The sequence below is a fragment of the Papio anubis genome, chromosome 1 (genome assembly GCF_008728515.1).
Source record: "Papio anubis isolate 15944 chromosome 1, Panubis1.0, whole genome shotgun sequence".
Lineage (NCBI taxonomy): Eukaryota > Metazoa > Chordata > Mammalia > Primates > Cercopithecidae > Papio > Papio anubis.
In genome coordinates, this window is record NC_044976.1 from 107,271,466 (window position 1) to 107,503,340 (window position 231,875).

General features: G+C 41.7%; 5 protein-coding genes, 1 non-coding gene and 2 pseudogenes across 33 annotated transcripts; 4 read left to right on the plus strand and 4 right to left on the minus strand.

Annotated features, from left to right (window-relative positions):
* The first annotated feature begins 4,209 nt into the window (after positions 1–4,209).
* On the plus strand, positions 4,210–59,031 carry GPSM2 (G protein signaling modulator 2). Of its 3 annotated transcripts, XM_017945458.2 has the most exons (16): positions 4,354–4,454; positions 12,823–13,126; positions 24,392–24,613; positions 25,008–25,143; positions 25,476–25,618; positions 26,161–26,284; positions 26,398–26,513; positions 29,319–29,474; positions 30,918–31,026; positions 31,901–32,030; positions 42,077–42,147; positions 45,978–46,154; positions 49,803–49,962; positions 51,375–51,592; positions 53,251–53,294; positions 58,314–58,425. In XM_017945458.2, the coding sequence occupies exons 2-15, from the start codon at positions 13,071–13,073 to the stop codon at positions 53,287–53,289; spliced, it is 1,857 nt and encodes a 618-aa protein (XP_017800947.1). In that variant the 5' UTR covers positions 4,354–4,454; positions 12,823–13,070; the 3' UTR covers positions 53,290–53,294; positions 58,314–58,425. The 3 variants fall into 3 exon arrangements, with proteins under 3 accessions (XP_003892353.1, XP_009212593.1, XP_017800947.1); XM_003892304.4 differs by lacking the exon at positions 53,251–53,294 and having other exon boundaries at positions 4,210–4,454; positions 58,314–59,031; XM_009214329.4 differs by lacking the exons at positions 12,823–13,126; positions 53,251–53,294 and having other exon boundaries at positions 4,350–4,454; positions 58,314–59,031.
* Positions 59,032–60,332: 1,301 nt separating this feature from the next.
* On the minus strand, positions 60,333–98,225 carry CLCC1 (chloride channel CLIC like 1). Of its 11 annotated transcripts, none has more exons than XR_002515434.2 (12): positions 98,126–98,221; positions 84,521–84,650; positions 84,026–84,127; positions 81,802–81,909; positions 77,759–77,980; positions 77,398–77,538; positions 75,320–75,413; positions 73,651–73,748; positions 73,239–73,385; positions 69,498–69,839; positions 61,853–63,096; positions 60,333–61,802 (listed from the first exon to the last, which is right to left on the minus strand). XR_002515434.2 is itself a non-coding variant. In XM_003892309.5 (12 exons), the coding sequence occupies exons 1-11, from the start codon at positions 98,197–98,199 to the stop codon at positions 62,824–62,826; spliced, it is 1,731 nt and encodes a 576-aa protein (XP_003892358.3). In that variant the 5' UTR covers positions 98,200–98,221; the 3' UTR covers positions 60,333–60,959; positions 62,779–62,823. The 11 variants fall into 11 exon arrangements, 10 of the variants coding, with proteins under 10 accessions (XP_003892358.3, XP_009212611.2, XP_017800948.3 ...); XM_003892309.5 differs by having other exon boundaries at positions 60,333–60,959; positions 62,779–63,096; XM_009214347.4 differs by having other exon boundaries at positions 60,333–63,093; positions 98,126–98,223.
* On the plus strand, positions 71,372–72,183 carry LOC103887452 (annotated as a pseudogene). The gene has a single exon (XR_651538.4). The product of XR_651538.4 is annotated as a ubiquinone biosynthesis protein COQ4 homolog, mitochondrial pseudogene (transcript).
* Positions 98,226–104,872: 6,647 nt separating the features above from the next.
* On the minus strand, positions 104,873–194,018 carry WDR47 (WD repeat domain 47). 13 transcript variants are annotated; one of them, XM_031651523.1, is made up of 15 exons: positions 193,581–194,018; positions 156,973–157,139; positions 150,940–151,023; positions 147,260–147,365; positions 144,366–145,168; positions 137,717–137,843; positions 135,692–135,870; positions 129,265–129,522; positions 125,636–125,711; positions 120,940–121,097; positions 117,181–117,350; positions 116,509–116,685; positions 115,631–115,762; positions 109,020–109,238; positions 104,873–106,241 (listed from the first exon to the last, which is right to left on the minus strand). In XM_031651523.1, the coding sequence occupies exons 2-15, from the start codon at positions 157,128–157,130 to the stop codon at positions 106,099–106,101; spliced, it is 2,790 nt and encodes a 929-aa protein (XP_031507383.1). In that variant the 5' UTR covers positions 157,131–157,139; positions 193,581–194,018; the 3' UTR covers positions 104,873–106,098. The 13 variants fall into 13 exon arrangements, with proteins under 13 accessions (XP_031507383.1, XP_009212684.1, XP_009212668.1 ...); XM_009214420.3 differs by lacking the exon at positions 193,581–194,018 and adding an exon at positions 175,464–175,837 and having other exon boundaries at positions 137,717–137,840; positions 147,281–147,365; XM_009214404.3 differs by lacking the exon at positions 193,581–194,018 and adding an exon at positions 175,464–175,837 and having other exon boundaries at positions 147,281–147,365.
* On the minus strand, positions 121,104–121,776 carry LOC108580815 (annotated as a pseudogene).
* A 2,131-nt stretch (positions 194,019–196,149) lies between the features above and the next one.
* On the minus strand, positions 196,150–207,797 carry TAF13 (TATA-box binding protein associated factor 13). 2 transcript variants are annotated; one of them, XM_031651543.1, is made up of 3 exons: positions 207,676–207,797; positions 206,744–206,822; positions 196,150–196,673 (listed from the first exon to the last, which is right to left on the minus strand). In XM_031651543.1, exons 1-3 carry the CDS (start codon positions 207,693–207,695, stop codon positions 196,503–196,505), a joined length of 270 nt encoding a protein of 89 aa, XP_031507403.1. In that variant the 5' UTR covers positions 207,696–207,797; the 3' UTR covers positions 196,150–196,502. The 2 variants fall into 2 exon arrangements, with proteins under 2 accessions (XP_031507403.1, XP_031507404.1); XM_031651544.1 differs by having other exon boundaries at positions 207,501–207,784.
* Positions 207,798–219,687: 11,890 nt separating this feature from the next.
* On the plus strand, positions 219,688–227,524 carry TMEM167B (transmembrane protein 167B). Of its 2 annotated transcripts, none has more exons than XM_017945523.3 (3): positions 219,688–221,453; positions 223,480–223,672; positions 225,023–227,524. In XM_017945523.3, exons 1-3 carry the CDS (start codon positions 221,444–221,446, stop codon positions 225,183–225,185), a joined length of 366 nt encoding a protein of 121 aa, XP_017801012.1. In that variant the 5' UTR covers positions 219,688–221,443; the 3' UTR covers positions 225,186–227,524. The 2 variants fall into 2 exon arrangements, with proteins under 2 accessions (XP_017801012.1, XP_009212742.1); XM_009214478.4 differs by having other exon boundaries at positions 223,480–223,611.
* A 2,374-nt stretch (positions 227,525–229,898) lies between these two features.
* Positions 229,899–230,321, plus strand: LOC116272585. The gene has a single exon (XR_004181240.1).
* The last annotated feature ends 1,554 nt before the right edge of the window (positions 230,322–231,875 follow it).

Here is a 231,875-nt window from a genome sequence, read left to right on the forward strand (position 1 = left end):
TTATGAAGAGTCTGGGCTAGTTGTAGAATGTCTGCAGTTCTGGATTTGTGCCAGAGTGCTTTTTAAAAAATATAAATCAGGACCAGGCGTGGTGGCTCATGCCTGTAATCCCAGAACTTTGGGAGGCTGAGGCAGGTGGATCACCTGAGGTGAGGAGTTCAAGACCAGCCTGACCAACATGGTGAAATCCTGTCTACTAAAAACACAAAATTAGCCGGGTGTGGTGGCATAGGCCTGTAGTCCCAGCTAATCAGGTGGCTGAGGCAGGAGAATTGCTTGAACCCTGGAGGCAGAGGTTGCAGTGAGCTGAGAGTGTACCACTGCACTCCAGCCTGGGCAACAAGAGCAAAACTCCATCTAAAAAAAAAATAATAATACACACACACACACACACACATATACATATATAGAAAAATAAGATGAAGTTATTCCCATGTTTAAAACCTTCCACTGACTTCCTATAATATTTAGAAAATAAAGTCCAAACTCACTACCCTGGCTTACAAAGGCCTACATTGCCTTTTTAATGTTTTCTTCTTTCTCACTTCAGCCACAGTGGCCTTCCTCCAGTTTCTCAAGTCCACAAAGCTCTCAAATCCTGCAAAATCCTCACAGGATTTTGCATTGGCTGCTGCCTTTGCCTAATGTGCTTTTCCCTGAAGTTTGCTTGAAGGCTGCCTCCTTCTCATAATTCAAATCCCAGTTTGAATGCCATTTTCTCAGAGAGGCCTTCCTTATCTTGGCCCCCAATCTGAAACAGTCACTTACTCACTCTCATATCACCCTTCTTTTAACTCTCTGCATGGTACCTATCATATTTTTTCTTTTTCTTTCTTTTTCTTTTTTTTTTTTTTTTTTTTTTTTTTTTTTAGACAGAGTCTCGCTCTGTTACCCAGGCTGGAGTGCAGTGGCGTGATCTCGGCTCACTGCGAGTTCAGCCTCCCAGGTTCATGTCATTCTCCTGCCTCAGCCTCTACAGGCACCTGCCACCACATCCAGCTAATTTTTTGTATTTTTTTTAGTAGAGATGGGGTTTCACTGTGTTGGCCAGGATGGTCTCGATCTCCTGACCGCGTGATCCACCCTCCTTGGCCTCCCAAAGTGCTGGGATTACAGGCGTGAATCCCGGCCTCTTTTTTGTTTTTTGAAGCAGGGTCTGGCTCTGTCACCCAGGCTAGAGTGCAGTGGCTGGATCATAGCTCCCTGGAGCCTTGAACTCTTGAGCCTCAGCCTCAGCCTCCTGAGTAGCTGAGACTACAGGTGTGTGCCATCACACCAGCCTAATAAAAAAAAAATTATTTTTGTAGAGACAGTGTCTCGCTATGTTGCCCAGGCTGGTCTCAAACTCCTGGCCTCAAGCAGTCCTCTCACCTCAGCTTTCCAAAGTGTTGGAATTACAGGTGCGAGCACACCCAGTCCTGATATTTTTCTTGTTATTTATTTTTGTTGAGCTCCAAGAGATCAGGGCTGTGTTCTGTTGTGCTCACTACTATATTCCCTGTACCTAGAACAGTTCCTGACACACAGCAGAAACTTAATACATACTTGCTGAATACTGTAATGAATAAGCTGAGAGCTGAGGATGAAAAGAAGCCAACCATTTAAGGAGCTTGGAGGAAAATCTAGGCAGAGAGGAGGTCCTGAGAGAACCCTGAGGCTTAGTCCGTTCTACAGCATGAAGAATGCCTTGTATACTTGGAGGAAAGTGAGGCAGCAGGAGGGAAAAAATAGGAGAGAAGAGAGAAATTGGCAGGGGCTAGATGGCTTAAGGCCTTTTTCCCCAATGGAAGTTTGGATTTTATTTTATTTTTAATTAAATGGGAAATCACTAAAGGTTTACAAGTAAGAGAGTGACATAATCTGACTTATGCCATTTAAAAGATATTTTTCAATTTGAGTGATTAGGAAGATGGAAGTAACTAATATCAGAGATAGAAATCACATACGTAAGAGAAGATTTGCAGGGGGAAATAATTTTGGACATGTTGAATGTAATGTTTTACTTCCGGCTGGGTGAGGGAGCTCACACCTGTAATCTCAGCACTTTGGGAGGCTGAGGCAGGAGGATCCTTTGAGCCCAGCAGTTCAAGACCAGGCTGGGCAATGTAGTGAGACCTTTTCTCTACTGAAAAATAAAATTAGCCAGACATGGTGTCAAGGTCCTGTGGTCCCAGCTACTGGGGTGTAGGGGTGGGGTGAGATTGGAGGATCACTTGGCCCTGGGAGATTGAGGCTGCTAAGCCATGATCTCCAGCCTGGGTGACAGAGGGAGGTCCTGTCTCTCTCTCTATATATATAAAACTTCCTTTGTGGCTTTCACAGTATCCATACTTTAAAAGAATTTATGATTAAGAAGGAATTAATACCTACCTCTGAAACAGTACAGCCAACCAATTCCGTTGTTATTTACCAGAACCTGATATTAAAGATGGTTGTTGATAATAATAATAATAATAGGTATCAAGTATGGAGCAGTTTCTATGTGTCAGGCCCTATGTCAACCACTTAACAACCTTACCTCACGGAAGCATCATAGCTACCCTTATTAGAAGAGGCTTTATTATGTTTCATAGTTGGGGAAACTAAGACTAAAGAAGATAACTCATTCAAGGTCAATCAGATAAGTAAGTAGCAGAATTGGAACTCAAACCCAGGTTTAGTTTGATGACAAAGCTGTTCCTTTAAGCAATTTGCCACAACATGCACCTAATGGGAAATGTTGCTCGGATCACTGGTGATGGCCATCATTCACAGAGATACTGAACCCAGAGTTTTCTTGAACATAGGCTTTACCCTGCAGAAACATTTAAACTTTGTTTCAGAAGAGAAATATCTATTTGAGAAATAATCTAAGTAAATTCATCAGATGCTTTACCCCAGAGAGACTCTGGTCTTGGTATTTCGGTTTTTGTTGTTGTTTGAGATGGAGTCTCGGTCTGTCGCCCAGGCTGAAAGTGCAGTGGCGCAATCTCAGCTCACTGCAACCTCCGCCTCCTGGGTTCAAACCACTCTCCTGCCTCAGTCTCCCGAATAACTGGCATTGCAGGCGCCCGCCACCAGGCACGGCTAATTTTTGTATTTTTAGTAGAGATGGGGTTTCACCATGTTGGCCAGGCTGGTCTCCAACTCAGGTGATCCACCCGCCTCGGCCTCTCAAAGTGCTGGTATTACAAATGTGAGCCACTGCGCCCTGCCGGTATTTTGTGAAGAACAAACTACAAGGTGACTACTATTTTGGGGCCACCTTGACATGGAGGAGAGGTGAATGGAAATAAAACTTATTCTTCCCAGTGTCTTTAGAATGTAGGTGCTGAAACTGAGTAAAACTGCCACCCAATTTTCCTAGGAACCAGCGATTCTGCAGTCAACAGAAGTTTGCTTTTCCAACAGCTGGAAACGCCAAGATTGTGGCACAGCCTCAAGAACTGAGGCTGCCTTGTTCAGACTTTCACACGGTCCCTCTGTTCCTTCCACAGAGGCCTCTTTTTCTTCTACATCCCGCATCTGCCGCTTGGGACACTCATTCTGCAGGGCAGCACCAAGTCTTCCAAAAAGGCGGCGCTGGTTTTGTGCTCCATTTTTAAAGGGATCTAGGCCAGCCCCTATCTGAACTCCGTATGATTTTTTGTTTGTTTGTTTGTTTGTTTGTTTGAGACGGAGTTTCACTCTTGTTGCCCAGGCTGGAGTGCAATGGCGCGATCTCGGCTCACCACAACCTCCGCCTCCCAGGTTCAAGCGATTCCCTGCCTCAGCCTCCTGAGTAGCTGGGATTACAGGCATGCGCCACCACTCCTGGTTAATTTAGTATTTTTAGTAGAGATGGGGTTTCTCCATGTTGGTCAGGCTGGTCTCAAGCTCCCGACCTCAGGTGATCCGCCCGCCTCGGCCTCACAAAGTGCTGGGAGTACAGCCGTCAGCCACTGCGCCCGGCCAACTCTGGACAATATTTATTGCTCTACTTTTTAGTGTCTGAAGAAGAAAGAAGGGGACAGGAAAGAAACTTCAATTTGAGAGTTGAGGACACGTGCCAGAGCAGAGGAGGACCAAGCTCCCAAGTCCCCTGTCACCTTGACACGCAGACGGGTCGCCAGGACTGCGAAGAGTGGGGCAACCAGCGCCCCGCCCCGCCCCGCTGCGCCGCCAGCCATTGGCCGGTCCGAAAGACGCGGGGCGTTGTCGGTTTGAATGGAGCGCCTGGAGCCGGGGCGCAGGCGCAGAGGGCGGCGTTGAGGCCGGCGGAGCGGCGGGACCCCTAGGTGGCGGAGGGACGCTCCGGGGAAGCGAGGGGCGCTACGAGCTCTTGCCCACGTGACCTGCCGGGGGCGGGAGCAGGGGGCGCGCCGGCCTTCCGCGGTGCCCCTGCCTGGGGGAGGGGCCGTGACCACCCGCCTGTCGCCCGAGGCGGTCGCCGCTGCACCTTCACCGCGTACCCGGGACCCGCCGGTCCGCGGGAGGTGAGCGCTACCGCGACGAGGGGTCTGAGGCGTTTGAAGGGCTCTCGGAGGGAGGTGACAGGGAGGGGTGCGTGTGCGTGCGTGTGGAGCTTCTGTGTCCAGAGGTCTGGGGGCGACGTCCTTTGTTTTGGGCGGAGGGCAGGCGGGGGATTTGCGGGACTTGTGGGCGCTGCGGGGACGAGGCGTCGATGCTCAAGAAACCAGAAACTCGGCTTGAGGAGTTGCTGCTTTTTTGTTGGAAAGTCTTAAAATAAGAGTAAAGCGTAAGAATCTCACTCCCGAGTCTTTTTTTTTTTTTTAAGGTAAAGATTTTGCTAGAGTCCAGCGACTTCTTACTATTCTGAGTGTGAGTAACAAATTGTGAGTTAAAGCCCGAATCCCCGTGGAATGCAATCCGAGGCTGATTGCAATCACTTGGAGTCGGGCGCTTCCTACCTAAACCAGGCAGTTTGTGGCAAATACCTGCGTTGACCGTGTTTAAATTAGTGAACTTTCGGGCACCCACTGGTCGATTTACCGTAGAAATTGGTAGTTGCTGCAAAAAGTGTGAGTAAACATAAAACGTTAAGAAAACCCTTTCTTGAAATCTATAGAATGCCTTCAAATAAAAAATGAAAAAAAAAATCTGAAATTTCCTTGTTTTAGTAGTAACCAATTAGAGCATTAACTCTGGTTAAAGAAAACGAGTAAGGATGGAAATTTTCTTTGCCTTGATGCATAATTTAACCGCACCGTAGAATTAAACGAAGTAGGTTCTTGGCTTTCCTTTCTGTCGGGTTTGCGTTGGAGCCTTCATGGGTTGTGTTGGAAGTTAACAGGACCAACTGAGCTGAGTTTTCAAGCTGCCACTTTAGAAGGGTGTTCCGAAGATTTCTGGCCTGATAATAGCCAGTGTGATTGCTTCTGATAAATACCACTTTTGCTTGGGTTCTCACTATTCAGGAGCAGCTTTAGTTGATTGTTTAGAAGTGAATAAACAACATTAAAAAGGGTAGATCACTGTTGGTTGACAAGGTGTGTGTAAGGAGAGGGGGGCCTTAGGGATCAGGGGTGGTCTAACACCTACTCCTCTTTACAACTACCATGAGTCGTTTTCGCAAGCTATCTCCCAGGCTATTATTTATAATTTAAGTATTGGAGCGGTTTCAAAGTAAAAAGTTGCCTGATGTTGTTATAGAGGCATGTTCCAAAATCCTCTCTGGCCAGATAAGCAGTTTAGTTGTATTTTCTTACGTTCTTAAATCAGATATTCGGTGTTACAGACATAGTTAATATAAATCTGAGACTTGGTTACTAGACTAATTAAAACAGTGATAGGCCGGGTGTGGTGGCTCAAGCCTGTAATCCCAGCACTTTGGGAGGCCGAGACGGGTGGATCACGAGGTCAGGAGATCGAGACCATCCTGGCTAACACGGTGAAACCCCGTCTCTACTAAAAAATACAAAAAACTAGCCGGGCGAGGTGGCGGGCGCTTGTAGTCCCAGCTACTTGGGAGGCTGAGGCAGGAGAATGGCGTGAACCCAGGAGGCGGAGCTTGCAGTGAGCTGAGATCCGGCCACTGCACTCCAGCCTAGGTGACAGAGCGAGACTCCGTCTCAAAAAATAAAAATAAAAAATAAATAAAAAATAAATAAAACAGTGATAAGATATAGTAGTTTTTAAAATGACCTTTTCATAAACATAAAATATTTCTAAGATCTATCTTAAAAATTTTGTAATTAGTTCTCTGGAATTTTAAAATTGAAAACGTGACATAGATTTAGGTTATTCTAAATTTGAATATATATTAAATCTGTCTATTTTATAATAACAGTTACTATTATTACTACAGCACTATGTTGAGTACTTTTGTTATGTATCAGAGCCAGGTGCTGGGTCAGGTGCTTTATAAATCATGTCTGTAATTATCACAGCACATTTTAGGTAAGTGTCATTATGCCCACACCAACTGAGAGTTTAGCATAAGATCATATAACTAATAAGTCACTGTGCTGAGATTTCAAATCATGGGCTGATCCCAAAGCACATACTGTATTTCTTCTGTGTGTCTGTTTAAATCTCTGCTGTGTCTCTGAATTCCATTTGTAGGGACAAGTTCTACTTTAAAGATGGCTTTAGGTGCTGTGTGTTGTAGCTTCGCAGAAATATTTCAGTCTTTCTGTTGGAACTATCTTGCTTCATTATCTTATAAATCATCTTATAAATCACATTATATTTTCAATATCCTCTTAATCATCTTTATACAAAACATAAGTGAAGAGTAAGACTTTTCTGAGTTTCTTACATAAATATGAATACAATCTTTCCTGTGGAAAAGAAATGTATTAAAGTCCGGTTTTCTCACTGTTACCGGATTCTTTGGCCTCATCATAATTCCTATCTTCTTCCCAGACAAGAAATGAAAGTTTGTTGGGCATCCCTTATGTGCAAAGCAATGTCTTTGGTATTGTGAGATGACAAGAGAATGCTTGCTATTCAGTAGTTGTTTCTGGTGTGTTTGTAGTATTTTTCTTTCCTCCCCATTCCTGCCTTACATGTTGCTGTTGGTTTATCTTCCTAGCAGAGATCCAACTTGGCTATTCCTTTCTGGGGAAAAAATACCAGCAAGGTTCCCCATTGTGTAAATAAAAGGCTGAGGCCGGGCGCGGTGGCTCATGCCTGTAATCCCAGCACCTTGGGAGGCTGAGGTGGGTGGATCACTAGCTCAGGAGTTTGACACCAGCCTGACTGACATGGTGGAATCCCATCTCTACTAAAAATACAATAATTAGCTCGTTGTGGTGGTGCACGCCTGTAATCCAAGCTACTCAGGAGGCTGAGGTAGGAGAATCGCTTGAACTCAGGAGGGGGAGGTTGCAGTGAGCCGAGTTCGCGCCACTGCACTCCAGCCTGGGTGACAGAGCCAGACTCCATCTCAAAAAAAAAAAAAAAAAAAAGGCTGAATATGAATATATGCTTCTGCCACATATTCAGAGTCCCTCACAATTTGTTAACTGTTCTAACTTCTCAGACTTCTCTTTCACTACTCTGAACACTATGTGCTTATCCTGGAACACATTCTGCGCATTTCTACCTCTCCCTTTTTCTTGAGTCGTTCTTTTCCCTTGACTGTAATGCCTTTCCTTCATTTGGCTAATAAGATCAAGCCATCCTTCAAGGTGCAGTACAAACTTCCTTGCTTCCAAAATTTTTCCCTGGTCCTTTTTAGTTAGAATTATTCTTCCCATATTATCTCAAAACATTATTGAATAGAAACATTTATTTTCCCACAGAATGTTGATAACTTTTGGGAAGAGAAGATAAAATCATGCTTAATATATTTTGCTATGGAGAATTCTAAACTCAAACTCTCTAGGGACCCTTTCTAAGCATTTATAATATTTCCGCATTTGGAATTTATTTCTGCTTAAAAATGTGTTTGGGTCGGGCACCGTGGCTCACGCCTGTAATCCCAGCACTTTGAGGGGCCCAGGTGGGCGGATCACTTGAGGCCAGGAGTCGAGACCAGCCTGCCCAACATGGCGAAACCCTGTCTCTACTAAAAATACAAAAATTAGCCAGGCATGGTGCTGGACACCTGTAATCCCAGCTATTCGGGAGGCTGAGGCAGGAGAATCACTTGAACCCAGGGGGTGAAGGTTGCAGTGAACCAAGATGTCACTGCTGCTCTCCAGCCTGGGCGACAGAGTGAGACTACATCTCTTTAAAAAAAAAAAAAAAAAATGCTTAGTGGAAAGGACCATTTCCTTTCTATTTCACTGTTGAGCTTTAAAATTATCATGTATATGTATTAGTTGATTGAAGCTGATGACCATCATTGGTAGTAATAAATGGCTATGTTTACCAAAAAGGTTTATATATAGTTCAGATGATCTAACCTGGAGGCAAGAAAAGTAAATTATATATTTATTGTCTGATGAACGTTACCAGTTTGTATAGATCCATGGATGGAAGAAACAGACCAAATAAACAAACAACAACAACAACAACAACAACAAAAAACAAAGAAACAGACCAAAAGTTATTGTCAGTTAAGTGCCAATCAGGATCAGATAGGTTAGACAAATTCAAAGAAGCACAAAATGTAACCTAGTTTGCAAACTTTTTACTGCCAATGGAGTAAAGCAGGGCTAGGATCTCTGATAAAGAGCTTTTCTTGTCTGCTCTGATTGCATACCTTGGACAGTGCCTGAAAGTCCACCTAGCTGTCTAAATGAAGTCTGTCTATTTTGACTTTCTAATTAGATAATTAAATGCGAGGCAGTTAGAGTTGTGTACTAGTTGATCTTTCTGTATGTTTCTGTCAACTCCTGGGATTTGGAAAAAATGATTGCCTTTTCTTTAGGGTTAGATGCTGTGATCTAGCAATTTTGTTAATTTTGCAGTTTTTGGAGCATTGCTTGGAAGATACTGTTAGGAAACAGATTTGTTCCTTGCAGATTGTTAGTTGTAAATAATAATGGAGGTTGGAGGTTGAACTTGATGACGTCTCAGTATCCTTACAAACCTATCATTTATTTTCCAATTCTTGGTCCTGTGGTTAATTTTTCTTATCCTAATGAACAAATTTGTAATTTAATATTTGTTGCAAATTTTACTAGTCTTACACTACATACACACGCATTGTATCTAGGAAGTAGATTTGTTAACTCCATGTAATGAGGAACATGAGTGAACATATTATTGCTAAATTGGCTACAGAGTTCTTGAAACATGAATCATGAATCAAGAATTGCTTGTTTGTTCAGTGAATTTTTTTTTTGTGAAGTGCTACCTAATTGTTATGGAGATTGTAATGTAAGAGGCACTTTTAAAGATATTCTTCCCTTGAGAATAGTAAGACTATATTATAAATTGCTCTTATTGAAATAGTGAATAGCATTCTGTCTTCTTGCTTATTTTGATAGTCTTAAAAATGGTTCTACATGCAGTTTTCATCAAGTAAAGTATTTTGCAACTTTATGTTCATTTACTTATTCGTTAATTTGTTAAACATGTAAATGCTATATGTTTCTTCTTAAGGAGTACGAAATTAACATTTTATAATGATTGCAAAATTTATTTAGAATTTCATTAAGAACTCATGGATGACAAAAATATTTTATTTTTTTAGAGACAGGATCTCACTCTGTGGCCCAGACTGGAATGCAGTGGTGCGATCATAGATTACTATAACCTCCAACTCCTGGGCTCAAACAGTCCTCCTGCCTCATCCTCCCAAGTAGCTGGGACTATAGACACAGTCCACCACACCTGGCTGATTTTTTAATTTTTTGTAGAAACAGGGTCTTATACATTGCCTGGGCTGGTCTTGAACTGCTGGTCTCAAGTGATCCTCCCACCTTGGTCTTCCAAAGCACTGGGATTACAGATGTGAGCTACCGGGCCTGGCTGAGAAAAATATTTACATTTAATATCAGTATCTGTGGGGAATTGGTTCCAGGACCCCCTGAGGATACCAAAATCCATGGATGCTCAAGTTGCTTATATAACATGGTATAGTATTTGCATATAACCTATACATATCTTTCCACAAACTTTCAATCCTCTCTAGATTACTTATGATACCTAATATGATGTAAATGCTATGTAAATAGTTGTTATACGGTAGTGTTTAGGGAATAATGCCAAGGAAAAAAGTCTATACGTGTTCAGTAGAGACACAACTATTCATTTTCTTTCCTGAATATTTTTGATACGCAGTTGGTTGAATCCGCTATGCAGAACCCACAGATCTAGAGGGCCTACTGTAATTTAATTTAATTCTCAGGTAAATTAATTCTAATACCTCTCTTTCTGCTCCATTTTATAAATAACAGCCCAAACCTCATAGTGGATAATGGGAGACAATTTCATTGCCAGTTTAGCTATTTGTGTAATCTGGATGCACTTTGGAGCTATTGCTATGAGTGTCCACACTAATTCCCTTTATTAATTTTTTTATTAAGGAAAAAAGAGGCACAATGGAATTCTGAACAAAAGAAAAAGAGATTTGATGTGTTGATAGCTGCTACCTTTTTGTTCTTTCTTAAAATACTGCTTCCTAGCCAATGCTGTGGCGTGCACCTGTAGTCCCAGCTACTTGGGAGGTTGAAGCGAGAGGATCACATGAGGTCAAGAGTTCCAGGCTGCAGTGTGCTATGATTGTGATGTGAATAGCCACTTTACTCCAGCCTGGGCAACATAGCAAGATCTCATCTCTAAAAAACAAAACAACAACAAAAGATAGAGCTTCCTTTTTTGGCCAAGAGAAGGGATCAGAGGAGTAATATTTTGTCTTTCTTGCATGCTAAACTTGTTATTAATATGAAAACCTCATTTCCTCTAGGAAACTTCGTCAGTATTCCCAAGGCTGTTTCTTTCTACCTTCCCTCCTCTCACCTTACTGCTCTGTTCCCTATTAACCTCTAGCTGTACTTAACTGACAGAGCAGTGAGTACTCATTAGAGTCTGGTTTATGTTATAACTGAAATACTTAAAAGGACGTTATATAGAAGCGGAATTGGACTTCATTGTATATGGCAGCAGAAGGAAGAAGTGGAACAAATGGGTAGAAATGGAAGGATTGCTCAAAGTATGGAACAGTTTTCTTATAGGAATATTCAAAATTAGGATTAGCTGCTTTATGACCTATGTAGGAATGCTATAGTAAAATAGTGGACTAACTGACCTCTAGGATTGTTTATAACACTGAGATGCCAGGACTTTATGATTGTTTATCTATGAATTTATCTCATATATACATATGTATATCCTTCTTTGTCTTTCTCAACTGTTATCTCAGAGGTTATAATTTGTATCTGATGTGCTGTAGCTCTCTCTAATGTATCAGTATGGATTCGTTTTTGTTTTAAAATTCTCAGGCTTTATCACTGAAGATTTTGCCTTTATTCCTCTATTTCTTTCTCACCCTCCTATTAGATATATTAGAGGGCTGCTCATTTTATTCTCCTTTTCTCTGAACTTCTCTGTATTATTTTTCGTCTGCTTATCATTCTCTCTTTAGCTGCTTAACTAGTACATTGAGGGTTTGTTGTTGTTTTGGTTGGGGGAGACAGAGTCTCGCTGCGTCGCCTGGACTGGAGTGCAATGGCATGATCTTGGCTCACTGGAACCTCCGGCTCCCGGGTTCAAGTGATTCTCATGCCTCAGCCTCCCAAGTAGCTGGGATTACCGTCGTGCATCGCCACACCTGGCTAATTTTTGTATTTTTAGTAGAGACAGGGTTTCACCATGTTGGCTAGGCTGGTCTTGAACTCCTGGCCTCAAGTGATCACCTGCCTCGGCCTCCCAAAGCACTGGGATTACAGGCATGAGCCGTTGCACCAGGCCTTAACTAGTACATTGAGTTGTTAATATCAGTGTTCATGGTAGTTTTTTGTTTCATTTTGTTTTGGGGCAGGGTCTTGCTCTGTCACCCAGGCTGGAGTGCAGTGGCGTGAATATTAATACTTTGAGTAACAGCAATCAAAAACCTATAATCAAAATGTCCATCAACAGCAGAATGAAAAATACATTTGGTATACAATGGAATATACATGCAAGTTGTAGCTATGCACAACAATTGAGAAAAATCTCAGAAACATAATGTTCAGCAAAATCATACAAAACTCAATTGTATCTTATTTAGGACTATACCGACATTTGTAGTAAAGTTGTAAAGACAAGCAAAGGAATAAGGAACAAAATTCAGTTTAGAAATCACCTTAAAGGGAAAAGGAAGGAGATGGGTTAGGTTGGAATACCCAGGAGACTTTAAAGGCAGTGGTAATGTTCTTATTTTAAACTGAATGGTGTTATATAAATATTTGTTGTGTCATTCTTTTTACCATATACATATTTCCCAAATTTCTTTTGTACCTACCCAATATTAATAAAAAGCATTTTAAAGACCTTAAAGAGTCTAAGTAGAATATATTTTGAAAGCAAATGAATCCAACTATAACCTAAGTATCAGTGTGATATCTTCTTTGAAGAAATAAATTTACTGAGTTTGGAGTTGACTATTTCAAATAATTATGGAATTTTCATTTGATTTGTTAGTAGTAGTTTTTAAAAGTGGCAATTTTGTTTTTAGATGCTAATATGATACCTACTGTTATTCTTTTTTGTTTATAGCAGAAAATATTACATAAAATTATTAAATTTCAAACATTTTAAAAATTAAAGTACAGTTCTCAAATCTCATCTATTCCCACCCCTATTTAGAAGCTCCATGATGACAGTTAAGCCCTGTGCTGTCTTCTGTAGTGATTGACATGACAGCAGTCTGTGGAGTTAGCTTGTGATTATGTACAGCTCAGGGTTACTATAGGTTATTCTTTGAAAATAGGACTTCAAGCAAAGCATCTTGTATTCCTTTTGCAGAAATGTTGCTGAAGTGCTGCTGAAAGGGCCAGAGATGCAAGGATTTGGGACACATTTTGAACCTTTAAGCTGTCTGACATTGACCTCCTTTCGTTATTAATAAAGAAGAAGCAGGAGCTTAGGATGTATTAACACCAACTCATTAATATACTAACCGGACAATGTTCTACAAATAATTCTACACTGTAAAGGACTGGATTGGCACAAAATAAAATAATTTCATTTTATTCAGCTTATAATATGACTTGATGGAGGAAAATTTGATAAGCATGAGGGAAGACCATTCTTTTCATGTTCGTTACAGGTAAGACTATTGCTGTCTTAATGGATGACCTTTAATCCTTATTTTAAAATGTTTTTAACTCTGATGACCATTTCAAGTTTCAGATGAAAATACTCAAATATACCAGCCATAGTATTGTCTGTAGACAATATTTTCTTTTTGTTGTAAGTTTTTATGTCCTTTCTATAGAAAAATGGAAGTAGAGACCAATTGTGTACTATGGTTTGTTTAATGTTCCCTGGAAGAGTTTATGAATAATTTCTTTATAATTTGTAACTTTTTATATAATGCAAATATGTAAATGAAATATGTTTGAAAATCTTTGAGGCCAAAAGATGGATTTTTTAAAAATATGGTCAGCTGAAGGACCTAACCTTTGCATTGTAATTTAATGGTGATCTTTTAGAAATGAACTTTTTATTTTTGATTTATTTTTATTTTTTGTAGTGTATTGTTTTGATTCCCTTCTCATTTCCTTTTTTGTATTTTTTTATTTTATTAATTTTACTTTTTAACTTCTATATTATTAGAGATGGGAGTCTCACTATATTGCCCAGGCAAGTCTCAAACTCCTGGGCTCAAGCAGTCCTCCTGCCTCAGCCTCCAGAGTAGCAGGAACTGCAGGTGTGTGCCACTGCACCTGGCTTTTTGTTTTATCTTTAAAGGAAATTTTATTTCACTACCATTATTACTATTTTAAATATTTACCTAATCCACATTAATGTAAATACATTATTATTAAAATACAAATAAGCACTGCTCAAAAGAAATATCACTTTTAAGCTTAATGTCTAGTGACATTTTGTGTTGTTTTGCTGATTTAATACATAAGACCACAGTTTTACATGAAGTAGTGGTAATCCCTAATTTACTTCAGAAAGCAAGTCAGGCTGAGGAAAGGCACCCACATTCTCTCACAAGCTTCACGGGCCCTAGGGAAATGGCCTGGCTCCTCTAGGACCTACAGTGTTCCCTTGGATGCCCAAATGGACTGTCTACATTCCAGGTAAAAGGTTGCAGATTGTAGGGACCAGTGTTCCCACCTTTGTTCTGCATCCACAAGTATCTTTCACAAATACAGCACACTCCCTTTGGCTATACCTTATATATAATATGTTATGCAAATGTATGTGTATTGGGGGGGATGCTTCCCACTGATCTAGATCAGGATCCAAATCAGACATACACATCAGGAAAGGAGTGAAGCAAGCCAGGAAGTAAGTGATAGCTGGGCAGAATGAAGGTATAGAGTGGGCAGGTCTTCCTGATTTTTCAGGAGAGCACAGGAAATCTGAAAATCTGAAGTGTTTGTTTGTTTGTTTGTTTTGAAACAGCCTCACTCTGATGCCCAGGCTCGAGTGCAGTGGCATGAGTTTGGCTCACTGTAACCTCTGCCTCCCAGGTTAAAGCGATTCTCTTGTCTCAGCTTCCCGAGCAGCTGGGATTATAGGTGTGTGTCACCATGCCCAGCTAATTTTTTGTATGTTTAGTAGATACAGCGTTTTGCCATATTGGCCAGGCTGGTCTTGAACTCCTGGCCTCAAGTGATTTGCCTGCCTCGGCCTCCCAAAATGCTGGGATTACAAGCATGAGCCACCAAGCCCGGCCGGAAATGTAAATCTTTAATATGCTGTCTCCAAATTCTGAAATGTTGGCAGCTAATGCAAATTTTTTTTTTTTAATGTGGGTTGAACATTTTAAGGAGGAGAAAAAGCCCTGTAACAGACGCAACTCTCTAAAAAACCACACAGACAGGTGGGGGAGGTAGAGCTCGAGGTTTTGAGAAAGCTCCTCTCTAGGACGTAACATACACTTACCCTGGGACTCCGAGGCTGTAACCCTTCTGCACCTCGAGGTCCAGAACACCAAGTGTGAAGTCTCCATCTCCTGACCTTGCCCACCTCATTGCCCTCCATACCTCCTCATCACACCCTCCATTCCCCAAACCCCATAGGTTCCTCTGCCTCCCAGACTTTGGCCCTTATTCCTTGGATGGCCTAGAATGCCACTACCTGTCATCCTCCCAGGCACTGCCTGTTGCAAGCCAGGGTGCCATTCTCATTCCTCACTCCTGGAGGGTTGCATACAGACCTTCCTATTGCATCCTTCTAGATGGGCTGCTTAGGTCAGTGTCACCCACAGACACCATGCACCCAGTGACAGTCTGTGAGAGCATGCGGCCCACCCCCATCCATGTGTGGAGCTCAGCCTTCGTAAATGAGCATTTTGAAGGAATGGGTATTAAATAAAACCAGAATAGGTGGGTACTTTGTAAACATGATAACCAATAGCCAGTTTAATATTTAGTGATAAAATATTAATGACATCTCTATTGCAATTAGGAACAAAACAAAACTATCTGCACTATGATTATTAACATTTATTCTGGAAGTTCTGGTAATTGCACTAAATGATAAATGCAAAATGCAAACTTAAATATTATAATCATTTAGTAAGGTGATTAGAGAATATGTTCTTTTTTTTTTTTTTTTTTTTTTTTTTTGAGATGGAGTATCGCTCTGTCCCACAGGCTGTAGTTCAGTGGTGTGCAATCTTGGCTCACTGCAACCTCTGCCTCTCAGGTTCAAGCAATTCTCCTGCCTCAGCCTCCTGAGTAGCTGGGACTACAGGCATGCACTGCCACGCCCGGCTAATTTTTGTATTTTTAGTAGAGATAGGGTTTGCCATGTTGGCCAGGCTGGTCTCGAACTCCTCATCTCAGGTGATCCACCTGCCTCGGCCTCCCAAAGTGCTGGGATTACAGGCATGAGTCACCGCACCTGGCTTTTTTTTTTTTTTTTTTTTTTAACCCCTTGAGACAGAGTCTTGTTCTGTTTCCCAGACTGGAGTGCAGTGGCATGATCACAGCTCACTGCAGCCTCAACCTCTCAGGCTTAAGCAATCCTCACACCTCAGCTTCCTGAGTAGCTGGGACTACAGCCGTGCCTGGCTAATTTTTAAAATCTTTGTGGAGATGCGACCTCACTGTGTTGCCTAGGCTAGTCTCGAACTCCTGGGCTCAAGAAATCCACCTACCTCGGCCTCCTAAAGTGCTTGAATTACAGGAATGAGCTGCCGTGCCCAGCTGGTAATAGATTCTTTATCAAAACTGTTACAAGTTAATTATTAGATAAACATCAGAATATTGTAGCAATTAATAGAATTCAAAATCTCAGAAGGAAGGTGTATCAAATTTTTTATGTCTTAACATATTTAGGAAATAGGAGATTTATTATCCTGTTGAGTAAATGGTTCATATTAGGAAGGTTCATGCCAAGGAAGTTAACATAGGTAAGATGAGGACATTTCTATTAAAAAAGAGTTTCAAGTAAAATAAAATGGAAGACATTTAAGATATAATTAAGATGAGATTTTAATATATGAAATGCTCTCATCCTACCTGTTACATAAACTTCCAGAAACCTGGGAATTATCTACTTTTTTCCTTTCTCATTCTGTATCCAGCATGAAGTATTGCTGGTTTCATCTCCTAAATGTTTCTCAGATTCATCTACTCATGTGCGTCCTTCCAGTTGTATGAAATGCTTGTTCCCTGGTGCCGTAAAGAAATATCACTTGAACATAAATGTATTTAGTAAGGCTATTTTTACTTCCTGCAGAAAGGGTACACTCGCCAGCAGTTTTGCCACGAGAGTACACTGAACAAAGGAGACAGGGTCATTTATAACCTGACGCATCCACCCTACTGCTGTGTCCGGTTTCCATTGGCTGGAACGGGACCTCACATTCTGTATTTGTCCCGAGTGGCTAGCAACTTAGAACTTTTTAAAAGAGACAAAGGTAGAGGGCAACAAAGGAAGGAGGAAGTAACTTGTGGAATGTTGAGAAAGGTAAAAACACTTTTAAAGAAGGAAGAGGAACAGGTTATGACCTAATGCTTGCTTGGACCAGTATAAGCATGCTAGGGCAAATACTTAGGCTAAATTGTGGGAGCTAAGAACATAAAGTACATTGATTTCCTTATCGTGGCTAGCAGATATTTAAGAATGTTAGCACAGGTCTTTGAATAAATTTTGCTTCTAAGAGAAGTTACTATTTATTCCTAATTAGATGGGGAGGAAAGTCTTTGAAGAGGAACCTCTACTTTACTTTTTACACCACCATAGCTCAATTGAGATCCTCAGGATCTTCCTTCCAGACACCCTCCATTCTTCACTTCTTGGAACCCATCATTTTGATTTGTCACGTAGTGGGCTCAGTCTCAAAACAGAGAGCTAACCGTGCAACCTCTCTGCTCAAAACCTAGGGTGGCTTCTTGTCACCGAGCCAAGCTGAACATAGAACACAAGATCTTCCATTATCTGGCTTCTGCCTATTCCTTGGACCTTACTTCCTGCCATTCTTTAACTTGCACTTTGAGCTCTGGTTTCCTACATGTCGTGCTGTTTTATGTCTCAGTGTCTTTGCTCATACTATACCCTGTGTTGAATTCCCTTCCCACTTTCTTTGTTTAGCTAATTCTACTCAATATCTAAGATACAGCTCAGAGATTATCTCCTCCTGGAAACCATTTCTAAGCTCCATAGTTAGGCTCTGTGGCCTCCATGTGATTATATTACAATCTGTGCATTTTTATTAGCACCACCAACTATATTAAAATTAAATGAATCTGTTTTTATGGTGCTGTCTTCCCCCTCACCTCTCCCTTTGAGCATTAGCTCCTCAGCTATGGTCGCTCCTCAGCAGCCATGATAATTAGCATGTTCTCTGGCACATATTGAACTTCAGTGGAATATGAACATAATAAGATGTTTGTCTTGCTGAATGTTTTGAATAGTATTGTGCTTTCTAATATGGTAAGAGCAGTAGATAAGGAGGAATGGCTTGTACCTCTACCTGTTGGAAGATCTTAGAATTGTCTTTTTTTCCATGATACAGTTTAGATCAAACATGGTTGCACATTGCTATAGGACTTCACCAAGGGAAACTTAAAAATCGGTACTGTCTGTAATAGGACTATACCAAACAAATCCCTGACTTTATCAGTGCTCTACAACCAGCATTCTGTATATTGATTGGATTGTCGTATAATTGGGGGTAATGATTTGAACTCTTTATGTTAGGCCATAGGCTAGTATAAGTTATTCTTCTGCTCTAGTGAATACTTATGAAATGTTTTATCCATCTGGTTCTTCCATTGTGGAGGTCCTCATCTATCCCTGGAGGAGCTTCTGTGGCACAATGAATTTGTAATTTTGAAATGGAATGTTTCTTGGGACACTAAGTCACCTCCTAAGGGGACATCAGAATGCTTTAATGAAATATTTTGCATCTATTTCAGAAGGTGGAGACTGATAGCAAAGTACAGTTTATTTCTAAGTTAAAAAAATTACATGGTTGATTTTTAGGAATTATTAAATTTTTATGTGTGATAATGGTATTGTGATTATATTTTTTGAAAAAGATTAATCTTTTAAAGATATATACTAAGGTATTTACAAATGAAATCATATGCTTTCCAGAATGTACTTCAGACTGATCTGGGGTTGGAAGAGTAACAATGGGAGTAGGAATGAATAAATAATATTTTGATTGTATATGTGTAATTGTTGAAATTGAAAGATGGATACATTGGGTTCATTACACTAGTTTCTCTGGTTTTGTGTTTCTTTGGGAAATGTCATTTATGCTTCTTACTGTGAATAATAAACATTTCAATACTTTAATATTGTAAAAGTTAGATTATTGCACGTAAGTTGTGAAGGAATACAGATATGGTGTTGAATTCTTTAATTTTGTTAGCTCAATGTAGTTGTTAATAATGTGCTTTCTTGAATAGTTTAAGTTAACATGGAGTGATGCAAAGACCACTGGATTTGGAGACAAAGACAAATTTTCTTATCTCAGCTTTGCCATCCCATGACCTTAAGCAAGTCATTTAACCTGTCTCAGCATCAGTTTCTCCTTCTGTAGCAATGCCTATCTTAGAAGGTTATTTTTATTTTATTTGAGAAGGTTATATTTATTTTATTTTATTGGAGTGCTCACTGCACCCTCTGCCTCCTAGGCTCAAACTATCTTCCCACCTCAGCCTCCCAAATAGCTGGGACTATAGGCTCATGCCACCACAGCCAGCTAATTTTTTTTTTTTTTTGGTAGAGATGGGGTTTCGCCGTGTTGCCCAGGCTGGTCTTGCACTCCTGGGCTCAAGCAATCCACCCCGCTTAGCCTCCCAAAGTGCTGGGATTACAGGTATGAGCCACTGCACCCCGCCTCAGAGGGTTATTTTGAGAATTAAGTTTGATAAAGGTTAAAATCACTTTTAAGACTAAATTACCTTATGAAGTTTTATTTTTAATCATTTTCTTCCTTCTTATTCTATATTATTAATCATCTAACCATACAAAATGTAAATCAATATAATTGAGCACTTTTCCTTTTACGAAATAAATGAGAAGAGCTAGATATATGTGGTAAATTGAATGGGTGAAAACTGTTTATTGGGGCTAGGACTGGTGATGGAAAAGGTTCATGCCCAATTAGAATACAGAGAAGGTAGAGCTAGAGTCTATGAAAGAAGATTCCACAAGCACAGAAATGGAAAGCATAATAGAGAAAATGGAGAGTACTCTTGTTTTGGCTCTTAAGTCCTGAATCCCATCATTTATTCTTAAATAGTATGTAAGCTCCTTGAAGCAAGAGTCAAATCTGGACAAAATTGATGTTATTAAGTCTTCTAGAAACTTTGTATGTGGGATATATTTTAATGGAGGGGTATTTTCTTGGTTTTTCTTCTATATCTGGGTATGTTCTGTGTTTTCAACCCAACTGGTAAACAAAGGAGGTAATTCTATTCTCTCATAGAGACAGAGAGAATATGAAATTACTTTCTCTGTTACTATTTAATGATCTTCTAAAAAATTTATAAACCAACCTGCCCTATTTTTCAGGCATAAACCTATATTTGATTCAGATGTTAGAGATTTTTGCCAGAATATTAACTTATTTTCTAATAAAATACAACAGAGCCTGAATCTATCTAAGAATTAATCATAAACTAGAGAGTTTTGGACATTATTTCAGGTTATTAGTCACTGGAATAACTTTTCTAAGATAGTCTCTCCTGTAGGGCATTCTTACTACATGGACTTCAAAGACAGCCATGTAGCCAGCAAGCTTCCAGTTTGCTGTCATTGTTTCTTATGGCAATTATGTAAAATGCCTTTTAAAAAATGTGTAACACTTATGATGCCATTCCACCTATAGCTAAGTTTTGTTGGATGCCACATCATTTGGATCAATGGTTCCAGTAAAATGTTCTGTAGACTTAAATCCAGAAGATCAGTCATTTGTGGTGAAGTTATTTATTTGAAGAAGATACTTCTCAGCTTTATATGAATATAGGCAAACATACTTCCAATTTTTAAATGTTGTTCATATGAATAGCCAGTTCCGCCTTACTCCTAATTTCCTGGCCAGCAACCCAGTCATCCTAAACTGATGGTGCTGTCACATATGACCATTTCCCCACCTCTCCCTCAGTGACATGATGTGCCATCATTAGTATTCCATTGTATAGTGGCGTGTAATTTTTTTTACCCAATGCTCTATTGGTGGACATTTAATTCATTTGTGTTTTTTTGCTGCTGTAAATATCCTTTCATATATATCTTCTTAAATTTGTATAAGTATACCTTAAGATCAATTCCTAGCACTGAAAATGCTTGAGATACAATTTTTAACATAATTAGAATGCTTAAATTAAAACCTTTTTATAGGAAAATATTTTACATATAAAATATATTTTCCCTGTTTTTTTTATATTTCTTAGAAGTTCATTGGTTTCCGTTTTTGACAAATAAAGACAATCAGTTCAGGTACTTCATCTAGCAAAATAATCCTTTAATAAAAATCACATTTTGACTGGGCACGGTGGCTCATGCCTGTAATCCCAGCACTTTGGGAGGCCGAGGCAGCCGGCTCTCCTGTGATCAGGAGTTTGAGACCAGCCTGGCCAACATGATGAAACCCCGTCTCCACTAAAAATACAAAAATTAGCTGGGCATGGTGGTGCACGCCTATAATCCCAGCTACTCAGGAGGCTGAGGCAGGAGAATTGCTTGAACCCAGGAGGCGGAGGTTGCAGTGAGCCAAGATTGCGCCATTGCACTCCAGCCTGAGTGACAGAGCAAGACTCCATCTCAAGAAAAAAATCACATTTTTACATATCTTTTGTTGACTTATATCTCTTTATACATAGAATATGACAATAACTTCATAAAATCTTACACAGATCTACTCAATTTTTTCTTTTATGAAATCTCGCATTTTCAGAAATGCAATTCTAAAGGGCAATTTTCATTTTTGGAAGACAAAAATAGGCTTTATTAATTGTGAAGTGATATATAAAGAAATATAAATATAGCTGTTTAAGGTCTCTGATTTAACCGCTTATCTTACTATGTATTTTAGATCTTCTCTCCTGTATCTAATTGGCTTGTAGTCTAATGTTGTAGCAAAATGTTAGAGGTTTACCTGCATTATTTTGCATAGATCCATAAAGTGAAGATGGGGCTGGGCATGGTGGCTCACACCTGTAATCCCAGCACTTTGGGAGGCCACGGTGGGTGGATTGCTTGAGGTCAGGAGATTGAGATCAGCCTGAGCAACATGGCAAAACCCTGTCTCTACTAAAATTACAAAAATTAGCCAGGCATGATGGTGCACGCCTGTAATCCCAGCTGCTCAGGAGACTGAGGCACAAGAATCACTTGAACCCAAGAGGCAGAGGTTAGCAGTGAGCCGAGATTGTAGAGTGACAGTGTGAAACTGTGTCTCAAAAAAAAGTGAAGATGAGCAAGCAGTAGCCATTAGCTAAGTCATTTGAATTCTTAAAAAAGAAAGAAAGAAAGAAAAAGATACCTAGACAGAAAACGTGAAAATTACCTATTGGAATTGGCTGCATACATCTGCTTGTTCTGAACCAGAAGTCTGCTTTGAACCTTTACAGTTGGCTTAGTTAATTTTGTCCAGGCTTTTAGCTTCATCAGATATATTTTCCATTTTATAATCCCATTTTAATTTATGGCTGTAAGGACCCTTGAAATTTTACAGACTGAAAAACAGCACTCAAAAAAACATGTTAATTGATCTACCACTAGATATACAGAATATAATCATATTTGAATGATATTAGGGTGAGTGGTGGTTTAATTCACATTTCTTATAAAAGCACTGATTCTCAACCCTAACTTGTACTTTAGAATTACCTGGGGCTTTAAAAAAATACAGGTGGCCAGACATAACCCAGAGAGTGGAGTTCAGGGTTGAGAGTTTTAGAAAGTGCTCCAGGTGAGCTCTGCTGTTGTACAGCCAGCATTAAGAACCACTGGCTCGGGCCGGGCGCGGTGGCTCAAGCCTGTAATCCCAGCACTTTGGGAGGCCGAGACGGGCGGATCACGAGGTCAGGAGTTCGAGACCATCCTGGTTAACACGGTGAAACCCCGTCTCTACTAAAAAATACAAAAAACTAGCCGGGCGAGGTGGCGGGCGCCTGTGGTCCCAGCTACTCGGGAGGCTGAGGCAGGAGAATGGCGGCGTGAGCCCGGGAGGCGGAGCTTGCAGTGAGCTGAGATCCGGCCACTGTACTCCAGCCTGGGCGACAGAGCAAGACTCTGTCTCAAAAAAAAAAAAAAAAAAAAAAAGAACCACTGGCTCAAAGCTCATTCTAGTAAGGAGTAACTTAGTGCTGTTCCAAAAATCAAAACGTTTGATGAGCCTAATCAGAGCTTTTCAGAGAGTGATATGTATGCCACTGGTGGTACATAAGGTAACTTTACTCACTTTTAGAGTTTAATAATTACATATTTGTTTAATGTGCATTAGAACAGGGATTCCCAAGCCCTGGGCCACAGACCAGTACTGTTGTGGGCAGTTTGTTAGGAGGTAAGCTGCAGGTGGGCGGGGTGAGTCAGCATTTCCACCTGGGCTCTGCCTCCTGTCAGATCAGTGGTGGCATTAGATACTGTGAACTGCACATTCGAGGGATCCAGATTGCACGCTCCTTATGAGAGTCTAATACCTGATGAGATGTCACTGTCTCCAATCACACCCAGATGGGACCATCTAGTTACAGGAAAACAAGCTCAGGGCTCCCACTGATTCTACATTATGGTGAATGTGTAGTAACAAGAGAAATAAAGTGTACAATAAATGTAATGCGCTTGAATCATCCCAAAACCATCCCCTGCCACCCATCCGTGGAAAAACTGTCTTCCACAAAACCGGCCCCGGTGCCAAAAAGGTTGGAGACTGCCGTATTAGAATATAAATATAAGTATCATATCAAATTCACAGTTTCATGAGTACTGCTTTGGATGAAGCTCCATTTTTTTTCAATGATAAAAGATAGTGTGCCAATTTAAAGGAAATTTGCCAAATTACAGAAATAATTAAACGAATAGGTAGTTCATACATAATGGCAGAAATCATGAAGATGCTGAAGAAACACAATGGCAATTTTGGTGAGGGGCACCCTCTAAAATTTAGGATTTGAATCCAAAGTGTCAGTGTTTTTTTCTCCCAGATATGTTTACAGTGACTTCATCCTTCTTTTTCAATTCAGGGACAGACTTTCAAAATTAGTATTTCTGCGAATTTTTAATCATTGTTTTCTAACTTAGTTTCTTGACACTTAGTTCTCTTGTGAAAATGTGCCTTATAGATCAAGAATATTTTGTTCCTCTATTTTTCTATGGTATACGTGGTCATGTGGTGGTAAGAAGAGGAAGGAGACTGAGTGTGTGTTGTGTGTGTATGAGAGAGAGCAAGGGATGGATGGATGGATGGATGGATGGTCAGAGGGGTTGATGAACAAGTGACTAGAATACTTGGATAACTTGGATACCTGGGTAGAGAACAGTATTAATAATTGTAGGGCCTCACTTTCCCACATACTCATCTCCTCAGACTCTAAGGACGTCCAGAGGTCTGTTACAACTCAGAATTGTTTGGGAAATACTGCTATAGGTTCTTTCACTAGTAACATGGATTGCTCTGGGCCAATTAAAATGAGCTCCACATACAGATATTTAGCTATCCTGACCTCTCTGAGCAGGCTCAGAGAAATTTGAGTAGGCAAATTACCTCTTGCTACAAATAACTGTTTTACTGTTTCATCAGGAATGTATATAGATTTCAGTTATAGAGGCAGCTGCCCTGAACAAGAGTAGCCATATAGTCTACATTTAAATTATATTACTGGAAGTTAAAAATACTGTGATGCAGCTGTAATGTTATGTTTAAATGTCCTGTATAATTTTGTAGAATGGAAGCTTCTTGCCTAGAGCTGGCCTTGGAAGGGGAACGTCTATGTAAATCAGGAGACTGCCGCGCTGGTGTGTCATTCTTTGAAGCTGCAGTTCAAGTTGGAACTGAAGACCTAAAAACACTTAGTGCTATTTACAGCCAGCTGGGCAATGCTTATTTCTATTTGCATGATTATGCCAAAGCATTAGAATATCACCATCATGATTTAACTCTTGCAAGGTAATTAAGCTTTTAAATATTCTTCCTTCTGAAATTAGCTATTACATTAAAAAATATTTCTATTCAATTAACAAAAACTAACTTAATACATTTAATGAGTTCTACTTCAGTAGCATCACTTTTTAAAACTAACCTTTAGGTTGAACACAGTTTAATTGAATGAATAGTAGTGAAATGACCCTAGAGTTTAATTAAATGGATGAAAACTAATTACATTCGAATCCAGAAATGTAAGTTTTAAATATTTATTTAAAGTAGGTTTCAAAGCCAATGGGTTTTTCTTACCTTAAGCATGTTAGTTTGTCCTCTTGGAAAACTGTACTCTGGCTGCTTTATATTTTAACACCATTTGTATTTCAATACCTTTTTTTTGTTTGTTTTTTGCTTTTTTCAGGACTATTGGAGACCAGTTGGGGGAAGCGAAAGCTAGTGGTAATCTGGGAAACACCTTAAAAGTTCTTGGGAATTTTGATGAAGCCATAGTTTGTTGTCAGCGACACCTGGATATTTCCAGAGAGCTTAATGACAAGGTAATACCACAGCATTAGATGGTAGGTCTAATATTTTCATTCAGATGGCTTTGCATTTTAATACTATTTAATTATTCTATAGTTTATTTAAAAATTAATACCAAAAAAGAAAACATTGATAGACTAATAGAAGTAAAAGAGAAAAAAAAATTTAATGGAGAAAAAGAAGGAAATAGAGGTCTTTCTTTTATAAGTAATTATTTGATTGGTTCTGTATGGAGAGCCAATATAAAAATTTCTTTCCCTTGTCCATAATACTAAGGATATTACAAATATATATGATAAACCTGACCTGTTTTCAAAATGTAAACTTTGCTGATGTCTTCATTTAGGTGGGAGAAGCAAGAGCACTTTACAATCTTGGGAATGTGTATCATGCCAAAGGGAAAAGTTTTGGTTACCCTGGTCCCCAGGATGTAGGAGAATTTCCAGAAGAAGTGAGAGATGCTCTGCAGGCAGCCGTGGATTTTTATGAGTGAGTAGGGGCTGATATGGGCAATCATGTAGGCCCATCTAAGCCGTGGATCTGCTATACGTTCTTTATTCGGTAGTAAAGTTTTTAAGTTTGGCAAAGGTTTTAAAGCTATGAACTAGCAAAATCATCAATTCAGTTGCTTAAATGTTATAGTGTTATTATTAGTAGTAATCTGCAGCTTTCATTTAAATTGCAGACCAGTGCCACTTAGTGGCAAAAACAAGAAATATCAATGGTTGGGCTGTTATTTAGAGTAATTTGGTCTTTTACCAATAGAATTTCATACAACTACTTAACTACAGGGGTTCCAAGATTAACTCTGTGCTTGACCCTGGGCAGAAACCTATCTAAATAGTTTAATAAAGTGTTCCCAGCTATTTCCTATAATTGCTCTTCATCATTGATGTCATCCTTAAAATGTTGCACATTATGGCTGTAAGCTTCCTTACATTTTTTTCTGATAAAAAGAATTAGATATGTAAATCACGTAAATAAAATTGTTTTGCAAACTTATTTTTTCATCACTTTTTGCTATCCCTTAGGGAAAATCTATCATTAGTGACTGCTTTGGGTGACCGAGCAGCACAAGGACGTGCCTTTGGAAATCTTGGGAACACACATTACCTCCTTGGCAACTTCAGGGATGCAGTTATAGCTCATGAGCAGGTACAGTGGAAGGCCTTGGAGCCAGACCATTTCCTCCATCAAAGTTCTGAACAGTGATTAGATCATTCTTCCGTTTTATTTTAGCTATATCTAATTAAAATTTTCTGTTTCAGCGTCTCCTGATTGCAAAAGAATTTGGAGATAAAGCGGCTGAAAGAAGAGCATATAGCAACCTTGGAAATGCATATATATTTCTTGGTGAATTTGAAACTGCCTCGGAATACTACAAGTTAGTCTAATATTTCTGTAGATAAACGTAAAACGAATAGTTATTCAATCCCATTAATTCATAGGCTTTAGGTTTAAAATCTGATTGCAGCAGGACTTTTGGCATCTAAGCCTCAATTTCCTTATCTGTAACAGAATATATGAATACATCATTTTGGGGAATACTGTGAAGAGTGAATGAAACAATATATTAAACACTTAGCACAGTGCCTGGTACACAGTGCTCAATAAATATTATTGTACCTAAGATTTAATAGCAGCAGTATGACCCCTTTATAGTACTGGTTTTTATCTTTAAAAGTAATTGTTTTTAAATGAAGTTTTCAACCTTTAATATCTTTTAAACCTATTTAGCATATGTGGTGTATATTGTGTATATGCTTTATTTCACTCAATTATGGGTTAGAAGAGATGCCAAAAGAAAGCCTGGTAACAAAAATATTTATAGTCTCTATCAGTGATCACTGATTTTTTTGCTCTACCTTCCCACCTTCTTACTGAGCAGTTCTCCCTTTACCCTCTTTCTGCCCATATTTGACTGTGTCACTGTAAGCTGCGTCCCCATTCACTTACCTGGGGAGTTTGCAATCCCAGCTTCTTCTGTGGCAGGATCTCTCTTATCAGTAGATTTGAGACATAGATGATAGAAAGTTTAGACAGCTTCAAGTTGCCTGATCTGTGCTTTCTAGATTGAGTTTTCCCTAGTTAGTGGGGATTGAAGGCCCTTATAGATTTTGGGTAGAAGCCAGTTTGACTAAACTGAAGACACAGTGATTGATTTGTATTTTGTTAAAGAATCCAATATGAGACAGTTCTGAATAATTTTGTCATCTTCATGAAAAGGTAAAATTGTTTCAGGCCTATCTAAAAAAAATTGAATAGCATTCCACTTTGCTTTAAACATTAACTAATGGTTAATATTTGTTGGTTGGTTAGGTTAGTTAGATATGAAATAGCCTCCCAAATAAAACATATTACTATGTACTATATGAAGGAGTATATATTTTGATTTTAAATATAAAAGTTTCTTATATTTTAAAGCCAAGGGATATAGAGAAGTCTTAATTATTAAATGGCATACCTCTGTTATATACTGAAAGGGTCTATTATAAAATGGATAGTGGCTATTTGACTAAAGAAGCATGAATATAAAGTAATGAAACTTACTTTTTTTCTCCCTATAAGCAGCTAGAACTCAGAACTTTATATATATTCCAAGTTGTTGGTTAGAAATATTTTTAGAACTCTTCTTTAGATTTTTTTTTTTTTTTTTTAAACAAAGACAGTTTTGAGTTTTGCTCTTGTCGCCCAGGCTGGAGTGCAATGGCACAATCTTGGTGCACTGAAACCTCTACTTCCTGGGTTCAAGTGATTCTCCTGCCTCAGCTTCCTGAGCAGCTGGAATTACAGGTGTCTGCCACCATACCCAGCTAATTTTTGTATTTTTAGTAGAGATGGGGTTTCACCATGTTGGCCAGGCTAGTCTTGAACTCCTGACCTCAAGTGATACGCCCACCTCGGCCCCCCAAAGTGCTGGGATTACAGGTGTGAACCACCACACCCAGCCCAGAATTGTTATCAGGGCCAAACAAGAAGGCTAACATAACATTGTAGATCCATATCCTTCCAGATACAAAGCAGTAGTTTGGTAAACCTATGTTAGTAATTGAATTTGGTTCCAGAAAGATTTCTGATCATTTACAAATCAACTGTACCATCAAAGAATAATGGTATGCCAGAAAGCATTATGCCACAGGATCTGAGAGCAATTCCAAAAGTCTTTCAAAAATATTTGAAAAGACAGGCAGCATTAGAATAATTAGGTAGCCTCCTAAGGCGACAGATTTGAATGTATCATCATTAAATATGTAATTTTAGATTTGTTTGTTTAAGAAAAAGCTATCACATTACCGTATAGTAATTTGTCGTATAGTTATAAGTGATATGAAGTAATTACACTATTTGGCAGAAATGATGGGAGAGCCATTTAAATTACTGAATCCAAAAGCATCTGTAGGTTTAAGCACTGATAATAATAACATATTAACATTTATACAGCATCTACTATGCACAAGATGCTATTCTAAGCACTTTTTATCTATACATATTAATTTAATCCTCACAAAAATCCTTTGAGGTGTTTCTCCCATTTTATATATGAAGAGACTGGTATACATACTTTGCCCTTAGCTTAGTAATTGGCAAAGTTGGGATTTAAATCCAGTCTAGCTCCAAGATCTATACTCTTAACTGCTATGCTAGCTTCTCACTGACAATACCACAGGTAGAATGGGTAATGTTTGGATGCAGCATTCAGTATTTTTCATGAGTTGATGACTAATGCCCTATACATAAGAATTTTACCTAAGTGGTGACTAATAGCCTACACATAAGAATTTTACCTAAATATTTTAAATTTTGACAATGCAAAGGTGACGGTACGATTGAAAACAGATGTCATGTGGAAAAAAGCTATTGCCAATACTAAAGGGAAAGTTTTTTTTAAATGTTAAAGATAGTATGTTAACCTCTAGAAACTCTTGATTTCATGTTTCAATACTCCTTTACTTTGGTGAATTGTTAGGATTCTCAAATTTATTCTGTCTTGAATCTGCTTTCTGTGTTTCAAAAAGGCCTTTTCATTTTGTCTAAAAGTAATGAAGAAAGTACGGGATATGAATATTAGGCTCTCAGAAATTTAAAGGCAGCAGAAAGCAGCAGAGAGGAAAAATTAGAGTTTTATTTTGTGATCCTTAAAGCCCAAACTGAGAATGATCATTATGTAAGAATTAATTTCTTCTTGTAGGAAGACACTACTGTTGGCTCGACAGCTTAAAGACCGAGCTGTAGAAGCACAGTCTTGTTACAGTCTTGGAAATACATATACTTTGCTTCAAGACTATGAAAAGGCCATTGATTATCATCTGAAGCACTTAGCAATTGCTCAAGAGCTGAATGATAGGTATGTTTTACATCTTTTGACCGTAACTAAGGTAAAATATAGATGCATTATTGAATCCCTAGAGTTTTTCCTTTGTTTCTTTTCCTGTGTTTACCTTAAAATCCCTTTTAAGGAATTTTCTTTTTCAGTGATATCCTCTGTATATCGTTGTATGAAGGGCTAGTCTGTGATAGAGGATTAGTCTGTGATAGAGGACTGTCTGCGATAGAGGATTAGTCTGTGATAGAGGATTAGTCTGGTTCCATATGCCCTTGACCCAAGATCAGTGACTAGGTCCCAAACTCAGTTACCTCTTCAGAAGTCTTCCTGGAGAAACCCCGTCTTTACAAAAAGTACAAAAATTAGCCAGGCGTGGTAGGGCACGCCTGTAATCCCAGCTACTTGGGAGGCTGAGGCAGGAGAATCGCTTGAACCCAGGAGGTGGAGGTTGCAGTGAGCCGAGATCACGCCACTGTACTCCAGCCTGGCGACAGAGTGAGACTGTATCTCAAAAAAAAGTCTTCCTAACTACGTAAGTGTAACCCTGTATCTACTAAAAATGCAAAAATTAGCCGCGTGTGGGGAGGGGGCATGCCTGTAATCCCAGCTACTCAGGAGGCTGAGGCAGGAGGATCACTTGAACCCAGGAGGTGGAGGTTGCAGTGATCTGAGATCACACCACTGTACTCCAGCCTGGCAACAGAGCGAGACTGCATCTCAAAAAAAAAAAAAAGTCTTCCTAACTACGTAAGTGTGGGAATTGTGGTAAACTTAGAGATAATGCCCAGTGTGAAGGGGGCAACTGCTACCCAACTCCAAATAATTGTTGCCAGGCAGGAATGAAAATCCATTGTGTCCACATCTTCCTGTTTTTTAAAGAAAAGCTGGAAGTGCTGAGTTTTATATGAAATCTGCTTTTTAAATGTTAGTGGCTAATTCAGTTGTTTTGTTTTACTGTATTAAAAAAACAGTATTTGCCAGCATTTAGTCTGTGATATTTGCTTTAGAAAATCGATTTTTTTTTTTACCTCAGTATGAAAGAGAGCTTTTCGATGCAGTTGTTCAAAATGAAGTATGCTACCTCAAGAGGTAGTGAGTTCTCTCTCCCTGCTGCTCAGACACACACTGAATAATTACCTGGTAGGGCTGTTATAGAAGGAAAATGGGGTAGTGGACCAGAATACCTATCCTTGAGATTTATTACTTTATACTGTATTTTCATATTTTAAAAGAATGTTTTCTATGTTGTAATACTTGACTATGAGTTTAGTATCATGTGGGTATTATTTTTTTTAATCTGGGTATTCTAATATGTCTATAATATCATGATAGTATGTTCTTTATATGAAAGACCAAATCAATCCAAACCTTTCTTTATATCTGTAGTTCCTGCTAGATAGCTTTTATTCTATACATAGGACCTCTTTTCAAATAACTGCATGTTCGCTTTGAATAATATTTTAGAATTGGTGAAGGAAGAGCATGTTGGAGCTTAGGAAATGCATACACAGCACTAGGAAATCATGATCAAGCAATGCATTTTGCTGAAAAGCACTTGGAAATTTCAAGAGAGGTATGAAACAAAAAAACGCTGTCTGTGCTGTTGTAATTTACAAATTAGAGGTTGGGGGAGGGAACCCTGTTATTTCTCTAGACTGATCATGTAGCTGAATAATAAATTTGATTATATATCATTCTCTTAAGAACCCCACAAAGCATTTTGAGGTACAGATCACAGTTATGTTTGTATTGTCTTTGATGTAGGAAGACAGGAAAGTAAGGCTGGGCATGGGTAATCGGAAGGAGAGGACTAAAATATGCCCCTACTCTACCCGCATCTCTACATGGAGAAGTAGCATGGTATTGAAGGAAGAGCATGATTCTTAGAATTAAGGACTGCTTCCTCTTGTAGTTCTGCCACTTACTGGCTATTTGAGCTTGGAAACCTTTTCTGAGCCTCAATTTCTCTCATCTGCAAAATGGGAATAATAATATCTACCTTGCAAAGTGTTTTAATGATCAGAGCTAATGTATGTTAAAAGTGCCTAGCAAAATGTCTGGTGCTAGCTTAATAAACATTGCTATTATACTATGGGAATAAAATATTCTAAGGAAATTTGATTCATATACCAAGTTAATGTGTCCAGGATAATCTACATTATTACTTAGTATGATCCCAGAGAGCAAGAGCAATCTAATGTTTAGAGAACTAAAGAATTAAAAGAATACAATTAGCTGTCCTATTACAATATTTTAGAAACTTGCTTTTTCTTTCTATATTCTTTAAGACAACTATTAATGGAAAAAAATTTTCATTCATTCATAGTCTCATAATTCTAATAAAACTATTTTCATTCTTCCAGTTTTAGGTTCACTGCATTTATAAATAATCTTCACCATTCTTTGTCTTTAAATACTACTCTAAAATATAAATGTTTGTGTTGTAGGTTGGGGATAAAAGTGGTGAACTAACAGCACGACTGAATCTCTCAGACCTTCAAATGGTTCTTGGTCTGAGCTACAGCACAAATAACTCCATAATGTCTGAAAATACTGAAATTGAGAGCAGTTTGAATGGTAAGTAATAGGACTTTTAAAACCCAATTTTTTAATCCTCAATATTTACATTAAAGTTATTTATCACAAATTTGGCATATTCAGAGAGAATATATAACATAGGAAGTTCGACTTATTACACTCTTTTTGCTGTACACAGCTCTGTAAATATATATAATTATATATAATACATAATTTATAAATGTAAAACAATATTTTATAGTTTTTATGAATTTAGGAATGGTGATGGTATTGTTCTTTTCTTTTGTAAAAATACATTTAAATTCTCTTTCTCTAAGCTCATTCAAAAATTTATAAATGTGAAGGTGCCAAAATTTTTAAATGTTATTGTTTATCCTTTTTATCTCATATAGTTTTACATATTTGATTTCTGTTCAGCTCTTTTTCCCCCATTTCATTTCCAAGGTGAATTTTCTTAGGACTTTCTTTTTTAAATTCAGAAAATCTAAAATACTCTTTTTATTTTTCTTTCTTGCTTTTTTTTTGGTTGTTTTTTGTTTTTTGGTGGCAAAACCTATTTTTAGGAAACTTTCCTTAGGTGCCGATTTGTTTGACATTTCTATAGCGAGGAAACTTGCTATAATGTCTCTTTTTGAGTGAAAAAAAAATGCTTTTAAAGAAATAAAAGGGATAAGATTAGGATCACATTTTAAAATTTATCAGTATGTGATTCTGTATGAGATCATTTTCCTAAGCTTGAGAAATTCTCAGTCTAAAAAAAACTGACAAATATTTTGAATCTGGAAGTCAGTGATAAATCTACATTTTTCCAATTTTTTTCTTTAAACTCATGAAAAAGGAAAAGAAATTAGTGGCTACTCATCTGATTTAGACTTTCAAAGAACATTTAGTGAAAAGTCTGAAGCGTGAGCCGTATAATAATTTGTGACTGCATGCTTTGTGGTTGAATGATGTGCTAAAACGTTTTTCTGGGTTGAACTGTCTTTTTTTTTTTTTTTTTTTTTGAGACAGAGTCTCGCTCTGTCACCCAGGCTGGAGTGCAGTGGCCAGATCTCAGCTCACTGCAAGCTCCGCCTCCCGGGTTCACGCCATTCACTTGCCTCAGCCTCCCGAGTAGCTGGGACTACAGGCGCCCGCCACCTTGCCCGGCTAGTTTTTTTGTATTTTTTAGTAGAGACGGGGTTTCACCGTGTTAGCCAGGATGGTCTCCATCTCCTGACCTCGTGATCTGCCCGTCTCAGCCTCCCAAAGTGCTGGGATTACAGGCTTGAGCCACCGCGCCCGGCCCTGTGTTGAACTTTCAAATAGGTTATGCCATAAGAGCTCTCATCTTTAAAAAGCAAAAGCAAACAGTCGCTTGTCTTCATGGACCCTATAGACTGTTCCTTTGTTCCCTTTTATAACAAAACCTGAAAAGACACCACTGATGTTCATTGTCTTTACTTCCTTGCCTCCCTTTCTCTCTTTAACCCATTCCCGTTGGGCTTTACCCTCACCATGACTCTGAAACCACCTTTCAAGGTTACCACAAACTTCCATTTTACCAAATATATCATTCAGTTTTCACATGTCAGCTTACTTGATTTTTCTCCTACCTTCTTTCTCTCCCTATTTTCCATCTGTCTCTCCTTCCTTCTTACTGCTTTTACCCTTTTTCCTTCTATTCTGTGCTTTAAGTCAGTGCTTCCAGTAGAATTTTCTGTGATGATAAAAACGTTTTATATCTGCCATCCAATATAAAAGCCACTAGCTGTATGTGGCTGTTGATCACTTGAAATGTGGCTACTACAAGAGGGGGTGAATTTTTAATATTACTTAACTTTGCTTAATTAAAATGTAGAGAGCCGCATGTGGCTACTGGCTATTGGACAGTACAGCTCTAGATAATCTCATCTGGTTACTTGGCTTTTATATTGTCTATATACTGATTATTTTCAGATTTATATTTCTAGCCAAAATTTCCCTCATGAGTTTGAGACTCATTTGTTTAACGTTTTCCATTGTCATGCCATATCTAATTGGCATCTAAAACTTAGCATGTCTAAAATGTTTTCTCCTAAACATGTTCTTCCTGTACCCCACCCTATCTCAGGAAATAGTATCACCATTCACTCAAGTAATCAGGCCAAAAAACTAGGGGTCATACTTGTTCACTTTCTACTTTTATTTATTTATTTATTTATTTTATTTATTTATTTTTTTAAAGACAGGCTCTCATTCTGTTGCCTGAGCTGGTCTCGAACTCTTGTCCTCAAGAGATCTTCCCACTTCAGCTTCTCAATTAGCTGGCCTTGTTCCCTTTCTTTCACTCACTTCTACATCAAACCTATCAGAAACCCTGCCTTCAAAATGTATCCCTAATCTCTCCTACAGTTTACTCTGCAATGATCTTAGTATAAGCTACCAACAGCTCCCAGCAGAGTTCTAGCCTACCAATAATCTATCTTACTTCAATTCTGCATCTCTCACACTTGCTTTTCCTCATAGGAGCCAGAGTGCTTTTTTTTTTTTTTTAAATTAAAAAAAAATTTTGGCCAGGCACAGTGGCTCACGCCTGTAATCCCCAACACTGCAGGAGGCTGAGGCAGGTGGATCACCTGAGGCCAGGAGTTTGAGACCAGCCTGGCCGACATGGCAAAACCCCATCTCTACTAAAAATACAAAAATTAGCTGGGCGTGGTGGCACAGACCTGTAGTCCCAGCTACTCAGGAGGCTGAGGCAGGAGAATCGCTTGAACCTGGGAGGCGGGTTTTGAGATGGAATCTCGCTCTGTCACCCAGGCTGGAGTGCAGTGACGGAACTGTAGGTACCATCTCCTAGGTTCAAGTGATCCTCCCACCTCAGCCTCTCAAAGTGCTGGGATTACAGGCATGAACCATCATGCCTGACCTCAGAGTGCTCCTTTAGAACATATGTCGTTCCTCTGTTCAAAACCCTCCAGTTAGTTCCCATCACACCTAGAACTGAATCCTCAGTCCTCACCATGGTTGAAAGGCCCTACGAATCTGAACCTGCCTGTTTCTTCAGCCTCTTTTCCTGCCATTCCACCTCTTGCTCACTCTGGCTCTATGAAGACAGGTGTTTTTTGGTCTCTCTTGTTCATTGCTATATCCCCAGTGTGAGGAGAAAGGATTTGTAAGAAAACTTGTCTATTTCTGGTGTTGGCTCAAGGTAGAAAAAAGGAGCCTTCGCTAAAATCCTGAATTCATGAATTCATAAGCCTCCCTGTATACTGGTTTGGAATTTGATTTATACCATCTGCACAGTCTAAGAAACCCTAATCCGTTAAAGCACTTTTGGGTTAGAGGTGTTCCTAGAGACTTAGCAGAAGTAAGACCAAATAGTTTCTGGGGGAAAGGCATTCTTGATTCCAGGTCATAAGGGTTTCACAACAGAAAAATTACCAAATACATAAAGAAACAAGCCAAGATAGTAAGGAAACAAACAACAAAATTAGGTTATCGAGATCTTCAGATGTTAGAATTATCAGATATAGAAAATAAAGTGACTATGGTTAAAAGTTTACAGAAATAACAAGGAAGTGAAACAAGAGAATAACAAAAATGTTAGGTAGACTGGAAAAAAAAAACCCTAATATTTATTGAGTGCTTATGATATGCCAGGCAGTGATTTAAGTGCTTTACATGTTTTAACTCATTTAATTGTAACAATTCTAGTAGTTAAGTTTCTGTTATCCTTAATTTACAGATGGGGAAATGGAGGCAAGAGAGGTTAGATAAATTTCCCAGGGTTACCTGCATAGTAAGTGGTAGAGATGGGAGTTAAACTTAGTCACTCTGGCTCCAGAATCCGTCTTATGTGATAGTTATGTCTTAATGTGATGTTAACACACCTGAATAATTGATAAAAATCAGTCAGGAGTCAGACATCAGTAATAGAGATTTGACCAACACAGTTAATAGGCTTCTTCTAATGCAATATTTTGCGAACTGTGTCTGACCCATTCATGAGTTATAAAATGAGTTGCAGTTACCATTAAAAATACACATATAGGGCTGGGCGCAGTGGCTCATGCGTGTAATCCTAGCACTTTGGGAAGCCGAGGCAGGTGGATCATGAGGTCAGGAGATCGAGACCATCCTGGCTAACACGGTGAAACCCCATCTCCACTAAAATACAAAATTTGGCGGGTGTGGTGGTGGGCACCTGTAGTCGCAGCTGCTTGGGAGGCTGAGGCAGGAGAATGGTGTGAACCCGGGAGGCGGAGCTTGCAGTGAGCCAAGATTGCACCACTGCACTCCAAACTGGGCAACAGAGCAAGACTCTGTCTCAAAAAAATTCATACAGGAGGAGGCTGGGCACGGTGGCTCATGCCTGTAATCCCAGCACTTTGGGAAGGCCAAGGCAGGCGGATCACGGGGTCAGGAGATCGAGACCATCCTGGCTAACAGGGTGAAACCCCGTCTCTATTAAAAAATACAAAAAATTAGCCAGGCTTGGTGGCGGGCACCTGTAGTCCCAGCTACTCGGGAGGCTGAGGCAGGAGAATGGTGTGAACCTGCGGGGGCGAAGCTTGCAGTGAGCCGAGATAGCACCACTGCACTCCAGCCTGGGCGACAGAGCGCGACTCCGTCTCAAAAAGAAAAAACTTGCTGTGAGCCGAGATTGCACTACTGCACTCCAGCCTGGGCGACAGAGTGAGACTCCGTCTCAAAAAAAATAATTAAAAAAAAAAAACCACATACAGGAGCTGGGGCAGTGGCTCATGCCTGTAATCCCAGCTCTTGGGAGGATCACTTGAGCCTGGGAGTTTGAGACCAGCCTGGACACACAGGGAGACCGCCATCTCTCCAAAAAACATTTTTTAATTAGCCATGCATGGTGGCATGAGCCTGCGATCCCAGCTACTTGGGAAGCTGAGGTGGGAGCATCGCTTGAACCCAGGAAGTCAAAGCTGCAGTAAGCCATGATCATGCCGTTGCACTCCAGCCTGGGCAACAGAGAAAAACCAAAAAACTACACACATGTGTATGTGTGTGTATAAAACTGTTGTGTGAAGATTTTGTTGTATGTTTGTGTATGTTCTAGGTATATATGTGTATTTTTTAATATGGGGTTACACCTTAAAAGTGAAAACCACTGATTTAATGGAAATATATTGACCTAACTGGTCAATTTCCATTATTTTTAAGTATTCATGAAATATTTACAGAAAACTGACAATAAAGCAAATCTCAACAAATTTAAAAGGATTTGTATCACATCTGTATCACACATGCCCTGAGCACAGTGCATTTAATTTAGAAATTAATAAGATAATGTATAAAACATTCAACTGAAAACACACTTCTCAGTAACTTACAGGTTGAAAAAGAAATCTTAAAGTTAGAAAGTAACTTAGGACTGAATTATAAAAATAGTTTCAATTTTGTGCACGCAACTTACATTGGTACTTAGAGCAAAATTTATGTTGTATTTAGAAAGGAAAAAGGCAGTGGCTCATGCCTGTAATCTTAACACTTTGGGAGGCCCAGGCGGGCGGATCACAAGTTCAAGAGATCGAGACTATCCTGGCCAACATGGTGAAACCCTGTCTCTACTAAAAATACAAAAATTAGCTGGGCATGGTGGCAGGTGCCTGTATTCCCAGCTACTCAGAAGACTGACTCAGGAGAATTGCTTGAACCCAGCAGGCGGAGGTTGCAGTGAGCCGAGATCACACCACTGCACTCCAGCCTGGCAACAGAGCAAGACTCTGTCTCCCCAAAAAAAAGGAAAAAGGCTGAAAGTGAGCTAAATATCTAAAAAAAAAAAAAAAGAAAGAAAGAAAAAACTGAAAGAAGGCAAAAATTTAAAAAGAGCAGAATTTAATAAAATTAAAGATTCAATAGAGATTTTTTTTTTAAGTCAAAATTTGGTTCCAAATTGTTTAAATTTTGACTAATTAAGTCTACGGCAAGACTGTTCAAAAAGAAAAGGGGACATAATAAATATGCAGAGATTAAAAAGAGATTCTGAGTAACGTTGTGACAAAATATTTGAAAATCTGGGAGAAATGGGCAATTTCTGGAAAAACAAGTTACCAAAACTGATCCAATGGTAAAATGTAATGTGAATGGTTTGCTAATGGCTAAAATTATACAGAAATTAGATCAGTAATTTAAAATCTTCCCACTAGGAAAATACCTGGCTCAGATTATTTTACAAGTGAGGTAAACCAGCCACTTAAGAAAAGTAATTACAATACCTTACACAAAAATTGTATAGGCAACTGAATAAGTAGAAATACTTTTATCAGTCTGAGAACCATAACCTTGATATCCAAACTAGATAAGAAACAATACAAGAAAAGTAAATTACAGGCCAGCCTTACTCATGAACATAAGATATAAAAATCTTTACAAAATATTAGCAAAGCAAATCCAGCAATGTATTTAAAAACAAACAGGGAGCAGGGCACAGTGGCTCACCCCTGTAATCCCAGTACTTTGGGAGGCTGAGGCAGGTGGATGACAAGGTTAGGAGTTTGAGACCAGCCTGACCAACATGGTGAAACCCTGTGTCTACTGAAAAATGCAAAAATTAGCAGGCCACAGTGGTACACGCCTATAGTCCCAGCTACTGAGGAGGCTGAGGCAGGAGGATCACTTGAACCCGGGAGGTGGAGGTTGCAGTGAGCCGAGATAGCGCCACTGCACTCCAGCCTGGGCCACAGAGAGAGACTCTGTCTCAAAAAAAAATTCAAGTGGATTCAACATTAGAAAATCAATTAATGTAATTCACCAATGAACATAGGAAAGAGAAAATCACCCAAATATCCAAATCTGTTAAATGTATTTCATTTAATAGTACTATTAAATGAAAATGTTCCATTTATAAGACACAGTAGCAGATTGGAGAAAGAATAAAATGCAACTACACACTACTTGCAAGAGAAATATATAAGGATATAATAAGCCTGAAAGTAAAAGAATAGATGATTCGCCATGCAAAAACTAACCAAAAGACAGCCAGTATAGCTATGTTAATAGCAGATAAAATGTACTTTAAGGCAAAGGGTCTTACTACAAATGAAGAAGGTCGGCTGAGTGTGGTAAGTCACGCCTGTAATCCCAGCACTTTGGGAGGCTGAGGCCAGTGGATCACTTGAGATCAGGAGTTCGAGACCAGCCTGGCCAACATGGTGAGACCCCCGTCTCTACTAAAAATACAAACATTAGCTGGGGGTGGTGGCAGGGCCCTGTAATCCCAGCTACTCAGGAGGCTGAGGCAGGAGAATCACCTGAACCCAGGAGGTGGAGGTTGCAGGAGCCGAGATCACACCACTGCACTCTAGCCTGGGCAACACAGCGAGACTCCATCTCAAAAAAACAAAAACAAAAAACAAAGTAAATGAAGGTCACTTTACAGTGGTGCTTAACAGTGATTAACAGTTCAATTCACCAGGAAGATACATGCATTAAATGCGTCTGGGCTTAGTAGGCCTTTATAACAAGGCCTTAACGTACATAAAGCAAAATTAAAGAAATGGGAAAATCTACAGTTATAATGGGAAATTTTAACACATCTCTCTCAGTAATTGATGGATGACAAATCATACTCAAGTGGGAAGACAATTTTTTTTTCCCCAAGACAGGCTCTTACTCTGTCACCAGGCGGGAGCACAGTGGAGCCATCTCAGCTTACTGCAGCCTCTACCTCCCAGGTTCAAGCAATCTGCCCACCTCAGCCTCTTGAGTAGCTGGAACTATAGGCACACGCCACCACGTCTGGCTGATTTTTATATTTTTTGGCAGAGATGGGGTTTTCCCATGTTGCCCAGGCTAGTCTCGAACTTATGAGTTCAAGGGATCTGCCCACCTCAATCTCCCAAAGTGCTGGGATGACAGGCATGCACCACCATGCCCGGCTGACAACATTTTATAAAATATTTCAGTTCTTCTCAGATTGATAAAAATTAAGTGCACTGCCAAACACATCACAATTATTTTATGGAACTTCATGAAGTTATTCACAAGTTTATATGAAACAAAAAAGTTCTGAGAAATACCAAAACATTCCTAAGAACATGAAAAGTGCTTTCTTTACAGATATAAGTAATAAGACAGTGTGCTGTTGGCATAAAGACAAACAAATAGACCAGTGGAATCAAGTAGCCTATATTCCTTGCATATATGGAAAATAATCTCACATAAAAATGAATTATTGATGGATTAAGGATTTAAATGTGAAAGACAGATTTAGAGCAGTAATAGTGATGACGCAGGAGAGGTGCAGTGGCTCACGCCTGTAATCCCAGCACTTTGGGAGGTTGAGGCAGGAGGATCGCTTGCATCCAACAGTCAAGACCAGCCTGGACAATATAGGACTCCTGTTTGTATCAAAAAAAAAAAAAAAAGTTGGAAATGGTGTTGCATGCCTATAGTCCCAGCTATTTGGTAGGCTCAGGTGGGAGGATCGCTTGAGCCCAAGAGGTCAAAGCTGCAGTGAGCCATGATTGCACCACTGCACTCCAGCCTGGGCCATAGAGCAAGACCCCTTCTCAAAAAAAGAGATGGGGGCTGGCCAGGGATGGTGGCTCACGCAAGTAATCCCAACACTTTGGGAGTCCGAGATGGGCAGATCACTTGATGTCATGAGTTCCAGACCAGCCTGGTCAACATGGTGAAACCCTGTCTCTATTTAAAAAATAGGGGTGGAGGGCACGGGGGGGGCAAAAGTGACGAACAGTACACAAATAGCCCATAAATAGAAGATACTCAACTTCATCTCATCAGCAAAAATCACAGTGGAGTACTATTAGAAACTTATGAGGTAAACAAAAATTACTACCAGTATTAAAATGATGCAGGGTAATGGAAACTCTTATATGGATTATATGAAATAGTTTCATATAAAACTATTATATGAAACTGTGTGGATATGGTATTGATGGGATAGAAATTGGTGTACCCTGAAGTACAATCCAGCAACATTCTGGTGAAGTTAAAGATGCGCCAACTGTATGATCCAGCTGTTCCACTCCTGTTCTGCTCCCAGTTATATACTCCTGATAACCACCAAACTGGAAGAAATGCTTGTTCATGTACACTGAGAGACATTTCCAAGAATATCTGTAGTGTGCTTATCATAGCAAAAAATTGGAAGCAACCCAAATATCTATCACTAGTAAAATGGATAATTTCCATTTTAGAGTCCACTCTACAGTCTGTTATTTTTGAGACGGTGTGGATAGTATAAACCAGTTATTATAAAAAGCCCTTGCCAAAAATGGCAATGAAAATGAATTAAGGTATACATAGCAACTTGGATGAATCTCACAAATATAAGGTTTCTCAAAGCTGGTTGCAGAATACATACAGTATGATACCATTTATAAGTGTTTCAAAACCCACACATGCTGTATTGCTAAGAAATATAATGAAAATGCATAAAAGCACAGGGAAGACAAGGTAAATTATGAGGGGAGTTATACAAGGGGAGTTTAATGTGTTTGTAATGTTTCATTTTTTAAGCTGGGTATTAGGTATTTCTTATGCCTTTTAAAATATTGCCTAATATTTTAAAAGATTAAATGGATATGGAAATTCTCTATATTTAATAACTTTACTGAAAAAAATTTAAGGCCTTGTTTACTTGTTTTCTGACTGGCAGTAAGTCTGTCATCTAATGAGATCTTAAAATGGAAAGGGATGACCTAGAAAGGAATAACAGCGTGGTAGTGGGGATGCTATTTTGATTCTTTTCACACAATTGAAGGCCTACAGCCTTTTCCTTATGTTGTTATAAGGAATAAACCGCTCTACAGTTTGTTATTTTTGAAACTGTATGGATAGTATAAAACCAGTTATTATAAAATGCATTTTTCAAATTAAGGGGTAATGTTAGTTTCCAACCAAAATGTAACTTCCTTACATCAAAGCATTTTAGAGGGGAATGTATATTCTATTTTTGTGTAGCTGGTATGGAAAATCATTATTCTTAGAAGAATACATATTTGTACAGGTTTTCTCCTTCCATATGGGTTTGTGTATCAGATTTTAGAACTGAATAATGTAATGATGCTGAACTTGTACTCTTAAGGGCTCCCTGGTTTATTTGAATTAATTTTTTTTAAACAAAGGTGTACGCCCCAAGTTGGGACGCCGGCACAGTATGGAAAATATGGAACTTATGAAGTTAACACCAGAAAAGGTGGGTGACAGGTTTTATATTTTAAATTTCATGAACTATTATAAAATGTTTTAGTAACTTTTCATTTAATGAAATAATTTAAATAAGGCTTGCCCTATATAGATATCACTTGAAAAGTTGCCTGTAAAAAAAAATCAGAAAAAGTATAGTGCAAAAAGAATGCGTACAGTATGCTGCCATCTGTTTAAGAAAAATACATGCATATATTTCCTTTGTAGATTCCTAAAACATTTCTGGAATAAGATGTAAGAAACGGGCTAACAATGATTTCTTCTGGGAAGAGGACTGAGTGGGTTAGGCTAGAAATACTTTATATACCAGTTTGAACTATTTCAATCATTTACCAAGTAAATGTATTACTTTTTTTTTTTCAATTAGATCAGGAAGATCAAAAGGACAACCTTTTTTTCCCAACTACATAGCAACTTTATTGCCAAGATAAATGAAATTTATGATCAAAAGGAGAGTTGTTTTTCTAGCTGCATTCTTGAAAAGCTTTTTTTTTTTTTTAAACAAGTACTTTGTGTTGAAGATACATCTTCCTTAGGCTTTTTCTTGGGGGAGAGGGGTGCGTAGTAAAAGGGAAGGGACTGCATAATTAGAAACAGGTTATTGAAGAACACATCAAGACTGCTTTCTTCCATTTCCTTTGAACTGAATATTACATTGTCAAAATAGGGTCTCGGCTGGGCGCGGTGGCTCGCGCCTGTACTCCCAGCACTTTGGGAGGCCGAGGTGGGTGGATCATGAGGTCAGGAGATCGAGACCATCCTGGCCAACACGGTGAAACCCTGTCTTTACTAAAAATGCAAACATTAGCTGGGTGTGGTGGTGCACTCCTGTAGTCCCAGCTACTCGGGAGGCTGAGGCAGAAGAATCGTTTGAACCAGGGAGGCAGAGGTTTCTGTGAGCTGAGATCGCACCACTGCACTCCAGCCTGGCCACAGAGCGAGACTTGTCTCAAAAAAAAAAAAAAAAAAAAGGCTCTCATTCTTTTATGTTTATTTTTTTTTTCTTTTCTTGGCTAAGTTTTTTCAGAGACAGAGTCTTGCACTGTGTTGTTTAAACTGGTCTTAAACTCCTGGCCTTTAGCAATCATCCTGCCTCAGCCTCCTGAGTTGCTGGTATTATAGGTGTGAACCACTGTGTCAGCTGTAGTATATTTTTAAAAATACTTTTTATAAAATATCTTCATTACAGCAACTTTAGAAAATTTGAATACAGAAATAAAGATAATCAGTAATCCTGCCTCCTGATGGTAACTACAGTTATTTTCGCTTCTATTCATCTGGCATTTTCATATGGATGTTATAGACACTATTTTCTAATATGTGGTAATCTATCAAGAACGTCTTTCCAGCTGGACGCAGTGGCTCATGCCTGTAATCCTAGCACTTTGGGAGGCCAAGGCAGGCAGATCACTTGAACCCCGGAGTTTGAGACCAGCCTGGGCAACATGGTGAAACCCTGTCTCTACAATTTAAAAAAAAAAGATAGAAAAATTAGCTAGGCTTGATGTTGCATGCCATGCCTGTAGTCCCAGCTACTTGGGAGGCTGAGGCAGGAGTATCGTTTGCGCCTGGGATGCAGAGGTTGCAATAAGCCATGATTGTGTCACTGGACTCCAGCCTGGGTGACAGAGTGAGACCCTGTCTCTGAAAAAAAAAAAAAAAGAAAAAGGAACATCTTTCCATGCCATTAAATATTCTTCTGCCCTATCATTATAACAATAACATATGCTTTTTCAATAGTGATAGTTTATGTGTGAATAGTCTTCAAAAAACCAAAATCCAATTGTGTTAGAATCATATCCAAGATATTTTTATTCCAGCAATTCAGAGTTATTTGGAAACTCTAGTAGTTTTTAAAGGACTTTGTGATTTTTCCAAATGTCCAGCTTTTCTTTGTGAGTGGTTCTCAAATATAAATTTGTTAAATCCACAAATTATTTTTTAAAAGCTTTTAAGGCAATTTTTGTCTACTTTCTTCTTTTAGGAACATATAAGTAGCAAAATTAATTTGCTATCTTCTGCCTACCTATGTAGTGGTACTAACAGTGTTATGTAAGAAGCTGACCAGATTCGACCTTGTAATTCTCCAAGAGCCAAGTGATAAAATTCTATCCTTAATTTAAAATATGTTTAAGTGTAATTAGTTCTTTGTATTGGTTTCTTTTCCTCATAATAAAGCTGTCAAAGAATTCATTATTTCATTATTCTCAACAAAGTAAAGAAGCATACATAAGGAAAAAGGGAATTGCTTCGCCCTGTATTCTTGTTTTCAGTATTGTTGAGAAGTTCAAATAAATATATAAGGAACATTTTTAATTTTTCTTCTTGAGTTTTGGGTACAGTTTTATGTTCTCACATCAAGGACCATTTTCCTTTTCTCTAAACAATAGACCGTGAAATCCACTGTAGTAAATAATTTCCCCTTATAATGTGTATGTGAAAAGGAATCGATGGCTTGGTTCACTTACTAACCACATGTTTTAAAAACAGCAACAAGGCCTGGCACGGTGGCTCACGCCTGTAATCCCAGCACTTTGGGAGGCCAAGGTGGGTGGATCACGAAGTCAAGAGATCGAGACCATCCTGGCCAACATGGCGAAACCCCGTCTCTACTAAAAATACAAAACATTAGCCAGGCGTGGTGGTGGGCACCTGTAGTCCCAGCTACTCGGGAGGCTGAGGCAGGAGAATCACTTGAACCTGGGAGGTGGAGCTTGCAGTGAGCTGAGATTGCACCACTGCACTCCAGCCTGGCAACAGAAAAAGAAGAAAAAAAAAAAAACAACAAATGTATTTATATGCGTATATGTATATATACACATACACACACACACACACACACACTCTCTCTCTCTCTCTATATATATATATATAAATGGGTTCTCACTATGTTGTCCAGGCTAGCCTCAAATTCCTGGGCTCAAGCAATCCTCCCGCCTCAGCCTTCTGAGTAGCTGGGATTATAGGTGTGAGCCACCCATCCCCAGCTACATGTCTCACTCCCCTGTACGTTTATTTCAGTTTGTGCCTCATGGGGCACTTTTCTGGATTGGTGGAAATGTTCTGTGTATTGATTGGAGTAGGGGTTCTATGGCTTCCAATCATAGACTTAAAATCTGTGCATTTGACTGTAATTTTACCTATGAAAAAATGTGTGTAACTAAAATTATTACATAGCATGAACCTTTAGACTTAATTATAAACATTTAAGACTGAATGTTAAAGCTGCAAATGTCAGAGCTATTGTATGTAGTGCATATTTTTCCCCTGTACTCAATAAATGTTATTTTGTTATTTGTAGGTTGTGTATTTACACCAGATCTAGACCTTTATAAATTGGTTTTGCCTATTGAGAATTTAGTACGGTATTAGTAAAAACAGTACCGTTTTATTTTTTTTTAAATTACTGCTATGTTTCAAATATTAATTTTTATGTTTAAAAATTCTACATTCATCCAAAAATTCCAGTTGTAACATATTTTTAAGTAACTCACATCTAGAGTAAAACTTTGGCTCCTTCTCTGACCGTTCATACTTTATTTTTATAAGGTTTTGGCAAACCTTGCTTTCTTATTCATAGGTTCTTTAAAACCAGCATTTTAATGTTTTGATAATGAGAAATCCACAGTATGCATTTGGTACAAGATCTTGAAAATAGTGCAGTATACTAAAAAAGATATTTTTAAAGAGATCTAAAATTCTTCCTCTCTCCCCCAGTAGTAAATAAGTGAGTATGTCAGGTTAATATTATGGGAAACCAGACGAGAGCTGGGGATTTGGAGGTGTTTTTTCACCTGCCTTCCATTTATAATTTTGTAGATACAGAACTGGAACAGTGAAATTCTTGCTAAGCAAAAACCTCTTATTGCCAAACCTTCTGCAAAGCTACTCTTTGTCAACAGACTGAAGGGGAAAAAATGCAAAACGAATTCCTCCACTAAAGTTCTCCAAGATGCCAGTAATTCTATTGACCACCGAATTCCAGATTCTCAGAGGGTACGTTTAAGTTTTTGAGTATTGTGTTTTGAGTACCAACATTTGGGTTTTCTTGTATTCATACTGAATTTTTAGTAATTTAAATTAGACATGTAATATAAAATACCTTTGTATTCATATTTCCCTATCTTTTCTATCTTCTTCAAAATTAGAAATGGTAATTACTGTCTTAGTAGATAAGTTGCTCCTTTGTATTGAACAATAATTATTTTTCTTTTTGTTTTTTTTTTTCTCGAGATTGAATCTTGCTCTGTCACCCAGACTGGAGTTCAGTGGCGCAATCTCAGCTCACTGCGACCTCTGCCTCCCGGGTTCAAGCGATTCTCCTGCCTCAGCCTCCCAAGTAGCTGGGATTACAGGTGCGCACCACCATGCCCAGCTAATTTTTATATTTTTAGTAGAAACAGGGTTTCACCATGTTGGCCAGGCTGGTGTCGAACTCCTGACCTCAAGTGATTTGCCTGCCTTGGCCTCCCAAAGTGCTGGGATTACAGATGTGAAGCATTGTGCTTGGCCAATAATTATTTATTTGAGTCACTGTTGTTTGCAAAAATACTAGCAGTTATTTCACTGCATTGTCTCCCAGTAAAACCACCCTCTACTCAGCTCAGAAGGCAGAACAAATTAAATTCAGATGCTCAAGAATTTTTAAATATTAATTTAGAATGAAGAGTGTCTGTTAGCATCTACTTCTATTAATCATATTATTGAAACTGTAATGATAGAATTACAAACTTTTGATGAAAAATGAGCCTGGGCAACATGGTGAAACTGTTTCTACCAAAAAATAAAAAGTTAGCCGGGTATGGTGGTATGTGCCTATGGTCCCAGAGCCCAGGAGGTGGAGGTTGCAGTAAGCTGAGATCATGCCACTACACTCCAGCCTGGGCAACAGAGCAAGACCCTGTCTCAAAAAAAAAAAGAGAAAAATGAGCATAGCAAACAGTTTATTTAATTTATTTAGAAATAAAAATATGATGGGTTTACTGATAATCAGTATCAGGGAAATCTCAAATCCAGCTACCCTATAATCTGGTAAAAGGATCAAAGTAAATTACAAAGAAGGTACTTCATATTATCAAATCCATTTATCTGCCAGGCGCAGTGGCTCATGCCTGTAATCCCAGCACTTTAGGAGGCAAAGGTGGGTAGATCTTCTGGATTTAAGAGTTCGAGATCAGCCTAGCCAGCATGGTGAAACCCCATCTCTACTAAAAATGCAAAAAATTATCTGCATGTGGTGGCACACACCTGTGGTCCCAGCTACTCAGGAGACTGGGGTGGGAGGACTGCTTGAGCCTGGGACGCAGAGGTTGCAGTGAGCTGAGATTGCACCACTGCACTCCAGCCTGGGTGACAGAGTGAGACCCCATCTCAAAAAAAATAAAAAAATAAAATTGGCTGGGCATGGTGGCTCATACCTGTAATCCCAGCACTTTGGGAGGCCAAGGCAGGCAGGTCACTTGAAGTCAGGAGTTCAAGACCAACCTGGCCAACATGGCAAAACCCTGTCTCTACTAAAAATACAAAAAATAGCTGGGTGTGATGGCACATGCCTGTAATTCCAGCTACTCAGGAGGCTGAGGCAGGAGAATCGCTTGAACCCGGGAGTTGGAGGTTGCAGTGAGCCAAGATTGTGCCACTGCGCTCCAGCCTGGGCGACAGAGTGAGACTGTCTTCAAAAGAGTAAAATAAATAAAATCAATTTTTCCAGCAATGAGTGCCTTTGAAAAAAAAGTTAACCTTTTTGTTTTAAGTTAGAGATTTCTTTTGTCAGCATTTCATTTACACCTATATCCTTGTAGTGTCTTTTGTCTCAATTTCTTTCCCCCAAGTCTGTGGTATTGTTATAGAATGCCTCGATTTTTATCAGTGGTTTCTTACATAGCTTTTCTGGGATAGCTATGACTAATAAAATTAAAACTTATGGGGTATATAGAAATTCAGGGATATTTTTGTAGATCTAGAGCAGGACTGGAATTCAAGGAAGTCACGCCTTTGTTCAAAGTTTGGGGTCTTAACTAAGCTCAATTAGCTCAACTGAAAATGCCCATACTTTTGGAGCCATATGTATTTTCACGTTCACAGTCTTGAATTCTAGGCTTTTTTGCTCCTAGGAAAAAGTCTTTTGTTGGTAATTAACACATTTGACTGTGGCTTATGTATATATCATTCCCAAACCTCAAATTTAACATGTTAAAAACTTCTCTTAATCACTCCTGTTTTCCTTGTCCCAGTTAAAGGGATACCATTTACTCTGTCCCTAAGCCAGGAACCCCAGTGTTGTGCAAGATTCCCTCTTTCACTAACCACATCAAATCTACTGTGTCCCTCAGATCTGCTCTTACCCTCACCCCTTTTAAAAAATATCTGCTACCCCAGCACTTTGGGAGGCCAAGGCAGGCAGATCACCTGAGGTCGGGAGTTCAAAACCAGCTTGGCCAACATGGTGAAACCCTGACTGTACAAAAAATACAAAAATTAGCCAGGTGTGGTGGCATGCACCTATAGTCCCAGATACTCAGGAGGCTGAGGCAGGAGAATCACTTGAACCTGGGAGGCAGAGGTTGCAGTGAGCCAAGATCATACCACTGCACTTCAGCCTGGATGACAGAGCAAGATTCCGCAAAAAAAAAAAAAAAAAAAAAAATCTGCTACCATGTCTTAGCCTAGTACTTACTCTCTTACCTAGACTTCAGTAGGTACCTGAACTGATCTCCCTGCCTTCATTTATTATCTCTAAACAAAACTGCTTAAAATTGACTATTGCCAGTGCTCATCTTATTTCACATAGGATAAAGTCTACATTTGTTAGTATTGCATACAAAGGCCTCTTCCCTCCTCTATACCTACCCCTACCCTTCAGTTCATCATCAATTGAATACTATTGCATATTAACCAGTATGAAACATCTCTCACCTCCAAATGTCTATTCATTCTTAAGGAGCCAACACAAATACATGCTATGAAATTTTCCCTGTTTCTCCTAAAAATTAGTTCTTCTCTCCTCCTCAGGCCCATAACATTTTTTGTATATGTGCCTCTATTATAATACATCATTATGAAAAAATTAAAATAATTACTTGTATTAAACATTGCATTAGTCATTTCAGTTTTGAAGCCTTCCAAATGAAGTATAAATATAGATCTTGCTCTCCTCACAAATATTCATTTATTTGAAGTTTGTATTTTTTCAGGGTCTTCAAATCTAAGTATAATAAAAAAGACCTTAGAAATCACTATGGTAGGAAAACACCCTTGTTTTCTTTCTTAGACAGCTCTTACAAAGAGATAAGTGTACTTAAATTCCACTGTAGAATGTTTAAAACTGAATGCAGAGCCTGAAGTACAGGCCTGTATCACCAGTGTTTGCATAATTCAGTATCTGTAGTGGTTCTGTTACGTCTGAGGTATGTTTCTTTAGCTTCAGAAATACAGGAATTAAAAACTAGAAGTGCTTTTTGTTAGTTGGATTAAAATAAGATTTTATTACTAATATTTGCCATCTTGTATTTTTTCAAAATGTCAATTTTCATTTTTAATCCTCATCCTTTACCTTTTGCATTTAAATGCATCATGATGTTCATTGATGATCTAAAAATAATACTGGAATATTCAAATGAACTAGACTTCCTCTCAATATTTTAGAAAATCAGTGCAGATACTATTGGAGATGAAGGGTTCTTTGACTTATTAAGCCGATTTCAAAGCAATAGGATGGATGATCAGAGATGTTGCTTGCAAGAAAAGAACTCCCATACAGCTTCAACAACAACTTCTTCCACTCCCCCCAAAATGATGCTAAAAAGTAAGTCATCTGTTTCTCCCCCGATTTTAATAGTTCTCTTTGATATTCTTGTGGTTTATTTCTGAGAATTGAGTTCCCATCATAAGAGATATAATAAATGAGCCTGAATCCAGGTATATCCGAAATGCTGCTATTATACAGTTCAAACAAGGTTTTTTCAGTTCCCTTATGTATATCTGTGTTTTTAGTCCAATGTGCTTTCTACTAACTGTATTATACTACCTCCCTAGTTTTCTTTGAAAAATCTGTTGTGGAAAATGTGACTGTGAGCCAGGTGTGGTGGTGCACGCCTATAATCTCAGCTACTTGGGAGGCTGAAGTGGGAGGATCACTTGAGGTCAGGAGTTTGAGGCTATAGTGTGCAATGATCGTGTTTGTGAATAGCCACCGCACTGCAGCCTGGGCAGCATAGTTAAAGCCTATGTCTAAAAAATATATAAAAATAAAATCTGATTTTATTTATTTATTTGAGACGAGATCTTGCTGTTAGCCAAGCTGGAGTGCCAGGCCATGATCATAGTCAGTGCAGCCTTGTGCTTCTGGGCTCAAGTGGTCCTCCTACCTCAGCCTCCCAAGTAACTGGAACTCCAGGCACACACCACCATGCCCGGCTAATTATTTTTATTTTTTGTGGAGATGAGGTCTTGCTATGTTGTCCAGGCTGGTCTCAAGCTCCTGGCCTCAAGTGATCTTCCTGCCTTAGCCTCCCAAAGTGCTGGTATTCCAGGCATGAGCTACCATGCCCAGCCTTAATATAACTTTTAAAAATAAAAATGAGGAAGAAAAGTAGTTATACATACTTTATGATTATACATAAAATGTCAATACTTCATATCTGGATTAAGAAAGAAAAACAAAGACAGACTGAAGAGGAACCTATGGCTAAGGCTGAGGCTAAGGCCTGGCTGAGTTAGAAAGGACTAAAATAGGTTGCTTATATTTTTCTATTTCAGCTACCAGAAGACTTCTTGTACCATAGACCAAGACTTGCCAGCAGCACTTAACTGTTAGTTTACTAAATGATTTGTATCCAGGGCCTAGAATAAAAAACACTGTCCCACACATCCTGATCTGAGAAATTATGTAAGAAAAACAGTTTATTCACCTTCTGAAATCTGGTCACATATCTTATAGTTACATTTTGAGTGAGCATTAAATAGAGAAATATAGCCAAATCTGAATAACCCCCAAGTGGGTCATTTGAAGTACTCTAGGGTTCATTTTTTCCTCCCGCCAGTAAAAACCACACCCATCTAGCCAAAGCCCATCCGTGTCAGCGCTATAGCAGGAGGGCAGGGCAGGTATTGGGACTGGCAAGGCTGAAAAGATCTAGGTATATATAATAAATGTGCTTAGGTTTTGTTTTTGGTTTTTTTTTTTGTTAACCTTTCGCTTTCTTCTACTATTCTTAGCACCGTCTGTTCCTGTGGTATCCCCCAACACGGATGAGTTTTTAGATCTTCTTGCCAGCTCACAGAGCCGTCGTCTGGATGACCAGAGGGCTAGTTTCAGTAATTTGCCAGGGCTTCGTCTAACACAAAACAACAGCCAGTCGGTACTTAGCCACCTGATGACTAATGACAACAAAGAGGCTGATGAAGATTTCTTTGACATCCTTGTAAAATGTCAAGTATGTCTGTATGTTTTTGTCATTCTGCATACAGCTCAGATGCCACTGAGAACATTGGCAGTGTTATAATTCTCATTCAGGAAGGGCTTATTTTTTATTAGAGTTATTATTGTCCCTCATTCAGTAAAAAATTATTGAACACCGATTATGTTTCAGGTGCTATTCTAGGCATTGAGGACACACTTGATTTTTAAAGGATCTTACATTTTAGGAGAGACAAGTGCGTGTGTGTGTGTGTGTGTGTATATATATAGAGAGAGAGAGTATGTGTGTGTATGTGTGTTGTATTAGGTAATCATACTTGCTATGAAGAACTTTAAAGGAGGATAAAGGGGTAGTGGATAAGCGAAGGTGTTGGTGGTAGGGGGAGTGTCTGTTTTAGGTAGGGTGGTTAGAGAAGACCTTTCTGGATTGTCATTTGAACAGAGTCCTGAATGCAGTGAAGCAGTCAGCCATGTGACTATCTAGAGAAAGAGTATTCCATGCAGAGGCAGCAAGTCCCCTCTTGGATATAAAAGCTTAGCCAGTTCAAGGAATGGCAAATGTGACTGGCATGGGATGGGTAGGGGAAGGGAAGAGTCGCACAAAATGAGGATGGAGAAGTAATCAGGGCCTAGATCATCTAGGCTCTTGGAGGCCATGATAAAGTCTTGTGTTTTAGATGTATTAAGAAAGTACTGGGAGTATCCTCAAAGAGGATCCTGGCTACTGATGGAAGAATGTAGAGTGGCAAGGGTGTTAGTATGAAAACCAGCTAGGAAGATAGTATGGTAATGCAGGCAAAAAATACTGGTGATGTGGACTAGAGTGGTAACAGTGGGTAGTCAGCGTAGGGCTACATTATTAGTTATTATATCAGTTATATATTATGGCTAGTTGGCAGGATGTCTTAATAAATTGGGTAGAGGGTTTCAGGGAAAGAGAATCAAAGATTATTTATACCTTGAATAACTGGGAAATGAATGGTTCTGTTTACTGAAATGGAGATGACTAGAGAAGAAGCAAGTTTGGAGACAAAAAGCAAGAGTTCTGTTTTAGACATGTTAAATTTGGTAAACTGTTAGCCAGTTCAAGGAATGGCAGGTGTGACTGGTATAGACAATGAAGTAGAGGTGTTAAATAGGCAATTTGATGTGAAATCTGGAGCCCAAGGGAAACGTAAACTTGGGAGGCATCAGCATATAGCTGGTATTAAAGCCCTGGGAAGAAATTACCTAAAGAATAGGACAGGAAGACTAAGCCCTGAGCATTTCAAAGTCTACTAGTTAGATGGAGGAAGATGAGCTGGCAAAGCAGCAACAGCCAGAGAGTTGGAAGGATACCCCGAGGGTGGGCTGGGGTGGAGTGGGGTGAGGTGTGGTGTGGTGGAAATCAAGTGAAGAGTGTATCTTAAGCAGTGCTCAACTGTGGCAAATGTTGCTAAGAACCTGAGTCAGATGATAACTACTAGATTTGATAACATGGAGATTATAAATAATTTTGAAAGATACTGTTTCAGTGGTATGGTGGGGACAAAGGATTGAGTGGGGTGGGAAAATGGGAAGTGTGAAAGGGGAGATAGTAAATATAGAAAACTTTAATGGGTTAAATGGACCATTAGCTAGAAAAGAAATACAAGGCAAATGTGGTTTTTTCTTTTCTTTTTTGGTTTAACATAGTTTACAGGTGGAAACGGTCAAGTAGAGAAGAGTCAGTGATGTAGGTAAGTCTGGGGTAACTGAAGAACACAGTTTTTGTGTAGGTGAGAGAGGGAAAGCAGAGTATGCATTTGGAGATGGGAGCAAGTAGGAATTCTCTCTGGATGCTTTTGTTGTCTCACCAAAGAAAGAAGTAGTCATTAGTTAAGACTGGGGTTGGGGAGCCCTACAAATTTGAAGAGAAAGGAAGTGGGAAATAGATGACTTAGAGAAACTGAAACTAGGGGAAAGTATTAAGAATACTGTGCTGTGGAAAGAACCCACCTGAGGTTCACAGTCACTGGAAGTAAAACTGGTTGAGTGCAATTGTGTATTTATCCAGTCATAACCAGCTGCTTGAAGCAGAGAGATAAATCAAGACTGGTATTTTGCCAGGAGAATGGGATTTAGGGGAGAGAATGGTAGTTGAAGACATGTGCCAGGAAATGATTTTAATAATGGACTTTAGAATCTAGGCTGTAAGAAGGGAAATAAAGAAATGAAAGGTGTGAAAGTAAAAAGTAGCAGTGGTCCCAGTAGATTCAAGGAATGCTAAAGATACATAACAAACCATCAAGATCTATGAAGCAAAAAGTAACAGAATTGAAGGGAGAAATGAACAGTTCTACAAAAATAGTTGAGGAATTCAATATCCTATGCTCATTAATGGATAGGACAACTAGAAGAAGATAAGTGAGGGAAAGGAGGACTTGAATACACAGTAAACCAACTAGATTTAATGTGCATATATAGCACACTTGACCCAACAACAGCAGTGTGCACATTCTTCTGAAGTGCACATGGAACATTTTTCAGGTCGGTCCATATGTTAGGCCACAAATTCTCAACAGATTTAAAAGATAACTATCATATAAAGTACCTTCTCTGACCCCAAAGGATAAAATAAGCAATAACAGAAGGAAAACAGGAAAAACTCAAAAATTTGTGGAAATTAAACACTCTTAAACGACTAATCCATCAAAGAAGAAATCACAATGGAAACTATAAAATAGAGACAAATAAAAATAAACATACAAAAATGTATGGGACATAGCAAAGGCAATGCCAAGGGGGAAATTCATAGCCATAAATGTTTACACTAAAAAAAGACGAAAGATCTCAAGTCAACAACCTCACTTTACAACTTAAGGAACTAGAAAAAGGAGAACAAACAAAACCCTAAACTAGCAGAAGGAAAGAAAGAAAAATAAAGATTATAGCAGAAATAAATAAAATACAGAACAGAAAAAAAATAGAGAAAATCAATGAAGCCAAAGCGTTTTGAAAAATAGATTAACAAAACTGACAAACTTTTAGCTAGATATACTAATTTTAAAAACATTCAAATTACTAGAAACACAAACTTACCAAGAACAAATGATGAAGAAACAGAAAATACACCCATCATAAGGAGGTTGCATCAGTAATCAAAAACCTCTTGATAAAAGCCCTGGACCTGATATCTTTACTGGTGCATTCTATCAAACATTTAAAGAACTAACACTATGCCTTCTCAAACTGTTCCTTCCAAAAACTGAAAATAAAGGAACACTTCATAACTCATTCTATGAGGCCAGTATTGCCAATACCAAAGCCAGACAGACACTACAAGAAAAGTACAGATCAATATCCTTCATGAATCCAGATGCAAAAATCAACAAAATACTACAATCCAAATTCAGCAGCACATCAAAAGGATTTTACAACATGACCAAGTGGGATTTATTCCTAGGATACAAGGATTGATTGTTCAACATGTGAAAATCAATCAATGTAACACATAAACAGAATAAAGGGAAAAAAAAATGACAAAATTCAAAATTCTTTCATGATAAAAACTTAAAAATTAGCAACAGTAGGAAACTACCAGAACATAGTAAAAGCCATATACGAAACATGCACCGCTGACATCATACTCAATGGTGACAGACTGAAAGCTTTCCTCCAAGATCAGGAACAAGATCAGAATGCAGGTTTTGGCCACTTTTATTCAGTGAGGTACTAGAAATTCAAGCAATTAGGCAAAAAAGAAAAAAAGGCATTCACATCGAAAAGGACAAAATATCAATAAAATTGACAGAGGTAATCAACAAGTTCAGCAAAATAGCGTGATACAAAATCAACACAAAAATCAGTTGTGTGTTTATACAGTAACAATGAACAATTGAAAAGAAATATAAAATTCCATTTAAAATAGCATCAAAAAAATACTTAGGAATTAATCATTGAGGCAAAAGACTTGTATAATGAAAACCACAAAACATTGCTGAAAGAGATGAAAGAAAACAAATGGAACAATATCCCATGTTCATGGATTAGAAGACTTAATGTTAAAATTTTGATACTATCCAAAGTGACCTACAAATTCAATGCAATCCCTGTAAAAATCCAAATGGCTTTTTCCCCCTACAGAAATAGAAAATATAGCCTAAAATTCCTAAAATTCATATGGAACCTCAAGGGACTTCCAAATATCCAAAACAATCTTAAGAATAAAGCTTTAGGACTCACATTTTTTTATTTCAGGTTATTACAAAACTACACTAATCAAAACAGTGCAGTACTGGCATAAAGACAGACATATAGACCAAAGGAACAGAATACAGATCCCAGAAATAAACTTTTGCATGTGTGGTCAAATGATACACAACAGGGGTGCCAAGACCATTCCATGGGGGAAAGGATGGTTTTATCAACAAATGGTTCTGGGTAAACTAGATAGCCACATACAAAAAGAATGAAGTTGGACCCTTACCTAATACTATATACAAAACTCAAAGTGGATCAAAGACCTAAGCATCAGAACTAAAACTATAAAACTAAAGAGGAGCATGTGGTGGCTCACACCTGTAATCCCAGCACTTTGGGAGGCCAAGATGAGAGGATTGCTTGAACCTAAGAGTTCAACACCAGACTGGGCAGCATAGTGAGATCCCATCTCTATAAAAAAATTTTTTTAATGGCATACACCTGTAGTCCCAGCTACGCAGGAGGCTGAGGTGGGAGGATCACTTGAGCCTAGGAGTTCAAGGCTGCAGTGAGCCATGATCATGTCACTGTGCTCCAGCTTAGGCCACAGAGTGAGACCCTGTCTCTAAAGGAAAAAAAAAAGGAAAGCCTCATGGCATTGGGTTTGGCAGTGATTTCTTGGTTATAAAACCAAAGGAGCAGGGAACAACAACAAAATAGACAAAATGGACTTAAAAACTTGTGCGTCAAAGGACATTATCAACAGTAAAAGGCAACTCAACATAAAATACTTGGAAATCACATATCTAATAAAGGATTAATATCCAGAATATATAGAGAACTCCTAAAACTCAACAAAAACCAACCTGATTCAAAAATGGGCAAAGAACTGCAAGAGGCATTTCTATAGAGATAACAAGAGGCTAGAATATGATCATGGGAGCCAAATGGCTAATGCCGAAGTGAAGGATGAGAACACTCAATCAGAGGAAGTCTAGGAACTGAAGTGCCAAGTGTTGGGTTAATTGGAGGACATTGAAATTATCAATTTATGACAGGAGAAATGAGTGAGCCATGTATGTGTGGAGGCGGCACCGACTTAGGAGGGCAGTAAATAACTGCATCCTCTGAGGGTTGTGGGATTAAATACTCAGGGATCTATGTGCTTATCACAGTCCCTAACAATGTAGTGGGTATTCAAATATCAGCTATCACACTTCTATTCTTATTCTTGAGCTACAATGCCAGAAACTGTGGTGTATACTTGTAAGTACATGTATTTTTTGACAAGTAGCATGTCTAATGTAAGAATCATAATACTCAAACTTGAAAGAAAAATTCAGAGACCAGGTACGGTGGCTCATGCCTGTAATCCCAGCATTTTGGGAGGCCAAGGCGGGCAGATCACTTGAGGTCAAGAGTTCAAGACCAGCCTGGCCAACATGGTGAAACCCTTGTCTCTACTAAAAATAAAAAAATTAGCCGGGTGTGGTGACACATGCCTGTAGTCCCAGCTACTGGGAGGCTGAGGCAGGAGAATCAGTTGAACCTGAAAGATGGAGGTTGCAGTGAGCCAGGATCACACCACCGTACTCCTGCCTAGATGACGGAGCGAGACTGTGTCTCAAAAATCCGTGCGGGCTATTTTTTTGAGCGGAGTCTGCGCTCACAATAAACCGGGCTGGAGTGCAGTGGCGGATCTCAGCTCACTGCAAGCTCCTCGAGTTTATGCGTTCTTCTGCCTCAGCCTCCCAAGTAGCTGGGACTACGAAGCCACGCCACTCGCCCGGCTAGTTTTTTGTATTTTTAGTAGAGAGCCGAGGGGTTTCACGTGTGTTAGCCAGGATGGTCTCGATCTCCTGACCTGGAAGTACGTCAGCGGCTTTATTTCTTAACAGATTTAACTGCCTAAGACAGAGGCAGGCAAACTTTTCCTGTTAAGGGCCAGATAGAAAATATATTAGGCTTTGCAGCCTATATGGTCTCTGTTGCAACTGCCCAACTCTGCCATTTAGTAGGGAAGCAGCCATATAGACAGTATATAAACAGATGTATTGATGGGAAAATGAAAATGACTTCATCTACAGAAGCAGGCATTGGGTTACAGTTTGCTGTCACCTAGCCTAAGATGCGATTTTTTTAAGGTAGTTCCTCATGGGTTTGTACATATTTCTAAAGGTTTGTTAAGTTCCACTGTTGATGCCTGTTAGATTATAACCTTGAACTGTCATACTTAGATAGAGTTGACCTTGTGTTTTATCTCAGATTTTTTGTGACCAATTATAATTAAAACAGTATGACTTAATATAATGCACTTACTAAACCCATGAAGCAGCTATACCTATATAAGTCATTTTAAAGGAAAAATTGTATGCAGTTTCAGGTTTAAAGATTAATTTATTTCAGAAATCAGGCTGGGAACTAAAGAAAACAATGTAAAAACAAAGATTAATTTCTGAGAAGCCCCAAATAAGTTTACAACTGTGTTTTCTTGGTATGACTGACAGAGATATAACATAGCTTGGTGCTTTCTTTCCCACAGGATGTCTTTTAATCTCTTTCTCATACACTTTTAGGGATCCAGATTAGATGATCAAAGATGTGCTCCACCACCTGCTACCACAAAGGGTCCGACAGTACCAGATGAAGACTTTTTCAGCCTTATTTTACGGTCCCAGGCAAAGAGAATGGATGAACAGAGAGTTCTTTTACAAAGAGATCAAAACAGAGACACTGACTTTGGGCTAAAGGACTTTTTGCAAAGTAATGCTTTGTTGGAGTTTAAAAATTCAGGGAAAAAATCAGCAGACCACTAGTTACTATAGATGTATTTTTTTTTCCTTTCAGAACACGGTAAGGAAACAATCTATTAATTTTTTCCTTAAAAGGAGAATTTATAGCACTGTAATACAGCTTAAAATATTTTTAGAATAATGTAAATAGTTAACCTTCAGTAGTCTATTAAGGCATTACTACTTCTCTGGACACGCGCATGTTTGAGGGTGGAGGTGTCCTGTAAAGGTGCTTCATCGTCTGTGATTACTTGGGATGTGTTCTTTGGCAGCTTGTTAGGTTACTTTACCTAGTGTTTGTAAAGTAGGAAGTTAAGTGAATCATAGATTAGAATTTAATCCTCTTATGGAAATAATTTTTTAAAATCTTGACAATGGCATTTTTTTTTAACACATAACCATGGATGTAGTGGGAAACAATGCTGTTTAGTAAAAATAATGTACTTGATCAATGTAAAAAAGCATATAAAAGTCTTATTAAAAATCTAGTTTTTTTTTTTTTCTCCATGAAAATCTATTTTCAATATTTTTTAGGCCAGTGAGTATAAAAGAAACTCTGCTTCTTGGGCTGGGCATGGTGGCTCATGCCTGTAATCCCAGCACTTTGGGAGGCTGAGGCAGGAGGATCGCTTAAGGCTAGGAGTTCAAGACCAACCTGGGCAACATAGTAAGACCCCCGTGTCTACAAAAAATAAATCAGCAGCCAGGCGCGGTGGCTCATGCCTGTAATCCCAGCATTTGGGAGGCCTACACGGGTGGATCACTTGAGGTCAGGAGTTTGAGACCTTCGTGGCCAACATGGCGAAACCCCATCTCTACTAAAAATACAAAAATTAGCTGGCCATGGTGGCATGCACCTGTAGTTTCAGCTACTTGGGAGGCTGAGGCAAGAGAATCACTTGAACCCCTGGGAGGCTGAGACTGCAGTGGGCCGAGACCAGCCACTGGAGTCCAGCCTGGGTGAAAAAGCAAGACTCTGTCTCAAAAAAAAAAAAGAAAAAAGATAGCAAGCATGCTGGCACACACCTGTAGTCCCAACTACTTAAGAGGCTGAGCCAGGAGGACCACTCCAGCCTGGGTGACAGAACAAGACCCTGTCTCTAGAAAACAAGTATCTTTTGTGTGTTTTGGGCTATTTGTTTAAAATATATATATATATTTAAAATGGTCTCTTCTGTTCCATAATACTGCTGTAAAACAAACTTTTCTAAGTCCCAATATAAAAAAAACAAAAAGCACCATGTGGTTAGGTCAAGAACCTAGGACACATAAATAGAAAACAGATGAAAACTCACAAAAATTAAGTATAAAAGATGTCAGCTAGAACATTAGTTGTCATTAAGCCTTGTCTTCCTTATCCCAGATACTGAAGGCAGTTTACAAGGGGATAACAAAGTAACTGTAGCAAAAGACAAGTATGGGACAGACCAGGGCCTGGAGTAACACTGCATCACAGACTGCAAAAGCCCATGCTTGGAACAAGTTGCCAACTTGTTCCACTCTCCTTGCTTCTGACTGTGCACAGCTGGGATGGGATCTGGGGATGTGGACCCCTATTCTTTCAAAAAGTCATTCAGGTGATTTGGATGGGCAAATAGAAATATTTATCTAAATGGCCAATGTTTTTTAAAGAGAGAGTCATAATCTGGAATTAAAGTGCTCAGCCAAAAAAAAAAAGTACTAAATTAAAACCTGGATTACATTATGTTTTACGTATACTATAAGGTGTGATGTCCTGGATAGCATTTTAAAAACTCAGGTACGTTTCATGGGGTTCTTATAAGAATATTCAGTAAGACAGTATACCAAACCACAATGTAAAAAGTTTATTTTGTGTATATAATAGTTCTTACAGCCTGTAAACATTCAACATTAAACATTGTTTTTAACAGCTGTCTATCTACCCTGTTCTGATTTTCCTAAAAGCTTCACACTATATAGGCTGGGCACGATGGCTCACGCCTGTAATCCCAACACTTTGGGAGGCCGACAAGGGCAGATCACTTGAGGTCAGGAGTTCGAGACCAGCCTGATGAAACCCCATCTCTACTAAAAATACAAACATTAGCCAGGCATGGTGACGCACACCTGTAATCCCAGCTACTTGGGAGGCTGAGGCAGGAGAATCGCTTGAACCTGGGAGGTGGAGGTTGCAGTGAGCCGAGGTTGCGCCACCGCACTCCAGCCTGGGCGACAGAGCAAAACTTTCAAAGTAAAATTAAATTTTAAAAAAGCTTCACACTATAAACCTTAATTTTAATGACATATTGGCTAGTCAATAAGCCTTATCTCTTTTCTGATAATAAACTGGCCCTGATGTGTTCAATTTGCTTTCATATTTAAGTCTTTCCTGAATTGCTGTCGTCATTCAACAGCAGCTGCACGTTGCCTTGCTAGCTGTCAAAGTAGATTTCATCCCCAAATGGATATCTGTAATGAAAGAATACAAAGGTGAAATTTTATTTAAAATTTTTTTAAAAAGAATTTGGTTTTGGATTAAAAGGCATGCAAGCAGCTTTAATTCCATTCACAGTTACAGTCTATCACCTGGGGCATTCACTACTTTTCAGAGTCGGATCACAGTTCAAAAGACAGCTCTCACCTTGGGGTCAGTGTGAACATGTCTTGTCCCCAGAGGACTACTTTATATGCATGGATGTTCACAAATATATTCTAAACTGCAGGTGTCTGTCAGGATTCATTTGTTATATGCCCTCTGTGTTAAAAATCTTAAAATCCTTTTGCACTTCTTAGAAAAAATAACCTTTCTGATGAAATACTAAAGATGTTTGCAATATTAAACTAGAATATATTAACATGTATAATTTTTTTTGAGACAAGGTCTTGCCCTGTCACCCAGGCTGGAGTACAGTGGCTAGATCATAACTCACTGCCACCTCGCCATCTTCTTCTCTCAGCCCTCCAAGTGGCTGGGACTACAGGTGTGTACCACCATGCCTGGCTAGTTTTATTTTTAGTAGATAGCCTTGAACTCCTGAGCTTAAGCCATCATCCTCCCTCGACCTCCCAAAATGCTGGGATTGTAAGCATAAGCCACTGCGCCTGGCCTAAAATTAAATTGTTACAGGCACATAAGTAACACTTCCTGGATCCAAAAATGTGCATTCTGCATTTCGTATTAAAATGAAAAAGCAAATGCTTGGGATACAAATATCTGCATGAAAATTTAAAGACTTTATTCCTGACTGGTATCATTTTTAGTAAGCAGTTGAACATAACTTGTAGTGTGAATATGGTTAAAACAAAGGACACCTGATGTCTGTGAAATCTTGTAGTGTGAATATGGTTAAAACAAAGGACACCTGATGTCTGTGAAATCTGCTAAGGACCGGTACAAAATTTATGAATTGCTTTTTAAACAGTTTAAAATGAGGAATGCTTTTGAGAATAAGAAAGACTAATGTAAAGTGCTGACTGATGTCCTGTCTGCAGTTAAGGAAGACACCCAACTTTTCTTCCTCATTATGGTATTCTCTGTGTACAGATTTCTAAAAATGCAAACTTCCTATGGACAAGACAATATGATCTGCTATAATATAAATTAAGATATGATAATATGCTAGGATTCTGAGTAACATGAAAAATAGGTCTTATAAACAGCCCATATACTTCATTTGGTGGGGGAAAAGAATAATGTCATTTTCAGTCGACTGACTCTGTAAAACAGATTACCAATGTTATCTAAATTGCCCTGGCAGTCTTCAGTTTTCTCTAAGTAAACATAAAGTAAAAGTGACAATAAGGATGCAGGTGTAGTAATAGCTGCAGAAAAGATGAAACTACAAAGCCACAATGGCCTGTGGGCGGGCTACATAGAGACAAGCTGAGGTGTCAGTCAGACTGATCCTGGTAACGACACTCCATGGCTGCATGAAGATGCTGGAGGCACCAAGTGGGTGGCCTGAACTCTAATGGATTCCACTAGGCAACGTAAGTTGGTTAGTGGGTTCCTGTGCCTGTAACAATAAAATTTCTTTTTCAATGTCCCCAATTCAAACTGGTCTCCTTAACTATCCAGAATCAGTGATGCCTGCCATCTGTTCATCTTAAACACTTCCTACTTTATGGGATGTAAATATCAAAGAGAAGATGAAATTAAAAGCTTTTATATACATACATGTGTTTGTTAATTCTAATTGTCAGTAAAAATGTGAATGTTGAAGTTGGCACCTTTGTAGTAATCAGAATACTTGCAGAGAAGAGAAAGAGAGTGAAGAGTATACTTTACAGAGCTCGAAGGAGACTTGAGGCTGTCGTTTGTGCTGGTGTTCCTCTAGCCACAGGGGCTGCTGACCGGATCCTGTCCACGTGGTCCAGCCACACCACTTGTGGGGCTGTATGTGCTGCCTTGGTCTGGGCTGCCCACGGCTTCAGACTTGAGCTGGGCCTTTTCCACTGCAGGTGAACCTTCTGTATTCCCCGATGTGTCTTGGCCAGAGACAGGCTTGGCAGACTGGCTGCTTTCAGTACTGCTTTCTTTCAGTGTGCCTTCCCCCAGGATTCCACCTATCTCCTTGGGCTTTGTATCCAAAACAGGTGATTTCTGCTATAAAGTACAAAATTACATTTTAACTGTTTAATGTAATGTGAAGTCTTAGTAATCAAACATATCTAAAAAGTTCCCACCCTAATCTGTTGTAGCAAGCTCCAAACTCTTTCAAATCCAGGGTCCAGTGCTAAGTTATAATTATGTAAATGTTATTATACCTCACCAAACTCCACTGTACTCCCATGGAGGAGTGGGAACACTTAGGGCCTACTGGGTGGTCTAGTGGCCCAGCTTAGAAGGCGTCAAGAGAATTGGTCATCAGTATTGTTAGCTTCTCTAGCCTGGTGAGAATAATTCATTTGACAAATATTTATTGAGCATATATTAAGTTCTAGGTGTTAGGGATACAGCAGGAACAAAATACATAAAACTGTTCTCACTGGAACTTATATTTAGGTTAGAAGAAAATCACACAAGTATGATATATATGTTGAATTAAAGAGGCTATGTAAAAAAAGCAGAGAAGATATGACTGCTGAATGTGGGGTGGGCTGGTAGGGTCAAATTATAGTTTAAATCAGGGTGGTCTGAAAACATGATATGGCATCCAGCCAAACAAAGTTTTGTAAGTGAAGGAGAAATAAAATCCTTTACAGACAAGCAAATGCTGAGAGATTTTGTCACCACCAGGCCTGCCTTACAAGAGCTCCTGAAGGAAGCACTAAACATGGAAAGGAACAACCAGTACCAGCCACTGCAAAAACATGCCAAATTGTAAAGACCATCGATGTTAGGAAGAAACTGCATCAACTAACAAGCAAAATAACCAGCCAGCATCATAATGACAGGATCAAGTTCACACATAACAATATTAACCTTAAATGTAAATGGGCTAAATGCTCCAATTAAAAGACACAGACTGGCAAATTGGATAAAGAGTCAAGACCCATCTCACGTGCAGAGGCACACAAAGGCTCAAAATAAAGGGATGGAGGAAGATCTACCAAGCAAATGGAAAACAAAAAAAGGCAGGGGTTGCAATCCTAGTCTCTGATAAAAAAGACTTTAAACCAACAAAGATGAGGAGAGACAAGGCCATTACATAATGGTAAAGGGATCAATTCAACAAGAAGAGCTAACTATCCTAAATATATATGCACCCAATACAAGAGCATCCAGATTCATAAAGCAAGTCCTTAGAGACTTACAAAGAGACTTAGACTCCGACATAATAATAATGGGAGACTTTAACACGCCACTGTCAACATTAGATCAACGAGAGACAGAAAGTTAACAAGGATATCCAGAAATTGAACTCAGCTCTGCACCAAGTGGACCTAATAGACATCTACAGAACTCTCCACCCCAAATCAACAGAATATACATTCTTCTCAGCACCACATCACACTTACTCCAAAATTGACCACATAGTTGGAAGAAAAGCACTCCTCAGCAAATGTACAAGAACAGAAATTATAACAAACTGTCTCTCAGACCACAGTGCAATCAAACTAGAACTCAGGACTAAGAAACTCAATCAAAACCACTCAACTACATGGAAGCTGAACAACTTGCTCCTGAATGACTACTGGGTACATAACGAAATGAAGGCAGAATAAAGATGTTCTTTGAAACCAATGAGAATAAAGATACAACATACCAGAATCTGTGGGACACATTTAAAGCAGTGTGTAGAGGGAAATTTATAGCACTAAATGCCCACAAGAGAAAGCAGGAAAGATCTAAAATTGACACCCTAACATCACAATTAAAAGAACTAGAGAAGCAAGAGCAAACACATTCAAAAGCTAGCAGAAGGCAAGAAATAACTAAGATCAGAGCAGAACTGAAGGCGGCAGAGACACAAAAAACCCTCCAAAAAATCAATGAATCCAGGAGCTGGTTTTTTGAAAAGATCAACAAAATTGATAGACCGCTAGCAAGACTAATAAAGAAGAAAAAGAGAAGAATCAAATAGACGCAAAAAAAAATGATAAAGGGGATATCACCACCGACCCCACAGAAATACAAACTACCATCAGAGAATACTATAAACATCTCTATGCAAATACCTTAGAAAACCTAGAAGAAATGGATAAATTCCTGGACACATACACTCTCCCAAGACTAAACCAGGAAGAAGCTGAATCCCTGAATAGACCAATAATGGGCTCTGAAATTGAGGTAATAATAGCCTACCAACCAAAAAAAGTCCAGGACCAGACGGATTCACAGCAGAATTCTACCAGAGGTACAAGGAGGAGCTGGTACCATTCCTTCTGAAACTATTCCAATCAATAGAAAAAGAGGGAATCCTCCCTACCTCATTTTATGAGGCCAGCATCATCCTGATACCAAAGCCTGGTAGATACACAACAAAAAAAGAAAATTTTAGACCAGTATCCCTGATGAACATCGATGCAAAAATCCTCAATAAAATACTGGCAAACCAAATCCAGCAGCACATCAAAAAGCTTATCCACCATGATCAAGCAGACTTCATCCCTGTGATGCAAGGCTGGTTCAACATACACAAATCAATAAATGTAATCCAGCATACAAACAGAACCAAAGACAAAAACCACATGATTATCTCAATAGATGCAGAAGAGGCCTTTGACAAAATTCCACAGCCCTTCATGCTAAAAACTCTCAGTAAATTCGATATTGATGGAACGTATCTCAAAATAATAAGAGCTATTTATGACAAACCCACAGCCAATATCATACTGAATGGGCAAAAACTGGAAGCATTCCCTTTGAAAACTGGCACAAGACAGGGATGCCCTCTCTCACCACTCCTATTCAACATAGTGTTGGAAGTGCTGGCCAGGGCAATCAGGCAGGAGAAAGAAATAAAGTGTATTTAATTAGGAAAAGAGGAAGTCAAATTGTCCCTGTTTGCAGATGACATGATTGTGTATTTAGAAAACCCCATTGTCTCAGCCCAAAATCTCCTTAAGCTGATAAGCAACTTCAGCAAAGTCTCAGGATACAAAATCAAGGTGCAAAAATCATAAGCATTCTTATACACCAATAACAGAGATCCAAATCATGAGTGAACTCCTATTCACAATTGCTTCAAAAAGAATAAAATATCTAGGAATCCAACTTACAAGGGATGTGAAGGACCACTGCAAATCACTGCTCAATGAAATAAAAGAGGACACAAACAAATGGAAGAACATTCCATGCTCATGGATAGGAAGAATCAATATTGTGAAAATGGTCATACTGCCCAAGGGAATTTACAGATTCAATGCCATCCCCATTAAGCTACCAATGACTTTCTTCACAGAATTGGAAAAAAACTACTTTAAAGTTCATATGGAACCAAAAAAGAGGCCACATTGCCAAGACAATCCTAAGCCAAAAGAACAAAGCTGGAGGCATCATGCTACCTGACTTCAAACTATACTACAAAGCTACAGTAACCAAAACAGCATGGTACTGGTACCAAAACAGAGATACAGACCAATGGAACAGAACAGAGCCCTCAGAAATAATGCCACACATCTACAACCATCTGCTCTTTGACAAACCTGACAAAAACAAGAAATGGGGAAAGGATTCCCTATTTAATAAATGGTACTGGGAAAACTGGCTAGCCATATGTAGAAAGTTGAAACTGGATCCCTTCCTTACACCTTATACAAAAATTAATTCAAGATGGATTAGAGACTTAAATGTTAGACCTAAAACCATAAAATCTCTAGAAGAAAACCTAGGCAATACCATTGAGGACTTAGGCATGGGCAAGGACTTCATGTCTAAAACACCAAAAGCAATGGCAACAAAAGCCAAAATTGACAACTGGAATTTAATTAAACTAAAGAGCTTCTGCACAGCAGAAGAAACTACCATCAGAGTGAACAGGCAGCCTACAGAATGGGAGAAAAATTTTGCAATCTACTCATCTGAGAAGGGCCAATATACAGAACCTACAAAGAACTCAAACAAATTTAGAAGAAAATAACAACCCCATCAAAAAGTGGGCAAAGGATATGAACAGACATTTCTCAAAAGAAGACATTCATACAGCCAACAGACACATGAAAAAATGCTCATCATCACTGGCCATCAGAGAAATGCAAATCAAAACCACAATGAGATACCATCTCACACCAGTTAGAATGGCGATCATTAAAAAGACAGGAAACAACAGGTGCTGGAGAAGATGTGGAGAAATAGGAACACTTTTACACTGTTGGAGGGACTGTAAACTACTTCAACCATTGTGGAAGACTGTGGCGATTCCTCAAGGATCTAGAACTAGAAATACGATTTGACCCAGCCATCCCATTACTGGGTATATACCCAAAGGATTATAAATCATGCTGCTATAAAGACACATGCACACGTATGTTTATTGCAGCACTATTCACAATAGCAAAGACTTGGAACCAACCCAAATGTTCTTCAATGCAGACTGGATTAAGAAAATGTGGCACATATACACCATGGAATACTATGCAGCCATAAAAAAGGATGAGTTCATGTCCTTTGTAGGGACATGGATGCAGCTGGGAACCATCATTCTCAGCCAACTATCGCAAGAACAGAAAACCAAACACTGCATGTTCTCACTCATAGGTGGGAATTGAACCATGAGACCACTTGTACACAGGAAGGGGAACATCACACACTGGGGCCTGTCATGGGGTGGGGGAGGAGGGAGGGATAGCATTAGGAGATATACCTAATGTAAATGATGAGTTAATGGGTGCAGCACACCAACATGGCACACGTATACATATGAACACACCTGCACGTTGTGCACATTTACCCTAGAACTTAAAGTATAATAAAAAATAATTAAAAAAAAAAAAAGCATGATATGGCTAGGCATGGTGGCTCACACCTGTAATCCCATAACTTTGGGAGGCCAAGGTGAGAAGACTGCTTGAGGCCAGGAGTTTGAGACCAGCCTGGGTAACAGCAAGACCCCATCTCTACAAAAAATAAAAAATATTAGCCAGGCATGGTGGTATATGCCTATAGTCCTAGTTACTAGGAAGGCTGAGGCAAAAGAATCGCTTGAGCCCAGGATTTTGAGGCTGCAATGAGCTATGATCACTGCATTCCAGCCTTGACCACAGAGTGAGACCTTGTCTCCAAAAATAATAAAAATGAGTAAAGGCCTGAAGACAGTAACCATATGATATATGAATGAATACTGTAGAGCGAATGAACAGGAGGTACAAAGGCTCTCAGTTCAAGGAACAGTCAGGAGCCCTTGTGGCTGAAGTAGAGTAAGCATGGAGGAAGAAGAGGTGACCAGAGAGGTAGTGGATGTGGGGGAAGGGGAGACCAAGGAGGCTTCTAGGCCATTGTGATAAGTGGCTTTCCCCTCAAGTGAGACAGGAAGTCACTGGAAGACTTCTGAGATAGGTGACAGGTAATTATTAACTATAAAAGCTGGAAGGAGCATCTTAAGGTCTTGTTTTTTTGTTTGTTTGTTTTGGTTTTTTTTTTTTTTTTTTTTTTTGAGACGGTGTCTTACTCTGTCACCCAGGCTGGAGTGCAATGGTATGATCTCGGCTCACTGCAACCTCTACCCCCTGGAATCAAGCAATTCTCCTGCCTCAGCCTCCCAAGTAGCTGCGATTACAGGTGCGCACCACATAATGCCTGGCTAATTTTTTTGTATTTTTAGTACAGATGGGGTTTTGCCATGTTGGCCAGGCTAGTCTTGAACTGCAGACCTCAAGTGATCTGCCTGCTTTGGCCTCCCAAAATGCTGGGATTACAGGCGTGAGCCACTGCACCTGGTCCATCTTAAGGTTTTCTAGATACATGTAGATGTGCTTATTTTTGTACGAACTCTATGGGAAGGGATTCTATAATTTCCCAGATTCTATTATGTTCATAACTATTTCAAAGGTTTAACAGTTGCAACTTAAACATTTCAAATGACAATACAAATTCCTCCCTCAAACAGAAATGGAAATGTCCCTTTAAAAGACTGATAATGGTGAAACACTTCTCACCATTCTACAGGTAAAAAGTATAGTCTAGCCAGCCAATGACACCGAAGATTTGGGGAAGCAATGTTTTTGATCCCGGCCCCAGCCCACTCTTCCATCCAGCTAATCCTTTAGGGCCCTACAGTGCCTTCCCTAGAGCTCTGGGCCTTCAGTGATGCCTCCTCTCTGATCTCTTCAAAGATAGAAATTTCTGTCATGCTCACATGCTGGCTTCCTATGAAGGTTCGTATGAATTACCATCTGTTCTAACAAACTACTGTTGAATTGTATTTTACATAAAAGTTAAATCTAATTTTATTTCTTCTGAGGAAGCTGAACTAACTTTTGACTAGGAAGGGGAGAGACAGAGTGACTCTATCACTCATTATATAATTAAGGGTGAAGGGTAAGAGTAAAAACAATCAGAACTCTTTCAGAAGCATTTAGAACCAGTAACGAAGGGACAGCAAAATAAAAGAGTTGCTGACTTACACCGGGTACCACCGTGGGATGCTTTCGTGCCTCTGCGTCTGGTACATCAAATGCCCGGAGCACTTCAGGGCTCTTGTTGCCAGTCTGAAATCTCAAATCAACATCTCTCTCTCTCAAAATCTCTCTTCTACCCTCATATGTTTTAGTATAAGGGCCTTGCTCAATGGGGCCAGTGTGGCCCCTATAATAGAACTCTGCATCACCTGCCCCACCATCAGGTCTATAATCAATTTCCTCCTGCCGTCTTCTATCCCGTGGCCGAAGTGCCTGGGGAGGTTCTCTCTCAGGACCGCCTACATGTCTCAGCACATGAACTGATTTGCCAGCACCATAGCAGAAACTCTGTAAGGAAAAGAAATACATTTTTCTGAGGACTTAATGGCTAACCTACAAAAAAGTTATGAGGCATTTTATTCAGAGTGCTAACAAAATTATGTAATTTAACTTACTTGTGGCATTTATAGACATAAACATGTTAATTTGACTTTTTTTCATTAGAGACCTCTTCTTTAGATTAATACAAGGCCAAAGTGGCCAATAAAGCTTAATAAATCACTGAATATTCAGTAGATATTTTAATGAGCTAGACACATTTTGATTGAACTATAACAATGGCAGGCTGAAGCCTAGGTATTTAAATTAGCAGGTTCTAGTCTGATAATTATTCATGTTTCTAGATTCATGCCCATCATACAAGGTAAATGCTGAAAATATTTAAAGTTGTATATCATTATGTAAACAATCTCCTGTACCTTTACTTTTTACAAACTAGCTTAAGTTACAGCTAAAATTCAACAGGTTTTGATTCACATTCCATGGGAAAAAGTAGGCAGCAGTTCCTGACAGTGTGGCTCAGGGACCCCTGCGGGGAAACCTGAGACTTTCAGGGGATCTATGAGATCAAAACTTTTCATAATACAAAGACATTATTATTTGTCTTTTTCACTGTCCCCTCCTGAGTGTGCAATGGAACATTCCAGATGCTAGAGTGACAGCCTCACTCGGACTCAGGAGATGCCTGCCTGCGTGTACAGTACTCGTATGTTTTAAATTTGTTTTAACTCCTCATATGTAAATATCAATAAATATAATCACCTTAAGTAAGAGCTGTTTGTGGGCTTCAATTTTTAAGACTGCAAAGAGGTCCTGAGAACAGAAACTTTGAAAATTTCTATACTAGTTTTTCAAACACTACTATTTGAAGACAGAAGCAGCCAAAGTCAAAGAGCATAACTTTCCTTAGGGAGCACATGAAACAAAAACAGATGGTGAAGACTCTGCTGATAATTTCAGTTTCAGAGACTACACTACAACTATAGAACTAATGTCACCTAACAAAAAAAAAATACCCGCCAACCACATAATCCTGTAATCACAAGCCAAAAAACAAAACCAAAAAAGAAACTATTTCAAAGTGAATAGAGATAGTGAATCTTGTATTCTTAGGGCAGAGAATTTCCCTTGGCACATCTAAGTTTTTGGTTGTATGCAACAACCGCTTTACTTGGGTAATAGCTAAAAAATCGATAACAAAAAACACTGAACAGACCATGGATGAATGACGAGTAATATTTCTTCTTAATGTCTGCTCCTGGATCCCCAAACTCTTTCTCAGCATACCCACGTTCTTCCACATCCCTTTCTGGTTCTGTGTCAAACTCAATGCTCTTCCCTTCTCACTGCTGCAAAAACTCAGACTAGAAATAAGAAGTCCCCCTTTCTCAAGGAGACAGTAATCAACTTCCTATTTCCTGTGTATTAATTCACCAAGGTTAAAGGACAAATTTAAAAAGAGGGTATTACTCTAAATCACTGCTACATATGCAATCAAACTAGAGAACTACTTTCTTGATTAGAAAAATATACAAGTGGACGCCCACTGCCATGGCGACTCCGCTGCGCCCTGTCCTGCGCCGGCTCCGCGGGCTTCCCGGCCTCCTGCGGCTTGCGGCAGAAATGCCTCTCCGGGCCAGGAGCGACGGCGCCGGCCCGCTGTACTCGCACCACATCCCCACCTCCCCGCTGCAGAAAGCGCTGCTGGCCGCCGGCTCCGCGGCAATGGCGCTCTATGACCCCTACCGCCACGACATGGTCGCAGTTCTAGGGGAGACCACAGGACACCGCACCCTGAAGGTCCTCAGGGACCAGATGAGGAGGGATCCAGAGGGTGCCCAGATCCTGCAGGAGCGTCCGCGGATTTCGACGTCCACCCTCGACCTGGGCAAGCTCCAGAGCCTGCCAGAAGGCTCCCTGGGTCGCGAGTATCTCCGTTTCCTGGATGTGAATAGGGTCTCCCCAGACACCCGAGCACCCACCCGCTTCCTGGATGATGAGGAGCTAGCTAGCGTATGTGATTCAGCGATACCGGGAGGTGCACGACATGCTTCACACCCTGCTGGGGATGCCCACCAACATCCTGGGGGAGATGGTGGTGAAACGGTTTGAGGCTGTCCAGACTGGCCTGCCCATGTGCATCCCGGGTGCTCTCTTTGGACAGATCCAACTCAGTGCTCAGAGCCTGCAAGTGCTGGTCTCGGAGTTGATCCCATGGGCCGTTCAGAACGGGCACACAGCCCCATGTGTCCTCAACCTGTACTACGAGCGGCGCTGGGAGCAGTCCCTGAGGGCTCTACGGGAGGAGCTGGGCATTACGGCACCACCCGTGCATATCCAGGGCTTGGCCTGAGTTCCTGAGCCAGCGGGGCCTGGCCTACTTCCCCCATCTACTGCTTCCCTTGGGGGCAGAGGGCTCCCTTGACTACCTTTGTTCCTCTTCTTTGAACACTGACCCTTGGACAACATTTATCACAATTTGTTATAGCCACTGCTGAGTGGCCTTGAGGACGAACCCCACAGGGAGCAAGCAGTACAGAGGCACTCCCAGGGGGACCAGCAGCTGTCCAAGGAGAACCATGCGTGAACAGTGTCAGTCGTCTGGGCTCATGTTGGGATGTTGCAGCACTCCTGTTGCCACTCCTTCCAACCAGCCAGGTTTGCTGGGGGCCAGGCTGGGTGTCCTCACAGGAGTGAGTGCTACACCCAATTCCAAAAGCCCGAGAAGAGAGAAGCGGAGGGGGAGGCAAGTGTGTGAATAAAGGCTCCCATCAGGTCAAAAAAAAAAAGAAAAATATACAAGTAAGTATAATATATCTGTATCATTTAGAGGGGCGGAGGGGAGGAAAAAAAATCTGTATCACTTAAAAATCACCTTCTCATTAAGCATGAATTAGCCTGATTTACAATATCAGAGAAGCGCAGTAAGTTCAGCATTGCTTTTCTGTAAATCTTGCTAAATACTGACAGTGCTAATACTAACCAGTATTAATACATTAACACTAAGATTTAATATAAATCTTGCTAAATACTGACAGTGCTTTTATATATATATATACACACACACATACACACATTGTTTTGGTTTTTTTTTTTTTGAGACAGAGTCTCGCACTGTCACCCAGGCTGGAATGCAGTGGTGCGATCTCCACTCACTGCAAGCTCCACCTCCCGGGTTCACGCCATTCTCCTGCCTTAGCCTCCCAAGTAGCTGGGACTACAGACGCCCCCCACCACGCCTGACTAATTTTTTGTATTTTTTTAGTAGAGACGGGGTTTCACCGTGTTAGCCAGGATGGTCTCGATCTCCTGACCTTGTGATCCACCTGCCTCGGCCTCCCAAAGTGCTGGTATTACAGGCGTGAGCCACTGCGCCCGGCCTCACAGTGCTAATACATTAATACTAACCAGGATGGCTAATGCCATAATTATCAGCACTGGAAGATGAAGCAGCGCTGGAATTTCCTTCATGAGTGCTTTAATGAATTCCCCAGTTCCTTTTCCAATGTGCTTCAATGGCTCCGTTACAAATGTGGTGAATGTAACTGCAAGTGCCTAAAACAAGAGAGAAAAGCAACTTAATTTTCTCCTCACAGGGCTAAGGTACAGAATGAATCAAAATTCATTGTGCACTGAGGCTGAAAGTATGTTACATAAATTAAAACGCTGTTGTGCCATTTTTAATGTGAAAAATCACTGTGCAATAGTATTTTTTGTTGGACAAAGGCTTATTTGCAAAATGACTCAAACACTAAATTTCTTTAAAATACAAGGGATTTCTGACTTACTTTAAGGAATTTTTACAAAATATATGCGATACCTTTGTTGGTGGGACCAACCAAATAGGGTTGACTAGTAAGAGCTCATAGTATTTTTGGCATGGGTCATCCTTATAGGTCCATGAACTTCTAAACCATTCTGTTTAGAGAAACAGACAAAACACTGATCATTTCTTTTAATGTTGCATTTCATTCCCAAACAAGACACTACTTTGGTTTTGACCCTCTGACCACCCACCAATCAGTTTTAAATTATCTTGTTTTAAGTAGACTCCCTGTAATGCTGATTTTTAAATTTTTCATCTTATGTCCAAAATCATGTTTTAAAAATCCATTCAAATTATACATGTTTTATGCAGATAAAAAAATTGTATTTTATAAAAATGTCTAAAAGGTAAACACTTTAAAAGCGATGCTTCACAAACACAAATGAGTACAGGTAAAATGGGAAGTCAAAATAAGACTGGTGGATTGTATCAAAGTCAATATCCTGACTCTGATATTGTACTATTAAAGCTGTGCAAGATGTTACCATTGGAGGAAAATGGGGAAAGGGTACACCGGCCCTCTCTGTAGTATTTCTTACTATGTGAATCCACAATTACCTCAGTAAATTTTTTATTTAAAAAGTCAGTTCTGGCTAGGCGCGGTGGCTCAAGCCTGTAATCCCAACACTTTGGGAGGCCGAGACGGGCGGATCACAAGGTCAGGAGATCGAGACCATCCTGGCTAACATGATGAAACCCTGTCTCTACTTAAAAATACAAAAAACTAGCCGGGCTAGGTGGCGGGCGCCTGTAGTCCCAGCTACTCAGGAGGCTGAGGCAGGAGAATGGTGTAAACCCGGGAGGCGGAGCTTGCAGTGAGCTGAGATCCGGCCACTGCACTCCAGCCTGGGCGACAGAGCCAGACTCCGTCTCAAAAAAAAAAAAAAAAAAAAGTCAGTTCTTTATGGAGTTTACAAAATAAAGTAGAATATTAGTTCTAATTTTTCCAAATCAGGCTTATATACATTGGCAAACTAGCCCGAGCTAGAGGACACATTTCACTGTCCACTGAAGCCATGAATTGGTTTAGTTCCCACAACTTTTTAAGAAACATTTATTTTGGAACCCATCTGCAGAATTCTGTATCAGTCATGGACTTGCATTTATAAAATGCCTTAGAACACTATTAAACCATCCCCATTGCTAGATATACACAACCAAAGGTAGTGAACATTCATGAGAATGTTTATAAAATGTGAAAGAATTAAAAAACTAATCTTTCCCAGAGTTAAAAAAAAAAAGTAAAGCTATTACATAAAATTTCACAAGTCAATATAAGGCCATTAAATTTAAGATGGCTATTAATTCATATATACACTCATTCACTTGATTCACTTGTTTAATAAACTTCTATTGAGAATATGCCAGACACTGTGCAAAGGACGAGATGAACAAAAGCGAGCATAGGATCCTTCACACAGTCTTATGAAGGAAGACAGATAATATCAGAGCCAACATATATACAACTTCTATTCCTTCCCTGTGACTTTAGATGAGCATAAAAGTCACTCGTTTTAAACCTCAAATGCTTCTTGCATGTTCTTCTGATATTAAAGATTCAGTCATGGAAAGCTTCCTCTGTTATTTTATCATTCTCTTTGTTCTATGTTCTCTCATTCTTAGAATTTCTATCAAAATAAGGACAAGTGCACAAACACCTTACCCCAGATACTTCCAGTCCAGTCCATCTTCTCGGCACACACATTGTTTAATGGCTCCATCTTGGCGACTTCAGCCTGATGCTGTGCAAAAGCTAGCTGACCAAAACCAAAAGGGAACCAGGAGAGGCCGTTACCATGAAGGTTAGGCCTACACATCCAAAAGACCTTCATTCAAAGAGTGTCTTTACCATGCATCCAAACCAGACTGTTATAAAAGTTTTAATTTAAAAAATTCATATTATTACTATTTTTTCTCTTTTTTTCCTGAGACGGAGTCTCGCTCTGTGGCCCAGGCTGGTGTGCAGTGGCACAATCTCTACTCACTGCAACCACTACCTCCCAGGTTCAAGCAATTCTCCTGCCTCAGCTTCCCGAGTAGCTGGGATTAAAGGTGCCCGCCACCATGCCCAGCTAATTTTTGTGTTTTTAGTAGAGACGGGGTTTCATCATGTTAGCCAGGCTGGTCTCGAACTCCTGACCTCAAGTGATCCGCCCACCTCAGCCTCCCAAAGTGATTATAGGAAATTATATTATATTATAGGAGGGATTATAGGAAAACATATTATTTGTAAAGAGTAGCTATTTCCAGTTCATGGAAAAGTACAGCCTTAATGCAACAAGTAAGCATAAAGTACTAACTACAATTGCCTTCTCTGTAAGTAATTATAATGAAAAAGGAAAACTTTACTAAAAATAATGTTTTTAAAAATTAGTTCAGCCGGGCATGATGGCAAGGGCCTGGAGTCCCAGATACTCAGGAGGCTGAAGTAGGAGAATCGCTTGAACCCAGGAGGTAGAGGTTGCACTGAGCCGAGATTCCGCTACTGCACTCCAGCCTGGGAGCCAGAGTGAGACGGTCTCAAAAACAACAACAACAACAACTAGTTCTAGCCATACAAATTAAATGACTACTTCTCATTTTCTTTTACAGTTGGTGATATCCTATTTGCACTGGATAATTTCCAGCACAATGACCAATATACAATCATTACGGTGACAATACTCAACAAACTTTCCTTCCACATAGAATCTGTATTTAATTTGTAAATAATTAGTTCTAGATACTATAATACTTAGGGCAAAAGGTTAAAGAAATGTCATAATGCTTTAACCAGATGAAGTCATCGAAGTCACTGGCTACTTGACTTACTCTGCTAGACAGATCTAAAATTTTCTTTCAATGATTATGCTATGTTGATGGGAACAGTAGTGGTCCTTTCAAATTTCTATATACAGTATGATCCCAACTTTGAAAGATAATTAAAATCTAGAAAAAACTAGAAAGAAATACCTCAAACTACTGACAGATTTTCTCTAGGTGATAAAATTATAGGTGATTTTTAAAATTAATTTCTTTTTATCTGTCTTTTCTACATTCTCTGCCATGAACATAACACTTACTCAAAAAATAAGCTAATTTTTAAAAGATAGTATTCTGGTATCATTTCTAGCAAAGAATAGAATGACATACCCTAAATTACCCACATGAGAATTTTTAAATGTATCCACCTAGCTTTATTCTTTTTTTTCCTTCCTTTTTTCAAGAAGGACCTCACTCTGTGGCCGAGGCTGGAGTGCAGGGGCACGATCTTGGCTCACTGCAACCTCCCAGGTTCAAGCAATTCTCCTGCCTCAGCCTGCTGAGTAGCTGGGACTACAGGCACACGCCATCAGGCCCGGCTAATTTTCATATTTTTAGTAAGGATGGGGTTTCACCATGTTGGCCAGGCTAGTCTTGAACTCCTGACCAAGTGATCTGCCCACCTCAGCCTCCCAAAGTGCTGGGATTACAGGCATTAGCCACCATGCCCAACCCACCTAGCTTTATTCTGACTTACATGCCCAAATGTTAACAGTAACTGGGTTATGAAAATTAGGACTGAACTTTTTTACCCACTAACTGGTCAAGGAATCAAAAAACAGTCAGCTAAGAATTTTCCATTTAATTCCTCCCCAGCGTGGACCACCTCTAGTCACTGCCTCCAACCTACATCCAAGGCAAGATTGCTTTCAACAGATTAGTCTTCTTTCATTGTGAATAAATGTTTTAAAATTGTAAAACCCTTCATCCATGTAATACCTTATATAAATACATCCAATTCCATCCCAGACTGAACAGAAAGCTGATGATTAAAACACGTCTCAACTGAGTGTACCAGCGTACATATGTCCACAGCTCGGTAGCCACTAAAACCACGATGCAGAGCAGACAAAGAAGTACCTTAAAACAGAGAGAAGCAGAAATCAGCCACCAAAAACACTCAGGGCAGCTAAAAAGAACTGGACTCAAATGCACAAAATCATTTCTACAATTTTGCAGCTTATTCATCAATAAGGCATGAGTGACTTAGTACAGGTTCTGAACATAATTATGGTGGAGTTTGGAAAGTATTTTAAAAAGGAAACTTAATGACGTTGCCCTTGCCCTCATCCCATCTTACCATTAACACATTATATGGATCCACTCCAAAGGAATCTTCAAATCGCCACTTCCATGTTTCAAAATCATGAAACTTAAAATTAATTAAAATATCACTTAGTGCATCATCCAAGGCACCTGGTTTCCAGTCTTCTCCACTGAGAAACTTCTGTATTTCTAACAACGTTTCTCTTTTAAGGATAATCTCGGCATCATAATGCATATCGCCTTTGTTTTCATCAGGCTAAATTAAATTTACCAAAAAACAAACAATAGAAAGAGAATTTTATTACTACTTGGTGAACCATTTTAAGACAAAAGCCAACTTGGAACTAAATATTAGTTTGCAGTGTTTCATATGTATAATAACCTGGGCGAGGTGGCTCACACCTATAATCCTGGTGCTTTGACAGGCCAAGGTGGGAGGACAGCTTGAAGCCAGGACTTCAAGACCAGCCTGGGCAACAAAGCAAGACCCCATCTCTACAAAAAATTCTAACAATTAGCTGTGTGCAGTGGTGTGCACCTGGCTCCCGCCTACTAGGGAGGCTGAGGTAGAAGAATTGTCTGTGCCCCGGATTCAAGGCTACAGTAAGCTATGAGCACACCACTGCACTCCAGCCTGGGAGACAGAGTAAGACCCTGTCTCTTAAAAACAATAATAATAATATCCACCTGTCTTCACAGGCTAACATGAAAACCAAAGATAATACACGTGAAAAACATTTAAAAATTCTAGAACTCTGTGCAAAAAAAAGATACTGTAAATTTCACTAAAATACAGTTGATTCTTGCTATTCACAGTAGTTATTGTCTATAAAGTCACCTCAAACACCGATTAGCAAGTACTGAACCATTTACTCCTATAATAAATATACGGTTTGGTTCATGCAAACCTCTGTCATAACATTTTTATCAATTGATCAATACATAACCTTGTTTTATGTGTGTTTCTGTACATTCCTGTTTAAGGACACCTTATTTAATATACATATAGTTCATTCATTAACATTGAATACATGAACAACTGTCGTATACCTTACACTTGACTCTAATACACACCTCTCTAATACACACCTTTTCTCTGTAAGTACATCATGGCCTTCTTGCACTTAGAAACACTAGACCTCAGTTCAGCACTACATCAGAGGGCTGTTTTAAACAACGAAATCATGCTATTTAATGATTGGTCTCAAAATAAATAAAAATAAAAATAATCACCACTCTCCCCTCAAAAAAGCATGAAAAAATATACCACTAAATAGATCCCCCCCAAAAAAAACACTTGTTTGCAGTATGAGAGCTGAAACAAGACAACAGTTTTGGTTGCCTTGTTCCATCTCAGCTGGGAATGCATGCAACAGGCAACCCAAATTTTTTGCCACTCTTCACAGTGTCCCAAAGTAACCACAAAACACCTCGATTATTGACTTTGGGGTTACACAGACTTAATGAGGTCGATTCATAAATATAGAACCTGTGAAGAATGAGGATCAACTGTGCATCTTTATTTTATGATTCACTGCATGACTTTTCATTTGCTGACAGTTTTCAGATAGCCTAAAATCTGTATTAGTGCAAACAAGAAAAATAAGGATTTCAAAGAGCAACAAAATAACGGGCTCCCATAAAATACATATTTATAACTACCTTTGTAAGTGTGAGTTCAGCTTAGCAAAATCACTGTAAACAAATTTTGCATTAATTAGCAAGTTGATACAAATAAAATTCCTTTTTCTTTTACAAACAGTAAATACACGGCGGGGCATGGTGGCTCATGCCTGTAATCCCAGCATTTTGGGAGGCCAAGGCAGGCAGATCACTTGAGGTCAGGAGTTTGAGACCAGCCTGGCCAACATGGTGAAATACTGTGTCTAGTACAAATACAAAAATATTAGCCAGACGTGGTGGCATGCGCCTGTAATCCCAGCTACTCAGGAGGCTGAGGCAGGAAAATAGCTTGAACCCAGGAGGCAGAGGTTGCAGTAAGCCGAGAGCCTGGGTGACAGAGTGAGACTCCATCTCAAAAAATACATATATAAAAAAGTAAATATGAAAAGAAAAGAAAAAACAAATGTCACATATTATCACAAATCATCAGTAAGCATTTTTAAAAGCCATCATTAATATTAACAGGTTTTTTTTTTTTTTTTTTTTTGAGACGGAGTCTCGCTCTGTTGCCCAGGCTGGAGTGCAGTGGCCGGATCTCAGCTCACTGCAAGCTCCGCCTCCCAGGTTCACGCCATTCTCCGGCCTCAGCCTCCAGAGTAGCTGGGACTACAGGCGCCCGCCACCTCGCCCGGCTAGTTTTTTGTATTTCTTAATAGAGACAGGGTTTCACCGTGTTAGCCAGGATGGTCTCGATCTCCTGACCTCGTGATCCGCCCGTCTCGGCCTCCCAAAGTGCTGGGATTACAGGCTTGAGCCACCACGCCCGGCCAATATTAACATGTTTTAAAAATCAGAAACTAGGCCAGGCGCAGTGGCTCATGCCTGTAATCCCAGCACTTTGGAAGGCCAAGGCAGGCAGATCACGAGGTCAGGAGATGGAGACCATCGTGGCTAACATGGTGAAACCCCCTCTCTACTAAAAAAAATACAAAAAATTAGCCAGGCATGGTGGCGGGCGCCTGTAATCCTAGCTACTTGGGAGGCTGAGGCAGGAGAATGGCATGAACCCAGGAGGTGGACTTGCAGTGAGCCAAGATTGTGCCACTGCACTCCAGCCTGGGCAACAGAGCAAGACTCCGTCTCAAAAAAAAAAAAAAAAAAAATCAGAAACTAAGTATTTTCAAGCATTTCCATCTTAGGTATTTTTGTTTCCATCTGTTTCCTTATCCAGGTTCTGTTCCACCCTGTACACAGCTGTAAGACTCAAATTATAGAGTGTACATTTGAGAACACATCTGCTTCTACAATTCCAGAATAAGGCAGCATTGTTATTCATCTAACACTCCCTTTTCTTTTGGTCACTTCTTACTGTACCAGGAAGATGGAGTATATGGCAAGTTTTGCCAGCCTACACTGTGCTGATGCAAGGGCCTTTCATTTTCCGGGCTCTGCCTGTGACCACTTCTGGTAGGTGGGGCTAACGGCCAGATCAAGACCAAAGGCTGGTCTCTGACTCTCTAAATCAATTCTGGTGGCATACACAATAGGGAAAAAAAGTCTATGAGCTTTTAAATGAGCTTTCTAAATGTTATAAGTTATTAAATTACACGTTTTCTTGATGTTTTCACTTTGGTAAGTGAATTAAAACTAAATTAATGCATTAAGTCTGGGAAGTTTTCACTTCCCAAAGTGAAAACAGTGACTTCTTAAAAACAGAAATTTTGGCTGGGTGCAGTGGCTCACATCTGTAATCCCAGCACTTTGGGAGGTCAAGGCAAGCGGATCACCTGAGGTCAGGAGTTCAAGACCAGCCTGGCCAACATGGCAAAACCCCATCTCTACTAAAAATACAAAAATTAGCCAGGCATGGTGGCAGGTGCCTGTAATCCAGCTAGTCAGGAGGCTGAGTCAGGGAGAATTGTTTGAACCTGGGAGGCAGAGGTTGCAGTGAGCCAAGATTGCACCACAGCACTCCAGCCTGGACAACAGAGCGAGACTCTGTCTCAAAAAAAAAAAAGGAAATTTTAACAACAATTATGAACAATATGTCTATAAAGCAGCACTCACCACAGTAAGCAACAAGGAGAAAAACTACATAAAATACATTTTTCTTTTTCTCAGCATATACTGAGAGAAAACCAGGAGTAGGGTCAGGACAGAATTATCACCCCACCTCCTCACCTCTATTAACTGGTGGAGCAGAGCACAGAGCTGAGTAAGTAAATCCATACAAACTAAAGGAGAAAGAGCGGTCTGCACTGCTCATCTTCCACCAGACCACTGCAAAGCAATACAGTAGTGCCTTCAATCCTGTATGAATAGCTTCTGGTTAAAGAGTCAGTCAGGTGGGCTCTGTTAAAAAGCATCATGATGCTTTCACTTCTTTATATTATTTGAAATTAATGAATAAAAATATCCACTACTCTGATTAGTATCACACCATCAGATACTCACAAGTCCAAGCTTTCCAGCTTCAATTAAAATCTTATTTAAGTATCTCCTAAAAACAGGATTGCTTTGACTTTCATAGTCTTCCCTCTTTTTCTTTTCGCACTCATCAATCTGTAACCATAAAATCATTCAACATTAGTTAGAGTCAAAGTATAATGTAAGGGTTAAGTTTCTAGCCTAGTGCTGCCATTGGAATCAAGGTAAGGAGCTAGTTGTTTTGATCAAGCTTGCATTTATCAGCTATAATACATTACAGGGCAGAGCTGGCCTGCCTCCCCATGTTCTCTTTGCAAAGGGCAAGTAGGCAACAAAAAAGGAGCCCAGATCCAGTACTTAGCTCTAACCTGGCAGTTTTTCTGCTGGCTTTCAACAACTTTAAAGCTAAAGATCATGAGTCCAGGAGGCAGAGATCCACAAGCAGAGCATCTGGACCAATCTGCCTCTTTCTAATTCCAAAGCAACAATTTAACAAGAGAGAGGAGGAAGGAAGGGCAGGAGGGAAGAGCAGAATAAATACACAGAGACAAAGGGACAGAGAAACAGAGACAAGATGAAGCCAGAAGATGAAATGAAAGACACAACAGAATATTTCTTCACTGTGCATATGACTTTTGGCCTTTCATTAATGTTTCATCAGCAATTAATCATCCCATGCTGTATGGAACGCTCAGGAAGGCACGAACGGCAGCTTCTCCAGGGTACCATCCACATGGTAAACCTTCAGCGCACAATTCTACACCGGAGCTGACTTCCTACGAACTTAGCTCTGCCACCACCAACCCAGGAGGCAAGTCGCTGAGGGTAGTGGATATTTTTCAAACATTAAAATAACTTTGTGATCATCAACTTGTATTTTTTAACCGAGTGTGGACCACGAGTTCAGCACTGAAATGCACGTCAGTGAATAAACACGACAATAACTGAGCAGCACACCGGCTTAAAATAAGAAGCACACAGAGCAGAGGAGGACACAGAGGACGCAGCAGTTTCCTCTGCTCTCAGGCAAGGTTTGTAAAACCAGTTTATTTTCTAAATCTTAAAGAAACAACTTAGGAAAAAAAAAAAGAAAGGATTCGAGACTCCATTTTACCAATCATGTTTCTTACAACGTTTAAACCAGTCACAAACAATGGAATAAAAAAATTCTGTAAAAAGGTATTTCTGCATTTTTGCTGTGCAACGAAACTTTTGTATAGCTCACTATACAGTAATAATACACAAAGTGAAGCAATTTTTTTTCCTTTTCTTTTTTTTGTGGCTTCCTCAAATCATGGGAGCGAAGCAAATTTTATCCAAGCGCATTTTCTCAAGCACTCAGGTGAGACAATATTCGCATTGAATAAGAATCACAAGCAAGTGGGTATAGACCTTATTGGGCTCTATCTGGATCTCAATGAACAAACTCTCCCAGTCTCTCAAGCTGGGACTCATTCACTCTTTAGCAATTCCCTATCCCTTAACACCCCTCCCCCGCTTCCCTAAGTCACCAACATTTGCCTACTCTACCTCATAAAAGTTTAATACCTGCCTCTTATCTTCAACCCATCACTGCCTCATTTCAGACCTTCAGCATTGCTGGAGTTCTGTAGCCTCCACTGATCTCACTGACACCCCCCCGCCCCCGTCTCCATTCCAGAGCTTACCTCCTTACCTCCACACTGCTACCAGTTCGCCCTGCCTACGCAGCCAACTGAAGGTGGCTCCCACACCAAATAACGACTCCATTCACATCCCCTGACTTATTTATTTTTGTGTAAACTCTTCTTTAGCTACATTTTTTTTAAGAGGATTGGATAAGTGAAGGAATGAATACTATTACATGCTAAATTATAATAATCCTTCTTAAGAGTAACTCTTATGCTTATAAGCTGGTAATAGACACATTTCTTCATTTGCTACATTTGAGAGTTTACTATGCCTCAGCACTGTGATAGGTGATAGAGAATTAAGATGAATGAAACGTATTCCTTACACCAAGAAGTCTGCAGTCTGGTAAAGAAATACTTACAACACAGAGATGTCAATGTTATTACAGGAAAATACAAGGTACTATTAGAAAAACCAAAGCTACAATAATTAATGAGAAACCAAGGTTAGAGTATCCAAAGAAAAATTTGACCTATAAAAATCATACGGTACACGGAAACACTAGAAACACAAATATTATCAGCAGAGAGAGATTTAACATAATATAAAAATATAAAATTTATGAATGAAAAAAACTAACCTTATAAGTTAAAGAATCAAGTTTGTGATAACATTCTGATATTTCATCAGCATATGACAAGTCAGGACTGACATCCTTTTCCCCTGAAATACCATATTTTGCCTAAAACAGAGTATAGAAACATTTTATTTCTTTATAGTTTAGTTACAAAAATAGCCTTTGGTTAATGAAGACTAAGATTCTGACTTCATCATTTCATGACTCTGCATGTTATATTCTTAAATTATACTGAACCACAAAAAAACAGTTTCAAATGTACACACTAAGAACTAAAATCATATTATTTTGCTACTTCAAGGGCTTTACATTCAAATTCAATACTAGGTAGGTTTGAAATAATTTTAGATTAACAGTGTCAGGAAAATATTCTGCATAATTGCTAATCATGGATCCATGACCCTCATAGCTCTGTGAAAAACAACAGAGCTAGACTATTTCCATCATGGGACTGAGAAGGTCTTACACACACATGCACGTATTTTTTTTTTTTAATACCTGCGATTTTCTCATTGTTCCTGAAGCAGCGTCATAGTTAAGCATGTCTGTGGGGTCAATCCAGTCATCATCATGAGCATAACCAGCTACTAGCAACAGACATTCACAAAGGAGCCAAGAACACAGCATCCTGTATAAGGCAAAAACAATTTTCAATATATATAACGAAATAGAATTATTTTTTAAATAAATTGGGTTTTGGGTTTTATTATTATTATTATTTTAGAGACAGGGTCTTGCTCCATTGCCCAGGCTGGAGTGCAGTGATACAATCACAGCTAACTACATCCTCCAACTCCCGGGCTCAAGGGATCCTCCTGGCTAGCTGGGACTACAGGTGTGTGCCACCACGCCTGGCTAATTTTTTTTTTAATTTTTAGTGGAAACAGGGTCTGTGTTATCCAGGCTGGTCTCAAACCCCTGGCCTCAAGTGATCCTCCCACCCTGCTAGGATTATAGGCATGAGCCATTGTACCCAGACAGATTGTTTTGTAATGAAAATACTTCCTTCTAGAGCTAAGATAACACTTTCTGAATAGTAACCAAGGAAGAAGGTACATTAATAATAAATTGGTATTCATATATAAAAAACGTGCATGTATGCATAATATGCTCATTAAGATAAGAAAACAGGCATTTTTCCACATGGCCCAGCAATTCCATTCCTAGGTATATACTCAAGAGAAATGAAAATGTATGTCCACACAAAAACTTGTACATGAATGTTTCTAGCCACATTTTTCATAACAGCCAAAACGTTTGGGAAAAACCCAAATTTCCATCAAGAGGGCCAGGTGTGGTGGCTCACGCCTGTAATCCCAGCACTTTGGGCGGGTGGATTGCTTGAGCTAAGGAGCTCAAGACCAGGCTAGGCAACAACAAAAAAAAACAGAAAATTAGCCAGGTGTGGTAGTGCAAGCCTGTGGTCCCAGCCTCTTGGCAGGCTGAGGTGGGCGGATCACTTGAGCCTGGGAGGCGGAGGTTGCAGTGAGCCAAGATCACACCACTGTACCCCAACCTGGGTGACAGAGTGGGACCCCGTCACAGAAACAACAACAACAACAAACAAATTTCCATCAACTGATAAATAAATGAAACGTGATACAGCCATGCAACAGATTATTCAGCCATAAAAAGGGATGAAGTACTGACACCATGCTACAACATAGATGAATCTTGAAAATGTTACGTTATATGAAAGAAACCAGATATGAAAGACCACACATTATATAAGTACATATATATGAAATATCCAGAATAGGCAAAGCTATTAAGACAGAAAGTAGATTAACAGGTGGTTAAGCCTGAAGGTTTGGGAGTATAATAGCTACAGGGTTTCCTTTTGAGGTGATGAAAAATGTTCTAAAATTGTGATAATGGTTGCAAATACATGCAAGTATACCCAAAACCATGGAATTGTATACTTTTTTTTTTTTTTTTTGGAGACAGGGTCTCCCAGGCTGGAGTGAAGAGGCACAATCCCAGCTTACTGCAGCCTCGCCCTCCCAGACTCAAGTGATCTGCCCACCTCAGCCGCCTGAGTAGCTGGGACTACAAGCCTGCACCACCACACCTGGCTAATTTTTTTTTAATTAATTAACTTTTTTGTAGAGATAAGGTCTCAGTATATTGCCCAGGCTGGTCTCAAACCCCTGGGGTCAAGCTATCCTTCCACCTCAGCCTCCCAAAGTGCTGAGATTACAGGCATGAGCCACTGCGCCTGGTGGAACTGGACACTTTAAATGGTGGATTATATAGTATGATTTATAGCTCAATAAAGTCAATTTAAAAACAGGTATTTTAATGAACCTCCTTGTGTTTTTGGAGTTTTGTTTTGTTTTGTTTTTTTGAGATGGAGTTTCGCTCTTCTTGCCCAGGCTGGAGTGCAATGGCGCAATCTTGGCTCATCGCAACTTCTGCCTCCCAGGTTCAAGCGATTCTCCTGCCTCAGCCTCCTGAGTAGCTGGAATTACAGGCATGCACCACCATGCCCAGCTAATTTTGAATTTTTAGTAGAGATGGGGTTTATCCATGTTGGTCAGACGAGTCTCAAACTCCCGACCTCAGGTGATCCACATGCCTTGGCCTCCCAAAGTGCTAGGATTACAGGCGTGAGCCACTACACCTGACTCCCTCTGTGTTTTTTTTCATTTTAACAAATGATAAATAAGAAAAGTGGGAAATTGCCAGGTACGGTGCCTCACGCCTGTAATTCCAGCACTGTGGGAGGCCAGGGTGGGCGGATCACTTGAGGCCAGGAGTTCGAGAGCAGCCTGGCCAACATGGTGAAACCCCGTCTCTATTAAAAATACAAAAACTTAGCCGGGCATGGTGGTGTGTACCTGTAATCCCAGCTACTTGGGAGGCTGAGGTGGGAGAATCGCTTAAACCCAGGAGGCAGAGGTTGCAGTGAGCTGAGATCACACCACTGCACTCCAGCCTGGGTGACAGAGTGAGACTCCACCTTAAAAAAAAAAAAAAAAAAAGACAAGTGAGAAATTACAATTCAAATGAAGTGACTAAACTTCAAAACCATTCAGAGAAAATAACCTGCCTTACCTAAGCCCCTGCATAAACAGTCAAATAATTTAAACATTAGTAACTCTTCTATATAGCTATTTAATTAAAATTAAATAAAATTAAAAATTCAGTTCCTCATTCCCTCTAGCTACATTTCAAGCACTCAATAGCCACGTATAGGTAGTCGCTACCATATTGGACAGGGTGGATACAGAACATTTGACCACTTTTATCATCGAAGAAAGTTCTGTTGGATGGCCTATCTCATACCCACCACATGTAAGAATCAGGCAAGAGAACCCCAAGAAGACAAAGCCCTGGGCCCTGTCCATAAACAGCTTACAGTCTAGTTGTACAATAAAAATAACTCCAGGCTAAATTAAATACTCCTGTTCCCCATGTGCCTTGTATATTCTTCTGGCATTGGAAGCAATGAAGTTAGCCATTTATCGGTCTGTCTCTTCCATTAGCTCAATGGCTCTCAACCTTGGCTCCATATTAGAATCACCCAAGGAGCTTCAAAAACTCGCAATGTTTTGGCCATATCCCAAAACAATTAAATCAGAATCTCTGGGATTAGGACCCAGGCACTGGAATTTTTTTAAGCCCCTCCAAGTGATTCTTATGTGTAGCCAAGATAGAAAACCACTGTTAAAGAGTGAACTTCTCTAGGGAAAGGTAATATCTTACCTAACTCTGAAGTCACCTTCCCACTCACATCTCCACCTTGTCCCTCCATTTCCCCAGCCTCAACACCCAGCCCAGTGGTTGGTACGTGAAAGACATTCAGTAAACGTTTGTTAAGCAGCAAATGCAAATAAAGCCATAGCAAGGACTCAAGGATTTTAGAGGTTCAAAGGATAAAGAAAGCACATCTGGCCAGGCACAGTGGCTCACGCCTGTGATCCCAGCACTTTGGGAGGCCAAAGCGGATGGATCACCTGAGATGGGGAGTTCGAGACCAGCCTGACCAACAATGGAGAAGCCCCATCTCTACTAAAAATACAAAATTAGCTGGGAGTGGTGGTGCATGCCTGTAATCCCAGCTATTTGGGAGGCTGAGGCAGGAGAATCGCTAGAACCCGGGAGGCGGAAGTTGCGGTGAGCCAAGATCGCGCCATTGCACTCCAGCCTGGGTAACAACAGCAAAACTCCGTCTCAAAAAAAAAAAAAGAATGCACATCAACTGGAGAAAGTGGAAAGACTGCACAGGAATGAGAATCTGAAGTAGGGGTAACATGTTACGTGCTCAAGATGGGACAGGCAGAGACAGAGGGCAAAGTGTATGCTTCAGCAATTGCAATTGGGAGGATGGATACAGTGAGAGGTAGAGGTGGGTGGGTGGTGATGACACTGCTGAGGAAAAAAGCTTATGACTAACTTCACCTGCTGTAATTCTCACCAGGGATGGGAGCCAAAGCTGGGAGCAGTAGATCACGCCTATAATCCCAGGACTTTGGGAAGCTGAGGTGGGCAGATCACTTGAGGTCAGGAGTTTGAGACCAACTTGGCCAACATGGTGAAACCCCATCTCTGCTAAAAATACAAAAATTAGCCAGGCGTGGTGGCAGCCACCTATAATCTCAGCTACTCAGAGGCAGGTGAATCGCTTGAGCCTGGAAGGCAGAGGTTGAAGTGACCGGAGATCACGCCACTGCACTCCAGCCTGGGTGACAGAGCAAGACTCCACCTCACAAAAGAGAGGGATGTGAGCCACACTGCAGGAAGATAAAACTAGTACTAGGCCAGGTGCGGTGTCTCACGCCTGTAATCCCAGCACTTTGGGAGACCAAGCAGGTGAATCACGAGGTCAGGAGTTCAAGACTAGCCTGGCCAACATGGTGAAACCCTGCCGCTACTAAAACTACCAAAAAAAAAAAAATTAGCCAGGCATGGTGGCATGCACCTGTAAATCCCAGCTACTTGGGAGGCTGAGGCAGGAGAATCGCTTGAACCTGGTTGGGGGACAGAGGTTGCAGTGAGCCGAGATTGTGCCACTTCACTCCAGCCTGGGCGAAAGCATAAAACTCGGTCTCTAAAAAAAAAAACAACAACAACAAAAATAAAAAACTAGCACTAAGTGCGAGGAGGAGGAAAACCTGGATTCATTATCCAACAAAGTGGCTGAAGCAGAAGAAAGATGTGGTACTCGGCCTAAAAGAGTGGTGGCAACAAAACCAGGAAGGACACATGTGGCACACTCTGAAGATCAATTCTACAGACCTCGGCCTACCAGCAACAAAAACAGTGATGTTAATTTTAAATAGAAATTCAGAATGAGAATATGGCTGTGGAAGGAGTTCAGCATTAATTTGTTCAACATTTACCAAATACCTACTGTACATTGGGCACTGTGTGTGTGTGTGTCGGAGGTTTGCTCTTGTCACCCAGGCTGGAGTGCAATGGCGCGACCTCCTGGGGTGTGTGTGTGTGTATGTGTGAGACAGAGTTTTGCTCTTGTCACCCAGGCTGGAGTGCAATGGCGCGATCTCCTGGGCTGGGCTGTGTGTGTGTGTGTGTGTGAGACAGAGTTGCGCTCGTCACCCAGACTGGAGGGCAATGGTGTGATCTTAACTCACTGCAACTTCTGCCTCCTGGGTTCAAACGATTCTCCTGCCTCAGCCTCCCAAGTAGCTGGGATTACAGGCAGGCGCCACCATACCCGGCTAATTTTTTGTATTTTTAGTAGAGAAGGGATTTCTCCATGTTAGTCAGGGATTTCTCCATGTTGGTCTCGAACTCCGACCTCAGGTGATCAGCCCGCCTCGGCCTCCCAAAGTGCTGTGGTTACAGGCGTGAGCCACCGCGCTGGGCACTGTCTTAAGTGACAGGGACCCCAGGAATCTACACAGACAAGGTCTTCTTCAGGAAGCTTACATTCTAGGGGGGAAGGACAGTAAGTTGGCAAAAAACAAAAACAAAAACATGTAACTCGAGATAGTGATAAATCCTAAGAAAATAAAGCAAGACAGTGTTACATATGGATTAGACGATGCTGCGTATTTCAGGGTAGGCCCCTAAAATCCAAGACAGCCACAAATGCTTTGTCACTCTCCCCACGGAGAGATGTCGAGTGTATTTCCCCCTCTCCTGAATCTGGGCTGGCCCTGTGACTACTGAACCAAAATCCTTTGGTGGAAGTGGGGCTGCGATGGTTCTGGGCCTAGCCTTCAAGAGGGTCGCCTGCTTCTACTTCGCTTTGGAACGTGTGATGGTTAACTTTAAGTGTCAACTTGACTGGACTAAGGAATACCTAGAGAACTGCAAAGCATTCCTTCCGATGTGTTTGAGGGGGTTTCCAGGGAAGACTGGTTTGTGAGTCAGTTGACTGAGTGTGGAAGATCCACCCTCTGTAGGGGCGAGCACCACTCAGTCATCTGGGAACCCTAATAAAACAAAAAAGAGAAAAAGCAATTTCTGTTCTCTCCTGGAGCAGGGACACTCTTCTTCTCCTGTCACTGGACATCAGAACTCCAGGCTCTCCAAGCCTTTAGACTCCAGAACTTACACCAGCAGCCCCTAGGTTCTCAGGCCTTCAGCCTCAGACTGAAAATTACACCATCAGCTTCCCTGGTTCTGAGGCTTTCACACCTGGACTGAGCCAGGCTACTGGCGTTCCAGGGTCTCCAGCTTGTAGAGAGCCTATCATGGTACTTCCTGGCACCCATAATCATATGAACTAATTCCGCTAATAAATTCCCTCTCATCCATCCATCTACCCACCCTCAATGGTTCTGTCTCTCTGGAGAATCCTAAGACAGAACATATGTTCGTGGGAACACGCCCCTCTTGGAATCCAGCTGCCACCTTGTAAGAAGGCCAGTCACACGAAGAGGCTGGGTGCAGGGGCACACTGAGCTCCCAGCCTGCAGCTAATATCAATGGCACTCATGTGGCTGAGCCATCTTGGTGGTTCCAGTCCAGCCTCTAGTGACTGACTTGATGATGCAGCCAACGTCATGTAGAATAAAAGAACTATCCAGCTGAGCCCAATCACACCCCATAAAACCACAAAATCACCAGCGGTAATAAAAGTGTTGTTTAAAGCCATTACACTTGACCAGGCACGGTGGCTCACACCTGTAATCCCAGCACTTTGGGAGGCTGAGGCGGGCGGTCACAAGGTCAGGAGATCGAGACCATCCTACCTAACACAGTGAAACCCCGTCTCTACTAAAAATACAAAAATTCAGCTGGGCATAGTGGCACGCACCTGTAGTCCCAGCTACTTGGGAGGCTGAGGCAGGAGAATTGCTTGAACCTGGGAGGTGGAAGTTGCAGTGAGCCAAGATCGCACCACTGCACTCCAGCCTGTGTGACAGAGCAAGACTCTGTCTCAAAAAGAAAAAAAAAAAAAAAGCCACTACACTTTAGAGTGGTTTGTTACACGTAAGTAGGTAACTACAAGAACATTTAAGGAGAAAAATAAGATAATCTTAGGAAGATTTGAAGAACATCCAGAGAGAAGACACAGCAAGTATAGAGGCCCTGAGTGGGGAAGAAGCTGAAGCAGTCAAGGAACAGAAAGGAGGCCAGAACAGCTGGGTCTTGGGGATGAGCTGGGAGGCAGGGAGATGGGGAGGGAGGGAGTGGTAGACCACAGTAAAGAGTGTGGTTTTTACTCTACGTGTAACAGGAGGCCACCTGAGGCTTTTAAATAGAGGCATGATAGAATCTGGTTTACATTCTAAAAGAAATTACTGTGGCTATTATGTAGAGATTAGAATGGAAAATTATCAGGAGGTTAGGAGGATCTGTAGTCATCCAGTTGAGAGATGAAGGTGACATGAGCTAAGATAGCAGCAAAGGTGATGACAAATGGTCAGATTTTTAAAATCTGTAGGTAGACCCTACTACATTTGGCAAAGTGACCAGCTAATAGGTCACTAGGCATATTTCTTCTTCCTTCTGGACAAATGATGACTGTATGTCTCAGCCTCTCTTTGTGAAGTATGGCTGCGTAATAGTAAAGTTCTAGCCAATGCAACGGGTAGAAGGGATACGCACCACATCCAGGTCTGGCCCATGAAAACCTCCCAGCTGCCTTCTTCCAACCTGGAAATGTCCAGGACACTGAGCCCTGGAGGAGGGCAGCCAAACTATGCAGGTGCCTGGGCCCACCTGGAAGGCCACCCACTAAGTGGGAATATAGCTTTTCACTTTCATGTGAGCAAAAATCAATTTCCTTTATGGCATATCCTGAGACATATGGGTTTATTTCTTATAACATCTCTTGCTACTCTAATACAGAAATACACTATAGAAATTGCTGAAAATTTGGATGTAGGTAAGGACAAGTGAAGATTTGGTACAATTTCTAGGTTTGTGGCCAGGCCAACTGGGAGAAGAGAAAAGACTGAGGAAGACAGCAAGTTCTGAAAGATCAAGAGTTTTGTTTGGATATAGTAAAACTGAGGTGTCCACTGATGTCCAAGTAGAGATTGTAAATATGCAGGATGAAGCTAAGGAGAGCCGTGGGACTGCATTTGAGAGCCCTCAGGATGTAGACGGGGTTTAAAAGAGATGGACTGCGTAAGATCACCAGAAGATCTATTATGAGGACAAAAGACTGAGTCCAGGGCAAGCCAACATTCGGGGATCAGAAAGAAGAGGAGGAACCAGTAAGAGATACTTCTAATGAGTGCTATGAGGCAGGAAGAAAACCAAGAGAGGCTGGAATTCCAGAAGCTAACTGAAGAAAGGAGGAGAGAACAGACAAATAAGTTGAATGCTGCTAAGAGGTCAGGCGATCAGAGGGCAGCAAACTGACCCCTGGATTTGGCACAGCAGCTTTAACAGAGAAAGCCTAGCGGGAACGGTTTAAGGAATCATTCAGGTGGAGGTTTCAGATCAAAGTGACACAGTAACTCTACAGTGGTACCCCCATCTACGGTTTTGCTTTCTGAGGTTTCAGTTACCCACAGTCAACTGCAGTCTGAAAATATTAAATGGAAAATTCCAGAAGTAAACAGTTCCTAAGTTTTCAATTATGCGCAGCTCCAGATAGTGTGAGGAACTCTCTTCCTGTCCTATTCCATCCCACCTGGGACGATGTCCACACTGTAGGTGTCACACTCCAGTCATTTAGTATCCATCTGGGTTATCAGATCCACTGCTGTGGTATCTCAGTGTGTGTGTTCAAGGAATCTTTACTTAATAATGGTCCTAAAGCATAGGAGTGACAATGCTGGCAATTCAGATATGTCAAAGAAAAGCCATAAAGTGCTTCCTTTAAGTGAAAAAGTTAAAGTTCTCAACTTAATAAAGAAAAAAAAGGGCTGGGCGCAGTGGCTCATGCCTGTAATCCCAGCACTTTGGGAGGCTGAGGCCAGCAGATCACTTGAGCCCAGGAGTTCGAGACCAGTGTGGCAAACACAGCCTGTCTCTACTAAAAATACAAAAATTAGCCAGGCATGGTGGTAGGCACCTGTAGTCCCGGCTACTTGGGAGGCTGAGGCAGGAGAATTGCTTAAACCCAGGAGGCAGAGGTTGCAGTGAGCCAAGATTATGCCACTGCACTCCAGCCAGGGCAACAAAGTGAGACTCCATCTCAAAAAATAAATAAATAGGCCAAGCGCAATGGCTCATGCCTATAATCCCAGCACTTTGGGAGTCCGAGGTGGGCAGATCACCTAAGATTGGGAGCTTAAGATCAGCCTGACCAACATGGAGAAACCCTGTCTCTACAAAAAAATACAAAATTAGCCGAGTGTGGTGGCACATGCCTGTAATCCCAGTTACTCGGGAGGCTGAGGCAGGAAAATCACTTGAATCCAGGAGGCAGAGGTTGTGGTGGGCCGAGATCGCGCCATTGCACTCCAGCCTGGGCAACAAGAGTGAAACACCGTCTTAAAATAAATAAATAAATAAAAATATGCAAATTAGCCGGGTATGGTGGCACACACCTGTAATGCCAGCTACTTGACAGGCTGAGACAGGAAAATCGCTTGAACCTGGGAGACAGAGATTGCAGTGAGCTGAGAACGCACCACTGTACTCCAGCCTGGGTGACAGGGTGAGACTCCGTCTCAAAAGAAAAAAAAAAAAAAAATTAAAGAAAAAAGAAAGAAAAAAAATAATAATATGATGAGGTTGCTAAGATCTATGTTAAGAACAAAACTTGTATCCATGAAATTGTACAGGAGGAGAAAGAAATTCATGCTAGTTTTGCTGTCGTACCTCAAAGTGAAAAAATTCCAGCCACAGTACATAACTGTTATTATTGTGTATTGTTATAATTTTTCTATCTTGTTAGTTATTGCTGTTAATCTCTTACTGTGCCTAACTAATAAATTAAACTTTAGCAGAGGTATAGATGTATAGGAAATAACACAGAATATATATAAGGTTCAGTACTATCTGAAGTTTCAGGCATCTACTGGGGTCTTAGAATGTATCCCCCAAGAGTAAAGGGGGGACTCTGTACTCCAACACACTTCCCCAACTCCTACTTCTGGCCAACATGAAGTAACAGGGACCAGATTTACCCTCCTGCCTGAACAACCAAAGCTCTTCACAAAATATATAGAACAATAGTTTCTGGCCAGTTGTGGTGACTCATGCCTGTAATCCCAGCACTTTGGGAAGTCAAGGCAGGAGGATCACTTGAGCTCAGGAGTTTGACACCAGCCTGGGCAACTTAGGGAGATTCCATCTCTACAAAACTTAAAATTTAGCTGGGTGTGGTGGCGCACATCTATATTCCCAGCTACTTGGAGAGGCTGAGGTGAGAGGATCACTTGAGCTAGGGAGGTTGAAGCTGCAATGAGCCGTGATCATGCCACTGTTCTCCAAGACGGGTGACAGAGCAAGACCTTGACTCAATTAAAAAGAAAAAAAAAAACCACTAAATTCGCTGTTATGCTCTGGAGATACTTAGAAATACTGAATAACTGTATACTGTATTGGAAAATATTAAGAGTTCAGCTAAGGAAGAAAGCCATGGAAGAAGCAAATACCGGAGAGGAGAGTGAAGGCTAATAAGGGCAATAGAGGGCAAGCCAAAAAAATGCAATGGGCAAAAACCAAAGAGGGGCTTAATTTCAAGAAAGAGGTATCAAGCATATTCAATACTTCAGAGAAGTGGAGAGGAATAAAGTCTGGAAAAAAGCCATTAGATTGGTTAATTAGTTGGCCATTTATGACCTTTCAGAGAATGACAGTGAGAAGCCTAATTCTCTAAGTGGTTAAGAAGTAGGTGACAAAGGGAGTGTGTAAACTGGAGACAGGCTCCAAGATGGGAGTGCATGAAATCAAGGTTACAGGAAGGGTTCTTCATAGGCAATGAGGTTATGCACTCCATAAATAGAAATGAATGAAGAGGGATGAAGACAAAATTTCAAAAGCAAAAAGAGAAGTTGACAGATTTCATATTATAATATGATATCAAATGGACAGAGAAATTACTAAGAGTAATTTGCATTTCTAACACTGTATGTGAGGAGGTTAAGATGGGGGAAATGGAGAGTTGAAGCGGAAAAAAAGTACTTACTACAGGAGGCATTATACAAAGGGAAGTGAATGAAAAGCCTGTCAAGCAGTTGAGAGCTTTTTTTTCTTTTTTATAGAGACAGGTTCTATGTTGCCCAGGCTGGTCCCGAACCCCTGAACTCAAAAGATCCCCCCGCCCCCCGCCTTGTCTTCCCAAAGTGCTGGGATTACAGGTGAGCCACCGTGCCAGCCAGGCAGCTGAGTTTTGACTGTGACATCCACAAAGTCATACTATTGGCAACTATGTTACTTTCTCCAATAATAACCAGCAGTTCCATATGTTTCTCCAGGGATAGAGATTAGCAATGTAGAAATGATGGAAGACCGGAGGGTAAGACAGAATAGAAGAATCAGCTAGAAATTCAAGCCCTCCTGCCAGATCCCCATGGTCACTGATCGAAGGCTAGAACTCCTTGAGAAATCCTAAAACGAATCTCACACTTCCTCCAAACAAAGCTGCATTTAAACCTGCTGGAGAGCTTGTTTAAAAAAAAAAAAAAAAAGGATTCTGATTCCGTAAATCTGAGGTAGGTCTGAGATTCTCCACTTCTAACAAGCTCCTGGTGATGCCGCAGACCACACTCTTGAGTAGCAAAGTGTTAATCAAAAGTAACCATCCTAGCTGGCTTCGTTTAATGGTAGCACCTATGTCATTCTAGTACTTGTCAGGGGATACTTCTCTCTCTCTCCTGCAGTCCCTACTAGTTTTACCATTTCTCTCCTGTCTCAGGCTTCGGTACTAATAATTTTTAAATTATAATATATATAATAGTAGCTAAAGGCCGGGCACGGTGGGTCACGCCTGTAATCCCAGCACCTTGGGAGGCCAAGGCGGGAGGATCACCTGAAGTTGGGAGTTCCAGTCCAGCCTGACCAACATGGAGAAACCCCGTCTCTACTAAAAACAAAAGTAGCAGGGCCTGGTGGCGCATGCCTGTAATCCCAGCTACTCGGGAGGCTGGGGCAGGAGAATCGCTTGAAGCCGGGGAGTGCAGGTTACGGTGAGCCGAGATGGCGCCACTGCACTCCAGCCTGGGCAACAAGAGCAAAACTCCGTCTTAAAAGGAGCTAATATTTTGTTACTATGTGCCAAGCACTGTTACATTAATTTAATCCTCACAAAACTACTGGAAGTAGTACTCTTATCCTCACTTATCTTCATTTTACAGATCACACAAAGTAACTTGCCCAAGACCACTAGGCTAGTAAGTGGCAGAACCCAGACTGGCTCCACCTAAACTGCCTCTCCAGGGCAAAAGTACTAACAGGCTCTCAGGGGCTTCTCTGAGAGGATAGGGTCTTAGAGTGGAGAAGACCTGTTAGAACGAATAGTTATATATTTTACTATATAAAATATATATAGTAAATTATAGTAGCTTCTAGACTGGAGAACTACCAGGAAACACAGATCTCCGTGCAGACGGCCAGCCACTGAGTACAAATGGACACAAAAGAAAGTCTTTGGTTTCAACGAATGCACATGAGTAATGGGAAAGGCAAGACTAACTTGGATTAGTAGAGTCAAATCCTGTATTAGGCTAGAAGTACCAGGGCATACGTCGGGAGGTTGCAACTTAGTTCGTGTGATTCTGTAGTTTCTTGGAACCAAGGCTCTCAAACTTGTCAATCTGCATTTTTAACAATTTCCCAGATGACGATAAAGCTAGGCTGGGAAGAACACTTCATAATCACTATCATAAAGAAAACCTGAATTGTTTTTCACCACGTAGTTATAAACCTACAGCTTATGGTGTCTCTAACTTTTTACACTCAAATCAGATTTGAAGTCAAGCGCGATGGCTCATGCCTGTAATCCCAGCACTTTGGGAGGCCAAGATGGGAAGATCCCTTGAGCCCAGGAGTTAGAGACAAGCCTGGGCAACACAAAGAGACCCCTTCTCTACAAATAAAATTTACAAATTAGCCGGGCGTGGTGGCGCGCACCTGTGGTCCCAGCTACTCAGGCGGCTGAGGCAGAAGAATCGCTGGAACCCGGGAGGCGGAGGTTGCAATGAGCTGAGAGAGCGCCACTGCACTCCAGCCTGGGTGACACAGCAAGACTCCGTCTCAAAAAAAAAAAAAAAAAAAAATTCGATTTGGAGGTTGTTTTGTGTCCTTTTTTGTTGTTGTTAACTGTGTTAATTCACAAATTTGAAGTTTTACAAAATTAACTACAACTAAATCCGAGCTATTCTGCTGACAGCATTTATTCAAATTATGCTTAAAGTTTTCAGAGATAACCAAAGCCAACATAATTCAATCTGCGCCCGGGTCTCGCTTTGCACTCGCTGTGCCTTCTCCGTAGGCCGCTCTCTGGGCCCAGCACCTCCCCGGAATGCGCACAACCACGGCGGACACGCAGCTGCCGGCGCGGGAGCCGAGGGAGGAGCCCGAGGCACCCACAGGCCGGAGCCGACGCTGCGCAGCGAGCACGGTTCCCGCCACGGGTCGCGCCTGCGACCTCCCCAGCGTCCGCGCCGGCAGTCCGCGGTACCCGCCGGGGCGTAACGCCCCGCCCCACCCGCCGCACAACACACCCAACTGCACGGACTCACGTCCGGGATCCCCTGCCTGCCTCTCGAGGAAGACACCTGCCCAGGCCGGCCGCAGAAGACGTCGCACAGCTTGCCACCGCCCAGCGTTTCAGCGTGCTTCCTGCGCCTCCTCATCGACTTGCTCGGCTGGCGGCTGCGTGTCCCTCCCCCGTTGCGAGCCGCTGATTGGCCTTGTTGATTGGGCGGGGCTAGTAGCGGGACCGGCCTCAGCGCGCGGGTGACTTTGGCCACGGATTTTCTTTTCCTTTTCATCTGCGGAACTCTTTCTGCGAAGGAAATCTCGCCTGGAACTCAAATATATACAACGGATAGAAAACATATTTTGTTACTATTAATGTATGTGATAAGTTTGAATGTGTAACATTCGCCATGAAACGCAAGCATGATTTTTTTTTTTTTGAGGCAGAGTCTCACTGTGTTGCCCAGGCTGGAGTGCAGTGGCGCGATGTCGGCTCACTGCAACCTCCGCCTCCCGAGTTCAAGCAATTCTCCTGTCTCAGCCTCCGGAGCAGCTGGGACTACAAGCGCGCACCCCCACACCCAGCTAATTTGTCTTTTTAGCAGAGACGGGGTTTCACTGTGTTGGCCAGGCTGTTCTCGATCTCCTGACCTCAGGTGATCCGCACGCCTCGGCCTCCCAAAGTGCTGGGATTACAGGCATAAGCCACCGCTCCTGGCCACAAGCATTTTTTAAAGGGAGAATCACGGATGACAACTGCAGTTCTACTCAGGGCAGGACAAGGGAAAGGTCTGCACACTGTAGGGCAGTTGGAAATAGTGAAGTTTTGTTTTTGTCTTTAACTGCTGGCCTTGCAATCTCGAGAAACTGTAAAGATGGTAAAACTGTAACCATTTTTAAAGGTACAATTCAGTGGCATTAGATACATTCACATTGTTGTGCAACCATTACCACCATCCGTCTCCAGCACTCATCTTGCAAAACTGAAACTCTGTACCCAGTAAATGGTAACTCCTCATTCTTCCTCTCCCTTCTTCCCAGCAACTGCCATTCTTTCTGTCTCTATGAATTTGACTACTCTAGGTATTTCATATAAAGATTCATACAGCATTTGTCTTTTTGTAACTGATTTCACTTAGCATAATGTCCTCAAGGTTCATCCATGTGTCAGAATTTCTTTCAAGGCTGAATAATATTCCACTTTATATATATGGCAGTTCATTCAGTCATCTGTTAATGGAAAACAGGTTGTTTCCACTTTTGTCTACCGTGAAATAATACTATAAACGTGGATATACAAATATCTGTTTTTTAACCCTTTTGGGTATATACACAGATGTTCAAATATCCGTTGCTTTCAACTCCTGAGCAATATATACAGAAGTGGAATTGCTGGATTATGTAGTAATTCTATTTTTAATTTTTTGAGGAACTGCCATACTCTTGTTTGTTTTGTTTTTGTTTTTGTTTTTGAGATGGAGTTTCACTCTTGTTGCCCAGGCTGGAGTGCAGTGGTGCGATCTCAGCTCACCACAACCTCTGCCTCCTGAGTTCGAGCGATTCTCCTGCTTCAGTCTCCTGAGTGGCTGGGACTACAGGCGTGCACCACCATGCCCGGCTAATTTTTGTGTTTTTAGTAGAGATGGGGTTTCCCTATGTTGACCAGGCTGGTCTCGAACTCCTGACCTCGTGATCCGCCCGCCTCGACCTCCCAAAGTGCTGGGATTACAGGCATGAGCCACTGTGCCGAGCGGAACTGCCATTCTCTTTTCCATAGTGGCTGCATCATTTTACATTCCCACCAAGAGTGCACAAAAGTTCCAATTTCCCTACATCTCTGCTGACATCTTTTTATTTTTGTATAGTAGCCATCTTAATAGGTGTGAGGTATCTCCTTGTGGTCTTGATTTGCCTTTTGCTAATGACCAGTGATGTTGAGCATCTTTTCATGTGCTTATCAGCCATGCCATTTGTATATCTTCGTTGGAGAAATGTCTATTCAAGTCCTTTACCCGTTTGTTTTGTTAAGAGACAGGGTCTCACTTTGTCACCCAGGCTGAAGTGCATGATCATGGCCCACTGCAGCCTTGAACTCCTGGCTTTGCTCATTTTTTTAGTGGGTTTTTGTTGTGTTTTAGTTCCCTGTATATTCTGAATATTAACCACCTTATCAGATAGGATTTGCAAATATCTTCTCCCACTTTTTCTTTTCTTTTCATTTTTTTTAGTGACAGGGTCTCCCTGTATTGCCCAGGCCGGTGTCAAACTCCTGGGCTCAAGTGATCCTCTTGCCACAGCCTTCCAAAGGGTTGGGATTACAGGCATGAGCCACCACACCCAGCCCCGTCTTCTCCCTGTTAGTGGGTTGCCTTTTCACTCTGTTGTGTCCTTTGGCTTCTTACTGTAAAACAAAAATAAAATTCTAAGCCCCCCAACCGACTAAATAGACCCATCCTGTCAGCCAAGGGCATTCTAAAGTAAACCTGAGGCCGGGTGTAGTGGCTCATGCCTGTAATCTCAGCCCTTTGGGAGGCCAAGGCGGGTGAATCACTTAAGATCAGGAGTTCAAGACCCAGCCTGCCCAACATGGTGAAACCCTGTCTCTAGTAAAATCACAAAAATTAGCCAGGCATAGTGGTGGGCTTCTGTAATGCCAACTACTTGGGAGGCTGAGGTAGGAGAATCACTTGAACCTGGGAGGTGGGTGTTGCAGTGAGCCAAGATCATGCCATTGCATTCCAGCCTGGGTGACAGAGCGAGACTCCGTCTCAGGAGAAACAAACAAACAAACAAACAGAGACCTTAACACTGATACACTTTGTAGCAATAAGATACCAATGTGACAGCAAGTCCATCCCCCTACCCCCACCTCTGTGTTGTCCCATCTTTCTGGACTGAACCAATGTACATTTAACATGTATTGATTGATGTCTTATGCTCCCTAAAATGTGCATAAAACCATGCTGTGGCCCAAACACCTTGGGCACATCTTCTCAGGATCTCCTGAGGCTGTGTCATGGGCCATGGTCACTCACATTTGGCTCAGAATAAATCTCTTCAAATATTTTACAGAGTTTGACTCTGTCGACATTACAATTTTGAAAAAATAAACATTTTAAAAATAAAATTTGGGGGCAGGTGTGGTGTCTCATGCCTGTAATGTTAGCTTTTTGGGTGGCCAAGGTGGGAGGATTGTTAAGAGGCCAGGAGTTTGAGACCAGCCTAGGTAACATAGTGAGACCCCCATCTCTATAAAAAATTAGCCCCACATTGTGGCATGTGCCTGTAGTCCTAGCTACTTGGGAGGCTGAGTGAGGCAGGAGGATCATTTGAGCCCAGGAGTTCTAGGCTCTAGTGAGCAAGACTTTGTCAATACAACACGATGCAATAAATTTAAAAATTAAACAGTTTAAAAATAGAAATAATCTCTCAACTTGATGAGGCAAACACACACAAATAAAATTGGAGCAGACCTCTCAAAGTCCTCCCTGGGAATAATTAAGAACCTCTACACTACCCATCCACCCCAACTCCCCTTCCTTGCACTCCCAAATGAGATGGACCCTGAGAGTATAGATACTTCAGTCCTCTCATTTTCTCTTTTATGTGAACCTCAAAGAACCTAGTCACCCCCATGCAGAAGACATGTGGAGACAAACAAAAAATGACATATGTGACCAACTATTTATTGAAGCAAATATAACAATTTCTGGTGCTTATTATTTTGAGAGGGAGTCTTGCTGTGTCGCCCAGGCTGGAGTGCAGTGGCACAATCTTGACTCACTGCAACCTCCACCTCCCGCATTCAAGCAAGCGATTCTCCTGCCTCAGCCTCTTGAGTAGCTGAGATTACAGGCACACACCCCCACACCCGGCTAATTTATTTTATTTTTATTTTATTTTTTTTTTTAGAGACGGGGTTGCACCATTGTCGACAAAAAGAGTCAAACTCTAAAATATTTGAAGAGATTTATTCTGAGCCAAATATGAGTGACCATGGCCCGTGATACAGCCCTCAGGGGGTCCTGAGAACACCTGCCCAAGGTACAGATTAGTTTTATGTATTTTAGGAAGGCATGAGACATTAATCAAATACATTTAACAAATACATTGGTTTGACTTAGAAAGCTGGGAGAGCTCAAAGCCGGGGAATTCCTGGCTATAGGTAAATTTAAACATTTTCTGGTTGACAATTGGTTGAGTTTATCTGAAGACCTGGGATCAAAGGAAATGTTCAGGTTAAGATAAAGGATTGTGGAGACGGAGTTTTATTGTGCAGAGGAAGCACTCAGATAAAAGACTTCAGAGAAAGCAGGTTGTGAAATGTTTCTTATGGGAATTAAAAAGGTGCCTGGTTCTAAGTTGAATACCTCCTGGATCTGGAAAGAAAGGAAGGAAAACAAAGGGGAAAAGGGATTCTTTATAGGATGTGCATTTTTCCCACCAAAGACTTTACAGGGCAATTTCCAGGTATGGCAAGAAAATGTATTTTGGGGTAAAACATTTTGATTTTCCTGTTATGCCAGAGTCAGAGTGGAAAGCAAGTCACGATATACAGGATTAAATAAAACCCATCTGATGAGAATTCATGGTTTGTAAGGCACGACTCCCCAGACCCCTTAGATAGGGAATTTAGGCAAGATTTAAAAAAAAAAAAATCGGAGCTTAGTCCTCACCATGTTGGCCAGGCTGGTCTCGAACTCCTGACCTCAAGTGATCCACCCGCCTCAGCCTCTCAGTCTTGTGATTACAGGCATGAGCCACCACACCCAGCCGTGGTGCTTATTATCTAATGTTCTGCAGTAAAAGAAATGAATTCCATACCTAATATCCAGGAGAATCTTTTCTCCCTGAGAGTGATGAAGGTGGAATACACAATTTTATGAATATTTTTAACCAGGAACTTGAACTGGTCTCCGAGAAATAGCTTATTTTCCTAGTTTTAAACTTAACACAACTTATCTAATATCTAAAATGTGAGAAATTCAACATGAAAGTAAACTAAAGAAGAGACTGGGCTGGGGATGGTGGCTCATGCCTATAATCCCAGCACTTTTGAGAGGCTGAGGTGGGTGGATCACCTGAGGTCAGGAGTTCAAGACCAGCCTGGCTAACATGGTGAAACTCTGTCTCTACTAAAAATACAAAAATTAGCCAGGCGTGGTGGCCGGCACCTGTAATCCCAGCTACTAGGGAGTCTGAGGCAGGACAATCGCTTGAACCTGGGAGGCGGAGGTTGCAGTGAGCCAATGTCATGCCATTGCACTCCAGCCTGGGGACAAGAGCGAGAGACTTCATGTCAAAAATTAAAAAAGAAGAGATTGTGGCCTACTTTTAGCAGAATTCCCTTCTGCATGCCTGAAAGGTAGAAAATTTGTGTACCTATTGAATACCCACAAGCTAGCTGTATTTTATTTCTTCCTGAGTTGAAATTGCAAAATTGTAACTGAATGAAAGAGATCTGATCTCCCCAACTCCATCTTGCTTCCAAGCTGTCATTGTTCATTCCTGGTCGTAGGCCAAACTAACTTTGGTGGCTCAGGCCTGTAATCCCAGCACTTTGGGAGGCCAAGGTGAGCAGATCCCTTGAGGTCAGGAGTTCAAGACCAGCCTGGCCAACATGGCGAAACCCCGTCTCTACTGAAAATACAAAAATTAGCTGGGTGTGGTGGTGCGCACCTGTAATCCCAGCTACTTGGGAGGCTGAGGAGGAGAATCACTGGAGATAGAGGTTGCAGTGAGCCAAGATCACACCACTGCCACTGTACTCCAGTCTGGGTGACAGAGCGAGACTCTGTCTCAAAAAAAAAAAAAAAAAAAAAAAAAAAAAAGTGATAGCTCTTTCCCAAAACAAACCCCCTTCTTGCCTGGGGACTAGACTGCCTCCTTTGTAGGAATAACAAATTAGCCACAAGATTAGACATTACAGTTTAGGAGTCATACAGCTGGAGGCTACAAGATTCTGACCCTCCCCACATTGCTCCTGGGGATAACATCATTACTGTAAAACCTAAGATCAGAGATTGAGATACTTCCCAGACCCTGCACTTGATGGATCAGCTGGCACCAGTTATATCGATAAACTGGCTCATCTCATCTTGTGGCCCCCACTCAGGAACTGACTCAAGAAGACAACTTTGACTTCCTATGATTTCATCTCCAACCCAACCCATCAGCACTCCCAATTCATTAGGAGTGAACCCCACCCACCAAATTATGCTTAAAAACTCTGATCCCAGAATGCTCAGGGAGAGTGATTTGAGTGATAATAAAACTCCAGTCTTCTGCACAGCTGGCTCTGCATGAATAACTCTTTCTCTATTGCAATTCCCATGTCTTGAATAAATTGGCTCTATCTAGACAGAGGGCACAGTGAACCTGTTGGGTGATTACCTAATTTGACATATTCATACTCTTGAGTTTGAATTTATACATATTGTTAGGCTTTTATTAGTCAACTTTCACAATATATTAAGGATAGAAAGTTCTCTAAATCTTGGATAAAAGAGATAGAAGACACACAAAAGTTATACAGGCCAGGCACAATGCCTCATGCTCGTAATCCCAACACTTCAGGAGGTTGACTCAGGAGAATCACTTGAGGCCAAAAGTTCAAGACCAACCTGGACAAAGCAAGACCCCATTTCTAGAAAAATTATTTTTTTGTTAAGTTATACAGTTGCCAAGGATTAAAAAGCAAATTAGTAGAAGAACTTTAGAAAGAATCTAAGAAACTGATTACGGGCTTCATCCATTGGACCTCACTTTCTCACAGTAAACTGAAAAAATAACATTCTTTTGAAAGCCAAAGACTCTGAGGAACAGAAACAGTTTTAGGTGTCAAGAGGTCTTTATTGAAATAATAGCACAGTTACACTTCTAATACCCTTTCCACTTGTATACAACAGATGAAAAATGCTTGCTACATACAGTGCACAGACAGTTCAATAATGAGAACCAATACAACTGCATTTGAAATAAATAAAATAGCCTATTTAAATAATTTAAAGTAAAATTACTGTACAATATGAAAATAAAGATACATAAATGTTAGAATCTACAAAGCTGTAGAAATAAAATCATTATTCTGCATTACACAAAACAGTGCAAGAAAAAAATCCAAATAAGCTTTTGGAGTGCAAAGTTTAAATCTTCCATTTTAAATTATCATGCAGACATAGCATTTCAAGCCATGCTATGGTCTATGGCAAGGATTTTAATTTTTAAGGAGAAAACTGCTAGCCAGTAAATTTACTGCCCCATCAAGTGTTGCATCACATAACTGCTGCTGCTCTGCTTCTATGGTTCAGTTTGGAAGGGAGGTATCCTGTTGCATTCAAAAAACTGAAGTTAACAAGTTTCTGAAGCAAACACATTTACCTTTTAGCCTGAAACAAAATTATATGACAAAATAATCATATCCCTGGGTTTAAGAAAAAAGAAAGGGTCTATACCACATAGTGAAGAAGCAGTTTTTCATTCATCTTTAAACTCTATAATGATCCTTAAGTGAAAGCAACCATGTAACTTTTGAGTGACATATATTATGGAATTCTGACTTCTAGAAGACAAGTGATAATACAATATGGGATCATGAGAAGAGCAAAAGTAATTCTGAACACCTGGGAAGTTTAATCTGGGAGGAACTTGGTTGCATTACATTTAATAATATAGTTGAAGTATAATTCCATTGCAATGTGCATATAAAACTGTTATTTAGGCAAAGACCAAGGAATGCATTTAATACTAAACTGTAAACACACTGTCCACCTTGACTTGGAGTGCACACCAACAACGGAAGAGCTCTTCTGCAGACTTTGGCAACGAGACTACATATAGCAGGTCACAGCAGCACGAGCTCACATGGAAGACTGAAAGCACTGCGGAATAACACCACCCAACACCTCCTATCAGTGGGATACATGGTAATAAGGGGCCTCTTCGTGCTAAACCACTTTCCTGGACACTACGTTCTTCAGATTTGTAATTTTCACAACTCAGTAGTCTTAAGTCTCTGTGCTTTTGCTGCATAGACTTACACCATGGGGTGTGCTCTACCCGTTGTAAGTCCAGAGGGTGACAGTTCTATCTGCAGAGGATGACAGGAAGGAAAGATCCTGGGTGTGCCATCTGCACTGAATCACTTTGTCCTTGTGCTCCCCCACCACCATGATAGGAAGCTGCTTGGTGAGGTCCCCTAAATTAGAAAAGAGATGTTGATTTACAATGCAAAATAAGAATAGGTACAGATTTTATAGACTTACTGTTACTTTAAGACATTACAGTATAAAAAATCTTAAACTACATTAATATAATACACTGAAAGGTTTACACAGGGATAAATTACTAACTACCTAATTATGCTATTAGTATTTGGTAACATACCCACACAGCAACATTTGACAAGTTGCTCTCTCTCTTTGAAATTCTCTCAACTTGATTTCTCCCTGATTTCAGTGCCACTCCCATCTTTTGCTAGTTTCCCTTTTCTTCTTGACTTAAAGCTTGGTGAATCCCAGGAGTCAACCCTCAGATTTCTTCTGTTCTCTCTGTACCTAACTTCCTACAAAATTTCATCTAGCAACATGGCCATTTATATATTTACAATTCATACATATTTTATCTCCAATCTTGAGTTCTCACTTAAGCTCCAGACTAGTATCCAAACAGTCATTCAGCATCTCACTTGATTGCCTGATAGTCATCCTAAGTTAAACTTGTCTAAAACCAAACTCAGTTTTCTTGCCTAAACCTGTTCCTCCCCTCGCCTATCTCCCTTATCTCAATGGCACCATCTGGTTGCTCATGACAAAAACCTAGGAATCATCACTGAATCCTCTTCCCCTCACTCCCTAAATCGAATCCAAATAAAATATATCTCAAATTTAGTCATTTCTTACTACCTCCACCTCCACCACCCTAGTCCAAGCCACCATCATCTCACCTGAACTATTCCAACAGCCTCCTCACTGACATTTATATTTCTACTCTTGCCCCCCTTACAATCTACTCTCTACAGAACTCCAAATTCTCTAAAAATATAATTCAGCTCCTATCACTCCCATTTAAAATCTTCCAAAGGCTTCACATTATACTTTTAAAATGCTTATAGCCCACCAACTATAATAAATGTACCACTCTGGAGGGGGATACTGATAATGGGGGGGGCAGGCTATGCATGTGTGAGTCAGGAGTATATGGGAAATCTCTGTATCTCTCAATTTTGCTGTTAACCTATAACTGCTATTCAAAATAAAGCCCTTTAAAAATGTCTATAAAACTCTGCCATTTATTCTTCTGTGTCTCTCTGTCTTAGTTCACTAAGTTCCGGCCACATTGGCTTCTTGTAGTGTCATGAACGTGCTAAGCTGGTTCCTACTTCAGCATCTTTATACTTGCTATGCTCTTCTCCTAGGGTCCTGGCCTGGCTTGTTCCTCCTCATCATTCTGGTCTCTGTGCAAATGGCATTTCCCTGGAGAGACCTACTCCAATGATCCTATTTAAAATAGCCCTCCCCCTGCAGTGAGCCGAGATGCACCACTGCACTCCAGCCTGGGCGACAGAACAAGACTCCATCTCAAAATAAATAGATTAGATAGATAGATAGATAGATAGATAGATAGATAGATAGATAGACAGACAGATAGATAGACAGACAGACAGACAGCCTTTCCCTATTCACCCTAGTCACTATCTCCCTACCATGCTAATTTTTTTAAACAGCACTAATACCTAAAATTACATTGTTTATTGGTTTACTTTTCATTGAACTCAATATAAGCTCCATCAGGGAGGGAATTAACTGTCTTATTCTCATCTGTCAGTCCCTAATTGATACACAATATTTGCTTGATGAATGTTTAAAAATAAAACTAGATACTAAGACCTAATTACAAAGATTGTATGCTAATTATTTAATGTAGAAGCTAATAAGAGTACATAAATCTATCATTTATCTCAGAATGAGTCACTATAAATAAATGTTGATTTTAAAAAATATCTTAAGTGGAGGCGGGAGGATCACTTGAGGCCTGGAGTTCAAGACCAGCCTGGGCAATATGGCAAGATCCCATCTTTACAAAAAAATTTTTAAAATTTGCCATCCATGGTGGTGCACAGATGTAGTTCCAGCTACTTGGAGGCTGAGGCAGAAGGATCGCTTGAACCCAGGAGGTCAAGGGTATAGTGAGCAGTAATCATGCCACTGCATTCCAGCCTGGGTGAAAGAGTGAGACCCTGCCTCAAAAAAGAAATCAAAAACTAACAATAAGGTTGGGCATGGTGGCTCATACCTATAATCCCAGCTCTCTGGGAGGCCAATGCAGGCAGATTGCTTGAGTTCAGAAGTTCGAGACCAGCCTGCACAACATGGCAAAACTTTATCTCTATGAAAGATACAAATATTAGCCAAGTGTGGTGGCATGCACCTGTAGTCCTAGCTACTTGCAGGGCTGAGGCGGGAGGATCGCTTGAGCAGGGGAGATAGAGGCTACAGTGAGCTAAGATCATGCCACTGAACCCCAGCCTGGGCAACAGAGCGAGACCCTGTCTCAAAAACAAAAACAGGCTCGGTGCGGTGGCTCACGCCCGTAATCCCAGCACTTTGGGAGACGAAGGCGGGTGGATCACTTGAGCCCAGGAGTTCGAGTCCAGCCTGGACAACATAGTGAGCCCCTGCCTCTATAAAAACAAAAACAAAACCTAACAATAAGACTATTCACTGCTTATTTAATAATTTGCTATTATATATCTTAATACAGTCTCAGAATCTGCTCAATACCATAAAATGATTGAAAATATTATATAATTATAATTGATTATATAATTAATTATATAATCAATTGAATTAGAATTGATTATATAATCAGTGGTTGTGGTTGATTATATAATCAACCACATCACACTAACAAAAAAAAAACAAAGGTCCAAAATAGAACGGGAAAGATTAAAAACAGAGAAGTCGATTTCAATCACCTTGTAGGTCTGTCACCTTTATTTTCATATCATAAGAGCCTGTTAGCAAGTAGTGAGCTCCCGGGGAGAATCGAACAGAGCGAACATCACTGGAATGAGGGTGATAACTTTGTACCATTCTTCCTCCTCTTATGTCATACAACATGCAGCTAGAATCTTCTTGACCTGTGGCTAAGAGACGACCACTGGGATCTACAGCTACAGATGCCACTGCACTGCCTGTAGTGGGAGGAATGAAAGTTTAAATATGGAAAATCAATATACCCAAATGGCAACACAGCTAATTATGTTCACTGAGCCATATACTAACGATTTAATGTAGTTTATCAATACTGTTCAGCTATGAAAAAATCCAAATTAACAGTTAACCAATGAACACTTGTGTCCTTTTAAGGCCCAAGGCCTAAACAAGATTTTGTAAGAAACGAGAAAGTCCATTTTTTGTCATTTGAGAGAACTGTGTGGAACAGCATCACCTATAGTGCAATAGATGAGCCATGCTACAGAAACCACTTTTCTCAATCCAGTGTTTTCACTACTGAGTAAGTGTCTAGAAATGCTCCTGTACCCAGCTAAGAGTCTAGCTAAAGAGACAAGAAATTCAGTAACAAAATGCATTTTATTTTAGGACAACAGTATAGGAAATGTACTAAAGCAACACATGATTACTGCCAGTAGGAACTGTGAACAGAAAATAAGCTCTTGGGGGCATACATTCAGGGCAACTTGAATCCACGTCTCCCAGAAATAAAATAAATAAATAGGCTGGGCACGGTGGCTCACACCTGTAATCCAGCACTTTGGGAGGCCGAGGCGGGCGGATCACAAGGTCAGGAGATCGAGACCAGCCTGACCAACATGGTGAAACCCCATCTCTACTAAAAATACAAAAATTAGCCAGGCGTAGTGGCGTGTGCCTGTAATCCCAGCTACTCAGGATGCTGAGGCAGGAGAATCACTTCAACCTGGGAGGCGGAGGTTGTGGTGAGCTGAGATCATGCCACTGCACTCCAGCCTGGGCAACAGAGTGAGACTCCATCTCAAAAAAAGTAGACAAATTTTTTTGAGACAGAGTGAGACCCTGTCTCAAAAATATAAATAAATAAATAAATAAATAAATAAATAAATAAATAAATAAATAAAAAAGAAGTTTGAGTAACACTGCTCTAGACCAAAGTGGTCTAGGAAGACTTCACAAAAAAATGGGACACAAGTTAGATCTTGAAAAACAAACAGTATAAATAAGAGTATGTATGTATGTATACACAGGCAAACACATACATTTATATGTAATAAAGAATAATCTTTTCTTGAAATATATTGAAAGAGAAGAGGGCTATTATGATCAGCAAGAATTACATGAGAAAAAGTTTAGAGGAAAAGTATAAAACAGTTACAGGAAGGTGGACCAGTTTGGCTGGAGTTAAAAGTTTAACTTTTAACAAAAGTTAACATGAAAGGCAGCTTGAAACTGAAATGCAAAAGGTGGGTTAGGGCCAGGCCATCAAGCGCCTAAATCTCAAACTGCAGAGTTCTGAACTTGTCTCTGTAGACAGTAAAGCATCACTGTAGGTTTCTAAGCAAGAGAATTACATGATTCGAGCAGTACTTTGGGTAGATTAATCTAAGTGAAAATGTGTATCAAATTAAAGTGGAAAGATTGTAGAACAAAAGAGGCCACTGGAAGACAAGAAAGATTTCAGGAACAAAAACTGAATAAACAGTCAACAGTCTAGGAAATTAACTGCCTGAGTGGGGCAGTTAATTAAAATAAAGCACAAATGAGTCCCAGATTTCAAATCTAGTTGCATGAGGAAATAAAAGAACCATTATCAAAACTAGGAAAATGAACAACAACAACAACAACAACAACAGTAGGGAAGGTGGGAAGAGTAACTGATTTAGAGGAGAAATACAAAGAGTTTAGTTTTACACGTACAAAATTCATAGTGTCAACAAAAATCTTCATTCATTTACTCAGAAAAGTTATTAAATCACTACTCCCTTAGGCCAGGCACTACGGTAGGTGCTAAACCTCTTCTGAAAATAAAAGAGGTATCATTGCTGCCTTGATGAAACTTAAAATCTATTGGAGGAGGGAAGCACTAAACAAGTAAACGAGTACATAATTTTAAATAGTGATAAGAGTTCAGTAATAGAAAATAATGGTGAGGTCCCAATTAGGTAAGTCAAAGAAGGCCTCTCTGGCCAGGTAGCATTGAAGTTAAGACCTAAAGACAAGAAGGACCTAACCATGAGAAGACAAGAGGAGGAACATTTCCAACTAAGGAAACAGCACATGGCTTTACTGGACATGGACCTTGGCATGTTCCAGGAATTGGAAAGAAAAAAACTAAGTGATCTGAGATGAGACTAGAAGGGTAAAAATGCCAAGTCAAGCAGGGTCTTACAGGTCGTGATAACAAGTGTGCACTTTAAGATTTAAAGCCACTGAAGGTGTGAGGTGACCAGGTTTATTTTTTCAAAAGTGTACTCTGACTGCTACGTGGATCACAGACTAAAGGGAGCACAAGTGAAAGTGTACAGTAAGGAAGCTAGTGCAGTGGTTCAGTTGAGATGATGGTGGTTTATCCTATTTATCCTAGAGTGGTAGAAATAGAGGAAAATACGTAACTGGGTTTTTTGTTTGTTTGTTTTTTTGTAGACAGAGTCTCACTCTGTCGCCCAAGCTGTAGTGCAGTGGCATGATCTCGGCTCACTGCAACCTCCACCTCCCAGGTTCAAGTGATTCTCCTGCCTCAGCCTCTGGAGTAACTGGGATTACAGGCACCCACCACCACGCCCAGCTAATTTTTTTGTATTTTTAGTAGAGGCAGGGTTTTACCATGTTGGCCAGACTGGTCTTGAGCTCCTGACCTCAGGAAATCCGCCCACCTCGGCCTTCCAAAGTGCTGAGATTACAGGCATGAGCAATCACACCCGGCCAGGTGCAACTCCTGGGACATTCAACTTTTAGATCATGTAGCTGAGGCATAAAGTTGTTATATACCATGTTTGGTATAAGTTTGTCTTACTGTTTCTCTACTAAGAACTCTTTTTAAGGCCAGGTGCGGTGGCTCATGCCTGTAATTCCAGCACTTTGGGTGGCCGAGGCAGGTGGATCACGAGGTCAGGAGATTGAGACCATCCTGGCTAACATGGTGAAACCCCATCTCTACTAAAAAAAAAACAAAAAAATTAGCCAGGCGTGGTAGCAGGAGCCTGTAGTCCCAGCTACTCAGGAGGCTGAGGCAGGAGAATGGCGTGAACACAGGAGGCGGAGCTTGCAGTGAGCTGAGATCGTGCCACTGCACTCCAGCCTGGGCAACCTGGGCGACAGAGTGAGACTCCGTCTCAAAAGAAAAAGAAAAAAAAAAAAAGAATTTTATGAGCCTAGCACACAGAATAGGTTTCAGCTAGAGATAAAAATGTAAGTCCTTCAGCATATGCGTTACACTTAAAGCCGGGGAAATGGGTACAATCATCTAGAGAAAGAAAAGAGACTAAAGTCCTGAGCCCTAGGGAATGCCAGAATTTAGAAGTTGAGCAAAGAGAAAGAGCCAGCAAAGGAATAATTACCCAGAAAGGTAAGAGAATAGCAGAAAGCCCAAAAGAAAAGTGGAAGAAGTCAACTGTGTTGCATGACACTGAGAGTTGAAGCAAAAGTAGGATATAAAAGTGATTTGACAACCGGAAGTTTATTGGTGATCTTGAAAAAGACAGCATTTGTTATAATGGTTGCAGCAGGAACCAGATTAGAATAAGTTAAAGACTGAGGGTAAGGAAATGGCTAACAGTATATATAGGCAAGACTTGTGAGATATCTTGAGTAAAAAAAGAAGCAAAAATTGAGGGTAAGAGCTGGAAGGGATATAAGGAGATCAAGAGATGAATTTTTGGCTTGCCAATTCTATAAAATGTTTGCATGTGCATGATAGAGAAGCAGAGGAGGAGAGATACCGTAAGAGGAAGACATTAATGTTATCAGAGAGAGGAGACAACCAAAAACTAGAAGTCTCTGAAATGGAGAAAAAGGGCCTGAAAATAATGTAGAAAGCTAGAGTTTAAAAATAAATTAGTGGTAAGTGTATAGAAATTACACAAATAAACAAACAAAAAAACACAATTATTAACCCCAAGGAAAATATACACAGGAAAAAAAATAAGCTATGAATGGCATCACCCTGGTTAAAACAATGTAAACAATGACTAACTGAGCTGACCAAAACTGATATATCAAAAAGATGCGGAGGGGCTAGGCAGGGTGGTGTGTGCCTGTGGTCCCAGCCACTCAGGAAGCTAAGGCGGGAGGATGGCTTGAACCTGGAAGTCAAAACTGCAGTGAGCCATGAATGCAACACTGCATTCCAGACTGGGTGACAGAACAAAACCCTGTCTCAGAACAAAACAAAACAAAAAACAAAAAAAGAAAAGATGCAGAGAGAGGAAAAATATATGTGAATGTGGGATGATGGGAGTTGGAAAGGCACATGAAAAAGTTAAATCTTCATCTTCTATGGTAGGAAGTCAATAAATAATCCTAAAGAAAAGAAAATAAATTAAATAAATATGAATATGTCCCTATTCACATACAAATTCTTCCTCTCTCCACATCTTTTCAATATAGTTATATCAGTTTTGGTTAGATCAGTAGTCATTGTTTACATTATTTTAACCAGGGCAATGCTGTTTTTCTTAATAAGCCTTATTGAATTGCTTGATTTCTTAAACCAGGGGTCCCTAAGCCCCACGCCACTGACTGATAGCAGTCTATGGCCTGTTAGGCACCAGGCCGCACAGCAAGAGGTGAGCGACAAGTGAGCGAGCATTACCACCTGAGCTCCGCCTCCTGTCACATCAGTGGTGGCATCAGATGCTCACAGGAGTGGGAACCCTATTGTGAACTGCGCATGTAAGGTATCTAGGTTGCATGCACCTTATGAGAATCTAATGCCTGATGATCTGAGGTGGAACAGTTTCATCCCTAAACCATCCCTACCCCTTCCCACCCCACCCATGGAAAAATTGTCTTCCACAAAACTGATTCCTGGTGGGTGCCAAAAAGGTTGGGGACTGCTGCCTTAAACTATGTCATATATTAATTTTGAAAATGATACAAACTAAATTTTAACAAATCAATGATCACGGACTCAAATGTGCTGTAAAACATCATATCTGGTTTGAATCAAAGTGAAGAAAAAGGTCCATGAAACTCAAAAGAATAAACAAGGCATTAAAAAAAAAAATACCAAAAATTTAGAATACAAGGCAGACCTTTTCACTTGGAATACTACCATAGAATTCTCTTCTAATTCTGCTATTAAAAACTACAGAGGGTCGACCAGGCATGGTGGCTCACACCTGTAATCTCAGCACTTTGGGGGGCCAAGGCAGGTGGATCACCTGAGGTCAGGAGTCTGAGACCAGCCTGGCCAATATGGTGAAACCCCATCTCTACTAAAAATACCAAAATTAGCTGGGTGTGGTGCTGGGCGCCTGTAGTCCCAGCTACTCATGAGGCTGAGACAGGAATCGCTTGAACCTGTGAGGTACAGGTTGCAGTGAGCCAAGATTGTGCCACTGCACTCCAGCCTGGGTGACAGAAAGAGACCCTGTCTCAACAACAACAAAAACTACAAAGGTGGAAAAGGTACTTTAGAATAAAATAAGGATAATGGCAGAATACTGTGTCACTCTTAGATACCATGCTTAAAAGGTAGTACAATGCGGCCAGGTGAGGTGGCTCACACCTGTAATCCCAGCACTTTGGGAGGCCGAGGCGGGCAGATCATGAGGTCAGGAGATCGAGACCATCCTGACTAACACGGTGAAACCCCATCTCTACTAAAAAATACAAAAAATTAGCTGGGCATGGTGGCGGGCGCCTGTAGTCCCAGCTACTCGGGAGGCTGAGGCAGGAGAATGGCGTGAACCTGGGAGGCGGAGCTTGCAGTGAGCTGAGATGGCACCACTGCACTCCAGCCTGGGCGACAGTGTGAGACTCCATCTCAAAAAAAACAAAAAGGTGGTACAATGCAAAGAACAGTACATGGAACAATCTAAGACATACTGTTAAGTTCAGAAAGAGAAATTTGTAGTGCATGCTACCATTTCTCTGTGTGTGTGTGTGTGTGTGCATTTGTGTTTACAGGAGAAGGGAGATTAGGATACATACAAACTTTCTGGTTATATATTTATAGAATATTTCTGGAAGAATAAATAAGAAATTGGTCCTTTAGTGAAAGACAGACCAAGAAATAGGAATGGAAAGAAAATAGTACATTCCATTGTTCAATTTCACTTTTTGCCATGTGCATGCATTTTAAAAAATGTTTCTAGACGTCTGAGTTATAAAATGGCCCTGCTAACAGACAATCTGGGACATTATATTTAATCTCCCTGGGCCTTGGTTCCCTAAGCTGAATATTATTTTTACAAATAAGGTAACAAATGAAAGTATTTTGAAAGAACTGAAAGTAACTAATAAAATATCAAGTATTTATTTCATTATTTTTTATATTTTTTATATTGCAGGGGAGACGAAGTAGGCTACTGCAATTTACAAAGTTTTTTTTCTCATATAAATTCATTTAAATTAAAGAAAAACCTACCAGTTCCATGAAATGTTGTGCCAACAACACGAACACAACTTGGTACTCGAAGATCCCAAAATCTAACAGTCTTATCTTGAGAACCAGATGCAATCATCCAGCCACTCCAGGTATAAAGTGCTAAAATATGCCCTATAAAAGATCATATACTCAATTATTAATGTGGGAGAGTGTCTTTCCATAACATATTCAAAGCTAAGCACTCTAGACTTGGGCAAGGTCGCTCATGCCTATAATCCCAGCTACTCAGGAGGCTGAGGCAGGAGGACTGCTGGAGCCCAGGAGTTCGAGGCTGCAGTGAGCTATGATCATGCCACTGCATTCCAGCCTGGGCAACAGTGCAACACCCTGTCTCTAAAAAAAAAGAAAAAGCTAAGTACTCCTTATTTACAGGGCAAGTGGAGGTCTGGTTAATCAAATGTACTATGTGATAGAGATTTTTCACATTTATCAAATAGACTGACAATTTTAAAAATAAAATAAAATTCAGTAAAATGCACAACATCAAAACCATACTAGGCCAGGCATGGTGGCTCATGCCTGTAATCCCAGCACTTTGGGAGGCTGAGACAGGATGATGGCTTGAGCCCAGGAGTTCAAGACCAGCCTGGGCAACATAGTGAGACCTTGTATCTACAAAAAATTTTTTAAATTAGCCAGGCGTGGTAGCACATGCCTACAGTCCCAGCTACTCAGGAGCCTGGGTAGGAGGATCACTTGAGCTCAGGAGGTTGAGGCTGCAGTGAGCTGCAATTGTGCCACTGCACTCTGTCTGGGCAATAAGAGCAAGACCCAGTCTCTCAGAAAAGCAAATGCAGAGAGGAAAAAACACAGATTGAACAAAAAGAAAAGCAGCACTTGAAATTGATATTACATACCAGTATGTCCACTCAAAGCATGGAGGCCCTGTCCTCTTTGACAATCTGTTGTATAAATGTTACAATCCCCTGCTCCAGCACTTATTAAAATAGCTCCTCCGCTTTCTGGGCCTTCCATAAATGCCAAGTCTCTAATTGTTCCATCATGCATACTAAATTCCAGATCTGGTCCTGAAACAGTAATAAGAATTAAAAAAAAAAAAATGCTGCTCAACTTACTGTGGTAACTTGAGATTGCTAAACTACCTCAAAACTGGTCAAGAATAATGGTTCAGAAATATGGTTTGTATTTTCATTTAGGGATTGGTATTATAAGCAGTTTCACTTCACTGAGCAAAGAATTTTATCAAAATAGCTATTACCATAGGATTATCTTGTCTCTTATCTCAAAGAAAAAGAAAGAGAAGACAGGTGATGTCTAGAAAACATCTGGTAGCTATTTAAAGGTTATTTTTCTAATAATTTTATAAAACTCAAACACCACCTAGACACCTGTAAGAATTTACTAAGAAAGAGTAATACCTCATGAATGTAACTAAACAATTAGAATTATTAAAAAATTCTTAAGATTATATTCTTGGATTTCATTAAAGACAATACAGAAATACAAAATGGAGGAAACATAACGTATACACTGGTAAGCTAGCTACTGCTTACATACTTGGGCCCTACCTGTTGCGTTACAAGTCTCTGCATTGAAGGGCAGCACTTTGACGTATTTGTCATTTGATCCTGTTGCTAATAACTGCCCACAAGGACTCCAGGCCACACAGTAAATGGATCCTTTATGATGTTTATTCCTTTTAAAACGTACCACTGGCTGCTTAGGAGTCTCATGTGCACTGAAAAGAAAAATTACAGAAAGATATCTCAATTTCTTGCTTGCTACAATCAATTATTATGAGGTTCCACATTATAGTTGTTCCTGAAGGAGCAAAAAGCATGTCAGACAACAGCTTATTAATAATTTTCAAAATCATAGAAGAAACAAATTAGAGGCATACTTAAAACCCAAAAAGTAAAATTATAAACCAAATCATACTAAACTAACTCTCATTTCAGATGACAAAGGAAACAGAATATATGACTTTAAAAAAAAACTCTCCATTTCTCATATTCTGTATGGATTTTAAACTCAGAAACAAAAAAAAAAATAAAAAGCTAACAACGCTTCCAAATTTTTTAAAAATGCAATAAGCATGTAATAAACATATAATAAGCACATAATAAACATGTAATAAACATATAATATGAGCAATGTGCAAAAGAGTTCTGTCCAGAGTTTAAAATCTGGTACAGGTAGACATTGTCATGACTACCTATATACAGTAAGGCAAGTATAAGTTGTTATATAGTCCAGTATAAAGCACTGGGCCTTAAAGGATAGGGTGAGTTTTTACAGAAAAAGAAGGCAGAAGAACCACTTTAGTGACAATAAAATATAGCAGGGAAAGTACTGGCTGAGTATGCAGCAATGCAAAGAGTCTGTGCGGCTAGCGGTGAAAGGCACAAGGCATTTAGTAGAGTGAGCAGGAGGGATGTGGTGGGTGAGGCGCTGCAGGCTCAGCTGTGGAGGGTTCTAAATGCCACGCTCCTCAAGAGTTTGTCCTTTAATGACAGTCAAACATTGGCTTAATGGGGTAACAGCATTTTATCTACACTTTGAAACACAGACTAATATGAAACTAAAGATTTCTAAATCAGGTATAACGATAAAATCAAGTCTATGTAAGAAAATGTACATGTTTCTGGAGATTCATCCTGAAGGATGAAAGGGTTAAATGACATGATATCTAAGATTTATTTTTAATACTTTAGCAAATAAAAAAGATGAAGGAAGCAATGTTACAAAAATCTTGACAACTATTGAATTTCAGCATACTAGTCTCTCTACTTTTGTGTCTTTGAAAATGTTCATAATTAAGAAATTTTTTAAAAACAAACAAGAAGACCGACAAATCTCTAATACCTAAGAAGCATTTAATATTGATCTAGGCAAGGCACGGTGGCTCATGCCTGTAATCCCAGCACTTCGGGAAACCGAGAAGGGTGGATCACGAGGTCAGGAGATCGAGACCATCCTGACCCCGTCGCTACTAAAAATACAAAAATTAGCTGGGCATGGTGGCACGTGCCTGTAGTCCCAGCTACTCAGGAGGCTAAGGCAGAAGAATCACTTGAACCAGGGAAGTGGAGGTTACAGTGAGCCGAGATCGTGCCAATGCACTCTAGCCTATGACAGACAGAGTGAGACTCTGTCTCAAAACAAAAACAAAAAACCAAAAAACTGATCTAGAGAACAGACCAGATAAAAAGATGTTCTTTTCAGCTGCACAACCAATTTATCACCAAGTACCACTGATTCCTTCTTTAAATGGATTATACCTCTCAAACCCACCCACTTTGCCCCACCGCCACTGCCACCACATTAGCCATCAAATACAAACAGCTTCCTCCCTTTCTCTCAGCATCTCCTCTTATTGCCATCCAATCACAGGCAGAGGGATCATCTCAAAATACATTTACACTTGATCTGCTACTTTCAGTGTAAGTACTTTCACTGCACTCAGCATGAAATCTAAAATGGCTAGCTGCTTAATTTAGTTCATGTCTATCTCTGCGGCCTTATCAAACTCAAGCTCATAATTTTCTTTTTTTTTTTTTTTTTTTTTTTTTGAGACGGAGTCTCGCTCTGCCGCCCAGGCTGGAGTGCAGTGGCCGGATCTCAGCTCACTGCAAGCTCCGCCTCCCGGGTTCACGCCATTCTCCTGCCTCAGCCTCCCAAGTAGTTGGGACCACAGGCGCCCGCCACTGCGCCCGGCTAGTTTTTTGTATTTTTTAGTAGAGACGGGGTTTCACCGTGTTAGCCAGGATGGTCTCGATCTCCTGACCTCGTGATCCGCCCGTCTCGGCCTCCCAAAGTGCTGGGATTACAGGCTTGAGCCACCGCGCCCGGCCAAGCTCATAATTTTCTAACCAATCTGAATTTATTTCAGTTCCTAAAAAAAGCCAAGCTCTTTCTCACCTCATGTTCCCTCTATATTATTCTCTTTTCCCTTCTCTTTACATAGCTAGGTTCTACTCATCCTTAGATCTCAATTTTAGTGCCTCTGCCTCAAAGAAGTCTTTCTCTGACTTGCCAGTCTGCACCCTATCCCATTCCCATTTTATTCTCTCACAGCACCTTGTAATCCTTCTTCATAACATCTACCAAAATGTGTGTATTTGTGTTCATTTGCATGATATAATGCAAATGAATGCATCTTCCCCACTAAACCAGAAGTTCCATGAAGCCAATAAACATGTTTGCTTTACACACAACTATAGTACCTAACACACAGGAACCCAAAATATGTATTTGCTAAATAAATGTATTTCTTTTCTTTTCTTTTTTTTTTTGAGACGGAGCGCCCGCCACCTTGCCCGGCTAGTTTTTTGTATTTTTTAGTAGAGACGGGGTTTCACCATGTTAGCCAGGATGGTCTCAATCTCCTGACCTCATGATCCGCCCATCTCGGCCTCCCAAAGTGCTGGGATTACAGGCTTGAGCCACCGCCCCCGGCCTTATTTTCAAATCAGTTTCTTCACAGCCTATGACACATCCGTGTTTGTGTAAGAAATACAAAAGATGAGAAACAGTTACCTTAAGTTCAAGTTAACCCTAAACATACAAGTCTTTGGTTCTACCTCCATAATTATTGCTATTTCTCACTCCCTTAGAGAGAATTTTGCCATTCTTTCTTAAATATTTCTACTTAAATAATGCAGTGAGCACCAGTAAATTATAATACTATCAATTAACCTGGGCCTTATTATATTCCCTTTCCCAATCATTAAATGCTACCAACAGTCCAAAAGCCTAAATTATTGGTTTCAGACATAGAGATAGCAAAAAAATACAAACAAATGAAAAATCCCACCCCTCTGTTTCTCAAACTAGGGTTATAATTAAAAAGTCTTACGAGGTGTAAAACAGTAAGAGTTGTATGTAAATTACATACATAATTTATAAATAGGTGTGTATGAATAGGAAAAAAACACAGTATATATAGGGTTCAGTACCAGCCAAGGTTTCAAGAATCCACTGGGGTTCTTAAAATGTATCCCTTGCAAATAAGGGGGGATTACTATATAAAGAATTTTCAGATAAAAAACAAAATACAAAAGCCATGGAAATAAAGAAATCTAAAGCAATAAATGAGCAATGTTGTAATCAAAAACATTTTATGAAAAAATTATAAAGTTAATCAATGACTTAAGTATATTTCCTAAGCACTGAAAGTAAAAACAGTTATTTTGTAACAGAAAATAAAGTTTAATCAAAGGAAAGAAAGATTTGAAACACTACTGAATGGCAATTCTGGAAAAGGAACCTATAAGGCTAAATTAAAAACTAAGGTAAGAATGGCAGCACAAGTCATTGATCCTTACCTTGGATCAATTACGTCTGGATAGGCACATACTCTCAGAGTTTTTGAATTAGAGCCAACAGCATATAAACCTCCAGCTGGATGAAAAGCCACTGCTCTAACAGCTTGTGTGTCTTCTAGGATATTAATACAAACAAACTGCTTTTTTGATTTGTCATCCTATGGAAAGAATGAATATTAAAGTCACCTATTAAAAAAATGAATTTGAAAGAATTCATCTTTCTCCCATTTTAAATTCATTTGAACTGTATTATTCTTGTTGGATCATGTTAGGTTTACTACCAATAACCATATATTATTTTCTCTATGTTTTTCTTACTTTTTAAATCTTAGTAACATCCTTTAAGAGGCAAACACACACACGAGTAGGCTACAGTGAAGAATCTTATTTTGGAGACTTAAGAAGCCACTAAGATACTTCCAGGTATTATCTTCAATGATGCTTCTTATCTTTATTCTGGGACACTAGGTAATATTAAGCACCTACAGCTACCACAAATGCGGCAAATCTTTGAATCCTTTTAATAATGCACCATCAGACGAAACACTATTTGCAAAGTCACCCATGTTTCTCCAAGCTTCATTACAGCCCCATAGATCCTTAGCCCTCCTGCAGACAGCTTCTCCTGGATGGTTTCTAATGGTGTCTCTTCTATCTTCCATTGTTCGTAATCTGGAAATTCCATTTTATTATGTTCATGTTCACGTCCATGTCCATGGGCCATGTCTGCATTCTTTAGATGATTCTTTTAAAATGCAGTATTACTGCTTTCCTTTTTTAAAAAGTTTTACTTTTTTTAATTAAAAAAAAATACAGATGGAGTTTCTCCATGTTGCCCAGGCTGGTCTTGAACTTCTGGGCCCAAGCAATTCGCCCACCATGGCCTCTCAAAGTGCTGAGATTACAGGTGTGAGCCACTGCACCCAGCCAATTGTTCGTTTTGTTTTGTTTCGGTTTTTTTGAGATGGAGTCTTGCTCTGTTGCCCAGGCTGGAGTGCAGTGGCATGATCTTGGCTCATTGCAACCTCCGCCTCCCAGGTTCAAGTGATTCTCCTGCCTCAGCCTCCTGAGCAGCTGTGATTACAGGTGCCCACCACCACGCTAGACTAATTTTTGAATTTTTAGTAGAGACAGGGTTTCACTGTGTTGGCCAGGCTGGTCTCGAACTCCTGACCTGAAGTGATCTGCTTGTCTCAGTCTCCCAAAGTGCTGGGATTACAGGCATGAGCCACTGCACCTGGTTCCAGCCAATTGTATTTAAATACATATGATTACATGAAGTTTTTCTGACAGCAGTCTCCATATATTAAAGTAGCAAATTCAAATTCCCTAATTTTTCTATTTTTCATTACTCATTGCTAAACTAAGCTCAGTTCATAAACACTCAAGTTTTTCTTCAATTATTAAGACAAAATATAGTAATAAATATGGGCCAGGCACAGTGACTCATGTCTATAATCCCAGTACTTTGTGAGGTCGAGTTGGGCAGATCGCTTGAGCCCAGGAGTTTGAAACCAGGCTGTGCAACATGGCGAAACCCCATCTCTATAAAAATGAAAAAAAAAAAAAAAATTAGCCAGGTGTGGTGGTGTGCATCTGTAGTCTCAGCTACTTGGGAAGTTGAAGTGGGAGAATCGATTGAGTCTGGGAGGTTGAGGCTATAGTAAGCCTGGGCAACACCTGTCAGGGAGGGGAGCGGGGAGTGGGGAGAGGGGAGGTGGAAGGTAGGGAGGGCTGGGGCACGAAGAAGGAAGGAAAGAATAAGTATGCATTCCTATATTAAGTTCTCTTTAACTATTAAGAGAAAAAAAGCCCACTAGAAGTTCTAACAAAAATAATAGAGTATCATTTGTGTTTCCAAATGAAGGAAGTACAAAGGATTATTAATCTGCTTAAGAAAAAATGTTTACCATTATCTCTAGCAATGAATATTTCAGTATTTCAAGCTGAAGTTATAAAATATCCCTTTAACAGCCTGGGCAACATGATGAAAACCCATCTCTACCCAAAAAAAAGAAAAAAAATACAAAAATTAGCTGGGTGTGGTGGCACATGCCTGTAGTCACAGCTACTCAGGGCGCTGAGGTGGGAGGATCACTTGAGCCTCGGAGGTCAAGGCTGCAGTAAGCTGAGATCGCACCACTGCACTCCAGCCTAGGCAACAGAGCAAGATTCTGTCTCAAATTAAATAAATAAACAAACAAACATCCCTATAAAATAAATGGAAAAATAATGGAAACATTTGAATGTTTCATTTCTACTTTTTTTTTTTTTTTTTGAGATGGATTCTCACTCTATTGTTCAGGCTGGAGTGCGGTGGCACGATCTTGGTTCACCGCAACCTCCACCTCCCAAGTTCAAGTGATTCTCCTGCCTCAGCCTCCCAAGTAGCTGATGTTACAGGCATGCGCCACCACACTCGGCTAATTTTTGTATTCCTAGTAGTGATGGGGTTTCACCATGTTGGCCAGATTGGTCTCGAACCCCTGAACTCAAGTGATCCGCCCACCTCAGCCACCCAAAGTGCTGGGATTACAGGTGTGAGCCACCGCGCCCAGCCTTGTTTTTACTTTAAACTGTCAACTCGTCCATCCAGATCTATCTTCTGAAGAGAGAAGCTGAAGCAGTTCTGTATAAAAGCTTTTTTTTGGTGACTCCTACTACTGATGTCATTTGAAACCACCGTGTCACCCCGACCAGGACTGACTGGACATGGTGAAGGAACCTCTACACTAGGTATGGTCAATAGACTCAACCAAACCCTGTCTTTTGAGAAGTATGAATGTCAAGTACACAGACAAAGGAAAATCACTTCAGCTCTGGATGTATTCTGAGAGGTCTAGGACCCATAATGACTACAGCAATGAAAAGACTATGCCTCTCTCTACCTAAGCCTTTATTCATGCAATACAACCTAATGTGTTATACTATGTACGTCCTATGTAAGTGAATTGAATTCTGGTATTATTCGTATGAATTTGGCTAGAAATGTTACATTTTCCAATAATCCATACAAAGGGAATGTGACTGCAAAATTATATAATAGCATGGGGTAGATAAGAGAAAAAGGGAGGAAAGATGACTAATTAACTAAATGGCCTATAGCACATCAATAATTACTACATATTGCTTTATAGCAGAAGCCACACACATTGATTTTATTTGCTGTCCTTCAGTGTTTTAAATTGACACAGAGTTTTGCTCTTGTTGCCTAGGAGGGAGTGAAATGGTGCAATCTCGGCTCATTGCAACCTCTGCCTTCCGGGTTCCAGTGATTCTCCTGCCTTAGCCCCCCAAGTAGCTGGGATTACAGGCACCCCCCATCACGCTCAGTTAATTTTTTGTATTTTTAGAAGAGATGAGGTTTCGCCATGTTGGCCAGGCTGGTCTCAAACTCCTGACCTCAGGTGATCCACCTGCCTTGACCTCCCAAAGTGTTGGGATTACAGGAGTGAGTCACTGCATCCAACCTTAAAATTTTTTTAATTTGTTGTCATTTAAAAAACTAGGATATTTCACATAAAAATCTAGATTTCTAGCTTTTCTTGAAAATCAGGTCAGGTGCAGTGTCTCACACCTGTAATCCCAGCATTTTGGGAGGCTGAGGTGGGAGGATTGCTTGAGCCCAGGAATTCGAGACCAGCCTGGGCAATGTAGTCAGACCCTGTCTCTATTAATAGATATACATACATATATTTTTTGGAGACAGAGTCTTGCTCTGTCCCCCAGGCTGGAGAGCAAAGGCATGATCTTGGCTCACTGCAACCTCTGCCTCCTGGGTTAAAGCAATTCTAGTGCCTCAGCCTCCCGAGTGGCTGGCATTACAGGTGTGAGCCACTATGCCCGGCTATTTTTTGTATTTTTAGTAGAGACTGGGTTTTGCCATGTTGGCCACATTGGTCTCCAGCTCCCGACCTCAGATGATCTGCCTGCCTCAGCCTCCCAAAGTGCTGGGATTACAGGTGTGAGCCACCATGCCTGGCCTAATATTTTTTTAAAAAATCAAAGGAACTGGAAACACTGGACTTGCATATTTCTTTTGCAAGGGACAAATGTTCCTTTATGCCTATCTATTTCATCCCTAAAAGCATCTCAAATTAACACCTTTGCTTATGGGGTTAAAATCTGAACTAGGAAAAGTAAGATAGAGTGAAGCTATATACTAGTTAGGAAAGGATGCTTGGTTCCAAAGCAAAAAAAATAGGTGTACTGATGAGAAGCCCAAAGAGATACCAATAATGAAATTAACCATAGGGTTCAGAGAATAACACAGAGCCTCAATTCATGTCCCAAGGCCACTACTGGGCCATTAATATGAACGCTCCCACATGTCCAACTGTGCTTTCTAAGGCTCCCTCTTCAGTTACACCACTGAGAGCTCAACTGCCCTGAGCCTTGAAATAAATACCAATATTAGCAGTAATAACTATTTTTTTTTAAGTTTTTTTTTTTTTTTTTTTAAAGACACGAGGTCTCACTCTGTTGCCCAGGTTGGAGTGGTGCAGCGGCTATCCACAGGTGCGATCTAGTACTCTACAGTCTCAAACTTCCGGGCTCAAGACATTCTCCTGCCTCAGCCTCCTAGGTACTGTACACCACGTCTGACTAAAATCATTCTTTCTTTGAATTGAGAATTCCTTAGCAAAATTTACAAGTGCATATGAAAACAAAAAAACTTCCTTCCCCAAAGTATTACCTCTTCCCCTTTTGACCTTGATAGACTCCCTGAAGAATCTCCAAGAGGTGGCTTAATGACCGAATGTTCTGATGAGCTGTGGGAGTAGAAATTCAAGTAAAGTTTACTCCATGTATCAAAATAGAAACTAAATTAATTTACCCTTTCAAACACTAATTTTTCTTTTTAGCAAACAATCCTAGCTGACTCCAACGTTACTCTCGGGAGACATTTATTAAAATAGCCTCTGGATTCAGTAGCACCAATGGGAGTTGTAAGGAGGAGATGAAAAGCCATTCTGGAAAGAAAATTAAGTCAAAGTCCACATATTTTATAGTGAGATGTCAAGTACCCTTCTCTTGCTTAGTTCCAGAATCCTGTTTGCCATGCTTAAATCCAACCCCAGACAGGACGCTGGAGAATGCTCCAGGGAAATTATCTGGCCCAAGAGAAAAAATATCAGAAACTCACAGTTAAGGGTCCCTTAGTAAAACTATGTTTCCACTTAATCACTTTTTATGAGGCCAACAGGCAGACAGATCCACCCACATATGTAGCCCCTCCTTCTAATCAGCTTTTTAATTTTTTATTTAATATTATAAAATATAATAGAGACGGGGTCTCGCTATGTTGCCCAGGCTGGTCTCGAACTCCTGGGCTCAAGCAATCTTTCCACCTCAACCTCCCAGATTGCTGGGATTACAGGTGTAAGCCACCATACCCGGCCAGTCTTTGTTTTAATGCCTCACTGTTTACGGCCAGCCAAAGCTTTCTAGATACCTGAAGAAAGCCTAGATAAAATGTAGAGACTAAAATGAACAGAAAAATGAACTTGGGAGAAGAGAAGCAATTTAGGGAACAAAAGCTACAAAAATATAATTTAAATCCTTAGATAGAAGAGGAAATAATGGATTAATAAGGAAACAAGAGCAAGATCTATTTTTTAAAAAGGAAAAGAAATTAGATAATAAGAAAGACCTCTTAGAAAATTAAAATATGATGGTAGAAAAAAGTAAATCCATAGAAAACGGAAGTGAGGAAATTGCTAAATAATAATTTTTTAATTTCCTAGAACTTAAGTTTCCAACTTAAAAGGGCCCATGAAATACCCAGAAGAATGAAGAAAAATAGAATCATTCTGAGGTCTATTTTCTGTATCATCATGAAGTTTCAGACTATCAGGGAAGCGAAGAACCTGAAAAATTCCAAAGTAGAAGGAGCAATAGGCCTCACCCAAAGAATGAGGAATCAACCAGTCTCACCAACACGGTGAACATGGTGAAACCCCATCTCTACGAAAAATACAAAAATTAGTTGGGTGTGGTGGCGTGTACCTGCAGTACCAGCTGCTAGGGTAGCAGAGGCACAAGAATCACTTGAAACCAGGAGGTGGGGGTTGCAGTGAGCCAAGACTGTACCACTGCACTCCAGTCTGGGAGCCAGAGCAAGACCCTGTCTCAAAAAAAAAAAAAAAAAAGAAAAAAAGACAATGAGGAATCAAAATAGCATCGGACTTTTTACTCAGAACACTAAAATTGGAAGACCATGTAGCAATGCCATTGAAATACTGAGGAATGATTTTCATCCTAGAATTCTATACCCAGCAATACTAACAAAAAAGGTGAAAAAGCAAACACATTTTTAGACATGCAAAGTCTCAGAAACTTCACCTCTAATGTATCCCTTTTCAGGTAACTGTGAGATGTTAAAAACAGGGAACTTAATAAAGAGATGAGGTAAAGGAAACCCTAAGAGAACAGTAAGGAAAGTCCCAAGATTCTATCTAAGTGATCAAAAAAGCAATAAATATAAAGTGAAACAGGAGTGATCCTGGAGGGACATCTCCCAAGGAGAAAAAATGGAATAGAGAAATTTCTGATACTTTTTACAATTAATGAGAGAAGTTTTATGATCTTATAATTCTGTCAAAGCACTTACAGATAGTTTAGTGATAAATATTAAGAAAACTAATCATGTACAGACACATGTACAACAACTTGATGCAATTATTGTCTCCAGGAAAAACAAGAAGCTATATGAAAAAGAAATATAATCATATGGCACTACATGACTCAGTTGTAAATAACATTTACAAGGTCATAGTAATGTTAACACTGATACTAATTTAAACAAAAATTGATATATACTGAAGATAAGGGATAGACCAATTGAGGGTGCCATGCATGAAGAGTATGGTAGGGAATCAACACATAGCAAAAACAGTAATAGAGGCCGGGTGTGGTGGCTCATGCCAGTAATCCCAGCACTTTGGGAGGCTGAAGTGAGCGAATCATGAGGTCAGGAGTTCGAGACCAGCCTGGCCAACATGGTGAAACCCTGTCTCCACCAAAAATACAAAACATTAGCTGGGCATGGTGGCACATGCCTGTAATCCCAGCTACTCAGGAGACTGAGGCCAGAGAATTGCCACTGCATTCCAGCCTGGGCAATAAGAGCAAAACTCCATCTCAAAAAAACAAAACAGTAATAGAAGTATATTATTGAGAAATGCGGATATAGCAAAAGGCTGGGTGTGGTGGTTCGCTCCTGTAATCCCAGGATTTTGGCAGGCTGAGGTAGGAGGATCACTTAAACCCAGGAGTTCGAGACCAGCCTAGGCAACATAGTGAGATCCCATCTTTAAAAAAAAAACAAACAAACTGTATTATACGTATCAGAAAAAATAGCCAAATGGGTTGAAAATGGCAGCCAATAAGAAATAAAACTATGGACAAAGATGGGTTCTATTTTAAGCCTTGAAGTACTATTTGTCTTTTGAAATCACGTATGTATATTACATGGACAAAAACAAAAATTAAATTTTAAAATTTGAGTTCTTGTTTCGAAAGTACTCAAAACAACTATTATGAAAACTGTAATAAAAAGCAAATATTAAAAAAATAAAAATTTAGAAGAGCAAAAATTGAATGTATGCTCTGAAATAAAACTAGGTTTTTGACACTAATTATTTATAAAGTGAATTCCTATAAGCATCCAAGTGCCAAAAGCAAGTTATGCATTTTTGTACTTAATCTCAGCCAAAAAGCTGGGAATCTCATCTTATACATTTTTTAATGAACCACCCTGAAAAGTGTTTTATGCTAAGAATAAAGAAAATGGTCCTTAACTATTCCCATTGCATAAATTAACACTTGTATACTAATGACAGCAAGATAAAAATTTTCCCTGAATAGTGAAAATGTAAATATGCAGTCTTCCACTGCTGTAATTGCCAAAGCGGCCAACACTGCAGCTGCAGTCATTCCACCAGACTGTAAAACATCTTTCTATGCCCTGAAAGTCTGAATTTTAAGATTATTTGTTCAAAGATGCCAATTGAAGAAAAAAGAAAATCAAGAAGACTTAGAGATCCTAAAACTGTAGTTCTTTGAGTAGGATGGCTTATAAAAAATATAATTGCCTTGGTGGTAGTGAGGAAGCAAAAAGAAAAACAGAAGGAAAATGAAAACTATAAAGAGACTTAGACGTTGGTAGAACAGAATATAGACGAATGAAGGCAGATTAGGGAAAAAATATTGGTAGGCAGTAAGCTCTAAAAACTTTTATTTTAAGGCTCCAAAGACAAGTTCAACCTTCTAGTCATTAGTAGTAAGCTAATATTTCCAAGTTTTACAAAGTCAAGCACTTACATTTGGCTTCCACAAGGTGATTCCTCCAGAAAAGGTATGTGATTTGTTGATCCAGGATTACGAGGAGTGCTTGTATGAATATTTGAAGCATCATGTGTTAATCTCTGACTAGAGTCTTGGGGTGGCGTAGTAAAACTAGTCACAGAAGAACTATTAGATCCATTGCCTTTGCTCCCATTACATTGCTGGCTGAGTGTTGATACTTCATTACCAAGGCCATCCATTCCAATATTTAACTCACCAAGCTTTTGAATGGACCTATAAAATTAAACAATATAATCATTTTAAAATAAAAACTTAAACGCATTCCTAATATATACAAGATTAAAAGTGTGAAAAGGTAAATATATGCACATATATAATCTACGGCAAATTTAGTGTTAAAAATTACCACCATTAACTTAAGACATAACCAAGATACTGAAAGAAGATCCACATTTTCCCATAGTAAAACACTAAAGAAGATAGGCATAATGGGCATTATAGACTTTTCTTTTTTTTTTTTTGAGTCAGGGTCTCGTTCTGTTGCCTAGGCTGAAGTACAGAGTGGCATGATCATGGCTCACAGCAGCCTTGACCTGCGGGACTCAAGCAATCCTTCCAGCTCCCACACATACCTGGGACAACAGGTGCACACTATCATGACCAGTTAACTATTCAAATTTTTTGTGGAGACAGAGTCTCCCTATACGGCCTAGACTGGTCCTCAGCTCCTGGGTTCAAGCTGTCCTCCCGGCTTGGCCTCCCAAAGTGCTAGAATTATAGGCATGAACCACTGTGCCCAGCCAATATCACAGACTTTTTGAAAGCAGCTTTTATTTAAAAAAAAAAAAAAAAAACTGCTTCTTCCCAATATAACTTTGGTTTAATTTTCCATTTAAAACTTAACTTTTAAAAAGAGTCAATAACAATATCACCACTACCAAAATTGCTCATCAACAAAACAAGCCATTTTCATTCCATCTGTCTTGAGTAGTATCAAGTAGGAAATGGATGACTTGAGCAGGCCATGATGAGTAAAAAGTTAAATGGCATCCCTAATACTCTACATGTACTCATTCACTCATTAATTCATTCTACGAATACTGTTTGCCAGGCTCTGATCTAGACAACAGGGAGATAAAACAGGGAGCAAAACAAGTTAGCCTCAGGGCCTTCCCCTCAACAAATAGTCTTTCCATTACTGTAGCCTGACTCCTTATGTTGAGATCAGGGCTACAAAGGGCACAAACAGGACGCTACTTTACTCTTTTAAGATTTAGACTCATGGGCCAGGTGCAGTGACTCACAGCTGTAATCCCAGCACTTTGGGAGGCTGAGGTGGGCGGATCACTTGAAGTCAGGAGTTCGAGACCAACCTGGTCAACATGGTGAAACACCATCTCTACTAAAAATACAAGAATTAGCCAAGCATGGTGACAGACGCCTGTAATCCCAGCTGCTCAGGAGGCTGAAGCAGGAGAATAACTTGAACCCAGGAAGCAGAGGTTGCAGTGAGCTGAGATCACACCACTGCACTCTAGCCTGGGCGACACAGCGAGACTCCATCTCCAAAAAAAAAAAAAGATTTAGACCCATGGGCAGGAGCAGTGGCTCAAGCCTATAATCCCAGCACTTTGGGAGGCCAAGGCAGAAGGATTGCTTGAGCCCAGGAATTTGAGACTAGCCTGGGCAACAGAGGGAGACCCTGTCTCTACCCAAAAAAAAGAAAAAGAAAAAGAAAAACGTAGCCAGACATGGTGGTGCATGCCTATGGTCCTAGCTACTTGGAAAGCTGAGGTGGAAGGATTGCCTGGGCCCAGGAGGTCAAGGCTGCAATGGGCCGTGATCCTGCCTGGGCAACAAAGTAAGATCCCGTCTCAGAAAAAAAAAGAAAGAAAGAAAAAAAAAAAAAAAGGAAAGAAAGAAGGAAGGAAGGAAGGGAGGGAGGGAAGGGAAAAGAAAAGAAAAGAGAAAAGAAAAGAGAAAACAAAAAAAAGGAAAGGAAAGGAAAAGAAAGGAAAGGAAGGAGAGGATAGGAGAGGGCGGAAGAGGGGAAAGGAGGGGAGAGGAGGGGAGGGGAGAGGAGGGGAAGGAAGAGAAGAGAGGAGAAAGGAGAGGGAGAGAGGAAGGAAGATTTAGACCCAAAACTAGCCCAGCATCACTTTCTCCGGCTGAGATTCGATATAAGAAAGGACTAACACAGGGAGTACAATTATTGAGAGGTATTGTGGCTCATGGTATTTTTAAATTTTCCTATATTAAACATTGTGTGTGTATATTTTTAAGGCTTAAAAAATACTTACAAAAAAGCAGCTCAATATTATTAGAGGAACTGTTAGCCTTTACTAAATATGTATCAGTTAAAAATTGTAATTAAATAGCATTTCTCAAATTGTGTTCTGTGAAACACATTTCTTGTGAAATGTACATATATCTTTTTTATACTCTCCATAAAAAAGGATATGAGGTCAAATACACTTCAGAAAAACGCTAAGTATAAAAAGCATTTAAAATGCTAACACAGGCCAGGCACAGTGGCTCATGTCTGTAATCCCAGCACTTTGGGAGGCCGAGGCGTGCAGATCACCTGAGGTAGGGAGTTTGAGACCAGCCTGGCCAGCATGGTGAAACCTCATCTTTACTAAAAATACAAAAATTAGCCAGGCATGGTGGTGGACGCCTGTAGTCCCCGGCTACCTGGGAGGCTGAGGTGGTGAATCGCTAGAACCTGAGAGGCAGAAGTTGCAGTGAGCCAAGGTCACGCCACTGCCCTCCAGCCTAGGAAACAGCAAGACTCCACCTCAAAAAAAAAAAAAAAAATGTTAATATAGCATTTGAACTCTCTTAAAATGGGGTGGGATGGGGAAGAGGCTGAATATGCCTATTAACTGTCAAATCAATGGTGCCAATTATTAGTATTAATAAAAACAAAAGATCAAGAGGTATAAAGTAATGATATAGCATTATTAATAAAATTCATATCATGCTATAATTTTTTCAGTAAGATCTAATTGTATAACACAACTTATTTCTCTTCTTTCTATGCCCCTCAGAAGGAAGAAGTAAAACTTAAATCTGGAAATAATGACCTGCAGCAAGAGTGATTTGGAAGAATAAAACATTAAGAGGAAAAAGCACATTTTAATTTACAGATCCTATCTCCATTCAATTTGTCCTTGATATTAGGTATCTTAAAGCCCTAGTACAGGCTCAAATATATAAAACTAAAGAGTCTAGAAAAAATAATGAAACAAAAATATTGGGCCAGGAATGAGCCTGTAATCCCAGCACTTTGGAAGGCCGAGGCAGGTGGATCACAAGGTCAGGAGATCGAGACCATCCTGGCTAACACGGTGAAACCTCGTCTCTACTAAAAACACAAAAAAAAGAAATTAGCCAGGCGTGGTGGCGGGCGCCTGTAGTCCCAGCTACTCCGGAGGCTGAGGCGGGAGAATGGCGTGAACCCAGGAAGCAGAGCTTCCGGTGAGCCAAGATCACGCTACTGTACTCCAGCCTGGGCGACAGAGCAAGACTCCGTTTAAAAAAAAAAAAAAAAAAGAGAATGCAGAAAATTTATGGGAAACTAATATATAAAAATTTAGGATGGACCGGGCACAGTGGCTCCGTATCAAAAACAAAAACAAAACAATAAATATACTATAAATAAACCTAAATTACAAGACAGAATTTAAATTATTTAAATTCTAGGCCAGACATGGTGGTTCTCGCCTGTAATCCCAGCACTTCAGGAGGCCGAGGCAGGAGGATTGCCTGAGCTCAGGAGTTCAAGATCAGTCTGGGCAACATGGTGAAGAAACTTCATCTCTACAAAAAATACAAAAATTAGCTGTTTGTGGTGGCTGGAGGATCACTTTAGCCCCAGAGGTGGAAGGTCGAGGCTGCAGTGAGCCATGACCACACTGCTGCACTCCAGACTGGGTAACAGAGCGAGACCCTGTCTCAAATTTAAAAAAAAAGAAGAATTTAAATTCTATTTATGATTGTCTTTAAAGGAAAGATGAACCTTCCTGAATAATTCCACTTCTTTTCTGAGGACATATATCACTAATCACTACTGGGGAGGAGGGTCACAGAACTTTGCCATTTCATCTTCTCACTGCTAGATATCTGCTCTTACTGCAAAATAAGTTGGTCAGAAATTAAAATTACATCCATGACTTTTATGGCTATGAAGAAAACATCCAAAAATCAGAAATGGCAATTCATCAAATAAGAATAATTCTGACAAGCCACTGACTTCATCAGAGGTGATAAGAAAATGATACCCAAACTGGATGTTCAGAGGCCTATTTAGACTCTTGAGACCACCAGTTTAAACAATCCTTGTGTGAGCCGGCTACGATGACTCATGCCTGTAATCTCAGAGCTTTGGGAGGCCAAGGCAGGAGGAGCGCTTGAGCCCAGGAGTTCACGGTTATAGTGAGCTATGATCACACCACTGCACTCCAGCCTGGGATGACATAGCAAGACTCTATCTCTATTTAAAAACCAAAAAGGGTGGGCGCAGTGGCTTACACCTGTAATCCCAGCACTTTGGGAGGCTGAGGCGGGCAGATCACCAGGTCAGGAGATTGAGACCAGCCTGACCAACATGGTGAAATCATGCCTCTACTAAAAATACAAAAATTAGCCAGGTGTGGTGGTGTGTACCTGTAATCCCAGCTACTCAGGGGGCTGAGGCAGGAGAATCGCTTGAACCTGGGAGGTGGAGGTTCCACTGAGCCCAGATTGCACCACCATCAGTCTGAGCGACAGAGTGAGACTCCGTCTCAAAAAAAAAAAGGCCAGGTGTGGTGGCTCACACCTGTAATCCCAGCACTTTGGGAGGCTGAGATGGGAGAATCCCTTCAACTAGGGTAGTAGAGGGTGCAGCAAGCTGTGATTAGATCGTGCTACTGCACTCCAGCCTGAACAAAGAAACAAAAAAAAACCCACCCCCTTTGTGAAGGTTTGAAGACAGGATCAATTTCAGGCTCATTGACTTACACAACACTCAGAGTTGTCAAGCAGATTACTTCCAATATTGTTGAATCAAGTGAAGAGCTAACAGTCACCATTACAGTTACCTAATTGTAACCATGATGATAGCCAACATTTATAGGACACTTCCTATGTGCCAGAACTGTTGTAAGCACATTTGTATATATTAATTGACTTAATCTTCCAACAATCATTGCTTATTTAAATATTTATTATTTTATTGAATTCTAAAAACACACACATAAGACCAGGAGTGCAGTGGCTCATGCCTGTAATCCCAGCACTTTGGGAATGGGTGGATCACTTGAGCCCAGGAGTTCAATACCAGCCTGCCCAACACAACGAAACCCCATTTCTACTAAAAAAATACAAAATTAGCCAGGTGTGGTGGCGTGTGCCTGTAATCCCAGCTACTCGGGAGGCTGAGGCAGGAGAATTGCTTGAACCCAGGAGGCAGAGGTTGCAGTGAGTCAAGATCGCGCCACTGCACTCCAGCCTGGGCGACAGAGTAAAACTCCATCTCAAGAATAAATAAATCAATAAATTAATTAAATAAAATAATATAAAATAAAAACACATGTGTATATATTTCTCCTATAATTGCAAACAATAAATGTAGTTCATATTGTTTTGGCAGAAATTATAACAATCATTTTAATATATCAATTCAAAAAAATGTATAGGTTTAAGCACTTTAGTAACAATAAAAATAGCAGCTAACAACACGGTGTTTACAGTGTGCCAGATACTGTTCTAAGCACTTCACACAGATTAACTCTATTTATCCTCATGGTAACCTTGTAAGAAGGTTAGAGGAAATAAGTAGATAAGGGCCAGCACGGGGACTGTAATCCCTGCACTTTGGGAGGCCAAGGTGAACGGACTGCTTGAGGCCAGGAGTTTGAGACCAGCCTGGGCAACAGGGCAAAACCCCATCTCTACAAAAAATAAAAAAATTAGGTGGGTGTGGTGGTGTGTGCTGTAATGCCAGCTACTCAGGAGGCTGAAGGAGGAGGATCACTTGAGCCCAGGAAGTTGAGGCTGCAGTGAGCCAAGATCGCGCCTCTGCACTCCAGTCTGGGAGACAGTGAGAGCCTTGTTTCCAAAAAAAGGCAGCAGATAAAGAGATAAAAAGAACTAGAGTAACTTCCCCTAGATTCTCAGTTACCCTGGGACAGCTGAATCCACCTGGCTGTCGGCTATGTACAGGCTCAGCCTGTGCACTGAACCTCTGCACTCTTCTGCTCTAGTTGCTTAGGGAATAAGGACGAAACTAGATGAGCCCTCAGAATGCTGTGACTAGAAAGCAATATGTAACTCCACATTACTTGAAATGCTTAAAAAGCCTTAAAATGTCCAACTATACATAGAAAGTAGCAGTTATTACATGTTTTAAATAGCTTTCAAATAACTCCATATTTTAAAAAGTGACTAGAAGACCAACCTATTAAGGAACTGTTCAGTAAGATTCTGCTGCTGATCAGGACCATCCTCCTGATTCACGCCTCCTTCAAGCAACATCTGCTGGTATATCTGCCGCTGTTGCTCCTTCTGTTCTAAATGCTGTTGATAGCGTAATCTTTGCCTATAATATTCTTGAAATTGTTCTGTTGAATCTCGAAGCTTAAAAACATTAGAAAAAATATACATATTTGAGCAAATTATGACAGAATATGTCTTCACTCAACAGTACTTTTTATAAATGCTGAATAAAATATACAATTAGCTATATTTAACAATCAAAAATACTTAATCTATTGCTCTTTGAAAAACAGTATGAGTCTTAATACTCAAGTGGATCAGTTAATTTGCTTTATTCCACAGAAACAGACTGACCGAAATGAATGGTTGCCTTGGTTCCCTGACTAACCCAAAATAAAAATACAAATCATAATGCTTACAAGGGGGCCATGATCAGAGAATATGAATGTAGATAAAGACTAATACAAATCTGGCATTTCTTTAAAAATATCCATACTGCGGGATGGCATTAATATTTAATAAGCATAATGAGATACCAACTTACCCCAGCCAGAATGGCCATCATTAAAAAACAATAGATGTTGGAATGGATGGGGTAAAAGGGAATGTTTACACATTGCTGGAGGGAATATAAATTAGTACAGTCTCTATGGAAAAAAACAGTATGGTGATTTCTCAAAGAACTAGATCTACCATTCAATCCAGCAATCCCACTGAGTATCCACTCAAAGGAAAATAAGTCATCATATCAAACAGACACCTGCAAGTGTATGTTTATCGCAGCACAATTACCAATAGCTCTAAATTAGTACTAAAAAATGTTCCATGTACACTTGAGAAGGGTATGTATTCTGCTGTTATTGAGTGGAGTGTTTTATATATGTCTGTCAGGTCTAGTTGGTTTACAATATTGTTCAAGTCCTCTATATCCTTATTGAACTTCTACTTAGATGTTTCATCCATTATTGTAAGTAGGGTATTGAAGTCTCCAACTATTATTGCAAAACTATTTCTTCCTTCAGCTCTCTCAATATTTGCATCATATTTTAAAGCTCTGTTGTTTGGCGCATATCAATGTACTTTTAACAGTAATTTTTTTACTTCATTCTTTTTTTAATTTTAATTTTTTTCCTGCATTGCTATAAATACATTCTTAATAGTTGAAAACAAAAAACATATTTAACTTATTAAAACCACTTAACCCCTTAGAAATGCCATGCTATATAAACTTGTTTGTTTGTTTGAGATAGAGTCTCACTTTGTCGCCCAGGATGGGGTGCAGTGGTGCAATGTTGGCTCACTGCAACCTCTGCCTCCCAGGTTCAAGCGATTCTCCTGCCTCAGCCTTCCGAGCAGCTGGGACTACAGGTAGCTGTGCCACCACGCCCTGGAAATTTTTTGTATTTTTAGTAGAGATGGGGTTTCACCATGTTGCTTAGGCCGGTCTTGAACTCCTGAGCTCAGGTGATCCACCTGTCTTGGCCTCCCAAAGTGCTAGGACTACAGGCAGGAGCTGCCACACCCAGCCTATACAAAACTTATATCCTATTTCACAATAAAATTTCCTCACAAAAACACTAGAACCCTGGACTTGGATAAAAGTTTATTCTGTATTTAAAATGTTTAATTTCTTATTCTTAAATCTAATTAGTAAAACATAGGACATATATATTAAAAATGTAAACTAGCCATGTTTAATGTAAGCTCAATTACTTGAGTCACAAAGCATGCAAACCATGCAATGTCACCTGTAATATTTTATATTGTTAATAAATTGACCTGTTAAAATTGCTCCAGAATACATAAAGGCAACTAAATACATCACATATTCGTTGAAGAGAGGAGAAAGTAAGCTAATAATAAGAAAATCTATGTATATTCTTTCCTACTCCCAAATATCAGAAAATTCTTTTTATATTCTAAGTAAATTCTATTACTTCTTACAAAGAGAATAACTCTGAAAAACACTAGGTATAGTAAATATTACCTCATTTTTTTCTTGTTTAGCTGGTCCTGGATTCTGTGCTCCATTTGCAGGCTCTTTTTCTGAAACTGAACTCTGGCCCAAGATTTCACTGCCTATAGGCCTCTGTGCATCAACAGGTGTATCACTTCTTCCAGAAACGTGCAAAAAAAACAAAAAGGCAGACGGGGGAGTAAAGGAAAATATATTTTAGTTAGAGAAATTTTATTTTATTATTATTATTTTTGAGACAGAGTCTCTCTCTGTAGCCCCGACTGGAGTGCAGTGATGTAATTTCCGCTCACTGTAACCTCCACCTCTCAGGTTCAAGCAATTCTCCTGCCTCAGCCTCCAGAGTAGTTGGGAACACAAGTGCCTGCCACCACACCTGCCTAATTTTTTGTATTTTTAGTAGAGATGGAGTTTCACCATGTTAGCCAGGCTGGTCTCAAACTCCTGATCTCAAGCGATCCACCCTCCCCAGCCTCCCAAAATGCTGAGATTACAAGCATGAGTCACCAAGCCCAGCCAAGAAATTTTAATTTTAAAAAATGAATAGGCCAGGCACAGTGGCTCACGCCTGTAATCCCAGCACTTTGGGAGGCCAAGGCAGGCAACTCGCTTGAGCTCAGAAGTTTGAGACCAACCTGGGCAACATGGCGAAGCCCAGTCTCTTTTAAAAAAAAAAAAAATTAGTTGGGTGTGGTGGGGCACCTGTGGTCCCAGTTACTCGGGAGGCTGAAGTGGGAGGATCACCTGATCCCGGGAGGTAGAGGTTACAGTGAGTCAAGATCACGCCACTGCACTCCAGCCTGGGTGACAGAGTGAGACCTTGTCTCAAAAAATAAAAAAAGAATATTTAGCCTGTGTATAAACTATACACAAATAGATTTTATATATTCCTTTCTTCTCTTAAAAATACCACAAAAAGAGTTTTTAAAAATAGGAAGGTCTTAATGGAAGAGTAATGGGTTATTAGGTAGGGAGAGTGAGAGTAGGTCTCCAGTTTAAAATCAGTAGTATGGGCCAGGCGCAGCGGCTTATGCCTGTAATCCCAGCACTTTAGGAGGCTGAGGTGGGCAGATCACGAGGTCAGGAGATCGAGACCATCCTGGCCAACATGGTGAAACCCCGTTTCTACTAAAAACACAAAAATTAGCTGGGCGTGGTATGCGCCTGTAGTCCCAGCTACTTGGGAGGCTGAGACAAGATAATCGCTTGAACCAGGGAGACAGAGGTTGCAGTGAGCTGAGATCAGGCCACTGCACTCCAGCCTGGTGACAGAGTAAGACTGTACCTCAGGGGGGAGGGGGGAGGGATTGCATTGGGAGTTATACCTGATGTAAATGACGAGTTGATGGGTGCAGCACACCAACAAGGCACAAGTATACATATGTAACAAACCTGCACGTTATGCACATGTACCCTACAACTTACAGTATAATAATAATAAATAAATTTAAAAAAAAAAAAAAAAAAAAAAAGACTGTACCTCAAAAAAAAAAAAACTAAAAATAAATTAAAAATAAAATCAGTTGTGTGGCCTTGGGACAGTCACTTATATTCTCTGTAGCTCGGCTTAAAATAGGCTGATGAATACAAATAATAAGTTGGATAACATAATGCCTAAATTATCTTTATAAAATATAAACTCACAGTTTTGTTATCTAAAGATTTTTTCCTCCAATACATTTCTATACAATTTTAAGAATTTTTGAGATTTTATTAGAAGACTTTCTTTGGGCCAGGCACAGTGGCTCACACCTGTAATATCAACACTCTGGGAGGCTGAGGGTGGCGGATCACCTGAGGTTGGGAGTATGAGACCAGCCTGATCAACATAGAGAAACCGTGTCTCTACTAAAAATACAAAATTAGCCGGGCATGGTGGCGCATGCCTGTAATCCCAGCTACTTGGGAGGCTGAGGCAGGAGAATCACTTGAACCTGGGAGGCAGAGGTTGCGGTGAGCTGAGATCACGCCATTGCAGTCCAGCCTGGGCAATAAGAGCTAGACTCCCTCTCAAAAAAAAAAAAAAAAAAAAAGACTGAGGAGGAGTTTTTTGGCTACCAGGCTGTGCTGTAAATTACTAATGACCATAAGAAGTCCCCTTTTATGTCCACAAAGAAAAATTTGTAAGAGCTATTAACTGTATAAAGAATAAAATAACCTTCAAAAAGTAACATTTCATTTAATTTTGCAACATATACAAAACTTCCATATGCATTATCTCATTTAACTTGCACAATAACCTGTGAAACAGGTTATAAGACCCACTTCACAGAGAGGTAACAGACTCAAAAAACAAGTGATTTTCCTAAGATTGCACAGCTAGAAAATAGAGCTTGAACTCGAACTCAGGTCATCAGACTCCAATTCCAATGCTGGTACATGCCTAAAATACATGCATTTCAAGCTTACATATTTGAAATGACTTTTCCTCCATTTTAAGTGTCTCTGTTCAAGCGGAAGGATATCCTTATAAAATATTACACACTCCCTTTCTTTCATGTTTTATCTTCTTGTTCACCATAGTAGTCCAATCACATTGTAGCATGGTGTTAGCACATAGTAATCACCAAAAAAAAAAAAATTTTTTTTTTTTGAGATAGGATATCTTGCTGTAACCCAGGCTAGAGTACAGTGGTGTAATCAAGGCTCACTGCAGCCTCAACCTTCTGGGCTCAACTGATCCTCCCACCTCAGCCTCCCAAGTAGCTATGACTACAGGCACACACCACCATGCTTGGCTAATACGTTTGTATTTTTCTGTAGAGACAAGTTTTCACCATGTTGTCCAGGATGGTCCTGAACTCCTGGGTTCCAGTGATCCACCGTGCCTAGTCTGAAATATATTTTAAATGCATACCCACTTAAAGAAAAAAAAAAAGATACTGACTTCAAGTATTTCAAGTAGTACTCCTCATGTTGCAAACTTAGCATAATTGGTCTAATTGAGTTTATATATATATTTAAAAAAACAATAAATAGAGATGGGGTCTCACTATATTGCCCAAGCTGGTCTCAAACTCCTAGCCTCAAGCAATCCTCTCACCTCAGCCTCCCAAAGTGCTGGGATTACAGGTGTGAGTCACCGTACCTGTCCCAATATTTTTTAAATTACATCTAAAATATATTTAAAAATAAGTACATTTGGCCGGGCACGGTGGCTCAAGCCTGTAATCCCAGCACTTTGGGAGGCCGAGACGGGCGGATCACGAGGTCAGCAGATCGAGACCATCCTGGCTAACACGGTGAAACCCCGTCTCTACTAAAAAATACAAAAAAATAGCCGGGCGAGGTGGCGGGCGCCTGTAGTCCCAGCTACACGGGAGGCTGAGGCAGGAGAATGGCGTAAACCCGGGAGGCGGAGCTTGCAGTGAGCTGAGATCAGGCCACTGCACTCCAGCCTGGGCGACAGAGCCAGACGCCGTCTCAAAAAAAAAAAAAAAAATAAGTACATTTGTTCCAAAGTAAACTTTTACACTTTATCCATAGGACAGTAACTCTCACAGCATTTCATTAGTAGTCCTTTTTGACACACTGTCCTTACCAAAGCTATGAGCTCTGAAGGGAAGAAATTTATATTCCCTGAGTACCAATCACATGCTTGCCAGTCTACTAGAAGCTTTATCTCATTTTGCAAGTCAATGCTTTATTATATAGAGAAGATAACTGAGGCTCAGAGAGATTAAGTAACTTTCCCAAGGTCACACAGCCAGTAAATGGCAAAGCTATTGTTCAGACCTATGTCTAACTTTAAAGACTGTGTTCAGGCCGGGCGCGGTGGCTCATGCCTGTAATCCCAGCACTTTGGGAGGCCGAGGTGGGCAGATCATGAGGTCAGGAGTTCGAGATCAGCCTAGCCAAGATGGTGAAACCTCGTCTCTACTAAAAATACAAAAATTAGTCAGGCACAGTGGCAGGCGCCTATAATCCCAGCTACTTGAGAGGCTGAGGCAGGAGAATCGCTTGAACCCAGGAGGCGGAGGTTGCAGTGAGCCGAGATTGCGCCACTGCACTCTAGCCTGGGCAACAGAGCGAGACTCCGTCTCAAAAAAAAAGAAAAAACAAAGTTAACCTACCCTTTAGGAAGTCCCTCACTTAACTGACTCAAGTTAGATTCTCCTCTCTAAAGAACATGAAAGAAAATATCACAACCTTCTCCTCTATAATCTCAGAGCAACTTAACAGAAAAGGTTTCCCTATACATTTATCCTATATTTCTTTTTTCTTTTTTTGAGATGGAGTCTCACTCTGTTGCCTAGGCTGGAGTGCAATGGTGCGATCTCTGCTCACTGCAACTTCCGCCTCCCAGGCTCAAGCGATTCTCCTGCCTCAGCCTCCCAAGTAGCTGGGATTACAGGCACGCACCAGCTAATTTTTTTGTATTTTTAGTAGAGACAGGGTTTCACCATGTTGGCCAGGCTGATCTCAAACTTCTGACCTCAGGTGATCCAGCCACCTCAGCCTCCCAAAGTGCTGGGGTTACAGGCTTGAGCCACCGTGCCCAGCCTTACCCTGTATTTCTTAAGCTTTAACTAAGGATCTCCACTTGCTCTAATTATTATTATTTCTTGAGACAGAATCTCACTTTGTCGCCCAGGCTAGAGTGCAGTGGTACAATCTAGGCTCACCGCAACCTCCACTTCCCAGGTTCAAGCGATTCTCCTGCGTCAGCCTCCTAAGTAGCTGGGACTGCAGCCATGTGCCACCACACCCAGCTAATTTTTGCATTTTTAGTAGAGACGGGGTTTTACCATGTTGGACAAGCTAGTCTTGAACTCCTGACCTCAAGTGATCCACCGCCTCGGCCTCCCAAAGTGCTGGCATTACAGGCCTGAGTCACCATACCCAGCTCACTTGCTGTAATTAGAAACAGAAATTCTGAGTCCACTGCTCCTTCCTCTGCAAAGAATGGCTCCAACTATCCTATGTAATGTGAAAAGGCTTCATTTTTATCTCTTTCATGAAATAAATTTATTGAAGTCAACACTAATACTTCATTGTGCCAACTCTAAGTTACAGAAAACCATCCATACATACTCATGGGTTTCCTGGAAAAATGAGGCAGAAAGTTTCCTAACCCTGAAATAAATAACTGTTGATCAGGAGTTTACTATTTCTTGCCAGGTTTGAAGGAAAAACTGAATGGTGGCTTTAACACTTATTTCCTTCATATGTATAAAAATTACTAAATAAAGTAAGTGGAAATAATTATGGAGTTTTAAGTTCTGGTTGTTCTCCACACTACTATGTACAGGAGAAAAAAAGGAGAAACAATCTGGCATCCTTAAGGATAAGGAGTTAAATTTATACAATAAGGAGTTAAATTTGTGACACAGTCATACAATGAAATACTGCATACTTATGATTAATCGTTGATATCAAGAAATTTTCAAGAATATGGAAAACAGTCATGATCTTTCAAGTGGAAAAAGCAGATTACGTGAAAATCTATATAATACATTCCCAATTTTTTAAAATGTATTCAGATAGCCGGGCGCAATGGCTCACACCTGTAATCCTAGCACTTTGGGAGGCCGAGGCAGGTGGATCAGCTGAGATCAGGAGTTCATGACCAGCCTGGCCAACATGGTAAAACCCCGTCTCTACTAAAAATACAAAAATTAGTTGGGCATGGTGGCAGGTGCCTGTAATCCCAGCTACTTGGGAGGCTGAGGCAGGAGAATTACTTGAACCTGGGAGACGGAGGGTGCCACTGCACTCAGCCTGAGTGACAAGAGCAAAACTCCATCTCAAACAAACAAAAAAAAAGTACTCAGAGAAAAAAAGACTGGTCTAAGTATGAGATTGTGTGGGATTTTAATTCTCATACTATTACTCTTCTATATTTTCCAAATTTTCTTCACAGCACATATATTACATTTATAACCAGCAAAAGAATAAGATACAAAAATGAAGATTTTTCTCATATAATTTTAATTATCAAAAATTTTAAACGCTTACTGAAGTATTAAGGACTAACTTTCAACTAAAATGACCTGAACATTAAGAAAACATACACACTCCTGGGCGTGGTGGTTCACACCTGTAATCCCAGAACTTTAGGAGGCCGAGGCGGGATGATTGCTTCGCTTGAGTCCAGGAGCTTGAGACCAGCCTGGGCAACACTGCAAAACCCCGTCTCTATCAAATATACAAAAATTAGCCAAGTATGGTGGCGTGTGCTGGTAGTCCCAGCTACTAAGGAGGCTGATTTTAACCTGGGAGATTGTTCCACTGCACTCCAGCTTGGGTGACAGAGCCAGACCCTGTCTCAAAGAAAATAAAACATATACACACTATAATTAGATTATCTCGAACTTCTGAAGATTTCTTTTTTTTTTTTTTTTTTGAGACAGAGTCTTGCTCTGTCACCCAGGCTGGAGTGCAGTGGCGCGAGCTCAGCTCACCGCAAGCTCCGCCTCCTGGATTCACGCCATTCTCCTGCCTCAGCCTCCCAAGTAGCTAGGACTACAGGCACCCACCACCACGCCTGGCTCATTTTTTGTATTTTTAGTAGAGATGGGGTTTCACCATGTAAGCCAGGATGGTCTCGATCTCCTGACCGTGTGATCTGCCCGCCTTGGCCTCCCACAGTGCTGGGATTACAGGCATGAGCCACCTCACCCAGCCTAAGATTTCCTAATTTTTATAAGCAAATGCTTACCGCTCAGGGGATTCTTCATAAATACTGTGACATTCTGTATTCTCAAGCATGAGACTTCTACTGAGGTTTTGTACCCCTGGATAATGGAAGTTAGCAAAGGAGTGTGACATTGGAGAAGTTTTGTTTCCAAGGTCTGAAATTCTCTTATCATGACTGGTTAGTCCACAGGTGAGGCCATCTAAAGCAGGATTCAGAGAGCGGGTCATATAGGCATCAGCTGATTGAGGTCTTCTCATTGGGGACGATGGATAGGGAGAGAGTTTGCTGATAAGAGGAGTCAAAAGATCAGCATATGCAGCTTTTGTAGGTTTCAGAAGTTTGTCAACATGAATATTAAGCATTTTCTGTTCAAAAGCACAAGAGAAGACAGAAGATGGAAGATTCTGAAGCCATGACAGTAAACTCAGATCCAAGTCATCACAACCATTACCACATAAGAGGTCGATGCCAAGAAGCACTTCGCTTTCTGTAATTTCTTCTCCGGTTGCTTTACTCTGACAAAATTCTACACAGCATTCATAAAGTAGGCCTTTCATTACAAGCTGAAATAAACGATTGTTACTAGCTTTAAAACCAGCTTCACTTAGCTTCCTATCAGCAGGGATGAATTCTGCAACCATGACACAAGCCTCTTCAAAACAGTGAACTCGTGCGGTACTGGGATTCCAGTCCTTAAACTCGGCATGATTGGTCAGACGAGGCAAAGTCAAAAGCAAACAGAGCTTACTATAGTCATCTTTAGAAGGACAGTATTCTTCTAGAGCATGTAAACATTGCACAGCTTCTTGCATGGTAAATTCCAGCTGTAAGAAAAATACAAATGATCAAATAATCACTATAAAAAACATGCTGTAAAATATGAAAACAACAAGAGTACAAAGAATAAATTATATTGCCACAGAATACTCATATAATCTGTCGGATATGCAACAGCTTTCAAGACAGGAACCAAAATGTTTTCACAACTAAAATAAAAATAATAAAAAATTTGGTTAATTAGCGCATTAAACTTTTATCTATAAAAACATTGTTCTATTATAATTCAGGCTTAAGACGGGATCTCACTCTTCTGCCCATGCTGGAGTGCAGGGGTTATTCATACACACAAATATAGTGCACTACAGCCGTGAACTCCTGGGCTCAAGTGATCATTAGCCTCTAAAGTAGCTGGGACCACAGGTGTGCCACAGCTCTCAAATATACAATTTTTTAAGGGTAAGAATAATTTTTCTAGAAATAAAAATTGAAGCATGCCAATATTCAACTGTTTATAAACCCTGCTATTATTCCAGCTTACCCAAAAGGCAAAAGAGCCATTCTGTTAGTCCTAACTTACCTTAGAGCAAAATTGTGTGGGGATAGAGAGTCAAGAAAAGGGAGCCGAGCGTGGTGGCTCGCACCTGTAATCTCAACAATCTGGGAGGCCAAGGCGGGCAGATCACAAGGGCAGGAGTTCGAGATCAGCCTGGCCAACACAGTGAAACCCTGTCTCTAATAAAAATACAAAACATTAGCTGGGCGTGGTAGCAGGTGCCTGTAACCCCAGCTACTCCGCAGGCTGAGGCAGGAGAATTACTTGAACCCGGGAGGTTGAGGTTGCAGAGAGCCAAGATCACGCCATTGCACTCCAGCCTGGGCAACAGTACGAGACTCTGCCTCAAAAAAAACGGAAAGGGAAAGCCTACAGTTGACTTACTACAAAACAATCCAGACAGACCAAAAAGGAAGCTTAGCTGAGAGACAAATTATAATAATTTGTATAGTGAATACTGTCTTTGAATCACAAGCTTTTAATGATGTAAGGAACCTCAGCGCTCACCTGGTCCAGCCTCCATATCTTACATATGGGAAAAGTCAGGGTACACATTTACCAAGGTAATTCAGTTGATTAGTGGCGAAGACAGAATAAAAAATAGGTCTCCTAACTCATGTTCCAGTGTTCTTTTCACTTTTGAACATCATTGTCTGGCAAATATTTCTCTATCTGAAAGTCTCCACTGTAAAATCCTTTGGTTTTTGCCACAGTCTGAATGTTTGTGCCTCCCTAAAATTCCTATGTTGAAATCCTAACCCCACAAGGTAATGGTATTAGAAAAGCCGGGCCTTTGGGAGGTGACTGGGTTATAAATGCTCAGCCCTCATGAATTAGATTAGTGCCCATATAAGAGACCCCAGAGAGCTAGCTAGCCTCTTTAACCAGGTGAAAAACACAGCTAGAAGGCACCATCCATGAACCAGAGTACAAGCCCTCACCAGACAACGAATCTGCTGGTACCTTGATCTTGGACTTTACAGCTACCAGAACTGTGAGAAATAAACTTCTATTGTTTACCAGCCCCCTAGTTTATGATATTTTGTTATAGAAGCTCAAATGGACTAAGACACTTTACTTCAGTTAACAGTTACTAGAACTTAATAAAAGTTTTCTCGGTTTTAGTATTAACACTGAATCTTTAAAAGTCACTTTCCTAATCAAAATGAATTTAATTTCATTAAATTTAAATAATCATGAAGATAAACATTTCAGCAAAAAAACTATCTCTGGATCAAAGAAAATACAGAAAAGACAAGAGAAAAAGGAAATAAACATAACCAACCCACTTCTGGGATTAAAAAAAGAAGAAATGAGGAAGAGTCATCAAGTCAAACTTTGGCTATTGCTGACTTACCTTAAACAAGAGAGATGCACACACGCTTCAACTAGCCAGCTATTTATATATCTTGGTTTAAACCATGGAACAAGTTTAGAAGCACTACAGATTGAAAATACTACACCTGGAAAACACCAGATCTTGCCCCATCCCAGCTCATAAAAACTTTGAAAACTTGTGATGCTAATCCTTCGTTTCAGTGACTAAAATACTTATGACTGAAAACAAGACTAGGGCGCAAACCTTCAGGAATAAAAATCTTACATGCTGGGGCTCATCTTCTGCTGACATTGCATTGTTAACACATAAAGCTTCTAAAAACTTCTGCTTCAGGATAATATAACGAAACCTGTGGAAAAAAAGGAAACATTAATTTTTCCAATGTCTGATGTCAAATATACTTAGAAGTTACTATATAAGTACTTTTGCTTTAAGAAAATTATTCAAATAATCAAATAATTTACAAGGCTTCTTATCATATTGAAGCCATAACTGAAGAAAGTTCAGTCACAAGTAATCACAATTTAACACTCAGAGAATGAATTTCTATTTCCAATATTAATTGTAAACAAAAATCCAATTTTTATAGAAGATATCAAATGTTACCTAATATTAAATCAAAAGTCTTATATCCAAAATGTTTTGTTTACCTTACATTCTGTTTTTTCTTTATTAAAAATATTTTCATTGACAAATAGTAGTATATATTTATGGGGTATGTTACATTTTTATATACATATACATTGTAGAAAGATTAAATCAAACATTTTCTTTTTAAATATGAGAAAAGTCTAATAAAAAATGGGACTGAAAGGGTAGGAGAAAATTAACATTTCTAAAACGTTACGAAATAGAGACTTAGAGCTTTTTTTTTTTTTAAATAGAGACAGAGTCTTCTGCTCTGTCACCCAGACTGGAGTACAGTGGCATGATCACAGCTCACTACAGCCTCAAACTTTGGCCCAAGCAATCCTCCTGCCTCAGCCTCCCAAGCAGCTAGGACTACAATTGTGTATCACAGCACCCAGCCAATTTTTAACATTGTTTTGTAGAGACTGGGTCTCACTTTGTTGCTCAGATTGATCTCAAATTCCTGGCTTCAAGCAATTCTCCTGCCTCAGCCTCCCAAAGTGCTCGGATTACAAGTATCAGCCACTGTACCTGGTCCCAACTAAAAGCTTTTTAACAAGAATTTTTCAGTGAGGGAAGGGATAGCAAAGAGTCTACCTAAGTTGTCTAAGAATCAAAAGCTTTATTGCCCAAAGCAATTTATAGAAAAAGTATTTCTAAGTCTGGACAGAAAAAAATAATGAACCTTCAGTCATTCTTTCAGCCACTATTGTAGTAGCAAATTGTGTCTAATAAAACAAAACCCCTGCCTTAAAAAAGAGGGTCACCTAATAAATTATATGAAATATTCACAGAATTCAGCAAGGTCTCAAGTATGAAACCAATTGTACAAAAGGGGTGGAAAGTTAAAAAAAAAAAAAAAAGACATAATAACTGACTCTCAGAAGACAATCGGAATTGTACCAGGTAAAGGCAGGAGATGGGGAAGGGATTAATATTCCAGATAAGTGAAGAATGTACAAATGCAAAGAAATATCAAGCAGCATGGTCTGAACAGCAAATCAAAAAATAACAAGAGGTTCAACTTCTGATAATGATGGAGTAACTTGTATCTGGCTAACTTTCTGCATATAACAACAATAAATCCTACATAAAATACAAAAAATGACTATTTTATTTGTTTATGGATTGACTGATTGAGACACAGTCCTGCTCTGTCGCCCAGGCTGGAGTGCAGTGGCACAGTCTCGGCTCACTGCAATCTCTGCCTTCCAGGTTCAAGCAATTCTCCTGCCTCAGCCTCCCAAGTAGCCAGGATTACAACCATGTGCCACCACACCCAGTCAATTTTTTTTCGTATTTTTAGTAGAGACAGGATTTTGCCATCTTGGCCAGGCTGGTCTCCAACTCCTGACCTCAGGTGATCTGCCTGCCTTGGCCTTCCAAAGTGCTGGGATTACAGGCGTGAGTCACCACGCCTGGCCTCAAAAAATGACTATTTTGAATGCATTTGAAAAGCTGGCACAATTAGAGGGAAGTCAACCCTTAAAAAAAGAGAAATTTGCCAGGTGCGTTGGCTCAAGCCTGTAATCCCAGCACTTTGGGAGGCCAAGGTGAGTGGATCACGAGGTCAGGAGTTCGAGACCAGCCTGGCCAACACAGTGAAACCCCATCTCTAAAAATACAAAAATTAGCTGGGTATAGTGGTGCACACCTGTGGTCCCAGCTACTCGGGAGGCTGAGGCAGGAGAATCGCTTGAACCTGGGAAGCGAAGGTTGCAGTGAGCCAAGATCGTGCCACTGCATTCTAGTCTGGGCAACAGAGTGAGACTCCGTCTCAAAGAAAAAAATAAAAATAAAAACACCGAAATTTCAGAGGTCAGATTCAAGGGCATAAGGCTTTCCAGTTGAGGGCACTCAGTTCACACAGTGTGAGCTAGAACTCAAACAGAATGCTGTGGCTTGAAGAGTCTGGTACTGACTGAGCAAAATGGCTCATACTTGTAATCTTAGTGCTTTGAGAGGCCAAGGCAGGAGGATTGTTTCAGCCCAGAAGTTCAAGACCAGCCTGGGCAACAAAGTGAGACCTGGTCTCTATAAAAAATCTAAAAATTAGCCTAGCGGGGTGACACATGCCTGTGGTCCCAGCCACACAGGAGTCTGAAGCAGGCAAATCACTTGAGCCCAGGAAGTCAAGGCTAGAGTGAGTTGTGTTCATACCACTGCACTCCAGTCTGGGCAACAGAATGAGACCTTGTCTCAAAAAAAAAGTTTGGTACTGCCAGAGCAGCTGAAAAATGAGTGGAAGATCCAAAAAAAGAGGGAGTCACAGTAGGAAACATACCAAAATCTACTGTATAAACTTAGGTACCCAAATCCCTGGCTATCCCCTAAACTGTAAAGATGCAAGGGAGACTCCAAGGAGTCTGGAGAAAACAGATGAAAGGCCAAAGAACTGAGCAGAGATTTTGGCTGGTATCCGTAAGAGGGGAGAAAGAGTTTGCATTTTGAAGCTACCTAAGTTAAATAATTGCCTGTATAAAAATCAAACTTTTTATGTAGGAAGAGAACAGAATTCAGAGTCTCAAGAGTGAAGCTACAATGTGCAGATTACATTTACAAAATAATTAGATATAGTTAAAAAAAAAAAACAAAAAGTGACTCCCAGTTAAGAGAAAAGGCAATCATTAGAGACTGAGCCTGATATAAGCACAAGTCCAAATTACCAAACAAGCAAACAAGCAGCTACTCTCAGTATGTTGAAGGACCTAAAGAAAAATGTAATCATAATGAACGAACAGATGGAAAAATCTTACCAAAAAATTATACAAATTTGAAAATGAAAAGCATAATATTCTAAGTGAAAAATTCACTGTGGAATTTGAAACTGCAGTGCCACACACATGCCACTGCACATCAGCCTGGTGGTAGAACAAGAACCTGTCTTTAAAAATTCACAATTTATCATCAGATTGCTAATAGCAGAAGAAAAGGTCAGTGAACATTAAATCAACTTAAAATAATCCAAAAGAACACAGGGGAAGCTGGGGCAACATGGTGAAACCCCAACTCTGAAAAACTACAAAAATTAGCTAGGCTGATGGCACATGCCTGTAGTCCCAGCTACTTGAGAGGCTGAGGTGGGAGGATTGCTTGAGCCCAGGAGACCAAGGCTGCAGTGAGCTGTGATCATGCCACCACACTCCAGCCTGGATGACAGAGAGAGATCAGTTTGTTTACTCTCTGCTCAAAGCCAGTGTAGAAAGAAAAAGAAAAAGAAAAATTTTTGTTCATTGTTTTGCTAAGCTTCTACCAAAATGATGAGACAATAAAAACTTTAGATAAAATCTTACCTTTTTTTGTCAAATTTTTCCATACATTCTAGAGGCTGAATGAACTGAAGAACTTCGTCCCATTGACCATCAAGAATTAGCTGCCTGAATTTAAAAAAAAAAAAAAAAAACCAGTATGTCACCAAATTCAGGTTATACTAATTAAAAGCAGAACAGGTGACAAAACAGCATTCAAACTTCATAAAGCACATAATGAGATTAACATTTTATTTGATTCCTCAAACAAATGTTTCATAACTTTTTTTTTTTGGAGACAGAGTGTCGCTCTGTTGCCCAGGCTGGAGTGCAATGGCACGATCTCAGCTCACTACAACCTCCGTCTCCTGTGTTCAAGCAATTCTCCTGCCTCAGCCACCCGAGGAGCTGGGACTATGGGCTCACACCACTATGCCCCACTAATTTTTTTGTGTTTTTAGTAGACACAGGGTTTCACCATGTTGGCCAGGCTGGTCTCAAGCTCCTGACCTCAGGTGATCCACCCACCTCTGCCTCTCAAAGTGCTGGGATTACAGGCATGAGTCACCTCGCCTGGCCTAAATTTTTCATAACTTACTTGTAACGACATATACTATATGAGAAGAATGTGTGAATCTACAACCACTCATACTAACGTATATGTGGTTTTTGACCTACGTAAAAACATTGGACACGCTGGGCGTGGTGGCTCACGCCTGTAATCCCAGCACTTTGGGAGGCCAAGGCGGGCAGATCACCTGAGGTCAGGAGTTTGAGACCACCCTGGACAACATGGTGAAACCCTGTCCTCTACTAAAAGTACAAAAATTAGCTGGCCATGGTGGCGGGCGCCTGTAATCCCAGCTACTCAGGAGGCTGAGGCAGGAAAAGCTTGAACCTGGGCAGCGGAGGTTGCAGTGAGCCAAGATCGCACCACTTCACGCCAGCCTGGGCAACAAAAGCAAGACTCTTGTCTCCAAAAAAAAAAAAAAACTGGACTAAGTCTAAAAGTTCCTATATTTCCACATTCATCTTACAGTTTTAAAGCTATTATACATTATTTTAAGAACAAGTGGCTGGGCGCAGTAGCTCATGTCTGTGGTCCTAGCACTTGAGGAAGCTAAGGTAAGCAATTCACTTGAGCTAAGGAGTTCGAAACCAGCCTGGGAAACATGGTGAAACCCCGTCTCTACAAAAAATACAAAAATTAGCCAGACATAGTGGTGCACGCCTGTGGTCCCAGCGACTCAGGAGGCTGAGGTGGGAGGATCACTTAAGCCCACATTGTCAAGGCTGCAGTGAGCTGAGATTGTGCCACTGCACTCCAGCCTGGGCAACAGAGTGAGACACTGTCTCAAAAAAACACACAAAAAAAGAAAGAACAAGTGATCACTTGAGCCCAGCAGTTCAAGACTAGCCTGGGCAATATGCAAAACCCCATCTCTACAAAAAATTTAAAATTAGCTGGGCATGGTGGTACATGCCTATAGCCCCAGCTATTCAGAAGGCTGAGGTGGGATGATCGCTTGAGTCAAGAAGGTCATGGCTGCAGCGACCATGGTCATGCCACTCCACTCCAGCCTGGCAGCCTAGGTGACATAGCAAGACCCTGTTTCAAAAAAAAAGGAAAAAGAATTTTAAAAGCTGGGAGTGGGCCAGGCATGGTGGCTCATGTCTGTAATCCCAGCACTTTGGGAGGCCAAGGCGGGCGGGTCACCTGAGGTCAGGAGTTCAAGACCAGACTGGCCAACATGGCGAAACCCCATCTCCACTAAAAATACAAAAACTACAGGTGCCTGTAATCCCAGCTTACTTGGGAAGCTCAGGCAGAGAGAATCGATGGAACCCAGGAGGCAGAAGTTGCAGACAGCCAAAGTAGCACCACTGCAGTCCAGCCTGGGTGACAGAGTGAGACTCCATCTCCAAAAAAAAAAAAAAAAAAAAAAAAAAGGCGGGCGTGGTGCCTCACACCTGTAATCCCAACATGTTAGGAGGCTGAGGCAACATGGTGAAAACCCATCTCAACTGGGGGTGATTTTGCACACCGTCAGGACATTTGGCAACATCTAAAGACATTTTTGGTAGTCACAACTGGGGATACTACTGGGATCTAGTGGGTGGAGCTACTGGGATCTAGTTGGGGATGCTGTTAAATATCCTACAACAAAGGACAACCCTCCACAACAAAGAATTATCTGGCCCAGATGCTAGCAGTGCCAAGGCTGAGAAACTCTGCTCTACATTGTGAATTCTATGTGAAATCTACAGCTTTGAGAAATCTAACAATAACGTTTACACTGAGAATGAAAACAGCAAGGAATAAGAACAAGTTTCATCCTACTTTAAATGGTCTATGGGAATATCCAAAAGTTACAAGGCATTCTTATTTCTTTTCTTTTACAATGGCAATTTCCCTATTTTTGAACATTTTAGAACAGAGAAATTTTAAATGGGAAGGATGGGCAGGAAGACCTACACAGGATTAACAATATTCTGCAAAGAAGAAATGTTAATAAAAGCAGGATGGGCACAGTGGCTCACGTTTGTAAATCCCAGCACTTTGGGAGGCTAAGATGGGAGGATCACTTGAGGTCAGGAGTTCAAGACCAGCCAAGGCAGCAATATAGTAATAGCCCATCTCTATTAAAAAAAGTTTAAAATAAAGAAATTTTTTAGGCCGGGCGTGGTGGCTCACGCCTGTAATCCCAGCACTTTGGGAGGCTGAGGTGGGCGGATCGTGAGGTCAGGAGATTGAGACCATCCTGGCTAACATGGTGAAACTCCGTCTCTACTAAAAATACAAAAAATTAGCCAGGTATGATAGCAGGCGCCTGTAGTCCCAGCTACTCGGAAGGCTGAGGTAGGAGAATGGCGTGAGCCCGGGAGGCGGAGCTTGCAGTGAGCCAAGATCCCACCACTGTACTCCAACCTAGGCGACAGAGTGAGACTACATCTCAAAAAAAAAAAAAGGAAATTTTTAAAATAAAAATAAAGCAATCACAGCATCTCATAATCATTTTATAAAGGTGAATTTCAATATTCAAAAAGAAAGGATGTAATTTCAAAGGCCAGCCCTTTAAGATGAACATATTTAGTTTTTTTTGTTTTTTTTGTTTTTTTTTGAGACAGAGTCTTGCTCTGTTGCCCAGGCTGGAGTGCAGTGGCACGATCTCGGCTCACTGCAAGCTCCACCTCCCAGGTTCATGCCATTCTCCTGCCTCAGCCTCCCGAGTAGCTGGGACTACAGGCACCTGCCACCACGCCCAGCTAATTTCTTGTATTTTTAGTAGAGACGGAGTTTCACCATTTTAGCCAGGATGGTCTCAATCTCCTGACCTCGTGATCTGCCCACCTCAGCCTCCCAAAGTGCTGGGATTACAGGTGTGAGCCACTACGCCCAGCCAAACATATTTAGTTTAATGAAAAACCTACTATTTTATTATTATTTGCATTTCACCTAAGACCAGTAAAATTTCATCATAAATCAAGCAGGAGGGTACTTGAGAGCAGCCACTGTTAAATTCTAGGAGTATTAATGCTTGAAAGACAGTGCTTAAAAAAATACTACACTAAAAACTAAGCTCTCTGGGGTTGGATGATATTCATAACACAACATATAGGGAAGTGCAACAAGTTTAAATAGACTCCCCTAATATAATAAAGCTTTGTTGTTGTTGTTGCTGTTGTTGAATGGTTCCTTAAGTTAGGAATACTTCATTTTTTTTTTTTTTGAGATGGAGTTTCCTTCTTGTTGCCCAGGCTGGAGTGCAATGGTACGATCTCAGCTCACTGAAACCTCCGCCTCCTGGGAGGAACACTTCATTTCTTAAGGCTTTCCAAATCACAAAATGCCACATGTCCAAAAATCTGTACTTCTTGTCAAGGATATTTGGTATCTCATAAAAATAGAATACATTTCTGCCTGCAAATTTGGGATTTTCTGTTTCTATCCAATTCAAACTAGAATATATTTAGCTTTCCATTTTGGCAAACATGTTACTTCACTTTGCCTTGCAATTCCACCTCTAAGAATCTTGTCCTAAGGAAATAATCCAATATATAGAAAAAGTCTCGGCCAGATGCATTGGCTCACGTCTGTAATCCCAGCACTTTGGGAGAACAAGACAGGCAGATCATTTGAGGTCAGGAGTTCAAGACCAGCCTTGCCAACATGGTGAAATCTTGCCTCTACTGAAAATACAAAAATTAGCCAGATGTGGTGGTGTGCACCTGTTGTCCCAGGTACTTGGGAGGCTAAGGCAAGAGAATCACTTGAACCCAGAAGGTGGAGGTTGCAGTGAGCTGAGATCACACCACAGCACCCAAGCCTGGGCGACAAAGCAAGACTCTATCTCAAAAAAAAAAAAAAAACTCATGTATAAAAGATGTTCTGTAGAGCAATTATTTAAGATAAATTGGGAACAATTGTGTAAAATTAGGGGAACCATTTAGGAAATTAAGTAAACTGGAAATTTTTATTTGTAGCTGGAATTACAGGCATGCACCACCATGCCCAGCTAATTTTAGTTTGGTTTTTTTTTTTTTTTTGGTTTTTTTTTTTTTGAGATGGAGTCTCGCTCTGTCGCCCAGGCTGGAGTGCAGTGGTGTGATCTCAGCCCACTGCAAGCTCCGCCTCCCAGGTTCACGCCATTCTCCTGCCTCAGCCTCCAGAGTAGCTGGGACTACAGGTGCCCGCCACCACGCCCAGCTAATTTTTTGTATTTTTAGTAGACACGGGGTTTCACTGTGTTAGCCAGGATGGTCTCGAACTCCTGACCTTACTTAGGTAAAATACCCACCTCGGCCTCCCGAAGTGTTGGGATTACAGGCATGAGCCACCATGCCTGGACTTTTTTAATTTATTATTTATTTATAATTTATTTATTTATTTAGTCTTGCTCTGTCACCCGTGCTAGAGTACAGTGGCACCATCATGGCTCACTGAAACCTCCACCTCTCGGGCTCAAGTGATTTTCCTGCCTCAGCCTCCCGAGTATCTGGGACTAGAGGCATGCACCACCACATGCGGCTAATTTTTGTATTTTTAGTAGAGACGGGGTTTCACTACGTTGGCCAGTCTGGTCTCAAACTCCTGACCTCGGGTGATCTGCAGACTCCCAAATGGCTAGGATTACAGGCATGAGTCACCATGTCCAGCCTGAAGATTTTTTAAATATGAATTTGTAATCACACAGAGAAACCTTGTGATGTTAATAGATAAGGCACGATTCTAAATTACAAACACAACAGAATTGTAATTTTTAATAGATGCAAAAAAAAGATGCACAGTAATTACACTCTAAGAATGAAAACAGCAAGGAATAAGAACAATACTATGTCTGCGTGGTGGGGTAATTTTTCTTTCATTTATCTTTCTATATTTTCTACAATGAACACATTTTATTTCTATGGCCAAAAAATGGTATTTCAGAAACATTTTCTTACCTTTTCAAAGTCTCTGATTTTCTCAGTCAAATATCTTTTATTATGATACCACAACCACAATGGAGTTGTGACTCTTGTTCTTTTTAACAGACCTCTGGGTCTTACTACTGAAAACATTCTACAGAAAGCATTATTTTGTAAACGTTCTTTTTTATATTTTTGTATTTTTGAGATGGAGTCTCACTCTGCTGCCCAGGCTGGAGTGCAGCAGTGCCACCTCAGCTCACTGCAACCTCCACCTCCCCGGTTCAAGCGATTCTCCTGCTTCAGCCTCCCAAGTAGATGGGACTACAGCCTCCTGAGTAGCTGGAATTACAGGCATGTGCCACCACGCCCAGTTAATTTTTACATTTGTAGTACAGGTGGGATTTCACCATGTTGGCCAGGCTGGTCTCAAACTCCTGACCTCAAATGATCCGCCTGCCTCAGCCTCCCAAAGTGCTGGGATTACAGGCATGAGACACCATGCCCGGCCTATTTTGTAAATGTTCTATTTTTTAAATATTTTTTTAAATTACACTTACATAGCCTTTTCATGATTATAAAGTTCTGTCTGTATTAAATATATTACCTTATTAATACTTAACATCTCTTTGAAGGAGCTACAAACTTCACAGTATAATGAAATCATACCTCAGGAAAAGCATATCATCTGAAAACAGGCCATTTATGACTCCACTTTCCTTCTCCAGGGCCAGCATACTAATGTGAAGCTTCTTTGAATTCAGGAAGTCCAAAATTAGCTTAATGATTTCAACCTCTTTTACATTCACTGTTTCCTCAGCCGTCATATTGATAGCCTAAATATGAAACAGAAAAACAATAAAGCTAGTCCTATTGATTTATTTCTAAGTTTAACTGCCTGGAAACTACACATAACAGGTTTACTGGGAATCTTTAGTACACATATTCTGAAGTGAAGTTAACTTAGTATTTATCAAAACCAAGTCATTCTTTAATGTGTGACAATGGTATGGCCATGACTTTTTAAAGTCCTTATTTTTGAGATACATATTGGAATAATTACAGATTAAATGATATAAAGTTTGTGATTTACATGAAAATAATAGAAGAGAAGAGTGGAAAGAGATAAAGATGAAACAAGAATGATCATGGTTACTGAATCAGGGTGATAGGTAAATGAGGGTTTATTATATAATCCTGTCTACTCCTACCTGTTTAAAATTTTCCATGATAAAGAATATTTTTAAAAGTCATTAATAATCAAACAATGTTTAGCTATGTCCCAAATACATTGTCCCAGGTATGCTCTAATACTTCACTCAATAAGTACTTAATGCCTTTTCTCTGTGACAGACACCATTCTGTACTCAGCAGACATTGGCCTTGCCTTAAGAAGCTTTAGCCTAGCAGCAATACCTAAATGATACCTGGTCAGTACAGTGGAGCCAAACAAAACAAGGTTAGTTAAGATGTGCAACTTTAGGTCAGGTGCAGTGGCATACGCCTGTAATCCCAGTACTTTGGGAGGCCAAAGTGGGAGGACTGCCTGAGCTCAGGAGTTCGAGACCAGCCTGGGAAACATGGCAAAACCATGTCGCTACAAAAAATAAAAAAATTAGCAGGCCATGATGGTGTGCGTCTATATTCCCAGCACTCTGGAGGCTGAGGTGGGAGGATCGCTTGAGCCCAGGAGATCAAGGCTGCAGTGAGCAAAGATCATGCCAGTGCACTACAGCCTGAGCAACAGAATGAGACTCCGTCTCAAAAAAAGAAAAAAGAAAGAAAGAAAAAAGTGCAACTTTAGTCATATGGGTAATATCAGTGATATTTCCATACTCTCCAAGCTTCCTTCTCTTACCTGTAGGTCTGCTACAACTGAGCACGTAATGCTCAGGTTATGAATCCATAAAGATTTAGACCTGGGAGGACTATAAGATCATTTGTTCAACATTCTAATTTTACCAGTGAGGTCACACAAGTTAAATGGCCTAAACTGTTGCAGTTTTCAAATGTTAAGGCTCAGAGCAATGCAAAATACCACCACACTAGTGGAGTAGCCACAAAGAAACTTCATCAGATGAAACAGACTATAAGCAAATCTTTCTCACAGGACCAACTTACTCTAACGAAGCTTGCAGAAACATAAACATACACATGTGGACTGGGTGTAGAGACTCACGCCAGTAGTCCCAGCACTTTGTGGGGCTGAAGCAGGAGGATCACTTGAGCCCAGAAGTTAGAAGTTACATACAGTGAGCTATGATCACATCACTGCACTCCAGCCTGAACAACAGAGGAAGACCATGTCTCTAAACAAAACAAAACAAAAAAATATACGTAGGCCCACAGGTGTTGTTTCCATTTATTTAATTTTGGGTCAATTTATTTGTTCATAACAAGAAATGCAGATGTCTACCAGACTACAATGCTCTCATCAGCAGATGAGTACATTTTCTCCCTCAGCTAGAGGCCTGGGCACGGTGGCTCACACCCGTAGTTCCAGCACTTTCAGAGGTCGAGGTGGGAGGATCACTTGAGCCCAGCAGCACGAGACCAGCCTGGGCAACATGGTGAAGCATGGTCTCTACAAAAAAATATAAAAATTAGCCAACATGTGTGCCTGTAGTTCCAGTTACTCAGGAGGCTGAGGTGGAAAGGTCACCGGAGCCCCAGAGGTTGAGGCTACAGGGAGCAGTGATCATCCACTGCACTCCAGCCTGGGTGGTAGTGTGAGACCCTGCCTCAAAAAAAAAAAAAAAAAAAAAAAAGAAGAAGAAGAAGGCTGGGCACAGTGGCTCACACCTGTAATCCCAGCACTTTGGGAGGCTGAGGTAGATGATCAGGAGTTTGAAGCCAGCCTGGCCAACATGGTGAAACTCTGCCTCAACTAAAAATACAAAAATTAGCTGAGCATGGTGGTGCGTGCCTGTAATCCCAGCTACTTGGGAGGCTGAGGCAGAACTGCTTGAACTCAAGAGGCGGAGGTTGCAGTGAGCCAAGATTGTACCACTGCACTCCAGTCTGGGCGATAGAGCCAGACTCCATCTTGGGGAAAAAAAAAACAAACAAACAAGAAAAAAAAAAAAGGTGCTAGGGTAAACAAGGGACAAACCACAGAAAAACAATTATACGACTCACTCAAATATTTAATGACATCAGACTACACAAATCCCTCTACAGAGTAAGAACATGTCTGCTTCCGGAAACAGTAAATCACGAACTTCTCTCCCAACACACCAGCTGCCCAACTCCGCATGCTTTAGGTTTCCCTTTGCTATCTTCTGAGCTGACCACCATCCTCCTGTTCATAGACTTCGTCTAAAAGAGGATACAATAAAATGAGTAACATTTCCACTCACTAAAACTCACTAAATTCTTTTTTTTTTTTTTTTTTTTTTAAAGACAAGGTCTTGCTCTGTTGCCTAGGCTAGAGTACAGTTGCATGACTATGGCTCACTGCAGCCTTGACCTCCCAAGCTCAAGTGATCCTCCCGCTTCAGCCTTCCAAGTACCTGGTATCACAGGTGTGTGCCACCATACCCAGCTAATTTTTTATTTTATTTTTTGTAGAGACAGGATCTACCTATGTTGCCCAGGCTGCTCTCGAACTCCTGGGCTCAAGCAATCCTCTCGCCTCAGCCTCCCAAAGTGTTGGGATTACAGGGATGAGCCACCGTGCCCACCTTTTTTTTTTTTTTTCAGGTTATCTGTGGAAACTACTCATTAAATTCTGATCATATCAGAACTGTCTCCCTAATATTATTCTTAGAGCACACTGATTAGTGATTTTAGCATTCCTCAAATCTTTAGATGAAAAATATTCCCTCCTCTGTAGGTTCTTAGATGGCACATCACATGTATCTCCATGTACCAACCACACAAACTTAATGCAGAATTGGGACTGTAATTTTTTAATATAGCTCAATATACCAATGATACTAAACATTGTATAGGCCTCATATTCAACATTCAATCTAAATACTAGTCCAGATATAAAGTTAATCTGAATGGAATTTATGACAATAGTCCCACTTTAAATAATAACTACAAGTTTAATGCTGCTGTCATTTTTGGTGAATAAAGCCTAAAAGAACTACATTCTTACAAATACATATTTTATACTGACAGCTGAAGGTAACAGAAAATATATCCTAATTAACTTAAAATTGGTTCAAGTGTTTTTAAAAACAAAACTAATTAAAAAAAAGATAAGTTTTAATTCTATACCTTGAAATTCCCAGTAGAATAGTATATTTTAATCACCCAACCCAGAATTTTTTTTTTTTAAGACAGAGTCACTCTGTTGCCCAGGCTGGAGTGCAGTGGCACAATCTTGGCTCGACGCAACCTCCCCCTCCTGGGTTCAAGCAATTCTCTTGCCTCAGCCTCCTGGGTAGCTGGGATTACAGGCGTGTGCTGCCACACCCCGCTAATTTTTTGTATTTTTAGTAGAGACGGGGTTTTGCCATGTTGGCCAGGCTGGTCTCAAACTCCTGACCTCAGGTGATCCGCCCACCTCGGCCTCCCAAAGTGCTGGGATTACAGGCAAGAGCCACAGCACCCGGCACAGAATTTTAATTCTTATAAGCTTCACTGTTGCTGAATACAGTATAAATATAGGCATAGGCACGTGCCTGATGACTGTATGTTAGAATTATTCTCTTCTAACCCCCTTGTATTACTGAAACATTTATACAGGCTCCCAAAATCCTACCTCTATAAGTGATATATACTATATACTTTTTTTTTTTTCAGATGGAGTCTTGCTCTGTCACCTAGGCTAGAGTGCAGTGGCACAATCTCGGCTCACTGCAACCTCTGCCTCCCAGTTTCAAGCGATTCTCCTTCCTCAACCTCCCAAGTAGCTGGGATCACAGGCGCCCGCCACTGCACCTGGCTAATTTTTTTATTTTTAGTAGAGACAGGGTTTTACCATCTTGGCAGGGCTGTTCTTGAACTCCTGACCTCGTGATCCACCCGCCTTAGCCTCCCAAAATGCTGGGATTATAGGCGTGAGCCACCGCACCCAGCTATATACATATTTTAAACATCCATTTCGTCTAATTCCAGCTACTTTGGAAGGCTGAAGTGGGCAACATAGTGAGACCTTATCTTAAATAAATAAATAAATAACATATAATTAACATTTTCTAATCTCCTCAAACTATTTACCACAAAGTTAGAACTTTTCTCTAATTCAGAGAACTAGAATTCAATAATAATTACTTCTTCCTCTCTCCTCTGGGGGAGCTATAAATCTGTAAAAGATTTTAACAAGTTTAGGAACTACTAAAATTATCTTTTAAAATGAGATGCACACATAATATGTGTTCAATAAATAACTATTAGCTGAATTAACTTGAGAGGTAAAAAGTCACCAAAGAAATGTCTCTACAAAAGTACAGAACAGATGACTATGGTTTTTTTTTGTTTGTTGGTTTTAGACAGGGTCTTACTCTGTCGCCTAGGCTGGAGTGCAGTGGGTCAATTATGGCTCACTGCAGCCTCGGCCTTCTGGGCTCAAGCAATCCTCCCACCTCAGCCTCCCAAGTAGCTGGGACCACAGGCATGTGCCACTGGGTCCAGCTAATTTTTGTTTTTTTTGTTTTGTTTTGTTTTGTTTGTAGAGATTGGGTTTCGCCATGTTGCCCAGGCTTAGTCTGACTGTTTGAACTCCTGCACTCAAGCAATCCACCCATCTCGACCTCCAAAGCGCTGGGATTGCAGGCATGAGCCATCACTTTGGCCCAGATGACTTTGTTTTTAATTGTTCAAAAACCCACTGAAAAGGATGGAGCTGTAACTGAAGCAATCCAACTATTTAGCCCAAGTCAATTCTGACAGCTTCTTAGGTAGACCTGCTAGTCCACAGCACATGTGAACGAACAATTGTTTGCCAGATAGAATTTATGTAGGTAAACAGTAAGAATGTATTTCACGGAAAACAAAACATAAAAGATTCTGAGTGTCTCAGTATTTCCTTATTAAATAACTTTTTTTTTTTTTTTTTTTTTTGAGACGGAGTCTTGCTCTGTGGCCAGGTTGCCAGACTGGAATGCAGTGACGTGATCTCAGCTCACCACAACCTCCACCTCCTGGGTTCAAGCAATTCCCCTGCCTCAGCCTCCCAAGTAGCTGGGATTATAGGCACGCACCAACACGCCAGCTAATTTTTTGTATTTTTAGTAGAGACGGGGTTTCACCATGTTGGCCAAGATGGTCTCGATCTCCTGACCTCGTGATCTGCCCACCTTGGCCTCCCAAAATGCTGGGATTACAGGCATGAGCCACCGCGCCTGGCCTTAAATAACTTTTTTTAAAAAACATTTTTGAGGTTAATAATTAACATTTTAATTAATTTAATATGTATTTAATAATACATATATAATTTACCATCTTCACCATTTTTATGTGTACAGTTCAGTGGTAATAAATAAATCTATATCTTTTTTCCCTTTCATCCTTGCCTTCCCTCTTTCCCTTCCGGCCTCTGGTTAAAATCACAAAAACGTAATTGTGAATTTTCCTTTAAAAAGTAAATTTTACTTATATCCAATATCCAGACTAGGTAAAGAAATGAGTGTTCTTTAAAAATAAATATGACTGGAAACCAGCTAGAAGGTATTTAGTATTCTAGTCCTTAGATACAATTAACATGTACTGAAATTAATTCCAGATAGGGTCTCTATATGGACTCCTATTGATTACTATCTTAGTAAAACAAGATTAGAAGGATGTATTAAAGGGTTAAAAATAAAATTATTTTTAGAAATCTAAGATTAAAGGTAAAATGCTAATAATACATATGAAACCGTCGGGCGCGGTGGCTCATGCCTGTAATCCCAGCACTTTGGGAGGCCGAGGCAGGTGGGTCACGAGGTCAGGAGTTCAAGACCAGCCTGGCCAAGATGGTGAAACCCCATCTCTACTAAAAATATAAACAAACTGACCAGGTGTGGTGGCTCACGCTTATAATCCATGGGAGGCTGAGGCTGGTGGATAACCTGAGGTCAGGAGTTCGAAACCAGCCTGGCCAACATGGTAAAACCCTGTCTCTACTGAAAATACAAAAACTAGCTGGGCGTGGTGGTGCATACCTGTGGTTCCAGCTACTCAGAAAGCTAAGGCAGGAGAATCACTTGAACCTGGGAGGCAGAGGTTCCAGTGAGCCAAGGTTGCACCACTGTACTCCAGCCTGGGTGACAGAGCGAGACTCCGTCTCAAAATAAATAAATAAATAAAATTTCAAAAAAATTACCCAGGCTTGGTGGGGGCGCCTGTAATCCCAGCTACTCGAGAGGCTGAGGCAGAGAATTGCTTGAACCTGGGAGGCGGAGGTTGCAGTGAGCCAAGATTGCACCACTGCACTCCAGCCTGGGCAACAGAGCAAGACTCCGTCTCAAAAAAAAAAAAAAAAGAAAGAAAATATACTAGTAATAATAATATATTGACTCTGTGTATTTCCATACAAAGATATGGAAAAACTTCATGAAAAAATATCACTGGTAGCTTTCTAACCAAATATAAGTAGATATGATTTAATTAAATGTTCATTTGCAATGCAGTTAAACACACAGTATGAAGGAAGAAAAACACAACAGGCTAAGAATTATTATAAATATAAGGATAAAAGAACTAGGGCACAGTCATCATAAACCTTATAGTCACGACAAAAGTGCTTAAGAAAGGCTCCATTAATCTGCAATTCCATCTCACACAATAAAAACTGCTCTCTTTAATCTTCCAAGTATTACAGAGTGCCTAACACAGAATAATAGTGCTTTACAATAGAAGTTCACAAGCAAAAATGCAGACAAGAAGATGAAGTGTCATGAAGCTTTTCAATAAAATATCAAACTGCAACACAGGACTACTGCATCTTTTCCTTTTTTTTTTTTTTAAAAAAAAAGGAAGAAAAAACCTGCTAGCTGTTTTTAGTAACATGGCATTCAAAAAACTTTATGTTGCTGCCAGGTCACTTAATTTTAAATGTCCAGACCTGCAGGAATACATACGTGATGTTGCAAGTCACTTAACCTCTATGTGCCTTAATTTCTTCATTCATAAAGTAAGGGGATTCATTTGTCTAATTTCTATGATTTCCCTTCAAGTTTTATAAATTGCTTTAACTCACATTTCAATATCAGAAAGTACATATTCTTGGGAAATATCAATAATATATAGAAAATATCAAGTCTGGGCCGGCGCGGTGGCTCAAGCCTGTAATCCCTGCACTTTGGGAGGCCGAGACGGGCGGATCATGAGGTCAGGAGATCGAGACCATCCTGGCTAACATGGTGAAACCCCGTCTCTACTAAAAAATACAAAAAACTAGCCGGGCGCGGTGGCGGGCGCCTGTAGTCCCGGCTACTCGGGAGGCTGAGGCAGGCGAATCGCTTGAACCCGGGAGGCGGAGCTTGCAGTGAGCTGAGATCTGGCCACTGCACTCCGGCCTGGGCGACAGAGCGAGACTCCATCTCAAAAAAAAAAAAAAAAGAAAATATCAAGTCTGGGATAATCAGAAGCCTATAATTAATAAGGTCTGTTTAATAAGAAGAAACAAAATAGATTTGCATTAGATCACTTAAGCAAACAAACAAAAGAAAAGCTCTTTTAACCAAAGCTGTGATGTCTGCTAATCACCTAACATTTGTAACATGGGTGCAGCACATGTCCCTTCTTACTGTTGACAGCTGTTCTCAATTTATCAATTATTTTAATTTACCTTCTGGAACTGTGAATGATTTTTGGCCAGAAGAAATAAATTATGTTTAAAGCAGGTGCAACTTTATATAAGTATAAAAAGAAAAGAACCTAATATAAACTGTATGTTGTATATATGCATAAAATATCTCTGTAAAAAAACGTAAGAAATTGATTATATTGGTTGTATCCTAGAAGGAAAACTAGATAATTAAAGAATAGGAATGGAATCTGTACATCAAAGTAGCCCTGTAACATGAGTTTACCTATGTAACAAACCTGCACATGTACCCCTGAACCTAAAATAAAAGTTAAAAAAAAAAAAAAAGAAGAGGAATGGGAAGATAACTTTTCACTATATACCCTTTTCGAATTTTGTACCATGGACGAATATTACCTATTCAAAAAATTAAAAATAATAAAACATAAATAACAAATGTACATTTGCACACACAGAAAGAATTAGTAAACTAATGCGTATAATGAAGTAATAACATTTCAAAGGAATTTGTATTTTTTCCGCATAACCCAAGACTTCTCAGATCTGATTTAAATACCATTTCAATCTTTCTTTTTTGTTTTTTTGAAGACAGGGTCTTGCTCTCTATCCCAGGCTGAAGTGCAGTGGCACAATCTTAGCTCACTGCAGCCTCTACCTCCTGGGTTCAAGAGATCCTCCCGCCTTAGCCTTCCCAGTAATTGGGACTACAGGCATGCACCACCACACCTGGCTAATTTTTGTGTTTTTTGTAGAGACAGGGTTTCACCATGTTGCTCAGGCTGGTCTCCCACTCCTGGGCTCAAGAGATCTGCCAGCCTCAGCCTCCCCAAGTGCTGAGATTGCAGGCATGAGCAACTGCACCTGGCCTCAATCTTTCTTTACGAGATTAAGGACTAAGGTATGTGTGTTCTTTCCATATTCAAACCCAGACATTTTTTAACAAGTATGTTTAAAATTACTGAAGTACTAAAAATTCACAATATAAAAACGATTTTGTTACTCAAACTGCTCAATTAAGTCATGTAATGCAGAAAAGATAAAGAAAAAAATTGTAAACTTTGACACTAACAATGTAAAATGTAGACCGGGCATGGTGGCTCACGCCCATAATCCCAGCACTTTGGGAGGCCAGGTGGGCAGATCACTTGACGTGAGGAGTTCAAGACCAGCCTGGCCAACGTGGCAAAACCCTGTCTCTACTAAAAATACAAAAATTAACCAGGTGTGGTGGTATGTGCCTATAATCCCAGCTACTCGGGAGGCTGAGGCAGGAATATGCTTGAACCCAAGAGGTGGAGGTTGCAGTAAACTGAGAGTGCACCACTGCACTCCGGCCTGGGTGACAGAGTGAGACTCTGTCCAAAAAAAAAAAAAAAATTGTAAAATGTAAATCTTCCATTCAACAGAAACTTGCCACAAACAATTATGTTGAAAGACAAGGCACAGAGTAGGACTAAGTAAAACACACATAAAGATATAAATGGGGCCGGGCGCAGTGGCTCACGCCTGTAATCCCAGCACTTTAGGAGGCTGAGGCAGGTGGATCATGAGGTCAGGAGTTCAAGACCAGCCTGGCCTAGATGTGAAACCCCGTCTCTACTAAAAATACAAAAATTAGCTGGGCACAGTGGCAGGCACCAGTAATCCCAGCTACTTGGGAGGCTGAGGCAGGAGAATCACTCGAACCCAGGGGGGTGGAGGTTGCAGTGAGCTGAGATCATGCCACTGCACTCCAGCCTGGGCAACAGAGTGAGATTCTGTCTCCAAAAAAAAAATAAAAAAAGAGGTAAATGGTTATTATCTAGAGCATATAAATAGCATAAATAGCATCTTCAAAATCAATACCCTCAAAATTCCAGCTGAAAAATGAGCAAACATATAGACAATTCACAAAAGAACTATGAACATCAATAAATTTATGAAAAGATGCTCAACCTCAATAATAGTTGTATAACAAGGTACCAACATGCTCACTTCCACACATAGTAAAACGAGGTACCCATTTATGGCCTACCAGTTTTGAAAAAGAAAAAAGAAGACCTGATAATATCTAGTTTTGGCAACAGTGTGGGCAAATGCCTTCATATACTGTTGTTAAGAATGTAAACTGGGGGCCAGATGTGGTGGCTCACACCTGTAATCCCAGCACTTTGGGAGGACAAGGCGGGCAGATCACGAGGTCAGGAGATGGAGAGCATTCTTGCCAACATGGTGAAACCCAGTCTCTACTGAAAACACAAAAATCAGCTGGGCATGGTGGTGCATGCCTGTAATCCCAGCTACTCGGGAGGCTGAGACAGGAGAATTGCTTGAACCAGGCAGTCAGAGGTTACAGTGAGCCAAGATCCGCGCCACTGCACTCCAGCCTGGCGACAGAGTAAAACTCTGTCTCAAAAAAATAAAAATAAAAAAAGAATGTAAACTGCGATGGACTTTTTGAGAGAATTTGACAGCATGAAATTTTTACCTACAAAAATGTTGGCAGAGCGTGGTGGCTCATGCCTGTAATCCCAGCATTTTGGAAGGCTGAAGTGGGTGGATCACCTGAGGTCAGGACTTTGAGATCAGCCTGACCAATATGGTGAAATCCCACCTCTACTAAAAATACAAAATTAGCTGAGCGTCATGGCACATGCCTGGAATCCCAGCTACTTGGGAGGCTGAGGCAGGAGAATCACTTGAACCCAGGAGGCGGAGGTTGCAGTGAGCTGGGGTCACACCATTGCCCTCTGGCCTGGGCAACAAGAGTGAAACTCCATCTCAAATAAATAAATAAATAAAGTTAAATGTAAACTACCCAATTCCAATTCTTATAGAAACCCAGCCTGCAAAAATACTTGCAAATAAAAGATGTTCCCTGAAAATTTATTTGTAATAGAGAAAAACTAGAAATAAACGGAACTCTCCTCAATAGCAGAATCGGTAAATAAATTACGGTAAATTCATACTATAACACAGGGGACCCCAACCCCCAGGCCACAGACCAATACTGATCCATGGCCTGTTAGGAACCGAGCCGCACAGCAGGAGGTGAGCTGCAGACAAGGAAGCATTACTGCCTGAGCTCCCCAACCTGTTAGATCAGCAGTGGCATTAGATTCTCATAGGAGCACGGACCCTACATACGAGGGATCTAAATTGCAGTCTCCCTATGTGAATCTAACGCCTGTTGATCTGAGGTAGAACAGTTTCCACCTCTTCCCCTGTCTGTGGAAAAATTTTCTTCTAGGAAGCCAGTAAACCAACCAGTCTCTGGTGCCAAAAAGGCTGAGGACTGCTGCTATAGAATACTAATGCAGTGATGCATATCTATACATTCTAAAAAGGAAAAGTGCATCACAGAATAGTATAGCTATCAATAAATATTTGTTGAATGAATGAATATAAGTAGGTCCATTTATTTAAAAGGAGAGAGGCATAATATCTCTGTGTCTAAATAAATATACAAAGAAAGGTCTGAGGCCGGGCACAGTGGCTGATGCCTATAATCCCAGCACTTTGGGAGGCTGAGATCAGAGGATAGCTTGAGCTCAGGAGTTCAAGGCAACATGACGAAACCCTGTCTCTTAAAAAAAAAAAAATTAGCCAGGTGTGGTGGTGCACGCCTGAGGTCCCAGCTACTCAGAAGGTTGAGGTGAGAGAACTGTTTGAGTCTGGGTGGTCGAAGCTGCAGTGAGCCAACATTGCACCACTGCACTCCAGCCTGGGCGAAAGAGTAAGACCCTGTCTCAGGAAAAACAAACAAAAAACAAACAAACAACAACAAAAAAAACAACTCCACACACAAAAAAAGGTCTGGAATGATGCATGCCAAACTGTTCAGTGTGATTATCTCTGAAGAGAGGAATGGCATTGGGGTGGAGGGCAAGGATCTAGCAGAAGAAAAGGGTTGAAGGAGACTTTTTAATTTTTTTCTCCTGCCTTGGCCTCCCGAGTAGCTGGGATTACAGGCGCCCGCCATCACGCCCAGCTATTTTGTATTTTTAGTAGAAACGGGGTTTCACCATGTTGGCCAGGCTGGTCTCGAACTCCCGACCTCATGTGACCCGCCCACCTTGGCTTCCCAAAATGCTGGGATTACGGGCATGAGCCTCTATGCCCAGCCAATTTTTAATTTTGTATCTTCTTTTTTTTTTTTTTTTTTTTTTTTTGAGACGGAGTCTGGCTCTGTTGCCCAGGCTGGAGTGCAGTGGCCGGATCTCAGCTCACTGCAAGCCCCGCCTCCCGGGTTTACGCCATTCTCCTGCCTCAGCCTCCTGAGTAGCTGGGACTACAGGCGCCCGCCACCTCACCCGGCTAATTTTTTTTGTATTTTTAGTAGAGATGGGGTTTCACCATGTTAGCCAGGATGGTCTCGATCTCCTGACCTCGTGATCCGCCCGTCTCGGCCTCCCAAAGTGCTGGGATTACAGGCTTGAGCCACCGTGCCCGGCCCTCTTCTTCTTTTTTAAGAGAAGGAGTCTTACTATGTTGCCCAGACTAGAGTGTAGTTGCTATTCCCAGGCCTGTTCATAGCACACTACTGCCTCAAACTCCTGTGCTCAATCTATTCTTCTGCCTCAGCTTCTTGCGTAGCTAAGACTATAGGCATATGCCAGCTCACCTGCCTCAATTTTTAATTTTAAAGCAAAAAAGAACTATGAAAATGAAAAATATATACATATTAAAGGATTAGATCTCAAAAGTTCTAATCTATATTAAGGTACCAACTAAGGTAGAATCCCCAAAACAGGATTAACTGCTTTGTTTACAATGCAAAAACTACTGGGTACTATTTTAGGATCTTACATTCATTGTTTAATTGATCCTTACAAAAACCATTCTTCACCAGAAGGTAGCTTCTAGATCCCCTACCACTCCTGTCATCCTCCTCTAAATATTTGTTAATCTCCCTCTTAAGGAACCCAAAATAGGCCAGGCGCGGTGGCTCACGCCTATAATCCCAACACTATAAGAGGCTGAGGCAGGTGGATCACGAGGTCAGGAGATCCAGACCATTCTGGCCAATATGGTGAAACTCCATCTCTACTAAAAATACAAAAATTAGCCGGGCGTGGTGGCCTGCGCCTGTAGTCCCAGCTACTCAGGAGGCTGAGGCAGAAGAATCACTTGAACCTGGGAGGGGAAGGCTGCAGGAGAAGCAGGAGAATCTACTCAGGAGGCTGAGGCAGGAGAATCACTTGAGCCTGGGAGGTGAAGGTTGCAGTGAACCGAGATGGCGCCACTGCACTCCAGCCAGGGCAACTGAGCAAGACTCCATCTCAAAAAATAAATAAATAAATAAATAGGCCAGGCACGGTGGCTCATGCCTGTAATCCCAGCACTTTGGGAAGCCAAGGCAGGCAGATCACGAGGTCAGGAGACTGAGACCATCCTGGCTAACATGGTGAACCCTCATCTCTACTAAAAATACAAAAATAATTAGCCGGGCATGGTGGCGGGCGCCTGTAGTCCCAGCTACTCGGTAGTCTGAGGCAGGAGAATGGTGTGAACCCGGGAGGCGGAGCTTGCAGTGAGCTGAGATCACACCACTGTACTACAGCCTGAGCGACAGAGCAAGACTCCATCTCAAAAACACAAATAAATAAAAAATAAAGCACAACGCTCCAGGTGTGGTCTGATCAAGAACTATACACAGTGAAACTAACATATCCCATAATCTAGGCTCTTTACAATGAATACACCTAAAATTTCTTTATATCATCATCTATCTGTGAAATGCTATTTTTGCACTTCCAGCAATTTCATTTCCAAACCTTTCTTAAAGTTTCAAAGAAAACCACTGGGCGCAGTGGCTCACGCCTGTAATCCCAGCACTTTGGGAGGCTGAAGTGGGTGGTTCACGAGGTCAGGAGATCAAGACCATCCTGGCTAACACGACGAAACCCCGTCTCTATTAAAAATATAAAAAAATTAGCCGGGCGTGGTGGCCGGCGCCTGTAGTCCCAGCTACTCAGGAGGCTGAGGCAGGAGAATGGTGTGAACCCAGGAGGCGGAGCTTGCAGCGGGCAGGAGATCACGCCACTGCACTCCAGCCTGGGCAACAGAGTGAGACTCTGTCTCAAAAAAAAAGAAAAAAACAAAGATTTTATAAAAGGTTCCACTTTCTTTTTCTTTCTCATCACATCAACAAGAGTCACAAAACATGGCACTTAGCCATAGGAAAAAAACATTATTTGAGTTACATACGTCAAGCGTACTATATAACGAGTAATTATAAATAGTATAAAATTTTATGTCTTTTTGCATTGCATGTAGTACTGTTTTTTCTTTCTTTCTTTCTTTTTTTTTTTTTTTTTTTTTTTTGAGACTGGGTCTCACTGTCTCCCAGGCTGGTAGAGCCTTGTCAACCTAGGCTCAAGTGATTCTCTCACCTCAGCCTCCTCCCAAAATGCTTGGATTACAGGTATGAGTCACCTCGCCCAGCCCAGTACTATTTCTCTGTAAAATAGGATGTTGACTTATAAAACGAGAACAAGCTCCTAGCAGAGTGGAAAGCATGCAACTGGTGCTCAATAAATGTAAATTTCTTCCCTTCAGAGCTCCTAGCCTTGGTAAGGACAATGTGTCAAAAGGACTGTTAATGAATTGCTGCGGGAGAGCTACTGCGCTGTGCAGTATAAAAATTTACTTTGGAATAAGCTTACTTATTTTTGAAAATATTTCAGTAATTTAAAAAATATCAAGTCAGGTGCGGTGGCTCATGCCTGTAATCCCAGCACTTTGGGAAGCCAAGGCAGGCAAGTCACTTGAGCCCAGGAGTTCAACACCAGCCTGGGCAACATGGCAAAACCCTATCTCTACAAAAAATACAAAAATTAGCTGGGTGTGGTAGCAAGCACCTGTAGTCCTAGCTACTCGGGAGGCTGAGGCAGGAGGATCACTCGAGCCCAGGAATTTGAGGCTGCAGTGGGCTATCATCACGCCACTGTACTGCAGCCTGAACGATAAAGTGAGACCCTGTTTCAAAAAATAAATAAATAGGCCAGGTGCAGTGGCTCACGCCTATAATCCCAACGCTTTGGGAGGCCAAAGTGGGTGGATCACTTGAGACCAGGCGTTCGAGACCAGCCTCACCAACATGGTGAAACCCTGTCTCTTCTAAAAATAAAAAAATTAGTCAAGTGTGGAGGTGTGTGCACCTGCAATCCCAGCTACTTGGGAGGCTGAGGCAGGAAAATCACTTGAACTTGGGAGGCAGAGGTTGCAGCGAGCCGAGATCACACCACTGCACTCCAGCCTGGGCAACACAGCGAGACTCTGTCTCTAATAATAATAATAATAATAATAATAAAATAAATAATATTGGAAAGTTCATTGAGATCAATTATGTTAAACGTACCATATGAAGAAACTCCTACTTGTGATAATATTCATCTGAAGCCATTTAAACAGGGGAAGTTCAGGTAGGTAATGACTGAGGAGTATTTACTATGTATTAACAACACGCTACAAACTGGGATACAATGATCGAGCTATTATGGTGAACAAGACTATAGAACACAAAAGAAAGGTTTTAAGGGAGTGTGTGGTATAAATTCCTTTTTTTTTTTTTTGAGGCAGAGTCTCGCTTTGTCGCCCAGGCTGGAGTGCAGTGGCATGCACAATCTTGGCTCACTGCAACCTCCACCTCCTGTGTTCAAGCAATTCTCCTACCTCAGTCTCCCGAGTAGCTGGGATTACAGGCACATGCCACCATGCCCAGTTAATTTTTGTATTTTTGATAAAGACAGGGTTTCACCATGTTGTCCAGGCTGGTCTCAAACTCCTGACCTCAGGTGATCCGCCCGCTTCAGCCTCCCAAAGTGCTGGGATTACAGGCATGAGCCACCACACCCGGCCGGTATAAATCCTTTTTAAAGGGTATCTTTTCATTTCAACACAAACAAACTCAATATAGAGAAAAATTAGTTGAAATATGCAAGCTTTGGCTATTCAGTGTAATAGTCTCAAAACTGAAGTATCCTCAGGTGTGGGCCAGCATTGGATTTGGAGTTTGAAGACCTGGGTTTAAGTCTTCTGTTCAAAAATAATACACAGGGTCAGGCACAGTGGCTCTCGCTTGTAATCCCAACACTTTGCGAGGCCAAGGAGGGTGGATCACCTGAGGCTAGGAATTCGAGACTAGCCTAGCCAACATGGTGAAACCCCGTCTCTACTAAAAATACAAAAATTAGCCTGGCGTGGTGGCAGGCACCTGTAATCCCAGCTACTTGGGAGGCTGAGGCAGGAGAATCACTTAAATCCAGGAGGCGGAGGCAGCAGTGAGCTGAGATCGTGCCACTGAACTCCAGCCTGGACGACAGAGAGAGACTCCGTCTCCAAAAAAAAAAAAAAAAAGGTAATCAACAGATGCCTTCCAAAGTGCTTTCAACTCAGAGCCCATTCTCAAACTAAAACAATAGCAAGCATTATCACTATTTTACAGAATGAGAAATTAGTCAATGTTAGGCTTAGTAGCTCTTACAAGAATGCAATCCGTAGCAAAAGAAAGCTCAAATACAGGTAATCTGATTTTTCAGCTTACTGATCTACTAAGGAAAACTTCAAATCTTTTCATAACTAAAGCGTTTCTGAAACTGCAGCATACGTTAAGTATTTCACATGCTGTCCATTAAATAACTAATAAACTCTATTTCACAAACAGGAAAAGAGGTTGAACACCATTATGTAAGTAGTAACATAGGATTGTACCCCTGTTCTCTTATGACACATTCTTTTTTTTTTTTTTTTTTTTTGAGACGGAGTCTCGCTCTGTCACCCAGGCTGGAGTGCAGTGGCCGGATCTCAGCTCACTGCAAGCTCCACCTCCCGGGTTTACGCCATTCTCCTGCCTCAGCCTCCCGAGTAGCTGGGACTACAGGCGCCCGCCACCTCGCCCGGCTAAGTTTTCGTATTTTTTAGTAGAGACGGGGTTTCACCGTGTCAGCCAGGATGGTCTCGATCTCCTGACCTCGTGATCCGCCCGTCTCGGCCTCCCAAAGTGCTGGGATTACAGGCTTGAGCCACCGCGCCCGGCCGACACATTCTTAACAGTACTGGTTTTTAAGACGAGGGAGAAAAGAACCAGGAAATGGACCAGTGGGAGACAAACATAGGTTAAAATCCTGTCAAAAAAAAAAAAAATTTACGTCTTCATAATGGCATCCAAATTCAAGTGTCTGGGTTTTGGCTTTTCTACCTAACAATATACTGTTGTGGCTTGACTTTTCCATTACCGTGTAATAATGTTTCTTTCCTATTGGAAGCAATCTATCCTAACCTCCCAAACCTAAGGTAGAATTACTCATTTCATCTTCTTCCTAAATAAGACCTCGAAAATATGCCATATAAAGGAAAATGGGCTCTTAGGCGTTTCTCCTTCTTAGTAAAATGTCAATGCAACATATGCCAACGCTGGAGACAAAAAAATTCTACTTGGATTTACTGTGAAAAAAAGATTTATAGCATTTTTTAAACCTACATGTTCATTTATGTGCCATTAACTTTTTGAGGCATTCTACAGAGTCTACAACAAAGAGAGAAATAACTATTAGGATCACAATCTATGAATCTGGGTGGAACAAAGACTTCTCCTTTCATTACGCAGAGAAAACCAAGTTGCCAAAAAAAAAAAAAAAAAGGTCCCCTCAGATACCATGCACGGTTACTAACTGCATGTCTGTGTACAGAGAAGCAAAAATCATCTGGTCAAAAGCCCAAATGCCGCTCTGGCCAACCCTCGCCCCCGCCCCCGCCCCCTTTGCCCACGGCCTCGCCCCAGAGCTAGAGTTCCAATATTTTTCTCCCCAATAAAGGGAAGAGGTTTAACCCTTTGAGTTCCACAACCTTGCGTTCTTCTACGCAGGCGCCCCTCCAGTACAATCCCAGTTCTAAATCGAGTCGCTGCCCCTTTCCGCGACCACACCCAGACCCCCAAAGGCCTGCTCCCAGAGACCACTGATGTAAGAAAAGCCAAACCCGGCCCCAGCGGGGCTCCCAGCCCCGCCGCTCCCTCTCCTCCTCCGGGCCAAGGCGTGCCTAGAAAGGGACACGAGCGCGCCCCTCAGTTCTAGCACGGGCTCGACCAAGGGGCGAGGAAGGAAGAATCGGCGCAGCGGCGAAATGGGCACGAACCTCGAGCTCACTTGCTGCTCGGTGCCAGGGCGAGGGGTGTCGCTCTGCCCCCAGAAACCGACTGGTAGTGTGAGAAAGGTGTGGTCCAGGAGCGGTGACCTCGGACCGGGGCCCAGCAGTTCGCAGGTCCTCATCCCGCGATGCTGGGGCCTCACCCACGACCCCAGTCCCCTCCCAGTCGGCACCCAAGCCTACTAAAGACCCCTCTCTGGGGCCGCAAACAGCCCTCGGGGCCGCCCAGTCGAAGCCGTGTCAGGTGGTGACAGGAGGCGACGGGTGACCATGGCAACCCGAGGTGTGCAGCTGTCCGACCCCGCCTCCGCCTCCCGGACACACTCACCTGAGGGCTCCAGGGCAAGCCCGGAGGAGCGACGGAGGAGAACGCGGCTGGGAGGCCGGCGGCCAGGGCACCGAAGCGGCCGGCTCCGGTCTGCGGCGGGAGCACGAGGACGGCGGTCTGGGTTTGGCGTCGGTCCTCCCTCCTGCCGCCCGCGCGTCAATCCATCAGTTCGTCAACCCGTCCTTCTCACGTCGGCCCCTCCCGGCCCCGCGACTGCTCAGCTCAGCCTCCTGCACACTGCGGTTGTCAAATGCCGGGGAGCCGAGCTCTACCCGCGAGCTGCAGCCAATCGCCGCGCTTCCCCGAGGCGCCTCAGGACCCCGCCGCGCGGGGCGGCCAGGCAGGTGCCTGAGCCGAAGGGCGAGTTGGCTGGGGTGGGCTGGGCGGGGCTGGGCTGGACGGGGCGGGGCGGGGCGGACCCAAAGCCTGCGCGGGGCGGGGGGCGGGGCGGGCTTGGAAAGACCGGCTAGGGGCCCGGGGGACCAGCAGGACGCGCGCGTCAATAGCGTGAGACCGGTGGCAGGGAGTTAGACCCGTAGCAGGTCGGTGACCCCATGTCCCAAAATAGCACTAACGGGGTTGTCGCCTCCAAACAGAGAAGACTGCGCATTAGGATTGACTCTTCGTACTCCTCCCAGATAATTAATAAAGGTGAATGAAATTAATGTCGCCTTCTACCCTTCTCTCGCTGCTTTCCTAGGTCCCACTTCATCCCAGAAAACTCCAGTAGTTTGTCCCCTTTCTGGTTTCTCATTTTGTAAAGGTGATCTGCCTTGAAAGCATTTTTCAGTTACTTAACATTTAACATGTTCAGTTTTATCTACCCCTGTTGGTTGTAAACCACTTATTCCACAAATATACGTGATGCTCAACCGAGCTGAATTAAGCATCCAGGAAGTATAATCATAAGGAAGAATACAATTACACAAACCTGTAAGAACATCATCCTCGGCCAGGCGCGGCGGCTCATGACTGCAATCCCAGCACTTTAGGAGGCTGAGGTGGGAGGATCACCTGAGGTCAGGAGTTTGAGACCAGTCTGGCCAACATGGTGAAACCCCGTCTCTACTAAAAATCCAAAAATTAGCCGGGTGTGGTGGCAAGCCGCCTGTAATCCCAGCTACTCGGTAGGCTCAGGCAAGAGAATCGCTTGAACCGGAGAGATGGAGGTTGCAGTGAGCCGAGATCATGCCATTGCACTCAGGCCCGGGTGACAGTGAGACTCCGTCTCACAAAGAAAAAAAAAAAAAAAAATCATCCTCACAGAGGCAAAAGTCCAGAGTGAGCTGGACCTCCCAAAAGGGGAAAATGGGGTAACAGTCTGGTAAAGAGAATAAACATTAAAAATATTTCTGGCACTCCCATGCTTATGCTTATTGCAGTACTATTCACAATAGCCAAAATATGGAATCAACCTAGGTCAATCAACAGACAAATGGATAAAGAAAATGTGGTACATATACACAGCGCAATCTTTGTTTTTTTGTTTCTGAGATGGAGTCTCGCTCTGCCGCCCAGGCTACAGTGCAGTGGTGCCATCTCGGCTCACTGCAAGCTCCGCCTCCCGGGTTCACACCATTCTCCTGCCTCAGCTTCCCGAGTAGCTGGGACTACAGGCGCCCGCCGCCACCTCTGGCTATTTTTTTTTTTTTTTTTTTTGTATTTTTAGTAGAGATGAGGGTTCACCGTGTTAGCCAGGATGGTCTCGATCTCCTGACCTCATGATCCGTCCGCCTCGGCCTCCCAAAGTGCTGGGATTAAAGGCATGAGCCACCACGCCCAGCCACACAATGCAATCTTATTCACCCATAAAAAAGAATGAAATCCTGTCATTTGCAGCAACATGGATGGGACGGAAGGACATTATGTTAAGTGAAACAAGCAAAGCACAAAAAGACAAATATTGCACGTTCTCACATATATGTGGGAACTAAAAGAATTGGATCTCATGGAGGTAGTGAATACAATGGTGGTTACCGGAGGCTGGAAAGTGAGTGGAGGGCGAAGGGGGAATAAAGAGGTTAATGGGTACAAAACTAGTTACGTAGCAGGAATAAATTCTAGTGCTCGATAGCATAATTGGGTGACTATAGTTAACAGTAATCTATTCTATATTTCCAAATAGCTAGAAAAGAAGATTCAGAATGTTCCCAACACAAAGAAATAGTAAATGGCAGGCCAAGCGCAGTGGCTCACGCCTGTAATCCCAGCACTTTGGGAGGCCGAGGTGGGCAGATCAAGACCATCCTGGCCAACATGGTGAAACCCTGTCTCTACTAAAAATACAAAAATCAGCTGGGTGTGGTGGTGCGCGCCTGTAGTCCCAGCTACTCAGGAGGCTGAGGCAGGAGAATCACTTGAACCTGGGAGGCAGAGGTTGCAATGAGCTGAGATTGGGCCACTGCACTCCAGCCTGGTGACAGAGCAAGACTCTGTCTCAAAAAATAAAAGAAAAGAAATAATAAACGCCTGGGCACAGTGGCTCATGCCTGAAATCCCAGCACTTTGGGAGGCTTAGGCTCACTTAAGGCCACTAGTTAGAGACTTGCCTGGGCAACATAGTGAGACTCCCTCTCTACAAAAACGAGAATAAAAAATTAGACATGGCGAGACACACCTGCAGTCCTAGCTACTTGAGAGGCTGAACTGGGATGATAGTTTGAGCTCAAAGTTCGAGGCTACCGTGCGCTATAATCACACTACTGCACTCCCACTGGGGTGACTGATTGAGACCCTGTCTCTTAATAATAATAATGCATGTTTAAGGTGATGGATATCCCAATTACCCAGATTTGATCATTACACATTGTATTTACTCTAGAAATATGTACAACTATTATGTAATCATAAAAATTAAAAATAAAATTTAAACCATATTTCTGGGAATACAAAATTTTGTCCAATTCAAGATAAAAGAAGCGAGAGCTTAAAGATACACATTTTTTTTCCTTTCTTTTTTTTTTTTTTTTTGAGATGGGGTCTCACTGTGTCACCCAGGCTGGAGTGCAGTAGTGCAATCTCAGCTCACTGATCCTCCTCCTCCTGGGTTTAAGCGACTCTCCTGCATCAGCCCCCAGAGTAGCTGGGACTACAGCGCACCACCACGCCCAGCTAGTTTTTGTATTTTTAGTAGAGACGGGGTTTCACCATGTTGGTCAGGCTGGTCTCGAACTCCTGACCTCGTGATCCGCCTGCCTCAGCCTCCTATAGTCCTGGGATTACAGGCACGAGCCACTGCGCCTGGCCTTCTTTTTTTTTTCTTTGAGACAGTCTCACTCTGTCACCCAGGCTGGAGTGCAGTGGTGCAATCTCAACTCACTGCAACCTCTGCCTCCTGGGTTCAAGCGATTCTCCTACCTCAGCCCTGAGTACCTGGGATTACAGGCACGTGCTACCACACTCAGCTAATTTGTGTGCCACCACACTCGGCTAATTTTTGTATTTTTAGTAGAGACGAGGTTTCACCATGTTGGCCAGGCTGGTCTCAAACCGCTGACCTTAAGTAATCCTCCCGCCATGGCCTCCCAAAGTGCTGGGATTACAGGCACATGCTACTGTACCCAGCCGAGGAAACATTTCTAAGAAAAATACGTATGCATTCAGAAAAACAACACACAAAAGCTGAACTACAAAATTTCAATTGCCTAGTCGATAACTCCTGGAAGAAAGTCTTCATTATGAACCCTCTTAATGATAAGTGACAGGCAAATAAATATAAACATAATTGAGGCTGGGCGTGGTGGCTCAAGCCTGTAATCCCAGCACTTTGGGAGGCCGAGGCGGGAGGATCACGAGGTCAGGAGATCGAGACCATCCTGGCTAACACGGTGAAACCCCGTCTCTACTAAAAATACAAAAAAAATTAGCCGGGCGAGTTGGCGGGCGCCTGTAGTCCCAGCTACTCGGGAGGCTGAGGCAGGAGAATGTCGTGATCCCAGGAGGCGGAGCTTGCAGTGAGCTGGGATCCGGCCACTGCACTCCAGCCTGGGCAACAGAGCCAGACTCCGTCTCAAAAAAAAAAACAAAAAAAACCCAAAAAAAACATAATTGAATGTTACCCAGGATCTTGATATTGAAAACAAAACAAGCCAACAAACAATGCATTACAGAGTGTGTAAATTGAAAAAGTAGGCAGATACGTTATATCCTGGAAGTAGTCTCTCAATTATTTTGCTAGTATCGTTCATTTAAGAAACCACTTCTAAATCTTTATGCTAAACAAGAAGTTTTGAGAACCAATATCCTTTTTTTTTTTTAACTTCATTTTTTATCCCATTTGCAACAGTTTTATCAGTTAGAACCTTTTCCCCATGGACTCATATTCTGAAACTTTAGGAATTAATTACATTTTCTTTCTTTCTTTTTTTTTTTTTTTGAGACAGTATTGCTATGTCGCCCAGGCTGGAATGTAGTGGGGCAATCATGGCTCTCTGCAGCCTAGACCTCCTGGGCTCAAGCGATCCTTCCACCTCAGCTTCTCCAGTAGCTAAAACTACAGGTGCAACTCACCATGACCGGCTAATTTTTCTTTTTTTTTCTTTCTTTTTTTTTTTTTTTTTTTGTAGAGACGGGGTTTCGTCTTGTTGCCCAGGCTGGTCTTAAAGTCCTGGACTTAAATGATCCTCTCCCCTTGGCCTTCCAAAGAGCTGGGATTACAGGCATGAGCCACCATACCCAGCCCAGCATCCTTTAAATATTTAAATCTTCTACTAGCTCTAGAAAGAGTAACTAATCAGGGATAATCTGACAACCGATCACCTGCTAGGGATAGTGCTTGAAAAAAAAGGAAGAGGCCGGGCACAGTGGCTCACGCCTGTAATCCCAGCACTATGGGAGGCCGAGGCGGGCAGATCACGAGGTCAGGAGATCGAGACCATCTTGGCTAATACAGTGAAACCCCGTCTCTACTAAAAATATAAAAAATTAGCTGGGCGTGGTGGCGGGCGCCTGTAGTCCCAGCTACTCCGGAGGCTGAGGCAGGAGAATGGCGTGAACCCGGGAGGCGGAGCTTGCAGTGAGCTGAAATCACACCACTGCACTCCAGCCTGGGTGACAGAGCGAGACTCCATCTCAAAAAAAAAAAAAAAAGAAAAAAAGGAAGAATGGCTCAGTCCGACGGGCAGGAGACACTTCTGGAAGGAAGGCCATGATGGCTGCCCAGGGAGAGCCCCAGGTCTAGTTCAAACTTGTACTGGTTGGTGGTGGTGGTACTGGAAAAACTACTTTCATGAAACATCATTTGACTGGTGAATTTGAGAGCTATGTAGCCACCTTGGGTGTTGAGGTTCATCACCCAAGTGTTCCACACCAACGGAGAACGTATTAAGTCAATAAATGGGATACAGCCGGCCAGGAGAAATGTGGTGGACAGAGATGGCTGTTATATCCAAGCCGCAGCCCAGTGTGCCATCATAATGTTTGATGTAACATCAAGAATTACACACAAGAATGTGCCTAACTGGTATAGAGATTTGGTGCCAGTGTGTGAAATCATCACCATCGTGTTGTACGGCAACAAAGTGGATATTAAGGACAGCAAAGAGAAGGCAAAATCTATTGTCTTCCACGGAAAGAAGACTTAGAGTTTGCTCAGACAGCTGATCTCCCGGATGAGGATGATGACCTGTGAGAACAAAGCTGGAGCCCAGTATCAGAAGTATAGTTTTATAGACAGCTTTCCTGTGATGTCAGCAGTGCAAAGTGTGCCTCATCTTTTTATCTAGCTAAGCAGAACATGTGCTTCATTGGTGGGATGCTGAAGGAGATGAATGGGCTTCGGAGTAAATGTGGTAGTTTAAAAAATACCTTTGCCGGGTGTGGTGGCTCACACCTGTAATCCCAGCACTTTGGGAGGCCGAGGCTGTTGGATCACGAGGTCAGGAGTTCAAGACCAGCCTGGCCAACATAGTGAAACCCCGTCTCTACTAAAAAATACAAAAATTAGCTGGGCACGGTGGCGGGCGCCTGTAGTCACAGCTACTTGGGAGGCTGAGGCCAGAGAATGGCGTGAACCCAGGAGGTGGAGCTTGCAGTGAGCCGAGATCGTGCCACTGCACTCCAACCTGGGTGACAGAGCAAGATTCCGTCTCAGAAAAAAAAAAAAAAAAAAAAAAAAAAAACCTTTGCCAGGCGCAGCAGCTCACGCCTGTAATCCCAGTGCTTTGGGAGGCCGAGGGTGGGTGGATCACAAGGTCAGGAGTTTGAGACCAGCCTGACCAACATGGTGAAACCCCATCTCTACTAAAAATACAAACATTATCCAGGCGTGGCGTTAGGTGCCTGTAATCCCAGCTACTCAGGATGCTGAGGCAGGAGCATCGCTTGAACCCAGGAGACAGAGGTTGCAGTGAGCCGAGATTGCACCACTGCGCTCCAGTTTGGGCAACACAGAGAGACTCTGTTCCAAAAATAATAATAATGATAATAATAATAATAATAATACCTTCGTGGCCAGGCACCATGGCTCACACCTGTAATCCCAGCACTTTGGAAGGCTGAGGCGGGTGGATCATTTGAGATCAGGAGTTCGAGACCAGCTTGGTCAACATGATGAGACCCCACCTCTACTAAAAATACAAAAATTATCTGGGAGTGGTGGTGGGTGCCTGTAATACCAGCTTCTCAGAAAGCTGAGGTAGGAGAATTGCTTGAACCTGGGAGGCGGAGATTGCGGTGAGCTGAGATCATACCACTGCACTCCAGACTAGGAGACAGAGTGAGACTCTCTCTCTCAAAAAAAAAAGAAATCTTGGTTGGGTGACCTGCATATTGAGCTGCTTTGATTCCTTCTTGAGTTGCAAATATAAGACTGCTACAGTGACATCGGAAGGAAGGAAGGAAGGAAGGAAGGAAAGAAGGAAGGGAGGGAGGGAGGGGAAGGAAGGAAGGAAGGAAGGAAGGGAAGGAAGGGGAAAGAAAGAAAGGAGGGAGGGAGGGAAGGAAGGAAGGAAGGAAACAAGGAAGGAAGGAAGGAAGGAAGGAAAGAAGGAAGGAAGGAAGGAAGAAAGGAAGGAAGGAAGGAGAATCCCAATGAGGTATTAGATTGGCTTTGGCATTCATTGAACACAAAAGGAAATGCTTTGCTTATGTTCTTATTTAAACCTCATAATCTCCCTTAAAACACCTATTAATTATTCCCATTTGAGTGATTAAATAACTTGCCCAAGGTCACACAGCTAGTATGTAGCAGAGACATTGTGACTCATAAAACTTTCTTTTTCTATTCTACTACATTATTATTATTTTTTATCTTTGAGAGGGAGTCTCACTCTGCCACCTAGGCTGAAGTGCAGTGGTGCAATCTCAGCTCACTTCAAGATCTGCCTCCCTGGTTTAAGCGATTCTCCCGCCTCAGCCTCCTGAGTAGCTAGGATTACAGGCATGCACCACCACACCCAGCTAATTTTTGTATTTTTAGTAGAGACGAGGACTCACCATGTTGGCCAGGCTGGTCTCAAACTCCTGACCTCAGGTGATCTGCCAGCCTCAGCCTCCAAAGTGCTGGGATTAGAGGCATGAGCCACCATGCTCTGCCTCATTCTACCACATTATATTAACTGGAAATTTTATTTTAGTATTTATTTATTTAAGAGACAGAGTCTCACTTTCTCACCCAGGCTAAAGTGTCACCTAGGCTAGAGTATAGTGGCATGATTATAGCTCACTGCAGTCTCAAACTCCTGGGCTCAAACTATCCTCCGGCCTCAGCTTCCTGAGTAGCTGGGACTACAGGTATGAGCCACCTTGCCTGGCTAATTGTTTTAAGAAATTTTGCACCAGACACAGTGGCTGATGCCTGTAATCCCAGTACTTTGGGAGGTCAAGGCGGGAGGATCCCTTGAGCCCAGGAGTTTGAGACCAGACTGGGCAACATAGTGGGACCCCATCTTGACTAAAAATAAAAATAAAAAAAATAGCCGGGCATGGTAACACGTTATCTCAACTACTAGAGAGGCTGAGGCAGGAGGATCGCTTGAGTCTGGAAGGTTGAGGATTGCAGTGACCCATGATTGTGTCACTGTACTCCCTCCCAAAGTGCTGGGATTATAGGCTTAAGCCACCATGCTCAGCCAGAAATTTTAGCTTGAATACAATGGACCCTATTCTGACAAGGTAGAGAAGACAAGAAGTCTTATTAATGTTTATATTCTCCATAACCTATAGCATAGTGCTATTTGCATATTCATTTTCAATGCATAGGAATTCAGCATTGTTCGAAGCAAATATATCACCATTATATTTCTGGAAAAAAGAAGGTGGAAGGAGAGAAAGAAAGAGGCACTGAAACACAAGACATCTGGTACATCTTATCACTTGCACACTTATAAATGCATCGACTGTATATTTGTTTCTTAATGTAACATCAAAGTTTACGTTACAACCTTAGTAGCTGGTAGCCTAAGGTATCACCTTTGCTTCTATACTCAGCCCCACTGGTTAAGATTAGGTCTTCTTGTCTTTCACTCTAGTTGCTGCAATAGCAGTCAATTGTTCAAAGAGGACAAGGCTTGCTTAGATGAAGGACTGTCCTCAGATCCCAAGATACTGCCTCAATCATTCACCAAATATTAACTGAATGCCAGTTCTGGGTCAGGAACTAGGTTAGGCATCATTTGGAAATGCAGGTTCTTACAAGACAGAATGATTCATTGTGCCTTGTGACTTAAATGCCTATAGGCTAAGGTGGACCTCTTTTAATATGATTCTCAAATGTTATTTCTAAAAAGGAGAATAGAAGTTTTTGGTTTTCCCCAAACAGGAGACAGGAGTCTGAGTACAAGCCCAAGCTAGGAAACTTTGCCTCAAGGAATTCAGGGGAAATTTGTGAAGCTAAGAGAACGTGCTTTAGAAACTCCACTCCCATTACTAGAACACGCACATACATACACACATCAAAGAGCTTTGTGCTTCAGAGACAGTAGCACCTAACCAAGATATGGAATTAACCTAAGTGAGGCTTTAGGAGAACAAAGCACCACCACTGCTGCTTCTCCTTTAAACAGATTCAAGGGCCAGGCATGGTGGCTCACACCTGTAATCCCAACACCCCTTTGGGTTTTGAGTGGTGATCACCTGAGGTCAGGAGTACAGACTCCGCCTGGCCAACATGGGAGAAACCCTGTCTCTAATGAAAATGCGGGTAAAAATTAGCAGGGCTCTAGTGGTATGCTCTTTGTAGTCCCCAGCTACTCTGTGGGAGGCTAGAGGTAGGAGAATCATTTGAACCTGGGCGAGGCAAAGAGCCAGATGAGCTGAGATCACAAGACCAGACTCCTTGCTAGTCTTGGGTAAAACAGAGGTAGAATTAATACTCAGTCTTCCAGGGTTCTCATTCTAGGATCTCTAAACAAAAAATCTTTAATTATGAATATGTTATTATATTAAGTAAATATCTGATATATTCTTGAAAATAAAAATAAATAAAATAAATTATTTTGGAAAACATCCACTATAATCAAGTCAGTGAAATATGTCAATTTTTTTTTTTTATTTTTGAGACTCGAGTCTTACTCTGTCACTCCAGGGCGGGAGTGCAGTGGCACAGTCTTGGCTCACTGCAGCCCGGACAGGTTCACGCCATTCTTCCCTGCCTCAGCCTCCCTCGAGTAGCTAGGGACTACAGGCTTCACCACCACGCCTGCCAATTTTTTGTGAAATATCCTTTTTTTTTTTTTTTTTTTTAGTGAGATCTATAATTTCAACCCTATTAGCTTAGATATTCTGCCCATCTCTGACCCTGGGATCTGCTTCTGCCTTACTTCCTCGTGGTAGCTGGATTTATAGGAGCCACCGTGCCTGCCAGAGGCCAAAAATTTTGGGGAAACGAAGAGAGCTGTTTGGGCAGGAAGCAGATACACCTTAGTTAATCTCCTGAGAAGGTATGGAGATAAGAAAGCTTCCAGTAATAAGCTGCACCATTTTAGAACTCCTATAAAGACACGTTAGAAATGTCATAATCACCAAAACAAGTCTTGATTGGTGTCTTATAAGTTCACATGCCTCCAAAATACTTACGAAAACCCTATTTCAGAAAAAATAAGTATAGCATTAGCATTTCTTTTAGAGTTTGGTCAGTAACTATGCAGGCTCTTTCCAATAAAATTTCAGTTATTTATCTAAAATGGTCATGCAAATACAAATTGAAAAAATGATTTTTGCTTTAGTAATTGTTCTGATCCTAAAAGAATGTACCCAAGGATATCAAGGCAGTCTACCAGATTCTCTGTGTAAGCACAAATAATCATCATATTATGTATAAATTTAATAAAGTATGATACATAGAAGTCTCAGTACTACAAATAACATGAGATTTTGTACAAAAGTTCAAATAGGAACTCCTATCAACCTACCGGTAAAACACAAAAAAATTTGCTCCTTACTTTATTTCATTGTATTTAGTTATTTGAGTCTGGGCCTTGCTTTGTTGCCCAGGCTGGAGTGCAGTGGCGTGATCTCAGCTCACTGCAACCTCTGCCTCCCAGGCTCAAGCAATCCCCCCACCTCAGCCTCCTCAGTAGCTGAGTCTACAGGCATCTGTCACCACACACAGCTAATTTTTGTAGAGACAGGGTTTTGCCATGTTGCCCAGACTGGTCTCAAACTCCTGGGCTCAAGTGATCTGCCTGCCTAGGTCTCCCAAAGTGTTGGGATTATAGGCATGAGCCACCTTACCCAGCCCTATTTCTAACTTTAGAATTCCATTTATCGGAATCACACCTGTAATCCCAGCACTTTGAAAGGCTGAGGTGGGCAATCACTTCAGGTTAGGAGTTCCAGACCAGCCTGGCCAACACCATGAAATCTTGTCTCTACAAAAATTAGCTGGGCATGGTGTCGTGCCCCTGTAGTCCCAGCTACAGGAGGCTGAGGCAGGAGGATCATTTGAACCTGGGAGGTGGAGGTTGCAGTGAGCCAAGGTTGCAGCACTGCACTCCAGCCTGGGTGACAGAGCAAGACTCTGCCTTGGGAAAAAAAAATGCCAGGCACGGTGATTCACACCCAAAGGAATTCCAACACTTTGGGAGGCCGAGGCGGGCAGATCACTTGAGCCCAGGAGTTCGAGACCAGCCTGGCCAACACAGTGAAATTCTGTCTCTACTAAAAATACAAAAATTAGGCCAGGCATAGTAGCGCATGCCTGTAATTCCAGTACTTTGGGAGGCTGAGGCAGGCAGATCACGAGGTCAGGAGTTTGAGACCAGCCTGGCCAACATGGTGAAGCCCCATTTCTACTAAAAATTAAAAAAGTAGCTGCATGTGGTGGTGGTCACCTGTAATCCCAGCTACTTGGGAGGCTGAGGCAGGAGAATCACTTGAAACCAGAAGGCGGAGGTTGCAGTGAGCCAAGATTGCACCACTGTACTCCAGCCTGGGCAACAAGAGTGGAACTCCATCTCAAAAATAAAAATAAAAATAAAATGCAAAAATAAAAATACAAAAATTAGCTGGGTGTGGTGGCACAAGCCTGTAGTCCCAGCTACTCGGGAGGCTGAGGCAGGAGAATTGCTTGAACCCAGGAGGCAGAGCTTGCAGTGAGCCAAGACCATGCCATTGCACTCCAGCCTGGGTGACAGAGCGAGACTCTGTCTCAAAAAAAAAAAAAAAAAGAATTCCATGTATCTGGATACCACATAGCAAAATGGTACCTGTGCTGTCTCAGATACAATAGGTGTTTAATAAATAAATACTCAATATATGAAAACGTTTTCCTTGAGCCAATCCCCTAATTTTTTTTTTTTTTTTTTTTTTGAGACAGAGTTTCGCTCTTGTTGCATAGGCTAGAGTGCAATGACACGATCTTGGCTCACCACAACCTCCGCCTCCTGGGTTCAAGTGATTCTTCTGCCTCAGTCTCCCGAGTAACTGGGATTACAGGTGTGCACTGTCATGCCTGGGTAATTTTGTATTTTTAGTAGAGATGGGGTTTCTGTATGTTAGTTAGGCTGGTCTCGAACTCCCAACCTCAGGTGATCTGCCCGCCTTGGCCTCCCAAAGTGCTGGGATTACAAGTGTGAGGTACTGCACCCGGCCTTTTTCTTTTTTCTTTTCTTTTTAAGAGACAGGGTTTCAGTATATTGCCCAGGCTGATCTTGAATTCCTGGTTTCAAACGATTCTCACCTTGGCTTCCAGAGGTGCTAGATTTACAGGACTGGGCACAGCTTTTTTTTTTTTTTTTTTGAGATAGGGTCTCATATGTTTGCAGTGGTGCAATCATAGCTCACTGTAACCTCGAACTCCTGGACTCAAGTGGTCCTCCCATCTAGGACCACTCCTCCCAAGTACCTAGGACTCCAAGGGCATGCCACTGCACCCGACTAATTTTATTTCTTATTTTTGTAGAGATGGGGGTCTCGCTATGTCGCCCAGACTGCCCTATCACATAATTTAATGGTGTGAATACTCATATAGTCATTTACAAGGGCCCAGGAAAAGCAGCAGCCTTCAACAACACATTTAACACCTTGTTCCCTGATCATCCACACTTCCAGTATCTATTTGTGGTAAGAAGGAAAACATGGGGACTCTAAGAAAATCAGACCTAGAAAAATGGGTATGTTCTGTGATGTGGGCAAAGCTTTTAAAAGTTCTTGGTTTTAGGCTGGGTGCAGTGCCTGAAACTTGTAATCCCAGCACTTTGGGAGGCTGAGGCGGGTAGATGGCTTGAGTCTAAGAGTTCAAGATGAGCCTAGGCAACATGACAAGACTGCATCTCTTTAAGAAAAAAAAAAAATAGGCAGGGCACAGTGGCTCACGCCTGTAATCCCAGCACTTTGGGAGGCCAAGGTGGGCAGATCACGAAGTCAGGAGTTCGAGACCAGCCTAACCAACCAACATGGTGAAAACCGGTCTCTACTAAAAATACAAAAATTAGCCTGGCGTGGTGGCGGGTGCCTATAATTCCAGCTACTCAGGAGGCTGAGGCAGGAGAATCGCTTGAATCTGGGAGGTAGAGATTGCAGTGAGCCGAGATCGTCCCACTGCACTCCAGTCTGGGCAACAGAGCAAGACTCTGTCTCAAAATAAATAAATTAATTAATTAATGAAATGAAGTAAATTAGATGGGCACGTGTATAAAAAATATATAATAATAATAGAAATAAAGTGCACAATAAATGTAATGCACTTGAATCATCACAAAACCATCCCCCATCACCCTCACCCCAGTCCATAGAAAAACTGTCTTCCACAAAACTGGTCCCTGGCACAAAAATGGTTGGGGACCACTGCTCTAGACAATGCATTCATGTAACTCCCCTCACTGTCATTCACCCTCATAATGTTGTTTTCATTTCCTACATGTGTATGCCTAGAGAAGGAAGAATGTGCTGATCATATAGGTGCAAGTTTTACTTACCTCTATAAACTGGTATCTGTTTTCATACACTGGTCTTATAAGTTTGGATTCTGTGAGTGTACCCAGAGAGATGAATGTGCTATTTGCTGATGAAATCAGTTTCTAAGCCTGCAATGCTGGAAATCAAACTCTGGCTCTGGACTATAGTATACTCACTCAAGTAATGCAACCTCCCAAAGTCTCTTGGGAAATGGCCAAATGACTCTCCAGGCAGCACCCTTCTCCACTGATGACAGGCCAAGTGAGCTCTTTCCTCCATTTTAAAATTTCTACATTTACAATATTACAGTTTTTACTAAAGAACACCAATTCCGGCAAGGCGTGGTGGCTCATGCCTGTAATCCCAGCACTTTGGGAGGCTGAGGTGGGCGGATCACCTGAGGTCAGGAATTTGAGACCAGCCTGGCCAACATGGCGAAACCCCCACTCTACTAAAAAAGTACAAAAATTAGTTGGGTATGGTGGCACCCGCCTCTGATCCCTGCTACTCAGGAGGCTGAGGCAGGAGAATTGTTTGAACCTGGGAGGCGGAGGTTGTGGTGAGCCAAGATCATGCCACTGCACTCCAGCCTGGGCAACAGAGTGAGACTTGGTCTCAAAAAAAAAGAGAGAGTGCTTCACTTAAAGTGGAGACTGTGCACTGTGGCTCACACCTATAATCCTAGAACTTTGGGAATCTGAGGCAGGAGAATGGCTTGAGGACAGGAGTTCAAGGCCAGCCTGGGCAACATAGTGAGACTCCATCCCTACAAAATTAAGAAAAAAATTAGCCAGGTGCAGTGTAGTCTTAGCTACTTGGGAGGCTGAGGAATGAGGATGACGAACCCACGAGTTCAAGGTGCCGTGAGCTATGATCCTGCCACTGCACTCCAGCCTGAGTGACAGAGCAAGACCCTGTCTCTAACAACAACAACAACAACAACAACAACAAAAAGTCACAAAGTTTGGAGGAAATTATTATAGATTAAAAGAAATTTAGACATACCAAACAAATGCAATGGGTAACACCTTGTTTAGATCCTATTTCAAAGAAACTGTGGGAAGCAGAATAATAACCCCTCACAGATGTCTATTTCCTTTAGCCAGGCATGATGGTGCATTGCCTGGAGCCCTAGCTATTCAGTAGGCTGAGGCAGGAGGATTGCTTGACAGGAGTTGGAGGCTGCAGTGAGCTATGATCACTCCAGCCTGGGTCACAAAGCGAGACCCCATCTCAAAAAAAAAGTCCACATCCTAATTCCCAGGACCTGAGAATATGTTACTTGACATGGTAAAAAGAGATTTTGCTTGCATGATTAACTTAAGAGCCTTGAAATGGGGAGTGTATTCTGGGTTATCCAGGTGAGTCCAATATCAGAGAATCTTTACCAGCTGGAGTCACAGGCCAGGGAGATGCAACATTGCTAGCTTTGAAGAAGGGTAACAGAAGCCAAGAAATGTAGCCTTTACAAGTTGGAAAAGGCAAGCAAACAGGTGTCTCCTAGAACATCCAGAAAGGAACACAACTGTGTCAGCACCTTGATTTTAGCACAGTAAGGCTAGGGTCAAACTTCTTTTTTTTTTTTTTTTTTGAGATGGAGTCTCACTCTGTCACCCAGGTTGGAGTACAGTGGCACGATCTCGGCTCACTGCAAGCTCCGCCTCCTGGGTTCATGCCGTTCTCCTGCCTCAGCCTCCTGAGTAGCGGGGACTACAGGCACCCACCACCACGCACAGCCAATTTTTTGTGTTTTTTAGTGGCGATGGGTTTTCACCGTGTTAGCCAGGATGGTCTCGATCTCCTGACCTCGTGATTCGTGATTCGGGCTGGGGTCAAACTTCTTACCTAGAGAATTAGTTAAATAATAAATGTGTGTAAGTCACTAAATGAGCTGTAATTTGTTACAGTAACAATTGAAATAATACACACACTCAAAAAAGATATGTTGAGACAAATCAGCAAGATTTAAACAGGGATTTGGCATCAGGCACTGTGGCTCACACCTGCAATCCCAGTACTTTGGCAGGACTAAGGCAGGAGGATCACTTGAACCCAGGAGTTCAAGACCAGCATGGGCAACATAGTGAGACCCCTCTCTCTACAAAAAAATTTTAAAAATTAGCCAGTAGTAGTGCTGCACACCTGTAGTCTAGCCACTTGGGAGGTTAAGGTAGGAGGACTGCTTGAACCCAGGAGGAAAAGACTATAGTAAGCCATGATCATGCCACTGCACTCTAGCCTGGGCAACAGAGCAAGACCCTATTTAAAAAAAATTTTAAAATTAACAGGAATTGGGTATCAGATGGAATATTGAGGAAATAGTGTTAATTTTTGATAGAATATAGTAATACTATTTGGGCTTTTTAAACTTTGTTTGTTAGAAATATGCACTGAAGCTCAGGCACGTTGGCTCATACCTGTAATCCCAGCACTTTGGGAGGTCGAGGCAGGTGGATCACTTGAGGTCAGGAGTTCAGCACCAGCCTAGCCAAAATGGTGAAACCCCATCTCTACTAAAAATACAAAAATTAGCTAGGCATGGTGGCAGATGCCTGTAATCCCAGCTACTCGGGAGGCCGAGGCAGGAGAATCACTTAAAGCCAGGAGGTGGAAGTTGCAGTGAGCCAAGATCATACCACTGCACTCTAGCTTGGGTGACAGAGTGAGACTATGTCACACACACACACAAAAAAAGAGGCCGGTGGTGGCTCAAGCCTGAAATCCCAGCACTTTGGGAGGCGAGGCGGAGGATCGAGGTCAGGAGATGAGACCATCCTGGCTAACATGGGCAGTCTCTAAAAATACAAAAACTAGCGAGCGGTGGCCTGATCCCCAGCTACTTTCGAGGCTGAGGCAGGAGAATGGCGTGAACCGGGGAGGCGGAGCTTGCGGTAGGCAGAGATAGGCGCACTCCAGCCTGAAGCGACAGAAGCGAGACTCCGTCTCAAAAAAAAAAAAAAATAAAAATAAAAAGAAAAAAAGAAGAAAAAATATGTACTGAGAGTATTTATAGATATGAAATGATACAAGGATGTCTGGGATTGCTTTATTTTTATTTTTTTAAAGATGATCTTGGCCTTGTTGTAAGACTGAAGTGCAATAGCGCGATCTTGGCTCCTGCAACCTCCACCACGCCCAGGTTCAAGGGATTGCCTGACTCTCCGAATAGCTGGGATTACAGGCTCGTGACTATGCCCAGCTAATTTTCATGTTGAGTAGAGACAGGTTTCACTATCTTAGCCAGGCTGGTCTGAACTCTGACCTCAGGTGATCCTCGCCTCCCAAAGTTTTGCAGGATTATAGGCGTGAGCCATTACACCAATAGATTTGCTTTAAAATAATACTGTCCTCCTACAGCAAAAGGTAAAAGGGAGTTCTGAAACCAAGGTCAAAAATAAAAATAAAAAATTATTTAAAAGGTAGGGGGATAGGACAAATTGGCAAAAGTTGATTTACTTGTTGAAGCTGGGGACTAATTTTTATTGTGTATACTTGAGGATTTTCCATAGGAAGTTAAAAAGAAAAAGTGAATTATTTTAGGAGAGAGCACTTATATATTCCAGATCAGCACTGTCAAAATTTTCTGGCGGTGGCAGTGGCTCAAGCCTGTAATCCCAGCACTTTGGGGAGGCCAAGGCAGGCGGATCCACAAAGGTCAGAGATTGAGACCATCCTGTAGCTAACATGGTGAAACGTCTCTACTAAAAATACAAAAAACTAGCGGTGGTGTAGGCGCCTGTAGTCCCAGCTACTTGGGAGGCTGAGGCAGAGGAATGAAATAAGAAGCCGGGAGAGGCGGAGCTTGCAGTGAGCTGAGATCGGCCACTGCACTCCAGCCTGGTGACAAGAGACTCGATCTCAAAAAAAAAATTTTTCTATGATGATGGCAATGTTCCATATCAGCACTGTCAATGCTATACCGCTTACCATAAGGCTTTTGAGCACTTGAAATATAAAGGCTTGTAATGGCCAGGCGCCCAGTGAGGCTCACGCCTGTAATCCCAGCACTGGGAGGCGAAGTGGCGGGCAGATGGGATAGGAGATCGAGACCATGGGTGGCCCGTCTCACTAAAAATACAAGGAGTGCTTGATTGGTGAGCTATAGTCCAGCTACTCGGGAGGCTGAGAGGCAGGAGAATGGCCTGAACCTGGGGGCCGGAGCTTGTGAGCAGGGATCCAGCATGCACTACACTCCAGCCTGGAGTGAAAAAAAAAAGAAATATAGCAAACGCAACTAAGGAAGTGAATTTTTCATTTTATCATCATTTTTTAAATATTTTATTTTTTGAGACAGAGTCTTACTCTGTTGCCCAGTCTGGAGTGTAGTATAATCTCGGATCACTGCAGCCTCTGCCTCCTGGGTTCAAGTGATTCTCCTGCCTCAGCTACCCGAGAATCTGGGCTTACAGGCATGTGCCACCACACCTGGCAAATTTTTGTATTTTTGGTAGAGATGGTGTTTCACCATGTTGGCCAGGCTGGTCTTGAACTTCTGACCTCAAGTGATCTGCCTGCCTCAGCCTCCTAAAAACCTGGGATTACAGGTGCGAGCCACCACACCCAGCTGAATTTTTCATTTTAAAATGTAAATAGCCACATGTGGTTAGTGGCTACCATTTACACAGTGCAGCTGGGGATACTGGAAGACAGCCATGCCACCTTACTACCAGAATTTGAAGTTAATAAGCAAGCTCATGAATCAAGTCAGCCCCCCGAGCCTCTTTCCCCTTTTTGTTAATAGCATTATCCAGTATCCCAATCCCACTCCAAGCTCTTTCTTACCAGAAGTGGGGCATGAGATCCGGGCTGTTGCACAACTTCTTCCTGGCCATAGTGACTGGTCCAGGAAGAAAATAAGCAGAGCTCGGATTGTCATAATCCTTGCTTGGAATGTTCTATATTACGAAGTAAAGCAGCTTCTTCAATTTGGAGTTGTAAGGAGGGAACTCTAGAACTGCTGGCCATCATGTTCCTTTGCCACTCTGAGAATAAAACCAAAATTAGGATAAAAGACAGAGAGACAGTGTCTTGCTTCTCAAGTACTTAGATCCAGTCAACCCTAAATTCAGCTCCATCCCTTCTTTTCCATGTTTCGGTGAGGTAAGCCAATAACTGCCTTGTTTATGCTATTAATAGTTTTGAGTTAAGTTGTATCACTTGCAACCTAAAATAGTCTTAATGCAAAGCCCCACTCAGTCTGGGCAACACAGTGAAATAGCTTCTCTAGCCAGGCATGCCTGTAGTCCCAGCTACTCGGGAGGCTGAGGTGGGAGGATTATTTGAGCGCAGGAGGTCAAGGCAGTGAGCCGTGATTGTGCCACTGCACTCCAGCCTGGGTGACAGAGTAAGCAGTTTACTGCACCCTTGACTGCCCAGACTCAAACGATTCTCCCACCTCACCCTCCTGAGTAGCTGGGACCACAAACGGACACCACTGTGCCTGGCTCTATTTTTCACAGAGATGGGGTCTTGTCATCTTGCCCAGCCTGGTCTCCAACTCCTGGGCTCAAGCGATCCTCCCGCCTCAGCCTCCCAAGTAGCTGGGACTACAGGCATGCCACCATGCCTGGCTAATTGTTTTGTATTTTTTGTAGAGACAGGGTTTCAACATGTTGGCCAGGCTGGTCTTGAACTCCTGACCTCAAGTGATCCACCCGCCTTGGCCTCCCAAAGTGCTGGGATTACAGGTGTGAGGCATTGTGCCTGGCCTTGATTTTTGCAGAGATGGGGTCTACGTTGCCCAGACTGGTCTCCAACTCCTGGGCTCAAGAGATCTTCCTGCCTAGGCCTCCCAAAGTGCTGGGATTGCAAGCATGGGCCACGGTGCCCAGCCCTGCTTTTTTAAATGAAATGATTCACCCTGATATGCACTGAAATAAAAAAAAATTTCAGTTAGACTAAGCAGCAAGAATTATCATATTACCAGTAATGGGCATAATATTCTGGGAGGAAAAAAAGTCATAAATCAGTCAGATTCAAGGATCAACCTGTTTAACTGTTCATATTTTATTCCTGTATCAGTAGATTAGGAAAGCAAAATTTTCCCAAGCACTGATTTATAGATCATGTTTATAAGCGGCACACAAAAAGTTAAGTTTCATAAACAATAAGTAGATCAGTGATCTACTTAAATTCAATTGTAATCCTTACGTTAAGCTGAGGGCAATAATAATTTAATATAATAGACAATACACACAAACCCGTGTATCCAGAACTACAAACATGGTTTCCATAGCCACATATGGTTTTAGTCACATTTCCACAATGAACAAGTACTTACAAATATGTTAATAAAACACTAACCCAAATGCTTATCCTGCCATGAGCTTTTAAGCAATGCCATTCCTGCTACTGAAAGCATTTATTTTTAGAAGCTCGAATCTGATCTGGGAAAACGGGTTCTCCTAAAACTTAACAGGATGTTATAAATCTGAAAAGATTTTAAATCAAAAAGCCTTCCAACACAGCATTATTCATGTGAAACTTGATTTCTTAAAAAATAATAACTTGTTATCTGAAGAAAATTAAAACAGATTATCTTTTAAGAGATATAAACATTCTCTCAAAAAACTATATTTTCCTCTATCATCTCTTTAAAAGAAATGCAAACCAGTTCATTATCTGTAGTTGTTATTTTGAGACAGAGTCATATTCTCTTGCTCAGGTTGGAGTGCAGTGGCACCATCTCAGCTCACTGCAATCTCTGTCTCCTGGGTTCAAAGCAGTTCTTCTGCCTCAGCCTCCCAAGTAGCTGGGATTACAGGCACATGCCTCCATGCCTGGCTAATTTTTTAATTTTTAGTAGAGGCAAGGTTTTGCCATGTTGGCCAGGCTGGTCTCGAACTCCTGGCCTCAAGTGATCTGCCGGCCTCAGCCTCCCAAAGTGCTGGGATTACAGGTGTGAGCCACAACACCTGGCCTAGTTCATTATCTTTAATAATAATTGTCTTTAATAATGAACTAGACAATAAACTAGTTGCTGTCTAAAAACTTCTGAATACATGAAGTACAAGTCTGAGCTGTCGAGTCAAAAATGCCATTTAGATTTCACATATTAAATAGCTACAGTAGTCCAGGCATGGTGGCTCACACCTGTAATCTCAGCACTTTGGGAGGCCGAGGCAGGTGGATCACGAGGTCAAGAGATTGAAACCATCCTGGCTAACACAGTGAAACCCCCGCCTCTACTAAAAATACAAAAAATTAGCCAGGCGTGGTGGCGGGTACCTGTAGTTCCAGCTACTCGGGAAGCTGAAGAAGGAGAATCACTTGAACCTGGGAGGTGGAGCTTGCAATGAGCTGAGATCGTGCCACTGCACTCCAGCCTGGCGACATACCAAGACTCTGTCTCAAAAAAAAAAAAAAAAAAGCTACAGTACAGCTTACAAGGGTATAAACATACCTAACAGACAAATACTACTTTATCCTTTAGATAGTCAAAACTCAGAAGGAACGGCATGGTTTGCAAGGTACATTGACTTATGTGTGGTCATTAAACCCCAGTAAGTAATTCAAGTATGGTAATACAAAGGCAGGCAATTAAATACACCAATATCACTCTAAAATCAAAGGCATAAAAATAAAGGCTGAAAACTTTCTCTATCTTTCATTTACATGGCTAGATATCAGAACCTTACTTTAGAAAATATACAATTATTATATATGATTTCCCCAGATGGTAATTTTCAGAAACTACAAAAAGTGTCAAGATCCATAGTTTGCTTCATCAAATGCTTTTCTAGCTCGTTTCAATTCTTCATTCATAGTAAGCAAGTCTTTAACCCTGGCAAACTTTCTTGGGTCCTTTCGAATCAAGAAGACAATATCTTCAACTTGTACTCGACCTTGTCTTCCAATCGACATTGCCTTGTGAGTCTATTACAAAGAAACATATTATATTTAATTTTTTACAATCTATTATTTTACTGTTTTAATTTGCATTTATTAATTGCAAGTGAGGTCGAAGATTTTCTCTATTATGGCTATATCATGGCTATTCATTTGTGAATTATCTTTCTACTTATGTCCTCTGTCCATTTTCTTTTTTTTTTTTTTTTTGAGACAGAGTCTCGCTCTGTCGCCCGGGCTGGAGTGCAGTGGCCGGATCTCAGCTCACTGCAAGCTCCGCCTCCCGAGTTTACGCCATTCTCCTGCCTCAACCTCCCGAGTAGCTGGGACTACAGACGCCCGCCACCTCGCTCGGCTCGCTTTTTGTATTTTTTAGTAGAGACGGGGTTTCAACGTGTTTGCCAGGACGGTCTTGATCTCCTGACCTCGTGATCCGCCCGTCTCCGCCTCCCAAAGTGCTGGGATTACAGGCTTGAGCCACCGCGCCCGGCCCCTCTGTCCATTTTCTAGTGGGTTATTAGCAATGTTCCCCTTTTTGTTTCACAGGCACTTTAAAAAAATATCTTTTTTTTTTTTTTTTTTTGAGACGGAGTCTCGCTCTGTCGCCCAGGCTGGAGTGCAGTGGCGCGATCTCGGCTCACTACATGCTCCGCCTCCCGGGTTCACGCCATTCTCCTGCCTCAGCCTCCTAAGTAGCTGGAACTACAGGCGCCCGCCACCACGCCCGGCTACTTTTTTTTATATTTTCAGTAGATACGGGGTTTCACTGTGTTAGCCATGCTTGTCTTGAACTCCTGAACTCAGGCGATCCACCTGCCTCGGCCTCCCAAAGTCCTGGGATTACAGGTGTGAGCCACCATGCCCAGCCAAAAAAATATCTTAAGGACATTAAAATGTCAACTTTATTGTTCCTTTTCTGTTTTTTGATATATGTAGATTTTGTCTTCATTTGTATAAAATAATTTTATCATTTTGTGTACTCACCCATTTCATTTATGCTTTGTGTCCTCCTCCATCTTAATACCCAATAAACATTGGTGGATTTTCTAAAAATCAAATAAATCTCATCCCCTGTCATTATATACTCACCTGTGCAAAATTGAAGACCTATCATAGCATTATTTCTAATGACTAAAAAATAGAAGCTAAATACTTAATAATACGGCATTGAGCCAGACATAGTGGCTCACACTGGTAATCCCAGAACTTTGTGAGGCTGAGGGGTTAGATCGCTTGAACCCAGGAGTTCAAGACCAACCTGGGCAACATAGTGAGACCCCGTCTCTACAAAAAATTTAAAAATTAAGAGAGCTTGCCAGGCGCAGTGGCTCACGCCTGTAATCCCAGCACTTTGGGATGCCAAGGCAAGCAGATCAAGAGGTCAGGAGATCAAGACAATCCTGGCTAACATGGTGAAACCCCATCTCTACTAAAAACACAAAAAATTAGCCCGGCGTGGTGGCAGGCGCCTGTAGTCCCAGCTACTTGGGAGGGTGAGGCAGGAGATGGCTTGAACCCAGGAGGCGGGGCTTGCAGTGAGCGGAGATCGTGCCACTGCACTCCAGCCTGGGCGACAGAGCGACACTCTGTCTCAAAAAAAAAAAAACTAAAAAAAAATTAAAAAAAAAAAAAAAGCAGAGCATGGTGGAATATGCCTGTAGTCTCAGGTATTTGAGAGGCTGAAGTGGGAGGACCACTTGAGTCCGGAAGGTCTCAGCTGCAGTGCACAATGATCATGCCACTGCCCTCCAGCTGGGGCAACAGAGTGAGATCCTGTCACACACACACACACACACAAACATTGTATATATTTAAATACTGGAAAAGGAGGAGAAAAAAATAAACCTATGTTGGATAATGGCATTATGGGTAATATTTTTATTTTATTCAAGGATTTTAAAATTATGTTCTTATAAAAAATGGAAGAGGGTAGGTGCGGTGGCTCACGCTTATAATCCCAGCACTTTGGGAGGCCAGGGCTGGCGGATTACCTGAGGTCGGGAGTTCGAGACCAGTCTGACCAATGAAGAGAAACCCTTGCCCTATTAAAATACAAAATTGTCCAGGCTGGTGGGCACATGCCTGTAATCCCAGCTCCTCAGAGGCTGAGGCAGGAGAATCCCTTGAACCTGGCAGGTGGAGGTTGGCGGTGAGCCGCAGATCACCATTGCACTGCAGCCTGGGCAACAAGAATGAAACTCCGCCTCCCAAAAAAAAAAAAAAAAAAAAGGAAGAAGAGGGGGATGAACATGTATGTATAACCTCCATCCTTAATGATAAACAGTAACCAATAATCCTGCAAACCAAGCACTCAAATGGATAGCTTATTTCAAAGGGATGACATAAGCTCTATCTACCTTAAAGTTTAATATTTCAAATCTATTCTTCAATTAAGTAAGACCAGTTAGAAAGAATCTTACCATTTCAGGATAAACTCTATGACAAGATCTTCAAGAATATCCACTGACTCAGTATAAGACTTGGTCATCCCCAAAGCCATACACATCATACATCGACTGTAAATAACAATCACTTTTGTTTACTTCTACAGATTTAACAATTTAATGCTTTAAAAATAAACTAGAAGTGAACCAAGTTATAGACAATATTATATAAAACATATTTGCATTGTATTTGCTATCTCCAAGTATGGATTCTGGTGTAAAAGGTTTATGACAGTTCGATGACCAACTGTTCCCATGTAGCCTCCAACCAAACTCTTCCCTTCCTCCGAGAGCTACTGAACCCTACAAACAGTGTTTTCCTTAATCTCTATCATCTACTTTCTTACTAGCTCCTGACCCCATAGAACACCTTTTAAGTGGTAGGAAACTCTTGGCAGGGGACAGGACAGATAGCAACAGCTTAGCCTTTTGGAGGCAGTTTTTGTGTGTGTGGGCATGGCAGAGGGGTGGCCAAAAAAGGCAGACTTTTACTGATATTACCATAGGGGAAAAGACATGAGAGAAAGCTCAAATAGGTTTTTTTTTTTGAGACAGAGTCTCCTCTGTCGCTCATAGGCTAGAGTGCAGTGGCACCATCTCGGGCTCACTGCAAGTCTGCCACCGGTTCAATGCCATTCTCCCTGCCTCAGCCTCCCAGTAGCTGAACTACAGGCTTCATCACTGACGCCTCGGGGTTAATTTTTGTATTTTTAGGATTAGGTTTCACCCATGTTAGCCAGGGATGGTCTTGATCTCCTGACCTCGTGATCCACCTGCCTTGGCCTCCCAAAGTGCTGGGATTACAGGCGTGAGCCACTGCGCCTGGCCCCAAATACTTTCTTACAGGAAGCAACACGGTAATCAAAATTAGAAAGCAGAGGGCTTACTACAAGGAATTTTGACATTTCCTAGATCAACACAACTGCTGGCAAAGCCCTTTCAGGCTTCATCGGAGGAAACCATAGGAAATGAAAAAGGTAAGTCTAGGTCGGGTGCAGTGGCCCACACCTGTAATCCAGCACTTTGGGAGGCCCAGGCAACTAGACTGCTTGAGCTCAGGAGTTTGAGACAAGCCTGGGCAACATGGCGAAACCCTGGCTCTACAAAAAAACCCCACAAAAATTAGCTGGGCGAAGGCCGGGATGGTGGCTCACGCCTGTAATTCCAGCACTTCGGGAGGCTAAGGCAGATCACTTGAGGCCAGAAGTTTGAGATCAGCCTGGCCAACAAGGTGAAGCCCCGTCTCTACTAAAAACAAAACACAAAAGTCAGCTGGGGGTGTTGGCAAATGCTTATAATCTCAGCTACTCGGGAGGCTGAGGCATGAGAATCACTTGAATCCAGGAGGCAGAGGTTGCAGTGAGCTGAGATCGTGCCACTGCACTCCAGCCTGGGTGACAGAGACTGTGTCTCAAAAATAATAATCATCATCATCATCATCATCATCATAGAGAGAGAAGTCTAATATACAGAAAAAAAAAACTGCAAAAGATAAACCGTATATAGTCCTTATTATATGCCAGGTACTCTCATAAGTCTTTACATATATAACTCATTTAATCCTCACAATGATCCTTTGAGGTAGATACTATTGATTATCCCCATTCTATAGATGAGAAAATTAAAGCACTGCAGTAACTGATTTACCCAAGGTCACAAAGCTAGTAAGAGATGGAACCTGAGTTTGAACCCAGCTGATCTGGTTCAGGTCTTTCCTCATACCCACAACAGCATCGCACTTGTTGGTACTTGTAGTTTAGGGCAGACAGGATCCATATGAATTCTTTTTTTTGCTCCCCTTTTTTTGAGCCAGTCTTGGCTCTGTCGCCCAGGCTGGAGTGGTGTTGCAGTCACAGCTTGCTGCAGCCTCAACCTCCCTGGCTCATGTGAGCAGCTGGGACTACAGGCACATGCCACCATGCCTGTGCTAATTTGTGGGGTTTTTTTGAAATGGAAGTCTCACTGTGTCACCCAGGATAGAGTGCAATGGCATGATCTCAGCTCACTGCAACCTCCACCTCCCAGGTTCAAGAGTTTCTCGAGCTTCAGCCTCCAAGTAGCTGGGATTACAGGCATGCGATACCACACCCACTAATTTTTTTGTATTTTTTAGTAGAGTCAGGGTTTTGCCACGTTACCCAGGATAGTCCTGAATTCCTGGCCTCAAGTGATCTGCCTCTGAATTCTTGGCCTCAAGTGATCTGCCTGCCTTGGCCTCCCAAATTATTGGGATTACAGGCATGAGCCACCACACCCAGCCATTTTAAATTTTTTCTAGAGACAGGGGTCTCGCTATGTTGCCCAGGCTGGTTTTGAACTGGTTTCTAAAAATTTATTTATTTTTGTTTTCTCGTAGAGACAGGGTCCCACCTTGTTGTCCAGGCTGGTATCGAACTCCCGGACTCAAGCAATCCTCCTGCCTTGGCCTCCCAAAGTGCTGGGATTACAGGTGTGAGCCACCATACTCAGCTGAGATCCACATAGGTTCTTATCCTATCACCTATAAACTCCCAGTCCAGAGACAAGCCAGCGCTGTGGTTCACGCCTATAATCCCTGCACTTCTGGAGGCCCAAGTGGGCGGATCACCTGAGGTCGGGTGTTTGAGACCAGCCTAAACAACATGGTGAAACCCCGTCTCTACTAAATATACAAAAATTAGGGGGGCGTGGTGGCGCTCGCCTGTAATCCCAGCTACTAGGGAGGCTGAGGCAGGAGAATCGCTTGAACCCAGGGGGCAGAGGTTGCAGTGAGCCAAGAGCACGCCAATGCATTCCAATGGGCGACAGAGGAAGACTCGGTCTCAAAAAAAAAAAAAAAAAAAAAGTCCTTGAGACCACCCTAAAATCATACAGAAAAATTTTATAAATTATCTGTACATGGGCATTTTTCTGGGAATAATTATAACTTTCATCAGATTCTCAAAGGCGTATATGTAAATGGAAAGAAACTCTGTCAAATGCTGCAAGTGTTTTATTATCTTGATCTTAGTAGTGGTTACAAGTGTGTGAGTGTGTGTGTGTGTGTGTGTGCACGTGTATACAGTTGCCCCTTAGTATCCTTGGGAGCTTGATTCCAGGACCTCCCGTGGATACCAAAATCTTCAGATGCTCAAATCCCAGATATAAAATGGCATAGTGTTTGCATATAACCTAAACACATCCTATCTATATTTTAAATCATCTCTAGGTTACTTACAATACCTAATACAATGTAAATGCTATGTAAATAGTTGCTATATTATATTGTTTAGGGAATAATGACCAGGAAAAAAAGTCTGTACATGTTCAATAGAGACACAGTTTTTTTTTCCTCAATATTTTCCATCTGAGGTTGGTTGAATCCATGGATGCAGAACCCATGGATATAGAGGGCTGACTGTATAGTATACATAAAATTCAGCAAGCTGTTCACTTAAGACTTACATAATTTATTGTATCTAAGTTTTATTTTTTTAAAAAAAGGTACGGCTGGGCGCAGTAGCTCACGCCTGTAATCCCAGCACTTTGGGAAGCAGAGGTGGGCGGATCATGAGGTCAGGAGATGGAGACCATCCTGGCTAACACGGTGAAACCCCGTCTCTACTAAAAATACAAAAAATTAGCCTGGCGTGGTGGCGGGTGCCTGTAGTCCCAGCTACTCGGGAGGCTGAGGCAGGAGAATGGCGTGAACCCAGGAGGCAGAGCTTGCAGTGAGCCGAGATCACGCCACTGCACTCCAGCCTGGGCGACAGAGGGAGACTCTGTCTCAAGAAAAAAAAAGAAAAATTACAAAAAGATACTTGTAGAATACTTCTAAAGGAAGAAATGAGTAAATTAAGAATAATTCCTCTATTTAGAAGAAGTAAAAACTAGTAGAAGTACAAAGAGAAGAAAGTAGGCCAGGCCTACAGAAGAAAAGGGTGACTTGGAAACCAGCCTGAGATAGATATGTCCCTAGGGTTTACAATGGCAAGAGTCTTTAGGTCCAGAAACAGGAGGAAAAAAACAAACACAGGAGCCAATAGTTTTTTGGATTCTGTGCTTTTTTTTTTTTGCCTTTTTTTAAAAAAAGATAATTTTAGATTTACAGCTGAGTTGCAAAAATAGTACACAGTTCCCATATGTCCACATTCACCCCTTATGTTAACATGTTATACAAACTATAGAAACATCGCGCCTTCAAGAAATTAACATCGCACAAGTACAGACTTATTCAGATTTTTACGAAGTTTTTCCACCAATGTCCTTTTTGTTTCAGGTCTCTATACCATTTAGTTGTCATGTCTCCTTAGTCTCTATATTCCTCTCGACAGTTCTTCTGGCTCTTTTTCATCTTTCAAAACCAATACTCTTTAAATGAAACCACCGTTTCACAAAAACCTTTGACACTTTTGAAGAATATTACTGCTATCTTGTAGACTACCCCTGAATTTGGGTTTCTTTGATGTTTCCTCATTAGATTGAAGTTAGACATTACCAGGAAGAATACCAAGGTGATGTGTCCTCTTAATGCATCATATCAGGGGTACATGTCAATATACTGTATATTATTAGTGATGTTTTGATCACTTGGTTAACATGGTGTCTTCCAGAATTCTCCATTGTAAGTTTACTGTTTTTGTTTAAATATTTTGAGGAAGATATTTTGTCACTAACATGTTGATGGGCAGAATTCACCAGACAGAAAATATATTTCACTGGAAAAGGGAAACTTATTCTATGGGAAGTATGTAAACTGTATTTGGTTAAAGGGTCTATAAAGGCATAAACAAATGCCAGACAATGCTTTGAAATTCTATAGGCCCACTGCAACCTCTGCCTCCCAGGTTCCAGTGACTCTCCGGCCTCAGCCTCCTAAGCAGCTGGAATTTTTTTTTTTTTTTTTTGAGAGGCAGTCTTGCTCTGTCACCCAGGCTGGAGCACAGTGGTGTCATCTTGGCTCACTGCAACCTCCGCCTCCCAGATTCAAGCGATTCTCCTGCCTCAGACTCCCAAGTAGGTGGGGCTACAGGCATGTGTCACCACGTCCAGCTAATTTTTTGTATTTTTAGTAGAGACGGGGTTTCACCGTGTTAGCTAGGATGGTCTCGATATCCTGACCTCATGATCCACCCACCTCAGCCTCCCAAAGTGCTCGGATTACAGGCATGAGCTACTGTGTCCAGCCCTCGAGTAGCGGAATTATAGGCACACATCACCACGCCCAGCTAATTTTTGTATTTTTATCAGAGACGGGGTTTTGCCATGTTGGCCAGGCTGGTCTAGAACTCCTGACCTCAAGTGATCCTCCCACCTTGGCCTCCCAAAGTGCTAGGATTACAAGCATGAGTCACTGTATCCAGTCCCCCGCAAACCTTTTTTTTTCAAGGTTCAGGAGAACAGATCTTTCATCAGTAACCTCTGTGAATAGAGTATCTGGCTGGGAGTAGTGGCTCATGCCTGTAATCCCAGCAGTTTGGGAGGCTGAGGCAGGAGGATCACTTGAGGGTAGGAGTTTGAGACCAGCATGGCCAACATGGTGAAACTAGTCTCTACTGAAAATACAAAAATTAGCTGGGTATGGCTGGGCAAGCTGGCTCACACCTATAATCCCAGCACTTTGGGAGGCCGAGTTGGGTGAATCATCTGAGGTCAGGAGTTGGAGACCAGCCTGGCTAACATGGTGAAACCCGTTTTGTATTTTGTAAAAATACAAAAAAATAGCCGGGGCATGGTGGCGCATGCCTGCAATCCCAGCTACTCAGGAGGCTGAGGCAGGAGAATTGCTTAAACACAGGAGGTGGAGGTTGCCGTAAGACGAGATCACGCCACTGCACTCAAGCCTGGGCGACAGAGCAAGGCTCTATCTCAGGGAGAAAAAAAAAAAAAAAAATTAACTGAGCATGGTGGCATGCACCTATAGTCCCAGCTATTCAGGAGGCTGAGGTGGGAGGATCACTTAAGCCCAGGAGTTCAAGGTTGCAGTGAGCTGTGATCATGCCACTGTACTTTCGACCCAGTGATAGAAGAGTGAGACCCTGTCTCTAAGAAAATAAATAAAAATTAAGAAAACAATTTTTCTTAAAAAAAGATATACTGACCCTGAAGCTGGGTATGGTGGCTTATGCTTATAATCCCAGCACTTTGGGAGGCTGAGATGGCAGATCATGAGGTCAAGAGATCGAGACCATCCTGGCCAACACGGTGAAACCCCGTCTCTACTAACAATACCAAAATAAGCTGGGCGTGGTGGCACGTGCCTGTAGTCCCAGCTACTCGGGAGGCTGAGTCAGGAGAATCACTTGAGCCCAGGAGGCAGAGGTTGCAGTGAGCCAAGATCATGCCATTGCACTCCAGCCTGGTGACAGTGAGACTGTCTCTCAAGGAAAAAAAAAAAAAAAAAAAAGATATACTGATCCTGCAGTTTGAAGGACATTTGGGAACTGCTCAGATATAACCCAGCCTAAATAAACCATATGATAAATCTGTGTTGCCTCATCTCTCAATACTTAGATATAACTTTACATAAAGGACCCAGGACTGGAGATGGAGAGCACATTCTCATGCTGTGTTCCAGGGCTTGGCCTGTACCATCACTAGTAGCAGCAGCTCTCCCTTCCTCGTGTTGCCAAAAAGGGTCAAAACCATCTACTGAGGGGGTAGGATGGAGAATCAATACATTATAATCTCCATGTCATTGCTTATTTTGTTTATTTATCTAATTTGGACACAGGATCTGTTCCGTCACCAAGGCTGGAGTGCAGTGGCGCAATCTGGGTTCACTGCAACCTCCACCTCCTAGGCTCTAGCCATCCTCTCACCTCAGCCTCCAGAGCAGGTGGAACTACAGGGGCGTGCCACCATGCCCTGCTAATTTTTGTATTTTTTGTAGAGAGAGGGTTTCACTATGTCGCCCAGGCTGGTCGACCTCCTGGGCTCAAGCGATCTGCTTATCTTGACCTCCCAAAGTGCTGGGATTACAGGCATGAGCCACTCCATCTAGCCTCCAGTATAATGCCTTACACTATTCACGACCTTCTTTTAGAGACAGAGTATTGCTGTGTCACGCAGGCTGGAGTGCAGTGGCATAATCTTGGCTCACTGCAACTTCTCCCTCCTGGGTTCAAGCGAGCACGTCTGGCTAATTTTTGTATTTTTAGTAGAGATGCGCTTTCATCATGTTGGCCAGGCTGGTCTCGAACTCCTGACCTCCAGTGATTCACCTGCCTCAGCCTCCCAAAGTGCTGGGATTACAGGCAAGAGCCACTGCACCCAGCTGTTCACCACCTTCTTACTTTGTTCATGGCCTTAGTCCAAAGCCCAAGCCCCAACTCACTGGCTACTCTCCCTCAACACCTGTTGCAGCATCCGTTATTACCTGTGGCTTACAGTCAAAGAACCCTCTGTTTCTAGTGCTGCAAAGGCAAGAGGAAAACTAATGGAGGTATGTTCTTCTGCCCTAAATTAAAACACGAACCACATTTGCTCACCTAAAAAGCAATTTATACACACACATACACACACATATAATTGGGGTTAGGATTGGTACTGATTCAAAAGCTAAACAGAATTTGATAGGCTAGTCTGAGAATATTGTCACTACAGGGAAACATTCAAAGCAATAAATGTACTTTGAAAGGACATGTCCAAAAGTTTTCATCATCTATAACAAAATCATTATCAAATACTACTTACATTCTTTAGAAAAAAGTCTCTTTCTTTTACCCTGTCCACCTTCTGCACCTCCTCCAATTTCTTCATTTTCTTCCTCAAACTAAAAAATGTATATATAGAAATGTCAAATAATTGCCTTGCATTTGATATTTTAATAATAACAATTTTTTTTCATTTTTAACAGGCAACAATGCCTAAAGGAAACAGAAAAAAAAAAAAAAAAAAACAGGAAAACTTAGCACTGAAGGAGCCTATGTATCTAGTCCAACTTCCAACTCATCCAAAAATGGCTTCTACAATGTTCCTAACAAATATTCCTACTGCTTCTACGTGTAAGAGTTCTAATGACCATAGGTTTTATTTTTAAACAACTAAGGTGGTCTATTGCTACTGTTACTGTTAAACAGTTGATACTGAATCAAAGTCTACCTTTGTAGACTTTGTAGTAAGCAAAACTAATATTTACTAAGCATTTGCATATACGGTGCTAAAAACGTTCCTTAAGTAAGCCCGTAACCCTATTTTGTAACAAGAAAACTGATGTTCAAAGTTAAATAACTTGCTTAGAGAGAATGGAGATTTTGAAATCCAGGCTGTCTGACTTTCAATGCATTCTTTTCCCACTACTTCACAGTAAGTACAGTTTTGTTAACAATTGAACTGTTGGTTCATAGTGAGCGCTAATAGATGTTAGTTTTGACCTCTGATGATTCTGTAAGTGTTTCAGTGTCTGGCAAATACAGACCAAAATCAAGGGGAAAGGGGTCACAAAACCTACTCTTCCTTCATGTCCTTCCCCACTTTCTAAAATGATCAATCCTTAGGGAGTGAAGTCCCCGAATTCTGTCGGCTGAATTGACTAAGGCAAGCAGATCCGATCCTGAACTCTGCCTCCGCTACTGAGCCCGAAGGAGTGAAGAAAAGAGAGGTTCTGGACACAGACGGTCACTCACGGTGGGGTCTTCTTCCTCATCTGCCATCCCACTGGCCCGCCAACCCACAGCGTACCCCCGGCAGGCTCCCAGCGGGTTACGCTACTTCCGCCGCCTCACTTCCGGTGACGGGCGGGGCTGGAGCTGGGCCTAGCTGACTGAGGCCTGCTGGAGGACGGTGGTGCTTTCCGGCCTAGCGGCGGAAATGCGACAGTCTTTAGCGGAGGAGGCCGGAGCTCCTCCCTGTAACTCTGAAGGAATTGAAAACTAACAAAGAAAAGGAAATCACGGGCTAGGTGGCGTGTCACCCCTAAATTTGCTACTGTGTATTGAATCACGGCTTCCTGTTTGGGGACTGCGAAGCTATGGATCGTAGGAGGGCTAGCCAGCGGTGCTTTATCTGACACAAATGCTTTTAAATCATTTTAAAGATTTGTGGTTCCACCGTTTCTAAGCACTGTGTTAATTATTGGGGATACTGTGCTTCACCACAAATTTCCAAGAGATGGTGTCCCAAGACTAAGCATTTAAAATTTTGTGAAGGTTTTTTTTTTTTTTGAGACCAAGTCTCACTTCGTCGCCCAGACTGGAGTGTGCGGTGGCGCGATCCCGGCCCACTGCAACCTCCGCCTCCTGGGTTCAAGCGATTCTCCTGCCTCAGCCTCCCGAGTAGCTGGGATTACAGGCGTGCACCACCATGCCCGGCCTTTTTTTTTTTTTTGAGACGCAGCCTCACTATCCCCCAGGCTGGAGTGAAGTGGCACAATCCGGGTTCACTGCAGCTTAGACCTGCTGGGCTCAAGCCATCCTCCCACCTCAGCCTCCAAGTAGCTGGGATTACAGGCGCACACCACCAATGCCCAGCTAGTTTTTGTATTTTTAGTAGAGATGGTGTTTCGCCACATGGTACAGGCTGGTCTGAAACTCTTGGCCTCAAGCGATCTGCCCCCCTCAGCCTCCCAAAGTGCTGGGATTACAAGTGTGAGCCACCGTGTCCATTGGGGAAGGCTTTTGGTCGGAACAATGGTTGGGAAAACCACAGGCATTGGAAGGCCAGAGCTAGGGATATAAAATATGTGTCCTACAGTGTAACAGATGATGCTACATAAAGAAAATCCCGCAATACACACGATTTCTGAATGTCCTGCTGAACATTCGGTGAGTGAAAAGCAATTATCTGAGACTTGAACCTATCTTTGTTAATAAACACAAAGCATTTTCTCACACTTTTAATGTACGTTGAATTTTCTAGGAATGTTATTGCCCCAAAATTGAATAGTAATTTTGTTTTGTTTGGAATTCATTAAGAGTTGTGTACCATTTCAAGAAATAACGTCACCAAAAGCAACATCACTTGTAATAATTTGAATAGTGAATACTGAAAAAAGAACTTTGATTTGAGGAATGCGAGTTAAATTATTAGGCCCTGAGAGGCATTAAAATGAGAGGCAATCACATCCTACTTGCCCCCTTTTGAGCTATGTATTTATGTCTTAAAACTGCTTGCTATTTCACAAGTATTAGGTATAAATTAGCCTAATTATGCCCCACCAGACACTATATCCTACCGCCTATAGCTTGATAATGTTTAGCCAATCACTAATCAATGTTAGTTTTGTAAACCAATGAGAATTCCTTAAAGACAACTTTGTATCAGCCCACTCCCCGTCCTCATTCTTTTCCTTTAAAAATCCACTTGTACCTGCTGCTAATCTTAGAGTGTATTCTGGGCCACTTTATGCTGCTAAGTTGCAATCTTCAAGTTTGGCCCAAATAAACTATCTATTTACATTAATTTTGCCTCAGCTTCTTCGTTTTAGGTAGACAATACTCACTCAAATCAGTCTGCATTCAAAGTAATTCTACATATAGGTACAAGCATCTTAAATCTTCATTATACCTCGTAGTGCCATCGTGCCTGAGTATTTATATATTGAAACATATGTTGGCCGGGCGCGGTGGCTCATGCGTGTAATCCCACCACTTTGAGAGGCCGAGGCGGTCAGGAGATCGAGACCATCCTGGCTAGCATGGTGAAACCCTGTCTCTACTAAAAAATAAAACAAAAATTAGCCGGCATGATGGTGGGCACCTGTAGTCCCAGCTACTGAGGAGACTGAGGCAGGAGAATGGTGTGAACCCAGGAGGCAGAGCCTGTAGTGAGCAGAGATCGTGCCACTGTACTCCAGCCTGGGTGAGAGTGTGAGACACCATCTCAAAAAAAAAAAAAAAAGATACATTACTATTTTTACTTTACTTTTATATTACCTTTATGCCTGACCTCCTGGACACTGGATCCTGTTAGAGTATTATGTTATTTTCATAATTATGTGAGTAGGTACATATATTAGTTATTTATTGTTGTGTAACAAATCACCCCAAAACTTGGTAGCTGACAACAAATATTTATCACACAGTTTCTATGGGTCAGCAATGTGGGTGCAATTTAGCTGGGTGCCTGTTGCTCAAGGTCCCTCCTGTTGCAGTCAGGATGTTGGCTGGGGCCACAGTCATACCTCAAGTGTTGATGGAGGAGAATTTGCCAGAGTCACTCACAGGTTGCTGGAGGTTTCAGTTCTTCGAGGTTGTTGGACTAAAGGCCTCAGTTCTTCACCGGATGTTGCCCAGAAGCCTCCCTCAGTTCCTTCCATGTAATCCACTCCATAGGGCAGCTCACAATGTGCCAGTTGCCTTCCTCCACAGGACACAAGTGAGAGAACCCAGAGGACAGAACTCACAGGTTTTTTGTTACCTGATTTTGGAAGTGACATCCCATCATTTCTGCCCTATTCTATTCACTAGAAGTGAGTTAAAAAGTGCAGCTAGGACCGGGCGCAGTGGCTCACACCTGTAATCCCAGCACTTTGGCAGGCGGAGGCGGGCGGATCACGAGGTCAGGAGTTCCGAGACCAGCCTGGCCAACATGGTGAAACCCCGTCTCCACTGAAAATACAAAAATTGGCCGGGCGTGGTGGCGGGCGCCTGTAATCCCAGCTACTCAGGAGGCTGAGGCAGGACAGTTGCTTGAACGCGGGAGGCACAGGTTGCAGTGAGCTGAGATGGCGCCACTGTCCTCCAGCCAGGGCGACAGAGTGAGACTCCCTCTCAGAAAAGAAAAAAAGTGCAGCCCAAATTCGTGGAGAGGGGATTACATAAGGGCAAGAATATTGCGCTGGAGATCACTGGGGGCTTTCTGAGAGGCCACCTACCACGGTCAATTATATTATTTTTGAATTTCACTGCACAATAATGGAGACATTGTATTTGTTATTAATGTTTAAGGGAGATTGTTGAGCCTGATAGGGTTGAGAACGGCTTTTAGGTAGTGATCCAGTGTCCAGGAGGTCATGCATAAAACATTCATCGTGTCTGTTATTAGGGGAGTAGATAGGTAAAATATGCTGGATGCACAGCATGGAGTACAATGCAGCAATCAGAAGCAATAGATTTAGCAACATGAGAGAACTTGAAAACAGTTTAAAGTAAAAAAGAAACAAGATCTACAACATAATACCATTTATAGAAATTAAAAATACTACTTATTTTACAGGAAAATATAAAAAAGCATAGACATTAAACACACGAGAAAGTTGCAGTGTAGGAGAAATGGGAATAAGGATAAAAGGAATAAATTGATTAATAAAAAGTGAAGGACTTTGGAAGGGCCAATTGTAATAGTATGCCATGAACTGCGGCATGTGAATAATTCAGTCCTGTGAACCTGAGATCCAAAATACAAAGTTGGGGGAAAAATTGCAGTGTGATAAGCAGAGCAGAAGGAAACCACAGAGTGAAAAGTCATGGTGTGCTTCTACAAGATGTTCTATGTAGGTTGCCAGGGCCAAGTTTGTTGGGTGGGGATGCAGGAAATGAGACTGGATATGCGTGTGAAAGGCCTTAAATGTTTTCTTCAGAGACTGAAATTCAAACTACAGAGTTCTTGGGAAGTCTTTAAACAGATGTGTCACATGACTTTACAGTTTTTAAAAAGATCACTTTAGTGGGGAAACTAGGATGAGAGATGATTATAATCTGAATTAAGGCAAAGAGGAAGAAGGAACTGATTTAAGACAAACTTTAAGAGACAATTTACAGAACTTTGTGACAATGTGAGAGCTATGGACAGAAGCATGGAATGCTATTAATATAAATAGGAAAGAAAAAGGGGAAAGAAGTTGGAAGTGGAAGGAAATGAGTTTAGTCTGTGTTTGAGAGTCTGGAGATGTCCTAAAGGTGATGGAAATCCAGGCCAGGAATTACAGGCCCAGAAATCCACAGAAAAATTCGTACTAGATCTACGCCAGGCACAGTGGCTCACGCCTGTAATCCTAGCACTTTGGGAGGCCAAGGCGGGCAGATTGCCTGAGCTCAGAAGTTCGAGACCAGCCTGGGCAACATGGTGAAACCCTGTCTGTATACTAAAATACCAAAAAAAAAAAAAAAAAAAAAAAAAAAGAAAGAAAAATTAGTACTAGAGAAAATGACACGGGAGACATCACAAAGTGATAGTCTAGAGATTGCACAGAAACAAAGGCAGAATAGAGGCAAAGGGCACAGCCTTAGAAACAGTACATCAAAGAGATAGAGTGACAGAAGGAATGGTCAAAAAGGCAAGAAAAGATAAAAGTAGGAAAAGGGGAGGAGGAGAGGGAGGAGAACTGAAAACCCAAAAAGAAAAAGTTTCAAAAAGAAGCAGGTGTTGGGAGTTTGAGGCGGGCTGATCACTTGAGGTCTGGAGTTTCAGACCAGCCTGGGCAACATGGTGAAAATGTCTCCACCAAAAAAAAAAAAAAAATTAGCCGGGTTTGGTGGCGAGTGCTTGTAGTCCCAGTAGCTTGGGAGGCTGAGGGAGAAGAATCACTTGAACCTGAGAGGCGGAGGTTGCAGTACTGAAGGTAGAAAAGCAGAGAGGAAAGTAGCCTTAAGAGGGCAGTAAAGACTGGGAGCGGTGGCTCACTCCTGTAATCCCAGCACTTTGGGAGGCCAAGGCGGGCAGATCAAGAGGTCAAGAGATCAAGACCATCCTGGCTAACATGGTGAAACCCCGTCTCTACTAAAAATGCAAAAACTAGCTGGGCGTGGTGGCACGCACCTATAGTCCCAGCTACTTGGGAGGCTGAGGCAGGAGAATCGCTTGAACCTGGGAGGCGGAGGTTGTAGTGAGCTGAGATGGCGCTACTGCACTCTAGCCTGGTGACAAGAGCGAGACTCCATCTCAAAAAAAAAAAAAAAGAAAAAGAAAAAAGAGGGCAAGAGGGCAGTAGGATCAAGGAATGTGGACTTTGAATGATTACTGAATGAATAGAAGCTGTGCACTTATCCCAGTCATTTAGCCAACTGCTCAGAAAATCCTGTTTTTCATTACAGCAAAAAAATGGAATGAGCTTTTAATGAAAAAGGTAATGACAAGAGATTTGTTCACAAAAGAATGGATTCAGTAGAGAGGTAATTGATAGAAGGAAGAAATGGAGCTGTATGAGAGTAATTTGGAAGGAATGGCAGGGGTGGGATTATCAGAAATGAGGCAAGCAGGAGCTGGATGGTCGGTTTGAGAGGTGTTAGTGATGGGATATGGGCAGGCAGGTAGCAGCAGTCAAACTCCAAATCAAGGCAGAAGCTTTGCAGTCCCACCCCTACCTCCACTTTCACCCCTCCATCCCAGGCTGTAAACTTCTACAGCCCTAATTTGGGTTCAGTGAGGTAATGTCACTTTTTAAACGACTTTCAGAATTTCTGCAATAGTCTTAATACAGTCTTAACCACACTGCCTGTACTCCATGGTTAAATATGCAGACTCTGAGATCAGATAGGTTGAGTTTGAAATCCTAGCTGTACTATTTATCAGCTATGTTACCTTAAGACAACTTACTTGACCTGCTGGTACATCCATTTCCTCATCTATGACAGGGGGATAATAATAGTTACTAACCATATAAGATTATTATGAGGCTTAGATTTATTAATAACCATAAAGTGTTTTGGGTAGTACCTAGCATGTAGTAAATATTCCATAAGTATTGTTGTTTTTATTATTTATTTATTTATTTTTTGAGACGGAGTTTTGCTCTTGTTGCCTAGGCTGGAGTGCAATGGTGTGATCTTGGTTCATCTCAACCTCTGCCTCTCAGGTTCAAAGGATTCTTCTGCCTCAGCCTCCTGAGTAGCTGGGATTACAGGCATGCGCCACCACGCCCAGCTAATTTTGTATTTTTAGTAGAGACAGGGTTTCTCCATGTTGGTCAGACTGGTCTTGAACTCCCGACCTTAGTTGATCCGCCCACCTTGGCCTCCCAAAGTGCTGGGAGTACAGGCGTGAGCCACCGCACCTGGCAGTTGTTTTTATTTAAGAGCCTTTCACCATTATCTTCTGCTGTTGTCCTTCATGAGCTCTACATTCCAGTTCCACAAAGCCACATTCAATTATTCATGCAATAAATATTCATGAAGCACTTGCAAAATGTTCAGCACTAGCTATGGGATTGTGGATAAAATGACAAACAAAACAAATGAACATTACAGTATAGCAGGGGGACATAAGTTAAACCGATATCGTATGCTTTGGAAAGATGACCAGGGAAGGAGACTGAAGGTCCGAGAAGTCTCCCTTGAGCAACTGAGGTCTGAGTTGGGACTTGAGGGATGAATGTGAGTTAGCCATTGAACGATGAAGGGGAGGCTTTACTGTGCCTAATCTTACCTTGCACTTTCCCTCTCCAGGCCTTTGATGGCTCAATTCCCTCCCCACTAGAATGCTCTTTATATCTGCTTATTGAAATGCTATATGCTTTTCAGGCCCGGCTAAAATGTCTGCCCCTCAATAAAGCCTTCCCTGAACGCTCCAACTGAAGGCAGTTTCTTCTTTCTACTCCCCCAGCATTTCGTTTTCATTTTCCTTGGGCACTTTTCACTTTCTACTGTATTTTTCGTTATTTATAAACACGGCTTATCTTTTTCTACTAAATCTTAAACTTTTTAAGAAGAGAGTCTATTTCTCATTCATCTTTGAGTTCCCAAAGGCTAGCACATTCCTTAGATTTAGAAGTCCTGGAACAAATGTTGTAGCATAAATTAATGCCTATTTGACATCCCTTTTCAAATATGTTGTAATTCAAATGAAGCTATTGTTGCAAGCTGTGCCTTTGAGGCTGAACTTACTCTTTGGTTAAACCAGAATGCCACAGTCATGGTCCCCATGACTGATTAGTGTTCACCACAATAACTGCAACAACTCTAACAAACAGGCCACTGTTCTTGACTGACAGGCGTTTGGCAACAACTACCAGTTCTCCAGTGCACTGAAATGAATTGAGGAAGGACTGTCTGAATTGAGAATCCCTAGGCCGGTAGGCTCTATTTATTCTTTGCAGTTGGGCTGCAAGAGTTGGTGACCCAGGCTTTGGCCTGATGTGAGACACGATTGCACTGGGTGGCAGTAAGGCTATGAGACTTTCCAGGGTGACAGAAACATTAATGATTGTAACAAAATAATCAAAGATCAATATTAGTGGAAAGCACTGTAATTTGAGGCAGTGTGATAACAAGGGAAAGGGAGCTTTGAACTTAGACCTGGGTTTGGATTCTAACAGGCTATGTTATCTCTCCCACATCCTTTCTTTAAGTCTCAATATTTCATTAACAACAAAAAAAAGTCGGTAAAACAGTTGTGAAAATCAAAGATGCTGTCTTTACATAATGTTCATGTTCTATTAAAATGTGTTTATTCATCTATCTTACTCAATATATTTCGTTCTCTGAGGACAGGGACTTATTTTTGCCTCATTGCTGCAAAATCTAGCAAAGTGCTTAGCACACAGTTGTAGACACTGGCAAATACTTTTTTTTTTTTTTTTTGAGACAGGGTCTCGCTCTGTCATCCAGGCTGGAGTGCAGTTGTGCAATCATGACTCACTGCAACCTCCACTTACAGGGCTGAGGTGATTCTGTTACCTCAGCCTTCCATGTAGCTGGGACCACAGGCATGCATCACCATGCCTGGCTAATTTTTGTATTTTTTTTTGTAGAGATGGGCTTTCACTACATTGTGCAGGCCAGTCTTGAACTCTTGAGCTCAAGCGATCTGCCCACCTCAGCACCCAAAGTGCCAGGGCTACAGGCGTGAGCCACCTGGCCCACCACAGATACTTTTTAAACAAATGAACAACAATAATAATAGCTATCATTTATGGAACACTTACTCATGTCAGATATTGTTGTAAATAGTAATTCATTTAATCCTCCAATAACCTTAGAAAGGAGCTAACTCAATTTCACAGAAAACTGAACTTTTTTCTTTTTTTGAGATGAGGTCTCGCTCTGTCACCAGGCTGGAGTGCAGTGGCGCGATCTCAGCTCACTGCAACCTCCTTCTCCCTGGTTCAAGCGATTCTCCTGCCTCAGCCTCCGGAGTAGCTGGGACTACAGGTGCCTGCCACCACGCCCAGTTAATTTTTGTATTTTTAGTAGAGACGGGGTTTCACATGTTGGCCAGGATGATCTTGATCTCTTGACCATGTGATCCGCCCACCTAGGCCTCCCAAAGTGCTGGGATTACAGGCGTGAGTCACTGCACCTGGCCAACATTTTTTTTTTAGAATATAAAGGTCTTGATACAACTAATTTTGAAATAGCCTGGTAAGACTCACTCTGTTCAATTAAAAAAAGGTAAAATATCTTATACAACATGAAAAAGAAAAAATATGGTGGAGGGAGCCGGGCACAGTAATCCCAGCACTTTGGGAGGCCGAGGTGGGTGGATCACAAGGTCAGGAGATTGAGACTATCCTGGCTAACATGGTGAAACCCTGTCTCTACTAAAAATACAAAAAAATTACCCGGGCGTGGTGGTGGGCGCCTGCATAGTCCCAGAGACTCCTGGGGCTGAGGCAGGAGAATGGCGTGAACCCAGGAGGCGGAGCTTGCAGTGAGCTGAGATCGTGCCACTGTACTCCAACCTGGCCAACAGAGGTAGACTCCGTCTCAAAAAAAAAAAAAAAAGTGGTGGAGGGAGAAAGAAGAAATAAATTTAAGAGCGGGAGAAAAAAAGTAGGAAGAATAGAGACAGACATGGAAAATGGAAAATGAAGAAAGAGAAAAGTAAATTTTGAGCGGAGTAAAAAAACCAACTGTTTAATCAGAATAAAATACTCTGTGCAATATTTTAAAACTCGTAATTTGAGGCTGGGCGCAGTGGCTCACACCTGTAATCCCAGCACTTTGGGAGGTTGAGGTGGGCAGATCACGAGGTCAGGAGATCGAGACCATCCTGGCTAACATGGTGGAACCCCATATCTACTAAAAATACAGAAAATTAGCCGGGCGTGGTGGCGGGCGCCTGTAGTCCCAGCTGCTCAGGAGGCTGAGGCAGGAGAATGGCGTGAACCCGGGAGGCGGAGCTTGCAGTGAGCTGAGATTGCACCACTGAACTCCAGCCTGGGCGACAGAGTGAGACTTCGTCTCAAAAATAAAATAAAATAAAATAAAAATCGTAATTTGCCACTGGGCGCGGTGGCTCACGCCTGTATTCCCAGCACTTTGGAAGGCCGAGGCAGGTGGATCACACCGTTAGGAGTTCAAACCAGCCTGGCCAACATAGTGAAACCCCATCTCTACCAAAAATACAAAACTTAGCCCGGCATGATGGCGCGTGCCTGTAGTTCCAACTACTTGGGAGGAGAGGCAAGAGAATTGCTTGAACCCAGGAAGGGAAGGTTGCAGTGAGCCGTGATCGCACCACTGTACTCCAGCTTGGGCAACAGAATGAGACATCGTCTGGAAAAAAAAAAAAAAAAAATGTAATTTGCCAATTAATCACTCCTGATGGTTTTTCAGCTTTGATTTCATGCTTAATTTTTTTTTTTTTTTTTCTGTTTTATGAGACATAGTCTTGCTTTGTCTCCCAGGCTGGAGTCCAGTGGCCCGATCTTGGCTTAATGCAACCTCTGTCTCCCCGGTTCAAGTGATTCTCCTGCCTCAGCATCCCGAGTAGCTAGGATTAAAGACACACCACCACGCTCAGCGAATTTTTGTATTTTTAGTAGAGACAGGGTTTCACCATGTTGCCAGGTTGGTCTCCAACTCCTGACCCCAAGTGATCCACCCGCCTCAGTCTCCCAAAGTGCTGGGATTACAGGCATGAGTCACCATGCCCAGTCTTTAAATTTTATTCTTTTTTTTTTTTTGAGAGGGAGTCTCACTCTGTTGTTCAGGCTGGAGTGCAGTGGTGCAATCTCGGCTCACTGCAACCTTCGCCTTCCAGTCTGAAGCAATTCTCCTGCCTCAGCCACTCGAGTAACTGGGATTGGAGGCGCACACCCCCATCCCTGGCTAATTTTTGTGTTTTTAGTTTTGTTTTTTTAGATGGGGTTTCACCATGTTGGCTAGGCTGGTCTTGAACTCCTGACCTCAGGTGATCCGCCTGCCTTGGCTTCCCAACGTGCTGGGATTACAGGCGTGAGCCACTGCACCCGGGCTTAACTTTTTTTTTTTTTTTTTGAGGTGGAGTCTCACTCTGTTGCCCAGGATGGAGTGCAATGGCACAATCTCAACTCACTGCAACCTCCATCTCCCGGGTTCAAGCGATTCTCTTGCCTCAGCTTCCCAAGTAGCTGGGATTACAGGCACCTGCCACCACTCCCGGCTAATTTTTTTTGAATTTTTAGAAGACACGGGGTTTCACCATGCTGGCCAGGCTGGTCTCGAACTCCTGACTTCAGGTGGTCCTCCCGCCTCAGCCTCCCAAAGTGTTGGGATTACAGGCGTGTGCCACCATGCCTGGCTGATTAACTTTTATTCTAACCTCTGAGAGTTACTGAAGAGGAAAAACTTGTCTTTCAGAGCATGACAAAAATTGGAGAGGTTTTCATCTAGTTAAAAAAAAGGGGGAGAAAAAATTATCTCTAAAAAGTGAGTGGCATGAGCAAAAATGAGAAAGCAAAGACTGTAACTGAAGAACATAGTCTTTCCGCCTCCCAGGTTCAAGCGATTCTCCTGCCTCAGCCTCCCTAGTAGCTGGGATAATAGGCATGTGCCACCACGCCCGGCCAATTTTGTATTTTTAGTGGAGACGGGGTTTCTCCATGTTGGTCAGGCTGGTCTCGAACTCCCAACCTCAGGTGATCCACCCGCCTCCGCCTCCCAAAGTGTTGGGATTACAGGCGTGAGCCACCGCGCCCGGCTAGAACATAGTCTTTATAGACAAAGCTTAAAGTCCATATAGGGAACAGTGGAAAATACTATTGGAAGGCCTTGAATAGCAGGCTAAGGACTTAGGCATCATTCAGTAGGTAGTGGTTACTGTCAAAGGAAACACCAGCATGGAATGGAGGAAAATTTTCTAGTCCTGCTTTCAGAAGACTGGAATTATTGTGCCAGTGTAATACTTGGCAGTCCTTACCCTAAACTTCGGTTTATTTCTAAAACAGGGGTAATCAGGCAGTTGTGAGGGTTAGGGTTATGGCTGTAGGATTAAAAGAGGGGCAATTTTTTTTTCTTTTCTCTTCTTTCTTTCTTTCTTTCTTTTTTTTTATACAGAGTTTCACTCTGTTGCCCAGGCTGCAGTGCTATGGCAGGATCTCAGCTCACCACAACCTCTGCCTCCCCAGTTCAAGCAGTTCTCCTGCCTCAGCCTCCCAAGTAGCTGGGATTACAGGCATGTGCCACCATGCCCGGCTAATTTTGTATTTTTACTAGAGATAGGGTTTCTCCATATTGGTCAGGCTAGTCTCAAACTGCGGACCTGAGGTGATCTGCCCACCTCGGCCTCCCAAAGTGCTGGAATTACAGGCGTGAGCAACCGCGCCCGGTCAAAGAGGGGCAATTATTATTATTATTATTATTATTTTTTGAAACAGAGTCTCACTCTGTTGCCCAAGCTGGAGTGCACTGGTGCTATCTTGGCTCACTGCAACCTCCGCCTCCCGGGTTCAAGCGATTCTCCTGCCTCAACCTTCTGAGTAGCTGTGATTACAGGCGCATGCCACCACGCCAGGCTAATTTCTGTATTTTTTTTAGAGACGGGGTTTCAACATGTTGGTCAGGCTTGTCTTGAACTCCTGACCTCAGCTAATCTGCCTGCCTTGGCCTCCCAAAGTGCTGGGATTACAGGCGTGAGCCGCGCCGGCCAGCTGCTGCTGTTTTAGACAATGGTTGATGAAGGGTTCGAAGGCCTACACAATAGAGCTTTTGTTCTGTTTTGAGTGATCCTGAACAGTTCTTTTGGGCAGGGGAATTTGTGTGTGAATGTGCAAACATATATGTAAACTGAGTGGCTGCCTGGCCTTGTCCTAGGTTTTGTCCCGTATATATTCTGCCTTTATTTTTTTTTCTTTTTCTTTCTGCATGTATGTATATTTTCTCAAGGCGTCTGCCCTGCACTAGACTTTGGCTTGCCTTTCCAGGCCAGATTCCAGAGGATGCTTTGGCAGTTTTCCCTCTGGATAACCAAGCGGGCTGCAGCCAGCAGATGGCACTGCAGCAGAAAGGGGCAGAGTCCCTTTAGGCCCTTGATAAGCAGGGCGGATTAGTAACCTTATAATTTAACCCTCTAGTTAGCCTTGGAGGACTCGGTGTCGCACTTCCGCCCGGACTCTCATAAAGCGGGCCGAGTTGTGTGCAATTAAGGATTTCAGGATGCAAATCTGAATCTGTAGTTTTGTCTCCTCCACCCCATCCCCATTATTAGATTGGCAATGTCTTTTGTCACGTTGTCAAAATGTTCTCAAGAGGAGCAGTGTCTAGATATCGCCGATTTCTGGTTAAAGTGGCTGAGGTGATCCCAGCATTAATTAAATGCGGGACAATCGAGATTCTCCTGATAGTTTAAGGAAAAGAAAAATTCACACAAGCAAACCGGCAACCATTTGAATGTTTTCCGACGACGTGGTGCTTTAGGATCTGAAAGATGCGACTTGTTTTGTTTGTTTGTTTGTTTTTGAGACGGAATTTCCGCTCTTGTTGCCCGGGTTGGAGTGCAATGGCGCGATCTCGGCTCACCGCAACCTCCGCCTCCCAGGTTCAAGCGATTCTCCTGCCTCAGCCTCCCGAGCAGCTGGGATTACAGGCATGCGCCACCGCGCCCGGCTAATTTTGTATTTTCAGTAGAGACGGGGTTTCTCCTTGTTGGTCAGTTTGGTCTCGAACTCCGACTTCAGGTGATCCGCCTGCTCGACCTCCCAAAGTGCTGGGATTACAGACGTGAGCCACCGCGCCCGGCCACGACTTGTTTTTGTTAAAGGTTTCTCATTTCATTTGGAACGTTCAGACGCAGTCTAACTACATTTCCATCCGGAGTAAGGAAGAGCCGCTCAAGGGCAGTCACCGAGGCCGCAGGTGCGGCTTCTTCACCCGCGGTGCTGGAGTTCTCTCAAGTGGAAGTCCACGACGATGAAAACCTTATAGGTGGGCTGCTGCTTACACACAACAGCCGCCACGGCGCAAAATAAACTACAAAACCATAAGCCTTTACCTTTTCAAACACACCGACGCGGGCCAGCCCCAGCACTACGCCCTCAGGGGCACGCAGAAAAGATTTCCTTATCATGGCCAAGTAGGAAGCCTCCGGGATAGCGTTCTTCTTAACCTACGTAAACACGCTGTTTCCCGAGCTCGACAATCAGCTAGCCACTCCTGATAGCGTTCGGCGCTCGCCTCTCGGCCCTTGCTCCTGCGTACTCGGCTTCTTCCAGTCGCCTGGGCCCGGATCGGGAAGTGTCAAGCGGCTGCCGAGTTCCCTCACCTCCGCGGCTATCACCACTGAACCCGGACCCCCTACCCAGGTCCAGGGCCAGCCGCCATGACGAACGGCGAGAACCGATGCCCTGAGCGGAGGGTGGGAGTGAAGGACGAAGGGAAAACGTGGCGGGCGGGCTCGGGACTGACGTAGTCGTTCTCCCCGCCCCCTCCCAGCCCGGCCCCCCTTGGGCTCTCGACGCCCCTAACTTCTGTACCCCTATCCTTCTCCGCCGGTTCCCCCTTCCCATATTCATCTAGGACCCCCAGTGCCTCTTATGCTCATACGTCGAGTTATTATCCCTATCCTTTGCTTTCCCTTTTCTTTTTCTTAGTTCTTTCTGGCCCTTGGAGAGGTCAGTCCCAGAGGTACTGCTGCTATTTAGACCCAGGGAAGAGAGAGACGACTCCTCCCAGCCCCCTACGTTCTCATACTTTCGGACCGTAGTTTTGTGGAGAGGGCCAATAAATCACATAGAATATCAAGTCTCACAGTTTTGGGGGTGCTGATGAATGTAGACCCCACAAAAGATTCTTGTTATGGAGAAATGCTGGAAAGATTTTTGATTTTAAAGCCCTGGCGGGACGATCTCACGTGGAGACCCTGACTAGTGTTGAAAGGGGTGGATTTAGACACTGCCTCTTCTAGATGATGAGGCAGTTGTCACCCTGTTTATCTGACCTCATTTTCCAGGCCTCTTCAAAAACTTTATAGATATGAATTCTGAATTCCAGAGGAGGACAGGAAGGAGGGCCTTCATGATTTTTAGCGTCAACCTTAGAGGAAAGGAGAAGAGAAAGCCTTTTAGGCATTACGATGATTTGAGGGGCTCCGGAAAGCATTTCTCAAAAGTACTTTGTCCATAGACCTGGCATTGAAGACTCGAATTTAACCTCCTTGTGAATTTTGCCATTGTCTGCAGAAACTTATGAGAGAAAAAGGGTAGCACGTAAAGGTATAGTTCCTCAGAAAACCTTAGTGTATGTGTTAATTTACTGGACCCTTTCTTAGTGACACCCAGCTGTGAGACAGTTTTACTGGAGGGAGAGAGGTAGATAGTGTGGTTAGAACTGGCAGACACTGTTTATATAGAATATTCATTTGGAGCTTTCTGGGAAGTCAGAGGTCTCAGGATACTAGGCACAGTAAGAAAAGGGACATTAACCAGAGGAAGACAGAATCTGAACCAGGAAGTAAGACAGCAGTTTGACACGGTAATTGCTGAATAAATTTTAGTCATTTTTCCCCCATTTTGTGGTTCAGTATCTTCTCGTTTTTTGCAATTAGGTGATTCATTGTGATTACCTGTACAAGAAATGAGCTTGGTTTATATATTTAAGAAACAAAGCTAAGAAGTTGAAGCTTTCTATGTTGAAGCCTTACTTTTTCTTTTTTGTTTTAGAAAAATCTGTTATTATTCTGGCAGAAATTCGGTTTGTTAGAATATCATGCATAAAGTGTAAGATACTGATAGGAAAATTGTAGTTATGTTGATTCTTACTCTTGTAATTTTCATTAAGCTTTACTTTTAGCCTTAACGTATTCTTCACCAACAGTTGCACATCTGACAGATTTGGCTACATATCTAGCTCTCCTTTATCATATGAGTGATTTATAACAAGAACATGTTAAATTCTCTGTGCTGAGTCTCTAAGGATTCGTATGTCTCAATCTATTGCCAACGCTAGTCATTCTTGGGATGCTGATTTCTGCCCAGGATTTCTACTTCTTGAGAGGTGAGGGGAGGGACCAGTGACATTTTAGTAAAGGGGATGTAAAAAAAAAAATTTATTTTTTTTGCGTTGGGGACTCACTGTGTTGCTCAGGCTAAAGTGCAGTGGCATGATCGTAGTTCATTGCAGCCTCGAACTCCTGGGCTCAATCGATTCTCCTTCCTCCTACAAGCAATTTTTGGGAACAGTAAACTAATCTTGTTAGTCCCAGGATCCTGGCTCCCTCTTGTCAAGTGTTGGTACTGCCTGTTGGGGTTATTATTTTGTTATTATGTCACACGCTATCTTCCTTAGAGTTCTCAGGCAGGATCACAGGTCCCACGCTAGATCAGTACCTAAGGTGTTCTTTTCTTTTTTATTTAACAGTGTACTCCTTGGATGGGATTCTGGTGTTTGGTTTGCTCTTTGTTTGCACCTGTGCCTACTTCAAGAAAGTACCTCGTCTCAAAACCTGGCTGCTATCAGAGAAGAAGGGTGTTTGGGGTGTGTTTTACAAAGGTGAGGCCATGTCTGGACAGGGAGAAGAGACTGCCATCTCTGGACAGTGTGGAGCTACAAAGTAGGGAGTACAGTGAGCTGGGACTGTATTTGGTTTCATTTTTAGAAAACAACCCCTCAGATTGGGTCTGAGAGTCTGTAAAATTAATCATTCTCCAAAGTTGAGGGAAGAGATAAATGTTAAAATTTGCTGGGTGTGGTGGCTCATGCCTATAATCCCAGCACTTTGGGGGGCCAAGGCAGGAGGATTGCTTGTGTCCAGGAGTTGTAGATCAGCCTGGGCAACACAGTGAGACCCCATTTCTACAAAATATACAAAAATTAGCCAGGTATGGTGGCACGTGCCTGTAGTCCCAGCTACTCAGGAGACCGAGGTGGGAGGATTGCTTGAGCCTAGGAGGTTAAGGCTGCAGTGAGCCATGGTGGAGCCACTGCACTCCAGCCCAGGTGACAAGGTGAGACCCTGTCTTAAAAAAAAAAAAAAAAAAAAAAATTATATGTTATTTAAAAACATAATTGTCTATTTTAGCATCCAGATGATTTTTGTATTCTCCGTGGAGTAAAACTATACACATCAAACCATTTTAGGCTGGGGTGGAATTCCTCCCTTCAGTGGGAAAAAGATTTTTCTACAGAAAATTTTTCTTGATTTTCTGTCAAGGGTACATTGGAGTCTCTTTTAAGGTTTGATTTAATTAACTCGGATGCTTTTTTTAGTGTTTGTTTGAGGCACATACATTTGGAATCCTATCTATCTAAATTTTTTTTTGGAAAAAGGACAAAATATAAACAAACAGTATATTCACCTAGACCCTAAAGCATAAGGATAGCATTTAGAAACATCCCAGAGGCTGGGTGCTGTGGCTCATGCCTGTAATCCCAACACTTTGAGGAGGCCAAGGTGGGCGGATCACCCGAGGTCAGGAGTTCGAGACCAGCCCGGCCAACATGGTGAAACCCCGTCTCTACTAAAAATACAAAATTTAGCCAGGGAGCCGGGCGCAGTGGCTCATGCCTGTAATTCCAGCCCTTTGGGAGGCCAAGGCGGGTGGATCACCTGACGTTAAGAGTTCAAGACCAGCCTGGCCAAGATAGTGAAACCCCATCTCTACTAAAAATACAAAAATTAGCTGGGCATGTGGCAGGCGCCTGTAATCTCAGTTACTCAGGAGGCTGAGGCAGGAGAATTGCTTGAACCCGTGCGGCAGAGGTTGCAGTGAGTTGAGATTGCGCCACTGCACTCCAGCCTGGGCGACAGAGTGAGACTGCCTCAAAAAATAAAATAAAAACATCCCAGGTCCTTGAGAGCATTGATATGTCTGTCTGTGACTAGAGACTTCAAAATATCACCTTGAAAGTGAGGACTTATATGAAGGGCAGGGTGTGATTTCTTCTCTCTTTTGCCTGCTAGCCGCTGTGATTGGAACCAGGCTGCATGCTGCTGTGGCAATTGCTTGTGTTGTAATGGCCTTTTACGTCCTGTTTATAAAATGAATTCCAAAGTATCCAGGTCATCAACTGCCAACCAAGGGGACGGGGATGAAGAACCTGTTGGAGACCTGGACTCAGTGTAGGAGAGTTCAGCTGAAATCATCAGTCCCCAGAATGACACCACAGCGTCAGCCCCTGCTATATGTGGGGAAAACTCATGGTCACGAACATTATGTATGCTTCAGGGGACTACAGAAAGCCAGCTTCCTTTGATCTGTGTGTAAATCAGTCCTTGGCAGAGTGCATATGATGTCCAGATAAATTACACCCCTCGGTGATAAGATTACATACCTCCTTCATAAAAACCTGTCATCTTGTTTTGTTCTTCAGCTCCTCATCAGGATCTTTTCAAACTGAGGCTCGTTAGGGAAGGAACTATGCTGTGTTCAGACCTCTTTTGAAGAGAGAATTTTCAAGACTTCTTTTCACTCTTTGATTTGGATCTGGCAAATTGGGGAGGGGATGCTGGGTGGGAAACAGTTATGAAATGCCAAGATATTCTTTGGCTTTAGGAATTTATCTTTCATGTACCCATCTGGGAACATAAAAGAGAGGCATAGTGCTCACTGCAAAAAGAGAACAGATGAAGTAGCTGTGTTATGTGCTGGTATCTTGAGTTTTGCCAAGAAAATCTGGGCCTACATAAAATTTGAGAATTATCTGTGTGATGAGACCAGAAAGCAGTGGCTTAGACAAGAAAAATTTTTTCTGTTCACCAGTATCCTCAAATGGAGACTTCACTTGATCAGATGGTATATGAAAAATGAATCAACTGTTGCTATTTCATAAAACCTTTTTATATTTTCTAAATTACTTAGTGCTAAATACTGTTACTCAGTTTTAAATGCCACAACTAAGGAAAAAGAAACTATTGAAAAATTGTTTAATATATTTGCAGTTGGGGTAGAAGAAAGAAATCTAGTATATTGATTCATATACTAGTAAATTTGTCTAGTATAAGAATTTGTGATGTCAGATTGAAGTTTTGTCATCTTATAAAAGACAACAAACTTATTTTGTGTTTTAGTCTGAGTTGTTACAGCAATTTTTAGTTAATTACTTATTTTTCTTAGTCAACTCTTAATTTTCTTCATATTGCATTACTCTTTAGTTGTCTCTGAAAATTCTACTTACTTTAAGGACATGAGAAATTCAAATGAGAGAAGTTGCTGATATTCATCAGTGTGTTTGAACCGTGCATAGGATCCACAAATCAAATGAGGGTGTTTCCTGAAGTGGAAGAAAACAGAACTTTGCAACTGATACTGAAGTATTTTGCCATGGAGTTAGTAACTCCTGAGCAGACCATTTTAGATGGCTCAGCATTTGACAGGAAGACTTCTCCATTCCCTCCTTATATCTACAGAAGGATCAGCTGTTGGATGTCTAGAACTTCTCTATTTAAAAAAAAAGAGTAGGTCTAAAATTAAATTATTATAAGCAAGCATAGGCATGGATCTTCCAGTTGAATTGTCCATTATCGTAAAACTTAATGGTGGACAGGTTAGCTGTGGTTGATTCCTGTGTGGCAGTAAATTGTCTTCTGTCTGCTTACTCCAAATAATAAAAGCTGCTAGGAAGTTTAGATTTGGAAATAGGCAGTTTAATGCTTTGAGGGTTTCTAGAAATACAGAAAGTCATCAAGTAAACACTACATGTCTAATCATCTCAGAGTTGTGGCTGTTATCTCTTCAGGAATTGGTCCACAGGGTAAATTTCAACAATTCATATGTTTTCCATTGTCATTTCTGAAGACCTTTGAGATGAGAGAAAGGAAATCTAGTGGAACAGGAAAGAGAGTTACACCTTGTGGGTGTGAGTTTGGGACCTGTTGGCCAAAGGGAATGTCACTCCCTGGAAACAGGTTCAGCATGTTTGCACTTGTTATTTTGTAGCTTTAATGATTTTTGTTTTCTAATGTCTCTAAGCTTGGTGTTTAGAGCTGCTTCATATTTTAAACTAGTTCCATTCCACAGTACTAGTTCAAACCAGTTCTTACAGCCTCCTAGGTGGGTCATCTTGACCTAAACTCTTTGTGTTGTCACATTTTGAGATGTTTTCATAGCAGAATGTACCAAAAAGTGCACAAGGTAAAGGTAATTTACAGCAAGAAACAAATACACTTTTGTTTTATTTCTTGACTTTCCCTAAGCAGATAAGCAGAAACTTGTTTAACTCATTACTTTGTTTGATGTGTCTTGCATATTTTTGACTAAAAGTTATAGGAAGTTATTCCTCTGGGGGAATCTTTTACAGGTGGAGGAATGGGGATAGCAGTATAGCCTCAGATTCAAACTGGCATCACCCTAAACCCTGTAGGCCAGGGTGGAATGAAGTCAGCTCCTTTTTATGGTTGAAATACAATTTTTTATTCACCATTGTCTGCACAAATCCTTGAAAATAAACGTTTTTTTCCCTACAATCTTTGTCAATTTATTTGTCACATGCTGAATTTATTGAAGTTTGTTCAATACTCCCCTGTGTTCAGTTCATAGCCTACCTTTTTAGTTCACATTAGTGAATACCATCATTCCTGTTATCCCGTTGTGACAGCACTGAATATATTATATAGTTCAGAATCTGGCCGGGCACAGTAGCTCATGCCTGTAATCTCAGCACTTTGGGAGGACAAGGCAGGAGGATCGCTTGAGCCTAGGAGTTCAAGACCAGACTGGGCAACATAGTGAGATCTCTGTATCTACAAAAAATTTTTTAAAAAAATAGCCAGGTGTGGGCCTGGTGCGGTGGCTCACGCCTGTAATCCCAGCACTTTGGGAGGCTGAGGCTGATGGATCATGAGGTCAGGAGACTGACACCATCCTGGCTAACATGGTGAAAACGCGTCTCTACTAAAACTACAAAAAATTTTCTGGGCGTGGTGGCACGCACCTGTAATCCCAGCTACTCAGGAGGCTGAGACAGGAGAATGGCTTGAACCTGGGAGGCAGAGGTTGCAGTCAGCCCAGATAGTGCCTCTGCACTCCAGCCTGGGCCACAGAGCGAGACTCTGTCTCAAAAGAAAAAAAAAAAAGAAAAAGAAAATAAAGTAGCCAGATGTTACCTGTGGTCCCAGCAACTTGGGAGGCTGAGATGGGAGGATCAATTGAGCCCAGGAGGTTGAGGCTGCAGTGAGCTGTGATTGTACCACTGTACTCCAGCATGGGCGACAGAGCAAGACCCTGTCTCAAACAAATAAGTAAGTAAATACATACAGACATACATACATATGTACTCTATTCCTCACCTTTCCCTTTGGTAAAATATTTGCCTTCTCCCTAGGGAGAAGGAGCTACTGGGGAAGCCGATGCTCCCCATGGTAACGACCAGGGATTGCTGTCTTCTTGGAAAAGAAGTCACTCACCTATAAATATCCTAAAGTTGAATCATATTTAAAAATTTAAGGGCTGGGTGTGGTGGCTAATGCCTGTAATCCCAGGAGTTTGGAGGCCAAGGCAGGCGGATCACCTGAGGTCGGGAGTTTGAGATCAGCCTGACCAACATGGAGAAACCACAACTCTACTAAAAATAAAAAATTAGCTGGAAGTGGTGGCACATGCCTGTAATCTCAGCTACTTGGGAGGCTGAGGCAGGAGAATTGCTTGAACCCGGGAGGTGGAGGTTGTGGTGAACGGAGATCAAGCCATGGTACTCCAGCCTGGGTAACAAGACTTAAACTCTGCCTCAAAAAGAAAAAGGAAAAAGAAAAAGTTAAGGCCGGTCGCGGTGGCTCACACCTGTAATCCCAGCACTTTGGGAGGCTGAGGTGGGCGGATCACTTGAGGTCAAGAGTTCAGGACCAACCTGGCCCACACAGTGAAACCCCGTCTCTACTAAAACAATTTGCCGGGTGTGGTGGCGGGCATCTGTAATCCCAGCTACTTGGGAGGCTGAGGCAGGAGAATCCCTTGAACCCAGGAAATGGAGGTTGCAGTGAACTGAGATCGCGCCAGTGCACTCCACCCTGGGTGACAGAGCTAGACTCCGTCTACAAAAAACAAAGAAATTGGCCTGGGCGCATTGGCTCAGGCCTGTAATCCCAGCACTTTGGGAGTCCAAGGCGGGCGGATCATGAGGTCAGCAGTTCGAGACCAGCGTGGCCAACATGGTGAAATCTCATCTCTACTAAAAATACAAAAATTAGCCAGGCATAGTGGTGGACCCCTGTAATCCCAGCTACTCTGGAAACTGAGGCAGGAGAATTGCTTGAACCCGGGAGGCGGAGGTTGCAGTCAGCCAAGATCGGGTCATTGCACTCCAGCCTGGGCAACAGAGCGAGACTCCACGTAAGAAAATAAAAAAGAAAAGTAAAGAAAAGAAACAAGGAAGGAAAGAAGAAAGAAATTGAAGACAAATTAAAGTCAAGATCACAGAAAAACTAAAGATATGGCTATAAATATGTTGTTATACAAAGGTCAGTGGTAGGTGCGGTGGCACTCTCCTGTGGTCCCAGCTACTCAGGTGGCTGAGGTGGGAGGATCACTTAAGCTAGGAGCAATGAGCCGTGTTCGCGCCACTGCACTCTAGACTGGGCGACACGGCGAGAACCCGTCTCCAAAAAAAAAAAAAAAAAAGAACCAGGATTCTGTATGGTGGAAATTAGTACCGCCTTTTCCCGGGACCTATGTTCCCCTCCGAGCCACGCGAGGGCAGCAACGCGCGCACTCTGAGGAACACCCGGTTCCTCAGGACCCGTCCGCCGGTGCTCGGTGGTTCCTCCCAGAATCCTCCAAGGCGCGGGAGGGGGTAGAGGGCTTAAAAGCCGCAGATTGGGGGGTGGGGAGGAGCGGACTTCCGCTGTTTTAGGGAGAGAGAGTGGCCTGGACTATGGGTGTTGTGTGCGGAGCTGTGGTGTCGCGTGGGAGGCGCGTGCTGGCTGAGTGTGAGTGGACGCGTGAGTGTGTGAGTGTGCGCGCTTGGAGCGTGTTAGGCGAGTGCGTGCGCCCACCCCTGCGCCCCTCCTCCCGCTTACACTTTGATCTTATTTGATCGGGTCGTGACCCCAGCCCCGCCGGTCCGACCCGAAATGAAAAGCTCTCCTCCTGCGAAGCCCCCCACTCGAGGCGCTGTGCAGAGAGGCCCCTTAGGCGGCGGCAACGCTGCGGTCCCCGAGGTCCTGGAGCTGGCCCTGCGGGGCCCGGCGCTCAGAAGTGATGAATTGATCAGATAGACGAGGCCGGGCTTGTCCCGGGCCAGTGATTATCGAGGCGATTCTGATCTGGGCACGGCCACCGGGCTGCGGGCTGCGGGCTGCGGGCTGCCAGTGGCGTAGCGGCGAGCACGAGAACGGCCGGCGGCGGGTGGGGACGCTGAGCGCGGTGGCCAAGAGTAAATAAGCCGCCGCCTCTCCCCCGGGAACTGGAAGGTCGCAGAGGCCTTGTTCGCCGCTGGTTTATTTTCCAACCACTTTCCCATTTCTCCTTGTTTTTCTTTTTTTTCTTTTGCTCCTTTTTTTTTTTTTTTTTTTTTTTTTGAGACAGGGTCTTGCTCTGTCGCCCATACTGGAGTGCAGAACCGCGATATCGGCTCACTGCAACTTCGACCTCCTTGGCTCAAGCGATCTTCCCATCTCTGTCTCCCGAATAGGTGGGACTACGGGCCCGCCTCACCACATTCGGCTAATTTTTGTATTTTTTGGTAGAGACGGGGTTTCACCATGTTTGGCCAGGCTGGTGGAACTCCTAACCTCAAGTGATTCGCCCGCCTCGGCCTCCCCAAATGCTGGGATTACAGGCATGAGCCACCGCGCCCAGCCCCTTTTTCAGTTTTTCTTTCTTTTTTTTGGAAACAGTCTCACTCTGTTTCCCAGGCTGGAGTGCAGTGGCGCGATCATAGTTAATTGCAGTCTCGACCTCCCAGGCTCAAGCCATTCTCCCACCTCAGCCTGCCCAGTAGCTGGGACTATCCCTGTTTTTCTTCAGGCTTGACATTTTTTGTATGCTACCGACACTTGTATCCCCAGGGCTAACGGCATGGTGCAGCATCTGCTGCTAAGAGATATACACACACTGTCTAGTATGTCTGTATACATATATATGTCCATTAAGAGAACATGAAATGTTCCAGGGACGCTCCTGAAATATACTGAGTTAGAATTATCAGGGAGGTCTAGGAGTCCATGTTTTTAAAAGCAAGTGCCTTTTTTTGATGTTTAATATGTCAGCCGCCATCATATGATTATCCAGGTAGTCACGCCTCTGCCTCCTTAAGCCACTGTAAATAATGAGATCTGAAACTTCATATAGCCACTTGGCAGCAGATATGTGAATAGATTGGAAGGTCTGGGTTAAAGGGGACTCTTATTTGTTTATTTATGTATTTATTTTGAGGTGGAGCCTCACTCTGTTGCCCTCCCGGTTTGAAGCAATTCTCCTGCCTCAGCCTCCCAAATAGCTAGGACTACAGGCACGCGCCACCACGCCCAGCTAATTTTGTATTTTTAGTAGAAATGGGGTTTCACCATGTTGCCCAGGCTGGTCTCGAACTCCTGACCTCAGATGATCCACCCACTGCAGCCTCCCAAAGTGCTGGGGTTACAGGTGTGAGCCACCACGACCGGCCGGCCGGAAGGGGACTCTTAACAGTTTGGCTTAAGGACCCTCCACCTGAGTGCCTGAAAGAAGCTCTTTCATATCTGAATTACTGACAATTATGTTGTCAAACTTAGTTAAAAATGGGAATTTAGGCCGGGCGTGGTGACTCATGCCTGTAATCAGCTGGAGGCCAAAAGGTGGGGATCGAGATCAGGGAGATAGAGATAATCTTGGCTAACACGG

What these genes read in the sequence shown, in the direction of transcription:
- GPSM2 (XM_003892304.4), top strand. Translation starts at nt 13,071, where the DNA reads ATGGAGGAAAATTTGATAAGCATGAGGGAAGACCATTCTTTTCATGTT. An exon ending in CATGATTTAACTCTTGCAAG is followed by an intron (nt 24,614 to 25,007) that starts GTAATTAAGCTT and finishes TGCTTTTTTCAG; the next exon opens with GACTATTGGAGACCAGTTGG. An exon ending in TGAAGTTAACACCAGAAAAG is followed by an intron (nt 42,148 to 45,977) that starts GTGGGTGACAGG and finishes ATAATTTTGTAG; the next exon opens with ATACAGAACTGGAACAGTGA.
- TAF13 (XM_031651543.1), bottom strand. Translation starts at nt 207,695, where the DNA reads ATGAGGAAGAAGACCCCACC. An exon ending in ATGAGGAAGAAGACCCCACC is followed by an intron (nt 206,823 to 207,675) that starts GTGAGTGACCGT and finishes TACATTTTTTAG; the next exon opens with TTTGAGGAAGAAAATGAAGA. An exon ending in GAGACTTTTTTCTAAAGAAT is followed by an intron (nt 196,674 to 206,743) that starts GTAAGTAGTATT and finishes TCTTTGTAATAG; the next exon opens with ACTCACAAGGCAATGTCGAT.
- WDR47 (XM_031651523.1), bottom strand. Translation starts at nt 157,130, where the DNA reads ATGACGGCTGAGGAAACAGTGAATGTAAAAGAGGTTGAAATCATTAAG. An exon ending in AGAGACTTGTAACGCAACAG is followed by an intron (nt 116,686 to 117,180) that starts GTAGGGCCCAAG and finishes TTCTTATTACTG; the next exon opens with TTTCAGGACCAGATCTGGAA. An exon ending in CACAACATTTCATGGAACTG is followed by an intron (nt 109,239 to 115,630) that starts GTAGGTTTTTCT and finishes CTCCCACTACAG; the next exon opens with GCAGTGCAGTGGCATCTGTA.
- CLCC1 (XM_003892309.5), bottom strand. Translation starts at nt 98,199, where the DNA reads ATGAGGAGGCGCAGGAAGCACGCTGAAACGCTGGGCGGTGGCAAGCTG. An exon ending in GAACAATGAGAAAATCGCAG is followed by an intron (nt 84,128 to 84,520) that starts GTATTAAAAAAA and finishes ACTCTGTTTTAG; the next exon opens with GCAAAATATGGTATTTCAGG. An exon ending in ATTGGATGTATTTATATAAG is followed by an intron (nt 75,414 to 77,397) that starts GTATTACATGGA and finishes GGTTTTGGTCAG; the next exon opens with CTAGCTTTTGCACAGCATCA.
- TMEM167B (XM_017945523.3), top strand. An exon ending in GGACAGTGTGGAGCTACAAA is followed by an intron (nt 223,673 to 225,022) that starts GTAGGGAGTACA and finishes TTTGCCTGCTAG; the next exon opens with CCGCTGTGATTGGAACCAGG.